The 273,969-nt window shown below is 33.0% G+C and overlaps 14 protein-coding genes across 22 annotated transcripts; 8 read left to right on the top strand and 6 right to left on the bottom strand.

Moving 5' to 3' along the window:
- Positions 1 to 46,417: 46,417 nt before the first annotated feature.
- Positions 46,418 to 89,177, top strand: AstA (allatostatin A). Of its 2 annotated transcripts, none has more exons than XM_077430725.1 (3): positions 46,418 to 46,660; positions 80,656 to 81,050; positions 88,180 to 89,177. In XM_077430725.1, exons 2-3 carry the CDS (start codon positions 80,657 to 80,659, stop codon positions 88,803 to 88,805), a joined length of 1,020 nt encoding a protein of 339 aa, XP_077286851.1. In that variant the 5' UTR covers positions 46,418 to 46,660; position 80,656; the 3' UTR covers positions 88,806 to 89,177. The 2 variants fall into 2 exon arrangements, with proteins under 2 accessions (XP_077286851.1, XP_077286850.1); XM_077430724.1 differs by lacking the exon at positions 46,418 to 46,660 and adding an exon at positions 52,986 to 53,092.
- A 3,448-nt stretch (positions 89,178 to 92,625) lies between these two features.
- On the bottom strand, positions 92,626 to 105,726 carry LOC143911737 (calpain-D-like). Its single transcript, XM_077430752.1, has 20 exons — positions 105,239 to 105,726; positions 101,150 to 101,337; positions 99,652 to 101,068; positions 99,440 to 99,577; positions 99,209 to 99,363; positions 98,149 to 98,281; positions 97,928 to 98,058; positions 97,765 to 97,855; positions 97,471 to 97,682; positions 97,279 to 97,385; positions 97,008 to 97,206; positions 96,729 to 96,934; positions 96,559 to 96,655; positions 96,326 to 96,489; positions 95,945 to 96,195; positions 95,707 to 95,871; positions 95,509 to 95,620; positions 95,171 to 95,437; positions 94,956 to 95,098; positions 92,626 to 94,381 (listed from the first exon to the last, which is right to left on the bottom strand). Exons 1-20 carry the CDS (start codon positions 105,724 to 105,726, stop codon positions 94,120 to 94,122), a joined length of 4,926 nt encoding a protein of 1,641 aa, XP_077286878.1. The 3' UTR covers positions 92,626 to 94,119.
- Positions 105,727 to 106,939: 1,213 nt separating this feature from the next.
- Positions 106,940 to 273,161, top strand: LOC143912203 (uncharacterized). Of its 3 annotated transcripts, XR_013260610.1 has the most exons (4): positions 106,959 to 107,164; positions 107,440 to 107,573; positions 109,246 to 109,446; positions 272,749 to 273,161. XR_013260610.1 is itself a non-coding variant. In XM_077431453.1 (3 exons), the coding sequence occupies exons 1-3, from the start codon at positions 107,148 to 107,150 to the stop codon at positions 109,272 to 109,274; spliced, it is 180 nt and encodes a 59-aa protein (XP_077287579.1). In that variant the 5' UTR covers positions 106,940 to 107,147; the 3' UTR covers positions 109,275 to 109,939. The 3 variants fall into 3 exon arrangements, 2 of the variants coding, with proteins under 2 accessions (XP_077287579.1, XP_077287578.1); XM_077431453.1 differs by lacking the exon at positions 272,749 to 273,161 and having other exon boundaries at positions 106,940 to 107,164; positions 109,246 to 109,939; XM_077431452.1 differs by lacking the exon at positions 272,749 to 273,161 and having other exon boundaries at positions 106,945 to 107,156; positions 109,246 to 109,939.
- On the top strand, positions 112,917 to 117,091 carry LOC143911500 (methionine synthase reductase). 2 transcript variants are annotated; one of them, XM_077430389.1, is made up of 5 exons: positions 112,917 to 113,077; positions 113,206 to 113,349; positions 113,417 to 113,659; positions 114,366 to 115,106; positions 115,251 to 117,091. In XM_077430389.1, the coding sequence occupies exons 1-5, from the start codon at positions 113,021 to 113,023 to the stop codon at positions 115,464 to 115,466; spliced, it is 1,401 nt and encodes a 466-aa protein (XP_077286515.1). In that variant the 5' UTR covers positions 112,917 to 113,020; the 3' UTR covers positions 115,467 to 117,091. The 2 variants fall into 2 exon arrangements, with proteins under 2 accessions (XP_077286515.1, XP_077286514.1); XM_077430388.1 differs by having other exon boundaries at positions 114,366 to 115,157.
- On the bottom strand, positions 116,748 to 121,097 carry Pak3 (p21 (RAC1) activated kinase 3). Its single transcript, XM_077430387.1, has 2 exons — positions 120,226 to 121,097; positions 116,748 to 118,630 (listed from the first exon to the last, which is right to left on the bottom strand). The coding sequence occupies exons 1-2, from the start codon at positions 120,944 to 120,946 to the stop codon at positions 117,840 to 117,842; spliced, it is 1,512 nt and encodes a 503-aa protein (XP_077286513.1). The 5' UTR covers positions 120,947 to 121,097; the 3' UTR covers positions 116,748 to 117,839.
- Positions 125,842 to 220,213, top strand: LOC143911806 (uncharacterized). 2 transcript variants are annotated; one of them, XM_077430856.1, is made up of 23 exons: positions 125,860 to 126,187; positions 131,656 to 132,466; positions 132,540 to 132,653; positions 141,177 to 141,281; positions 210,087 to 210,191; positions 211,987 to 212,043; positions 212,159 to 212,236; positions 212,490 to 212,585; positions 212,674 to 212,799; positions 214,006 to 214,422; positions 214,499 to 214,558; positions 214,643 to 215,077; positions 215,157 to 215,263; positions 215,343 to 215,589; positions 215,658 to 215,806; positions 215,879 to 216,104; positions 216,176 to 216,451; positions 216,533 to 216,706; positions 216,787 to 216,972; positions 217,267 to 217,941; positions 218,643 to 218,717; positions 218,950 to 219,033; positions 219,381 to 220,057. In XM_077430856.1, exons 2-23 carry the CDS (start codon positions 131,801 to 131,803, stop codon positions 219,798 to 219,800), a joined length of 4,878 nt encoding a protein of 1,625 aa, XP_077286982.1. In that variant the 5' UTR covers positions 125,860 to 126,187; positions 131,656 to 131,800; the 3' UTR covers positions 219,801 to 220,057. The 2 variants fall into 2 exon arrangements, with proteins under 2 accessions (XP_077286983.1, XP_077286982.1); XM_077430857.1 differs by lacking the exon at positions 218,643 to 218,717 and having other exon boundaries at positions 125,842 to 126,187; positions 214,499 to 215,077; positions 217,267 to 217,756; positions 219,381 to 220,213.
- LOC143911807 (odorant receptor 67c-like) lies at positions 134,952 to 139,004 on the bottom strand. The gene is made up of 5 exons (XM_077430858.1): positions 138,002 to 139,004; positions 137,273 to 137,372; positions 137,079 to 137,189; positions 135,376 to 135,540; positions 134,952 to 135,158 (listed from the first exon to the last, which is right to left on the bottom strand). The coding sequence occupies exons 1-5, from the start codon at positions 138,976 to 138,978 to the stop codon at positions 135,096 to 135,098; spliced, it is 1,416 nt and encodes a 471-aa protein (XP_077286984.1). The 5' UTR covers positions 138,979 to 139,004; the 3' UTR covers positions 134,952 to 135,095.
- Fnta (farnesyl transferase alpha) lies at positions 220,215 to 222,111 on the bottom strand. The gene is made up of 5 exons (XM_077430855.1): positions 221,712 to 222,111; positions 221,353 to 221,476; positions 221,178 to 221,268; positions 220,968 to 221,107; positions 220,215 to 220,887 (listed from the first exon to the last, which is right to left on the bottom strand). The coding sequence occupies exons 1-5, from the start codon at positions 221,839 to 221,841 to the stop codon at positions 220,347 to 220,349; spliced, it is 1,026 nt and encodes a 341-aa protein (XP_077286981.1). The 5' UTR covers positions 221,842 to 222,111; the 3' UTR covers positions 220,215 to 220,346.
- Positions 239,546 to 240,302, top strand: LOC143912365 (uncharacterized). Its single transcript, XM_077431646.1, has 2 exons — positions 239,546 to 239,659; positions 239,709 to 240,302. The coding sequence occupies exons 1-2, from the start codon at positions 239,546 to 239,548 to the stop codon at positions 240,300 to 240,302; spliced, it is 708 nt and encodes a 235-aa protein (XP_077287772.1).
- Positions 243,437 to 244,086, bottom strand: LOC143911850 (uncharacterized). Its single transcript, XM_077430915.1, has 2 exons — positions 244,075 to 244,086; positions 243,437 to 243,985 (listed from the first exon to the last, which is right to left on the bottom strand). Exons 1-2 carry the CDS (start codon positions 244,084 to 244,086, stop codon positions 243,437 to 243,439), a joined length of 561 nt encoding a protein of 186 aa, XP_077287041.1.
- LOC143912364 (zinc finger MYM-type protein 1-like) lies at positions 248,912 to 249,805 on the top strand. The gene has a single exon (XM_077431645.1). The coding sequence runs from the start codon at positions 248,912 to 248,914 to the stop codon at positions 249,803 to 249,805; it is 894 nt and encodes a 297-aa protein (XP_077287771.1).
- Ip259 (NSA2 ribosome biogenesis factor-like IP259) lies at positions 253,167 to 255,407 on the top strand. 2 transcript variants are annotated; one of them, XM_077431443.1, is made up of 3 exons: positions 253,167 to 253,248; positions 253,800 to 255,117; positions 255,200 to 255,407. In XM_077431443.1, exon 2 carries the CDS (start codon positions 253,817 to 253,819, stop codon positions 254,594 to 254,596), a length of 780 nt encoding a protein of 259 aa, XP_077287569.1. In that variant the 5' UTR covers positions 253,167 to 253,248; positions 253,800 to 253,816; the 3' UTR covers positions 254,597 to 255,117; positions 255,200 to 255,407. The 2 variants fall into 2 exon arrangements, with proteins under 2 accessions (XP_077287569.1, XP_077287570.1); XM_077431444.1 differs by lacking the exon at positions 255,200 to 255,407 and having other exon boundaries at positions 253,241 to 253,551; positions 253,800 to 254,659.
- RpS27A (ribosomal protein S27A) lies at positions 253,217 to 255,407 on the top strand. The gene is made up of 3 exons (XM_077431449.1): positions 253,217 to 253,248; positions 254,789 to 255,117; positions 255,200 to 255,407. Exons 2-3 carry the CDS (start codon positions 254,797 to 254,799, stop codon positions 255,347 to 255,349), a joined length of 471 nt encoding a protein of 156 aa, XP_077287575.1. The 5' UTR covers positions 253,217 to 253,248; positions 254,789 to 254,796; the 3' UTR covers positions 255,350 to 255,407.
- On the bottom strand, positions 260,182 to 270,686 carry LOC143912186 (protein Aster-B-like). 3 transcript variants are annotated; one of them, XM_077431427.1, is made up of 15 exons: positions 270,533 to 270,686; positions 268,997 to 269,122; positions 268,806 to 268,893; positions 265,150 to 265,492; positions 264,613 to 264,923; positions 264,206 to 264,328; positions 264,006 to 264,132; positions 263,837 to 263,924; positions 263,599 to 263,767; positions 263,405 to 263,515; positions 263,129 to 263,321; positions 262,924 to 263,055; positions 262,572 to 262,848; positions 262,364 to 262,502; positions 260,182 to 262,282 (listed from the first exon to the last, which is right to left on the bottom strand). In XM_077431427.1, the coding sequence occupies exons 1-15, from the start codon at positions 270,553 to 270,555 to the stop codon at positions 262,199 to 262,201; spliced, it is 2,334 nt and encodes a 777-aa protein (XP_077287553.1). In that variant the 5' UTR covers positions 270,556 to 270,686; the 3' UTR covers positions 260,182 to 262,198. The 3 variants fall into 3 exon arrangements, with proteins under 3 accessions (XP_077287553.1, XP_077287554.1, XP_077287555.1); XM_077431428.1 differs by having other exon boundaries at positions 263,599 to 263,752; XM_077431429.1 differs by having other exon boundaries at positions 263,599 to 263,752; positions 264,209 to 264,328.
- Positions 273,162 to 273,969: the final 808 nt, after the last annotated feature.

The following is a 273,969-nucleotide window of genomic DNA, read 5'->3' as shown; positions in this document are numbered from 1 at the left end:
ATCGATGAAACTGAAATCCTTGAATAAAGATTTTAGAAAACTGATTCTTAACTTTGCTAACTAAATTTAGTTAGCGTTTTCAAAAACCATATAATATTTCATCAATAAAATTAAAAAAAATATATATACATTACTTAAATTAAATATTATCCATGCATATCACCAAATATTTTATGTTAAATTATTTTTTATTTGATTTTATAACTCATTTTTTTTACTCTAATTTTCCAAATAGTATAACCGTTTTAATTGCATAATGGTGCTATATTCGGAGCAATCGCGTTATATTCGGAGCTTAGTGCAAAGCAACACTAAATATTATATTTCACCCAATAATATGTCATTAAACAGTTCAACCACAATTACAAAAGGAGTTTAGAGTTTAAGGGGAATGGATCATGATATTACCCTATATGTACCAGAGAAATTGTATAATAAAGGATGTGGCTATTTTTACATACAGTATCGACGAATTATTGGCTATTTTTAAATACAGTACATAGTACATAAGAAGATAATAAAAATTAGGATTTAAGATTGATAAATTATAAGATTAGAAATTTAAAGTCGATTGAGAAACTTTTCCTTCGGCCGTTGCACATAACCTAAAAGCCCAACATTTGACAGCGAAAGTGACGTTTGGTATAAACTTTTTAACAGTCAACAAAACCGTTCAAAAACCGTATTCAAGACTAAGATTCGATTCAATCTCACTTATTTGATGCTTCTTTGCACTACTGCCATAATATTACAGTAAAATTTAGGACGAATTATTGACTATTTGTAATAAATATTTATAATTCGAAATAGGTAATAATTCGAAATAATCTGAAACTTTTTCTTGACTTCATTTAAATTTTTTGGAGTTTATATGCTTAGAAGTAAATTAAGAAATCAAATATTACAATAATAAATCAAGTTTATTTGTTTCATAAAAGACAGTTTACAAAAATCAAAAACAATAAAAATCCTATGCTTGGTGATTTACACTTAAAGGTCTGTTCATACTTAACAGCACTGCACGGCTTCAGCACTGCACGACTCCGTTTAAAATATGTCATTTTATTACATTTCTATTCATATCTACCTACACGTCGCGGTCACGTCACGCTTACATCACTTTTGCCGAGTGCAAGGGAAAATCGGCTTACTTATACATTACAGGCCATGACGATACGGCGCAATATTGCTTACGCCGTATTGTCGAGTACTTAAAATATGAATGCATACACGTGCATTCGTAGCTACGCGTCAGAATACAAGTCAGCAAAAATGTTTCGGCGTTTATCGAACGAAAAATTATGTATAATCGCGTTTTTGTTGGAAGAAGAAGCTCAAGAAGGCAATAAAAAAGCACGGAGGCGTTTTGATGTGCATCCCATGTTAAAAAATAGAAAAACCGAAGGAGAGTTTTGGACACTGTATAAGGAGCTTGTGGATGATGGACAAATTTTTTTTAAATATTTCCGTAAAAAATTTAAATTTTTTTTAAATATTTGCGACAAAACCATGTCGAAAGATTGAACAGCTGTCAACTGTCACTATCGATAATTGGTCCAAAACAGCAAAGCGGCAGAATCATGGCACGTAATTCGCGTGTATATTTCCACGATGGCCAAAAAAACGGATACGATACGTTGACGGATGTTGCTGTAAGGTATGAACAGGAAATGTCGGGTACTGTTTGCCTGCCGTGGCGTGCCTGCCGTGGCGTAAACGTGACGGTTGGTATGAATATACCCATACAAAATGTGCCAAAGAATACCGGATACCTGCTGAAGTCGGTACGTGCTGACTAGGTATGAACAGACCTTAAGTTGTAAAAAATAATGCCAGTTGTTAATTGTCGAAATTGCCAATGGACGAACAAATATTTCATCTGAAAAAAAAAAATCTTAGCAAAGGAAAAATTAAATCTTAGCAAAGTACAAATTTATTAGTAAAAAATGGCAATATTACCTTGTAATTTTAATTTTCGATTAAATGCTTTTTGTTTGGTTTTTTTTTGGGACGACCCTTGCTTATGATTTTGTTCTTAAATTTCAAATTAATATTTGGTTTATTGATGGTCTCATATAAAACGCATTTGTTTTCTTTAAGTTCTTCTGTATTAAGTTCTTGTGTATTTTCCATTACCGTGTCTCAATCAATTCCTATCTGTGATTTTCATTGAATACCATATTAAATTTTTCATTGTCCTTTAACGGTTTCTGACTTTCACTGTCACTAGTGAGAAATTCTTCATCTGAATTCAAATCAATTTGAGATTTGACTTCAATATCTTGATTTTTGTATCTTTGATGAAAACATTTCTCTGGAAATGTGTCGATTTTTCGTTCCTCCCGCACAAATGAAATATGGCAACAAGGAACAATGTATGATTTCCAAAAACTGCATGTGCAGTTTTCTGGAGATGTATAATATTTTTTACTGCTACCATCTTTGAAATTTTCCCAGACTTCGCCATTTTCCTTTATCGACATGTTTGCTTTATAAATAAAAAGTAATTCTAAAGATCTGTGATATAATTGCAAACTCCTGCTGTTAATTTGTGTAAAGCAACAACTAGTAATTGCCTTGTTCCATTATTCGATAATTTTTTCGTGCCATCATTGTATTTGAATTTTTAGTTCTTAGTGTGATGTAGTTAAGAAGTTCAATAATACACATTCCAATAGACGGAACGGAACGAAGCTTGGTTTTAATATGGCTTTTGAGCGTCCAAAAGGACCTTTCAATTCTATTTGTTGTAGAATCCTACATCATTGGGAGATATTTTCGAAAACAATGTACCCACATTTCCCTGTATGAATCCCAATTTTTACCAAAATATTCCGAAAGAGAAACTTTTTTATTTTGGGAAAATATCTCTACCATTCTTGTTTCCTTCAAAAAAATAGTTTTATTTGCATCATACTCTTCGGGTGTCTGCGAATACAATTTTTTTTTGAATATTCTTATAATCTTATGTATTATGTACTGTATGTACAAATAGCCAATAATCCGTCGATATTGTATGTACACATAGCCAATAATATGTCGATACTGTATGTACATTGGAAACGCAACTTTTTTTCGATACACGTGTCACAAATTTTCTTCCAGGCTGTCATGATTAGAAAAATGTTTTATTATAGGATGTGGTCATTTGTACATACAGTATCGACGATAATTTATATAATTATTAATAACCAATTATTAATTATTGATAGCCAATAATTCGTCGATACTGTATGTACGAATGACCACATCATATAATAATTTTTTTTTTAATCATGACAGCCTGGAAGAAAATTTGTGACACGTGTTGTCAAAAAAAGTTGCTTTTCCAACAATCTAAATGGTAGTGAGGATGACGCTTTATGAATAGAAGAAGATGGAAGATTTTTTCATTTTCTTATTTTTCATTTCAATCGTACTTTTAAGATATACAGGTATAGGCCGTGTTATGTTCGAGGCTGCGTTACAATCTAACTACATACATACATATGTACATACATACATATGTAATACGGTATTTACAAAATGCATATTTTCGTAAATTCGTTTCCTGAAATCATATTTTCCATTCAGAAGTAAACAGCACAGATGGAAATTCAACGAGAAAAATAATTAATACAATATTTCTTTATAAGAAAACTAACTTATCTTACCACATAATTATTTGTTGGACCACATTATTTTCCGAGAAATATTTTCCTTCGCGGTATTAAGTGGTTAGTCCCGCACAATGGTTGAGCGGATATAACGCGGCTCTCAAGTTTCAACCTCGTCGATATTACTTAACTTTCTGTCGGTTTTTTTTCCCCGTATTTTTATTCACTTTTTGCGCTCTCGATCGCGGCGGAATCTTTAGCGTTTGTTCGAGGAAATCTTTTGTGCCAGCAAAAAACTAACGAGAGATATTACGGTGTTACCGTTCGCAACGTATCGACCGTCGCCAATATTCTCTCTAATTGAAAATAGTATACCACATCCACACACACACACACATACATACAAACGAATGAAATGATTGATTTGCGAATCCACAAACTCATCGGGAATATTTATTATAAATTATTTGCGTACCGAAGTAACGGATCGTGACCGTAGACCCACTAAACGGATCACTCGCAATATGAGCCGACACATTAGCCCTTATTTACAAATCGATTTAGATATCAATGTTTGTATATAAATTGGCAGAACAAAGCGCTACTCGTTTACAGATTAATATTATTAATGCACGCGGAATTCATCCGACGCAACTATATATTTCAGTCTCGCTCGGCTGAAAGTACCTTTCGCTGGATCGTCGAGCTTAGGTAGATAGGATGCGACAGGTTGTTCGACAATAAAGCATCTTATCCTATAGTTATCCGATCAAAGTTTTGGAACACGCCTTGAAATCTCACATTCTGAAACTTCCGTAATAGTTAAAGTGAAAGCGGATACGGCGAACAGACTACAAACCAACATAAACCATATTATATTAGAAGGAAATATAGCGGAAAAATACATTAATGTGATTTATTCCACGGCATGTTGCAACGATTCTTTATTTCTAAATAAAACCACAACAAACTAAATTGCCGTTTTAACAATTTACAATACAATTGCAGAGAAAACCAGAAAACCACGTAAACTGTGGCGTACGACGCAGTCTTTATATAACATTATAATTATGTTAAATACCACAATCTTAGTCTCATAAGCTAATTTTATTTGAATGAACGTTGACTTCGCTTATTTATTTAAGTTCAAACCATTGTGGCATTACATGAATTCCTAATACGCCACAATGGTCGAAAATATAACTGATAAAAACATTTATTGTATGTACATGTACATATTTATACATGATACATAAAAAACAATAGCAGCAGAAGTTCAAATAATAATAAAAATAGTCACAAAAAAAAATGGATAAATATAAGGAGAAAAATTGGGAATGTCTTGCATCAACAGTCAACAACCAATGTACATATGTACATATGTACATATGTATAATAACCAGCCGTAAACATAAAATATCCCTGTGAGGTCCGAATAGAAGAGATACGATAAAAATTTACTCACACATCACAATCAAAATATACTCACACATCCAATTATGAAAATAATGTAGAGCCCAGGCTACCAGACAAATATATTAAAATAGTCTCTGACAACTTACTCTAACTCAGGTGGAAATATCACATTCAGGTATAATTGCAAAAATTGCAATTTATTATTACAATTGACGATCTTTGATATGTGACTCCAAGATCAATAGTTAGCCAATTTATATAATTTCATTGAAACGGTTCCAAAAATTGGCAACTCTGTCCTAGCCCTTTCGCAAAAATTCGAGTTATTCACCATCTCGATTTTCACTGATTATAAAATGCTGCAAAAATTTTGACCATAGATGTCTATGTGGCTGTAAATCGTTTGAACATAGATGTCGTGTTTAATAAATGGGTGTACCTGTATCTGTTTAAATATTAATAAAAATAATTCCTAATCTGTATAGCACACTCGTGGCGTTGGAGCAAAGTTAAACGAGTAAAGAAACAAATATATCTATAACAAATAACTTTGAAAGATAGAAATATTTCATTGTTCATTACGTTTTCGAACATAAATTCATCTTAACCATGTTCTTATTCACGATTCTACGATTACAGTTTTTCTACGAGGTAAGACTTTATTTTTTAATATATTCTTGATAGTAGCTTATTTAAATCATTCAATTATTTGTGCGTATTCAGGATCTGCCATAAATACTATTATTTGTAATAATAATCTTATGAAAATTCATAATGTTAGTAACTCAATTTAATTTATAAGCAATTATTTTTGTGCATAATATAGTATGTATATTTACACTTTTTTTTCGATACAAAAATTTAAAACTTAAAAATTCTTTCTGAAACCGGTGAAAGCCGGTCATCCTACTTTTTATTTGTAAAAACACTGGAAACCGGCTTTTTCTTTCGGGCGGTTTTTTGGAGCCCCTAGGTTGAAATAAATAGACGAGCCGATGTGTGAAAGACTAGAACTCCAATGGGAACAGGTTCCAATAGTAGCATTAAGTCCTCGGGGAATGTTGGATAAGGGGCAAAAAGAAGAAGATTCAGAACATTCATACAAAGTTAGAGCTCGGATAATAATCACGTTCTCATAAAATCGAACAAAATGTATAAATCGGAATGGAAAATCTTTCGATTTAAAAATATTAGAAAAAAACAAATTCAAATATACATCTGTATGTACATTGAGAAATACGTAAGCATACAATAACAACTTTTACAAAGAAATCAAAGCTTACTTTAATATTTTTTCGGCTCTTGTCCTTTTGGTTCGGGGCTGCAGAATAAAAATGGAAAATTTTTATTACACCTTCACAGCATCGTATTCACAGTTTTCGATCTTCATAATCGGTGATCAAACACTGACACGACACTCAATATCACACATTTTTAACGCGACAACTATATATTATATTATTATTATAAAATTCAAATTTGAAATGTTTTATATATGTATGTATCTATAAATAAACAAATGAAAACATTATGAAAAAATTTCCGGTGAAAATTTCGTTCATTTAATTGACATACCTAAATTCGGTAAAATGACTTGATTAATGCACCTAAATTTCAAAAAAGACTTAACTTTTTATCAGATATCTATCGAAGCAGACTATTTCGAAAACGTACACTTTTAAATAATTAAAATAATGGAGACCGAAACTTCCATTACAAATAATAAATGGCTACTAAGTAGCCTAGCAACTCAAATCAACCTGCGTAATGTACAATGTACCAACATATGGTTGTTCGAATTTTGTATTATCGGGTTTTCATCATTTAAACTATCGAGACGTTTTATGTTAAATCTGTGTAGTAAAAATGAAACCAAAGTTAAATTTCAGCATCATCAGTTTGGGAAGCTGTTGCAACTTTACTTATTGAAACAGACACTTTCCAAAACCGAACGGGGATTATTGAAATGCACTCAACGCTCAACGTTAAATCTGATCCAAAATTCCTTTCCGATATAATTTTTTCTCTCTTATCTACCCAATATGTATTTATTCGATTTAATCTAGTACGTATGTATACTACATACAAATTTACAATTTTCGGCATAATCATTACAGCGACGAATGATCAAATACACCTTGATTTTTTTCATTTCATCGTCTTTCATATTCTCTCGAAAAACCAAATATTTGCCTGTAATACACATAATGTAAGCAAATCTATAAAAAAGCTTATTGAAATGCGTATATGTGCTACTGACGCAATAACCAAGCGCCAAGACGAAAATGCGTAGGCGTGAAAAACACAGAGAGAGATACATACGTAAATATAATATGTATAATGTACATACACATATATGGTTAAAATGTCAAAGTTTCTTACGTTATCCACTTATTATTATATTTTCACCCGAAAAGGTGAGGATATAATTTTTGCGGTGTATCGAATGTCTCAAAAACGTTGGGTGTCGCGATAGTGAAATGGTACACACACTGGAATCTATGGTAAAATATTATAGTATTTTTATGTTTGAACGATTTTGTTTATCGGACCGCTGAACATTTGTGGACGTCGAGGATAGAGAGAGAGAGAGAGGAGAAACAATTATAGCCACATTTCGGACGAAATCGACTTAAATCCGCTCGTCTATTCGCTCCAGCTCAAACGAAAACAAAACGAACACAGAAAAACGATATAACGGTATAAAATGAAATAAAAGAGCGCGTTGCGAATTGACAGGGCTAAACTATAACTGAAGTTTTATTGTATGTAGTACTGAAATTCCAATTCGCTACAATTTTTATCGTTGTTTTTGAGATGTAAATAAATGCTTATGGCCAATTTTAGAAATTCTCAAAATAGTTGATTAAAATCTACATTCAGTATCTTAGTACTGAAGGTAAGTAGGTAGTAAGGAAGGGATGTCTTTTAATAAAATATTTGAGCAATCGAGATTTTAATACTTGGAGACTAAATTTAATATGTACTAAAGTGGTCTTCGGCAGTTCGATTTATTTCTATGGAAATTTTAACGGTCTCCGTGACGAGCCAGAATGTTAAATTACAGAAAACGCAAATATCGGAAGGCAAAGATCGAAAATCGAAAGATCAAAAAAAAAGGGTGCATGGTAAACGGTACATACTCACTTAATTTACGCGAGCAGGATACAACAGGAACAAGAGGAGCAGGCTTTTCCTCCCGTATTAATGTGCGCGTGCAGAATACGGGAGGAAAAGCCTGTTCCTCTTGTTCCTGTTGTACCCTGCTCACGCAAATTAAGTGAGTATGTACCGTTTACCATGCACCCTTTTTTTTGATCCTTCGACTTAAGATCTTTCGATTTTCGATCTTTGCCTTCCGATATTTGTGTTTTCTGTAATTTAACATTCTGGCTCGTCACGTAGACCCAAATTTTAAGCATGTAATATAATTGAATATAATCTTTAGAATTATTTAATACAAATTTACAATCTTAGCATTTATTATTCGGTCTTCATATTCGGTAAAAATTATGTTTTTTTTTTTCAATAAATACATTTTTTTACTTTTAAGGATGTGTGTATAATGGTTCTAAAAATATTTGTACGTACATATATAATAATGAATATACATTAAACAAACAATAAAAACCCTGTTAAACACTTGTATGTACGTATGTACCTATGTATATATGTATATTACGGTTTCGGGATCGGGAGCTCGGGATCGATCCCGAGACATACATATGTATATGTAATGTAAAATAAAAATAATTAAATATATTTAATATTGTTATAAAATTTACTTAAAAAATAAACAATATATCTATAAAATGGAAAAAAATGTAATTATAAAAAAATATATTTGAAATATATAATTTCTTAAGAATATTAAAATTTATAATGAAAATCCTAAAGCATATTTCTAGATTTAGCACAAATATTTCCAGCAATTAAAAAAACTTCATCTTTCATCTTCATCTTCATCAGAATTTCTTTTGAACAAAAGAATTTTTCAGAACAAAAGTTTCTTCCATTGTGGAATCGTCATTACAAGAAGAATACACTCGCTTCATAATATAAGTATGTAGTTTCATCGTGGGGTATACATTCAGCTTTATATGTAAAACCATTTAAAGAATATTTTGATTAAAATATTTTTGCCGGGATTCAAGATTCAAGATTCTTGGGACACCGGATATAAAAAATTCTATAATTTCCCGGAAATGTCTGTCCCAGATCAACCAAAGCAGAAACCCTAATGTACACATGCATATATTACAAACAAAGTGTATTACCAATTGTAATAGTTTTTTTTTATCTATCCCGCGTAGTTTTTTTATTTCACACAATCTGACTGGTCAGAATCAGTCAATGTCTATACGGTTTCTTTCATACACCTTTTGAATGATTCACAGAATCTAGGCTTTCAATGCGACCTAATTTTGATGTATTCACAGTACATATTTGGTGAAAACGTCACTTGATTAGTAATTCGAGTCACATTTTTGTTTTGAACAAATTCTTAGAGTTATCGTAATATGAAATTATCTTATTCATAATGGTAAGTAGTTTTAACGCATTGTTGAATCCTAAATCATTCTGTAAAAGTATCGTAACTGTCAAAGTTAATATATACATATTACTGGCGAGCACCGGTGAAACTGTACGTATTTTCACTTGTAGAAACAAACACATGCAAATCTACTAGTTATATTATATTCGAATATGAATGATCTAAAACTCCAAATATATTTCAACTGGTAATATATGTACTTTGACCGTAACATATTAACAAAAATATACACATTAAATTTGATTTCGGTTTGATTCGTTATAACTCATTTTCAAAAATTGTTTAAATTTGAGTGAGAAAATAAAATTCTCATCCATTATTTTCTAAGGACACAATATTGAGCAGTCCAAAGGTTAAAAGGAGCACGGGCATAAAATCATTAATACATCTTTTTTTCTCTCTCGCAAGCTGTCTAAGCTCAAAAAGCTGCTGTCGAACGTTGATAAAAATACATCCATTTTCATACTCTTAGGCCCGTTCACGTAAAATAAATAATTCCCAGACAAGTCGTACATATGTATGTACATATGAGAAAAAGCTTTCTTGTAACAAAACTAAAATTATATCTACGCAATACAAGAACACACATTTGTTCATTTATTTTTAGGTCAAAGAGATACATATGTATATTATACTTGTACGAATATACCTTTGTAAAATCTCTATGTATGTAAATACATACAAAGAGATTTTAAAATATTTACTTTATTTTATATAAGCTTTTCAGTTTTCAAACTGAAAATTACATTGACATTATACGACAGGCTATATCTAACGAGATCGACCATATATCAAAACGTCAAATGTAAATTGCACTTCTGGCGAACTAATGAAGTACGTGAGCCCGTGCACCGTATAATTGAACTTTAGAACTTTAGAACTGTCTTCTTTATATTAAAGTTTAAAATTAATTGTATTATTCAAGTTGGAAGGAAATAGAGGCCAACGTCGAGTATTGATTTAATAAGCGGGATATTTGTAAGCTCGTTAACAAATGCCTTTTTCGGAAGTCATAACAGGGAATGACTAGCTTAAATTATTTCAAGTTCATTTTACAGTGGGCATCGTAGCAATACACAACATTTAATAAAAAAGCGTATCCTGAATAGAACTTTGAAGCGGAATGTGTAATTAGAAGTTTGGGACAAAACTTGTTGATTTGACTCAAAAATTATAAATAATTGGTTTGTTAATAATTTTCGCAAGTGTTTCTCGGCATCAATGGTCACGTTTTCACAACAAAACCAAAAAGCGAACCGATTGTTTCTTCATAAACAATGTCGTCACACGAACAATGAGAATTCATCATTTCTGTCTCCAAATGCGAAATGAATTGGCCATGAAATAAAAGAAAGTAAATAAAAAAAACGGAAGTTCTTTTAAAATATCTTTATTGCGATAGGTATGTATGTATAAAATATGAGGCGACGCTCTCATTTGATATTTAAATACTTTGAGCTTTTTTAATGACCCGAATTCGAAGGCAAAATAATTGGAATTCACAAAATATCTTCGATGCGAAAAAATGGACAAAATTTACAAATTAATGAAGTATGTAATTACAGACAAATTGAGAACAGTGGATGATTAAATATCACCCAAAAAAAATTATGACTTAAATTAGTCAATTTTTATAGTTCATTGATTAGGCACCAGCCACTCACTGCTTCTTGCAAATTTATTTCTACTCAGAGTCATTATGGTTGCCTTAACCCTCCAAGTACGTACGTATTAATTTACGTACTTACTACGTACTTACGTACTTACGTAATTTACGTACTTACTTAATTTACGTACTTACGTACTTACGTACGTATTAATTTACGTACGTACTAATTTGATGTATTCCAGGAATATTTAAAATAAATTACCAAAATAATTTACATTAAAACTCACATTCGTAAAATAATATTTTGTTTTGAAATGCGATAGTATTTTACCTAGATATTAATTAATAATAATTAAATTTCTATAGGCAACGTTAAAAGGATATCACATGTTCTTTGTATTGATATTTTTCTTTTAATATAAAATAATTAAGGCAATTAACTCGCCACAAAAAAAAACCCATTGAATAGATCAGCGGTTCCCAACCTTTTTTGACTCGCGTACCACTTGATAATACATTACTAGAGACACGTATCTTGGGCATCTATTTTTGTCAATTTTAGCATTTTCATTTTGCATTTTAGCGTTTTAGGGCATTACAAATGTTCAATTTTAGCGTCTTAAGAGTTGAATTTTAAATAATAAACAATTTCGATGAATTTTAATAAAATTTATATACAATTTAAAGATAACACAACAATTAAAAAATAATAGAAAAATTCAAAAATGTTTTGTAATTAAAATTACAAAGAAAAAACATGAGTATTAAAAAACATGAATATGAAAATACAAAAACAAAAAATATAAATATAAAAATATAATACCAATTAAAATTTATTAAAACTCAACAAGGAGCCTACAGATTCTTTTTTGAGATTCGTGCGACGATCGGTAGCAATTATATTGTATTTTCTAAAATACCTTTCAGCATCCACACTATTGACGGGACACAAATAGATTTTAGAGCTGCACAACCAAACTCTTCATATTTAATTTTTGTTGCCATCAATAATAGCAATATATCCGGCGTGGTTTCACTTTTTATATTCTCTATTAATTGTCTAAATAAGTGCCGATATCCTTCCAAACATTGAGCCTCTGTTAATTCATTAAACGATGGCAGGTTTCTAAAAAACAAAACTGTTTCTTTAATATTAGATTTTGTACCTGCCACAGATGGATTGAATAGTTTACTCAATGTTTGGAGGAATAGATTTGTATCATTTCGTCTTGAATGCGATTCTAGTTTTCAGATGCTTTTTTGTCCAGCCTTTTGCATACACAGCTTCAACTGTCTTCTTTTGCTTACAATTAAAATATATGTGCCCCATATTAAATATTTAACCTAACTTACCATGTGTCTAGATTCTAGAAAAAAAGCAAATATTCTCGACCCTAGAGTATTTGCATTTTTTTGCAAAAATTGATCGCTCACATATGCACACCATATTAAATGTTATTAACACAGTACAACGATCAAACTTTCCGGAACTTCGAAAGCAAAAAAACAAACGTGCGCACAGTGGTGTTGCTAACGCAATAATACGGACATAACCCTAAAGAGATTAACCATAGACAAAGGCCATGGACAAAGGCCATAGATTTATTTTACATTTGTTTGTTATTTAAACATATATTCGAATATTTTACGAATTTAGCATCTCTAAGGATCTATTCCGTATTTTAGGCAAAATGCCCAAAATACGTGTCTCTATACATTGCCCTAAATTGTGCCACCATATAAAAATATATATTGTATTTCATAACATTTGTTGTTGCAAGTGTAATTATTTAATAATTTATTTATTTATTTAAAGTTTGGACCATTGTAGCATTACAGGAATTCCTAATGCGCCACAATGGTCAAAAATATAACAGAAAAGAAAAGAAACAAAATAATAACTAAAGAAATTAGACATAACAAAAACAAAACATATACATATATATACACACAAACAACTAATAATAATAATAATAACAAATTATAAAAAAACAACAAAGAAAGGAATGTCTTGAGTTATGTCTTGAGAATTGAATGAAAGAAAAAACAATAGCAATTATAATAGCAGATACGTAAAAATATCAAATATAAAATACAACATTAGGAATGCCTTGCATCTACAGCTAGTTCCAATAAATAAGAACCAACTGCAAATACAAAACATCCCTGTGAGGCCCAAGTGGAAGAGAGTTAATCAAAATTCCACTCATAAATCACAATCAATCATGAAAACAATGATGAGCGCAGACTTCCAGATAAATGGGTTAGAGTAATATCCGACAATTTACGCTCACTAAGGTGGAAAATATCACATTCAGTCTCGGCAGCAACGATTTCATTAAGAAGTCGAATAGCTCTTGGAATAAGAGCCATTCGAAAAAGAACTGTGCGGGCAAGATATTATTATATATTATTTGCATGGTATGGAATATAAAGACGCAATGGATGTGTTTTGTTAGAAATTTTGTGGAAAAAATAGTTATTTGCAGTCACAATTATAATATGCTCAATTATAATATGTTTGTTTCAAGGAAGGGTTTTTGAAATTCGGTTCAAATGATGCGTGATTTTACCTTAAGTCTGGAGCAGCATTCAATCTATTTATATATTTATCTCTTATAAAACGGTATCAATTGCCGGATTTTCAATCATCGACTACAATTAATTAAGATAATGTTTATTAATTAGAGAAAAAAATATTTCTATTTATGATTATAAATCATTCATTCCTGCATGTCCACCATTACTGATTTTTTTTCGCGTACCACTAATCATCAACCGCGTACCACCAAGTGGTACGCGGTTGGTATCAAGTGGTACGCGTACCACAGGTTGGGAACCACTGGAATAGATGTGTACATTTATGTACATATACATATATGTAAGAACTTTATTTTAAAAAATAGTAGTTGTCTCTTTAAAAATTACATGTATATTTTGTAATTTTTAATTACAAAATTTTTATTATGTAATTAAATTTAATTAATAATAAAAATTGAGTAATTTTTTCATGGAAATTTCATAAATTAAAATCAATATTTCATACATAATTAATTCCATCAAAGAAATAAAAGATGAAACTTTTTTCATTAATAACTTCTATGGACGGATCTGCATCGACATTGAAAGATTAAAGTGAAGTATCAACTCTAATTGTGAAGCGTCTATCATTCGTATTGATGAACATATTATATGTACGTATTCATCATTAATAAAAAGAATATGACGGAACTAAACGACTGAACTTTACCAATGAAAAGGGGTCTCCTGAAAAACGAGGAACTGATCAAAACAAATACACAGACACCGTGAGAATGAGTGAACTGGTAAAAGTAAACGATCGATTCGATCATAATGACAAATATCGATTTCGAACCGGAGGAAAAAAATCACTTGCGCAACTCGTTACCGACAACAATTTGGCATCTCCGCATAGTTCTCGAATACGAACCCGCATAAGAACGGAAACTGGACCATCCCAAACCGGTGGTCAACTCTTCGTGTCAAATCGATCCGACGTAATTTATTGCCGTGCCATTATCGTTAGCCAACACCTGAACCAATACAAAAATCTGCTGCAACTATAAAAGAGAGTGCAGTCGATCGGAGAAGGCATCAGTTCATTAGAGGCCGCCCAAGAGTCACGGTCTTTGTTGTTGTTGGTTTATATGGTGACATGTTGTGAAAAGCCTAAGGAGACAAAATGTTACCACGCAGTGTTCCGTTGGGACTGATACTGATCGTCCTTCTTGCACATTCTAACTTCTCGTTCAGGATAAAACCGAAGAGCGTGAAGGATGTGGCCAGCGTTGAGACTGATCGAGAAGTGGCTGAATCACGTAGGATCATTAGACCAGTGACTTATTCGTATGATTCAAATCATAATTTGGACAAGAGTGATGAGGAGCCAGTGCAGCCGTTCAAGACTAGAAGGATGGTCCCGGTTGTAAAAACACTTAGTAAGCCGATGAGTTTCGCCTACACGAACAATGAAGATTTGAAGACGGCTGCTACTGATGAAAACGAAGAAGAACAGGAGCAAGATGATGAAAGTGAAGATTATGAAGCAGATGATGATCAAGAGGAAGATCATAAAGGAGGTGGTGGTGGCGGAGGAGGAAAACATGGAGGAGGAGGAGGAGGTGGAGGAGCAAAACATGGAGGAGGGGGAGGACATGGAAAAGCAGGAGGAGGTGGAGGAGGAGGAGGACATGGTGGAGGAGGAGGACATGGAAAAGCAGGAGGAGGTGGAGGAGGAGGAGGACATGGTGGAGGAGGAGGAGGAGGAAAACATGGTGGAGGAGGAGGAGGAGGGGGTGGTGGCGGGGGAGGAAAACACGTAAAAGGTATGTTTTAATTTATATCCTTCACATGTTATTAGGAAAATTTCAAAGGCCACTTCCATGTGATATGCACACATATAAATATGTAGATTTATATTTATAAACTGGTGTGTTCTCTTTTTTAATTGTGTACTCTCGATTATTCGGTGGCGGATTATACGGGTGCGGATTATCCGGGTGCGGATTATCCGGTTGGCGGATTATCCATGTTTTAAATAAATTCTTTTTTTTTATTTCATTATTTTAAATGAGTAATAATAATAATTATAATAAGAATTTCAATAATAAGTAGATTTGGAGCATTCTTTCATCAGTAGGATTTTTCTATCGATTTTTTATATCGATTTTTTTATTGATTATTGATTTAGATCTACCCTGCAAAAATGCACAAGATCTATGTACGTAACAAATAAGCGTAAGAAAATTGTATTCGTTATTAAATAAAAACTTACGATAATTGAGAGGTTTGAAAATGGGAAATCAACATTAAAGCTCGCCGAAGAATATAGAATATTAAAGTGTTTGAGATGTAGTAAAACAAATAAAGAAAAAGTTGAAGGCGTTCACATGATCCCTTCCTAGCGAAATAATATGAAAATGTCATCATACGAAGATTTAGATTCCGATTTAAAAAAACCAAAAATCTAGATCATTTAATGGCACTGATATAAAATATCTTCCTGTTGATGACCTAAAAGGAACATGAATGGATAGATAGATCATCGAAAATTGGTTCAAAACTAAATGGGTTCCTGAAATGAGAGGTTTAAGAGAGAAGTAAAAGGTTGCCACAGCAAGCAATATTGTTAATAAATAATGCTCCTTATCCGAATGAAACTATATTAAAAGCACTCGACGGTTATATGTTAGCTAAAATTTTACCGCTTAATTTTACAAGTCTACTTCAACCGATTAACCAATTCAAAAGAAGATGACGACTAGATCAATTTCTGGAAAAAAAATAGTGTATTAGATGATATATGTACATATGTACATAGAATAGCAAAATCTTTGTCGAAAGTAAAACCAATAACACTGGTTTGATCATGGAGAACGATTCTTCGTTACGTGGTAATAGATTTATCGGTTTGTGAAGGGGAGTCAAGTGATATATGTATGTATCTGTAATTTACAGATTAATGAAAAATTAAAAATGCTTTGAAAATGTTGATCGGGAAAACATCGAAGAGTTGATTGATCGCGATTTAAATAATCCAGGTTTTCAGTGAATTATTCGTGTTTTTTTTTATTTTTCCGGTCCCATACACCCTTAGCAATATCCCGGATAATCGAGAATAGACGTACATATAATTAAGATTTGTTCAAATTTTGTAGAAAAATATCACCCAAATGCCAATTATTCATTTTTAGGGGCATGTATTGTATAATTAAAATTTAATTTATAAATAAAATTTTCTTATCAAAGCTACATAATTCTAAAACATAGTTATCCAGCGTAAAACGGACATAATTCAAATGCCCCTTCAAATACATCGTCCTATTTTTCGAACCCTTTAAAGCCAAATTTCTATATTGACATATTTTAAATTATTGCTTCAATAGTTTCTACGTTTATGTATATTTATATAACATGTAACAGCTTAGTCACATTTGGCAAGCAAACAGTGAGATAAATTAATTCGGCAAAATATATAACAGATGAAATATTTAACACAATATTTATTTTATTTATTTAAACTAACACAATATTTATTTTGCATGAAATAAAATTGCTGTCGCATAAAATTTCTATTCGATATTGTATGCATATTGCATGTACATACGTACATACATATGTATATATGTATGAGCGTGCAATAAAAGCAAACTTGCACCGATGCAACTATACGCGTGTGTTTACCTGCCACTTATAACACTATTTAACATACACAAGTATTAACCATTTGGTAACAATGCCTGAAAGTAGCTTTTTATATTGCAACATTAAAAAAATTGACAGATTGAGCTCGGATACATTTTTGTAGATTTTGACAGGAAGTTAGTTGGTTTGCCGAAGCTAATGGCTTAGGTCGCGATTGGAATCGCCGAAACTACCCTTACATAAGTATGATTACATAAGATGATTTTTTGTGTAAAATGACGACTTTTCCATGTCGAAAGGGCTTTCGCTTCGGTATTTCGTCGTACAAGAGCCGCGAAATTGGAATCGAAACCGGAGCCGACAGAGCGGAAATTGTAGCCAAACGAACCGATTTCCCACGTCAACTTTCAATTATGGATCTCTATCCCACTCCTCTCACTATCTCGACATGAAAAAAACAAAAACAAAAGGGACTGTTGCTTTTTTTCTACATACAAATGTATTACAATAACACATGACCTCGTCTGTGGGGTACGCGAATACCTATTGTAGAAAATAAATGGTATTCGACGAATTTTACATTAAAAATTATGCTACCCAGCTTTCATATTATCATCCTTATTTGTCCAATATTTAATATATCCTAGCGTTTTTTGCACACACACACACATGTATATTGACGCATTATATAATAAATGCTTAGGTTATCTAGGAATTTTATAAATAATTATAATACATATTTCCAGAAATACATATTCAATTTATTTTGTGCTAATAACATATATACATACATATATACATACGTATATATATATGGGAAATTTCAATAGAACATCGTTATTTCATATTGTCAAAGCTTTAATTGAAATGAAATACTCTTGAGTTTTAATAAGTTCGTGTATGTACTTAATTCCTCTAAATTTAATTTATCTAGTTAAACATGTATACCGAGTCAACGAGCGCACTTAAAAATTAATATAATGCCACCAACAGTATTCGAGTATAATACCGATAAAATGTGCCACCGAAATTAAAAATAAAACAAAAGTAAATTAGCTCAATTCCAAATTTCCGTGGAAATCGGATCTGAAGCGCCTACTTTATGACTCGTAAAACATTGTAACTTTATATATAGCCTAACAAATAATTTTCTTGCGTATTATTTTTATTTAATACACATAAATACAATACGACTCTGTCTATGTATATATGTATAAATTATGTTTTCAAGGTAAAAAGGTTAAGCCTGACAAGTGTTCGTTGAAAAATGACACTAATTATATTAGGGGCGTTGTCGAATGAGAATATTTAACGCGTTTAATATTTTTAACACCCACGAGATTTTACATAATTTAAAATTAAAACAAAAACAGAGACTGTGACCACGATCAATATTTCATATATAAGATGCTCTCGTGCGTGTCAAGTAATTTTCAAGGAAACGAACACCTAAGAAAGGACACCTGAGCAGGTTACAAAGCGACCGTTTAATAAATGTAAATGTAGGCGCTGTTGCGGTCTCTCAGGACCTGGATGATTGATGGAACCATCAGCTCCTGAAGCTAACGAGGAGACGACTTTGAAGCATCGGCTTATGCTCCCGAGGGTTACATAGCTATCTAATTTGCCCTGAGTAGAACCATTTACGGAAAACTTGCTTGATTTGAATTCAATTTGTAATATTTTGCAGGTGGTGGCAAGGAGCATAAAGCCGAGCATCACGCTCAACATGGAGAAAAGGGTGATAAAGGATACAAGGTATCAAAAAATAACAATCATACTATTAAATTTGATAACGAAAACTGATACACATGTAAACCAATATTAACAGTACAATTGAAAATGTTTTTCAGGGCTATCATAAAAATTCAAAGGGACAGAAAGGCCATCACGACAAAGAAGGACACTCTGGTCACTATGAAGACAAGGGAGGACACGAGAAAAAGTCTCACGAAGAATCAGGTCACCATGGAGAACACAAGAAGGGTGAAAAGGGATCTAAAAAAGCCGAAGTATGTACATACATATATGTCTATTCAAAATAACAAATATAAGTAAAATATATTACCATCGATGATTCAACCGTCCTAGCTTCAAATTTTATAAAAAAAAGTTTATCTAAACCACGTTGAGTAGGCGCGCTTCATATCGATCGTACTCCTGAAGTGCAATAAAACTCATATGTGTTCATATTTCTTGTTTATTGCACTCGTTTGTCCATAAACTCAACGGTTGTGTCGTAACTTTCACGTCAGCTACTATGTATGTATTTATTCATTTTTCTAAAAGATAATGTATGGACGAATCTATTCCGATCACTTATTTTCCTTACCAACTATTCCCCTGAGAAGAAAAAATTGAAAGCATCTCTTCTAAAAGTATTTTAAATATAAAATCGTCGAAAACATTGTCTATTAAACAGTTCATATCAAACTATATAAAATTTTTACTTTAAAAAATTACATTGGTGTATAATCGTATTTATTATAGTTACATTACAAACAAAACTGAACAAATACATACAATAACATAATATGTTAAATATCACAATTATTTTAATTGGATTTCATCACTTCAAAGCTGGAAACATGTACATATATTTTATTTTTTTTGATTTTTAAATGCTTTTTATTATTACGAAATTATGTTCACAATACATCTTATATCTATTGTAATACTGATCTACTGATAATTTTCTATTTTACAATTTAATTTAATTTGGTTAGTAATTATAGTATTATATTATTCTAATGTTAATCTACAGCATAATAGGAAAAAGACCTCAAAAACCTATTAACAATCCTTAACATATATTTTATGAAATTACTTATACTTACTATATTAAATAACAATTTTATTTTTAATTTAGTATTTGTGGGCTAGGCTTGAGTGATTCTGAAATGTTCACATAATATTTAGAATATATGTACATATATTTATTATAAAATTAAAATTAATTTATTGTGTGAATGTTTTAGTATGAAGAATCTGGAAAGCATTCGAAAGGACACAGTACTAAAGGCTCACACGATATTCACAAAAAAGATGAATATGAAAAGAAAGTAGAATTCTTTGAAGAAGACCATGGTGGAGGCGAGGAAGAAAAGCATGGCGCTTTCCACCAGGAACATGATAGTCACAAGGTTAAATCATTTGAATGTATTAAAAAAAATTGCTACTGTACGTAAATTGAGATGAGGAGGATTTTTTGACAATGCTGACTGATATTATAAAGATTATAATATTGACTTGAATTTTTACAAAAATTTCAGATTTTATTTAAGACACAAAATTTTTTTTCTACTAGTCGTATTTATTTTAGTTTCCTTTTTAATACAAAAAATTGTATTCTTACACACATACTTATTTAACCACTTGGTTGCCGTGCACCCACCGGTGAGTGCTTTAGCTGGGTATGAAATCACCACGCGCTCGCCCTTGAGCACATAAATGAATCTAAATTAATTCCGGTGTCATTGCAACGACATCTATGAAAAGTTTTTAGAGTTTTTAAATTTCGGTATATGTGACTACAAAAACGCACGGCGATGAAGTGGTTAATAAGTAAGTTTTGTGGAAAACGTAAAAATCTACTCCTAACATTTCAGTTAAAAAAAAAAAATTTCGAAAATATGTTGTCCACTAAATTTTCTTGAATGTGAACATTTATTGTATAAAAATTAAGGAATTTAAAGCTTAATTTATTTATAAATTTTATATGATTACAGGGAGGTAAATCGAAGGGTAGCCATTTGAAGACCGAAAACCTCCACGCACACAAAGGCAAAAAGGGCCATCACCAAAAGGGAGGACACCACAACGAACACAAGGTATAAATTCACTAGAAAATAACACAAATTAAATGCAATAAAATAGTATGAAATACCTAAAGGACGATAATAGGAGGTCTTCGATTTTTGTGAGTGGATTCGAACTCCACAATGCTGTTCGATTTCAACGTGGCTTAAGTACCCTAGCGAGTAGTGGTTGACCCACACATATCCAAACATACATAAATAAATGTGCAAATACCGAATATATCCCGAATTCGCACGAGCGCTCTAACACAAACACGCCGATATTTCGATAGGAATTGTATAGAAGCTTTCTGGGAATTAGCAACAATAGTGCCAATTCAATACAATGGAGTATCCGCAAGACAAACATAATCGTGTGTTTCCAATATTGACATAGGCAGATCGATTTCCAATTCAGATCTGGAACTTAGAATCTTACGTGCACATACAAACCAACTGATTAATTAAGTTTTGATTGCCTGGCGACAAAAGCAAAAAAAAAATGAATTAGTGAATATTTTATACATGTTTACCTTTTCTTCATCAAGTCAACAAAACCTATAAACAATATTTTATCAGCGAAACCGGAACAATTGAAATTTTCATAATTCGGCCCCAATAAATTCAGAAAATTCTTTAACTTAAACGAAAAAATTCAATAATTTATCGCTTTTACTGTTTCGTGACTTATATTTTACATCTCATTCAGCCGTTTAAAGATTTTTGGGGTTTAATGACATAATATGGTTGTTTTGGTTAGTATTGAAAGCAATATTGTTTGGATAGTTAGTAATGAATTCCAATTATGGCCGACAAAGAAGTTTTCACCTGAGCAATTCTCACTTCCATGTTCCACTCAGCCGGAAACTTTCTTTTTTACCAGTAATTCGGGTGTCTGTGTGTTTCCTTGGAAATAAGACTCAGCCTAAGCGAAACGAGGGTTGGAGTGTTAGGTGACGTGAGACTACTATGCAAATTCCATTAAAGTTTCTTTGAAGGGTTTCCCCTCGCCCACGGGAAAATATTTTTTTAGAAATGTTAAGGCACGTCACCTCAGAACAAACAATTGAAACTAAAAATATCAAAACAATTTCAATTATATTGCGCTTACAAGTACAAAGGTTTTGCACGTCTTAATTGTATGGAAATTATACAAAGGGCAACTTTGGTAATTAAAGGAAATGCATAACTACTATTTATACAATGGGGATTCACTTTTTTTTGGCTATTTTTGGCGATGGGTGACTCTTATATAAAATTTTAAATTATTTTTTTATGATTGACAATTAATTAAATTGAAAAGTAAGTAATTATTCAATTAAAGTTCAAAAGTACATATGTACATATATCTCATTGAATGGCGAGATGTAATATCGTATTTCGTCTTCGATTATTTTCCCTTAATAGCTTGTAAACAGACACAAATCAATAACACTTTCGTAAGTCCCAATTTTGCTACTCAAATGATTACGTATTTGTGTGTCGCAATAATTTTCCACTCTGTACAAAATTAAATCAATATATTTGGCTTCGGAAGAGTCACATATGTATATACATATTTATATCAAATTATTGAGTATCTTTGGTGTAAAAATACATTGTATATTATAACATTTACATCACGTGCAGTAAACAGTTGCTGCGTAGTTTAAAAAAAATTAACGTTACACAGAGAAAATGAAACATGAATTCTGCGTAGGCTTTTATAAGGCTGGGCGATTCGAGGAAGATTGTAACTGACTTTAATTTTCAGGGACATAAACACGATGGAGGACACGACCAACACCATGCACACCACTCAGAATATGGGCATAAATCCGCGAAAGAAGGTGGAAAGAAATGGGGCTATAAGCATGGTGATGGCGGTGGGGGAGGTGGAGGAGGAGGGGGGCATGGTAAAGGAGGTGGAGGAGGTGGAGGTGGACATGGGGGTGGAGGAGGAGGAGGAGGGCACGGTAAAGGAGGAGGTGGAGGTGGACATGGGGGTGGAGGAGGAGGAGGGGGGCACGGTAAAGGAGGAGGTGGAGGTGGACATGGGGGTGGAGGAGGTGGACACGGAGGAGGAGGTGGACACGGGGGTGGAGGAGGAGGAGGTGGACATGGGGGTGGAGGAGGAGGTGGGCATGGTGGTGGAGGAGGAGGTGGTAAACACGATGAGATAGGGGGAGGATATGGACCTGAGATTGGCAACAATGGACACGGTGGCGGTCATCACGATGAAATTATCCTCGACGATGTAGAATCTCCAGACGTTGTCCGCGACGAGGCAGATACAGAAGATGCAGAATACGAAGCCGAAGAAGCTGATGAGCAATAGAATTCAATTATGCATTGACGTGTCACAATGTTCCACGACAATATATACATATGTATAACTCAATATTATATTATATGAAAAGATTCCAAGTCGCAATTTTAAGTCTGTCTCACAATACCAAAGTGTATTACGTTCTGTTATTTTATACCTAGGTATTTATTTGTTGATATTATTGTATAAGATATTATTATATTCTAAATAAATAAATGTAAACATTATGTATGCTATTATTCAAATCTTTACCTGGATCCAAAATTTCAAAAGAAAAAATACCTATATATATATTTTAAAAATAAACATGGATTTTTCACTTAAGAATGAATTTTCTTATATGAATAATAAATAAAATTAAAAGAAACATTGAATTTTTTTCAAATGTTTGTAAATTGGCCATGCATAGAAATCTGTTTTCGCAAATATAAAAAGACACATACAACAATTTAAAATATAAAAAAATTTGCATACATACATACATACATAGGAAAAAAAGTATAGATTAAAAAGCACATGTTAAAATATGGAGGAAAAATAGAGATTAATATATTGGGACTAAAAATATGTAATGAATTTATGCCTCTCAGATTTTTCGAATGTATAAATAAATATTATATAATTCATTGTCATCTATTCCGTGCGAACTCGACAGATCGACTACATATTTAAATCGTTCATTCGATAAGTTATGTAAAACTATCGGTGTAAAAAGTATTGCTCAATGATCAGCGCACTTCCCAGTGATGGAACCGTGTCAAATCATCCGTTGCAAATTTGGGTATAAAAATTGGACAATTCAATAGAAGAGCGATCATTCGCGCAAAAACTCCGTCGGTGAAATGGCGATTCGATACGGTATTCACACCAAAGGACATTATATCGTCCTTTTCGCTCTCATCTTCGCATGTGTGAAGCCAACCTGGAGTGAGAGCAACGCTAGAATCATAAAACCGACCAATTTCTCATACGAATCCGATCACATGCCTAAAGTGCAACTGGTGGGTTTTAATAAAACGTTAGAGAGGGCGAGACAGCCCACAAGAACTAAACAGGTTACATTCTCATCCCTGAAAAACAACGAGCAAAACCCACAAGAGAAAGTCATTCATAATAGAGGAAGCATAAAATATGGCAATGCATACAATAACCACATTAAAACAACGACTGAAGATTACAAAAACGTTCCGGCAATACCACAAGATCAGCCAGAAAGTAAAAAATATGACAAAAACGTGAAAAATGACGAAGAAGAAATAGTAGCTGAAATAGAATATAGTAGTAACAATCAAGTACAAAGTAGTGAAGGGCATAATATTGAAAATGAATCGGGGCAGCAAAAAGGAGAAGGGAAGCAGTCTAAAGGTTCTATATCATATTGCTAATTTTTTAAAATTTTAAATAACATCGTATAACGATACTTTGAATATTTTTTAAAAAAGGCGGCGGAAAGGAGCACAAAATCGGTCATCAATCTCAACATGGCAGTGAAGGTAAAAAGGGCTACAAGGTAATTACATTTCTTCTAGATTTTATTTCGATTCCAAAAATAAATGTTTATTCGAGTTTCTAACTACTATTTAAGAGCGACCACGCCAATTACAAAGGAGAAAAAGGTCATCACCGTAAAGAAAACCATTCAGGAAAGTATAAAAACAAAAGTGGACATGAAAAAAAGTACGAGGAGCAAGGTGCGCATCAGGGCCATTTTCAAGTAGGAGAGAAAGGGGAAAAAGGCGCTGGGGTAAATAATTTTATATTCAATGTTTCCACTAGTTCTAATTAAAAATATTAATTAAAAATAATACGCTATTATAACAGTTCAAAGAATCTGGTAAACATTCCAAAGGACATAGTACCAAAGGGGCTCACGACATACACAAAAAGGAAGTATATGAAAAGAAAATAGAATTCTTCGAAGAGGACTATACTGACGGTGGCGAAGAAAAACACGGTGAATTTCATCACAAAAACGCACACGGAAAGGTAAAATTCACACCTGCGGTAAAATTGAAAGTGTAATCTAACTTTTTTAAATTTAATATGTCCAATATTCTAGGGTGGGAAGTCAAAAGCAGGGCACAAAAACTCTAAACATCACAAAAGTAAAAAAGGAAAAAATGGACACCATGTGAAGGGTGATCATTATCAAAAAAATGAGGTGAGTTTAATAAAGAAATCAAAGCAATAATTAAATAGATATTACGTCTACAAATATGCACATTGTAACCATTAAAATATATTAATTTAACAGGGACACAATTACGAAAACGGAGATGACGAGCACCATGGCGACGAATTAGAATATGGTCATAAGTCTGGTAAAGATAGTGGAACAAAGTGGGGATACATCAAAGGAAGTGGTGGTAATGGCAAAATAAGACACAAACAGGATCAACATCTTCGGAAAAAGCGAGGAAAACGACAACAGCAAAAACTGCGATTCATTTTTAATTAAAAAATGTGGTCAAAGAAAAATTGTATAGTATTATATAATATACATAAGATGAAAAATAAAAGAAATATAACCTACGAATATTTTTAATTTTTGTGATATTTGAAATTTATTTTATACTAGTTGTTTTACCCGGCTTCGCTCAGTATTGGTAATATAAACAGCTTAAGCATGGCGAATCCAATAGTAAATATTCATTTGTTTCTTTATTAAATTTATTTGAATCGAAAAAAATATAATATTCAACCAATTGAATTGTCGTCATAAAAGCGAAGTTCCCAATCAACAATACTTACATACATACATACAAAGTCTCTTTCGAAATTATGATTAGATTTGAATACCTATCTTTAAATTACACAAGTAAAGGAATGCTATAAAATAAAAATTTAAAGTGTGCTTAGAAATACAAAATATTTTCAGAATAATTTTATTGAATTATAATCAAAATCTAATTCAAATACCATTTTAATTTGTATTTAACAAAATATCCTCAAGGATCTATTTTTTTTTTTTGATTAATCAAAAAATTAAATTAATCAAAAATCAATTAATCAAAAAAAAAGTAGAACCATCCCTATGGTGGATATCCATAGCATATTAAAAAATAATTACTCTAGTGCCATAATTGAGGAAGGGAGAAGTCTAATACGTTTGTATGTAAAAGACGCTGGGATCCAACCCTCTTAAGCGATTATACAAATTAAACTGCTTCGTTTGGCTAAAATCTCATAATATTTAATTTCATGTTAGTATCTATTTACTCATTAGATTATTAAGAAAGAATAGTTAAGAAAGATAAAAAATAAAAACCTTTTTACTGAAGATGTATATATGTTATGTACATTCTGTGTTCACTCTGGTTCGTTCATGAACATACTAGTTTTTTCATACACGAACTATAGGTTTTAGTTTAAGAGGTAAAAGTCAAAGGCTATATTCAAATAGATTCCCACCAGGTGTCGTCGCGTGAAACTTTAAGATGTCAAAAATCCAAATATTTGGGAAACCGCATAGCAACGTTGTTATGGTTACCATATCCGCTGATTTTTAAAAAAATTCAACCCAGGATACTCCTACATTAAAGACAGAGAATGGCAGATGGAGCAAATGGTCGAGAATACTTAATATACCTTACTTAATAGTTTGTGAGAATACTTAATAGTCTGTGCATAAACATTCTACATAGTTCGTTAGTCAATTTGTTATATGTACAGAACTGGCCAGATTGGTTCGTTCGTACAAACTAGTATGTTCATGAACGAACGAGATGTACACTTGAACTGTAACAGATACATTTAATAATAATAATGTGAGCTTGAAATAACCACGTACCTACTTATGCACGTACATGCGGGCATTTACAAGTTACAACAAAGAAAAATATCGGATTGTGTAAATTCCATAATTAAGGACTATGTTCAGTATGTACATATGAGCCGCTATATTTGAAAGTGGCATATGTCCACTTTTCTTCATTTCGAGAAATATTTCGCAAAAAATTAAATATAATGTTTTGCGTTTAGCAATATTTAAAAATAAGTGATAACAATTTGTGAATTAAGTCAAACAGAAATAGTGTTTTTGATACTGAAAATTGGACTTTCAAATATAACGGCTCATACATTGAACTTCGAATTTGAATTGAATTTTTCGACTTAAAAAATAAATTGTGCTGCTAATTTAAAGTTTGTAAAATTAATCAAATTGAATTGAATTCGAAGTGAAAATTGAAGAAATTATCTTTATGTAAACACAATGAGATTATGAACTATGTATGTAAGATCTACATACACATGTCAGTCTATATTTAAATAAACTGTCAACGGGATATTAGACGCATAAGTACTTAGTAAGAAAATATAAGGATTCCAAATTCAAAATTTAGACTCGGTTTCAATAACTTACAGTTACTATAGCATATCGACACTTCGACGTCTGCAATAAAACTGTTCGAAATGTGTGAATAATTGTGATGGTGACATACTAGTCAAAAAAATCACCTTTCTCCGCGGAAAACTAAATATTGTGAAACAATTGATGCAATAAATATTGCCATCTATGTAGGTATATGAATTATATTCAGGAAACCACACAGCACCATCTCTTGCAGTGATGCTGGTTGAATGCTGGAACCAAATCGATCTGATTTGTAATTGGTCGTTTGTCTTTTTTCGACAATTATTGGTCAACGATCGATACAATCGTAAATGTTGTAATAATGATAAACTGTTGGTGCATCTAGTCATATAAAATGGTCAACATCGCACTGTCAAAGCACAGTCGTGTAGAGTGCGCTCTACCTACCAAGTGAATTGCTGCATTTGTGATTTTGTTTTGTGAAATGTGTATTTGAAGTTTTCATATTCAATATGATCGTGCTACGTAGTGGAAATGCCCTTACGGGGTTGCTGCTCATAAGTGTTCTAACGAAAGCTAGTGTGGGTTTATCCATACTTGAAAAAACTCCAAGTGTAGTTGCGATTAAAAATGAAGACGAAGTTGTTAAGGAAGCGGAAGACCTCAAATTAGGAGCCACTAATGATTTTAAATATGAAGTCGATTTTGATGATTATCAATATGGAGGAGGAGGTGGCGGAGGACACGGTGGTGGAGGACACGGTGGTGGTGGACATGGAGGAGGAGGCGGTGGAGGACACGGTGGAGGTGGTCATGGAGGAGGTGGTGGAGGACACGGCGGTGGAGGACACGGCGGTGGAGGACACGGCGGTGGAGGACACGGCGGTGGAGGACACGGCGGTGGAGGACACGGCGGTGGAGGACACGGCGGTGGAGGACACGGCGGTGGAGGACACGGCGGTGGAGGACACGGCGGTGGAGGACACGGCGGTGGAGGACACGGCGGAGGAGGACATGGAGGAGGAGGTGGTGGAGGACACGGCGGGGGTGGTCATGGCGGGGGTGGTCATGGCGGTGGTGGTCATGGCGGTGGAGGACACGGTGGTGGAGGACACGGAGGAGGAGGTGGTGGTGGACACGGCGGTGGCGGACACGGCGGTGGAGGACACGGAGGAGGTGGAGGACATGGTGTTGGTGGACATGGAGGAGGAGGTGGGGGAGGACACGGCGGTGGTGGTCATGGCGGCGGAGGACACGGTGGTGGAGGACATGGAGGAGGAGGTGGTGGTGGACATGGAGGCGGTGGCGGTGGTGGACATGGAGGAGGTGGTGGAGGTGGTGGTGGAAAATCCTCTAAAGGTTTGTAAAAAATAAAACGTTCACCTGTTATTCCAAAATATACACATACATTTATATTTATTGAATATGTTTTAAATTATTTTAGGAGGTGGTAAAGAGCATCATTCTGCCCATCATTCATCTCATGGTGATAAAGGCGATAAGGGATATAAAGTACTTTTGCTATATAAAGATTTGTTTTTGTTTTAAATAAAAAATATTTTGTATTAAAAAGTAAAATCATTACTTACAGGGACATCATGATCATTTCAAAGGATCTAAAGGTCATCACGATAAAGAAGGACATTCCGGGCATCATTCAGAAAAAGGGGGACATAAAAAGGGATCCCACCATGAATCTGGCTACGCTGGTGGACACCACAAAGGTGAATCTGGAAAAAAAGAAGCTGGGGTAAAATTTTTTTTCACTAATATTATTATTATATTAGTTTTTCAATATATAAATGTAATTCGTATTTTAATTTTATTTAATATTTTTTAGTACTCTGAAGGTGGAAAACACTCCAAGGGTCATAGTACCAAAGGTGGACATCATGTACATAAAAAAGACGAATTTAATAAAAAGGTAGATTTCTTCGAAGAAGACCATGGTGGTGGTCATGCTGAAAAACATGGAGGTTTCCATCACGAACACGATCATCACAAGGTATAAAAATAAAAATCACATTATGTACATATAATAATTCTCGCATACAACAAATATAAAAATCGAATACATCGTTTCAGGGAGGAAGCTCTAAAGGTGGACACCATAAATCTGCAGGTCACCATGCTGAATCAGGTAAAAAGGGACATCACGAAAAGGGAAATCATCATAGTGATCATAAGGTAAATTATCGATTAATTTTCAAAAATACAAAAAAAAATTTCTGCAATGATGTAGGCAATATATATTTTTTTCTTTTTATACAGGGTCATAATGGTAAAGGAGGACATGACTCACATCACTCCCATAAATCCGAATACGGTCATAAAGATGATAAGAGCGGAGGCAAAAAGTGGGGATTTAAACATGGCAGCGGTGGTGGTGGAGGAGGAGGTGGTGGACATGGAGGAGGTGGTGGTGGACACGGTGGCGGTGGACACGGAGGCGGTGGTGGTGGACATGGAGGAGGAGGTGGTGGTCATGGAGGAGGCGGTGGTGGAGGACATGGAGGAGGAGGTGGTGGAGGACATGGCGGTGGCGGTCATGGCGGTGGAGGTCATGGCGGTGGAGGTCACGGTGGTGGCGGACACGGAGGAGGTGGTGGTGGAGGACATGGCGGTGGTGGTCATGGCGGCGGAGGTCATGGTGGTGGCGGACATGGAGGAGGAGGTGGTGGAGGACATGGCGGTGGTGGACACGGTGGCGGTGGACACGGAGGAGGTGGTGGTGGAGGACATGGCGGTGGCGGTCATGGAGGCGGAGGACACGGTGGTGGCGGACACGGAGGAGGTGGTGGTGGAGGACATGGCGGTGGCGGTCATGGCGGCGGAGGTCATGGTGGTGGCGGACATGGAGGAGGAGGTGGCGGTGGACACGGAGGAGGTGGTGGAGGTCATGGAGGAGGTGGACATGGGGGAGGAGGACACGGTGGTGGCGGACATGGAGGAGGAGGTGGCGGAGGACATGGCGGTGGTGGACACGGAGGTGGAAGTGGTGGAGGACATGGCGGTGGTGGACACGGAGGAGGTGGTGGAGGACACGGTGGAGGTGGACATGGGGGAGGAGGTGGTGGAGGACATGGCGGTGGTGGACATGGAGGAGGAGGTGGTGGACACCACGATGAAACTTATGATTTCCACAACATCGATTACAAAATTGGAGACAGTAATTATGATGATATATATAATTATAAAATTTAATTGATCGAAAATCATTGTATGTATATATATAAATCCAAAGGTATGTTATCACATGTGTATTATTTACCGTGCTAAGTGTGCGCCAAAGATAAAATAAATTATAATCAAACATATTCCATTTTTTTTTATTTTTATCCAACACATTACCAATTCACATATGTATATATAATAATTATGTTGTAGTTACACGGCTATGCAAAAAAGTAAAATTTGTATGTTTGAAAATATTTGGGAAACTGCGCAGTAATTAATAGCCGCGGTTTGACGTCGGCTTATACATAATATGCTAGTTCGTAACAAGAAACATGAAACAATAGACACAGAGCATTATATGTTATTAGCACTTACGTTCAAAGTGAAAATTACAAGTTGAACGGCAAACTAGCTACCCGACACGAAACCCCTCAATATATGGATTTTACATTTTAAGCCGTTTTCGATAAAGCTTGTAGATGTTTGTTTAATATCAAAAAAAATATATATATTGTACCATATTTCATGACAAAACACAACGATAGCCGTATCGATAACGAATGTTTTCTCAAATATACATATAATCATTCCAATCCAATATTTATGGTTTAAGAACATTCCGCAAATATATTTTCTTTAATATTACCCTAATTGAATACATTATACATTATACTCGTACAATGCATTGATATTTGGAATACGTATCATGTGAGTTTTCAAATTCAAAACAAATAATAGTTTGAAATACATAAATTGTATTTACGAGAAGATAAATATAAAAGTGAACCATTTAACGTATCAAATTGCTTCTATAATTTTCAACAGACGTTACAACTCTACAATATAACTAAGAACACTGGTATACGTCAATATAATTGAATCTTTCAACCGTGTAATAAATACGATAGTGATAGTCGACTACCTATTACACGTCCAATCTAGCGAATTCCTCCCGAAGAACTTTAATCTGACGTAAAAAAAATTTTGATACTTGATTGGTCGTGTGTAGATATGTGCACCAAATACGGAATAAAAGTCTTTTTGCTTCAGAATGTGATATTGTTTGGAGCCGATCTACACAGCCAACTATTTCTCGGAATTTTCATCGGATTCTGCCCAGTGAACATATCATTTTTCATCAATCAAAAACTCACAGACAATGTATATATACAAATATATATATATATATATATATATATATATATATATATATATATATATATATATATATATATATATAACATTGACAATGATTCCTAATAATAGAAAAGGAAAAATTGTCGCTCTTTAAATTTTAAAAAGAAAATCTTCAAAGATACTTGACGAAGAAGGAAAATATTCAATGCGTTCGTAAAAATGAAAAATTCCAATCTCTTAATGTTTCTCGCTGCTTTTTTATTTTTCAAACATAAAATATTGCATTCTTAATGGGTAATGTTGACTAATAATTCATTACAAAAATAATATTAGAAATACTAATTTAATATTCGTTTCAAATCTGTAGGCTCATGTTAAAGTTAATAAAACAATTTCTGAAAATCCTGGAAAATAGATAATTATATATATATATATATATATATATATATATATATATATATATATATATATATATATATATATATATATATATATATATATATATATATATATATATATATATTAATCAGTGTTAGATTAAATATTATGTAAAGTAATGACGTTGGTTTAGCTTCACTTTAAAAGTATAGGTATATACATATGTACATATGTACATTAGTTTAAAGGTCAAACAAGAAGGGCGCGAGGTACGCTTCGCAGTAAACTCTCATAAGCGTTCTTCTCCACCCCATTTTTCCCAGTTTAACGCAACACAAACCCTAGCGTTGAATTAAACTGTGACAGGGGCCACAAACACGACTTGATCTCAACAACAAGTAGGAGAAAGTTTCGTCAGGACCCTCAGGAAGGGCTCACAAATCTCGTACACCTCACCAGTTCGACCCTGGAAACAGACAATAACAACGAATAGCTTTTATCAACACCCGTCGAATATATTTCAAAGCCAAATATTAAAATATGTATCTAAATTATAATGCATATGAAAAACTGATATTGGACAAAGAAATGTGGTGAAAATCGAAACTGGAATATATGAATTTTTGTCCACTTATTGTTTTTTTGTACAGCGCACAAAAATGATATGGTTTACAAAATTTTATGGATTGTACTCAAATTGTTGTATTTAGTAATAATTTATATTGAATTCAATTTTCAGCCATTTCCATAATTAACAGTAATCGGGATCAAATTAATATTTGACGTTGAAAGATATTATCACGACGAAAGTTAGAAGCTCCACGGGGATTAGCAATTTACATACAATCGTTAATTGGTAATACACAGTGTGAATACTATTATATAATACTATTCATACTATAATGATAAATTATAGTATATTCTCTGTGTAGTATAGCTTCCTAATTCGTACACAGAATTTAATTAAAATGAGCCACAGAGTGTATAAAATATTCAAGTGATTCAATATTATTAATAGTAAAATTCATAAATATTAGACAAAATAGTTACTGAAGCTTCCTGTGTAGTTAATTTTCAATTGTTGCATATTGTTACGTACGCCGCGGATTGAGCGAATTGCTCTTAGACCAACGGATATCTGTTATCGGATTAACTAAATGCATGCACTTACTTCCAAAGATTATATCTGGACTCTAAGTGCATTTAGGCTAAACAATGACCGTTATTAGTTATTTCTCAGAATCGGTACGGGAAGACCCAATGTCGTGGAAATACATATCCGAATACGTGACTATACAACAGGTAAACAGATTAGGCGTCCTGCGAGATCTACCCTTTATAAGGCGGTACGTAGGCGATATCAGGTCATTCTGGACTGAGCGGTGACAGTGCGTGTAACTCCTTAATCATCAATAAATGCTGTGAAACGACTGTTGGCCTTTTACTTGGATCCTCCACCCACCCGTACGCAACAGTATCATACAAAATATTAATTGTTAACATTGTTAATTAATTAATTGATGACACAAAAATTATGTTTCTGAAGTTGAAGAAACATATAATTGAAAATAATATCATATTAATGTTAGAAGGTGTACATTTTTTTGAGAAACAAATGTGGTAATACTTTTTCTGTATTGTAAATGTGTGAAAATGGTATCAATTTACGTCAAGGAAAATTTATGTGACTCGTGTATAATATTTCGCAATCCAACTTTGCTTTAGGGGAAAATGTAATATTCAAAATATGCGTATATATATGTATATACATATATACATATATGCCATTACAATTCTCGGCTTTAATCGCGATGAAATTAATTAAATAAAATACAAAACTTTGGTTACAACTTTCACCGAAGAAACTTTCGCGCTGCGAATCCCGGATCATCGAATAAAATACAAATTAGCAATGCAGACGTTTTTAATGTGCAAAAATTCATTACGACCGCTGTTGTAATTTCACGAAGATCTATAAAAAATTCTAAATTCATCTTTATGACTTATAATAATTTTCCTTCGCAGTTTTCAAGTCGAAATTGTTGAAAATACAAAATTTTGTTTCTAGTCTGCTCAACTATCGTTGCTTAAAAGAATTCTATTAAATACTTAACAACAGACTACCGAAAACCGTTAACTCTTTTGTGCATATATGTATAGTAAAAATACAATACATAGTTAAAATAAACGACCACATATATGATACAAAACATACATATGTATGTAGATAGTAGGTACTTACAGAAGTGACGCATCAAAAACAAACAACGCCAATTAGATTTGTTTTCCTTGCCTAATTAATTTTCTAGTTAATTATCCTTCTCTCATACTCTCTAAACTTCCCTTAAATTTCCTCTTGTCTTAATTTTAATCGAAATTAAATAGTGACACTCGTATGATACTGTCCTTAAGTGTATTGAGTCAGCCTGTTTATAATTAGTCAAAGTAAACCATATTTTGACAAGATGAAATTCACTTGAACAAGTAAATATAATATTATTATTGTTTTCATTTCAGTAGTGTACATAAAAAAAATTAAAAAAATATATACACTTTGTATGTACATTATTTAAAATAATCACAACTGCGTTTACACTAATTGAAGTAAGGTTTCAAAACTTGAGAATTTTTAAATTTAAGTCGTTATTTTGCAAAAAGCAGCAAGATTTTCACAAAATTAATTTTAAAATATGTAAATCCTCTTCTTGTCATACAATATTTATTGGAAAAGTTTTGTTACGACATGCATTTCCATTTTGAAAATTAATGAAGCTAAAAATATAACAAAATTTGGCGGGCAATATTTTTCAGCCCAAATATTGAATATCAAACAAGATTAAATTGGAATTAACGGTACGTTCAATACTTCAACATTCTTCATATTGTACGATACGTGTTTGCTTTCATTACTTTTTCCATAAATAATCTGATTTTTAAATTGCGGTTACATTACAATAACATCAAGAGACTGCATATGGCATAATTTAAATTGGCAACAAAATCAGAAGAGCACTTGACATGTAACGGTGTCTAGTTTTATGCAACCAACGCAAATAAATTCAACCGCTATATCAAAATTCGCAGAGGTAACTTTTCAAAAGTTCCGCTTGTAAATAATCCTTTTGTGTCCACCCTTTTGTCCTCTCTACACTCACGGGTGGAAAAAACGGTGGACTGCTGCTTTATACATAGATGGTTTCGCGGAAACCGTTTGTAGAAATAATCAGGAGATGAAAATAACACGAAGGTAATAAATCAGTGTAGTATGAAACTCATAATGCGGCAGAGATTTCCGACGACTCTTAAAATAAAAACAATAACAGGATATTTTATTTTTTGATTAATGTCAGTTGTTTGTAAATATCGTACAATGAATACGTAAACTATATATTTTCATTATTTTTATAAAATAATTTTTGAAATCTTCACACCGAATTTGTAGGTACATTCATACATACATACATACGCATAACACTAAATCAAAATTATACCTTCGATGTAACAGAATGATTGCGAACGACGACCTTCTCTAGTAATTTTCGACATGGCAATAATATGCTGTCGACATGGTAATTGACATGCTTAGAGACGCATAGACATACAAATATGTAGTATGTGCATATATTATTAAATTATGACGTTACCGTAATTAAAAACCACGTAGTAATGATGTAATTGTCGCGCGTGTATAGAGAGCGTAGGTGGTGGGGTAGCTCCAAACTTTGGCAAACAATGGCGTTGTCGCGATTAAAAGCACAAAAGCTCTTCAGGGTGTGATGTAAGCCAGTTAGAGTCTAAGTCTAAGGTTCCGAGGTCTAATTAGTTCCGCCAGCCGACCTCTACACATTCAAATGCTTTTTTACCACCCCCTTAGTCGCCTCCCCCACGAAAGAGAAATCAACAAAACTGGTGAACTTTGTAACTTGCTCCAAACTTGGCAAACAATCTAAAGCTGGGTATACAGTGAAGCGACGCGACGCAGCGCAGCAAATAATGACAATATATAATTGCGATTAATGCAGTTTGCAATTTAGGAGCATATGTAATTTATTATGTTTTAAACTTAAGTTTTTATGATTGTTCTTTTCCTAAATCTTCATTTTTTTCTATACTTTCGTTTTCTTTTAGTTATCATTTTACTGTTCTCATTATTATGTATATATGAGCCGTTGTATTATATTTCAAAGTCGCATTAGTCCACTTTTCTTCATTTCGAGAAATATTTCGCGTTTAACAATATTTAAAATACTGATGGCCTGTGATACGTTTATTCAGCTTTTCCGAGACTCTGGACATATCGAATTAAAAGAAGCGATAGCAGTTCGTGAATTCATTTTTTTTTCAAACATAACATTATATATATACAATTTTATTCAATTAGATTTATTGAATCCTTTTTTTTATTTTATACATGTAAAAACCCTTTTCTGTACATCATATAATATAAATAACTTGTGGTTTTACTCAGCTTCGCTTGGTATTTGTAATATAAACCGCTTAAACATGGTAAACAATAGTAAACATTTTATTAAATTTATTTGAATCTATAGAAAACAATGAATTATTGCTTAAACCATTTTATAAAGTAAATTAAGTATACATATGTATACAATATGCAGATTTAACAGAGGCAAAGTACTAATACGTCAAATTTGAACACTTTGATTTTAATTTAAATAGCAAAAAGCGTCACCGTAAAATACGTTATTTCGAATTTCATGACGTATTTATTATATTTAAATATGAAATCTACGGAAATGGAATAGTTTTAGTCAATGAGAAAGCGAAATTATTTTCGAAAGGAAAATCTAATGTGAATGAAAATTTTCTCTATTTATAATTTGAATAGTAACTAAAATAACCCGGAGAAAATCCGTATACTATCTGTGATACATATTATATTTATGTATGTACATATCAGTGGTGTGCGGTAACTTTTAAAAGAGGGAGAAAATAAAATATTTTTAATTTTTGTCTTGAAGTGATGAGCAGTCTTCGGCGGACGAATGCGCTGAAACGGGATCCTTTTGTCAATTTCTATTGTTAACCTTTTTTTTTCTCCTTTAAAAAAAGTTAACAATAGAAATTGACAAAAGTATCCCATTTTTTCTGTGCATTTCCGCGCCGCTCTCTAGTGATGAGTATAATTTTTAATTTTTCTTAATATCATCTTGTTCGTCTTAAAAATGAATATTCTGAATGATTTCTTGTTCTGAGGGAATCGTTTCGTGAACAGATTCCTTCGCACAATATTGATATTGAACCGTACAGACACATTCACACATACCAGCAGCATTATGAAATACTAATAGCTATTTATGACCGAATTTTCGATAAAATTGACCGCAAATGTATGGAAACTTGCACAAGATAAAAATTCTACTTCCGGTTGTTGGATTTTGTTTTAATTTTTTTGAATACTTAAAATCACTATCAGTATTATACACATTAAATATCAAGAAAATAAAAATAATTTAGATGGTGAAAATAAAATAATGAAATATAAAAAAAAAATACTACTTCCGGTTTACGATTTCTGACCAAAACCTTATCAGCTCTAAGTACATAAAAAATAAAAATATAAATTTTCAGCTTGATACGTTTTTGACCTTTCTAAGAGGAAAAATACCACTTCAAGCTAATTAAATTTAGTGATTTTTTTTTATTTTTATCACATTGATACAAGAATAATACTTGATTTTTTTCGTGAAAAGCACACATGTTAAAGTGGTCGAAAAAAATAGTGGAAGAAAAATCGAACAAAGTAAAATGCTACTTCCGCTTGACAGATGCTTACGTTATACATAACGGTATTCAGCTTTAACTTGTAGATATGAAATTTCAGTTCAATAAACCAAAAGGTTTCTGAAAAAACATAAAAAACCTTGATTCTCTAGTGTAAAAGTACTACTTCCGGTTCAGATAAAAATATTTGAAAAATATTAGGTTATAAAATTTATAATTTCAGTCCAATTCAGTTAGCGGTTTGGGAGATAATTGAATTCAAAAACTTAAAAAAAGGGGACACTTATAAGGGGAGGAACCATTTCCGGTCAACTTTAAAATTTAAGTTGTGTCGATAATAATTTCAGTAACTTATACTAAATTTTAGTTCGATAGGACTAACGGTATTCAAAATCCCCAAAATACACACACATTTTTTAAGTAAAAATAGTTCAGAATGATGTTTGATAGACATAAAATAGAATATGTCTAGTGAAAATTCCATAAATGTTTGAAGAGACGAGTAAATTAAAATATGTTTTGTATTCTACGCCTATACATAAAAATTCACCAGTACCGCGAAGGGATCAAGATTGAGACGGTGAGTCCGTGCAAGCGAACGACGCGGTGGACCATGCCATAACAATCCACTACCACTACCACTACCGCAGGTAGGGCCGATTCCAGTTTCTGAACTTCGCTAATCCAAGTGAACGATGTCAATATGGACAACGATTTGAATTTATTGTAATTGAATATTTTTAAATTTTAGGTAAAAGATTTAAAGGGATTAGCCTCGTCCTTCTAGTCCAATAACGGCACGCCACTGGTACATATGTACATATGTATGTATGTATGTATATATGTACATATGTATGTATGTATGTATATATGTACATATGTATATTATATTCACGTCATACATTCGATAACGTTCTCGAAATCGAAATTTAATGCGGCTTGAGTCCTTTTTTTGATTACACTAGATTTTAATGCGAACGTCCAGACCGTCTAATACGTATGAACTTTCGCAAGAGCGAGAACCAATTGATGAAAATAGCAATTCAGCTCGTCGCGCAATTCCATGGGGGTTGGATTTTATTTAATGATAATTAAGAGGTTATCGTTCGCAAATAGTGCGGGTCCCCAAGGTCTCTCCTTTGCCCCCGCGGCTTCAAATTAAGCTCCGTCACATACAAAACGTACATATTTCGAAATAATTTACGAGTTACGTATTCCCGTCACGTGGCGCCTGGAAATAAAATCCAATTGTGGAAACCATAATATTATGGCGATTCGCTGGTGGCGGTTATGACGTGCAATCAAAAACAATCATATTCACATGATCAAACGTACATCAACATCGATACAAATCGTATAAAGTTACCCTTAACTATCTCATATCGCTTAATAGTAAGGTGTCGTTTAACCTGACAAAAGGCATACATTTTTTTTTGCAATATTCCATCGCGACAAATTGGGTACAGCTGGATTATATGCGAATTTTGAATATAATTTTGCAATCTAATAGGGTACTCCATTTTTCACTCCTATCGTATAATAAATATCTACAGGAGAAAATGCGTATTATATTATATTTACATATGTACATATATCCGTTTCTCTCATTTGACTGTTTTCTTTTTATATCACGATATTGTAATATGTTTGCATTTATCATCCGTATTAAGGTCTGTTCATACCTATCCAGCACGACCCGAATCCTGCAAGTATCCTGCAAGTACGGACAGTATTCTTTAGTACATTCTATATGGACGCGCATGAATGCGTAAATGCGCATGTGCGAATGGAGTATGAATACGTCCATATAATGTACCAAAGAATTACCAATTAAGTAAGTACCAATCCGCACTTGCAGGACACCTGCAGGATACGGGTCGTGCTGGATAGGTATGAACAGACCTTCAATGGTACGTATTATACAACCTCGCCGTCCAGATATAAAATATGATTATTATCATTTGAAAATTCGGCTTCATTTCAATATTTGAAACGAATTACAATAATCTCATTTTGCGTATTAATTGAGTCAGTATTTTAAAATATTCGATCAGATATTTAATATGTGGTATGTATACATAGGTATAGTATATTTAATTTTCAAAATAATAAAAGACTGCTGGCAATATTGTAAAGTTTATACCACATACATACATACAATTAAATTCCACAAATTTATATAACTAATTCGTATTATTTTATTCGAGTTCATAAATTTCTAAAAAAACCGGAAAATCTATTTCACACATCGCTTACATAAAGAAGTTAGTCAAAAACTTATCTCAACATAAACATACAGACTTATGTACATTTAGACAACCTTCTCCGTAAACTTTTATAATTTACTTCAAATAAAACGTATGAATACGGTGAAAGCGTCTGTTTTTTATATTTTATTACCAAATAATTTAATTTATCGGATTTTATTGAATTTCAAAATAGACGTTCAATTTAGATTGTCTAGCTTATTTGTGTTAGTAAATAAATTAAAAAAAAAAATACAACGAGATAGTTTGGTTTATCTTTGGGTTAGCCCTGAACATCAATTGACCACAATTGAGCTAAATTTCATTTTCCATACAATTTAATACTTATTTTACGACATCGGGTGCACTTTGTTTATATGAAACGCAGTTTAACGGTAACTCGTCGTAATTTCCTGTTTAATTTTTCCCCACGGATATTAATTATGGCGCTTGCGCTGATTACTTCCGGTTTCTTAAAAAGACTTGCTTCGTTCCAGGAAGCACCCCCCGCACCCCCCACAGACACTATTTCATTTTTCTTCAATTTCAAATACTTGTACCGCGTGGACCAAATGAAGTATAACGCTCAAACAAATAACCATACATAATCGTTATGCTAATTTCTCTGGGAAACGTCGCAATTGCCACGACATCGATAAATCACTATGAACTAATTGAGAATTTCAATATCAATACACAATATCCATGTAGTTCGATTAATAATCGAGTACCGAAATAGAATTGAATCGTTCCAAAAAGGCGTAGTTCACGTTAGTCATTATGCACAGCCAAATTTCAATCGAATTTTCCGTAGCCTACGAGTACGATGCTCACCATTCTGTAAATTACTATTTTAGTATCAACACGCCACGGTTTATTTAGTTCTTGATAGGCAAAATTTGCATATACATATTGAATGTACATTGTGCATATACATACATACATACATGAACATATATGTATATTTTCATCTGTTGAACATGCTAAAATCACTCAAACTCAAAAAAAAAATCATCAGTAATAACATAACATCATAATTAGAGACCCGTATTTTGGGCACATTGCTATTAATGCTTAATTGATGCTAAAATTCTGAATATATGCTAATAGATGCTAAATTCGTAAAATATGCGAATAGATGCTAAAACAACAAAAAAAAGTGAAATTTGCATAAAATTTATAAAATTAATAGACAATTTAGAAGGTTTTTCCTATCCCTTTGCCCATTTATTATGTGAAGAAATTGAGGGGATAAAACAGAGCTTGCAGTTTACCATAGACGGTGTTTTTCCTGTCGAAACCAAACAACTGCTTTTGTCTACTACTGTAAATAAAAGAAGACAGTTCTGACTGCTCAAAAAAGCGTCCTTAAACTAGACTCGCACTCAAGACTAAATGAGACAAATCTATTCCTCCGAACATTGAGTAACTATTCAATCCATCTGTGGCAGGTTCAAAAGAAGCAGTTTTGTTTTTTAGAAACCTGCCATTGTTTAATTATTAATCATTAACAGAGGCTCAATGTTTGGAAGGATATCAGCACTTTTTAGACAATTAATAGAGAATATAAAAAGTTAATCTACACCGGATACATTGCTATTATTGATGGCAACAAAAATTAAATATGAAGAGTTTGGTTGTGCTGCTCTAAAATCTATTTGGAGTCCCGTTAATAGTGTGGATGCTGAAAGGTATTTTAGTAAATACAATATAATTGTTACCGATCGTCGCACGAATCTCAAAAACTAATCTGTAGAAATATGTTCCATGTTAAGTTTTAATCAATTTTAATTGGTATTATATTTTTATATTCATATTTTTTGTCTTTGTATTTTTATATTCATGTTTTTTGTATTGTAATTTTAATTTCAAAATATTTTTTAATTTTTCTATTATTTCTTAATGGTTGTGTTGTCTTTAAATTGTATATAAATTTTATTTAAATTCATCGAAATTTTTTGTTTTGTAAAATTAAACTCTTTATAAAAATAAATGCTAAATTGAACAATTTTAATGCCCTAAAACGCTAAAATGCTAAAATTGACCAAAATAGATGCACAAAATACGGGTCTCTAATCATAATGTAAAAATGAAAGATAATATAAATCATAATAAATGAATTTGAATTTTCTGACGTGAATATGTCTCTAGTTTTCTTAAATTATTGTGACAAAAGAAGTAAAAGTGAAATGACTTTTCTTATTTTAATATTTGTCACGGGATGAAACGCTATCTATGTACATTTACATTTTTTTTAATGCAGATTTCTAATGAATATTTCATTTCTCTATTATAAAAATATTTTTAAAATCATTCGAATAAATATTATACAATTTTACAGCAAATATACAGGTTTTTATACAATTTTACAAATATACAAGTTTACAAAATACACGGGTAAAATATAGATCATTTATTTTCGGCCAACCTAATTTTAACTATTTTTTTAAACAGCTTCAATCCAATTGATATGTTCTTTTATGTAAGAATTCGTATTTTTAAATCAGAAATGTCAAACTAATTATTTTATATACAAACTCATATATTCATATCTAATGACTTATAATCTTTAGCTCAATTATATTATTATACAATATTGAAGTAGTATTATATATGCGGCCATAGAACGAAAGTAGGACAATTTATTCGTGTTTTTCATATTTTTATTTGAATCTCTGGATAAAGTTGACTATGTAGATCTAATAATATAATATAAAGATAAACCGTAATGCAGAATTCATTTTCGCTAAAGCAATATGAACACAGAAAAGAAAATATGTTTTTCCACAAAAGCACAACAGGTAGATCCGAAATTCAATCGAGCTTATAAGCTCTTCTTATAACATAATATAAGCATAAAGCTGCGATAAAAACTTATTGCGTGCATATATTGCTCTATTTGTGCAGATTCGAATGATGCAATTTCAACCTCCCTTCTATTTATAACTTCAACGTGCATGCAGAAAAAATGCTTTTTAATGAAAATATTTGTTATATATGATAATGATAGAAACTCTATATATGCATATTATTTTGATGGTATTCTTGAATACCACGTTTCTGAAATCCGATACATGTGCATACATACGACATTATGTATGTAGGTTTACGCGAGTGGGAAAGTTTATTTCTGGAAACTAATTCGCATTATTAAGAGCTTTAGATTTCTACATTTTCGAGATATTTCCATTTACCAACGACAAATGTGCACGTTAATCTTGGATTATCTCCGTATTAACTTATTTATTTTACAATCGAACCGAGTACAATTTGAAATATACACATACATACATATATGTATCTGTATATAAAAAGTATCAATATTAAAAAAAATAATATAATAACATGAAAATGGACTGTGTCGAATATGGCTGCAATAAATAACCTTCAGTATATCTCCTTTTTCAAAAAAAGAAAAACAACAAAATTCTACATTTATTTTCATTCGGAGTACACAAATAAAGGAAAAAGTTTTTCTTCACATGCTAAAGAATTTTTCCCGTGTACTACGTTTGGCACCCATGCCTATGAAACCTTTTATATATTGCTGTGGAGTCGGTTTAAAATTTACCGATTACGACTCCAGCATGAATTTTTTTTTAGTAAAATCGACTTTTCTTACCAACGTTTGACATTGTAATCTAATTAAAATAGTAGCGATTTTCAAAATATAAAAATTAAAGGAATTACAAAAATCATTAAAAATTGTGATGTAGCCCAAATTTATTGAATTATTCGCAATTAAATAGTATATACTACATATGTATGTATATGAATTTCAAACATAGATTAAATCAATGAAAAAAATGAGAATAAAAAAATGAGACCGGGAAACAGTCGGCCACCACACATCAAAATACGTGAGATTCAAAGATTTGATTTATAATGTAATTTGTATTAATGATTTTTATTGAGAAACTATTAAATTTTAATATATTAGTGGATTTACTTCAATAAAATTGGAGACTAGTTGAAAAATACCATATTAAGATATATATGTAAGAGTATTGTTCTTAAAAGTATTGCTCACTCGAGCAATACTTTTATGGAAAATCACAGGCAATACTCGTGTGGGCAATCTCCTTGTATAATGTACATTAAAATTATTTACACGTCGATATGATTTTTTTAATTTTATCTACTCTACATTATATATGTAAAGACGCTATTGAGTGTGTGTGTGTGTAGGTGTGTCCTAACGCTAGCCGAAAATAATAATGAATCGATAAAAAGCCTAAACTTAGTATAAATTCATTCGGAATCGAACCCGCGTACCCTCGCGCGAACACAAATATCCTCAAGTATACATGAGTTCAGAGAGTTAGCAACGAAGCCAACATTAAACATTAATTTAAATTTTTTCCTTCTCGCCATATGAAAATACGTAATAATAAATTTATTTAGCGAGGCTTAAAACCATTTTGTTTATTTTTTTCATATTAAACAATAAAACATATATTTTTCAATTCAAATTAATTATATTTTAACGATATTTGAAAAATAAAATTAATTCGAAGTCGCAGAACGCGGATCGAACCCGAGCCGATCTATTGCTCGACTGCGCTTTAGACCAGTAGACCATTACGGCTGATAAAGGAAGCGTTCTAAATAGAACATACTTTAATTAAGATCTATATATAAATGTAATTTATAATATTCAAAGTTGCGAGGTCAATGACCGGGGTTTAAACATAATTGTGGGTATAAAGTTTTGTAAATTAAACATACATACATAGCTCATAAGTCTTTTTGCTTACGTCACGCGATGTAAAAATACGTACTTTTCATATTATCCGATTCGCGATTCCGATTTTTACTTCGATGTTGACTTTTATTTTTATATTTTTTATTGCATAATTTAATTGGCATAACCGATTCCCGATTTCTGTTTTAGTTCCGATTCCGATTAATTATTACTATAAATATTGTAACTTTATTTTAAATCATATATCAATGTGTTTCCGAAATCCCCCGTTGAAATTTCAACGGGCATAACACTAGTATATAATAAGTATCAATAGATGAAGTATTGTGATCACGAAAAAATTTAAACACGGTTTTTTTATTCAAAATTGTACCGGATGAAAATAAATCCATTAACCGAGACACCTAATTGTACATATTTACATATTCATTTTTTTTATTTATACCAAGAAAGCCTAAAAAGTTACCAAAATACGCCTTCCTGGTCAGAAACATTGTACATTTAATACAAGTATGATTAGTATTATACATGTCAATTAATAACCAAAGAGACATGTATGGTCAAATTTGTAAATTTGCAGAATCATTAAACAATTCAGCGAAATTCAGTAAATACATATCAATTAACATCCAGAGGCATTTATAGTCAAATTTTTAAATTTGTAACATTTTATACAATTCAGCGAAATTCGAAATTGCTGGAAAAAATTCGAGATTGCTGAGATTTGCGAGAAAATGGGATTCCAAATTCCAATTTGTTGGAACTGTTTCAACGAAAATCAGAAAAATTGGCAAACTCTGATAGGAAACGATCGACCTGGAGTCACAAATCCAAAGTCTGCTCAACAGAAACCAGTGAGATTTTAAGCCGTGACCACTTTGCTCAAAGCATTATATGCTAACCCTATGTATGTAAATATATTTTAAATCACGTTATCACGTAAACGTTAGTTACATATAAACAGATTACAAATTCACATCAACTATATGTACCTGCACTCAATTTCAACACGGGTGCAATCAATCGAATGCGATGCACCGTTTATTAGATTCTCGATAATTTCATAAACCGGAAACGCGAAATTCGGATCGGCTTAAACCACTCCGAAATCATTCCACGGCTTTGATATTTCGATGACCAGCGCCGTGCAGGGACGACCTTGCATCAACAAACTGCACAGGGTGGTCCGTGGGCGTCCGCTATCGTGGGGGCGGCCCTCGGTGACGTCACGGTGTTCCGGTTTATAAGGGCGCGGAGCCGCGTCCGCCCTCACTCGCTACAGGGGCGTCCCGGCGACCGCAACGCTAGGGGCCGCCCACAACCCACTACTAAAAACACTCTAACTTCAACACCGACATTAACTATTCTCAAAAACAAAAATTTCAAAAAAAAAATACATACTTAAAAAAAATTAAATCTTCCAAATCGACACATTTAATTACCGAGTGATTCGATACGTTCGAGCTGTCCACATTCACTCTACAACTTTCGTCGAGAAGCTACGCGATCAGGTAAGCTGTTGTTGAATTCCTATTGCCACTCGCTACTCTTTCTCCAACTGAAAGTTTCGCTTCGCAAAAAGTTTGAGAAGCGCCGGTGAAGTTTTGCGTTTTAAATCTGCCCGGTGGAGATAATAAGTGCGATAATGGTCTTTTGTCGTCGAGTATTACAGAGATAGATCGAGTGTTCGTTGTTCCTTCCCCTTTGAGGATTTCTGATCTGACGCGAATATCTCTGATAATGAAATTCTTAAAGACCCGCAGTAAGATGATGGAGATAAATCCTTTCTCGAGTGAAAAGATTCTTGAGAAAACAATGCGTTTCGATTTCAGTCGAGTGAAATTCGACACAATATTCACGGCTTATCTTAATTATTAGCGAGGAGCTGTATATTCAATTTTTAATGCTAAATTCAATGCTTTGATCTTTTTATTCAATGAAGATATTTGAAATCGCTATCGTGAAGTGAAGAAAGCATGAATCAGATTATTAAGTTTGACGATGTTTTATAATATTAGAGCTAATATAAAATATTTCGTATGTGTGAAAAAAATATGTATATTTATACAAAATTCATAATACTATGAAAATTTATCACCAAACGATAAAATGAAATCGTAATTTTAATTTAAATCATAATTTCGAAATATGTTATGTAATGAAATTCTAAATATGTAAAGTATTGAAATAAAGGCTTTTAAAATGATCAAAGCACTGAAGCTCGACCCACATGCATCAATTTTTATTAAAAAAAAAACGATGATATGAAATTTCCCTCTAAATCCATAAAATTTTGCAAGAAGATAATTTTATCACATTTTTTATGAATTTATGTGGTTATAAATTGAAACGCAAATTGATAATAATTACACTTCAACCCTCAAGAGCAGAGAAAAATAATAATTATGATTTTGAGGACCTACTTATAACTTTACTTCTAATAATTCGAAAGCTACGTATTTCAAATTATTAGAAGTATATTCAATTATAAATATATTTTCACAAAGCATAATCCATTTCATCACAGGATATTTTTAATGAAAAAGTATACGTATACAACGGAGCCAAGCTTCAGAACATATGGAACATCTTCTTTTAATTTATTATTGAATCTTTCAAAGGATTTAGCTATCTATCGACTTTAAGTAATTGCAAACGCGTGAATCAATTTCATTGATTAATTCTCACGTTATATGATATAATCATGACGCTAATTAGCCGAACGTTTCCTTATATCTACGTGCGAATCTTGAATTCGAACCGCGAAACGTCGATTTATCAGATGTATAACAAATGGTAAAACAATATCGTTGTGATACTTAAATGTCTTTTCATTAGCGTAACACACTCCATATCGGCAACACGTTGAATAAAGAAAAACCCGAAGAGAATACAAATGGCGGAATTACGTTAAAAAATAACAAAGGGCTTGCAAATCCGCGAGAGCAGATTCAAAGGGTGGCTTGAGTTCTGGAAATATTCCCGATGTACATTAAATATGAAAGAATCATCGCACTTCCGTGTTTCGAAATTATCTTTAACATTTTTCTTTTCAAATTTTTTTGAATGTTATATGTGGAAGCATATCCGAGCACATCTTATCTCGTTTTGAAAAAAAAATAAGTTTTGCATGGTCTGAGAATGACATAAGGCTAGATAAAAATTTAATTATAGGTCTGACGTGTTTCTGATAACGAATAGGATGATATCGTATAAGTGCTGCTCGATGATAGTTTTCCATAGAAAATAACAAAACAATAGGCCGATTTGGTAAAAGGAAAAACAGAGAGCTGTTACCTGTTGCTGCCGCTTTCCGAAATAAATCGAATTAATCTTTGTGGGGGAGCTTTTGAGGCTTTCGTCTAATCTGTGGAAAAGGTTAAATAATGTATTGGGGCTTCGATTTCTTGGATTGATATAAGATGAATAATGAAAAATCATATTTCTTTGTTTTATTCGAAATACATATATGTGTATATATAATATATATATATATATATATATATATATATATATATATATATATATATATATATATATATATATATATATATATTCATATAGGAATGAGTATACATATCTTTTGCTTTTGAAGTTTCAATATTTCATTTCCAATAAAAGTAATTTTTATTTTATAAAGAAGAAGATACATTTTTTCTTTGTCACCACCTATATTTTCATTTGATAATTTTATTTTGATTGAGTTCTGAATAATGCGAAAATTTTCCATCCTTTTGTAATGGTGAAATATGTATCAAAATATAATACATACATACACAATATTGTAGGTATAATGTTACATAATTTTTATTTTATTTCAGCAAGTAATATGTACATGCATGTTTCTTGAAAACTAGAATGTTTAATATGAACCTTCATGAATCTTTTTTTTTTGTATTAAAAAGTCAAAAATTAAAAAAAATCTTGAAAAAAATCAAAAATTCCCTTTCACTTTGAAAGGTTTGTATATTTACGTAAAAGTTAAACGTTAATCAATTACGAAAGTATTAAGCGCGTCAGATTTTCCATTTTCACGATAAAAGGAAGGAGGAATAAAATAGAAGATAAATTTGTGAAAATGTAATAAATCACATAAACTTTAAGTCGTCTCCATACAAAAGCGATTCTACTTAAGGATCGCCAATATTATCTATGACTTGAATCGTTCACCGTGAATTCCAATTCTATTTTATACACCTATACAAATATGTACTAATGATCCTCGGATAAATTTGAATGTCGAAATTTCCAAAAATAATGGTGAGTTTCGGATTGGAGAATTGGAAACGAAAATAAGATGAAATGTATTAATGCGTCAATTAAGGTAAATAGGGATTTAGTAATTGTTTACGTAAATAACGACTTATACCTTTGTATCGAAAACAACTCGAATTATATATACATAGTAAAATCAAAGTGTTGGGTCAATAGGCACACTGTAATTTGCTTTTAATTAATTCTTGTAAATTTCTCAAATAGATAATCCTTACTTACACATATCCAAGTTTGATGCGACTACATTTATATTCTATCTAAAAAATATTTTTTAACACCGTAATAAATAACGAATTTTATATCTAGAGAAATGTCGCGTTTGTTATTTAAAAATGCTTTATGTGATTTTTCGGGCTAAAATAAATCTAATAAAGGTTTTTCATTTTACGCTTTCAAGTCACTGTTGTATGTCAAAATGGCTCAAGTGAAATTAATTGCATTCTTAATATCACTCTTGTTTCCAAATCTCATCTGAATGTCTTCAAAATTAATGTTTTTTTTTATAGTTTAACAATGTTTTTCTGAATATCTTACATATCTATAATTTGTTATATATCTTAAAACTATATTCTATAATATCTTTGTAGTATAAAATACTTATTTTCCTATTTGTCAACCGACATGAAATGGTAATTGATTTTAACATTTTTTTACTTCGTCTAATGTCATATTAACCTTTTTTGCATCTACAATATGTATATGCACATATGTGCATATGTATGTATACATATATACATATTTATTAACATTTAAAAATAGTTCAAAGAATCAAAATCTTTTGGCTTCACGTGCATTGATCGTTTTCATAAGATCAATATAATAATATTAATTAATATTTTAGTAATCCATTGCATATATGTTTGTCCAATATGCAAATCTACAGTAAAATCTACAGTGCAAATCAAAGTATGTATGTATAATTAAACCGTCCATTAGGTATACAATCACAAACTAATCGGACTTAAATTTAATGAAAAAGTTCAGCTTTTTTCTTTTTTTTTCAAACCATCTTCCGTCCAAGCAACGCCAGGGAATTTTTATATAATATTTTATAAATAGTTGTGTGTCTATCATTAAATTATATGTACACATGTACTTTGAAGTACCATTAAATGAGCTGAATATGACTGAAAGTACTTACGTCGACATAATCCCAAGTTGATTTTATTGGCACAAATAAAACAATAAAAGTCAAAAAAAGAAAGGAAGAATAGAAATGAAATTCTCGAAAAGAACGATATTGAAGTTTGAACAGGACAATACTTGTTAAAAACGGTCCTTCCCAAAGGACAGGTACGCTCGTCCTTCATAATGTAGGCAATGTTCTAACCGTTATTTTATTATCTAACTTATATTTCGACTTTGATTCGGGATAACCTATTTGACGTTTTCAACATAACTGTAAATGTACATTTTTATTCTTCTATGTATGTGTATGAAAACTCTGGTAAGGAAAAGAAATAAAAACGAGTATAAAAATCGCTCTTAATGCAAAAGAGCTATTTTCATATGCATTCCAATTTGTTATACAAAGAGAACATTATTGGCCAAAGTAAATGGAAAGAACACATTTTTCCTATTCCTCTCGGGTAAAAAATAGAATTTCCATCAAGTTGAATCGTGTTATTATTTTTATAACAAAAATTGAACAAAAACATACATTTCGAATAATAACACACGACTATAATATAACAATGACTAAATGGGCTATAAAAATAAAAAGCCTTTAATGTCGCCGAAGCTTCAAAATATTTTATAATAAATAAAGTTCGTTTTTTCAATATAAAAATACACAAAATAACTTAAGAAATAGTGCAGAACATATGTTATTTAATATTTAATTATTCCTGTTTACATTATTTAAAAATGATCCAAAATGAACGTTATATATTATGTATGTATGTACATACATAACATCCCGATTTTTACGTATGAGATTAGCCATTTTGATAGCTAATTTATATTTCGTTTGAACAACGCTGTGAATTAAGGTACATATTTTTAATTAATTCCATGATATCGACAAAACTTAAAATTGGAGCTTGTGCAGTTACAATATTTCCATTCTTTCTATATGTATTAATTATGAATTATTCACAGATCTCTTGAGGCGACTTTTAATTCTTTGGTCAGCCAACATGCGCTTTAATTAAATATTTGCGCTTTCGGCTACGACTCGAAATTTTTATTCAAAAAGTCAATAGAACCACCCACAAAGAATTATTCTAACTGTGGAACATCTTCATTTTCCTTTACTTTCGTTTGATTTGGTTCATCAGCGGATGCTAATTGACGTGGAAGACCTCGAGGCGTACATACATTTATCTGTATTAAAATATAATGACGCACATTTTGTAAATATATATATATATATATATATATATATATATATATATATATATATATATATATATATATATATATATGTCTACATGCATATGTACATACTATGTACTACATATTGAGCATTCTCAGAGCACTTCTTCGAACGTGCAAAAATTTATCTGATTAATTAGCGACATGTTCACGATGTACGATTTGGAAAACCAACTGATTTTTATCTATTATAATATAAAAACGTCAATCAATTTAATGAATAGAGCACATGTACACCCTTAACGTGATTTTCCTATCTAAATATACATATGTATGCCATATACGTACGTATGTATGTATGTACATATATGTAGTGTGAAATTTTCATGTATGATATTTAAAAATCAATTAAAACAACAACCTACGCAATAACCTTAACTTGCTTTTCAATGAGAAATTAATATTTGTTTTTAATTAGAAATGTTTATTTCATTTCAAATAAGGACGAGTATCGATAATACTTCTTCGATTTTTTATCATCATATTTCGAATAAATGAAAAATTGTTGAACCAAATCACAAATGAAACCGGCGCTTTTTCAGAATCTCTTAAAACGTTTTAGTCGTATTTTTCCGCCTGAAAAACTGTTGATTGTACATTTTCAAATCTCGGTAAGAGTTTTTTTGAAAATAAAAAAATAATAATAAATTTAAATATTATTATTTTTTATATTGTAGTACATCAGATGTATAAAAGCTAACCGCATATATTTTTATATCGTATTCATCCAAAACTATACATTAAAAAAATACATAAACATTATTTATTAAAAAGAGCATATTAGCGACCGAATGACCGAAAGCTCGGAAACCTCAGTGTCTTAACTATTGTACTTCAGACTACATCTTCCCCTATAAAACGATGAAATACCAAATAAAGCTTTATGCTAAATTTGACCATATAGGTAAATCTAAACTATGCATGTCACGATATAATTGATTCTCTTGAATTGTGCTTTATCATATTACGAAGCTCAGGAGTGGTTCGTTCAGTACCATCGATGACGCATGCGCGACTAAACTCGACATGATCGCATTATCGTAATATATAATATCTATTGTTAACCGATAAGGCCGATATCGAGTCATTGAATAACGAATTAGTACACGAGGTTTCCAAAAGGCAATCGTTCGCCATAAACCGTTATCACGTGTGAAAGGCTGCGATAACGGCGATGTTTGTAATACTCTCAACCAGTAAGCCAATTATGCAACTTCATAATAGGGAGTTTGGCCCTTCATCCCGGTCTCACTTGTGCTTTTTACCACCATGTTCATCAGAAACAAAATCAAGTACGTATCATTTTTATCAACTCTGCTTTCTTGATTTGCGTATTTTTTGCAATTATAAATAGGAAACGATCGTTCGTATGTGATTGGATTGCGCGCGTCATTGCCGGCTTGACGTCTCGTTAGACGGGGTTGAGAAATGACAAGCGATCTGGCGCACGCTGTGAATTTCCCCTTTTGATGGCTTTGGGAAAATTGGTCCGCAATCATGCTATTTGTCGGCCATTGTCGACCATTGTGCGATCAAAGGAAATTCCCTCTATGGCTTTTGATTGCGCATATACATTTTGTGTGTGTACGTCACTAATTTTCAATATCGCGTATTAAATTCCGCACACATTGATCACTATCAAAGTCAAGCGATAAAATATAATACATACAGACAGTATATGCCATTATAGTATACAAATAGATATCCACTATAATATGACACGGTTCCATAGTCACAGTGTGCAATTAGGCATCACTGTGAATATACGCGTTAACGAAATCACTATTGACAAATATTACGTACATACATAGCTTTTGATTTATACGTATTGATTCAGTTATTGATAGGTATCTAATTAATTTTCATACGTTTTCTTGTAAATTTTCTTGTATTAAAAGATAAGTTATTGATTGATGCGTGAAGGAGGAAAATAATTAAAAAGTTTATTCGGCTTTTTTAATGATAATTCATTTGTTTGGGGTACTGCTTAATTATTATGATGTTCATAATCATAAAAAATATCATTTTAATTAGTTAGATATTACAAAAAAATAAAATTAAAATGCAGCACAATTTTAATATACGATAAGCTTAAAATATTATCATTGGTCTTATTTAGGCAACCCAGTTTAAAAATACACGATGTGGAAACGACTTTTAAAATTGTGGGTCCAAATTAATTTTCTTACATAATATTTTTAATAGAAGTAAATTATTTGAGACGCATACATATTTAACAAATTTTTGGAATTATTTTATTTAAATATTAATTGATTTTGATTATTTTGAGTGTGAACTTAAAATCTCGCGTTTCTCAGCAACACTTTGCTTGTGCGTTTGCTTTCCAGGTATATTTAATATGTAGATGTGCGTGTATCCTCGTCCTCATAACCTTTTCGCTGCCACGTACTCTTTCCTCTGTGCCATAAGCAAAAATTAATACCCGCTAAAATCTAATATATTAGTGGTTTTCGCTTGGCATTATCACCGCATGAAATATACGATGACTTTCGTCGTCCCAAACCGACTATTAATTATCATAACGAGCGTCGGGCAATCCGATACGACGACTCACCTTAGAGAGGTGTCTTGTTAGCACTTCTAGAAGCTCCGTTAAAAATTAATAACGACGCCGTTAATTGCACCCCAAGGAGTAAACGGCCCGCCCTCCAAGTCCACAAGAAGGCCGGATGAAAGCAAACAATTTCACATAAGAACACACAATGGGTCCACTGATCACTTTCATCAACAACGATTTTGGATGGTTGATGAGCCACATTCATATCTGAGGTCGTTATCCTTATTTCGGTATGATTTACATATAATTAAATAACAACTCCAAACCTCTTCTCCCATACAAGTATTAGCTTAGACCTGAAATATCCTAAAAAAATATGTATTTATGTAAGTAACGCTGAGCGCCCTAAAATTATTTTATATTTTTGTTCCTAAATATATGTACATAAAATTTATTTAAAAACGAGTCCATTCCTAAGGGTTAAAATTGTTGATATAGAAATGCGATTTTAATTATGTAAGCATTACTTTGAATATCAACAAACCAAAACGAAATAGAAAAAAATATATATAATATTATTGAATAATTCGGTAAACTTTATTTTTTTTAACTACATATATGTATGATCCGTTATAATTGAAAATGGCATAAGTCCACTTTTCTTCATTCCGAGAAATATCTCGCAAAACATTGAATATAATTTTTTGCGTTTAACAATATTTAAAAATACTTCGATAAGTACGTTTATCGAATTTAAAGAAGTGATAACAATTTTAAATTAAGTCAAACAGAAATAGTGTTTTTTGGAACTGAAAATTGATGGCTTCCGCCACTTACAAATATAGCGGCTCATATGTACATGAAAAATAAAGACAAAATCTGTTCATATAACAACATTCAAACATGAATGGATGTACATATATTGTAAAAATACTTCTAATTTTCAATAATATGTACGACCACTTTTTATTCAATTATGTTTTTAAGCTGATTTCCCAAGTCCAATTTAATATTTTCAAAGTGAAGTATTGTAATTCTACTTATTTAAAAAAATATATACATATGTTCAAATTTATGTTAATGTACATACATATGTAGATCGAGGAATTTTTTTTATATAATTTTTAATATAAAAAATATTTATTTTCGCGACATTTTTTACATTACCAAGATCTCAATTGACATGACAATATATCACTTTAATAACTCTTAAATTTCACTATATTGTCTGCGGTACTTTCGAAAATAATTATAAAACGCTTTTTTTAGAATTGGTGTGAAGCCAAGTATCAATCTTACGAAGAGCTAATCCATCAATTTTTTGACTCGCAATGAAACTTTCGCCAAAGTGTTTTTTCTACCAATATTTTGTAATATAAAACACGGTAATCATTGAAAACGTGAATAAATATAAGTGAGGTAAAATTTCAACCCTCACAAAAGTATTGTTTTCCATATAGAATTTCACGACCTTTTGATTCAAGCATACATACCCGTACATTGATATGGTTTCTTATTTTTTTCATTTGAAACCCACAAATGAAAACAAAAAATTCAGCCTTGCATACATACATATATGTACATATGTATGACGCAAAGGTTGAAATTAATTTATTTTAAATTTCAACTCTGGACATCGTGCATGCTGAATTTTATTATTTAACAACGTCGCTAGTTACGAATACTAGATTTTATTCAATTTCGGATGTGTTTGTCCATTTTGAATGCACGCCTTTTGTAAAACGGAGGAAATGGAATCACGTTCTTAATCAAAACGCCTTGTGTCGACATCTTTTCACAGTAATCAACTATTAAATTACATTTCCCATTCTTTTTCTTAACAACGTGCTGTTGCCTAGCAAATATAAATTCGTTTCACGTATATACATACATATAATACATACATATGTACATCCAAAAAAAACCATCTGAATCTTATTATTGTGATAAAAAATTAGTACGATAGCATACTACATTTTTATATATTTTGCAATTTTTTTATTATTTATCCGATAGCTTGCAAGAGCGTCGTAATCCCCTAGATGACGCCAAAATTTCAAAACTTATACCAAAAACAAAGCCGGATACTTAAAGCTAATAAAGTATGTTAGAATATTATCTAGAATTAGTGTCTCCCATCGGGTTCACGCAATAAGTACTGAGATTTAAACGGGCCAAATTTAAAGTTGAACGTGAGTTTTCCCTCTTAATTACCTCCGACGGGGCAGAACGAGTGGTCACCCGAGACCAGTTAGCGAGACAAGTCAAGACAAACTCTACAAGCGACCGTGTCTTGTTGCATATAAACCAACGCCTACCTTTCCAAGTTGCTACCTGTTGGTTTGTGCAGCTTCGACGTAGCATTACACCGTTTAATTCACGTGCTTATAACTTGTCGTGTCCAATCAAGAGTGCCGACAACCAGCGCACAAATAAAAAAAATTCGGGTGTGACCAACCCATGACTTTATCTATGTATTTGAGGAATATAAGAAGGTTACAAAACAAAATTCGATATTGAACTAATAACTATGATAGCGATACAAATTGAGCACAAATATATGCAAATACTTGCACAAGACAAAATTTCTACTTCCGGTTGGCGGATTTTGTTCAAATTTTTTAAATTATTTAAAATCAGTATAATTATTACACACATTTAATATCAAGAGGATAAAAATAATTTAAAAGGTCAAAATAAAATAATGAAATATTGTTTTTAAAAAAAATACTACTTCCGGTTTACGAATTCTGACCAAAACGTTACCAAATCTAAGTTAGTACATAAACAACACAAATATAAATTTTCAGCTTAATACGTTCAGGGGTGTGGACAGGATCTAGGCGACAACATTTTTAACTTTTCTAATAGGAGAAAATCCCACTTCCGGTTCATTAAATTTGCTGATTTTATTTTTTGTTTTTACTTAAAATCACTATCTCTATTGTACACAATAAATATCAAGACGCTTAAAATAATTTAAAAGGTCAAAATAAAATAATGAAAAAATAATGAAATATTGTTTTTAAAAAAACTACTACTTCCGGTTTTCGAATTCTGACTAAAACGTTACCAAATCTAAGTTAGTACATAAACAACACAAATATAAATTTTCAGCTTAATACGTTCAGGGGTGTGGACAGGATCTAGGCGACAACATTTTTAACTTTTCTAATAGGAGAAAATCCCACTTCCGGTTCATTAAATTTGCTGATTTTATTTTTTGTTTTTACTTAAAATCACTATCTCTATTGTACACAATAAATATCAAGACGCTTAAAATAATTTAAAAGGTCAAAATAAAATAATGAAAAAATAATGAAATATTGTTTTTAAAAAAACTACTACTTCCGGTTTTCGAATTCTGACTAAAACGTTACCAAATCTAAGTTAGTACATAAACAACACAAATATAAATTTTCAGCTTAATACGTTCAGGGGTGTGGACAGGATCCAGGCGACAACATTTTTGACCTTTCTAATAGGAGAAAATCCCACTTCCGGTACATTAAATTTGCTGATTTTATTTTTTATTTTTACTTAAAATCACTATCTCTACTGTACACAATAAATATCAAGACGCTTAAAATAATTTAAAAGGTCAAAATAAAATAATGAAATATTGTTTTTAAAAAAAATACTACTTCCGGTTTACGAATTCTGACTAAAACTTTACCAAATCTAAGTTAGTACATAAACAACACAAATATAAATTTTCAGCTTAATACGTTTAGGGGTGTGGACAGGATCCAGGCGACAACATTTTTGATCTTTCTAATAGGAGAAAATCCCACTTCCGGTTCATTAAATTTGCTGATTTTATTTATAAAAATCACTATCTCTATTGTACACAATAAATATCAAGACGCTTAAAATAATTTAAAAGGTCAAAATAAAATAATGAAATATTGTTTTTAAAAAAAATACTACTTCCGGTTTACGAATTCTGACCAAAACGTTACCAAATCTAAGTTAGTACATAAAGAATATAAATATAAATTTTCAGCTTAATACGTTCAGGGGTGTGGTCAGGATCCAGGCGACAACATTTTTGACCTTCCTTCTGGATGCTTCCGGAAGGGAAAAATCCCACTTCCGGTTTATTAAATTTAGTGATTTTTTTTTATTTTAATTATATTGATACAAGAATTATACTTGAATTTTTTCGTGAAGACCACACATGTTTAAGGGGTCGAAAAAAATAGTGGAAGACAAATCGAACAAGAGTAAACTGCCACTTCCGGTCGACGGACGCTTATCAAATTTTATACATAACTTGGTACTGATCGATATGAAATTTCAGTTCGATAAATCAAAAGGCTTTTTAGAAAAACATAAAAAACCTCGATTCTCTAGAGTAAAAGTACTACTTCCGGTTCAGATAAAAATATTTAAAAAATTAAAAACTATAAAAATCATTATTTATAGTACATGTACAAAAAAATCAGTCCGATTCAGTTAGTAGTTTAGGAGGAAATCGAATTCAAAAACTTAAAAAAAAGAGGACACCTATAATGGGAGGTACCATTTCCGGTCAACTTAAAAATTTGAAAAAAATTTACGTAGTGTCTATAAGAATTTCATTAACTGATACTAAGTTTCGGTTTGATAGGACTAACGGTGTTGAAAAAATCCCCAAAGTACACAGACACACACACAGACACACACACACACACATTTTTTCTAGATCATTAAAACGTGATCAGTAATTGATTCTGAGTTCGAATCAGTCAAAATCTCGAGTTCGAATTTTCGCATGATCACAAAACTTCATTTATTGTTACTACGTACATAGATAAAGTAAATATATGAAAAAAATAGAGAATGACCAGATGGTGCCGTAGCAACGTCACATGTTCTATTCAATTCTAATTTATGATGGCTCTCCTTTCAGTGCGCAGCATTGAGATTTGAGTGGCGTCGTTATTGCTCGAATTGAATAGTTGTTCAATGAAGCATTAGTCCGGATTTAACGTCTTTGAGGAAGATCTATTATTGAATTAAGGGTGGAAAAAATCGATGATAGAACGTCTTGAAACGTGAACTTGACGGTAAAATAAATACGGTTTGAATTGGGATTGACATTCGATAATCTAATTCGTATTACCTTTCGACTAAAACCTCTATTACACAATTTCAAAAGAAAAATATTCTTATTTATTATATGTATGTATTATATATAAAATTTATTAATAGATATTTTTTCGTATCTAAAAATATATTTTAAAAGCAACTACCCTTTGCTTATTGGTTGAAAAAAAAAACATTTTAATGAATGTAGCGAAATTTTGGTGGGCCATATTTAATATAATTTCATTGCATAATAAAATTCAAGCTCACCTTAAAATAAAATGTTAATACTCCCATTAAACATATTTGAAAATATATCTCAAATAAATACATAAATTAAATTTATTATTGTAGGTATAATCCTCTATCATTTAATTTAAAAAAATCAGTTTTAAATAAATTTACAACATATTCATTCACACCGGGAGTAGTTTTCTGCTGTTTTATTCTCATTTCTCTCTCGCTGAGGGAAAAACCAATAATAAAATTTTTTGATGAAAATCACGAATGCATCACGTTCGTTGACAGAAAAAATCGTATAAAAACCGATAAAAATTTTACACCATCTGTTTACTCAAGTCGGGTTCTTTATTTTGCTTTGACGTCATGCGAATTGTTACACATGTAACATACATATGAACTACGTGCATACGTATAAAAGTAAACTAAATCCAATTAATATAATATATAACTAAACTAAATATAACATTAATGAGAAATAATGACAGTTAGATAATAATGGCTGAACGATTTCCTTCCGAAAATGGCACTTTGAAATATTCTACATATCTATAAAATATAATTCATACTCGAAACAGATATCATACGTATTTCAAATTTAAATTAAATTTATTTTATGTATGATAGATTTCAATGACATACGATATGAAATTCCTGAATGGAAGTTGCATCATTTCAACCCAACTTTAACCCACATTTTTTGCCTACAAAACCAAACAGACGCAAATCTAAATCTGGATATTGCATTCCAGAACAAAATTTATTTCATGTCAGGCACATATTGGCCCGAAGGCACATCGATAGTTCACGGTTTACACACTCTTGTGACCGCATAAATTACGTCTATTCCTCTGCGATATCGTGCATTGTCACTATTTCCACTTTTCCACCATTTCCCATTTCCACGTAAAATTTCGGCTGCGATAGTAATAAAATCATGTGCGTATAACGTAATGTGACGTTTCAAAACCGATTGTGATCGATGGGACCAATCGTTGAACGGACAATGACATAAAATTGACCCGATTTGAAGGGTTGCTTTTGAATGAACCTAAAAAAATACCCATTTGTGGAACGTCGCTTCGTTTTGAAAAGTGAACAGATTTCTATTTTAAACGATATTATCTAAAATATGATTTCTATTATTTTGATAATAGTTTATCGTACATCCGTATATTGAATATCATTTATGTACATACATATGTATATACATTACTTGCTAGCCGGCATATAAAAACATATTTAGTGATATAAAAACATTCATCCATCAAGCAGTTCATATTTTTTAATTTTAGGCAACGCATGCATTTTAATTAACGGTGACAGATATCGATGGACAATGGGAAATATAGGATTTGAATTTCATTTTTGAAATATATTTACAAATGTATTAAAAATGTTATGACAAAACCACTATGAAATACTGCAATATCTAGATACAATTCATATGTTTATTTAAATTATATTCAACACTTAATTTCAAAGTTTATAAAAACTTGATTTTAATACTTTTGATAATTTGATTATAGTACTACATACATACATACATATGTATGTACATTTAATTTGTTTTGTCACGTACTATAACGTTCATTCCACGTGTAAGGCTAACCAAATACAAAATTACAGTCCTTTCAAGCCTATTTTGAACCGTAAATTAATGACCTTTTTAGCCTTAAGACTGTCTATTTGTCAGAACGACCTCGTGAAATGGGTAATTTGATGAATATTCACAGTGGGGATTCCTTGGGGAAATTTTGACGTGTTTGTTTTGATTGGAGTCTCAAAAATAAATATCTACCTCCACAGTACTAAGAATATCACAATAAGCTTATATACATATAATTTGAGTGCGAAATTGTATTTCGATAGTTCAGAGGTTCAACTTTGATTATTTTAAATGCTCGGAAAAGTGAAACTGGCTGGAGTGTTATTTTAGTGAAAAATAAACAAACAAGACATTTAGTGGCGTAAAAGGTTTTTATAAACTATACCGAACTTTCAACTACAATGGGTAATGATGGGTACCGCGATCGATAGATATGATTAAAATTTGAAATATGCAAATGGTTAGAAAAAAATGTACGATGGATTATGGATATTTTCGGAGAATTTTCAATGATTTTACATAGAATGTTCTTATACAACTAACTGGTGGCGTCAAAGTATAAGAGTCGTGGAATACGAAGAGTCTACCAACAAAAAGTTTTCAAAACTTTTTATATCGTTCGCCCACGGAAATTTTTGATATAAAAATCTGCTCAGAAAGCACAAAGTAGATCTATATTTTATATCGCATAAAAGTCCTCAGGTGGTTTCTGTGTCGAACTTTTTTCGTCTACATATGACGGCAGAAAAGGTTTTATTAACGGAAAAATGAGGACAAAAACACATAAATCTGAGTACAATATTGTGTTTGCAAGAACTTTCGTAGAATTTTGCTTATTTTTCAGGGAAATGTGAATGAAATTATTTTTATATGATACTACTACACATGTTTATACATAATAAATTACAATGATTCCATGATGTTAATGTATAATTTTATTTTTAATCCATATATTTCTATTATTGAACAATTTTTCACATAATACGCTTATGCATTTGCTTACACATTGAATGCCATTCGTGTATTATTTAATATAAGAAGCAATGCAATTTCCTATTATAATTAAATCAAACTTTGATTGCCCAAATTGATCCAGGACATGGTTTTTAAAATCAAATTTCTAAGAACTCATTTTGATTGAAAGTTATTACCGGTACTTAGTAACTCATACATATATAAAAGTTTTTAAATTTATGATACATTTAAACATGATTGCATAAAATTTCATACCAAAACATTAATTTTATATAAATATAATTAATAAAAAATTAAGAACATTTCGTTTTGAAATTTTTAACATATTTTTAGCAGCTCATCAAAGGACTGTTTCTGTTTTCTTTTCCCACTGTAAATATACATATACATCTGTATATATGTACGCTCTAATAGATTGCTATACCTAAACGTTTGAGTCCAACTTTTTTCGGCCGTTGTAAGGTATTTTTATTTACTCTGAAAGGGATTCGTGCCTTCTATTTAGATTCGAGCCGTTTGAAACGTTAATTTCCGCGTCTCGGTCCGTGGGCTGCAACGACTTCCGGGAAAATCGAGAAGTGAAAACTTCCAGGGTCGACAGCCTCCGACCAGATGCTGAAAACTTTCAAACGACATGACCGACTTTGAGAAATGTCAACAAGGATAAACGTGCGAACAGAAAAATTTACTTATAACTCGTAGGAGTTTTGCTCTGTTGTTTTTTCGATCAAATGGACTGTAAACGTTGGTCTGCGCCACTTCCAGGTCAATTTGCACGAAAGATATTATTTGTTATGGTCGACCGTAACAATGGCCCAGCTTAAGAACCGTGACCACAAACCGCTTTTCTTTCTGTGAGCCATTGCGATAGATTTCCCTGAGCCGGGCAGAGCGGAATAGACAAAGGGGGATTAAACGTAAATTATTAACGGTTGTCCTCTACTATTTCACGGATTTTCCTCGAAAGACATTAAACCCTTGTACATACAGAAAAAAGTCCTTATACCTAAACGTTCCTAGTATTTTTACAATATGCGCCGTAGCCTTTCAAATAAATTAAAAATCATTTTATGCTACATTTAACACGAAAGGGTGCATTTCACCCTACACCCAATGGGTATTCATATGATACTTACTTATATACGTACACGAGTATTCTTTTTTTATTTCCACATAAATTCATTGTTTTAAAACCTCCATATATCTCAGTCAGAAAAGATTTAATTGTATAGCTTATCTTTAAGAAAAAATATTTATAATTTTTAAATCACAAAAACTATTAATTTTCATTGCTATTCTTATCACGATATATGTATAATATAATATATTATATATTCTCTTTCATAATTATATACATATGTACCCATAAACATGTACCTATTGGAATATTCAAAAATTTTTCTCATTGATAAGGTGATTTCAACTTGAGATTAATTTGTTAACAATTAGTTCGCCTAATCCCCCTCCTTTTTCCCACTTATGAAAATTTAAAAAATATTAAAGATTTGAGAGAAATTGAATAATTAGGCACATATATGTAAAAGGAAAAATGCACAGCAGGCGAAAATTTATGTACATATGTACATACATATACATTAGTATTTCATGCATATTTTTTTTACATACAATTATGAAACGAGTGTACATATCATTCTTCTATTGACAATCCCACATTGGAAGAAAAACTTTTGGATTCTAATGAAGATGGGACATTTGTGTGTTTGACGATAATTAAAGAATTAAATAAACTGAAAAAGCTTTTTCCGTTGCTGGAAATATTTTTGACAAATCTAAAAATAGGCTTTCGGATTATCATATAGTAGATTTTTAGTAATCTTGAATCTATTTTCAAATAAATTTTCTTTTATAATTGCATTTTTTCCAGTTAATATATATATTTATAGCTTACTTTTCTTAAATATTTTGTGAGTTAATAATTTTATATCAATAAAAAATCACATGTCCCAGGTATCCCCAGAACGATCCCGAACTCTGTCCCACTTCTCGGGAATTGAAAAAGTCTGAGAAATCCAAACCCGTAGTACATATGTCATATGTTTGTACATATACATATGTATATATATGTACATTTTCGCCAACAATTCACATCTTTAAATTTTCCAAAATCAAAATATAAGTAGTAAGGTCACAGTAAAATTGAAAAGCGATTTAAATTGCTTACGTACAAATCTATTAAAATAAGTAAAATATTCTTCTAATTGATTTATCTCCGTGGGTTAAATTAAATCTAAAAGAAGTATATATTTTTTAATATATATACAGATTAATTAAATAAAGTTGAACAGCAATATTTAACGTGTAAGTATTTGTGTATATGTGGATGGTTTACATATATGTTTATATAATTGTCTTTGGCCAGGAAGGCGCATTGGGTTTACTTGTTAGGCCTTCTTGGTGTAAACTAAATAAAAAAATAAATAAATAATAAAATAAAACAACGTGAATATTCACCTGCTGTATACAGTCTCCTTAGCAATAGCTTTAGCGCCTTTCCCAATCATCTTCTTCAATATATGTACATATGTATAATATGTATAGAGATTGCACAAACACTGACATTTATTTTTGGTACCATTTAAAATTATATTAATTATTCTTAACATCAATATTCACTTTATAAAAAAACAAATGAATTTAGTTTTCACACGCGATGAAAATTTTCAACACAATTAAATAATTCAAATTATCATTAAACGTACGCACTGTTATCACTTTTTATCACAATATACATAAGTAGCACTTTTTGTCACTATTAACTGATGTGAATGATGATTTATCATATCAGAACAAAATACGCGGGTGCTGCGAATGAAATACAGATTCACAAACAAAATACTCAATAATACTCGCTGTGAGGCTCGCCCGTTATTCGCAAACTGAAATTGAATAAAAATAAACAAGTGAATTAAATTTATTAATTTCAAATGTACATATGTGCATTAAAATTTATTTTATTTCAACACTTTTCTTTCATTCGATTGTGTAATATAATATATAGCAAAAAAATAATAGTTTGACTACTGCATAATATGCACATAATTATATTTTGTATGAACATATTTATATGCAACCCCAATTAGATTTAGAATTGTTAAATTTATAAGCTGTCGAACAATAAGCTTTAATACTTTTATTTTCGATGTTATTTTCCTAAGACAAGCGGTAAACAAGTAACTTCTTAGCCGATAGACGTAATGGGAGGAGGCAGGCGTTATTGTTCCCATTATCATCTCCGTTGTAGCGGTTAATCCATTTTGTAAAAGCCCATCAATCCGCGTATATCTGGAAAAAACTCTTTTGTTCGTCTGCCACGAGCGATTATTACGTAAAAACGCTTAAAACGTCCGCTCAGAGGAGACCGAAATTCTTCCACAAATTGGGGTCTAAACACGAGCCCCGAGATTAACTGCCTGTACCTTTTCAGAAAAGTGCGTGTACGGGTCACGCCGCATAGCCCATTTACGGCAAAATTGCGCAAAACTTTCCAAGGGTATCTTCAAATGTTTTACTTTTCCTCAGATTTCATATTTACATACATATGTATGTACATATGAAATATAGGTCAAACGAAAGAAACTGGACCTAAAATATAAGCCAGTGAATAATGCTATTGTGATTTACCATTCATCAATGAGAGAAGTCCTAAATTTGACTGGTAATTAAGCCTGATCTTTGATGCTATTTTATTAATCACTTTTTGGTAATTTTCAAATATGCTTGAAGGTGTCTAAACCCGATAGTTTTCATATAATTCAATTCTATTCATTTTTAATTTGGGATATTAAAATTATTTTAACAGATATTGTCATCAGTTTTTATTTGATAGCTATCGTCTAGTGCCGGGGTTCCCAACCTTTTGGTACCCTAGAGCGCATTCTAAAAATATCGGTAGGGCGGCGGGCCGTGGGAGTGGCAGTTATTGTTTCTAAGGATATTTAGATAGTATATCATAAAGATGCTCATCAGTGAGTCGAGATCTGTATATTGATTTTATTAAATTCTGTCGCGGTCGAATAGTGGCGGGCACATACAAAACGGTCGATTGGGCGCCATGGCACCCGCGGGCGCGGGGTTGGGAACCCCGGGTCTAGTGACTAGTCCATGAGTAAAATATTGGTTTATGACCTGTATTTATTTGGTCATTAGCTTCGTTTAATTTGGCCAGTAAATACATACATAGATGATCAGTAAGTAATATTATCGCTAACTGACTGCTTTGCTTGACTATTATCTGTTTATCAAAATATACTTAAAACAATATGGCATACTGACCATTCATTTTTGATACATATAAACTTAAGTCTCTTTTTATGCGATAGATGCGTTCCACGGAATACCGCATAAAAAATACTTTAAAAAGGAAAAATTAAAAGAGGGATGTGAGCCATAATTTTTAAGAAAAACTAGAGATGCGATCCAATATGCTGGTCATTAGCGATTGGAAAAGAGGGGGAATATCGTTCAGGAACGCCCAATCTCGCCTGGTTTGAGCCGCATTTTATTATACTAGCCGCGGCTTGAGTTTTCACAAAACAAGGCTGGTTGGGCTTACCTTCCTCCCCACTGTTATTTTTTGGGAATTTTCATTAAATATATACCACATAACTTTAATACCAAATAAAAAAGATCCATATAAAAAGAGACCTGAATGTAGTAAACTATGTATGTATTTTCACAAAATTTTCGTTAAAGTTACTGAACAATTATTGAAAAAAACTGACCATTTAAATTGTTGCCTTAGTTAAATGGATTTTAATTATCCTGCCGATTTAATTGAAAATCAAAAATGCTTCCACCAAATTATTGTATACAAATATGATAATGTAGATCCAAATTACAAACGTTAAAAATATGGAGGATACATTCTATTTGAGTTTCACATATGTATGCTCAAAATGCAACTTTCAGATTGGTTTCAAATTTATTAAAAACATTAATGTATTTAAAAAGCATCAGTATATTTTTGCACAAAAAGTCTTTCCATATTTCCTATCTCGATCCGTTTAGCACGTTCTTCGTTTATAACTCGCTCCATTTGAGTCCGATGAAAAAATATCGATAAAAGGTTGACGACGTCTGCGAATTACGAGCGTTGAATAATCAAAAGAAGATTGTCGACTCCAAAGGCGGGATCGTCTGCAGATTGAATCGACAATGAACGATTAACGTTGACCTTTGAACACAATAGGGGCCCACTGTGCCTATTATATCAGATATTTTATACCTATACTACATTAATTAAAAGCCATGAAACGATGAAAGAAACTCACCGGTGCTTTATTTCGAAGAAAATTTTCCAATGGCGAGTTTCAACATTGATTATTTTCCATTATAAATGGCAATTCCCGACACATCACAAACATCACGTACTCGTATGTACATATGCATTACACAAACAAAATGTCTATGATGGAACGTTAATTTTTCTTTTTGACTATGATGGTCATTATTAATTAAAATTTTTGTAGCGCCCTTTTAATTCATTTATTTAGTTTAACATATATTTTCTACTTTTACGGTCAGACATTAATATATACATATATAACTAGGAGCATAACATGGAGGACGATAAATAAGTGAAGTACGCTCCAAATATATAAAAAAAATACATTTAAATTATAGTTATACTAGTGTTTTTACCCGGCTTCGCTCGGTATTTGTAATATAAACCGCTTAAACATGGCCAATCTAATAGTAAACATTTTATTAAATTTATTTGAAAAGTTATGTTTTATTTAAATTTATTTGAATATGCATTTGTTTTTTAAAAAATTGAACATCACGGATTTTACGAATCAAACAAACATACATACATACAAAGTCTCTTTCGAAATTATATATTAGACTAGTGTTTTTACCCGGCTTCCCTCGGTATTTGTAATATAAACCGCTTAAACGTGGCCAATATAATAAAAACATTTTATTAAATTCATTTGAACAGTTTTATTTTATTTAAATTTATTTAATTTGTTTTTTTATTACATTAAACGTCAAGGAATCTACGACCCAAACAAACATGCATACATACTAAGTCTCATTCGAAATTATATATTAGATAATAGTATTTTTTTAATAGTAAAGCACTCAACTAAGCATGAAATGTTGTATGCTTGGTATAACGAGGAGAGACAGGAAATAGAGCACATGGAGCAAAAGTTAGACAATAATGAATGACGAGATTGAATGAGCGCGTCACATAGTTGGTACTATGAATGATACGCCAAGAGAGTCATAATGTTGGTTGGTAACATCGAAAACAAATTAAAGTTTCTATGATGACGATTCGATATATGTATATTTTTTTCAATTAAAATAAATTTAATAAAAAGACAAATGAATATTTACTATTAGATTCGCCGTGTTTAAGCTGTTTATATAACAAATACTGAGCGAAGCCGGTTAAAAAAGCTGGTAATGTAATAAAATTTAAATTAGTTGCTTTCGGGTGTATTTTTATAATTTTTGCATTTTATTTTATTTTGCAAGAATTTCGAGACAATTCGTTAAAAAATCTTAGCACAAATGTAACTGGTTTATTGTATAGTATATTAAATTACAAATTTGCACTAATAATAAGCTCACAGTTTACAGGTAAACATCCAAGGTCAAAGTTTATAAGTTTTAATGACATTAAATACACAAATAGCGTGGGTCGGTCGAATAATACGAGCGACACTATAAATAAATTTGAACTTTTGTCAATTGGCCCAACAAAAATAGCCCTTTCACGACAGTTTGGAACACGAGTTTCGGTTAAGTAGTAAAGGGATATCCTGTTCAACTTTTATTATTATTTCCACGGCACTGTTTATTTCTGCTTACAGTAGGTGATAAGAGAAGCGCTGACAATCTTAAAAATTTAATATAATATTTTTTATATAATATTTAATATAGCCGTCATGTTCCAAACGCTATCTGAAATCCACTCAGTACTGAAATTTTTTATGCGCATAAAAAACTGACATCATTGCGTCCATAACTCAATTACTATACAGCTGAGGCAGATGTCCTTGTAAAACTACGTGCTTTTAATGTTGTTGTTTTTGTGTTGATACGACGATAGCTTTCAATTTAAATCTCGGAAGTTTATTGTGAACATATGTATATACCGTGTTGTTTTAATTTAGTCGAGTTGTTCCGGCATTTGGGAACAATATGGCGGCGATATTTTCACGGAAATCCGTCATCGGGACGGCCGACCGTCGGAAAAACAATGGCCGAAGGGAATTAAGACCAGATATGGAATATTTCCGTTTATCGCACCTGTCCGACCCTCATCATCAGTGACAATAAGGCGCCAGGTGAATTCTTCCAACTGCTTTTCGTTCTGTGTGAAACAATACCGCCATTACGAAAAATAATCATCGCAAGTGTCATTCTTGTAAGGAAAATGGAAATCTTTAACACTATTCAAGGCAGGTTACTACGTTAAGATACATCTACATATATGTACATTTATATATATCATTGGAACTTATTTATATACATATGTATATTGAAACCCATTAAATTTACCTGCATATTCAGATATAAATATATATATATATATATATATATATATATATATATATATATATATATATATATATATATATAAATATATATAAAAATATGTATATGTATATATTTATGTACATTATCTTCGTAGCTTCATCGTATGATCGTCTGAATTTGTTTACTTACGTATATAAAGACTCGAATTATCCCAGCTAATCCGCTTTCCATGAAGTCCAATCTTGAATCTATTATATCTCGTAGTCAAATACAAAAACATGTACTTACACATTCTTTTGACGAACGAAGATAATTCGCAAAATTGTTTGGTGGTTTCCATGGAGAGCTGTTTCCAAATAAAAATCAATAAAATTCTCATTTCTTGCTTGCTAAAAAAATAAATAAAAATTCCTTTCATTCGCAAATATAAGCGCAAATTTCACGTATACAGTTCGGAACTTTGGTAGTTTGTTTTGAAAGGGAAAGTTTGATTTTCCCCGGAGACTTACATACCTGGACCGTGTAAAGACACTTTTCCAATATTGTATCGGATCAAAAATTCAGTTAGCACTTGTTCGGCGACATTCTCCAATGTCATTATTATAAACAGAGTATTTGGGTACTTTCCAGGTTACACTGCGTGCATGCGCAATATACGAAACGTAAATAAATAAATATTTAAACTGCGGGTTAAAGGGTTAAACTGGCTTGGCGGCGGTAATGAGATTATGCGCTTAAGAGTTAAGTGAACGTTTGAACTTTAAGTGAAAATACTTCTAGACACAGAAATAAACGTATATGTACATGTTGTAACGCAGTGCAATGCAATTACATTCGGTGCATTAATTAGATAATAGTAACTGACGGAACTGGACAACTGACAATTTCACTTGAGTGTGACTCTAATTGATTAACTTGTTCCATGACAGTGGAAAATCTTCCTCCATTAAATCATTTTGAACGTATTGTGTATCGTATCTATTTTAAAAATTTACTAAAGCGCTTAAATTCAATTTTTCATTGTATTGTGTTCACAATGGGAAAAGAACCATTATTCAAAATTCTCGTGTTAACGTGAGATCAATTAATTTTATACATTGTGTGATTTTTAAACTGAACAACAACACAACAATATGGTAAATGATTAGTACTTCCTTTTGGGCGGCTTTTTTGAGGCTTCGTACCACATAACAAGGAGGCTTAGTCCCCTTTTTTTACGTGCGTTGTACATATGTACATATGTTTCATGGTTTCAATCATTCCTTCATATTGAAACGGGGCAAGAAAATTATTTAAAAAAAACTCAAATATAATTTTGAAATTTCTTTTTAAAATTCATAAAGTAAATTAAAAGAATAAAACTACATACACAGTTTTACAATTTGGTAAAAAACGGAAACAAATTGAGATTCAAAGTAATGGCGTATTATAAACAGAAAGGTCATTCCAAAATTTACCTAAAAGCTTTCCAAGGGAATCTACATACATACATAGAAGCTTATTTTATTTATAAGTTTCTATAATATAATACCTATAATAGTTAGGCTGAAATTAATACATTATTAAGTTATTTCAATAAAATGGCAAATAAAATCATTTAAAAATATAAACTTACTACCTATTAAAGATTACATAAATTTTCTATATTGAAATAAAAAATCTTATAATTTGGACATTGAAGGTTTTTGATAATTGACATTATTTTTGTTTAAATATTTAAGAATTACATACAAACTTTTATAATAACATTCATATATACAAAGCTTCATCAGAATTGAACAGTGCTACTCAAACTATTTCAGTTGGCGGACCAGCATATATTTTTCAGTAATTCTCACGGACCAGCATCATATTTTAAAATAAAAAGGTTATATATGTGCCTTTATTACCCCCATATTTACTAATTACCGCCCAATTTCTAAATTATGTATAGTTTCTAAAGTGTTTGAAAAAATTATTTACAGTTAGCTCTTCCCAGCCCTCAAACAGCGTTTTAGTTTGTTTCAACACGGTTTCCTCAAGAACCGCTCAACGGTCTCAAATATCATTTTATTGAATGACGAACTAACTGAGTTAATGGACAAGGGTGCTCAAGTAGATGTCATATATGTACACTGACTACAGTAAAGCATTTGATCGGATTCAGCACGTAAATAAATACCTTTAGAATATTAAAAAAATAACCTTGCAATTTATCCCTGGGATATCACATTTTTCCGTTATAATTTGTATTTTATATAAAATCTCGAACTATAAGCCTAGAAAATGATTATTTCGTGATATCTGAAACGACACTAATTCATATACGAGTATCATAAAGTATTCTGAAACGAATCCATCCATAATTGTGTTGACGACGAAATTACCTTGAACCATATGAAAATAATATGAAAATCGTTGCTCAATTTTGATTTCAAGGTTTAACCCTTCGCAAACATCACTCAAACAACTTCCAAGCCACCTATCTATATACATTTTGTGTCGCATTACTTCGCTTATTTGAAATATGAACATATTCAATTCTGTGATGACGGATCGGTCGAGTGTCACTTGTCGTTGACGACCTGCTAGAAATACGAGCCTTGGAAATTGGACAAATTCAACACAATTTCCACACTGGAAAATCTCACCCCAATTTCCCCCACTCCCTCTCCTTCCTATTCTTCATTGTATGGTCCAAAGATGAAGAGCCATGGAGGTCCCTAGAGACTGCGAGACCTGACAGGCGTAACAGGTCGTCCCTCGTCATAGCATTCGTTACCAATTCGTACTGGAGTGACCAAAAAAGCTCGAGACTTATCTGGATTTGTCGTCCATTTGCTGACATTCATGTAAATTCTTTTCAACTGATGTACAAGTAGTATGTACTGGAAGGATTCATATAAAAAACTTTATTGATTATAATGTGTTGACGAGACTTAAAGTCTGCTTACATACATACATACGAATATCTGAAGGCTCTTTTCGTAAACAATATGCAAATTGCTTTATTTCCTCATTTTATATATTTTTTAAGGCAAATAAATTTTGAAATTAAGGTTAAAGTGAAAATTATTTTGACGAAACATTTCGCACATGCTCTTAAGCTAGTTGCATTTAATCATAGAAAACATTGGTTACTCAAAGTTTCATGTTTCTAAAGTTAAACTTTTCAGTATTGAACTTCTTCCTCGGCTTTACACAATAAATGTGAGCACATTTAACTCAAGTTCACTTTCAATATACATATTGTGTTATAATGGGGAATTTATAATTGAACTTTATTTTAGATAGTATTCACTAAGTACACTGAACTTTAATTTGGCTACTTAACACTAAAAATGAGATACTATTCACTTGATACACATTAACATATAATAAAAATATTACAAAAAATACAAAAAAGACAAAAATATAGACAAATAAGAAGTTACTTTTGTCACAAATAAAAAACAAGCACGGTATAAGTACATATGTATCACAAAAAATATTTTAGTAGAATAAATACAAACATGGTTTTAAAAAATACTGACGACTTTGTGTGATTTAATGATTTTAAAGTGATAATAAATTCATTCCAGTGATATTAATTTTTCCAATGTGCAAATATATGTTTTGTTGGATGGAAGTTGCCACGTTACGAGTAACATCTGAGCGACTCAGTCTGGGTTTACTCGTATCGTCTCAACTCGGTATTAGTGATACGTTATTTAAAACTACTCTCTCAAGATCAACAAACGGTTTCGATTCAATATAAGATCCATCAACTCAGTTCTGATTTGGTAAAATTTACTTTATTCAATTTTTAATTTTAGGTAAATATAACAAAAAATAAAAAGTTTAAAATTTTTATATTATATTATATATTAATTGCAATTAATCGATTAATCAAATTACACATTTACGACGAATTTTTCATTGCAAATTTAAATTGAATCGGAGTATTTCGCCGCGCCGTAATGCTCGTAAATTAAACGTCTCCATCATCAGACATTTAATTACACGGGGCAGACGTTTAATGCGACATCAAAGGTTTGAAATTCCCGCAAAGAGTTCTGTGACCAAAGGATACTTTGTTCTTTTTAAAGCTTAAACACGTAAACCTATTTAAGCTTGTTTTTGAAACAATTTCAGCGGCTGTGGCCAACCAAAAATATTCATTCATTTTGAGTCTGGTTTACCTTAACTACTAGCTATACTAAATAAATAAACACGATTTAAATTTCTGGATATCTCTCTCAATTTGTATATGTACATATATGTTATGTACTATAAAGGCTTTTGAAAATGCGTATTACGAGACACTCAAGTGACGTAGCAAGGGTGTAGTTCAAAGGCAAAGAAAATACAGTTTCGATCATATATCACTGGATGTAATTACTATACGAGGGTACGACGGTGGGTACTTGAGACCCAACTTTTTAAATTGCATCTGGGATTTGTAGTTTCAAATGGTATTTTGATTGTCCCTAGTAAGTTTGCGAGTATGATTTTTTCCCAGAAATACTCTTGTTACATACATATATTGTATATTATAATTTAAATTTCGAAATATGAATTAGCACTAATCAAATCATTGCTCTCAATTACAGATAAAGATGGGCTATATAATATACATTCTTTGAAAATAAAATGAAGTTCAAATTTAAATCTAAGGCAAAATGAAGTTCAAATTTAAATCTAAGGCAAAATGAAGTTCAAATTTAAATCTAAGGCAAAATGAAGTTCAAATTTAAATCTAAGGCAAAATGAATTCAATTGTTTTTTTTTTATTAAATTATTTATGTATGAGCCGTTACATTTGAAAGTAGCTGAAGTCCAATTTTCAGTTCCAAAAACACTATTTCTGTTTACTTAATCCACAAATTGCTATTACTTCTTTAAATTCGATATGTCCAGAATCTCTGAAAATTGGAATTTGATTTTGATTTTTAAATGCTTTTTATTATTACGAAATTATGTTCGCAATACATCTTATATCTATTTTAATAGCTACTGATCTACTGATCATTTTCTATTTTACAATTTAATTTAATTTGGTTAGTCATCATAGTATTATATTATTCAAATGTTAATGTACACCATAATTGAAAAAAGAGCTCAAAAACCTATTCACAATTCTTATAAATGCTCATAATACATCTAATACATGACATTAATTAAAGACTCTCTAAAGTCGATTACCTAAAGTAGATTGTGTTTAGGTAATCTGTGTGTTATACCTGAAGGGTATAGACATTTTGTTGTAATCACCGAGACTCTTCACAAGTGTGTTAGTATGGTTATTAGTGATTCTGTCATAGAATCTACTGGTTAGTTTGTTAGTAATGTCTGTAACAAACGGAATATTATATATGGCATGCAGTTTTTTCAAGTTAGTATATATGGGTGTATTATAAATTATTTTTAGGGGTAAAGTTGAATAAACATATTACAACCCACCAATATTTTTACTTTTGCGAGATATTTCTCAAAATAAAGAAAAAATGGGCTTATGCCACTTTCAAATATAACGGTCATATATGCAAATTTAAATTTCACATCTTCTTAATATTGCGGCTTATTTAATTACAATATTTAGATTTATTTTGGAAAAATATTTCAATCAATAATATAATCTAATTATGTATTCAATATTTTTACCTGTTAAGCGAATCTCGGAATGTATTTAGCACATTGATTTCAGATTATGCCAAAAAGAGTATAAAACCAAGCAGATTGCTCAATGGTTGGCGTATGATGCTTTCAACTGAGAGGTCATACGTTAATTCCCTGTTCCGATACCGCTGGCCAGATCTTGGATATATGTATGTGACTCCAGCTTGATCGTTTCCTGCCAGAGTTTGCCAATTTATCTGATTCATTGTTGAAACAGCTCCATTGATATTCATTGTTGAAACAGTTCCACCAAATTGGCAACCTATCTCCGTCTCGCGAATTCAAATTCCTAGCATTTCGAATTTGTTGATTATTATAAAAATACTACCCACCTACAAACTCTGTAGGTGGGTAGGGTATTTTTAATGACTGTAATATAAAATGGGTTTAGCTGTAATGAAATAAAAATAAAAATTGATAAAATATGAATAAATACATACGTGAAGGAGTATTAGATTAATATAATTTTAATATCATTCAAAATCAACATGTGTGACAATTCTAAGATACTTGCGAAAACAATATAGTGTACTCGGGCATGTCTAAAAATGACCGTTATTATATTTTAGTATTTGAAATTTGCATTTTGCCTGTCTGCATATTCTGGACACGAACGAATAATTAAATTTAGTGTTGAATAATTTCCATAAAATGACTATGAATTTTTAATTAATCGACAACTTGCATTATCACAATAACATCAACAAAGGTTTAATGGTTGCCCCCAAGTGTCGGATTGTTTTGAATTTGGCCGTTTCTTCATTAATTTTGAATCGCTGCTGAACCACATCCGCTTGCCCTTTGAATGATAATTTCAGGTATTTATGAAACCGCACCGTTCAACGTTTGCCCTTTATTTCATAAATATACGCATGTATGTACATACGTATATATTGTATATACGGGTATAATCGCTAACAAGATTAACTTTAAATTCATCCGTAAAATTACATTTGAATCTTTCGGACACACAAAAAAATACGCTTAGGCTAGAAATTATTTCGAAAATCCTCGATTTACAATTTAATAAGTAAATAAGCGTTAAACTTTGCGGAAATTAATTTGCGAAATATTATTATTGAATCAGAGATGTTTACAAAGCCGAATACGTTTCCAGATTCAAAGACATTCTTGTATACAAAGAGGGATGTTCCTTGAGAATACTTTCAATTTGTCTAAAGATACTTTATTAATTTAACAAAACGATCAATTATTGACTTCACGATTTAATCTAATGCCGAAAATAAATAAAAAATCTGTATGATATGATTACGATTTTATGCCAAAGAAAGAGAAAGTGTTTCAATAAAAATTTCAATACGTTCAATTTCATCAAAGTTTCAAAATTCAAGGATGATATTAAACATGAAAAGTTTTCATTGAAAAAGTTCAAGATTTGCATAATTTATTGATGAGCCCATGGAAAGCTTTTTTATTGCAATCTAAGGAATATGTTGATTTGTTTTTGAGACTCGATATAAAAATAGGCTTTTTTACTTAAACTATGAATAATTATCGTCAACGACCACACCAATTCTAAAATTATTTATTTTATTTTAATGGATAAAATTTCATACAATCACAAATGTACGTGAAATTCCGAAACTATAAAGTAACATTTGCTTTTTTATCAATATATAATAAATATTACAAGCTAATACAGTGGTTAGCATATTATGCTTTCGAGCAGAGTGATCACGGGTTAGAGTCCCACTGCTGGCCAGCCGTTGGTTTGTAACCCCAGTTCAATCGTTTCTTATCAGAGTTTGCCAATTTTTCTGATTTTCATTGATACGGTTCCTTTCATTTTCGTTTCTATCTCTCTTGATAATCCCAAGTTATTCAGCTTCTTGAAATGCTGCAAAAATTTCTCCATAGATGTCACTGTGGATGTTTGTATGAATTCGCATTGCATAAAATGCTTATATATTTATATTGATTGTATTGTATCTGTTTAAGTGCACTCTATAAAGGCGATTGTTCATGTTCTATGAAATAAAATAAAATAAATATGTATGTATATACTTATATATATGTACATATATCTCCTATTGGAAATTTGACTTCTACTTGGGAATATTTGAATAATTTTTTTAACAGATTTATCATTGAGTTTTGAGCTAAATTTTTATTACGTGTTTTATAAAATTCTGAATGCTTAGGCTGTATGGTCGGAGTCGTTAAAAATTCCAGCCTCCAATCACATTTTGTATTTATTTTGTACATAATAATGTATATGAATATTGAATTACTAATTGAACATGACTCACCAATATCCGATGTACGCAGATCTCAGGCAGTGTTTCTATCTTTGTCTATTTGTCAAATTGAGGAAAGACATGTATGTAAACATATACATATATATGTGGGTACATATTCATTAAAAAAAAAACTATTGGAAGAAAGAACAAAATAAAACTGGCATCCTGTATAAGTACTTCAGAGATAGTCGAAAATTAACTCAATGGAAAAATTTAAATAATTTCGGAAATGTCGTGGTCGTGGCCATGCATAATACACAAAACTTCCTGTCATGCAGTTTATTCCTTACATTAGTAAATATTACTCGCTCAGAATATATAAATTAATTATATAGTTTTGCGTAAATTTTACACACAGGTTGCCAGAGTGTGAGTGCATTGTGTGCATCGCAATTGTGCACAAAGAGACAGCCCGCTAGGAAATTATGCACTGCGCTCGGCTAATGCGCAATCATGAAACGCGAGACACCATCCCATCCCTTGCTTCATTACGAACGCGCTTTCTTGCTCCTCTCTTATTTCTAACCTTTATTATTTTATACTCAGTAATACAATAGACGAATTTGAATGTAAAATTATCTCTTTTCTCAGATTTTGCAAGATAAACTTTTTGAACTTCGAGAATCTTCCCTACAACGATAATATAATATATGTAGACTTAAAAAAAATCGATATTATTAAAAATTATATATATATATATATCAAAGTATTCTAGCACCTAAAATAATTCTTCCTACGCTTTGTCCCACGCTATTTATTCTAAATCAAAACACATGAAGTTCTGAAATATATATATATATATATATATATATATATATATATATATCCAATACGCTTAAATTAAATGTCAACAACCTATTTATATATGAAATTAAAAGCGAAAAATGATTCACGACTTTTTTTTTGGTTCAGAGACGAGATATAACTTTTCTTATATATCTATGCCCAGTATATCACACATACATATATCTCCGAATCTCGAGCCAATCAACACTTTTTATTAGATTCGTGTTTACTGGGCATAGATCTATAAGAAAAGTCATATCTCGTCTCTGAACCATTTTTCGTGTCGAACAGTGTAATATATAAACTACATAAAAAGATTTCTGAAGGTATACAAACTTTAGGTAATAATAAATAATAACTTATATTCAACGTGGCTTAGGTATTCACACGGCATATCAATATACCATAGGATACAATACTTTTAAATAATAAAAAAACTTCAAAATATTCAGTTTTTCTTTTTTTCATATTATTATATATAAAGAAAATATTCTAATGAATATACCTACATATGTATACGTATACGTATTTATACAGTAGAAATAAATATATAAAAAGCAAACATTTTCAATGTCATGGTCAAGTAATTATTCTGACACTCTCTAAAGAAATCATCAAAAGTCGTGTTCGAAAACAATGAAATCGCTGTCAGTTGCATTTTGACGTTAACGATAACCCTTTTAAACGAAAGTGCCGTTGGCATTGTCTGTCAGCACCAACTGGCGGATGTTATTTCGGAACAAATAAATGCCTTCATTTTTTTGTCTTCAAAAGTGTGCAAATTCATTTTACACAAATTGAGAAAAAAATATAATATTATACAATACAAATATAAAATATTGTATCGCCGTCAGATGTTTCGGTAGCAAAACTATTTCAAATTAAATTATTAAGTGCAAAGTTCGTCTTTGTCACGGAAAATTGAATACGAAATAAATAAATTTAAAATTGGTCATTTTGTTTACCTGTAAACAGAATCAGGTATCAGTTATTACAAATTCACCGTAATAAATAACGATGTAAACAAACTTTTCCAGCCATGTATACTTTAATATGTACATTAACCTTAATATCGATACGGGATTATAATCTCGCAATTTTTGTAAAACGCAACGACGAAGTTACAACCTCAATTTTAATGGGAAGTCATTAAATATCCCATATTCGTTACATATAAAAGTAATAATGAAAATACAACACATACATAATGTACTCTAAATCACATTTAGGACAGAAACGTAATTTCAGAACTAAATGGTTCATTTGATTGAATCATTCTTTAAACACATATAAAAGTTGATGGTTAAACCTTTATTGCCGTAGTAAACTCGAAAGTAATTAATAGAATAGAAAAGAATTGGAACGCTTTAAATCGTCCTTTCTTTCTAAAGTTAAAAGCAAATAAAATCAAGGACGAAACGAGAAAATTACACCTTTTAAAAGACAAGAAGGTCAATCGAGGTTAAAATTTATCCATTGTGAAATTATTTATATTTACAACTTATATAAAATCGTCAATAAAGTTACATACATATACATATATTATGTAGATAAAGATTGAGCCTATGAGAAAATAAAAAAATAAAAGCAACCCGTACTTAATAATACAGATTAAAAATATTAACCATTGATTTATTTAAACCACTATTAACTTTCACAAAATTCACCACGTTCGTATTCCTTACATATGTATGTATGTATATATACTATTCTCAGTGATAATTTAGCCAGCAGCATAGCTCGGTCGTTAAGCTTCTGCTTAGCGTCGAGAGGCACCGAGTTCGATCCCATGAGCTGACCTCGATTGAAAAGAATTTTTCCGAGTATATCTGCAGTGCTGCTGGGTCAGACCTGAATATTTGTGACTCCAGGTCGATCGTTTCCTATCAGAGTTTGCCAATTTTCTCTGATTTCATTGTTGAAACGGTTCCCGGTAAAATTGTCTAAATATCCTTCCTACCTACTATGTCACCACTATTTGAGATTGATTAATGTACAATAAAATGTATTTACAATTCATAGATGTCTCGTTAATTTGCGAGTTTTTCAGTGTCTCGTAATTCAGCGACTTGTATAATTAAAAAAAAATGCTGCAATGTTTGTAATTGGCCAAGAAGGCGCATGGGAGTTACCTGTAAGGCCTACCTGGTATATATATAAAATAAATGTATAGGTTGCGTTACGTTAAAAAGGGCTTAACTAACAAAAATTAATTGAAATTGAATGATTTTTTTTTTGTTTCAGAATGCCATCGTTGACGTTGTGTGTGTTGGTGTTGGTGCTAGGCGCACAAGTGCTTTGCTCTCAGGAGACGAGGCCAGATATTGGTGAAGTCGTCCCCGATAAGACCGATGGCGAAATTGATTCAGAAGTACATGAAATGGATAAGAGGGCACCGTCGTACGACTTTGGACTAGGCCGGAAACGCGGATATACGTACGTGTCGGAGTACAAGCGACTTCCGGTATACAACTTCGGCCTCGGAAAAAGGAGTCCCGCATACGAGTTCGGACTTGGCAAGAGACCGCATCCAGCCGAGGAAGATGACGCTGAAGATGTCAGAGACGACGATGGACTCTGGTCGGACCGAGTCGAGCAAGATGATCAGGATTGGTCCAACGACGATCAGGACGTGTATGGTAAGATATACATTTTCTAAACATTCGAGAGAGTTTCAACATCATACAAGTTTTCATTCCCAGCTTTTGTTTACATATTAAACTTGCCATTATTGTTTGTAATTTGGCCCAAGACGGGTAAACGCGTTGATGTCCTTTCAAGAATCGAAAGCATTTCCCAGAAAACTGAAAAGCTCCAAATGTCATTCCAAAACTTATCCTTTTTTGTATTTCTTAACCTTTATCCTAAATACTTATATGACATCACCAGGATCATCTCAAGTAGTATTTGTACATCTTTCAAGTTTTTATTGGCAACCTCTATCCATGTTAATTTGGGCCTACCACATTAGTGTTGTGTCGTACGTTGATCACAATATGATGTACCCGAAACGGCTCTCTAACTTTTTTGACCTTACTCTGAAGATGCCACGTAGATGGATGTTTCTTAAAACCTATCTTCTTCTTGATGTGTCCATCCTCCTAGAACGTTGGAAACCAGAACTCCCATCCGTACTCTGTCTGGACTACGATCTTTTCCTGGATTACTAAGCGCATGATATCTTATTTCTGGTTCCACATCACATGTCCAAGATACTCTAATATTCCCCTTTTCACATTGTTGAGCACTTCGACATGTTTTCCCATCAGAGCCAGCTCCTTGACATGCACCATCCATGAGAATCTCGAAATCCTTCTGTATATCCACATTTTCACCCTTTGAATGCTGACCAACGCCGATCGGCGTTTTTCCAACAAGTCCATCAACCTGAAATATGCCGATAGGCGTTGTATTTTGAGTATGTAAAAAATAAACACGAATACTACCCGCCAAGCTTTTCGAGGTAGCATTGAAAAAAAAATACATTGAACATGTGCCATGTAATCCATGTCAATGTTTATAAAGACTGTTTTACACCAGAATTTCTAAATTTATAAACATAGCAGAATTTCTCGATGGAAATCCCTAACCGCTGAGTATTTTAGATTGTGACTTATCATTTAAATTGTGAGCATTGCATTTTAACAACAATGAAGAAGATGGAACTAGTTTTGGAAAAATACATTCATTAATAGACTTCTTTTGTTTATTTTATATTGTTGCAAGATATATTAGAGAGTCTAAAATACACCTTTAAAAAACTCAAAATCCTCGGTGGTTGTTATCTAGGGTTTTTTTGGATTAGCTACAATTTTTACACCTGTTTCCTATTGAATTTCTAAATAATTCTAGATGGAAATGTTAGCAAAATTTTCAGCGTGTCGATCTTTCAACAGAAAAGACGTCAGCACTCGAACGGCTAAAGGCCTTTTACTCATGGCATCTGTCAAGATCCATGTTTCTGTGCCATACAGAAGGAGGTTGAAAATTTAGCATCTTAGAAGTCTATCAATCATCATAAAAATTCATAAGCGTAAGAAAACTAGGTTGAGATTAGATGATTCATAAATACAATAATCAATGGTCAAGATACTTTCGCAATTTTAATATGTACAATTTTATTCGCAATTTTAATATACCTTAAAAGACAAAAGTACTATAAAGATTCAACAACAATCTATTTTGATATATTGTCAATAAGATAAAATCCCAGAAAAAAAATTATCCGATTTAGTATGCCGATCTGTTAACAGTTCATTGCTTGAATCAAACTGTCTCAATATATAATGTATAGTCATTTAAGGCGTTCTGTAATTCTAACCGCAAATTTGACCAAAAGCCTTGACATTTTGAGGAGCCTTGGGTTGAAATAATTTGAAATATACAGGCGGCGTCGTAATCGGAGCGAGAATTTGATACGCGCACGTCTGGAAATTTGCGGATTCCGCGAACAGAGAACGGAGATTTTTTCGTTCCATGTATTTATTTACTCTCGTCGAAAATCTGAAGGAAGTCCATTAGCGGAAATTGATATGTCGCGTGAGTCATACGCGAGCTATGGAAATTCGTCAAAAAATGTGTCGTCGATTGAATATAGAAATATCCATCAAGATGATTTGACAGGGACACACTTGTCCGAATTTTCACTCCCACTTAATTACCTCGGGGAAGAGACGTAAAAGGAAAACCACTAAAAGGAAGTCCATTAAAAGTCATTTAAAAATATATGACACCGTAAAAATGTCACCTTTCATTATTTCGTTATACATAGGTGGATGTGGAGATGTTTTAAGATATAATATGTTTTAGTTTCCTTGCCTTAATGTATGATTATTAAAGCGTGGAGTAAACGTTTTATGCAATAAACGACAGCAACTTTATACCAATTCTAATTTAAAAAAAATCATATTGTAACAATTTTACTGCGGTGCAAAACCTTTCTCTTTTCTTTTTTTCTGTCTTTGAATTCATTGAATTGTAATATAAATTCTGTATAAGCCATGGAATAAATCCCGCGATATGCCTTCGAATAATTACGCTCAAAGGTCGCGTTCGAAGAAGTGAAAAATTAAAATTGCATATCGAATACAATTTCCAAATTCGAAACGTGGCATTTGGCAATATTCCGAATTCGTATGCATAATTAAAACCGGCCGCTGTAAAGTTTCGGGTCGGTCGAACGTGTAGAAATGGTTACCTAAATTTTCCGAGTTTTCGCGCCATTTCGCGCAGAACGTTCACTTTATGCCGACCTGTAACGCAAAAGCTTTCCCCACGATTGGATTTCATTATATGGAAAAAGCTAGGGAAATTATTTGCAAAAATCGAAGAGAATTAAAAGAATGCGATATCATTTTACTCGGCTTTCATTCGTTGCGCGAAGAAATGTATACGATTTTTGATTCATTAAATGTGGAAATGTCAAAGGGTTTTTTACCTTTAAAGATGTTTTAAAATTGATAAAACCAGTATGTATCGCGTTTTACAAAATTTAATACTGTCTGAAATATTTCTCCCACGTCAAAGAACACCGCTTCTGAACAAACGAGAAGCTCATACGTTGGTATCATTAATTTGAGCGCATTTTTAATGATGGTTTTGATACTGAAACTGTAATATACTCGTATAATATGTATTATACTAATATCTTCTTTCTACAATATTGTTTTCATTAAAATGTATTTAAAGACGCATTCGATGAACCAAAAATATTTTTGATTATTATTTTTTCAAAGAATTTAACCACTAGAATTTAATATACATAGTTTCTTTAATATATTTTTTATCTCATATATGAATTCGTAATTAAATATCGAATATTCTAGCACCTTTATAGAACATTTAAGCAAATTTAAACATGTTAGGTGCTATAACCGTTTGCATTATGCATATATGTAACGTAGTACATATGTAAATATGTATGTATGAAAGCGCACATAAAATCTCTTTCGCCTTCATTTTTTTATCATTATCATTAACTTTTTCATTTTCTACTCACATTCCTAAAATCATACCACAATTACATACGCAACTAAAACCCTGTCAATGAAATTTCCCAATGTTATAGGGAAAACTGCATTAAATTCGATTCAATCACAATATAAGGCTTCATAATATTTTCACGTTTCTTATAAAACAAAATTACGAAGTACTATATACATAGTTGCAGCACCATAATGAGCATATTTACTATAATATTTTCCATGTTGTAAAATTGACAAAGGTTTTTCTTTGGCAGAGGTGTCGCCTTTACTTTTGAAGAAGACAGAATGAAAAATGGCAACCATTGTTTTGGGTTAATATTTTTATTTCTAAATAGGTAGACAAATTTACTTTGAAATTTCTCAAATTCTCACGACTTTTTCGGTATATTTCGTCGTCGAGTTTGTATACACACTTATTGTACGAGATAAACATTAACTATGAAAAATAATATAGTAAGAATTAATTTTTAAATATTTTAAAAAATAATTTGTGTTAATAGTTAAAAAATCGTGAATGATCATATTAAAGATATCACATATTAAATATATTAATGCTCGCATATTAAAGATATCACATATTAAATATATTAATGCTCGCATATTAAAGATATTTCATACATGTATACAAAAAACATTTTTGTATACAATATACAAACTCCTGTTCAAGTAGATAAAAAGTCAAGAAAATGAGTCTCGAGAAATTTCAAGTCGGTAGAACGGATCGCACCGCTCAAATTCATATTTAATTTATATTTTACCATGGAAACATTACAAGTTACACAAAGTGACACCTCTGGTTTTAAAATTGTACATAAATTAATAGATTATAAATTTGAAATTATGTTCAAATAGTGGTGATTTCTAATTTGGTGAGAAACCGTTTCAACAATAAAATTAGATAAATTGGCAATCTCTGGTAGTAATCGAATGACTTGGAGTTACAAATATCCAAGTCTGAATAGCAGCACTGCAGAAATGCTCGGTAGAAATTATTTTCATCCGAGGTTAAACCATTGCTCGAACCCAGTACTTATCGATGGTAGGAATTAACGAACCACCGAGCTATACCGCCTGTATACATATACATGTGTCTTTTATTGTCATATTACTTTTTACCGTCTCGTTCTCCGACGAAACAGTCTCTCAGACTGTATTCCTTGGGGAGGAGAGGAATGGCCTCATGTTGAGGGATTTAAGGGTTGAATTCCTTGACCTTTAAAACGGGCTTTAATATATTACAGATCATTTTTTTTCGATTAAGGTCAGAACCTCCCAATCAATAACCGACCCATTGAGCTATGCTACATATGGTTAATGATACAAAAAATATGAATAGAAAAAAATATATATTCTAAGCGTACACACCGAAATCAAAGCTTTAATTAATAATTTAATCCACATTTATATTGAAATTTTTAATCCTTACATAACGAAACATTTTTTTTCTATACACCCGTAAATTTATTCGGAGAACATCAACGTCCTTAGTGGCAAACTTCAAAGCGCCGTCCACTCGCATTAGAGTCGTTTAATTAATTGAAAAGTGTAAACATCTCGATATCTCCTTCTTCGGATTACTTTTGTACGGCCAATCCCATTATCGCCTTTGAGGACCGCAGATTTGGGAATGATCCCGACCACCTGCGGCAAAATGCCGAATAACCGGCCGAGTAAACGATAAAAGGGGGGATGTAGTCCTGGGAGGGGGGTGGTGAGGTGATGAGGCTAATTACAATTCAGAGGAGGACGTTATTCGTGCGCGAAATAAAAACGCCGACCCCTAATTAAATTCATACCCAAATCGGATTATGGCGCACGCCGTTTGGACGCGTTACGCGTATTTATGCAAAAAAGTCGGCAGAGACAAAAGTCCCCTTTCCCACGAGGTCCTTCTCATTCTTCTCCCTATCGGATTATTGTTATTTTGACGGACACCTGTTGGTGCACGTTTCAAGTACGTAGGTACATAATTAATTAAATTCGTCCCCTGGGTTCGTATTCAAAATCCACTTTTGTTCGCTGCCTTTTGTGACTGAAAATTATACTAGCTTAAACTTATGTATTGTGTATACATATTCGTAGGTCACGTTGCATCTAAACGTGATTGCATACATACATACATACATATACGTATGTGCATATTTATTTTTAATTTTTAACAGAGTACTCTAACGCGTCACTGTGGCTAGTCACACAATCATAACATCATAATAATAACCACCTTTTATATTTTGATAGAAAAATCATTGACATTTATGATTGATAAAATCAACCACGGGCGTTGCTCCACAACCACTCAACCAGTTCAGCACAGTTGAATTACATTAAACAGGTCAATTTCACCAACAACCCGGTTGAGCAGATATATCGCTCTAGATATTGGAAACGTTGCCAACATACATATTTGTGCGAGCCACAGGAGGAGAAAACAAATCACGATTCCTTTTTTAAACATATATGTACATATGTACATGCATATATAATTAAATAAATTCATATGAAATTCTGTTGATTTTCAAATTTTAAATTCCAATAGAAAATGACGATTGCGTATAAAACGTAAATGTTTAGAAAAATTAGATGCACACAAATCACCATAGAAAAGCGTAAAAGTCAATATACTAGTTTGTTCATACACGAACCAATCTAGCCATTTATAGTGTGCACAACAGAACGAATTGACAAACGAACTAGTTTGTTCATCGACAAACTACAATATAAGAATTCTCTATCGTTTGTCCCATCCTCAATATATGAATGCTTACCCTGGGTTGCAATATTTTTTTAATTAGCCGAAACGGGAATTATAGCAACGTTGTAATGTGATTTCCACAGGATTTACCTTTTAAATACTTGGCATTTTAACATCTCAAAGGTTTTGACAGCAAAAAGTTTCATGTAACACCCGGTGAGTCTATATAATTGAAGAAAGATTTTGACTGTTAGCTAAATATGAACGAACTAGTATATTCATTAACGAACCGAAGTGATCACTTGGAATGAAACAGATACACGTCTTATATAAAATTAATACAAAAAAAAAATACATTTTTATACTTTCTAGTCTACACAAAAAGTTGCAAAAGTATATTTTTATATAAAATCGTTTTAAATTCATATAATATTTATTGTTAATTATATTTTATTAGTGAAAGACAAACCCACGACTACATATACATATGTATATAAATAAAATCTAACGACTACATATACATACATATGTATGTAGGTATATATAGTATACGCTATATGTATATAATATGTAGACTCTATACACTAAACTAGTTTGTTACATACAATGAAATTTTTTGTTATTTTCCTTCAAATGTGAAGTAAAAGTCGGTTATTCCATCTACGTGTAACACCTTAAAGAGGGGAAAATAGAAAATGGGAAAATAAGGGGAAGAAAATGATAAAGAGAAAGAGATAGTGTTTCACCGAAGTTATGACGAGCACTAATTATATTATTTTAGTTATATTATATCCATAATTAATTTTCATAATTACGTTTCCAGTGCTTATCTAAAAAAAAAATGTGCCCACTTTTATATTATTATATTACATTTTTTTAAACCGACAGGGTCTAATTACTATCACCAACGAAACCACCCCTCCTACGCACACGTCAAAATCTACGTCCCACTTTCTGTCAACTTAATTTATGCACCAATTTACACACTGTTTTAATATTATGTACATAATATTGCATTAATGACACTTGTGTATGATTGACTTACATATTATATTTAGATAATACAATCAAATACTTTGTACAACTTTTCAGATGTGGATCCTAAGAGAGCCCGACCCTACAGCTTCGGACTAGGCAAAAGAATGTCTCCAGACTCTGTCGAAGAAAATAAAAGATTAGCTAGAGGATACGAATTCGGTCTTGGGAAGAGATCTCCGTACGAATTCGGACTCGGAAAAAGATCTCCGTACGAATTTGGACTCGGAAAGCGGTCTCCTTACGAATTCGGACTTGGAAAGCGATCTCCTTATGAATTCGGACTGGGCAAACGATCTCCTTACGAGTTTGGCTTGGGCAAGAAGGCTTACGAGTTCGGTTTGGGTAAGAGAGCCGCTTATGAGTTCGGTTTGGGCAAACGGGCAGCTTATGAATTTGGTTTGGGCAAACGGGCCGCTTACGAGTTCGGACTGGGCAAGAGATCCGCTTACGAGTTTGGACTGGGCAAGAAAGCCGCTTACGAGTTTGGACTGGGCAAAAAGTCCGACTCGTCCAAACGCCTGCCCCAATCTGTCGGCTACAAGCAGTGGTATGAATTCGGATTGGGCAGGAGACGACGTGATTTGAACAAGTTCAATTTCGGTCTGGGCAAGAGGGACCAGGAGCCCGAGGCAGACCAGGCCGGAGCAGCTGATCAGAGAGACGCGGAGGCTTCAACCTAAGCGCGCCCCTCGCGGACGACCCTCATCATCATCATTCCAAATCATCATCTCAGCCGAACTCGCGCTATAACCTCCATTCGCCACAATCAACGTGTATCCTGTAAGTGTGTTATTCAATATTTTCGAATTAGTCAATTAAACTCCGAGAGATATTTTTAAATTACAATTATAATGCAATTAAGTCGGAAAAAAATTTATATACATACCTAACCCCTTACCAGTTGACCCTTGTGAGTGCCTTAGACAGCTTTTGTCGAAAATCTTTCAGTTTGTGGTGGCTGGATAATACCTACATAAATTCAATCTTTTCATGATTTTATTCGCTTTGAATATTAAAATGATTTAATAATTCAAAATTGTAGACGGATTCGTAAATAAAATGAAAATATAAAAAAAATAAGTCCCCTTTAATTTTTGGTTTCGAGCAGTCGCTCCGTCCGCATAGCCTCTCAGGCACACACTGCTCTATTAATTTTGACTAAGAAACATTCAGTAGTGAATTTCGAACTATCAAAAAAATCTATGGCACTCAAAGGGTTATTCAAAAAAGTTTTTTGTTAACATACATTTTATATATAAAATATATTTTATGGTGAATATTGACTGATTTTTATGAGATTGGAAGGGGTTAAATTGAACGCATAAAAGCGTATATTTAAATTATAACAAAAACAAACACATATGTAGAATCATAATTGAAACGGAGTATTTACAATGGCGACCTGCATTTGTTCAATACTGTGAATCTGTTACTAGTACGACATAAACAGCTTGTTCTAACAACTTATGAAGCATTAATTATTTTTCATCCATGCGTGGGAAATATAATGTTATACTTACTATGCTCTTTAACATTTTCTCAGTGTTGAAACAACTTGCATGTACGCTCATGAAAATTCTCCGAAATAATATAATCTATCACGCATAACCAAACATGACAAACAAAATTTAACCCATGGCTTCCTATTAGATTTATAAAAATATATAAACGCTTTCTTCAATTTGTGTGCGATCTGTTTGTTTTTCGTATTTTACGAACATGGTTATTATGTATAGGAAATTATGGGTTAACATTAAATATTATAAATATATAGCTATTTTTACCAATTAAATATGATTCTGAATGAGTGTAAGAATCAACTCTAATTAATTTTATGCCGAGTTATAACGAAAGTAATTCATTTGTTTTTTTTTGTTTTGTTTTTTTTTGTAATTCAAAAATGAACTCAATGTAAAATAATATTCAATTTCCTTCTATAAATATTTTTATTCAGGTCTTTGCCTTTATTATAAGGACAAGACAACGTCTCTGTTTTATTTTTTATTATTAAATATTATATGATATACACACATAAATAAATATATAATATATAATTGTATATAACAGTATTATAAATGTTTTGTGTTTGGTTGTTTAGTTCAGATTTGTGTGCAAAACAAATTTAATGCCATTAACAATTTGTAAATGTAAATGTGTTTTGAAAATCTAAAATAATTATATTGTTGTATGTCTTGTTTACCATGTACAAAAATTAAAAAATATAAATAAAATGCAGCATGAGAAAAATTGCAAGGTTTTAGTTCTCATGCTTTTTCTGTATATAAAAAATATATTTTATTTTATCTCCGCAAAGAAAATAAAACGAACAAAAAAAAATTGGTTTTCCTCATAATTCAATTTGACATCTTATATATAATTTCGAAAGAAACTTTGTATGTTTGTTTGGTTCGTAGAAAAAAACAAATTAATATTCAAATAAATTTAAATAAAATAAAACTATTCAAATAAATTTAATAAAATGTTTACTATTAGATTGGCCATGTTTAAGCAGTTTATATTACAAATACCGAGCGAAACCGGGTAAAAACACTAGTTAATATAAAAGAAATATAAATTTAATTAATGTATACGATTAAATAAAAACTACATAGTTGAAAAGATGCACGAATTCTATCATTACTTTTATGAAAACAAAACGTAAATATTATGAATTGAATTTGCTCATTTGATTAAGGAAAATTTTCCAATACAAAATTCACAACCAATTATTCCAATTGTACATTGTATGTTGTATACTTGCCATATTCTAATTTGATCCCAAAATTAGCTCTACATATAACATATGTATGTACATATATAAAAAGGTCTAATGTGAGAACCAATTCTAATGATTCTTATAGAATAAACTTGACACTTCAACATATTAGGTTATATACACCTTCATAAAAATATATTTCCAAACAGGAAATGTCACGAATGAGACACACAAAATCAAATGGGGTAAAAATACACCTTATCCGACATGACATTTCCAATGACAAACGCATAAAAGCAAAGCGGGTTTGTCTGAAACACTAAACCTCATAATCACGACGTGAATGCTGCTCAATGGTGCAAATACAACATTGTTATTCCGTAAGAAAACCTTCAAAGCGTACAACTGATGGAGAAAATCGACGTTGAAAACATTGTAGTGATAAATTTACACACCACTACGCAAACACGCATAGAAAATCTGTAAATAAATGGAATGATAACAAATTTTGAGAACACATTTCTTTATTTCCAATCATAATACAATATATAATGTGCCATCACACAGCTCATGTAAAGTCATTGAGTAAATCATAATATCACTTCAAAAGTCAACGAATCAAGGTTGTTCTTAAACAATATGTGTATGTATGTATATGTACATTTGAAAATACATACGTCACTAGTGCGCTCTCGACGATTTATCAAATTTTAGTCTCAAACGTTCAAAAGTAGCGACTAACAGACATATGATTTACAAACTATACATACAAATAACCTAGACGAATTTCATTTAAAATGAAAATTTTTACACAAATATATTCCAAAATGATCAACTGATATATGCGAAACTCAATATTTCTCATTAAAAAAAAATCTAATTTCATATGCTCCTAAAAACAGTAAATCACAGAATTAGTTATTTTCGTACCCTAATTATATCGTCAATTGCAAATGTATTTTAATTTTTTCTTAAGACTTATTGCATTAAATATTTCATTGCTAGTACTCTACTAAAAAAACTGGAATACAATGAAAATGCAATAAAAAGGTAGTATATGGCACAGACAATTATAATTAACAATTATTAATATCAACAATGATGAGTAATTTGAAAAGAACCTAAGTTTAAAATCAAGATAACAAATATATTAACATTATTTGGCAAGTCAAATGATATGTACATAAAAACATAAAGTGTAATATCATCACGATGAGCAATGCGAAGTGGACTTTAAGTGGAAAAGTAAAATCTCGTAATTATTCCAAAAAATTTTATCCCACATTAAGAGCCAAATACGCATTAAAAATAATGAACTAAATCAGTCTGAATTGAGTAAAAAATAAACACGTAATAAAATAAATCCAAATTATAAAGCGTAAGACCATCAAAAAATAAATGTATATATTCGATGATTTAAAATCATTAAAAAAATATAGTAGCAAAATGGCAGTTTTTAAGAAAATAAAATCAATTAAAAAATTGAAGCGCAAAAAAAACAAATACAATGGCAGTCTTAATTAATGAAAAAAGTCACACTTTATACATCAATCTACTATTAACAAGCATTAATTAATTCTACTAATAAGTATATTATAATTCAATGCAAATAATAAATAATAATAATATATTACTACAAAATTATTTAAATATTAGTGAAAAGATAAGCATACAAATTTTATTCAGATTAATTGGCAGTGATGAAATATTTTCACAATTCCTAAAATATAATATAATAAAATGGAGCGTTTATTAATTTGAGACATTATTGAGTTTTTTTTTTTCATATCAATTTATGTGTTTGACATAAAATCAGACTAAAATAAATAATGAAGTAACGCCTTAAGCTTAGAATAATGAATGAAATATATATCACAGTTTGCAGGGTTACACTGATAACTTAGTACATACGATGTCAATAATTGTATTTGTATTTCAATTTGAGCAAAATTATAATATGTATATAAAAACAATAACAAAAATAATATATTTATAAAATCGAAGAGTATTTCTTAATCGAGAACAAAGATTAAAATATTGCAAACATCTTTGGAATGACTTTGATTCCTTAAGCGGTGAACAAAAATATAAATAAAACTCTTCAAAGTGTACCTTTTACATCACATTGCAAAGTTACACATATCGAATTGTAATGAAATGACAAAAAATCTAAAAATTGAAACTGAATAAATTTAAAAATTGAATTCTAGCATTAATGGTAATAAAAATTAAATGCATGAACCTATTGAACGTCAAAATTGTCAATTGAATACGGAGATCGAAAACATGATGATAATAATTAAAAAGTGCACACAACATACGGATATGACTAAATATAATATTAATACAATTGTAATGCTAAGTATTGTTCTCATATTTGAATACAATGAGTGCTTTAATAATTATCTTAAATATTTATTGAACAGAAATTAAAAATCTAGAAGATTCATTGACAGTATAAAAACTTAAAAAATAATTAAAAAAAAATAAACATTACTATAAAAATTGAGGAAAAAAACGTTAACATAATAATAATTGACAATATAAAGAATTTCTGTTAACATTTTTAGACACACTTTGCGTTTGAGGTGCAAAAACATGTAATTTTTTCTACAGATCTTAAAATGTGTGTCGTAATGTGAAAGCACGATAAAAAATATTGCACTTTATTAAAATTAAACACATATCTAAGTTATTATAGTAATACGTAATATCTTTTCATTAATCGTGTAACAATAGCAAATTTATAATTTAGATATCGACTAAAAACAATCAAAATGTAAAACATGAATAACTTGGAAAGATATTGAAAACAGGATAATGCAGTGACTAAAGTGTAATTAATACATTCAACTATTAGTGTAACCAATCGTAATGAAGGTGGTGTACCTTATTAATTTATTAAGTTGTGCATAAACCCCATAACATGCTAAGAGTCCATTTATCAGAAACAATTCCTCACGGTTAACTCTAACAATAGAGATGACAAGATACATGTTTCAATTTTCATATAAAATAGTTATATCTTTTCGTTAGTAATTTTTACACAATAATTTACTGTTTACAACTATAGAGAGTGTTGCGATTTTTTTATATAGCATTCATATATATAATAGTTTGAACATGTGCACAGATTCACACTTTATATCACGTTTGTTTTTAATTTAGAATCACAAATTGGATGACTAAAATGTGGCGACGACTATTTGTATTAAATAGTGCAATTTTAAAAGATCACAGTGTGAGATGAGTGGTTGAATGAGAGTCGTGACACCAACTCATGTGATGAGACGGGGAGCGTGCAAACCGTGCACCTGATAATCCAACGGCGGCTGATGGTGACGGTAAGTGTCATCATCTTCGGCTGAGGGATCGGCGGATGACGAGCTGGCCGCGGCCGAAGAATTGGTCGAAGCCCCGCTTCCAGGTGGAGTCGCCCAGTCGTGAAGAGTTCCAGTCGTAGCGAGACGATGCGTCAAACGATGGGCGATCGAAAATCCGCCACTGCCTTCCAATTGAGTCAAAACTATAATCACTTGTCTGAAATGTAATAATAAACACAATTTTAACTTCATAAATATAAGATGGTTTGATCGAAAATGACATTGATAGGATTAAAAACAAAACTTGATTTGTCGATACTTTGTATATAATATGTATGTACATATGTTATAGTCAAAGTGTTCACTCTGGTTCGTTCATGAACATACTAGTTTGTTCATACACGACCTATTGGTTTTAATCTTGAAATATTCCCTATGTGATATCAAAACGCCAAGTATTTACATATGTATGTAAAAGGGAAATCATATGGAAACCACATTACAACGTTGCTATAGTTCCCATTTCCGCCTAATTTTTTAAAATATTACAACCCAGGGTAAGTATGTATTTCTACATAGAGTATGGGACAAACGATTGAGAATACTCAAACTTATACCTAATAGTTTGTGCATGAACAAATCAGTACTAAGTACTAGTGTAATTAGAAATGTACACTTGGATTGTAACATATATGTACGTACACAAAATAGATAAAGTAATAAGTACATCACATGGCATCGTTTGAAATGAAATAGGCTTTCTTTAAAAATAAGTATTTTAATTAGCACACCTGTGCAATGGTGGAACTGAATCAATAGTCTTCAACTCTCCTCTAGTCGATACGACGTTGTAACTTTCCTGACAATCGCATTTCACGTGAATCCATTTATTAGAATGTCTATTCTCTACCATTACGACCAACCCTGCCCAACCCTAAAAAAATATAAAACAATATGAATATCTGAAATCAATCAAAATGCATTCGAATAAGAATTTAATTCAAACCTTTGTGAGATAATAAGCAGTCATTCCCTGCCGTCCCTCATGTCGCTGACCACGAGCTAAGGTTAAACCTATAATAGCATCGGCCAACACATGAGGAGGCGGTGGAACTCTTTGCAAAAGTAATCTCTTCGACGAATGCACAGCTAAAACGTGACGAGGAAAACTAGCAGCGTCCTCCAACCCCGTATGCCAATGATTGAACGCCAAACAAACCACCACATACAAATCTCGTTCCAGCATTTTGTGACATCCAACAAAACCTCTCACCTATACAATAAAATCAAATCAAACCACAATAAACAAAATTTTAATTGAAAGCATACGAAACAAATAATAACCTGTCTTTTACTGTGCGCCACTAAACGACCGGGATGAGGTGCAGCACCTGCTCTCGCCCGAAAAACGACCACGCACAAATCCAACTGGGATCTTTGAGCTTTAGCCGAACTTCTACAAAGAATAAAACCACATATGTACGTATTATATAATAACCTCAACACAAATAGATTTTCATATATAATATAAGCAATACAAACCTTTGTCCTTCTTGAAAGAGTGTAAAATCAGCTTCAGTCGGTTGCAAAACCGTCAGAAGCAAACATGACAAGTGACGAGTGGATGCAAGTGGCGGCAGAATTCCGGTAAGTCTTACTTCGTGCCAACCTACGCGAACTTTACAAATATCTATACAATCGAAGTACCTGCAAAAAAAATCATTTAAGCATACGGAATTTTGAAAAATCCACACATCGGAATACTGATGAATGAGATTACTTCAAGACATCGTCGAAAGATATCCAAAATACTCCTTGGTCATCGTCAGATTCGCGGGTTACGTGGAGGGCGCGACGCAATGGCTCTGTCCAACGAGGGCACGAATGGCTATAAGCACCACGCCAACTATAATGACCCCATGGATTACGAAGTTGTAACAGACGTAACGAGCCTGGAGCGTCCTTAACGTCGAGAACAGAATAAGCATGCCTCGGTCGCAACCCTAGTCGTTGGTACTCCTCTTCGTCGACCTGTCAATGTCATAATATACATAAATACATTTTTTTTATTTTTAAATAATTTCATGAAAACAAACAATCGCGCAATTTTAAACAGATAATTTTTCATAAAGTTACAATGGTTGGATCTCTTTTGCAATACCTTCATATTGCCGCCTCCACAAGAAGCACCCATCAAAAAACGAGCCTGACGCGAAGATAGTAATTGAGCCCATACGAGATCTCGATCCAATTCTTCTTCACCAGCACAAGCACCACCTTGTAATGGTACAGATTCACATGGAGCACCAGTTAAAGTACACAAACCTAAAATAAACAAATAAAATTTAAACTGAACACAAAAAAAACATAAATTATTAAGTTAATTCAATAAACCTTCGATCGCCCTGCCAGAAACGAGTGCCTCATAGCACCCATGAAGTTTTGCTACAGCTTTTTCAATTAATGGAACCCATAGTTGTTTCCGTTTAGCCTACAATTTTAAATATTTATTAAGAAAAAAAACGTTAAAATGAATTCAAACATACTCCTGAAATAAAACATACCTGTGAATAAACTAAATTTCCCCTCTTGTCGCACGGTAATAAATCGTCGACAAGAACGGTGGTCCAGCGGCCATCTTTACAAAGTCGAAGCTGGTAAGCACCTTGCGGTGAAACACCTTCACCGCGAAGAACAATACCACGAACCAACCAGTCTCTTTCAGCCAAAACGGCTAACGCACTCAACAACCAACAATTGCCCAACACACCTACGATAAAAAAATCACATAAATATTCCTGCAAATACAAAAAAAAAAAACATAAATGAACATAAATAAAAACCTTGAGATATATCACTGGGACGAGGATGTCGAAAGACAGCCCAAGGCAAATGGGCATCTTCAGCATCCACATGTATTTGACGAGGTCTTAACCAACGAGCAGCTGGCTGCTCTGCTATCGAACCAGAACCGGTCCCACCACCGTAATATAACGATTTCGGAGCGGCTGGAAAACTTTCGTCAACGAATTGACTACCTCTCTACAACATTTAAAATTTGTATTATAATACAATTACAAAAAAATACAAATCAATGCGCTTTCGAAACATTACCTGCATACACTGTGTGAGTATTTCTTGCCATTGTGCCCAAGCTAAACTTTCCTCTTTTAATCTCAACGTTTCCATTTGTGTGCTCTCTTGACGTCCTTGTTCGTTGACTGTAAATTTATACAAACAAATTAATTTCTATAGTAGATTGTATGACATATATTATATCAGTTTAACATTTAATTGTCAGCATACTGGTTTCACTTATTGGAATTAAATCAGTCGAAGGTGCAGCAGCAGATGCGTTTCCATCTATAATTGTAGAAATTTCAGTTTGCGTTTGGGATCTGCCTGACTGACACATTTCACACTGTATAGCTAGTGATGTATTTGTGTAAGTACAAGCTGCGCAATGCCACTCAGTAATATCAGTCACGGATGCGTTTGAGCTGGGTATATGAACATTACTGTAAAAAAAAGGCAAAATTAAAATAAAAAAAATTACATCATAATATATTTTTAATTTTTGTACGTATAATACATATATACCTTCTAGCTTCAGAAACAGAGTGAGTTTTGGGCGTCGATGGTCCAGCTAATCTTTTAGGAATAGGGGGAGCAGGTGAAGGACTACGTCGGCCTAAAATAAAATGAAACATTGAAATATCTAATGGATATATGTAAAACAGAAAAACGTATGTGAAAATTATACCAGGTTCATCAACACTTATACTAAGGGAAGGCATCAAAGTATTGGGGGCATGTCGAGGAACAGGTGGAGTCTTACAAGCTAGGCATAAAGAAGCCGACAGTGGATTACGAAGAGTACACGAACTACATGACCTGAAATGAGTTGACATAAAATGTACTATACATATTATATAATATGTTAAGTAATACTACTATGTATACGCATGTATATTTACTCCGTACCAAAATTCTCCTTTCCGCAATGTAGGATCCTGTTTATGTTGCGTAGAACGAAGGCGAGATCCACCGCATGCGATGCATACAGCAGCACTATTCGCATTCAACAAAGTACACTTTTTACACGTCCATCCTTCAGCTAAAAGAAATAGCAAAACATATGAATACCGAATGACATACAATAAAAAATAGCAATTTAAGATAAACAACAAAAATTCTGGCTTATGAATCATCATTAAATATGTCAACCTTTAATCTTTTAATGTAAAAAAAGATTCTAATTAATATCTTAGAAATCGAATTTTGAATAACTTTACATATTCATTTATATTATATTTAGCCAACAGCATAGCTTAGTGGTTGCGTTAATGCTAACCACCAATAGATGCCGGGTTTAATCCCGTAGATTGACCTCGATTGAAAAGAATTTATTCCGAGAATTTCTATAATGCTGCTGGTCAGACTTGGATATTTGTGACTCCAAGTCGGTCGTTTCAATATCAGAGTCTGTCAATTTACCTGATTTCATTGCTGTAACGGCTCCTCAACGAATTTGCAAAAACCATCTTACCCACTATGTCACCGTTGTTTGATGATTTATAATCTATATATTTATATATATACAATTTTAATACCATAGATGTCGCTCAGAGCAACTCGAAAATGGCATCATGGGAAAATATAAAATTGGGTCCAACAGTCAACATAACATGTTAAATACATATATATGAATATAGACTTGGTTTATAAGAATTTCTAAATATGTAAAACTTATTACACTATTTGTCAACATCAAAATAACAAACGTGAACATTCTAAATTCAACACTGAAAAAATCAACTTGTAAAAATAATACATTATGTAACGCATTTTCCTGTAAACAAGAACATACATACATACGTATCAAGAATGTTGAATAAGTTTTTCTATAAACAAATTATTATACATCGAGTCAATTTAAAACATGTTCCTGTAACAAATTTCAAACAAGAAGACTATTTCAACCAAGACAAAGTTATTCAACAATTTAATAACACCTCAAAAGCCTTAAAATTCATTTAAATACCTGCAGCAAAAAGCATTTCATCATTGCAAAGATCTTGATCGAGGGAGGCAATTGGTACGAGAGTTCCTTCTTGTTTTTTCTTTACCTGTTGATTTTGATTTACAGAATCGCTGATACGCAAAGTTGAATCAGACCCGTTAGAATCACCTTCTAACCTAAATGTCAAAAAAACATAACATACCATACTTTTTACAAAGATAAAGGATAAATTTAACGCAAACGAATTAATACCTCGGTGCAAGAGTAGTAAGAGCAGGACGAGTGAGACTAGGAGCACGACGACGAGCAGTACAAACATCACACCGGTTCTCCCAGGCACGATTGTACGCGTACGAGCACGCTCCACACGACCACATACGTCCTCCTCCCCTAAGAAATAAAATTTTAAATAACACATTCCAAAAACAACTAAAAATATTGTTAATTGCTGTCAAATTTCTTACTTTGATAAACAATCAGGATCAACCGACACGGTGTTATCATTTCCTCGGACCAATTTAGACGATTCGTTAACATCCCTAGCTACGAAACGAGTACCTATATGCGATGTACGTATATTACTGCTATCAGCCACAGAGGTAACCTCAGATATTGCTATATTGTCAGATAAATGTTCTCCAGTTGGCACTAGGTTATCTACATGCGAAAATTCACTACTAGTCGAACAATTGACTGGATTCTTACCAGTGTCATTGTTCAATCTCACATCATCGGAAGCGGCTACATACGAATAATTAACACCCGAATCACTGACTTGCAACTGAAGATGTAAATCTTTGTACTTTCCCTTGTTGGGCAAAGCGTAAATAACACCTTCACATTCGTCCCAATAGTCGTCTTTGTCAGCGTTTGCATCTAAGTTCTTGTCGTGTATCAATTTACCGGGTGCGTCATTGGTTACAATGCTGTGCCTATTAGAAAAATTACTATAACTATTAGGCCTATCTAAATTACTACTGTGATAGTTGAGATTCGACGATTTAATAATATCACTGTTTGAGTAAGACGATGACGTGAGATCAAAGCATTCGTGTAAGCTTCTTCTACTTGATATTACTTTTCCCGATGGTAAGTGATTGCTTTTGATAGTATCGGCTTGTTCCGAGAGCGATCTTTGGTACGTCGGTCTGATATCAGTCGCATTAGTGGACGGTGAATTATTCAATGTGACGTCCACCTTCTCTTGCTTGGGCCAATCCGGAACGGATATAACAACGCCTCTGCTCGAAGGCACTGGTAAAGTTCCATTTCTTCTTCTTATACTCTCGTATCTACTTAGCGTTGTAATCGCTCTGCTTTCGTGTTTGGGATACTGTTCGGTAGAAGTATGAGGAAACAGACATACTTCGCACGACGTTCTAGTCTCGGGATTCTCTAACGTGCACTTGCTACAAACCCACTTCTTAATTTTATACTGTTTATTTTGTTCACACTTATAGTCTTTCGAATAATTTAACTCCCAATTGGACCTCGACTCCGACTGTTTGCCTTTAGAATGCTTCGGAGTATTTTGACAGTGTGACTCGCCCTTCTGTCGGTCATGGTACGGTTGCTTGCATCCGGCATCATAATACAAGCAAGACATGGGATCGGACATCGATAAGCTGGCCGGTCGCATGAGTTGCTTGTGTATATCTTTGGCCGACGATCTGAGATACGGTTGAGTGTACGGTACAGATCCATGGGAATGAGATCGGGTTACACCAGCTGCCCCTTTATCCGCACTCAAAGTGTATTCATCACTGCTGAGAGACAACAATCTGGGGGCCTCCTGACAACTGTTCTCTTTGGAACTCATCACTGTTATGGTATTGCATCTGGGCACGGTAACACCGTCCACATGACCGCTTCTAGATCCACCTAAATAAGAAGAGTCGTTAAAAAATATCATATTATCGCAAATACGATGAAATGAAAAAAATATATAGATATATTAGTTACCAGAATGAGAAACGGCCCTCTCAATTGGCGTCATGCTGTCACCGTCTGGTGGCGTTGGCTGATGACGATAAACACGCGCATGAGGAGCTATCGTCTCACAGACAAGACAACGCCATCCAGCGGATTTGTTCAGCAATGAGCACTGGGAGCAATACCAACGCTGACTAAGATTCGGCTCCGATTCACATCTGAAATGAAAAAAATTCATTGTCAGCTTAATTTGTGATGTTTCCATTTACACTGTTTCAGAAAATACATAGCATGCAAGGGGTATACAAAAGGATAGTTTCATATTAATGGTTTCTGGGTCATTAAAGATAAACTCGTTATTCGAATACAATGTGCTCTAAGTATTGGAAAACAATTAAACTTCAAATGTTACATACATATGTACATGTGAACCGCAAGTTATAAATTTTATAATCATTGAAATTTTCATTAATTAAATAAACAATTAATTTTTAACATAAAATTTAAGCAATATTAATTCATAAAATTCAAAATATTTTCCGTAAAAGTTAAAAATTAAGCTGACGATTTTCAACGTGGGTTTTTTCAAAACAATTTGTTATTGTTGGATTCGAGTCAAAAATAACAATCAAAAAATTGGCAGGCATCAGATATTGATCGAAAAGACTGATGGTGATGCATATTTTCTGTCTAAAAACAACTTCTAAATAAGAAATAAAGGCGTCCAATAGGATATTTTTAATATATATGGGGAATACATAATGAAACTGAGAGTACTGGACAGATGAAAAGGTAGAGTAAGTAACTAATAGGTGGCGGAAAGGTTAATGGCCAGCAATGAGAGTAAACATCTGGTTCCAGAGATAAATAAAAACAAAACAAAAATCCTCGTCATTGACAGATTCGAGTCTCTCATAAAGTCCAATGCTTTAAAAGACTAAAGAAGTCAACGATTTTATTTACCTAGGTGCCTTGATCTCAAGATAAGGAGGATGCCAATCAGAAGAGAAATGGAAAGATATGGAAAAACCATTCTAGAATAAGAAAGACAAGAATTTGTGTGGTGCTATCTCTAGTAATTCCCATTGCATTGTATGGAGTCGAGACATGGACGCTTAAAAAGAGAGAAAGGTACATGTTAGATGACTTAGAAACGTGGTACTGGAGGTACATAAATGCTGCGTATTCTATGGACCGCAAGACCCACGAACATCTCCATCCTCAAAGAGCTGGCAGTTTCAGAGACTCTCCACAACATGTAGAAAAATGATTCTTTGGCCATATTGTCAGGAAGAAAATGGAGAAGATTCTAGAGAAGCGGATAGTCACCGAAACACTAGAGAGGAGGAGCAAGAGGATGGTGTCCCATAAAACTGTCAGATTAAATAAAAAAAACTGGTGAGATCGCGCTGCTTTCAACTTGGCATAAGACCGGGAGGAAAGGAGGCGGATCGTCTACAGAATTCTAGATGATGTGACCATGATTATCAGCATTGAGCAAATGAGAAAGAAGAAGAAGAAATAAGAAATAAACTGTTGCTTCAGTGATAAAAAATTATTATTTTAAGTAAAAATTCTGAAAAAAATGGCTTATTTAATCAAAAACATGCAAAATATATAAAAATTGGTGTAAAATTAATTGCTAAAAAGATGCAAACAATATACTCGGATATTATGAATCATATAGGATTTTTGTTTTTTGTCAAGAGTAATTTTGTAACAAAAACAGCCATAATAAAAACGAATAGATATCAGAAATAATATTATCGAGGAAAAACATTGTGTCGAAAATTAAAAAATATTGTGTCGAAAATTTTAATAAGTAATGATTACACTTGGGAGTGGTTTTTCATAATTTATTACACACAATAATTTATTTATGGACCATTGTGGTATTACAGGAAGAACCTAAAGTCCCACAATGGCCTACATAAGAAAATAAGAGAAAAAAAAGCAGAATACATAGTAAAGAATGTCTTCAATTTTTCTACATCCAACATTGATATATAATAAGAACCAGACATAAATACAAAACATCCCCGTGAGACTCAAATGGAAGAGAGAAGATCAAAATTACAATTATACATCACACCAATTATGAAAATACTGATGAGTGCAGGCTACCAGACAAATACGTTAAAATAATCTCCGATAACCTACGCCCACTGAATTGGAAAATATCACATTCAGGCAATGCAGCAACGATTTCATTAAGTCAAATAGCTTTTGGAATAGAAGTCAATATCAGCTTGAAGGAGAGAGGCTTGCGTTTCATCCTTGACTGACAAAAATAATTTGACTTTGTCAGCAAACAAGAGACATGATGCACTGTATAAGACTCTAGGGAGGCTATTTATAAAAATGGTAAATAGTAAAGTCGACCTCTGGGTTACACCAGATCTAGTTAATTATGGAGGAGATTCCAAAAAACCATACCCAACAAATTGCTTCCTATCAATAAGATAAGAAGCAAAGAGTTTTAGAATGATCAAAATCCCACTTTGGATAACCTAGTCAGAAGGTTAGCCAAAGGCAGGGCCGACATGAGGGGAGGAGGGGGGGGTTAAGTTCCAGGGTTTGGACTATTCGAGGGGCTCTATATCAGGACGTTCGACACATCGATATTGATATTTTATATTGTTAATAAAAATACATACATGTATACAATGCTAAATGTTTAGTATTTTTCGATTCACACATTCTTTGTGTTCATGTGAAATTGTACCTGTTATATCATTCTTTCTTATTCAATTATTTAAAAAAATAACAACCAACATATATTTAAATATTTTTTTAAAAGTTCTGATAGATTTTACGCATATTAAAAATATATCTTTAAGACCTTTTTTTTTAGTTTGTCATAGGGCCCAGAATTGTTTTTTCCAGGGCCTGGGATTCCTCTCGGTGGCCCTGGACAAAGGTTAAGGTTAGCCATTTCATAAAAATATAAAAACAATTGTGTCCAATGCTTAAAAAGACTATGAGGAAATCAATTTATCATTTTATTTACATAGGTGTCTCCTACTCTTATTACGAGAATGAGGATGTTCTTATGTTTTCAATTCTTACGGTTGTGAAAGTACAAATTGTTTTTATATATTCTAAACATCTCTAAAAAGAAGGGAATTAGAGTATGTCACATTGATGATGACACTTGAACGTATTGCTGTCACATATGCTAGTCAGCTGATTTATTTGTATATAAAAAAAAATAAACTAAACCCAATAAATGAACAAATAAACAAATGAAATAAAAATAACATTGTCGATAAAATAGTACGCGTAAAAGACAACACAAAGAACTCTGCATGGAAAAGAGTAACATTATCAGTTTGAAGAAAACAACAAAACATACTCGAAAAGTATACACAATTTCATATGGTTCATTTGAGCTTTATCGATTTTACATTTGAATCGAGAGCCAAGGATTTCGCGGCATAGAAAACATTGCGCTCAAATTACGACAAACATGTCAGCTAAAGCTCCAATAGACATTCGATCACATATGTACATCCACGTCGATTTCGAACAATCGTATGTAAATGGCGCAATTATTCATTCGGACATGTATATATTCTCGATAAAACGCGACCTTTCAATCACGTCGCGACTCACACCCACCACCGAACCGATGGCTCGACTCAGACAATCGAAAAAATCAATACATTGGATCAAGATATAGACGAATGTGACGAACGCAACATTGAACCCCCGACAAAGCGTCGATCGATCGAAACAATTACAAAAAGTCGCGCGAATTGCACCATTGTGCAATTCGCGCTCAACAAGTGCACGAAACACAGCGCGCCCGTTTAAAATAATAGACATACATACATACGTATCGTCGAAAACAAAAGAAGATATTTAATTTAAAAAAAAAAAAAAAAAAAAAAAAAAAAAGTGACGTTCCTTTGTTATTGATTTTTGTTTGACATGTCAGTGTGCGTGCGTTCGGCGAACGTGCGTGCACGAAAGGGTCGAGTAAACAAAGTGACGTTTGATGTATGATGTGGATGGAGCTTCACGCATATGCGACCCTTTGTTTTCGATCGACTCGCTCGTATGATGTATGAGAGGTGAGGCGAGGCGAGGGGGGGTGAAGGGTGAGAATTGGCAAACCTGCGAGTGGCCGGCGGCAGGGGCGGCAGAGGGGGCAGGAGCGGGGGGGTGAGCGTCCGCAGCCCCGACTGAGGCGAGCTGCTGCTGCGGCGGTTGCGGTTGCGGTTGCGGTTGCTGCTGCTGTTGCTGTTGCTGTTGCTGCGATGGCTGTGGCTGTTGCTGCGGCTGAGGCTGCGGTTGCGTCGGCGGTGGGCGTCGCGGGGGCAGCTGTTGGTTGAGCAGTTGCTGAAGGCGCTCCTCCCTGTGGTGGAGGGCGTGGGGGTGAGCGTGGTGGACGTGTAGGTGGCGCTGGTGAGCGTGGTGAGTGTGGTGATGGTGGTGATGGTGGTGTTGGTGCTGGTGCTGGTGCTGGTGTTGGTGCTGGTGGTGGTGGTGGTGAAGAGCCGCGGCCGCGGCCGTCCGCACCGCGAGCACGAGTCCGCCTCGGTAGGGTTGATGCGTCTGCAGTCGGCGCACGCCCACTGCAGCACGGACGCGATGGAGCCCATCGGGGCCGCGACACATCCTGCTAGCAAGAGTGCGGACCCCGCTCCCCCACCTTGCACCCGATCGCTCTTCCCTTCCCTTTCCTGTTCCCCACCCCTACCCCTTCCCTTAGCCGTGGGCGCCGAGCGCCGCCTTCACGTCCGCACCGCTCCGCTGAAAGCGGCTAACTAAGCTCCCTGTGTTGAGCTTTTCCTCGATGAAACGAACATATGGGCCGTACTGTTTGCGTTTCGCGCACTCGAATACGGCCATATCTCATTCGACCACTTCATTTTCACCACTTCTTGTTAGAATCCAGTTGGAATATCGACGCTACTGACACCGATTTGTGACACCGTTTAATTTGCCCGCTGAATTCCGAAACACGCGATCGGTATTCGTTTAGGACTACATACATGCTAACTTTCGACGATCCCTCGCTCGAAGGATTAGAAAAAATGATAAACGAGTTACATCCCAAATGTGAATCGCTAAGGGCCGGGCCGCACCGTGCAACTTTGTCGGCCGACTAGTTGCGCGACACGAAAAAATGTATGGAAATGTGTGCGACGAACAAGTTGACGGGTGTGGCATGTCCCATCTGCCTGAATGCATTGGTCTGGCCCCCCCAACCAAGTCGCTCGTAAGTTGCACGACCCTAACGGAATAACCGCCGCTACGAAAATCACTCGCGTGGATCTCCTGTCGCACGAAAATTCGTTAAACAGGAAAATTGCCGTACAAAAAACTGCCCATTCACATTTGGGATGTAATCACCGAGCCAAAACAAAATACACGAATTCTTTTATTCGACAAAATTGTACAGATCTCATTAGTACAATATTTCACTTTCGATTGATGGAGTGTTTGGGTGCCAGATGTTCCGTGGTCGAGATTTTAATGGCAGCGTTAACACTAGCGGTAGATACCGCGTTATTTGACGGCGTGGAAACATACAGCGTGTTCCAATTTTTCACCAATCCGCGAGCCACACGACGCCCCTCCATAACTCGGGCAGTACCCATAGGATTGCCTTGGGGGGATGTCGTCGATATTTCAGAGAGCGTGTCGCGAACATATTTACGACATTTGCTCGGCTCATTACTTTATTCAATTATCTTTCTATTTACCCGGCTTCGCTCGGTATTTGTAATATAAACCGCTTAAACATGGCCAATCTAATGTGGCAGCTCCCCAGGTACTGGCCGTAAACCAACGTGTGATACCGCTTCTTCTGTCATAACAAAATGCAGTGCATACCATCACCTCATAACCACTTTATTGTTCAATTATCGTACTCTACTCATAACTGGTCATCTAAACACGCAACTTTTATTGTTCGCAGCACACCCACACCCACACCACAGCCTTATACGAATCGAAACTCCAAGCGAGATGACATGACTAAACTACACCGTCACTTCTCTCACCCTTCTCCATATATATGGGGGTGGTATATGAGTACAAATATATATATATATATATATATATATATATATATATATATATATATATATATATATATATATATATATATATATATATTGATTAGGTAATATCGGACCATTTACAGAAGATAGAATATGTAAAATCAAAATTGTTTTATTTTAAAAAACGGACAGATTTATAAAATTCACAAATATCAAAATGTCAATATTGAAGTACCTACCTAGTTCGTTTTGTGACCCTCATTTATTAAAAAATGTTGCTAATTTATTGAAAAATGTGATTTTCAGGAAAGAGTTGAAAAAAATAGAGCAATCTAAAAGGTCGGGCTGCGGAGCTGATGAGATATATACATATACCATCATCCTCGACATTTCACGAACTGAGCTTTTTGGCCAACGTAGAAAAACCCGTGCTGACTATGGTAATCATCTTGATTATATTACTACTTTTGGAAAATAATTTATTTATTAGGTACTATTCGACCACATCAACTTTAGTCTCGGCCCGATGATAGTAATTCGACAATGGACTGAAAACAATATTAAACACCATGAAGATGGCATGAGGGCGAAATCAGACAGCGGTGAATGTGGGACGTGGTTTTTTTAGATACATATAGAAAAAACGTGGCATTCATCGAACGCGTACATGGGATAGTTTAGAATTTTATAAAGAAAATAAGAAACTTTTGAATCAAATTAGCAGTGTATAAATAAATATAGCAACAGAGGTGATGAAATTGAGTGAGAATGAAGATGATTAAATTCAACAATTAATTTTTAAGCGCACTTTTTAAGTTCCTAACTACATATGTATATTCCGGTTATTATGAAAGTGGAATAAGTCATATAATATTTCCTTTGAGATAATTGGACTTTTGTGTAAATTTGTTTTAAAAATTATTGTGATACCTTAGCCTTATGGGGGTCTACGTGACGAGCCGGAATCTGATATTACCGAAAACGCAAAGATCGAAAATCGAAAGATCTTAAGTCGAAATATCAAAAAAAGAGGATGCATGGTAAACGGTACATACTCACTGTATGACCGGCCTTATAGATATAATCTTTTCCCGCACAATTATAAATAAAATTGTAAAATAAACATTTTTTTGTTAAATGTTCTCTTTTTTTGTCCATGACACTTGGCAACCCTAGCTTATGGTGATTTTCGATGATAGTGCGATATAACTAGAGGTAGTGCGATATAACTAGTCACAGTGCTATCCATTGTTGTAAATCCTTTGTAAAAAAGGTTCGGCAAACTTTGAACAATACGCGGCACCTTCTGGGTCCGGTGACTAGATATAACCATGTCTTTGAATATATGTATATAAATATAATGTAGCATAGCAATATGAAAAATTATTACGGTAAATAATAATTACGGATCACAAATGAAATTATTTTATTTAAAAAAATCAATATAATACAAATATACATAAAAAAGAATAACAAAGATAGTAATAAAATAAAAAGCAAGAAAGAAATATGTATAGTAAAAAAACAAGTAAATAATAATGATAATTATATAGGTTGACCTACCACGGTGTCTACAAGGTTACAAGGCTGTTCTTCTTTTCTCATCGAAGAAATACTGTCGAAACTCGTCTCTGACTGTTTTTGCATCTGACTTAGCATTTCGATTAAAAGAAGTGGAAAGGCTAGTTATTGTGTCTTTGTCTTCTTCTAATGCAATATCATCAGCTACTAATACATATGGAAAATTCGTCGTGGTGTTGGGCAATGGACATGGCTCTGGCAAATTTAATTTGCGTTGTTCATAGAGTTCCCAAAATTTCGTATAGAATAAAACTCCACCATCTGAGATTTTTCCGTTTGTTCCTACATCAATCATGATGAACTCTTTTCTCGCATTAACCAAAGCCATGAGGACAATGCTATAAAAGCCTTTATAATTGTAGTATGAGGGACCCGACATTCGAGGTTTAATAATTTCAATGTGTTTGCCATCTAGACTTCCAATGCATCTGGGGAAATTGTAAAGTTTTCCAAATTCATTTGCGATTTCGATCCATTCTGCATCTGTTGTTGGCATCTGAAAAATTTTTAATTTAATTTTTTTTTTTTCAGGAAGATTATTCTCAACAACACCAAAATGAAGTAGTACAAAAAGAGTCTTTGATATATTCGTCTCTTAATGATGACGATGAAGGTCCAATGCCGAAAATAACAAAGAATAGGCCGAACAAAAAAAAATGAGCTGCTTGCACAAGCATGCACTATACTGTCTCGGCCCATTGTTGAATCTCCCCAAACTTCTTTCGATCTAATGTGTGCATCCTGGATTGAGAGTTTAAAAGGCTTAAATCCGAAACTAAAATTAGATAAAGCACATGCCATAAACAATATAATATATGAAGCTCAAACGAAAAATTTGTATTATACTGAAATTAATAATTCATTATCTCTCACATCTTTATCAAACTCATCGCCACATGTTATCCACATACCCGAGAATACTAGCTTCAATTCACCCAAAATACAAGTAATAGAAGGGTTGGAACCATCAACACACATTACCAAACGTCCGCCAATTATCCACATTCCTAAAAATATTAAATACAATCCGGGTATATGAATAACAGAAGGGTTGGCTTCAAAAAATTTTATAAAACATCAAACAACATCACACATAAACATAATCATCTAGTCATCATTTATTTTTTACATACCTCCTTTATTATTGTATTTCATTATAATTTGTTTTTTTGTTTATGTAAAATGTTTACTATATAATAAGTAATATAAATAAAGTTTTTATATTACTTTGGTTTCTATTTTTACCTTTATATACTTCTTGATCATCGGGCCGAGACTAAAGTTGATGTGGTCGAATAGTAACTAATAAATAAATTATTTTCTAAAAGTAGTAATATAATCAAGATGATTACCATAGTCAGCACGGGTTTTTCTACGTTGGCCAAAAAGCTCAGTTCGTGAAATGTCGAGGATGATGGTATATATATATATATCTCATCAGCTCCGCAGCCCGACCTTTTAGATTGCTCTATTTTTTTCAACTCTTTCCTGAAAATCACATTTTTCAATAAATTAGCAACATTTTTTAATAAATGAGGGTCACAAAACGAACTAGGTAGGTACTTCAATATTGACATTTTGATATTTGTGAATTCTATAAATCTGTCCGTTTTTTAAAATAAAACAATTTTGATTTTACATATTCTATCTTCTGTAAATGGTCCGATATTACCTAATCAATATATATATATATATATATATATATATTTGTACTCATATACCACCCCCATATATATGGAGAAGGGCGAGAGAAGTGACGGTGTAGTTTAGTCATCTCGCTTGGAGTTGAGATTCGTAGAAGGCTGTGGTGTGGGTGTGGGTGTGGGTGTGCTGCGAACAATAAAAGGTGCGTGTTTAGATCACCAGTTATGAGTAGACTACGATAATTGAACAATAAACTGGTTATGAGGTGATGGTATGTAATGACAGTGTAAGCGTAGGTTATGCACTGCATTTTGTTATGACAGAAGAAGCGCTATCACACCTTGGTTTACGGCCAGTACCTGGGGAGCTGCCACATATGTATTTAATATTACATATATAAATCCGCTTACCAGTTTAATAAAAACATAGGTTTGTTAAAACAAATTAAGCTTAAAATTAAAGTAAAGTTCAGTTTATCAAAAAAAATGAGGTTATGGACACAAACGTATGCAAACAAAAATTGACGCCAAGCCCAAAGTATTCGTTTTAAGAGATCGAATAAATGAATAAAACAACATTTTTAATAAATAAAAATTAAAAATCGACCTGTAATTGCTGCGTAAGGTGTTAATTTTTCTTAGTACATCCATCCTCGTGGCGTTTGGCTTTATTTTATTATATGTCTCTAAAATAATATCCAGGGATTCCAATTTTTTTTTCTTGTTGAGGTAATTTCTATTATTGGGGTTCCACAAATTTTGATGAGTTTCATAGGACACTATGAATCGTTGTAAATCGGTTCCGACTTCTGGAACACGGTCGATCTCGTTCACCCCGTCCATAGTGCGCGTGCGACTGACACTGAAAAGTTTCGCCAAATTTCACCAACACACAGCCAAATTTCATATACATGTATTTTAACTTTGTAAAATCCGCATTCCTAAATAAAAATTATTGCAAGTACGTTGTAAGTAATCTGTGATTTGTGCCGATCACTATCACGATCATTATCATTTGGATCCACAAAGTTGTCTTGGTGAACCAAAAAAGGTTTACTGACATGATGGCTATGTTGGATTATTTCATTTGTTGGAAACCAAATATTTTCTAAGGAAAACATAAAAAAAACCTCAATTCTGTAGAGTGAGAGTACTACTTCCGGTGCAGGTAAAATTATTACGGTATCAAATTTATAATTTCAATCACATGTAAAAAAATTTCATTGTCTGATTCGGTTAGCGGTTTTGGAGATAAATGAATTTAAAAACTTAAAAAAAAGAGGACACCTATAAGAATATGTACCATTTCCGGTCAATTTAAAAATTTGAAAAAAAATTACGTCATATCGATAAGAAATTCAGTAACCGATACTAAGTTTCAGTTCGATAGGACTAACGGTGTTTAAAAAATACACAGCCACACACATTTTTTCTAGATCATGAAAACGTGATCAGTGATCGATTCTGAGTTCGAATCAGTCAAAATCTCAAGTTCGGATTTTCGCATGATCACAAAACTTTATCTATTGTTACTACGTACATACATACATATATACATAGATAAAGTAATAATATATAGAACAAAAAGCAAAAGCAAAAAATAAGATACAAAATTACAAAAAAAAAAAGAAAAAAAACAACATTTAAACACAATCATAAACAAAACAGTGATAAAATATTGGTGGATAAATGAACATTTAAATCTAATATATAATTTAGAAACAGACTTTGTATTGTTGGTTCGTAAATCCACGACGTCAGCGAACAAATTAATATACAAATAAATTTAAACAAAATAAAACTATTCAAATACATTTAATAAAATGTTTATATTACAAATACCGAGCGAAGCCGGGTAAATAGAAAGATAATTGAATAAAGTAATGAGCCGAGCAAATGTCGTAAATATGTTGGCGACACGCTCTCTGAAATATCGACGACATCCCCCCAAGGCAATCCTAGGGGTACTGCCCGAGCTATGGAGGGGCGTCGTGCGGCTCGCGGATTGGTGAAAAATTGGATCACGCTGTATGTTTCCACGCCGTCAAATACCGCGGTATCAACCGCTAGTGTTAACGCTGCCATTTGTTTTCCTTATATTTATCTTTTTCATTTTTTTTATAATCTTTGTAAAAATCTGTTATTGGACTCGGATGTTACATATATTATATATTTACTATTTGATTTTTATACATATCTATGTACATCCTGTTGTCTGTTGATTTTTCAATAAATAAAATCAAATAAAATAGTACAGGTCGGTGATTACTTTTCAAATGTGAAACGCTATCACATTTGACAAGTAACCCGTTTACCAAATAGTACAAAAAATGTTCCATAATGTAACGAACGGGATTCTTATTTTTAAAATTCAAATTCGAATAGTTAACGACTGTAGACTTCCCCTATTTTATTTACCACCAGCTCGTCCAATGTAACAAAAGAAAAATAAATTATTGTTTAAAATATTTGTTAAAATAAAAAAGTTGTGCGATAATATTACACAAACAAATAATCAGTGGCCCACTTTACGTATTACGTATTTGTTAATATTTTTTTATCGCGGCAGCACTGTACAGGTGGCAACATCAAAGTAAGTCACAATTGCGTTCCGGCTTGTTCCATCATCCAGTAGTACCGATACAAACCTGAAGAAAGCCGCGATGCCAGCCGCACCGATATTTTCTGCACTTCACATCACTTACGCGCCTGAAGTTCACGTACTTGTGTTTTTATTTTTTTCTAAAATTTAAATAAAAATTTCATCAATACCTCTTCGATCGGCTTGTACGTGCATTCCTTTCACATTTTTTTTTTTTTATTATAAAAACATGTTTTCCTTTCGTAGATTCATTCGCGCAAAATAATATCTGATATACATACTCTACCCTTGGCTATCAGCGATTTAAAATGGCTTCCCGTCAAGTCTGGTAACATACTCGCCAATGGTCAAAATGTTAACACAGTGATAGAACTATCGCTCGATAACTCGGTGAGTACCCTATTTGACATTGAATACGATGATTTTATGTGTCATAATCTATATTTGGTGTTCTTAGCAATCATGTTTCGAATTCCATCCTGGTGATACCATCGGTATTATACCTGAGAATGACGAAACCGAAGTCGAATGGTTGCTTCAACGTTTGAACGTCTCGGCACTCGGCAGCAATGTTTACACGTTGCGTTGGATCGAAGCGATTGCGAAAAAAAAGGAGACATTCCCCTCACACATTCCCACTGTCGGTTCCCTCAGAGAAGTCTTTACATATTTTGTCGATATAAGACGTGTGTTAAATAAGGTAATTTCGCTTTGATGCTATGAATAATATTTATTTACAATTATATATGGCAGTGGTCAGGGCGCGTAACCCGTAGGCAGGACAACTGCTGGACAAAGGAGATCCTCAAGTAATACCCCACAGAAACCACGACCGATTGAGGAAGATGCTGCATCGAAGATGAAACCCTGTGCCGAGTCTCACAACGGGGTGGATACATGTTAGGGAGGCCTTTGTCCAGCAATGGGCGATTTCTGATTAATATTTCATATCATTTTTTAAAATCACCAATGTATAATATACCACTGTTTCATGACGTTTTAAGGTATAGAACGCTTTTTGAAATTGTGGTATACAATGAAATGCATATTTGAATTAGATTACGTTCTGACCAGGGGCTAGCAGTAGATTGGGATTTTGATGATTAAGACTTTTTTTTAATCAGTATTATCTTTAAATTGTGCATTACATGCTGCACTGATTCATACTACGAGAAAAGATTAATATTATATGTAAAATGACATATAAAGCACTTATCATCTCATATGTAATTAACCTATACTTTTGACTTTGGTCTACTTTCAGAATTATGCATAAAAATCGACCTCACTGATAGAGTGCCTTTAATGTATTACAAATAAATACTAGATATTTAAAATATAAATAAATACTATCTTATCGAATTTAAAACAAAAGGCAAAGGAGGTTAATGTAAAAATGTTTTCAGGCAATAATAAACGCGCTGTGCGACTTCACACGTAACAATTGTGAACGAATGATGATGGAAAGGTTATGCAAAGAGAAAGATCTGTATTCACAGGAAATATTACAGAATAACGTATCGATATCGAGATTCTTGCAAAGGTTTCCATCGTGTCACCCCCACGTGACATTACTACTTCAGCACTTACCGAGACTCATGCCGAGACCATACTCAGTTTGCAACAGTCAAAAAGTTGACAAAAACACCTTAAAAATATGCTTTTCAGTTATTGAACTCCCCGACACAATGAAAGGCGTCACTACGGGCTGGCTCGAGAGAGTTGTCAAGAGAGAACCCAACAATGTCCCGATAGTGAAAGGGAAGGGAATACAAGTCGAAGGCATTTGCTCAGATTTGGACCGAGTGTGCTTAAATCAGGATGTCTGCGAACGCCCGATCGGAATCCCAGCCTATCTGAGAAGGTCCACGTTCCGCTTACCGATCGATCCGAAGGTGCCTGTCGTTCTGATAGCTACTGGCACGGGTATCGCGCCATTTATCGGCTACTTACAAGAGAGGCAAATGTTAATGAAGATGTATCCTAACCGGGAATTCGGTTTCACTCAATTGTACTACGGATGTAGATACTTCAACAAAGATTTCCTCTACAAAGTTCAACTAGACGCCTTTTTGAAAACTGGCGCTTTGACTAAAATGACCGCGACACAGTCGAGGGAAAATAAAAACGGCTGTAAATACGTACAGGTGAGTCTCGCTGACCAGTTGGAAGGAAGAAATGAATTTCAACCTATTGCCGTAAATTACACTTTAATTCGTTTTTACATAATATATATGTATACTCAAACACTGCGATGTCGACTCACTATGATTTAATTCCGTTACTTTCAGGACTCCATGGAATTTGAGCAGATGAATTTGGTATACCTATTGTTGCACTCGCCCACTATCTTCTATGTCTGCGGCAGCAATATAATGACGAAAAACGTAGAAACATTCTACTGTAACTCTATTGAAATATTCAAAAAAACCACAGAAGCCAGTGCCAAGAATATAATGAAGGATCTCAAACGACAAAATAAATACAATCAAGATATATGGCTATAAAATATCATTTATATAATATATATGTATTTATTCATAATGTAATGCAAATATAAAAAATTTACAAAATTGTTTAATGTTATATAAAATATACGTGTAAACGCTCAATTCTCTTTTTTTTTAATTACTATCATTTAAGGAATTAAATATAAAGGCACAATCGAACATATTTGTTTTGTAAAATGCACATTATAAATCTTAATTTCATCAGAACATTGGAAACCCCATTTTCTTTCTCTTCCTATAAACAGTATTAAAGCATGCATATCCATCTAATTTAGATCCTATTAGTAATAAAAGTATGTAATGAAAATAAAATTTAACCCTTACCGTCTCGAGACCAAATCCATAGCTAATGAAGGATCTAAGGTAGTAAATTTTCGAATCGGTTCATTAACGTCTAGCTTTCGCAATATTAATTTGGCAATCACTTATAATAATACTAAACTAGCATTATTGAACGTGTATTAATTAATTCGACTGGGATTATTTAGTATTACAGAGGTTCATATCTCGATAAAGGTTAATTAAACATGTGCATTTACATAAAATATTCCTTTTTACAACAAAAAAATCTGGTAAACGATACAAAATGGATAAATAACTACAATAAGCTTCTTGCACACAACACGAATAAATGTATGTATCAAAAAAAAAAAAAAAATAATGAAAGCATGTTACAATAAAAATGAATACTTGCACAATGGAATACATCATCGATTGTATATACTTTTTATATAAAATGCAATATAAAGTCTTATATTCTCTAAAGAATGCAAAAAATACTACAAATATACATGTATGTATATCATGTACATATAATACGGAAAAACCACACTTGTGTTCATCCAAAGAATTTCGTAACTAAAATATTACATATGAATGTGTGCGTATAATTTTAACTGGTGTTTTGTACAATAATCAATTTTTTGCTAACACTACAACACATAATTAATTCTAAATAAGCACGGTGGCATGGCAAATTTTTTTTGTAATTAATACATGTATATATTTATATATAATAATAAAAAAAATAGCAAATTATTGCAATCGCACCGATAGGTTTACAGATAATTATATTATATAGAATATTATTGGATATGACATTAATTCAATAATATTAAGGACGAGTCTCTATTCATATACACTGTATTGAAAAGACTGGACATATTTTTAATACACCTATCAAAACTAAATTTTGGCATTAAATTGATAAGTCAACTTCACAACGCGTGTTAAGCAATCGACCACTTTTTGATTTCTGGAAAGATATGTATATTTTTTATAATTCTAATGTTATTTTCGGAATGTAAAAGTGGTCGACGATGAACCACCTTTTCACACTGTTCACTCAATATATTGGAACGTTGGAATTTGCAAAAACGCATCCTTAATAATATAAATGGTTAACAAGGCTACAATCTCCACTTAATAATTGGGCCCTTATAATTTTCTATTAATCAAAAATGAACATATTATAGAATGCGCACCATTACAAGGGCTGAATATACTCCCAAATTTGTAAAACTTAATGTAAATAAGGTAAACTTGGATTTTTCCTTTAATATAATATGTATATAGCCCACAGTTAATCTTCATAAATACGTATACATATTATACCTATGCATAGTATAATTTACAATGCATGTATGTATGTATTTCCGAAACATTATAAGTATTTCGCAATGTAATGAATCAATGTTGACAATTGACCAAGTTTACCCCACATAAATTTGCATACACAATTATCATACAAACACAACAAAATGTTGTTAAAAAAATCTCATAAAATATCTATAACTTTATACAAGCGCATTATCTAAAACCTAGGTTTTAGGCGTTTTTATCTTCAAGCTAATAATCAAAGGAGATAAAAAAACAAATTTAGAATAGGACATATTGGCACTTGTGATAAGTTTAAACTATTTTAATCGTTTATATAAGAATAGTAGTTATTTTGATGTGTCTTCAAGACGTGTTGTATAACTTATGAATTACATAATTTGTATAAAAATACATTTTTTAAGGCAAAACCATCACATACGTTTAAACCTCCTATTAATTTGCTTTCCTACGTACATATATAAAGTATAAATTTTATAACCGTCATGCACCCAAAGTGTCGTACAATCTATTATCTTATCTTAGATAGTATTAATGATTTTGATACATGAATTGAATATGCCTCGTCAAAAACTATAAAAATAAAATAAAGACTTTTTTATATCTCAAACATCTCTTACATTATATATTGTCGACTTAATGCATTAGATATTGTCATTGTTGCATGATTTGGATAGCATAACTAATGAATGTTAACATATATATATATATATATATATATATATATATATATATATATATATATATAGACATTCAGTAGCTTTTCCTCAACATTTCATGGGCAGCTTTGATGAGGGGTGTGAGCGATTGGAGATCGGCAGCACACCTCAGGAATGGATGCTGCAACAGTTGTGAAGCCGTAGACCTATCCGACACCTCAACTTGCAAACAACAATCTAGAAAATCGCGCAAATGCGACGACAACTCCTCCCAACGAGCCACGCGAGGCCTTCCGACAGCGGCTATCAGATACAGAGCCCTCAACGGCGTCTCTTTCATGTACGGTGGCTCACCGTCGATCATCTCGATGCCCATAATACCCAATGACCACACGTCTACCTTCTTACCGTATTGTTTCCGTGTAACTACTTCAGGCGCCATCCAATATGGAGTGCCGACCATTGTCTGACGTTTCTCGTCGCCAACGATGTTGGCACAGAATCCGAAATCGGTGACTTTGACGGAGCCGTCCATTCCTAAGAGGACGTTGTCTGATTTGATATCCCTGTGGATGGTTCCTTTGGAATGGAGGAATTCGATGGCCTGCAGAGTCTCGCGGCATACAGCCGCTATGTGGCTCTCTTTCATGACTACTTCGGTGACCACGTCAGTGAGTGACCCGCCCTCTAGCAACTCCATTATAACCCACAAATGATCATAACACATGTAAGCATCCAAGAAATTTACCAAATTTTTGTGCTGGAATTCTTTCAGTACATTCAGCTCATTTATTATCAATTCTTTTCTGGGCTGTTTAGTCAAATCTATATCCTTTATGGCAACTTTGGAATGTTTCTTCAAGTCATTTGCGATGAAAACAGTGCCTGTTGAATTCAAAATGAAACAAAATGTTAGAGATAAGAAATAAGTTATAAAAAAAAACAGTACATTGCTTCAAATTATGAATGGATTTAGTTCCGTCTGAAATCTTATTTGTAAAATATAAAAGAAAATTATCCATATGCGTTGGTTATGTTAGGTGGAAGTGTGTATGTTCAAGTATACCAATTTGAAGCTTACATTATTTGTGCTCGGGATAAGAAAGCGCTCAATTGAAACGTTAACGTCGACGGTTGAGAAAGGATTTTTAACGAAACGCCCACTTCGCATGTTGAAAAATAATCCGTATGCATAATTGGGAGCTGTGAATTTAAGCTCATTCAAACAATTGTAAATACAAAACGGCTAAAGTCATACAATATCTAAATGCATATGACCTTCACGGCACGCTTTATACACCGTTTTGAATAAACGTGCAAATAAAAACATGTCTGCTTAGAATAATTTTCGAATATTTATTCTATTTTATAACTGTCAAATGCTAATATGCTTATATATATAACCAGTTTGTGTGCAACAGAATATGATTATACTTTTAAGGTAAATGGTGATGGAATTTTTTCAATTCAGATTTAATGATCTGGATATTTTTGAATTGCATAAGCTTACATACATATATTAAACACCAAAATTTCTGCATGAAGCATAACAAATTAGGAAGTACTCAATTACGAGCTTAATTACACCTAGCAACAGAAAAATAGAACAGAGCGAGAAGAATATATTTTCTAATTAATTAATAAATAAAATACGTAAATTTTTATCAATTCGACTATACAAATTCTAATGACGAGCGATGTGATCTAATCTTTAGTATATTCAGGTAGTCCTCGATTTACGACCGAAAAAAGATCAACGATTTTCAGTTTTTTTTTTAATATTGTTATTAAATTTTTTAAACATTATATCATGGGCTGCTGTTACGCCACTGCCCTTTGGAAGAAGTTATATGTCGCATATTTTCGATAAATTAGTAAATATGCACATTTTGAAGTGATTAAAATTATAAATTTTCTTAATATTATGTATGAAATTCAAGTTACGACGGAGGTGCAAGAATGTATCTCCTTCGTAAGTCGAGGAATACCTGTAATAGGAATTGAATACTATGTATTTATATTTTACGTAATGAAATTGAGTTAGTATAAAAATAATTGTTAATAATCAAATTTGTAGTACAAATTGACTTAATTATCAAATGAATTTAAATTGAAATCAATATAAAAGAAGTCAAACATAGAAAAGCCTTGTAAAAACACCTGTTATCTAAGTGCAAACTACTTCATATACAAATATATCATTTGAAAACCATTTGAAGATAAGTCAAATTATAGAAAAATATAGGTAAATACTCATTAAAAAGTAATTAATTGAATATTGCCACACACAACTTAAAATGAATTTTGAATATGTAGATATACATATTTCCCTGCAGAAAAAACTGATTAAACTTCTATAATAATGTATATACAAGGAAAACGCTTAACTTAGATAACAGATTTTTTTTAAATATTAAACATTACTCACACTGCGAAGATAGTTCATTAAAAACTAATTTCAATATATAAAAAATACTCACCAGAAGCTCCGGTTCCGACATCTTTCAATCGTTCGAATCGACTATGCGCATTTTCACTGTTACACAGCTTCCTCAACTCTTCATAGATTTCCACGTCGCTCAGACTAGCATACAGCTTTTCCTTCTTGCGCAGTACGGGGCTCTCATTGGGATCTTCTTCGATGACGGAAAGATCGACTACAGCTGTGGATTTATTGAGCGGCCGGTCAGTTTGAGACTCTTTGGTATATGGAACCGGGGGTGCACTGCGACGTATAGCCGGCGTGGGGGCTGGGAGTGAACATTCTACGGGTACGTACGTATACGTTCCAGTTTCTTCACCACTGCTCTGGCCAGCCGAGGCATCGGAGCTCCGCTGATCCCGCGCGTTTCTATCGCTGAGCAGTTCGTCTATGCGTCTAGATTCTTCGCAGAAGGCTTCCTCGGTTAGGAGCAGCTTGAAGGGTTCGATTGCTTCCTTCTTTTTGATGGAGTAGTTGTAGAACTTGACTGCTTGGTATGCTGCATCGGGGTGATCGTGCTGTTCCGCTGGAGTTATTTGAGTGTCTACGAGTCTCTTCCAAGCTGCTGGCAGGCCTTCCAGGTCGCCTGTTAGATGATTTTTGGAGACGTGCACGTGCTGCCTGACATCTGTTGGGAAGCCGATGTCCGCGGCAAGATGTTGTTGGCGATCCGAACGGCGGGAGAAAAGCCTGGAGAGGCCATGGGTGAGGCCGTTCATGGTGACTTCCGGTGTGACACTCACCGCCACCGGAAGTGGTCCGGTGGAGCAGACGGTGAACTGTCAAACGCGAGGTGGAATCTACGGGTGTTGTCCGTCGATTGCGAGTGCGACGTTTCCTACGTCGGCCACCAGAAGCGCCACCGTCTATGACTCACTTGACAGATAGCTTTAAACGCTTTGGCGCCGTTTCATGTTCATTTTGTTCCCAATTATTTTATAAATTATAATTTATCATTTCCATCGAAATCGAATGTCTTGCATGATTTTCTCTTTACTACAGAATGCAATATGAAGTGCATCTGCAGCAACTGTTTATTTTTTGACATACATATGCATCAGTATTAACGGATTTGGTTCTAACACCTCACATTTTGGCTTTGCCTGTTTTATCTAGATATTTTTTTTTGGTTCGGTGATTACTAGTCAAATGTGAACCGGTCACAGGACAACCGGTCGCTCTAGATCGGTCACACGTGATCACGTGATTGCTTTTTCGGTCTTTTCACTTTCGGTTCCGTGAGGGAGACCGCGGTAGTGTGGACGTAGCCATTGAACCGAAGCAAAAAAAATGGTAAACGGACTACTAGTCATATGTAAACCAGTCACAGGACAACCGGTCGCTCTAGATCGGTCACACATGATCACCCCTCACACTAAAACTGGTCACACACTAAAACTGCTCACATCCTAAAATCCATCCGATTTTGGGGTGTGATTAGTTTTCTCGTGACCAGTTTTAGGGTGTGACCAGTTTTCTCGTGACCAGTTTTAGTGTGAGGGGTGATCATGTGTGACCGATCTAGAGCGACCGGTTGTCCTGTGACTGGTTTACATATGACTAGTAGTCCGTTTACCATTTTTTTTGCTTCGGTTCAATGGCTACGTCCACACTACCGCGGTCTCCCTCACGGAACCGAAAGTGAAAAGACCGAAAAAGCAAATATCGGAAGGCAAAGATCGAAAATCGAAAGATCTTAAGTCGAAAGATCAAAAAAAAAAGGGTACTATGTATATATAATATATGTATATGAGTGGCATGCGGTGAAATTATCTCTCTTTTTTTTTTGTCATACAGCCTTGTTTAATGTGCGCGCACAGAATACGGGAGGTAAAGCCTGTTCCTCTTGTTCCTGTTGTATCCTGCTCGCGCAAATTAAGTGAGTATGTACCGTTTACCATGCACCCTTTTTTATCTTTCGACTTAAGATCTTTCGATTTCGATCTTTGCCTTCCGATATTTGCGTTTTCGGGCGTTTCACTTTCGGGCCCATGAAGTAGACCCACACTACCGATATCTACACCCGATATTTTCGAATTTTCCATATCCAGTTCCCATATTGCAACCTGTGGTTGCTATTTAGGAACTGGTTATGGAAAAATTCGTATATATCTGGTATAGATATCGGTAGTGTGGACGTAGCCAGTATCATTATTTTTTAAACTGTCTCAATTTGAAAATAAAACGATAATGAATTGATTATAATAGATATACGGCTTCTTTATAAGGAGTTTGGGATTTACCCATATTTATTTCCATCAAGATTTGTCATGGGTATGGTTGCCTACACTTTTCTTGAACACATGATAAGTGAGGCCGTAATTACTTAAGTTCTTATTTAGATATTATTAGAGCCATTTATGTACAAGTCTAAATCCATAGATGTCTCTTGTGTTCTTCAGCCTCTCGAAATACAGTGATTTATGTAACAAAAATGCTGCAATGTATGTATGTAATTAATTTTCTAGGAAGGCACATTGGGGTCTAAATGTCAGGCCTTCCTGGTATATATGTATCTGCAAAAAATAAAATTAAATTAAATTTCTTATATAATATATAGAAGTTTTATCCTATGTCAGTCTATTCTGACTGAGATTGGCCTTCATGCGCTGGATAGTCTTGTCTGGACCCGCCATCGTCTATTATTTCATATTCCTCAGACGAGAACCGCAGTATACTTTAATTCAACCATTCCTCACGGCCTGCGTTTTTTAAATTCGCTGGATGATGCCACTGATATTTTTTTCGAACTCTTTTCCTACGCTTCCTCGGTTACAGGGGTGGCAACCAACTAAAGTCTAGTTGGCTGCTTAACTTAGGTCTAGTAACTAGACCTATGTAAGTCAAGCAGTAGCATGGACTTGCTAATTTAATTAATTTTCATTGGAACAGTTCTAAATGCTTAGACGAAACGATTCAGAATGTTTATTGTAAGAATGTACATACATACCTATATAATAATCATGTATTTATTTATAATTTTTATTTCTTGATCTGTGTAGTACACCTGTTGCTTTGGAGCATTCTGTAAGACGAGTGTGCATGATGTGTGGAAAAGAAATTTCATTCAGCAAAGAGTTGGGAAGAGTTTCAATAAATTTTCTAAAATTTGGAAAATTCAAACGCTAGTATCGGACATAACATAACAAAATAAGATATTCAATCGTTTTATTTTAAATTATTGTTTGAATATTAATAGTTTTCAGGATTTCAATATTGTTGCCTCATGCAACAATATTTAAAAAAAAATGTACGTACATATATATGCATTTTTAAATCTCACTCATATGATACAGCTTCCACTAAAAAAGAGATAGAGGTCACTAATATAGTGCGAGTATATAATATAATATGTAATTTCAACGTTTTTTTGTCTAATATTTTTTTTATAATAATTATATATTTCATTAATAATTAGAAATATATTTCGATGTTGAACCATCATTTTATAGGATTTATGTGAACCATCGTTTAATATTTTATCTATACAAATACATTGTACATAGCCAGTACTCTCTTCAATAGACTTTTGCATGCAACGAAATAGAAAATTAAAATAAATGGGTATTGTGAATAGATAGTTATTTTTAGTATGTAAAAAAATTCAGAAATTTTTAGCTAATTTCACTTTGACTCATCATTAGACTTGGGCAGGGATCGGGGCACAATTGTTAATTTCTTAGAAAAAAACATGTTAAAAGCTTTTTACTCTCATGCTTTGAGCACTGATGGTACGGTCTATTGTTATTTACTGATACTGATAATATTTTAAATATAAGGCAGAATCAGTGGTGAATCAAGGAAATGGGTGGCCCCAGGTGCATTTGAAATTTGAGGCCCCTACTTCAGTAAAAAAAAAAAATGCTATCACCGTTTTTTTACCATGCTTTACGGTATATGGTTTTTCATAATTATTTTACAAAACCATCTTTTTTTTATTTATTTACTATATGTACTTGAAAAACTTACAGTTTTTGGAATAAAATAGGTACTATTTTAAAATATTATGTAAAATAGATATAAATTTTATTTATTCTTGGCTTACGAACGTATTGTGGACAGTGATAATAATTTTTAAGTTATAAATTTTGGTAGCAAAGGCCCATTTCGGGGCCCCCAAGATTCGGGGCCCCCAAGCGTGTGCTTATTTTCAATATATGATAAACCGCCGCCGGGTAGAATCCACTAATAAAATTTATGTAGATACTAGCTGAACCCGACATGCGTTGCAATGCCACAATAACGCATGCAATTCCCGTTCCGTTCCCGTTTCCGTTCTCGTTCCCGTTCACATTTGTCGAAAAAACGCAGGCAGCGAACACATTTGAAATTATTGGGTTGCAATTGCACTAATTCCCGTTTTTCCCGTTTCCGTTCCCGTTTTTGGGCGATTATTTTTCACGATAATCTTCCCGGACATGCATACAACTAATCCTGAAAGTTCCATCGTAATCGGTTCAGTGGCTTAGGAGCCTATTCGAGATACAGAGACAGACAGACAGACATTTTATATATATACTAGCTGAACCCCGGCATGCGTTGCAATGCCATAATAACGCATGCAATTCCCGTTCCCGTTCCCGTTCTCGTTCTCATTCTCGTTCCCGTTCACATTTGTCGGAAAAACGCAGACAGCGAACACATTTGAAATGATTGCGTTGCAATGACACTCATTCCCGTTTTTCCCGTTTCCGTTCCCGTTTTTTCTCATTTTTTTTCACAGTAATCTTCCCGGACATGCATACAACAAATCCTGAAAGTTCCATCGTAATCGGTTCAGTAGTTTAGGAGCCTATTCGAGATACAGAGACAGACAGACAGACATTCATTTTATATATGTATATACTAGCTGAACCCCAGCATGCGTTGCAATGGCATAATAACGCATGCAATTCCCGTTCTCGTTCTCATTCTCGTTCCCGTTCCCATTTGTCGCAAAAAACGCAGGCAGTGAACACATTTGAAATGATTGCGTTGCAATGACACTCATTCCCGTTTTTCCCGTTTCCGTTCCCGTTTTTTTTTTCACAGTAATCTTCCCAGACATGCATACAACAAATCCTGAAAGTTCCATCGTAATCGGTTCAGTGGCTTAGGAGCCTATTCGAGACACACACAGACATTCATTTTTATATACATATATAGAAGATAGAAGATATAGATAAAAAAGTGGAAAAATAAAATATCCTTCCCGATTATTATACATTTATACATAAATACATAAAAATATATCTAAATAATGAAATATTTGGTACATTTTACACTATCTGCTGCCAAATATGAATTATCTTGGCTTGACCTTGTGAATGATTTTCATTAGAACCAATTTACATTGGTTACAATGAACACATATCAGATGATTTTACTTGACATTTTCCTGATTCTTCGTGAGGACTACCGACTACTATACCCACTGCCGTTCCGATATTGCTTTGACTGGGAATCTCTCACATTTTGAAAGGTATCCTTCATCCCTTTGCAGGACTGGGCGTGGCGCTTCTTCGATGATGACGCCAGCCGTCTAAGCATTATCAGACAACGTTGTCAATTGTTGGCACAGCTCTTGATGATCAGCACTGGTAGCCGCCCACCAGTCCTGTCGGCAAATATAGCCATTGCCAAGTATCTCGCCAGTCTCCCGCGGTCCCTCCGCGCGGTCCACGCGTCGTTTTATCCACACTCCATACATTCGCATTTGTTCGACATTACTCCTCCCCCTGTTTTTTCAATTATTCGACTTGTGTTGTTTTCGACTGACGAAGTCCCGCTTTATCGTTTACTGTTTGAACGTGTGCTTTCGCCCCTATTTTCGAAGCGAATGTGGAGGAAAAAAACGACGCGTTACACGAGAATCTTCCAATTGTACTTAAAAAGTTACAAGAATTGACGCGACAGACTGATTTTTCACTTGAATAAGTGTGCGGAGACGATTTTTGCCACTCCGGTCTAATCTGTTTTTGGTTTGTTTAAATGTTCTCTCTATTATTATTGGAATGCATCCGATGTTTTAATATTTTATTAACAAATACGCCCCAATGAAGTTTCGCATTGATCGAAAGCGCTCGCTTATCGTTTATCGCTTGTCGACAGTATTATGTGGAAAACATCGATTTTTCCGAATAACAAACTATAAATGTAGCATCGTTGGATATTTTTCAGAATATATAGTTGTTTATAATACTTAAAAAATTAAAAATTACAAAATTAAAAGTACGCAAATTACCAAATCTGTCCGAGGAGTGAATACTAATTTCAATTACATACATTTCAATTTGCACTATAGTAAATTATTTTTCAGATCAGAATTTCATGACTTGCAATTCTTGATACACAATTTATCTTCCTCGAAAGCCCATGTGTAATTATTTTCTCTATTCTATATCTTTATCGAAAATTGTGGTTTTGTATCCATGTCATGACGTACTCAAATGTCAAGTGACATTGTTGAAACGTTGACCTTTAAATGCTTATTTTGTCGCATACGATATTGAATCATAGCTTGCAATATAATCCGTAAACTTGAATGAAGTACCCTTTGCAAGTAATAATTGAGTGAATGAGAGTCTTCCGGCCTATTGCAATTTGTTGAATTGAACTCAATTAGAGATATCGTACAAATTCTATTAATCCATTTCATTTCTACGAAGATCAAAAATGGTAAAAATTTAATTAGTAGCATAGCAAGAGCAGACAGGCATCCAACGCAGCTCAGCTGGTAGAACATTTTAGCAAACGATAGTTAATTGAGTTCAAGGATTTCTTTACGTACGAATAAAATTTTCGCTCAATATTTACAATTCAGAAAATTCATCGCGGAAAATTTTCAGCGGGCGAACGTAGTTTTAATTTATGTAAAGTCGTAAATTTCATTATAAATAATCTTATACATCGTATCAGCGATGAAATGTAAATCGAATATATGAGGATTAATTTTACAGGATGAATCAGAATTTTCAAATAATACAGATAGAATAATTCAAAAATACCACAATTCATCACAGCTTATTCATAAGTACGTTTTTCAAATATCAAAATTTAATTTTAGTCAACTTTGTGAACTCCTCCATGTGTTTACATTTTGAAATTAGTTTTATTTATAAAAAATTTAATTATGGACATCTTAATCACTAGTGAAAGATTTCAAGGATGCTGACTTCTGGCAACAGTTTTCAAATGCAAACATATTATGAGTCCATTAATATTGACGTCATACTCTTCTTTTATGTTTTTATCGCTATTTATTATATTTACGAGACAATCGTGATTTACAAAACCAAGAAGATTTATTGCCATCAGTAAATACCTATTAAATTTTTGATTAAGATTTATTTAGATTTCGATTATCTAGTACATCCAGGTACGTACTAGGAAAATACTCATAATTATCTTGGAAATTGGACATGAGTCTTTCTTTTGTATACCTATATATATAGATGACCTACGAATCTAAAATGCGTGGAGTCCAGAATAGGCGCAGTGAATAACTTGAAACTGTTCCAATGATTTAGATAAGTGTTCACTTCTAAATTGGTATCATTCGATTTTATTATTTTGCGTAAACACACTTTCGCAAAGCTTATTTAAGAGTCATATCATATGAAGCAATATCATTATAAAAAGTAATATAAGAGAAAGTCGATTTAGTAAAACGAACGTACATATGCACATATGGCATGTATAATATAATACGTTCGCGCAACAACTGCAATGTCACCAAATTATATTTATTTCCAGCGCATGCAATCGGTTGAATCACATTTAAATCACTCGTGCAAGTCAGTGTCGTTGAAATTTGCACATTAGAAGAATCTTCTGAATCGAAAAGCATTAATTGGTTGTATGTTTTATCCGATGAGCGTTTCTAAGTGTCCGTTTTATGTGTGTTGGTGGTGGTTGTCCTCAAAACGCTCTACGGATATATAAAATGTATATATATATATATATATATATATATATATATATATATATATATATATATATATATATATATATATATTTTACAAAAGTGGGTGTTTCGATTTTTATTCAGTCGCTAACGACCTACACGTCAACGATAAAATGTATGTATATAAACGTATAACACGTCAAATGAATACACCGAAGCTATTTTTTAAATTTTAATTCTCTTCTAATCGACTCATGCGGTTTTGAAATTTTGGTTTACATTCAATTACTCCATAGCTAAATAAATTTATTCATTTTAATATTTTATTTCGATTACTTTTTAATTATAAGGGTACATTTATACATACAATACATTTGTCACGCTAGATTTTTAATTGTAATAATTAAATATTAAATATGCGTAGATTTATTGTGATCATCCATGTGTAGAAATGTCATATTTTAGATGCGAGGTCAAATTCATAACCAAGCTTATGACGATCCATTATTTGGTGATTGGAAATTATTATATAATAGATTCAATGTACCGGATCCAATACTTACATATATTAATGATTGTCGTTTGTATATAATATTTACTTTTTCGGTGTCGATGTAATGTATAACATTGTTTCTGTGTGATTCTTTCTGTTTTCAAAATAAATTAATTAAAAATGTGTATCAGATTTTGCAACATTTGCAGCTATTGGAATAGTAATTTTATTTAATAAATAAAAATATATATTGTATGTATATGCTACAGTCTAAGTGTTCACTCCGGTTCGTTCATGAACATATTAGTTTGTTCATAAACGAACGTTTGGTTTTAGTTAAAGTGATAACAGCTAAAAGCTATCTTAAAATAGACTCACCAGGTGTCGCATGGAACTTTTAGCTGTCAAAACTGTGTTGAGTTGTCAAAACCTTTTAGATCTCAAAAAGTATTTAAAGGGAAAATCCTATGGAAACTATATATGACGGGCTGAAAACCAGACTGGTACAAGTGACATTTTTAAAAAAATCTGGTTTAAGTGCCAAAATAATAGCATATATGAAATGTTTTAAATGTTCAGCCCGTCATATGTACGTTACAACGTTGCTACAATTCCCATTTCAGCTAATTTTAAAAATAATACAGCCCAGGGTAAGCATACGTATACGGAGGATGAGACAAACGATTTAAAATACTTAAATTATGCCTAATGGTTTGTGCATGAACAAACTAGTTCGTTTGTGTTCACTATAGCTTTGGTATAGATTGGTTCGTATATGAACAAACTACATACATGCATAGTATGTTCATGAATGAACGAAATGTACACTTGGATTTTATGTTTTTAAATAATAAGGATCAGTTCTAGATTCTGAAAATGATGTCATGAACTTCATTATGAATTTGTTTTCCAAACACATATTAATTACAAACATACGAAATAAATTTATAGAAATGTATATAATAGAATAGATTGTTTTTTAAATTTATCTATGTAACATTCTTAGTTCTTAAGATTGAAAAAACTTAAAATTGTAAGATTTTTACCTTAAAAAATAACATTAATTTTAATTTGTATATCTGTCTATTGCGCCCTGTGCCAACGCAGCTTTACCAATCGCTACGTCGCAATAACATGTCCTACCTTAAAATTACAGTACGTAAATACACTTTTTGACAAGTATTGTGAAATTCACACTGTTGGCAGATTTGGTATGTAAAAGATTGAATTTTTAAAATGTCGGTTATGGTTGCACGTGTAGGAGTCAGGTTTGATTTGAATGTATGTGTATATTCTTCGGGACATTAAGTCCACCTTCTCTGTTCGTATCGATGATGATTCATACAAAACTTTATTTATGTACATGAAGATGAGAAAACGGATCTCGACTCGACCGGTGATAGTTGATTTTCGCATTCGAACTGTGCTTCTTAAATTTTTCAAATATTCCCAAAATAAGTTTGCTTGTATAATTAAGGCATAATCACACAAGCGGTAGTCACGATCGATTTCAATGTATGTAATTTTATGCAATGCATACTAAATGATCTTTCGTTGAAATTATAAGGTTACTTTTCGGATGAGGAAAATAAAATTTTAATACCCTACATACATATAGGATGAGTCAAATATGTGGGCAATTACAATGAAATGTATTGAATATTACAAAGTAATCCTGTTGAAACAAGATGACCTTAATACTCGTACTTTTATATTATATATCACCACCTGAAGAAATTCTGTATTATTGCGACCGTAGTATATTTTAGCATGCATCCTTTATTTCCGTCGACAGGATATTTTTACTTAATTTTTCTTTATTTTGCATGTGCTCTTACGTCATTTGTTAACGAGACTGATTTATTTGGGTCGATGCTAAAAATAAAAATATAAATTTGAAAATGGTTGACATTTGAATATTGTTTTTTATTCAAACTTGTAGTAGGCGTCGATAAGATTTACTTCAATTGTTAAAATACTATATTATTATTCATCTTTGTCGTGTAATAACAATAAAATCATCCAGGCATTAATACCTTTAAAGACGATAAAGAACATCCATATATAATACTATTTGTCATCAAAACATCATATCATTTTATTGAAGTTCTCTTGTATCTTTCATAAATGATATATTTTTCAAGGGTGTATATTTTTCACCGCACCGAATGTTAAAAAGTCGAAAATGTTCGATTACCATGCATACATATGAAAAACGGTTAGTATATATATCAGTGGCGTGCGGTAAAAGTCTCTTTTTCCGCGTCGTACATCCTCACTTAATTTGCGCGAGCAGGATACAACAGGAACAAGAGGAACAGGTTTTTCCTCCCGTATCCTGCGCGCGCATAGTAAAAGGGTTTTTGACAAAAAAAGAGAAAATTTCACCGCATGCCACACATTATATATTATATATTATACATATATACATAGTACCGTTTACCATGCAGCCTTTTTTTTTTATCTTTCGACTTAAGATCTTTCGATTTTCGATCTTTGCCTTCCGATATTTGCTTTTTCGGGCTTTTCACTTTCGGTTCCGTGAGGTAGACCCATTTTTCAAATTATTCAAATATCCTATGTAACAACATTGACGAATAAAAGTAAACATGTAGCTAAATATGACTTAATACTGACCTTGTGTTGATAAGACACATATATACAATTACTTATATATTTACTTTACCTATGTACGTAGTAACAATAGATGAAGTTTTGTGATCATGCGAAAATTCGAACTCAAGATTTTGACTGATTCGAACTCATAATCAATCACTGATCACGTTTTCATGATCTAGAAAAAATGTGTCTGTTTGTCTGTGTCTGTGTGTCTGTTTGTGTGTTTGTGTGTGTGTCTGTGTATTTTTTCATAATATTCGAGTATTTCTTGTACTGTATTAATGTACTCAATGGTGGACTTAACAATTGTACAGGTATCAATATTGTGCAAATAGACATTTTGAACGCTAGTCGTGCATGTTTGATGTAACGGCATTTATGAGTGTCTAATATCTTCCTCAGTAAACAATGTATTTATTTTTTCATTATAGGATACACCGGCGTCTCGTCTCCAACCGCCGATTCATCGGATGTGTCACACTGACACTCTGGTGACGAGCGAGGAAGGTTCTTGTGAAAAGTGACCGTGGACCGCGGAGACCAATCCTAGTTTGTAGTTTCGATTTAAACGACGAAATGGCCGACACGACGACCTCCGACAAAACGCAGTGCCTCGAAAGTCCACAGACGGACTCGAAGCCATCATCGCCCAAAGCCCCACAAAGGAAGCACAAGGCGAAATCTGAAAATTCGACTGAAACGCAAGACAACGGAGCTACGACTACTAACACAAACGAAGAATGCCTGACACGTCTAGCACCAGTGCCAGAAATGGCAAGCGATGAAGAACTAGCAGAAAAAAGCGAAGAAAACGTAGCTCAGAAAAGTGAAGTAGACGTAGTTCAAAAGAGCGACGTGGACGAAAATGATAAGAAAGTCGCTAAAACGAAGAGCGAATCGGTCAAAATCAAGCCAGAAAGTCCACGAACGCGATTAAAAATATGCGAAAGAGACCAAAAGTCGAAAGTCATCGAGCAGTTGCAGCAAGAGAACACTATTTTGAAGAAATCTCTAGAGAGCGAGCGGAGCGCTCTAAGAGAGCACAAAGCACACTACGAGAGTGAGTCCAGGCGCGAGAGGGCCGAAGCCCGCAGAAGGGAAGCATCCCTTGAAAGTCAGTTGAGGACTGCTTTGAAAGGTATAGCACCTGCTGTACCCAGCGGCCCCACGCACGACAATGCTCTCGAGGCCGCATTGGAAGTGACCAAAGCGGCCAACAAGTGTCTCCAGCAAAAGCTGCAAGTAAGATTTCAACTCAATTTATAGATATTTATGGCAATTTAATTTACTGGGTAGTTAAACTGAGCTTGTGCAGGTATTGACGGAGGCCGACAAGAGGAAGGTGGGTGAATTGAGAGCCCAGCACGATGCACACGTACTGCAACTGCAGCAACTGGAGCGGCAAGCGAGAACTCAAACTGCACAATTGGTAAGATCTTTTTTTAACTTTGAAATTTCAAACCTCAGTAATGTAAAGCCCATTTCAAAGCGGTGTGGAATATTGCAGTAGCTCTATGTGTACACCCTGTTAGCGAATGCACTTCAGTTTTGGTGAGGACGGTTTTGTATTCCATATATCCATATATAGCCAGCAGCATAGCTCGGACGTTAAGCTTCTGCTTACCGTCAAGAAGGTGCCGGGTTCTATCCCTGAATGAAAAATGAATTTTTCAGAGTATGCTGTTGGTCAGACCTGGATTTGTGACTCCAGGTTGATCGTTTCCTATCAGAGTTTGCCAATTTTCTCTGATTTCATTGTTGAAACGGTTCCCGGAAAAAAAAAATTGGCTAAAAATCCTTCCTACCTACTATGTCACCACTATTTGAAAAATTTGATTGATGTACAATAAAAATTTATGTACAATTCATAGATGTCTCGTTAATTTGCGAGTTTTTTCAGTGTCTCGCAATTCAACGACTTATAATAAAAATGCTGTATTTGTATTTGTAATTGGCCAGGAAGGCGCATTGGGATTTACCTGTAAGGCCTTCCTGGTATATATGTAAAATAAAAAAATAAAAAATATGTAGATTTAAACTAACTGACACACAGGGTGACAAGTGTACACCCTATTGCGTAGCTCTGTTGTTGAAATTTAATGGACTAAAGTGCTGTTGTAAAGTTACTGCAACTTGGTGTGTACACGGTCTAATACGCATATGCATAGTTGAAGAAAAAAATCCTTTCTGGCTAAATACATTTAGGGTAGTTCACGGAAAGCGGATGGTTGTAAATTAAAAAATACTCCATCAAATTTTTGTACAAACATTATTTATTGACATAGAAGTAATGGTAAAAGTATGTCAGTTTGAAATTTGTATGTGTACAAAATTATATCATCAAATGATGACCGTTTTCACAAATACACGTTCGGAGCCGTTTACGGAAATTCGCTTCCATTCTTTCCAGTGTTTCCATTTGTTAAATTTGATTTTCAGTTCTTACAATGTTGGTGGCTTTTATTCGTAGCTCCACAAATAAAAACCACACATGGAAAGGTCAGTCGAAAGCCAAATTAAAGTACAAATTAGGCGATTAGACACTCGACCTTGCAGCCAGTGAAATTCTGGCTGTATGAGCAGTAGTCACCTCCGTCTTGCTGGAACCATACATTTTCTCCATTGATTCCTCGTCTTTTAAGTTATGATTATATTCATGATTATTTGCATAATGACTAAATGGCAAAGAGTTTTTTCGTTCCAGACGTCAAGTACTACTCATTAAAAAAACGTCTGTCTTACGTGGACCAACCTGTATATAAAACTAACTAATTTTATGAATGGTTCAAAGTTTAGACAAAAATGAACGATTATCTGTAGTACCTAATATACATATTGTAAAAAAGTATTATTTCAACATATGTAATATGTGGGTCTACGTGACGAGCCGGAATGTTAAATTACCGAAAACGCAAATATCGGAAGGCAAAGATCGAAAATCGAAAGATCTTAAGTCGAAAGATAAAAAAAGGGTGCATGGTAAACGGTACATACTCGCGTACATACTCACTTAATTTGCGCGAGCAGGATACAACAGGAACAAGAGGAACAGGCTTTTCCTCCCGTATTAATGCGCGCGCACATTAATACGGGAGGAAAAGATCTTTCGACTTAAGATATTTCGATTTTCGATCTTTGCCTTCCGATATTTGCGTTTTCAGTAATTTAACATTCCGGCTCGTCACGGAGACCGGTAATATGTATGTATATATTCATATATCTATAAATAATATTGATCAGATTATTATTGAGTGGGGACCTGGAAATAATAACCATATTCCACGCAATTGAATGAAGAATCTAAAAGTGCTGGTCTGAGGCTTAAAATTTATCATGAGTAGTGTATTCTTTCTTATGTACTTATCTTCAATGGTAATGTACCAAAATTAGAGTGCATGTTGAGCTATTTTTAAAGGTAAAGTAAAGTATTTTAAGTACGAGTCGGCGGGTATTTTGTAATACTTGTGACACATGGTGATCTCACAGTACGTGATGATCATAAAAATATGATTTTTACCAAGAAGAGTCATAGAATGTGTCAGCCGATTGATCATTTCAATTAAAATGCATTATGTACAATGTACAGTCACAGTAATATCTACGATTTTGGCTTTATCATGTTTGAAAAAAAAATCTATTCCATTGTTTTATAATTTGATAGATAATATATCGACATTGTAAATTGTCAATATGCACCAACAAGTGAAACTCAAATAATAAGAAAATTCCTGATAGTCAATAATGTAATTTTTATTTATTTATTACATAAATACAATGTAACTACATGTTCATTATGTAAGACTAAATATACAGATTGTGCTAATACAATATAATTACCTTCTGAATTAGATATTATTTATCGTGTATCTCTTTACTTATCTCCAGACATGGTAGTAGTAATTAATGTGAAGATTTGATAGGCGCTTCTTATTATCTGAAATATTACAAATTGAAACTCTTATAAATTTTGAAACGTCAATTAATTTACTGATGACGGACAAGCTCAAATAGATTTTATTTTTAACTAGCCATGGAACTAAAAAAGTGTTCGGGAATAAACAGGGATGCATTGTTTATAAGAAATTACAAACACGTGTGATCTTAAATTGTATTTATACGAGAGGTGTTGAAGGAAAACTTGGAAGTCTTACAGCAACGAAAAGAGCGTTAGACATGGGTGCAAATTTTCCTGCAGTCAAATGCAACGGACGCTGCGCTTTGTGTTGCACCATCGCTATCAAACGACCCACGTGTCCTCCACGCGAATTCACTTCAAACCATTTGGAGGAGTATGCACTTATATACACCTTTTCAGCCTAAAAAAAAACAGAATAAAACGAATGTATACACGTATTTGCAAAGCTTCCGTATTTTTGGAGCACTCGAAGTGAATGCTTCTCAATATTTTTGATGACATCAAAATGACATTTCAATTTTGCAGTTAGATAAACATATTACATATATTGTAAATTTATGGAAATTGATCCTTGAACTTTTCGTTTTGATTAATATTTCGATTGTGGATAATTTACTGTTATTTGTTGTTTTTTTAATTGTACTGTTACTGCTTTTGAACGTTAGAACGTGATCGAAATGATCAATTACATGATTTCATGCCTCACGATGATAAAAATCAAGGCGTGTTTTCCTTGTATTGACATTGTTATGAAATTTTTTTATTTAAAATTACTTTTGTTTGATTTTTGCGGGAAATACTCAATTTTCATACTATTTTTTTTTGAACGACATCTATAGAACCGGTATAAAATACTTATGACATTTAATAAAAACGTATTGACAATGTAGAGCAATGATCCCAGACGTCGAATTTGCATGAGAAAATAATTTATATCAAGATGGAAATCAGCAGTGAGTCAACATTTTCCAAATTAGAAGTGTTGCCAACTAGTAGTTTGATTTTTTTTTATTTTAGAACCAAATAGAAATATTATTCATATCCAAATACGTAATAATTATTGTTAAAGTCTATTAAAATAATATATTTTGTAATCTTATATATAAAACAAAGACCGTGTATGTGTAGTTCGTTTCTGATTGGCTGTCGCTAAATATTCAAATAAATTCGATTAAAATAAATTTATTAAAAACAGATCACATTAACCATATTTAAGCGGTTTATATTACAAATACCGAGCGAAAATCAATAGTAAATTTATATTTAAAGAATTCAATTGAGTCACTCATGACGTGTTATTCATTTTTTTACACGGAAGATTTATTTTGCCAATAGATTTTCTTTCATACGGTGGCATCGTACACAAACTTTGAAGCCAAAAATAAGACACATAAACATTTAAAAAAAATGTTAGTATCCTATTCCTCAGTCTATTATACATATGTAGATTAATATGCAATCTACAATTATACCTGCGTTAAATTAGCATTAAATTTAAAGCAAGAGAATACATAGTTCCTTGTAAACTTCTAAACACTTAAATGGCCGATCGAGCATAAATTACACCTACGCAATATCAAATTTCAAAGTTTTAATGCTCACTTTAATACAATAATCAAGGACAACAGTCTAAAGCAGAGTTGCGTGACAACGACCGGTGTAAAAGAAAAACATTTGTCACATGCCATATATAATACATATGTGAAATGATACAGCATCGTCATTGTTGAACCAATCGTGATCGCATATTACAAAAGAACCGAGGAAAACCTAAGGAAAACCACACGCTCTCATAGGGTCGTCCTTCGAAAATGAGAGCACCCCCAACTGAAAACGAAATATGGAGAACGAAACAGGTGTTCCAGCCATATATGAAACGGAACGACTAGATTACACAAGTCGTTGGTAAATGATAATTATCAAAAGGAAACACACTACCTCCAAAGTGATCTCATTAGCGCTGTACGTTTGCGAGAAAAGTTGCCACAGAATTGAAAACAGAAATCCGAGTGTATTGAAAAATCTCATGCTATATATGTTGGACACGTCCTGAAATATATTATTGCACATACTCATATGTAAGTTATTTTATAAATGAATATATTTCGTACATAAATATTCTGAAAGCTTACTTGAGCAGTCTGTACCAATATTAAACCAATCACGTAGAAGCTGGACAAGGTCTGGCAGAAGAATGCATTACTATATGCATCCTGCAACTCCTTTGTGATACTAAAACAAAGTAATAAGATAAGTGCAATACATGTAATACATACTGATTCGGTCCCGAATTCGTCTAAAAGGTTGATTCGTTATATGTAGGTATTTAAAAAATGTTTTTCAAATTCAATTTCAACTTGATAATTTGAGTTATCCATTAGCACATTTATGACGCCATCGTCCCAGTAGAATCAATTTTAATTATTGGGGGCGTGGATCTCCTCTATTTATCTTCTAGCGCTAATTTCATTTAGCGAATGAATGTTTCTAAAAACATTTTACGATCCACAATATTTTAAATAGCAAAAAATGGAAAAATTCTGGGAATAAATACAAAAATAAAAATGAAAATACTAAGATTCTGGTGCAGTATTCGTACTTGCCAACTGGGTCATACTACAATAGACTTTGAAACATTTTTTCGTTGAATTCAAATATTTACCTGAATTTCTTTTACTAATTTTCTGATCTACTTTTGCGTTTAGAATATTAATTTATTCACATTTTTGAAATCATACTTTTCTATTTTAAAACGAATATATACCTACATATATGTAAGTAAAATATATGTTTAAATTTCACACGATACTTACATAAGTACAAATATATTATATAAAAATAATTTAAAAGTTTTTAGTTACCCTACGATCATTTGATGATATTCAATGGCTTCTTTGAGGCAATATATCATAGCTAAATTAAAGTCCTCCTCTGTAAAATACAACATCAATCTCGCTTTTTTATATGTGAAGTCATCATTTTTCCATGACAGCTCGTGCTCCACATCATTTGGTTCAATCTGATCATCACACCTTCTTATATCAAAGCGCAATTTTCCTTTTTTTACATTATCCAACTTTTGATATAGTATATCAATCGCCTTGTCGCCTATATTTTCCATGACTTTTTGCACCATGGTAAATTGACCACTAATATGCGTCATTATGGAAGCTATCATAGTATCGCATATGATTAGTGTACTACCCATCCAATACATACCGAAAACAGAATAAATAAAACCAGCAGCCCAGAGCAGATCCTCGCTCGTATCCCAAGGGACGTAAGCGGTAAACGGTATATCTCTAGGTATTTCTGCGGTAAAATTTGAGGCACGCACTTTCTTTTTCCGGTCAAAATCTGCAATGATGGAATAAATAGCCATACAAGTCATGGTAATCTCACCCACGATGAAGAAGAATCCAGTGACGACTTTAGTGCGGAAGTTAGATCTTTGTAAAATATGAGGATCTCCATTGTAACGCTTCGAATCTATTTCTAAAACGTGTACTATTTTTTGTATGGTCTTATTGTTTTTTATTATGATTAATATCTTGATTGTGGCGAATATGTGTACCCCGACCATAGTACAAGCCAGAAATTGCAGACTGGATTCCCTCTTATCCTGCCAAACTTTAATGGCGAAAAACGTTTCTGATGTTGTATAACCGATAATGTTGATACTGGTACATATTAAACCGTACATGGCGTAAAAGAACGTCGGATAGTTATTGAAATTGTTCTCATCGGGATGGTGGAACCTGCCTATACCCAAAATTCGTAAGGCTTTATAATGAAACCCGAAATATCTCGCTGGCACCCTCTCCTCCATATCGGCCATGGTCGTTAACAGTCGCGAGATATTCCAAACGAGGCTATTTATTAGATCGTTGAAGATTATATACATATATACATATACATATTCGATCGGTGGTTCTCAACTTTACTTTGTTGAAATTAAACTTGGGTAACGCGATAAGAGCACGTGTAACGTAATATAATGCAATGCCATACATAGTACAAACAAAGATGGAACCCCTAGTGTGAAATCTATTTAATCCGTCATTTTTGACGAGACGTATGCATGTATGTTGTGTTCATAAAACTCTTGATTCAGCTGTTATAGAATTACCAGGCAAATAATAATAACAATGTGCACGTTCGTTTGTACGTCTTATGTTTACATGCAAGAAGTTTATATATACAATTAATCAAGTACTTGAAAAAAATTTTCATTTTATCAGTTGTTCATATATAGAGTAAGGATATTTTGAAATATTTTGTAGACATTTGAGAAGCATTTCTCTTTACACCTTTGCCTTGCATAATTTATACAGTTTTGAAAAGTGGTATTTAAACACGCCCAATTGGCAGTAAGGGCTTTTCATTATTGAACACATTGAAATTATACCCTTTCGATACAAAATACAGTGATTCACACGTCAAATCACGGGTTTCAAATTTTGAAATGAATTCTTGTTTAAATTATACACTTCAGATTGTATGACTAGTTATTATAATATATAATTCAGTTTATTCACACGCTAATTTTTTACAATGATCAAAATATAATATTTGTATAGATGTATGTAGTTTTGTCTTTTAATTAAATGTGTATTGTATTGCATGTAAATTATGTAATAAAATTTTAAGGGTTTGCTTTTATTTTCCACAATATAAGTTGCGAATGTCAAAAAATCCCGTCAGTTATACCGATATGCGTAGTTCCGTTAGACAAAACTATGTACATGTACATACATATGTATGTAAGTCCATACTATTTTTACTTATTTTATCAGGGCTTTGGAGTCGGAGCTAGAGTCGCGGAGTCAGAGCATTGAGAGTCGTAATAAAAAATCAACTGACTCGGACTTATTTTTTTTTATTTTACTATTACAGAATGCGTCAACTAATTTTATTGAAGTAAATCCACTTATAAATTGAAATTTAATGATTTCTTTATAAAAATCATGAATTTAAATTACATTATAAATAAATTCATTGAATTGCACGTATTTTGATGTGTTTTTATACCTTGTTTTATTTTCTTCATTTTACTCTCATTTTTTTTATTAAATTGATTTGTTTGTGTTTCATGAAATTCATACACATACACTGTTTCCGTACTTACTGTTTATTTTTACCTTTTTCATCACCAGTAATTCCATGTCATTTTTTAGTGATTTATTTAATTCCTTTAATTTTTTATATTTAATTAAGTCAAGTTGGAGTTGGAGTTTGGAGTCGTAGTTGAAGTGGGAGTCGAAGTCGCTGTCGTTAAATTTTAAAGTGACTTCACAGCCCTGTATTTTATACAAAAAATCGCCCGACTTTATATCCATAAATAATATAATACGAGTCTATAATAATATAATATAATATTTTTTTTTTTCACTATTAGTGCTGATTCCAATATAACAAATCCTCACAATTATTAATAGTTCTAACTTAATAATTGTCAATGAGCCAGTATTAACTTACTAATAATAATAATAATACTTAATAATATTACTAATAATAATAATATTACTAATATTAATTAAAAATATTACTTAATAATATTACTAATAATAATACTTAAGTAATACTGGCACTCAACGATAAAAAAAAATAATCTATATTGGAAACTGATCGATCTCAGCAGCTGCTAAATCGCTTAATATTTGCCAATCGAAAGCAGTAATTTTCTCTCAGAACGAGCACTATTTAGAGGAGAAAATTCAACCTTCATAATACCCATATGACTTTCCATTTACAAAACAATAAAATTTCATGTACAAATGAGATTTAGTAATCGTAAATTTTAGACAGGTAACGATAGGCTATCCAAGTTTTCCTCTAAAACATTTTGTATTATTATAATTTATGAAATGAGACTGTTGCAACATATTGTTAACTTGTTTGGCGTTGAATAAAAGGTGATTTATTTAAATTTGAAATAAATGAAAACAAAATTTATTCAAATGTTTAATATTTTGTTTTGTTGTAATAAGGATATTTTCATTACGTGTATTATTGAAAATGTTCGTACTGTTACAGTTGGAGGAGTTGAAGGCCAAGGAACGACAGTTGAATCAAAGCGCAGGACGCAGTCCTGCGAGAGGAGCGCGAGCGACCCAAAACGCCAACAGGGGATCTGTCAAGGTAAAACATCTTCTCTTTTACTGTTCGTCACGATTTTATCTCGACATTACAAGAACCGAATACCAACGACCTCAAAAAAATGTACATAAAAGTCGGCGTTTCAAACGTTTCGAATACCCAAAGTTGGGTGTTGCTGATAAATGTACCTTATTATTTACGATTGGCATTAAGCAAATGATCAAATTACGTGATATTTCTTCGCCTCGTCCATTTCATTGGTTTCGATCCTAATTCGTTTCGTCAAATCGAGGGCGCTTTAATATAATTTAATATAACCTCATCCCACCATGTCATATTCATCATGAATACCCTCCCAAAAATTCAAACTCTCAAGCTTCACACTATTTTCACCTTCATCAAACCATACAAAGAGTACTTTCCATTTGAATTATAGCATAATTCAACTAGCATCCAATCTTTTCATATTTTATATGATAGGTATTTAGTACTTCACGTCAACAGCTCGGCACAATACAACACAGCACTGCACGTAGAATACTAGTTCTGTTCATACTATACAGCACGGCCCGTTTTCGGCAAGTTCATGCTTGTTTTGGACGAGTGCAATGCAAAATCGGCATACATATACATACATTACAGAGCGCGACGATACGGCGCAATATTGCTTGCGTCGAGTCAATATTGTCACAATATGACATTTCTGAAAATATTCATTATGACAATAGACATTAGCCAGCAATATGGCTCGGTGGTTGCATTTATGTTTAGCACCGAGAGGTTCTGGGTTCGATCCCATGCTAAATTTTAATACTGCTGATTAGACATGGATATTTGTGACTCCAAGTACATCGTTTCTTATCAGAGTTTACCAATTTATCTGATTTTCATGGAAACGATTCCTCAAATTGCCAAAAATATCATCCTACCTGCTGTCACAAATATCTGAATTTAATTTATGTACAATATGTAAAAATGTATGTACAAGTCTAAGTCCATAGATTAATTCTTGATTTCGTGTTCTTCAGCCTCTCGAAATACAGTGATTAATGTAATAAAAATGCTGCAATGTTTGTAATTAACTGTCTAGTAAGACGCATTGGGGTCTACGTGTCAGGCCTTCCTGGTATATGTGAAAAATAAAAATAAAATGACGTCACGCCATGAGTGAATATTTCCACAATGGTCAAAGAAAACCGATTCTACTTGATACGTTTCGGTAACATGTACTGCTGTATAGTATGAATATATTGTGTCGTTTGCTTCTGTTTCGGATAGTCACATATGTACATATTACGGAACATATGAATGTGTCCATATATAATGTATCTACTAAAGAAATTTTTTCGTACTACTGGTTACGTGCAGTTGTTGGCTTGAGCGTGCTAAAAGTTATATTCACACTAGCACCACACGTACTGGTATAGTAATATTCAATACAAAAATAATTATTTGGTACATTTTATATGGACACATTCGTGTCTAACGTGATATAGACGTCACAGAAAGTAACAGCACTAGCCGACAAAATCTATTCATACTATACAGCAGTACATATCACCGTAACGTATCAAGCAAACCCGATTTTATTTTGGTCATTGTGGAATTCGACGTGACGTCATATTAGCGAGTGAACGCGTACCAACGAAAGTGCGCATGCGCATATGAATATTTTCGGAAACGTCGTATTGTAACAATATTTATACGACACAAGCGATATTTCGCCGTATTGCTCTGTAATGTATGTATGTACATATATGTAAGCCAATTTTGCCTTTCACTCGGAAAAAACTTGCCTGTACGTGCCGAATCCGTGCGGTGCTGGATAGCATGAATAGAAACTGTCGTTTACGTGAGCTGATGTGCTGTAGTCGTGTTAGTATGAATAGGCCTTTATTCGTAAATACATCTTGCAAGTATAGTTGTAACTAAAGTTTTCAGATATCTAGTTAAAAATGCCGTGAGCCAGTGATCTAAAATCTTCTAAAAGTCTCGTACACAAATTAATAGACAGTCTGTTTTAGTACAATTATAATGAATTGTTTAATAAACGCTTTTGAGCTGATGATAGCTCATTCAGACGATCAATCACAGGAAAGCGAGTGTTGGTGAAACTAATAGCTTGCATTACACCTAACGGTTGGTATTCTGTATCCAATACTTATCATCTAAGTATTGATCAGACGAACGAACAGAGTATTACAATAGTTAAGCGAAGAAATTGAACTTTCGTGTTTTCTATACATATTGCAAACGCAGGTGCCGTAGAAATTAGCAATAATTTACGTTGTACACTTGCGACTGTATAAAATTAGAAAATTATTGTTTGCCATAATAATAGGAAAACACGTATGGTTGTCAATAATGCCACGAATTATATTGTACGTCTCTATCTACGTATGTATGTACGTACACGTGTATACAACTGTTTAAATTGCATTTCCAATTATTTTTTAACGAGTGCACGCATACACAAAACGCAACTGTGCACAGATTCGCCAATATTTATGTGCATGTGCTTCCGGTGTGCAAATCGCAAATTTCACCACCAGGAAATACATAGTACACAATTAAGGGAAATTAGCGTTCGTTTGCTTTGCGGGCTTGTGATAGTGCCAAAGTATGCCCTGTCCGTGTATATTTTTGCATCGTTGATTGTTTCGGTAGACTTTTTTTAGCACTTTACTATCCACCTGTTTTTGTCCTCTCACCTTTTACGTTATAATAATTGTATTTACAATCTTTGTTTATACAGAATTGTCTGCACATATAGCGAATGCTAATTTAATTATGAAAATTATAAATTGCCATATTTTGATTGGTGCTTAGTGCAAATTTTTGGTGCAAAATAATAGCTCCCCTATCATATTTTACAATGGGTGTTGTTAATTAATTGAACTTTAATTTTGAACATACTCACTTTCATAAAAATAATATACACTCATAACAAATATATCGCATGAAATATAAATGTTAAATATATTTAACATTATATAAATTATTCCAACATTCAACAACTTACTATTACTCTTTAAAATCAACAAATCACACAAAGTCATCAATTTTTTTTACCATGCCTGTGTTTTTTACTATTTTTTGTGATATCTACTTATACCATGCTTATTTTTATTTGTGAAAAAGTAATTTTTTATTTGTCCATATTTTTTTAACCATTTATACGTTTAAAACATTTCACTTCGCTAATCAGTCAGGCAATATTTCCTACATTCTTCCGATCGCTTTAAAACTTTGCCGTGTTTATTAGTTATGACGTACCAAGTGAATAGTATCTATGTATTTTAAAGATAAAAGTATTTGAAATAAAGTTAAGGTGTACCATGTGAATAGTATCTATGTAATTTTTAATTTAGTAGCAGCATCAAAGTTCAGTGTACTTAGTGAATACTATCTAAAATAAAGTTAAATTATATATTCTCCTTTCACCCATTTATTTCTTGCGTTGTCTCATTTCCTTCGGTTTTTTTCTGAAAAGGCAAAGGAAAATCTGTTACAAAAAAACGATACGAAATTGATAACTTGTCATAAACACTAGGCGCTTTCAAATGCATCATTGCGAAAGTTCCCATCGACAATACTTGTCATTATCTGACCACCACTCCGTTTAAGGTCCATGCGCTTCTAATTGACCGATCTATCAATCATTGCGGAGACAGTAGTTTTACTGCCACACTTGTTCGGAGAATAGGACTCGGTTGCGGTCGAGACGAAACATGAAAAAAAACTGCACTTAGAAAGTGCACGTTGCAGTTTCAACGTGTACACTACCTACCTTTGTACATATGTACCTATATATGTATGTATTACATTCACTTCATACTTTCTGGTTCCACAATGAAAGTACGGTTTCTTCTGCGAGAAATAATTGCAACTGTCAAATGAATGACTGCATTATTTTCGTACGTTTATCCTACATAAACTTGATCTTGACGGTGTATAGTTCAACCTTTGAATATAGACATTGCTGGCCAAGAGCCACTGGAACCATGCCAGTCGTGCGCCTAGAACTAGGAAGTTGTTAAAGTATGTAAATTGTATGTAATGGAGTGTAAACACTTTTTTCACAACAAAAATCTTAGTTGAAGAAACAACACGTGCCCGTCAATCTATTCGCTTCGATATCCGGCTGTGTACTTACATACTACATATATGTGTATTGTATATAAATACACATGTAAATTTTAACACCATTATCTTGGATTTCATTGGTGTGTTTCATTTCATTGATCTCAATCTCAATATACATTGAGTCATCTTCAGTTGATACCAGTGATTTACTTTCCTTTTCTGGCACAGTTCCCAGTGAATATGAAATATAATATATGTGGATATGTATCTACATAATAGTTCTTAGTGAAATTGAAAACTTTTGATAAAGGAAATCTAAGCTTTATAAAATTAGCTGCGGCTCGTAAGACGCAGTTGGGTCACGTCTTATCTCTATTAATAGCATTCTACGGGCTAATATCGTGCAGGTATTGTATTCAAAAGACGGTATTAAAATAGTAGGTACGCTGGAGCTAACGAATCGTTAGACATGGTGAACTGTAATGAAATTTTAATAGGAAGAAATGCGACAAACGCTTTAAAAGAATAATGGTTGAATTTCACAGTAAATTTTGAATGGCGAGAGCGAGTGGGGAAAAAGCGACCTTACGAAAATCGATTTCGTACATTCGAAACGCTGTTTTCGGATTAGATAGAACTCTTGAAAACGATAGCGATTTTTGCCGCGCTTTCGCAGTGAAACGAAAACGAAGATCGTTTCCGGCTATCGAACGAGACGTTTATCGCTCGCGTTAATGACAAGTGCTCATCGTTCGCAATCTTTACTCTGCACTGAAGCGGTCCAATATATGTATTTATACGTACGTACATAAATACATAAATACATTGATAAACGACACTATCTATTAAGTAATAAAGTCTTACTTTCAATATTAAGAAATTCATTTCCCCAGCTTTCATCATATTGCACAATGAAAACTACAATAATATTAAAAACGTTCAGCAGAATTAACGAACTATGTCAACTTTGCAACTAACCATGTCAGTTCTGAATATTGGAGTTGTTTTTACTTTATCTACCTACATATCTATACGTAGTTACAATAGATGAAGTTTTGTTATCATGCGAAATTCGAGCTCGAGATTTTGACTAATTAAAACTCAGAATCGATAACTGATCAGTGATCAGTTATCGATCAGTGATCACGTTTTCATGATCTAGAAAAAATGTGTATGTGTGAGTGTGTGTGTGTCTGTGAGTCTGTGTATTAGTATATGTATCTTTGTATTTTAGGGATTTTTTGAACACCGCTAGTCCTATAGAACTTGTTTTTTATAATTTTAGGTCACTTTCTGAAAATTCCATTTGAACACTTCCATTTGAAAATTCCATTTGAACGAATTAACACCTTACCGCCCGCTTTGACGCGTGGATTGTTTTCACCCATGTCCGGAAATGTGCGCGACTATTTTCACCAGAATCCGGGCCGATTTCAGTTTCAATAGAAAAAAAGCCTTTTTTGTGCATTCGATTACTTCTAGAATAATAATCGTATTGTAGTGATATTTTGAAACAGTGTTCATTATATCACTCTGCAAACATCTAAAAATTAAAACCAGGGATTTTAAACTGGAGTACGCGAATTAATGTTAAAAAATAATAAATTACGTAAATGTCATCCGAATAGCCTTTGAATATAAAAATAGCATAAAACTGAATTTTGTAGTAGTGGACAGTAATAGACAGACCATGGTAAATCAAAAATCCAAAAATATGAAGAATAAAATCATTTTTCACACATTTGAAAATGAGACAATTTGTGATAACTTCGGAATAATAATTGCTTAGGATAATGTTTAAATAGGATATTTGGGTTTAATTTAAATTAACTGTAAAGTATAAGTATATTTTTTTAGTATCCAAAATCAACTAGTGAATCCTTGAGAACAGTATCATCTGTGTTTTAAATTTTTTAAAGATCCAGTGTTTCTTTAACTTGCATTTTTGTAAAGCGATATTTTGGTTTTAAAAAAGGCAACTATTTTTAAGAGGTCATAAAATTTATTTTCCAAGAATTATTCTCAAACTGTATTTTTTATGTAAATACATTAACAATTTTGATTCGGTGATTCTCTAACTTTTTTATTTAAAAACTCTTTAGCCATTAATAATTACGAGACGACATTTTATTTTTTTTTGTAAATTACGAAAGTTCAAGACCAAGATGTCAAAATAATAATGTTAAGCTCGGTGTTTCTCAAAGATTAAGTATTAATCTTGAAAAAGTATGGTCAGTGTTAGACAACACCAGCATCCACCATACCCCAGAAGTGATACCAGCATACCCCAGAAGTGAGTGAGCTGGTTGAACGTACAAACCATATTTTTCATTACTTACATTCATACTCACCAATGATGAATCCCACTGAAGAAGTTGCAATATTTAAAATATGATTAAATATTGACTAGGGTAACCAGCCTTTTTTTATACAAAAAATATTGTTACGTACACTCGGATTAGGCCGAGTAAGTGCAATCGGATTAGGCCGAGTAGCATCCCAGAGACTGTGTGACCGTTATAATTGGTTTCGAGGATTATCTCCCCCGAATGCACTAAGCGGGAGTAGCGGTAACTCGGGTTCGCATTCCGGTAGAGTTCTCAGAACCCACAGCTGTAGCGTGGGACATCTAGTACGTGACCATAACAATAGGCAAGCAAATCGGACGTTGAAGATGCCCTGAGAGACCTATCCGTTATAAGGCGGTACTTAGGCGATATCAAGACATTATGGACGGAGCACTGCCAGTGCGTGTATCTCCTTAATCACCAATAAATGCTGTGAAACGACTTTGGCCTTTTACTTGGATCCTCCACCCACCCCTACGCAACAATATTTTCAAGTTGTAAATAAAATCTAAAAATATTCTCATTGTTTTTATGCTATGGCCTATGAATGATGACAAAATTTAAAATAAAATAATATTTTGGACTAAGGTAACCATCCTTTTTATACAACATTTTTTTTAAGCGAGAAAACATCTACAAATATTCCCATCTTCTTTATGATTAAAATTTAAAATACTATAAATTTTGATTAGGGTAACCAGGCTTTTTTATACAGCAAAATATTTGTAGTGAGATTAAAATCGAAAAATATTCCCATCGTCCCTATGCAAAATTTAAAATAAAATAGATTTTTTGACTAGGGCAACCAACCTTGTTATACAACAAATTTTTTTTAAGTCAGAAAACATCTCAAAATATTCCCATCATCTTTATGATTAAAATTTAATATATTATTAATTTCATTAGGGTAACCAGCCTTTTTTATACAACGAATTTTTTTAATTGACAAAATAATCTAATTTATTTTGAAAATCTATTTTATTTTAAATTTTGTATAAGAACGGTGGGAATATTTAAATTTTTTTTTTTGTTGTATAAAAAAGGCTGGTTACTGTAGTCAAAAAATTATAGTATTTTATTTTAAATTTTGGAACAATTGAAAGCATTTAAACAATGGAAATATTTTTGGAATTTTTCTCGCTTAAAGTTAAACATACATACATTATTAACTGTATCTTGATTTAATCTAATTTTATTTTAAAATTATTAAATATTCAAATTTTTTACAACGATATACAAATTTTAAAATTTAAATTAAGTTTATTTATTTTTTAAATTAAAATAATAATAAATTGTCATTAAACATTACTTACATATTATATTGATTGTTTTTTCACATTAAAAATTGTTTTATGAAAAGATTGGTAAGCCCTGTCTCAAAAATAATATTTTAAGCTTGCAATACATATAGCATTAAGACTTTTAAATTTTATTTCCAACTCGAAAAAAAATTTTGTATAAAAAGCCTGGCTACCCTAGTCAAAAGATTATCATATTTTTAATTTTGCAATAATTTATATCACAGAGATGATGGTAATATTTTTAGATGTTTTCTAGCTTTAAAAAAAATGTTATATAAAAAGTTTGGTTACCCTACTCGAAAAAACTATTTTATTTTAAATTTTGTCATCATTTATAGTATAAAAACTATAGGAATATTTTAAAAATTTATTTTCAACTTTTTTGAATAAAAAAAGGCTGGTTACCCTAGTCAAAATATTATTATATTTAAAATTTTGCAATCATTTATAGCCCAAAAATGATTTTAATAATTTTTCTTTTTTTTCTGACTTCATCTGATTTTGTTGTATAAAAAAAGTTTAGTCACCCCAGTCCAAAAAATTATTTTATTTTAATTTTTACAATTATTTATAGCTAAAAGACGATGCTATATTTTTAGATTTTTTTTCCCACTTCAAAAATTTTTTTCTATAAAAAAAGGATGGTTACCCTGGTACAAAAAACTATTGCATTTTAAATTTTGCAATTAATTATATCGTTAAGATGACGAGAATATTTTAAATTTTTTTTCTCAATTCAAAAATTTTATTATATAAAAAAAGTAAATCGAGATTTTCAGATGACCTTTAACCGATGATGAGATCATCTCAGCGTTAAAATAAATACATATAGATATACATACACACATATAGATATGTATGCATACATATATGTATGGGAATTTGCTTTTGTGTGCGTGTATGTGCACAAAGCGCAAGCTAATTTTATTCACGTATATACGCGTGACCGGACGTTTACGTAAAGTTTTTATTCACGCATATACGCGTGAGCGGACTTTTACTCAAAGTTTTTATTCACGCATATACGCGTGAGCGGACCGTAAAGTGTTAAGCTTTATGTGAGCAAAAAAATTATCTACTCATAAATGAATACCTACGTATGTACTTAATTTTATTAAATTTTCCCGAATGGACCATTGGACTCGCCTTCTTCCCCTACATTGCTGTATTGCGCGGGTTTTAATTGTCCTTCAAGCTAAATTACATACGTAAATGTATAATATATTATCAACACACCTACCACTTTGATCAATTTTTTTAACCTTGGTTGGATTAGGCTATATCTGCATGTCACATTACCATGTAAAGTAACGTGACATTTTTTATGGGGAGTGGTCAGTAACAGAAGCACGCTATGCCTTGTAGATATTATTTCATCGAAATAATACTTACAACGCACGGTCCAAATTGTCTAAATAAAAATACAATTAACATTTGACACGCATGTTCAACCAAATTAATGGTCCAAGGACATTTCTTCATTTGAGTGTATCCCCGTGGGTTTCATAGATTTGTCCTAGTTTGTACAATTTCAATTTGCACGAAATATGCGAGAGATTTTCGATGAAATTATTAGTGGACGAACACAATTTTAATATTATAGTAATTTTAAATAAGACAATGAAAAATAATGATTAATTCAAAATAATCATAGACTAGTTCTGAATCGTTTTATTTTTGTTTCCCGTGAAACTGAATCCTTGCAGACAATACAGAATTCGTAGCAATCGGTATATTCTATCAGCAAATGTATTTTTGGAAAAGATACTCGTCTTCGATCCTCTAATTCAGTTGTTTCCAAACTTATTCCTACTAGGCATCCCTTTAGAAAAAAATATAATCGTGATGCCTCCCCTCTCCTGTCTTCTTTATGTAATAAAATAATACAAACACATTTTTAAATCATTAGAATGTATTAATTCAAAAAAATACAAACACAATTGGCAGTACAATAAAATTCTGATTCCGACTGTATTATCAGCAAGCGGTATTTGTCGTAACTGATTCGCCGAACATTATTTCAACCATATCAATAGCTTCTGACAAAATTAGTGTTTAGATTTTTGCATTTTGCGATTCTGTAAGAAACTTTATACGATGCTAGCAAGGCATCCCATGGAAAAGAAACTATTTTGTAGAACGTTTGCTTCTGTTTATTACTGATTACTAATCTAATTTTCATTGAAAATATTCTATGGGGTTACCAACGTATTCAGAATGCAAAGTTTCAAGGTGCCGTTTTAACTTAGTTGGTCTCACACTATCTGCAGCCAAAACTTTCATACAGAGCAAACACATTGGTCTTTCCAAGCCATCTGTCTATTTATGCATAATAACACTTGTGTATCCCATTGATAAATAGGATGAATCCTATTTTCTTGTCTTGATATTTCAATTTCTTTGTTATTTGTCGCTTGCATTCGTATCTTTACTCGAATTACCGTCAGTATCTTCATTACTAGTGAATCTTCACTTGTTACCAGTCAAGCATTACGTGCGTTTCAGGAACAAATTTTAATGTTATGTTCTGAAAATTTATTTATAAGTATATATTATTTTATGTTATAAACTAACTTTTTGCGCGCCCCGTTTAGTCCGCGCCTCCCAATTTGGAAATAGCTGCTCTAATTAAAACTCCATACATACTTGTACAATTATGCTTGTAAGTTCATTTAATATGCCCCAGTCTTTATTATCATTATTTTATTCGTATATGGTCACCCTAAAAGTAATCAACATCTATATAGTAAACACGAATAAATTTTGCCTAGAAACTTTCTTCGCTAGGCGTTTTATGCAACCAGGTCAGTTGGTTATTTTTCTATAGGTACATACATACATACATATGTATGTGTCGATTGAAAAGCGCATCGGCGAAGATGCAGCGTTGCTCAACTGGTCATACGGCAACATTATGTGTCCAACATTATGGTTGTTGTTTTTTTTCCTCTCCTCCACTGACAATCACTTGTATAATCTGAAAAGCTGCGGAGGGAGCAGAAAAAAGTCGAGTTACTGCAATACAGAATATGTATTGTATATACCATATACATACTTGTGTATGTATGTATGTGGTCGTGAATGCAAATGGGTACCACAAAATGTGCATGGTTGGTACATAATATACATAAGTGGGTCGAGAACGCTGGTCTCGCGTGTACCACTAGTGTTGATGATGATGGTCAACGGCTCCGTGGGATCGCCGACGGCAGAACAACCTGACCATCTATCAACAACATCGAACAACTAACAATAACCTGCTAAGACACCATTTTGCCGGCTTCCAGTCGGATGGAGGACTACTTGACGCGTCGGTTCTTGACACGTTTCATATTGTAATGTCTGCGGCTAGTGGTATTACGGTAAGTCGAATCCATTCGAATGCGTATAGAATGGGTTTATTAATCATAGTAATCCAAAGCGTACGACTTGTACGATGAGGCATTGTAGAAAAGGAAGGGTTCTGGTCTATTTCTTGTGAAAAGATCACTCACTGATCCCAATAGAAGGGGTGAGAATTAGTACATTCATATATCGATCATTCTTTTTATAAGAAGAGAGCCTTATATTCACACTGTTGCATTTTTTTGCTCGGGTAGGAAAATTAAGTATTTAAATGAAAGTCAAATGATAAAAAAGGAATATAGCTATTTTTTGTTATTTCATGTTTCATATTCAACGTCAGATCTATCTACATACATATGTACATACTTTTGCTTCTAGAATAGTGGTTAATTAGTCTACATATTACACGTCGTGAATATTCATATAATTTAATTTAGTTTAATCTTGTCGTGTCATGGGTTAATTCGCATAGTTAGCGTTTGGAAGAATGCCTTGTATTTTATTTATTTTTTTGGACGAATTACTATTTTTAATAATAATAATTTTGCATCGATACTCACGCCGCATAACCGTGTGAATCTGCAAAAAATAACAGATATATAGGTGAATTCGAAAGATAAGGTATAATTAACAAGGAAATCGAGTGCCTACGCATTGGCCGCAATCTGTGTGCGAAAATCAATCGATTATGTAGTGTTGCACATTGCTTGCGTTTATTTATTCATAATCGTCACGTTATTATGTCGGTGTGGTATAATACGATTGAATAAACTTGCATTTTAGAAATTTGACATGTGTATGTATGTATATTAATAATGCATCTTATACGCTTTTTCTTTTCAAATTATAATACATTAGAAAATTATTTAAATGATTTTCTTTGTTATGTAATTGTGAACTTTTTCGGGATTTTATTATTCATTATTGATTCCCCATCGAGAGTGTGATTTTTTTTTATTTGTCCGAGTTGTTCAGCAAGTTTGCAAATGTCAATGTAAAACGTATTCGTTTTTGATATGTTTATGTATGTATGTACATATGTACATATGTATGTGGTATATCTACATTTGTCTTATGAGCGTTTCCCAACTCTACCCACCCATTTTCCTCGAATGGCAATATCTCTATAACTATTTATGCGGAATCGACGAGTTCCGGAAATCTAAAAACAAAATCTAAATAATAATTAATAGGAATCTTGTCATATTAACTCATTATGGACAGCCCGAATTTTTGAAAACCATCTATGAGAGTCCGCGTATTTTTAAGTAAAAATAATAGGTTTTATAAATCGAACATAGCTCCTGAACCTTTTTATCAATTGAGTTGAAAATTGGAATACAGATTCTTTACAATTGTATTCAACCATATAAATTATCAGATTGGACTTCTCAAACTGTGTGTCAATTTTGTATACATACATACAATATATATATATATGCATTTCAAAATATTTTCACTTAATAAACGATATCTATCTTATAGTAAAATATAAACGATTGTGTTATTTATTTGAATTAAATTTAATTCAGTTTGAGAAGTATGCAATGGGAGAAAAAATCAGTCAATTTTGATATCCGAGGATTTGTTCTGAATATTATTATTTTGGAATTTTATTTTCGATAAATTCCTTAGAAAAAAAAGTCAAGCTTTAAACTAGTATTTTGGATAAATATGCTGGTATGATATCTATGAATGATAGTTCGAAACCAAATCTTTAAAATAAAATTTAAAAAATCGTATGAAGTTTGGAGGATTTATAACCACTGTGTTTACGGCCTTTGAATGAAATTTCATGAAAAACACAGCATATATGTATGTTTACGTGAGTTAGGGAAATTATGTACATTTAAATGAAAGGCGCATTTATTTTACTTGCGAGAACATTTTAATTAGGATTTTCTTTACAAAAGTGATCGCCAAAATCCTTGAATGTAATTCCACATATGTATATACATACATTACAGTGGTGTAGTGCTAAATAAAAAAGAACCAGGTCGGTGTTTAATTTAACACCCCCCCCCCCCCCCCCGCTTTTTTCCTTAATAAAAAAAGTTGTATCCTAATATTGGTAGTTCAAATATTTATAAAAAAAATCAAATAATAATTAACAAATATTCTTGTTGAAATTATGATGTATTTTTTTATATTTTATAAAAACTTCCAGAATTCATCCTCTTCAACATCTTCGATTTTGCAAAACCCGTGTTTGTGTGTCAACAGCAACATTTGCTTCTAGCAATGCTAAAACCATGTACATACATGTATGTACATAAAAAAGCAATCAAATTTTAACATGTGATTTTAGAGATGACTATTAATTTAAGCTGAGTTCCCTAATTTTATCTATCTTCAATTGCGTATGGTCAATAGTTCAAAGAATGTTTTCTTTCGAAGTTTTGAACGTGCTCAGATTATTATTCGATTGTGGTCATCGAGTGTTAAAACGAGAGTCTGCTCACAATATTTGGAATAAAAAATTTTGTAAGAAATTTTAGTCAAAATATATTTTAATTGTAATCGAAAAACAATGTTTATATTGATCAAAGTGCCTGGCTCAAAAGAAGTACCAGGGCAGCGACCTGGCCCGACTACACCACTGCATACATACGTATATACGATTGGCAATGGCAAATATGGTAAACATAATCTAGAGTTTTAATATGAATACAATAATTTATTTATTTATTTATTTTAAACAGACCATTGTGGCATAACAGGAATTCCTAAAGCGCCACAATGGTCAAAAAAAATATAACACAAAAAAGAAAAAAAAAACAAAATAACACTTAAACATAAACATAAATACATTCATACATAAACATAAAAAATAGCATTTATAATAACAGATAAAGTAAAAATATCAAATAAAATACAGCATAAGGAATGCCTATATAATATATCAATATAGACAATTTACATAAGTATAATATCAAGAACTGATCACCAAATATCTACAGACAATAACTGCATTATATTCATATCAAATTTAATCAATGATTAGATTGCACTTTTTATCTGGCGCCACAAAAAGTGACGAATGATTTTATTTGTATTACACACACACACACACACACACACTATTTATTGTATGTAGCTCCCCAAACATGGTAACGTTTACTTGCATAACATAACATAATACACACGAACGAACGAACGAGCAACATTAAGATAAAAGGGGAAAATATTATAAAAACACGCCATCGATGCAATGCAATCGCTCGCATTGCACATTTAAAATTACACTTAAAACACACGACCGAGAGTAAACTCGACGTTCACCTGCACGGATACAGACAGCTTCACCACCAGAAGTCCACCGAAAAAAAGACCACTCTAGGGGTTTACTTCCGGTGCCCGGGGCAGGCTTACCAACTCACAACGACATGCGTACAAAAACACAAAAGTATAATATGTGTGTGTGTGTGTGTGTGTGTGTGTGTGTGTGGTAACGGCACCTGTGACTGTCGCCGTTCTCAGACAGTGTTCGACCGGCGAGCCGTTCGCGCGTCTGTTCAGTGCCGTGTCAGTGCCGTGCATTTCAAATTTTAACGGACTTTTCCCCTCTCGGTGGTGAATCTCGAAGATCGTTTGAATCTCTCCGATCCCGAGTTTGGTTTTCCGCGAGTTCGCGATAGGTTCGTCGGTCTCGAGCCGCTATCGATTCACGTTCGACTCCGAATAAGGTTCTTTTCGTGGTTTTATGCACATATATTTATGTATTGTTGTTTTTGTTGTGACGCCTGTTGCTCTCCGGTGACCGTTGGTTGGCTGGGAAGATGATTTGTTTCAATTTCGCCAACGTCCGCTCAATTTAAACTCGCTCTCATCTATTTATATATTCATATGTATATATAGGTTGATAAGTAATGAGTTTGCATTGCATTTGTGCAGTGTGTGATGTGAATATTGCTCGATGTTACTTCAGTGGTTTTTTTTTTCTTGTATTATTTTGCAAATGTTTGTCATATTTGGTGCATATGCCCTGCACACTAAAACTTGTTAGATTATTAATTTATTTAATAATTATTAATTCGTTTTTTTTTAAGAATTTTTATGGATGTATTCAAACGCGGTGTGTTCCGTTCTACAAACTCGTAATACCTCTAGACTCGTTTTCTCAACTTTTCGTATGCTTAAACAGGATTTTGTATATTATATACAAATATTTTTTTAATACATGTATGTAATATCTTTAATGTACGAGATACATTGTGAACATTAATGGATTTTTATTCTATTAATACACCTTTAAATTATTTTGAAAAACCGATTCTTTCTATATTTTTTTAATTGTTTATCTCGTAAAACAAATAAATGTGTTTTGTATATATACAAACTCGACGGCGATATACACCGACAAATTTGGGAAAAAGAGTCTCGAGATATTGTAACTTGATGGGACGAGGTAGACTCATACGTTTAAACGTACATATAATATTACGTACATACATTTTCTGCTATGTAAGATTGTACTTTGTACTCTACATATTGTACATATGGCATCAAATGCATTTAGTTTTTTTTTAGTACTGTACTGTATATAAATTTGACACTGTTATTTTTTATCCGCATTAATCGGATCGTAGAATTTTCATTCAAAAAACAAAAAAATGAAAGCATTGCAGCTTACGTTTAGCAATAAAAACCTCATTATTTACATTCCGCTTTGTAACGCAACTTTTGCGCAACTCTTCGTGTAGTTTTACGTTATTATAATAATGAATAGTTTTGCATAAAATAATCATCAACTTTTTCCTATTAATTCAATATGAAAATGTTTCGAATATTTTAACGCTCCGATAGTTGAAATGAATTTTCATTCTTGCCACATTTTCCACCGGAAAATATAATACATTGTATCTAACTAAACAGGAGTTTTTTCCACCCCTTCGACAACGCCTTTAGCGGCGTTTCCAGAGCATATCGATTACTATTATATTACCGGTCAACTTTCGATTTGATTTAAATAAAGATTGATAGCGTATTCCGTAGGTTGTAGTTGAACAATTTAGAATGTCTCGAGACGTCTGTCGAAATTGCCCGAAATTTGATTAGACACGCTTCGGACTCGTTCGTTCTTCACATATTTGAAGATATGTTACGGCCATTGTGATGCAAATGAGCTGGCTCTTCCTCAAACTAACCACATATACAGAATATATGGTCTCGGTGTAGCGTTTACCTCGTTCGTCGGTTCACAAAAGCCAGCCTTTTGTATGGCTCATGCCACAAGCGTGCCACAAAAAAATTGACATTTGAATGACAATGGACGCCTGCTTTTTTTTCAGCATCGATCCCAACCTGAACTAGTGACGAAATGGCAAACTAAATGTGTAAAAATATCACATTGACTCAGGTGGATCTGCATTCCAAAGTTTGTCCTATATCTATTTTAGCCGTTTGCTGGTTACGTATGCAGTACTTTGTCGTGTGCTAGACCTAAAACTAAAATCGTGTAATGCAAGGGATAGTGGAATTAAACTCGTTGTAGATACCACGAAATTTAATCATTCAAACGTATTTGAAGCAACCCCCGAAGTGCAACAGGAAGTTTCAACGTGTTTTTTTTCGTTCCTGTAAACAACACCCCATTTCCTTTCCCATTTTTTTTAAAGACATACCTTTCAACTTTTAGTTCAAATGTAATCTGCGACAGTGTGAAATAGTGTGAGACAGTAAAAACTCGAAAAGTTACATCAACTAGGAACAATTACTGTTTTTTACGATCGATCAACACGACATGAAGATTGCAATTGGTGATCTTTGATCATACGAATCCAATGGTGAGTGAGACACTTGTATATTTTATCATTTTGTAATCCTAGACCTAGGTGGGCTATATTTATTATATGGGTGTGTTCTCTTTTTTTTGTTGTACAATGTATTATCATTAGTAAACAATGCGTGTGTATCCACCCACATTTTAAGGGTTGGGCCGGGTAAAAAGGGTTTGACCTACCTAGGATCGACTTCTATGGTGCTTGTATAGGATGTGTAACTGATATTATTAAACTCCACATGACAAACAACCATTAATATTAATTTTGTATTATAGATTCATACCTGTACTCACTCATTCTGGTGTCTATGATCATAGATACATACTATGTGTATATGTACAGTACATATTTTGATCGATTGTACTATTTTATGAGATTAGCCGCTAATATCATAAATTTAATGTAGATAATAAATTTTCTTTGAAGCAATGCGCAATTAAATTCTGGGTTGATATTAGCTTTCATTGTAAAATAAAGGCAATTTCAACTAAAAGTGCTTTTCATGTAATTCCAAGCAGGTGCATGAAATTGATCGTATATTAGATAAAACATTTATTTTTATACGTAAAAATTCCTGCGTTGAAGTTAATACGTTCTTCTTACATATTTGAAAACATTTTTTTTTTTAACTTTAGATGGTCCTGATAATACCGTAAAAAAAACTTAAGGTGCTCACATCACTCGCTTGTACCGCATTGTGAAACGAATGGAATCATCACGTTTTCGTCATAAAAATGTTTACCTGTCACGATGAGCCTATATTTAGGTCTTAGGTGAGATGTCACACCGGTCGTGATGTCATCCCAGTGCTACTCTACCTTTATGGATGAGTCAAAGTGAGCCATTGTCATTATTCTACACTCACAAATCGTTCTTAGACGACTTTTTCGACAATATTAATTTGCAATGATTACACAATAATATGCATCCGATTGCTAATCGAAAACATGAGTCAAGTATTGTTTTTATCTGGAAGAAAATACTTACCGACATACATATGTATGTATGTATGTATCTAGTAGGCGAAGATTTCCACTGCACATTTGTATTGTACACTCCCATAAAGTTGCAACATGTCAGTTAATAGATTCTAGAGTTTTTGCCGTATGCTTGTAATATAACTTGATTGGAAAATGCATGAAATAGCTGTTGTAGATATGTGTACATAGATATCGTTTGTCGAAGATTCATTTTAATAAGAATGGTGCATATTGATCTTAATCAAAAATTTATGAGACTACAGTGTGTTTAAATTATAATTTCATTAAAGGGGTATTATTAAAAGATAACGTTACACTTTTTAATCAGAATTTTTTTAAGAAAATTTCTCTTTGACTTGTTCTAACATGTGTTTTTCAATCAACACGAAATTTAGATATTATTATGTATATACATACAAAAGTTGTCTTCTCTCCACAAGTTCCAACTAGGTTCAAAAATATTCATTTTTTGTATTTTATAACAGGACCGGTTGCTAAAATTCGTGTGTGACCGCAAATATATCTTATCAATGGTGTATGTCATAAAACCATGTGACTTTTCGCGGTTTGCCTATCGAAATAAATTGTTTATCAGAGGCAGATGACAGATGTAGTGAAATACTGGTATGTCAATAAGTAAGTGTTTTTAAACATCGGAAACCGGTAGAACACCCAATAACCCAACGGTATCCAAAACACCATTATTGATTTTGTTTATGTGTATAAACAAGAAAAGATTTCCATAACTGCAACCGAATCACTTATGTACAACTAACATAAACAACCTAGATTCGAATGAAAAATTAGTTAAATCGTGAACCAGTTATGAATTAATTCATACTATATATTCTTGATATGATAAACGGTTCACGTTGCAACTTATGACTAATGAGATACGGAAACGATCAGACGTTGAACTGAGTTCGGGTGTGAAGACGATCGGGTCGAGAGGTGAAGATGCGGTGTCAGAGGAAGTGTGACACGCATATTTGTCATGTAGACGAAGAAGTATGTTAGTGTGTCCTACCCACACGTTGCCCAGTGTTGTTTTGGAATTTTAGGCGGTTTTATTGATGAACCAGTGCGAATCTTTCTCATTTCAGACTAATCAGAGAAAGCGACGGGCGTACAACTTGTGGGTTTTATGATCTCCCCTGTAAATGTGAACGATTCTTCTCCTACATTTTCGCGGCATCTCGAATATTTGGTGTTCTCTTAATTGTTGCATCGAACGATGCTCGCTTTGAAAGATGCCGATATTTGCCTGCTTTCACTGACACTAATTGAAGATTCTAATCAAAGCTTGAATTCATTACACAATATGTACATACATTAAATTTTGAATCCGCAAATGTTCATGCGGAATCCGCAAATGTTTAAAAATCCACATGTTAAGTGAGTTTACAGATAGCCCACTTGTATCGAAAGTGTGCTATGGTCAATGCTTTAGATCCGTCAATCTCTGATTTTCTACTAATTATGGAATGGAAAACAAAGAGAAACTGGAAGATAATTTAAATTTTTAGCGCGTTCGTAATCAAAATTCGGACAACGCCGCGTAACGTTCTCTGGTTTTAATAACTATGTATAATGTACTCTCGATTATTCGGACTAATGCTGGGCAGTACGGGACCGGATAATTGAAAAACACTGATAATCCGAACATTATCAATTTTAATATCATTTCTATTGTTTGAGTGAGTTTTGTTTGTTGTTTGTGAGTAAATGTTTGAGTGACAATACCTATAGAAACGATATCTACCTATGTATGTACATATCTCTGCATGGAAATCCCGGATCATTTTAATCGCTATCAAACCACTCCTCGATGTTTTCCCGATCCAACATTTTCAAATCATTTAAAATTTAATCTCCACATTTCCGATATATCACTTGACTCCATTTCTTCACAATCCGATTAATATATTTCCACGTTAGGAAGAATCTTTCTCCATGATCAAACTAATGCTATTGGTTTTACTTTCGTCCAAGATTTCGCTATTCCGTGTTAAACATCCAATATATGTATGTATATGTAGGTACTCATATTTTTCCAGAAATTGATCAAGTCATTATCTTCTTTAGCAAAAGTTTTCAAAAAATTAGCACGGTAAAGTCGTTTCATTGATGATATAAAACCTTGGTCCATTGCTTGAATTAGACTTCTAACATTAGGCGGTAAAAATTTAGCATATGACCGAATATCAAAAATCTTTGCGTGTATGTCAAAGATTATAATTGAATGTAAAAAGTAATTAAATAAATAACCGAACATACGTATCCAATGAAAACATCCCACTGATCAACAAATACAGCAAATCTACTCATTATTATTACGTATTCTCTATTAATTATTAAATTAAAAGATAAAAAAAAATGTTTCAAGCACGGATAATCGGGAGCACACTGTATTTATATTTTCAATTTGGCGTATTCTCGTCTTCTAAACTTAGAAATCGTACGATAAATTAGACTCATCCCATCGACTGATAATTACGGTTTTTCATTTCAATGCTATCTACAGTTTGTAGATATGTATGTGACAATAAGACCTGATAGCTCTTATGATATATCGCGATGTCTTCTTTCTAATCATTTATTTCCATCTGTACTTCTCTCGATGTCAGCAATGCAAACTTTGTGCACTTAAATTTCATAACAAACGAATGAGATATTAAAGAGAAAATGTCGTAAATATTATATGTATTGTACATAAATAGTATGCACTTTCAAGAGTTTCAATACTGCTAGAAAAAGACGATAAAATTTGTAGATCCATTAAAACTCTCTTCGAGCTGAGTTTATCGAATATTGTGCGCCTTTTTTTTGTTTATTTCAATGGCGATGGTTTCTATTATATTTGCAATATACATAAAATTCCAGCTTTTTCAGGTAACAAAGTTACCTTTAACGCCAATGCCTGTCAAGGCCGAGCCAAGTCGAGGAAATTTAACGAAGCCATTCGACACCCATTCGAGTCAATTCTTGAGAATAGCCGAAGGCGTAGAAGTCCTATAGAATTTCTGGGAGGCAAAAGAAGCAGGATCCGTTTGCGAAAGAGTGCAGTTGTCGGTGCACAACATCAACACGCGATCACCATACCAAGTTGCACCACTTAGTCGACGCACTGTATAGTACCTACACACACACACTAAACACTCTAGGGTGGGTGTATTATAGCAAAACTTGAGCAAAATTACGCAATAGACGATATTATATATTCTCGAATAACTGGAATATGCCCACGTCGCTCGTGTGACATTGCTCAATTTGCTAAAATGTTGTAGCCAAGCGGTCGGTGCTCGCTGCTGCGGCGCCATGTCGATTGTATCTCCATCTGCATGTGTGCAATCTGGATATTTTACACTGTTATCGATTCTGCGATTTATTTCGATACGTCGACCGTGACCCCCATGATCGTTTTGTTTGCACTGTTCGTATGTATGCAGTCAGTTACTTTCGTTTGGAATTCTTCGCGATCGAGTCCCACGCTGTTGCGTTGCTTTGCGTGTTAGATATCAGAGGTGACCCTGATATCGGCAATCGTTTAAGTACATCTAATAGGTTTAACTTTATGAGTAACTAAATTCCATCTCCATTAATGCTATGCCATATGCAGATATTCTCATTAACCTCCTGCGACATTTGTCTATACAAAACAGTTCGAATTTAATGTTCTATATAGTATTGTATGCACATTGACTTCATTTCATGATTATACACTTCTCAATTTTTCAAAAGAAATCATTTTATTTTATTTCTGAAAATAGCCGGGCACTTTGTATTCATCTAGGAACTAATTTTCCATTTCACTTTTAATATAAATCTAATATATTCAGAGCCGTACCAATAATTTCGGCGCCCTTGGCAAATATCAAATAAGCGTCTCTTTTTTACAAACCTCTTTTATATTTTTTCATTTTTTTTTTAATAGCTTAATGGCAAAAACATAATTGAATAAATAAATTTAATATGAAAATTATTAATTGTATAATATCGTTTTACAAAATTAAGCTTTTTTTAAAAGAATAAAAATGTAAAACAAAAATTTATTCGTGGTTCTAATTTAATTATTCATACTTAATATTTAAATAAAAAACGCATCTATAGTTTTATTTTTTTCTTTTTTAAATTAACAAACTCATTTAATGATGTCTTCAAATTTTAAATCACTCACTAATTCACTAACTCACAAATGTTCTATTGACAAAAAAGGCTTAAATCAGAAGTGCGATCTTGACTACTTAAAGATATCAAATAATTTTTAATTTGCTGAAACTTCTTTCGGCTGTGGCTATTGTTGCTGGCATTGTTAGAAATGTGAATGCATGCATTATATAATAATTCTTTTACATTCCACTCCCTCGGAAAATCCAAAATATCTATATAATAGTGTGAAAAAAATGACCTGCGTAAATGTGTAGCCACTAGCTAACGGTCCTTTTGAGTGTAAGTGTTTAAATGAAACCTTTAATAAATGTATTGTTCATATTATATTTTTCGTCGTAAGATAATTTTGCTTCATGCTCCGAGCTCCCTATTTAGTCCTCATGTAAGAATTACTCAAATTATTCACATTCTATCTCCACGGAATCAATTAACCGCGCAAATAGAAATTGTGTATTATTTTAATCAGTTGAAACTTTGTTATTTTGCAAATAAAATTTTATTATTTAGCAGCATTAGGTTTGCAGGAAAATATTCCATATACATATGTACATATGATGCTACAATCTTGAATGATGACATTTATTGCCTTCGTGTGTATATATTTTATGCTTTTCCATCGTAATTATATATCCTAAGGGTATTGAAAGTTGTTTAAAAAGGGTGTAGAAAATACTGATAAAACTTGTTTTTGTTAAATCTGTCTAAGAATCAATTTATTAAAATTTATATGTTGCTGGTGGTTATATTGATCAAGTTTTTCATATAAATACATAAATAATGAATATATTGGAAGTAAGTTAACTTAGTTTATTGATACAGAATAACGATCAACGTTTGTCAAATCGCATACTTTATTACCATGCATTTTTATCACTGCATGATCTCTTACGCACATATGGCAGATTATACATAGACTTACGTCGTTTTTTTTATTTAATTTATTATTATTATTGTTTTTTTTTATTTATTGTTATTGTAGCGGTTCTAATAATAAACAGGTTTGTTATTTTGGTCTCGGGGCCGCCTTCTCACGTGGTGAATGGGTTTTATTTGATTACGCATTGTTAGGTGTCCCGTCGGCGACCACCTGAGAGACTAGACTGGTTTTTTGCCCCTGGATGCAGGGGCGGCACATGTCGTAAATCAGTAACAAAAAATATGGTAGTGTATTGCGTAAAAACCTGCGCCTAATTGGTTGACGCAATTACATTTTTACAACTAACCTACATTTTGAGCGGGCATCTAATCAAGATATCACGATCCTTTGTTCCATTTCTATGAAATATCCAACGATAATTGATCTTCATTACATATAATTTGTGAGATGTAAAATGCATTGAAAATAGTCGTGTATTTACACCTCTCTGTACTCTTTTCTGTAAAATATATAAAACAATAGTGTAGTATTAGGTTCGAATTAGATTTTTTTTTGCACTGGACACGAATATTCTGATAAAATTTATCTGTTTATGAGTGTAATTTTGTTATCATATTCGTGGTCATTCGTGTAATATTTTTTATATATGTACATATGTAGTCTTTGAACACAGTCAGACATCCAACAAAAGTCACATACAGTCAAGATCGATCCCTTCCCGCGCCCACATTTCACTTGACCTTTTTACTATATTATGTATGTATACATACGTATATGTATTCTCCCAAAAAATATATTTTCATATGTAATAACTGCGACACAGCGGCTTTCGTGACCCGCGTTACTGTTAGACTATTTCGTGTCATTTGCATAGTAAAAAAAAGAACAAAATGCGTATATCATCATGCCGCTTTCCCCTCATATTTTACGCCATGTCACGGCTTTACCATACGCTAAAAAGAATAATTTATTGGTGGATCGCATGAAGAAGACATAGAGAATATTCAACACACAGTCGGGCCTAGTCGCGCTAAAACGATGATCAATGCTCGAAAATTAGTTGCAATTTCGTCTTGCAATATAATTAGCCATCATTGTGATGAAGATGTGTAGGAAAATGTGTGTCGAATTCGTTTTGTTCCGACGGCGTATCGTACGTCAAAAATGACGGGCTAAGTAGTACCCACTTACATAAATGGAATTGTAATACGTACTTTTGTATGTATTTCTTGTAACTTTTTAGATTATAAATAGTTAATTTATTATTGTATTTATAAGCGACACCATTCTAATGACTTGTATTTACTATCTATTCTATATATTTTTTATAGAGTTTCCACCTAATACATAATTGTCTGATAGCTTGCGCTCATCGCTATTTTCCCCTTTTCAATGTCAATTTGAATTGAAAAAGGGTCAATTTGAAATGAAAAAGGTTTAATTTGTAATGAAAAAGGGTCCATTTGAAATGAGAAAAGGTTTAATTTTATATGAAAAAGGGTCAATTTGAAATGAAAAAGGGTCAATTTGGAATGAAAAACCTATACCACAATGGTCGAAAGCTACAAGTAAATAAAATAATCTTCGTACCCAAAAAGGCAGTGGTACATATGTACATATGTATACTAGAAAATTCCGACTTCTCAATATACTCGGTACGCTGTCTTTTATTTTTCAATGAAAGTTTAATGCTACAAATTGTCACACCAAAGGTCAAAATCGAATAATTATAGTATTTTCAATTATTTATAATACCTGTATGAGAACTCGCATTTAGCTTTGAAACTTTAATTCAATGTCAAAGTGACAGCAATATATGTAGTTCTCGTAGACCTGATGAATAATGCGACAAGCACGCGGTTCGAACGTATGTATCTTGACATTTTCCCATTGTCACGGTTGACACGCATTTATTTCAAATAAATTTTCTGACTAAAGAGCTACATCCCTGATCGTCGCACAGGTAACCCATCGAGCGGACACAAAGCCCCAAGGAGTCAAAATGCCCGTGGGAAAGGAAAGGACAAGCAGGACCCGAACGCAATATGGACACTTCCATCGTTGATGGCACTCCACAGTGGTCTTTCTTCTTCTCGTCTCTTATTTGCGAACCTGTCTGGTATCCGCCACCTGTCCGGCTGCTCGTTTTTCCAGCTATTTAAAACGCATCCACAATTTCCTCGGCCATCTTCATTAGTATTCCAGGTTTGGCGAGAGTGCCAACGACCGGCGCACAGATTCTCCGAATATTTCGGCGATAGTTTGTTCGTCTTGTCTCTAAAATGCTATTGCGTATTGCGCAACAGTCTCGTCACGTTCCCAAGCGAAATGTATCGATCGTCAGCATGCTAAATCGTCAGGTTGTTCAACCGATTTGAGAAGCTCTGCATCCGTTCTGTGAACCGATGTCTGGTCGTGAGAACTGCTTAATATTTTAGACTCGACGTTTGACATCGCGTATACACACTCGCATTCATCCCGTTGTTGTTCAATCCCACGCTTCGCTGTTAGTTTTGGAACCAGCGAACAAATAAATATACCTAAGAAGTGGACCCTACTAAAGTTTGCTTTTCGACAGCGATAAGTATGAGAGAATATTTCCGCTAAATACCTGGAATGTTTCTCGTATTACCTCTTCTACAAATTCTCGAGTCGGAAATGTTTGGCTGCTCTTTGGGAGTGGGTTCTTCCTTATCAACTTTATACGGAATGATTCATTCTCGTCGCACCTATACATATATTGTGAGAGCTTATAGGTGAAGTCATTAGGAAAAAATGGAGCATAATCCTTATTCCGGAAATCGAACTCAATCAAGTCATATTATACGTGAGTATTTAAAAATTTCCTATTAGCCTTGAGGATTACTTATCGAATAATTTAAAATAATCCGTGTTATAATAGTTGTTTATTTCTGGAGTTAGCACAATTTAATTAAACATGTACGACAATATTTATTCAATCATTTGTTTTTATGAAAATTTTACTATCTATATAAAATCAAGTGCTACTCGGTCGAACGACTGAGGCCAGCTGTAAGTGAAATTTATGGAACTGCTTTATAAAATGTATACTTTTCGTATTGTGCAACAGCGGGTTTGCACTAAAATCAATTTGATCAAAAATGCACCGGTTGCATTGTTGCCGCTGACCAAACTATAATTAGTTCATTCTTGGACCAATACCCAGACATCAGTTTATGAGGTCGGTCCCATCGTTTTCGTGGCAACCTATTCGGATTACCCAAAACATTTTTGGACCCCCGTAATTATGATAATGCTCCCCGTGCACATTAAATATGACTAAGAGGCGGCCGTTTATGTGAAAGAGATATTGGTGGCACGCGAGGAATGCACATCGAACGTTGCTCGCTGCACAATGGCCGGCGACCTGGTTGTCCAGCAGAGCCTTTCTTGTTCTTGTTCTCGTACACTTACTGTTGTCGATAGCCTCGTCTCGTTATCCGATCGGATCGTTTTGAGTATCCGATTTATCATTGCGCAACCTGCCTGTGATATTTCAGTACCGAAGTGAGTAAGGGGGAGTAGGGTAACTTACGCGCTTGTGTGCCCCACTTTTCCTGATATTTTTATGGCCTTTTGAGCTTTGACCTAACGTTGCAAAAATAGCTATAAAATTTTATGCGGAGAATGTCGTAAATCGATCCTGTGACTTGATTGTACACATTGTTCTCCTCGGTTACTATTTCAAGTATGCCAGGAAAAATTGGAACTTGTCAAGCGAAGCGGAAGATGATGCGCATTCTGAAAAACAATAATGAGATGACTATCCGGTCCACTTCCAATCGCGATCGTTCATCCAAGAAGACATTCCGTATTATTCAATTTACGGATTGTAAACCTTTGTTGTACAACATGGTATGACCCAGAAGCTTCAATGCGCAGTACATGAAGTTGCGTTTGTTTGATGAGCAATGAACCAAAATGTAAATCGCTACAAGATCAGTACAACGACATCTGAAATAAATAAGAGAAGACTCGTACTTTATAACTATGTAAATCATTTACTCATAAATACTTTTTTCGTTCTAGTAATGTACATATAAATATATTATACATATACTTCAATATGACTTGAATGATTAAAATACCACCAATTAAAATAAACATTAAAGATCATTGCATATTATCAACAAATATTATTTATCTGTAGTGTGCACTAAAATGTGTGTACCAGTGTCGTGCCACCATTGCACTAGAGGGACTAGGCTAGTCCCCTAAAATTTTAAAATATCGACAATTCGATCAGAATAATTTCAAATCGTTGTCCATATTGATTGTACACGTGGATAAGCGAAGTTCAGAAACCGGGAATCAGCTCTACCTGAGGTATTGTTAGCAGTAGTGGATTGTTATGGTAAGATCCGCCGCGTCGTTCGCTTGCACGGACTCGCTGTCTCAATTCTGTTCCTTTCGCGGTACTGGCGAATTGTTATGTTCCGTCTAAAACAAATTTTTTTTTTTACTCGTTTAATATTTTGATTTGTGTATATCAGACATCATTCTGAACTTTTTTTTTGTTAAAATAACACATATTTACACAAAACTTTTTGAGTTAAAATATGAAAATGAACTCGGCTCGCGAAACAATTCCCTCAAAACAAATCAGTGCGGAGGGCACCGAAACTTAACGAGGCCTTGGAATGTTGCATTCAATTGATTTTTCGACAAATCATTCAGAAAGTTTTGAGGACAAACAAGATATAATTAAGAATAGTAAGCTACTTAGGATATTGCTGCTAGCACAAAAATGAAAAATTATATTCATCCCTTATATAAGACAGATAATTATAATTTAATTAAATATTTTTTTGTGTCTATACCTAGTACCCTGTTTTAAAAGTCACGGCACGCCACTGGTATATCATATGACAAATATACATTGCATATCAGTTTGAGTGAACACGAACCTTTCAATACTTATGTCATTATGAAGATTTTTTTTATTATCACTTATCGCACAACGATTAATTATACACGCTTGTGAAAGAATTAGAGCGGTGCAATTGTCGCAAATTTCAAATTAGTTTTTGCATTTTGGGTTGTAGCCATTACTCAACGAATCAGGGTTACGCCACAATTAATTAATACACATTTAATTTCTCACACAATTACCTCGGCTGACTTGTCGGCGCTTTAACAATACCCAATTATGATTGACGATAATTGCGATTCGATCTAAAGTATATTGTATGTAGATACTTATTGAAATTAAAAATTATAGTCGTGATTTTGTTTTCGATGATCAATAGTAGAGGAATGGGAACGATGTCCACCGGAAGTGAATTATGACTATCGGTGACTTTCTACGCACTGTTGATTGTCGGCTGGCACGCACTGCACTGGCTTCATTGTCGCGTGACGTTGGCCAGTTTTGGACACTGATAGTCTGATTGTCGTGGAAAATTAGGTCTCCTTTAAACGACGTCCCTAATTTGGAATTGTTCACAATATTTGTGATACTCGTCGACCTAATGGTCTGGTAAATGACCGAGCTTAAGTACTGGATGGTGTTTCGATTTATTTCCGTTCGACTGTGCTAATTCTTGCTTAATTGCTTCCTCTAACATGCAAAGTAATCTTTTACAACTCGAAAACCTCATCCCCTAGTAAAAGCTATGTATTTCGTACCAAAAATGGATCTTTATATATATATAAGTGTGATTCTATGTACATACATAGTTTGAATTATCGTTGTTTCGAATAATATTTAGACAGGGGAAAAATTCGAACAAAAACTTTCAATCTTCGTAAGTGTAAATAAATATGCTGCTTTACTCGGTAATAATTACATATTCTAGGCATATCCAAAATAAGTATGGGATGAATCTTGCTAAACATAAATTTTCACTCCACAGGATACACATACGTGATAAGGTTTATGAATTGAGAGGTTCAAGGATCAATCTCGATGCGATCAACATATGTACATGTATGTATGTACATGAGTTTTTGATCGGATTCATTTTTCTTTGAAGCTCGGATTATCTCAAGCTTGTTAAGATAGCTCCATAAAAATTAAATCACTTTGAATTTTCCTTTTCATTTCCTCTCTTTTTCCAGAATTTAAGGTACCTGAACTTCCAGCGCATACATTATTATATTTTTCCCTATTCTCTTAAATGTACATATAACACCTTCGTAATATATCTTTTATCTTATTCGCAATTGAATCAATTATCTTGAGTATACATGTGTATGTATGTATGTATACTCTAAATCCAGTCTAAATATGTACTAGATTTTCTGCATGAAAAACCTTCGGGGGCGTTAATTGCACCACCGAATACTTGCAAATTCCAGAACAGAACGAAATAAATATTTCTCAAGTATCAGAGCATGAAAATTTTTGAACTATGATATAATAACACTAATGGTGATGTAGCAAAACTTGCGAAAGATGCGCTTTTGTGCGCACGCAGGGCCGTGCCGATAGGCGTAGCGTAAAAGGCGAACCCCAAGGCGCGTGTCGAAATCTAGAGCGCCCCATCAGAATACGAATCGGTTCGATGTCCTGATTCAACACTCAAAAGTCAATCAGATAATAAATAAATTAGCGGCACATGCGACCCTCCATACTGACTTCAAGCGAACCGAACAATGGTTCGTATGTTCTACATACGATCGAAATTTCACACCCGATATGGTCGAATTTATTGTATCGCGCTGGAATTTGAATCGATTTACCCCTATGGTTTTGGTGTCGCACGTTACTGTTATAAATTTTGAAATACTGTTACATGCCCTGGTCTATTCTATGTAAAATTCGATCGAAACTGTTTGAATTTTCGGCTGCTTCGACACTGTGAAGTTTCGTCCGGCGTAATTAGCCTCAACAATGGACACCTTTACGATTGCCAAAAAAAGTGTAATAATATTGCGTTCGGTCAAATTGTTTATAACTGTATTCTGAAGAAGTGTGTACTAGTGTGTGCCTACTATGTACATACATATGTATGTGTATATGTGAACGTTACGCCCGAAGCGTACTTTTATTAGTGTGTGTGTACTTTCAGTTCGAAATTAGGGACTGTTGATCAAAAATTTTACCGTTGTGCTCCGTTTCAATTTATCACCACGTCGCTGTGAGACAAGCTTAATGTCCAATTGTTGGATTAAAGTTGACTTTTAAGTTCTAGCCTTCCCACGGTTTAAACGTTTCTCAGTACGGTACCTCGCTAATCGTTCAATACCTACCGAAGAATCTAATGATGTGTTAGTCACGAATGCCCAAGTGTAAGAGTTCACTCAAGGTCTAAGTAAAGCTCATACTTTTTTTTAAACGACAAATTTATATTCGCAATAAACTACCAATCAAGGATACTTGTGTATGTTTATTTAATCAAAACTATTTTCCAATACAGTTTTTGTTCAATATCAAAAATACGTATACAAAAATTGGATCATATCCTAAAGATTTGTAAAAAGAATTTGTAAACTAATTTTTATACCTTTAGTGTATGTATGTATATGTACATACGCACAGGGGCGGCTCGTGACTTTACAATCAGATGAGACACGAGGAGGCTAACGCCACCCTTCTCCCCATCTACACATTTACTTTTTTCCAAAAAAATGAATTTAACATATTTTTAATAACATTTTACGTAAGGAAAATGACTTTATTAACTAATTATCGACTTTATTCAACAAGTGTTCTAAAAAAGCAAAAATATGATTAGTAAAAAAATTTCAATTATAAAACTGAAAGAATTGACATATTGTGTAATTTAATAATAATTTAAGGATGTCTTGCAAAATACATATAGTTTAAAAGCTTTGAGTGTCATGTATTTTTCGAATCGTATACAGAATATGTGCATACATATATACGAGTATGTAGGAAACCGGGGCTGGCGTATTCTGTCCCAAAGAGACCTTTACGCAGCCAACTAAAAGCGACCTTTTATATACATATATACAGAAATACGGATATTTTTTCTATACACAGTACCACTCGTAAGTGCCAGAGTAGCAAGTAAAATGAAACTGGCGACCACGGGACCACGGCAGATAATCTTCTGCCCCGAACTGAATTGCGAGCTGGTTCTGTTCAATACGTGACGAGTGGAATAAAGAAATACTTGTTGATTCTTGATGAGTCGTCAACAATATACAAAATTTCATTTCTTTTTTGGTTAGGAGAAATGTGTGTAGGGCAGTGACTCGGTTGCCTTTAAAGACGACTCGCCCCTGCATACATATGTACATACATACATACATATACATATGTGTATGTAGCTACATACCCATATATTTCAAATCTACTTTCAAATACACAATATGTAATAACGTGTTTTTATTGTATCAAAATTATTCAATTCATCCTGTTGAAACATGTTTTTCATCTATTGCAAACCTTTGATTTCAAACTGGTTCATTGTGTTTTGTCCAGGATGCGTGCTATCATACATATTATAATTTTAATAGTGCGTTCGAATTTATGTAATCTTCAGATGTTATGCTTCAGATGTAGTGTTTGTATTATAATGCAAGTTATGTGTTTATTGATGCGTACTGCTGTTCCCTTTTATAACGTGAATTGCTTATGAAATGTGTGAGGGAAATTTTCCCGTACGTATGCGAATTTTCCTTCTATATAGTCTGATAAGTCAGTCCGTTGACTCTGAATCTATAATATAAGTTTCTCTAGTCAGTCAGCTTATAAATGATTCATACGATTGCAAATAAGTATTAATTTAGCATTTATTATTATCAGTAAGCGTGTCATCGTTCCACATAGGTAATGTTTGCATGTGCGCCACAATACACTGAAAAAAAATATAAATGAAAATAGTATCTGTAGTATGTATTTATTTTCTACATCTTAACTAGACCGATGTATCTTCAGGCTGTTTTGCCTTTGAGGCAATTGAAATTACATTACTCCGGTTCGAATTATGAAATTCGTGTTATTTTGAATTCTTTTACACGTTGCGTGATGATGATGTCAGTAGATGCTGGATAAGTTCAACTATTGTTTGCCTGTGAAAAAGGTCAAGGTTTCATTGGTTTTTTTAATACTATTTATTCTATTATATAAACCAATCAACTTATCGATTTCTTTCATATACATACATATGTACATAGATGAACGAAACATACATGTGTGTTGTGTGAGTATTTTTCAGTATATTGATTTTTCGAATGTAACATCTATGTATGTGAATGTGCTATAATTCAGCTAACATACTTATTAATACGAGAAATTAGCATTTTTGTATATGTCTAATACATATTTTGCACGGTTATTACATCGGCAAATTATCATAAGCGTGTGAAATTTAAACGCAAGCCAATTTGTTTCTTGTTTTTCGGATATTTACAGGGGTCGTCGCAGACGTGCACTCATCTGGTGCTAGTTTACATATAATATATGCAAATCTATTACTATCGCTTGTTTCTGGTACACTTTTGCATCATTTCGTATTTATTTATTCAAGGGAAAGTGGAGTGTTACTGAGCGCACACTAAACAGGTAGAGTTGCTTGTCATGTAACCGTGTCAAAAATGACACTTTACTGGAGATTTACACTTAACCTCATTTTTAGAGTATATTTTATGCAGTTGTGCAGCGTTTAATAATATTGAATACATACATATATGTATGTATACCCGGTTAGATATGACGCTTTTGATAACAAAAATCCAGGACTTGGCTCGAATTGATAGAACGATCAATAAAACATCGCAATAACTGTATGACTCAATTCAACTCGGCTTAGCGGGTTTAATGTTATTGTTTTGTATTGTGAAAATTAACTAATAATCGTTTACACGCTTTAACAATTATCTTAATGAATTGCACTATGTTAAAAATGTTTAGAATGTCTTTCAGAAACATTCCCACACTGTGTCGTGCAAAATTCTCACAGGCGCATTTCACAGTTCGGCAATGAAAATCCGAACGAGTTACGTCAATCTGATAAGGATTATGCAGAACGGCTACGAAATCCATAAATCACTGACATAGCTCGTAATACTTTGTGGATTTATTACTATGTTGAATTTATTCGCTCCGTGTCATATATTCCTATGTTCATTGCAGTAATTGGAAGTGCATTTGCCGTTCAAATACACGTCTGCAATAATTTTTTCACGGTGTATCATTTTGATGGTTAAAGTAAAAGCGAAATTAACGAACCAAATTCGAAAGTTACGATATATTCGGGGAAACACAATAATTATCGACAGTGTTTTAAATTGTTGATATTTATAATGGGCGACATTGAAAATTAATCGAATGACGATATGGGTCATGCGTTATGGTGCGTAAAATTGCAATTACAATATGCTAATTTTCATTTACTTTTCTCGATGAAGCGTTAAATATTTTCCTCGAGCATTCCGGCACAGTCTCTAACCGGAAAATTTATCGAAAAATGTGACCTTTTTAATAACTCTGCATTATTTGAATATATGTACATACATATATATATATATATATATATATAGTATATACAAATTTATTCAAGGAATTTGGAACAATTATTTTTAATTAAATTTCTTTAAAATTATCAGGCAAAAATGCGATTTCATTGTTCAAAATATGTATATACAAGATCGTATCATAATACAAATGAAAAAAAAAACGATATATGTTTTTTTTTTCATTATAATATTTTCCCCAATTAAACTAATATCTCATAATTCAAAAAAGTAATTCTTGTAGGCTCTCTTTCTATATTTAGATATACATATACGAATCGTGCAACACTATTTTCTCAGATATTTTCAATTAACTAGAATTAGTACACATAGATACAATTTAGAATCCAAAAGTCACATCTGTTGTATACAATTTATTTTTATTAATAGCGGGCTGATACGATACGAGTAACCCAGACCAAGTATGTAGCTTGGACGAGTATGTAACTTGGAAGCTACCCGTAACGTGGCAACAGATGATCCGACCGTTTTTGTACGCCGACGTCCGACTCTAGTAAGTCTGAGCTACTCAATCTAGGTTACTCGTATCGTGCCAACCCGGTATAAATGAAATTTTCTTTGTAAGCTTTATTGCAATGCACTCAAAGAAGTATGTGCTTGGTGTGACCAGGAAAAACAGAAAGTAGAATACGTGGTTAAGAAATATGACAAGGGTAGTGGATATAGTGAAGATATTGAAATGGCAATGGACGGCCACGTGGCTATTAGGTTGGAGATTGGACGAAAGTTTGGACGAAAGGTGGACAAAAGAATTACTAGAATGGTACCCGAAAGAATTCAAAAGAGTAAAAGAAACCCCGCAGGGAAGATGGCTAGACAAAATTCTGAAAAGAGTTGCGCAAAACAGAGAAGAGAGGAAGCGTGTTGGAGAGGCCTTCGTCCAGCAGTTGATGGTTAATGGCTGTAGATGATGATGATGATGATTAAATTTTTCAAAACTCATAACTCCCGATTTAATTTCAAAACATGAAATCTGATTTTTAAAAAGAACTTAACTACAATTTCCACGCTTCAAGCTTTAAATTCATATGGTTAACGGCTGATTAGCTACCATAGCTTATACATACATATCTACTTTGTCAAATTAGAGCCTGCACGATGGCAACACCCTTCCGCATTCTCTACATTTGTTCATGCGTAAGCCTTTGTTATAAAACTACGCATTTTAACATTCGCAAAAGCATTGGGATCGGCCTGAACTATGGACAATGAGCTTATATTCAATTTGCATATTAAAATTTTCGACATCAAAGATCTGGATCCGGGTCCAAAAGTCGTCATGTCATAATAATTCACATAGAAATTAGAGAGATCGTGGGTTGAGGGGACACGTGCAACGTCGTACTGTTGTTGCGAAACAGATACTGCTATACACCTCTAAACGCCAAATGTTCAACCTAATTGATATTTTAATGAGACGGGTGTTTTAGAACTATTGTTGTAAAGTGGAACGCGTGTAAGTTGACCGGCGCACTCCCGTTCGACAGCCTGTATGTAAACGATGGCGGACATCTACAATTGAACTCGGTTAATTAAATTATTATGTTGTCTTTTATTACGCAATTCGCAAGTTTAATGTGGTACAGTGCTCGCTAGGGTTGTCGATTGGGACCTACTGCATATTAAAACAACAGTTTTGATACTTATTACCTGGGATTATTGGTCTTTCATACATATCTATGTATGTACGTAGATACCCCAGAATTTTTTTTTTATTCAAAAGGAATACGTATGTATATTTTACATTTCAATTAGATCTCATTTTTATACTGTTTATTCAAATTCATAGATTTTGGAAAAAACTGCTTTCTTCGAATGGTCCTTTTTATGAAATTTTTCTCCTGTCTGGTCTATATTTTCCATATATGTACATATCTACAAAATCTTTGAAACCTGCCATATCTCAATCTAACAACCAATAACTTACCCTTCTGTTTAATTTTAAATAAATTGATTATTTTTTAATGCTCCCAAAATGCATCTGAAATACGGTCGATAAAATTCAATAAATTTCAGAACGAATCTCCAATTATTTACTAACGTATCAAAGCTCATGTATTGTATTATATACGAATTTTAACCAAAATTCCTTAATGAATTCACATAATATTAAATAACGATCTCTCCTCTTCTCCTCTTCGTGAATTTTCTTTTCATATAAAAAGCAACGGAAAATCAGCAAAAGCGTATAATAAATATGTAAACTTACTACATAACTGCTTCATAGCTAGTATTTTTAAAAGGTTTATTCGTTTACAACAATTGAACTTCTGATAAACACTTACTATGCGATTTTTACATACATTTTTCATTACTTACCAAAGATATAAACCAATATTTTCACAATATCACTATAATATCATCTCGCTCGTGTAGATCCTGTAGCCTCTGCGACATTTTCCTTTTTTTACTATCGTCCTTGGTCATACAAATATGTATGTATGTATGTATGTACGTATGACAATATGGCCAGCGAAGCGCGAAACAATGCCAGACGACCTTAAATTATGTTTCATTGTTTCAACTTTAATTACAAACAGATACATACATATTGAATTTCGTACTAATTTAAAAATATGCTTAAATGTCAATTGTTAGCCGTTGGCGGTACGCAAGTTTCAGTACGTAAATGAAGCTTGGAAGTATTCGAATCAAAAGTTTCTAATTATGTTTTACCTGATTAACGCTTTCCGACCCCTACTTTAGCTAGGTAGGCACTTTATATGCATTGAAACACTAACAAGCCAGTTCAATTACCTCATTTGCGGTAAACTCCGTTACTAAGTCGATTAATTAAACAGATATGACAGCGGCCCGTTTGATTTATGCTTTGGTTCCGCCGTTTTAGCACCGATTGATTAATGGCGTCGCGTTTTTGCCGAAATTTTCGGCAATGCGGGAGACTAATTTTGAATAACTGCACAAGAGAGTGATGATACCCGCACGAATCGTGTGAGCGAAAATCATTTTTACTTTTTGCATCACGAGAGAAACGCATAATTACGTTACACATAACACCGGTAACCTCGTTGGTGAATCGATTTATTACGTAGATACAAACAAACCGTTTCGCGATCCCACACTGCGTATGAAAAAAATGCGAAAATTGCCTAGTGCAGTATTTATAGGTTTGGAAAATGAAATACAATGGCATAATATTTATATATATACGTATGTATGTATATATGTTCACCGGGCCCAATCACATATGACAAGCATATTTTTATTTATTTTATTTGTTATTCATTATTTTTTAACAAATGTGCCATTACAGATTGCCCCCAGGTGACAGATTTGGTCAAAATTTTGTACATAACTACTAAACATTATTGTTATTATACATTATACATACATATTAGGCCGGAGTGATAAACGCGAATTTTGGTTTTTCATCAATGGACCAAGTGAAAAAATTTTATCGTAAGAGAACGTTAAATTTAAAAAAAATCATTCATTTTAAAAAATGTCCTGTTCCTCCAACCAATCTATCTCGATAAAAATTTCGAAAAAGTAGGTTTTTTCAAATATATCTATAGTAAATTATATCTTTAATATTATATATAATTTACTAAAACACTCAATATTCACCTATTGAAGTTTATTTGGGTCGATTATGATATCAAGAGTCCCCATAAAACGCACGCCGCGGTCGCATTATGTAGGTGTTTGTATGCAGGAAGCGTTATTTTCAGAAAATCTTAATTTGTTTCTTGTTCTCGTAATTATTTTGGAAATAAAATTCATTGAGAGCTACCTTGGGTATATGTATATCTTTAATTTGAACAGAAAAATTACCCAAAAATTACAAACTTCATAAAATATGAGGAGGCCAAAATTAATTATTTTTTTTAACGAAACATGTCATGTTTTATGTCAAAGCAGTGTTCTTAAAATTCGTTATTTTAATTAAATTAATTCGTAAGTTTGATGTACATATGTATTCGAATATATACATACATATGTACATCAAACATTTATTCAAAGTTCAATTTACGTGTAACTGCGTCACCGACCGACTGAAGTTTGTATTCAATTATTGAGCTTGTCAAATTAATTCCAATTTGATACCTCTATGAGTGAATCCTCCTAACGGGGATCATGATCGGAAAACCAAAGTCGAATTAGCGTATTTCTATCGAAATACCGTCATTTCTTAGACATGTATCCCACAAGTAACATATATATATAATATTTAATCACTTCCACTGTTTAAAACTGTCAAACTGTTTAACCAAGGCGATAGTGATGATCGTATTATGAGATTAAGAAGGTCAAAAATATGTTCATATTATAATACTTTGCGGTGATTTTAATATTTAAATTTAAAGTTTTCAAAAATGTTAACTATTTCTCTAGAATCACACATTCAAACCGCAGGCATGACAATTATGCCAATTTACCCAACTTTTAGCACGAGCACTAGTGTTTGTCATCGGTGATACCACCTAACGTTCCGACACGCAAAGTCTAAAAAAAACACCCTCCCACGCTGTTTTTTTTTTAATCTATCGCACCAAAAAACTCATAATTGCACAACGGTGCATTGAAAATGTGCACTCGCTCGCATGGTCGTGATGCAACGGCTAATTCGCACGTGTGTTTACGAGTGCGCGCAAAATAAAGGACGTTGAAAAATCGCCGCTTAATTACGCCACAGAGCTCAGGTTGCACACACGCAATATGACAGCTCGTTATATGCCGCTTCCGGTGTCTCTAGACGCTCGCAAAAAAATTTTTGTTTGATATGGATCGACGAAGCTAAAAATCCGCGACAGTGACTCGGAGCCGCATTAGGAAACTTGATCTGACGAAAATGTGCCGGATCTCGCTTCGCCTTGGTGCGAAATATCATTTAACCAATTTGTTACCGTAGAAATTGCGTATCTGGGATTTCCGACAGTCTTCTTTTGTATATCGAATGTAGTATATCACAGTCATCTCTAGCTCTCCCTTACCTAAAATTAAACTACCACTAAAATCACTGTGAGCTGAACGTTTGTATGTAAATATGTATTTCACATTAATTGCAAAGACATTATATTATTAGACTAATTTAATTTGATAAATTGACCAATACACTAGTTCCCACATAGCGATTATAATGGAAAAATAATAACAATTATTTATTTATTAAAGTTTGGACCATTGTGGCATTAAGGAATCCCTAATGCACCATAATGATCGAAAAAAAATACGGAGAGATGAGAAAAATAGAAATACATGTATACATATGTACATATACACAAACAAAATCCATTTATACACAATAATAAAAAAAAAACTAAAGCTTTATAATAGTAGCAGATAAAATAAAAATTTCAAGTAATAAAATACAAAGTAGGGAATGTATTTTTGTTATTTGATTATTTATTGGTACTGACTTGCACCTACAGCCAGTACCACTAAATAAGAACTAGCTTCAAATACAAATAGATCCCTACATTATGATTTAATGTATCTTTTTATTTACATTTATATCAAAATTACTATTCAACTGATATCTGGTGTAACTACATACATAAGATATCAGTTTAATATTTTTATTACATATATTTTCTTCGAGATTTTTATTTTTCAAATTTATCAATTAATTGCAGTTAACTTTATTCAATATTCTGGATTGTCATCGAATTTAACCGGTCCTCTTTCATTTTGTTTCTTACATGATTTTTAATTATTTTTACACTGGTAAAAGATCGTTCTGCCGAAGCATTTGAAATATTCGTAAAATAATTTCCACATTGAGAAATGTTTCTATCAAATCTGACACTACTTGCATCAGCAGGAGAATATTCTTCTTTTCCTTCATTTATAAAAAGCGGAAATTTTTCAACTTCATTCTCGAATTCAAATGACATTTATCGTTTCTTCGTTTATCGTTAATTGAAACATAAACGATTCACCATATCCTAACAAGAAAATAAGGATTTTTAATCATTTCTGTAATCTATAATCCTTCTGATTCAACCGTCTCTTTCTACAAAGTTTAACTTCTACATTATTGGTGCGAATATGGGAATTCCATTCACACAGTATTCTAATATGGCATACATTTTTGCTTATCTTCCAAAAAATTTCACTTTTCCTATTATAAATTTTTGCAAATATAATACCTGGTACTTGAATTTAACAATAGATAAAAAATAAAACAATATGCATATTATGTTGTCTACTGTAACACAATAGATTTTGTATGGTTCACCTTTCTTCTTCTTCACCTTCGTCATTTAGTTGTGTTTCATAACTCGCCATTTTTTGCTTCAATTGTGCAACATGTCATTGTTTACAACACAACAGACTCGATGCACTACTATATTTCCTATTTACAATTTTTTTTCAACTGTTTATTTATTAGTTGTGCACGGAGCGAATACATACCTATACAGATACATCATTGTACAATATGCATGTTTGAAGGTGCATGTCCTTTTTGGGTATCAATCATGACCCAAATGAACTTGTACGTTGACAATAAACACCTGATGAATACGTACATTTAAATTCGCATTTGAAGTGTCCGTCAAAACTGACGTCGATTGCTCTAGCTAGTTTGTTCACACGTGAATTATATAAATTGTGGGTATAAATCTTCAATTAAATTTTGTTATGATTTTTTAATTGCACTTTCGGATCGTTATTGCCGTTTGAATTTATTCGATAATGTTTTTTATCGTAGTTATAAAAATTTTAATTGACTTAATCGGTGATAATATTGCGGTTAATCGATTGACAGTTCACTCGTGTCTCTTTTGAAATTTCGTGTCTCATGTGAAATTTCGAAATTGAATATAATTTGAAAATTATGAGATAGCGATTGTTAAAATTAAATTAAATATATGGAAATTTGTACGTTTTCTAAAATAACTACTTATTATCTTTTAATAAACAGTGGAAGCGTTGGTTTCTCTGTTAACGGTGCAATTTCACGTAAAACAACAGACAACACATGTTCAAATTACATATGTATAAAAGACAATTATAATCATCACTGTTATTTTACTCCTTACGATTTGCATGTGTTTACATATTATGAATATTTAATTTAAATACATAATTTTCATTTTGTTCACAGGTAAGCTACTACATACATACATATGTGCCGTCACGTGTTACTAGGCTTGAACTGAGTCGTTACGGTGAGTTGTTATGGCGCCACTTCAATCATGAGACCATGATATTTACTATGTGGAAAACCCACGAATTTTCACCATCTACATATATTTAGAATATATGTATATTCACAATTATCTCAAAGTAAAAATCGCCGTTACGTAAATGAAAATTTTATTTCAGAAATCTTTGAATATACATACGTACGCATATTATAACGGTGTTCTTTTTAATATAGTGTATCAAAATATATAGTTTTACGGTTATAATTAAGAGGTTAATAAAATCGAGACACGCACCACGATTCTTTATCGCTCCGTTGCTTCGTTACACAATTTTATATCTGGAAAGGAAGCTGCTTAACGAGAAGATTCATTATTCTCGAAATACGCGCAGGAAGTCGACAAATGTGTGCAAAACGGTACAAAGCATTTTTTTTCTGTATTTGCATTGACATGGAAATTTACATAGTCAGGATGTGTTCTTGTTTAATAACATGTCGAACTTGTAGTGAACCAATTCCAAATGAATTCAAAACCAACACTGAACTAAAAGTAAACTAGCCGTTTTAAAAGCGTCTGTTTTGTTTTGCAGCTATGAGATTACTCCAAATCGAATTGAATGTTTCGCCTTTTACCAAGATATGAACCCTGAACCCTAATAGCTTTTCAATTCGAATGTGAAACCGATGATTACATACTAGTTCCCTAATAGTTTTTCGATTTGAATTCATTATGAAATCGAAATTAAAAAATGTATATCTATTCTATATTTCATGGGTGTCAGAATTGTTATGTAAGATTACAGATACAATGATTGATTGCTAGAAGTCAGTAGGTTTTGTGTGTGAGTTCAATGCCGAATACAAGTAGCGTGGTCAAAAGTAAAAGTTTTCGATGAGAATTTGAACACACTGGAGAAAAAAAATTGAATAAAACTGTCGGTCAACCCGCTTCGAAACTGTGGGTCGCGACCTCTCCTACAATAGGTTCTTTGTAAAACTCAATATAATAAAAAGAGGTGACGTTGATGTTTGCTTTAAGTGTGAGAGAGTTTATTTCGAGAATGGTTAACGGATCATCGTACTTTTTACGACCACAGTAGATGTTGGCGCCCCCAAGCGTCGTGGAAAAATCGACCGGAAAATGTTTTTCCACATCAAATATTAGAACAAAACATTATGTGTACCTGCTAAATTCTCACTATTTATGCAATTAATCAACGGTGTAATAGTGTTAAGTTGTGCTTTAAAAAGAAAACACAGTTTAAAAACTTGTGTGAAATATTAACGTTGATAATAGAACGTTGTGATTTATTACGGCGATATGAACCGTTTTCACAATGATAGTTAACAACGCCTAAAAAAATACGTAAACGAATAAATAATCAGCGGTTTGTTTTATTCGCACGATTCGCATAGCTAATTCTCGCATATTGTTCTCAAAACATATTTTTTTGCACTGCGTCATATAAAACTTTCGCCTTACGCACATATGTATGTACATACGAATTTAATCAATAAACATATGTACATAATATGTTTTGTATTTAAATTCGATTTGACCTAAAGCTCGATTTTGCTCTGATTTTTAATGCGTACATGATGATGTAGATCTTTTTTTGATGACTTGACGTTTATCGTCTTGTTTTGGTGTTTTTCGTCTTTTTAGAATATCGTCGTTAGAAGTGTTGTTCGTGAGAACTCAAAAGAGGATGTGCCAATCATGTTGATATGAAGCCATTAATAAAGTTCTTTATTCCATATTCGGCACAAGGCTGTTCACATATCCTAAAGCCATCACGATATCACTGATAGGTGTTCAGATATGTAGTTGATGCGCATTTTCCATTTTCATGGATGTGCATATGTACATACATACATAAAGTGCATCCTTAAATACCCTCTACATCTTATTTGCCTTCACCCTTAAATACATACCTTCTACATGTTGTTGTTCAATGTATTCACCCCTTAAATACCTTCTACATGTTATTATTTGGCATATGTAGAGTACGTATATTTAGGTATACTATAATTGCAAGGGTACCCAATATTTTTGAGGTTGGAGCTACTTTTCATCTGAATTTTCATGGATATTGACTTTTTTAGTAATTGAAAGTCAAAAATATCGCCAAATAACTACAGAAACAAAATGAAATATTTTCGTAATTTTTTTTATAAATATGTCATAAACGCCCTTTAAATCTCAGTTTTTTGTATTCAATACATTACATATATAAGAAGAATTCAATTGTGTCAATGTGACGTTATTTTTCAATTTAATCAGCTGTAATACTAAATTTCCCACATTCATTGGAAAAATAATTGCGATGGTTTTTGCCAGACTTGGGACGTTATTTTCATTAATATTTAAGGTCATTCGTGTTAAAAGAAACTGCAAATTTTATGAAGCTCATAAAGTCAGTAAACTTTTTGTTAAATTGATCCATACATTTCTTGTTTGAAAAGTCATTTCTTGTTCTGATGATAGGTTGCACTATTATCCTCTCTCTCAATTAAAATGATTCGTATTTATTGTTCGTATTTCAGGTAATCTAATAATAACTCTCGAAACCTACCAAAAACCACCTTACATACTTCTTTGCGAATCAGCAAATATGTTTCAAATTCTTGCAAAAGAATTTTAAATTGTCTTTAAATCTAATTTAATTAATTATTATTTATATTTCTCTTTAAAATATGGAAATCATTATTATTCTCAAAATTCACAATCTTAATTGAGATCGACCAAATTTTACTTCGCGATCAACCGGTCGGGAACCTTTGTTGTAATGTAATGGGATATCTTTAACAGAGAAGATTCAAAGTTTTCTTTGAACTTCTCACTTTTCGAATGGGGGGAGTATATTAAAAATAATCACAAAAGCCTTTTATAAGAATACGTAGTAATGAAAAGGTATTCGTCGTATGATGATTGTTCGTTACAACGAAAGGGAAACGCATCGTTTATCGTTAGCGATGCGCGAAAGTGAAATATGTTCAATGGCAATCTCGTCCAATTAATTTAACGCTTTTTACCCTTCCCTCCATCATCTTAACGATCGTTTATAACGGACGCGTGAAATATTGCACTTCCGCGGCCACTTTCATCAACGAGATGTGTGACCCTCCCTGTGCGAAAGCCGCCATTTTGGCACATGTAACCGTCGTTTTTCAAATCGTCATCGTCGTCATGCAACGCGCGTCCGTCCGTCGGGATGTGTACGATGTGTTCGGATGCGCGTGCCGGTGCATATTGATTGTTTCGGTGAAAGTTCATTTGGTCTATATATATACATAACTATACATTCTTAAAATGATTCAATTTTTTTCGTTTCCAAACTAATGGATACTTGGCTGGCATTCGAATACAATGTACATATGTAAATATATTAGTACTAAAAAATAACCATGTGAACTGTATAAGAGGTAAGTAAAAAAAGCATCATTAGGCCATAAAGGTTTCATTTCCAACCGATTTAACCACAGCGTAATGCACTGATAGAGCTATTACATACCAGTAGAGAGGTCGTGGGTTCAAGTCCCATCCAAATACGCCATTGGCGAGATTTTGTGGTTATTTAAATACAGATCGACCCGTCTCCTATTAGAATTTTCCGATTTTCCTAGCTTAATTATTGTAACGGATTCAATAAATCGGTATCCTCCCCTTTAGTTTCTTCTTATAAAAACGTGTTTAGTGGCATCTTATAACAATGTGCTGCCCCCATAATGTATTTCTCGCAAATTTGCTGTGTATAAAAAAAAATGCTGATTTTCCATAGATATCTTTATTGTATTCTATGTATGTATTTACTGTTCTTATGTTTGAAAAATTGTTAGTACTTATGTATAATACAAAAATAATCTAACTATATGTACAATGTGTCGTCTTGGGGGTAATTCCTAGCATGGCATATTTTATGTATGTATGTATGTATGTGATAAAATTTGCATCATTTTTCAACTTAAATTCTCTGCTAAAAGTCATGCGACGAATAATATCCTTGTAGGAAAGGTTGCCCTTTGGCAGATTTGACGTTCGGACGCATAATAAATGCCGTTTGATGTAATCCGCGTGCATCATTTAGAATCCCTCGCATCCTGCATATGTACATATGTATTTACGAGTATGTACATATGTATGAAGTAAGCTTACTTAAATCAAGACATACAATATTTCGTTAAAAACTCCCATTTATTTATTTTTACCAGGGCTATGGGTTGAATCAAAATTTACCCACTCCGACTCCGACTCCAACTTGAACGATTTTAGTTAGATGGACTTTTCTTGCCAACGTATAAAATTATTAGTAATAAAAATAATAGCAATTTTCAAAAGATAAAAAATTAAAGGAGTTTAAAAAGCCACTAAAAACTGTCATGTAACAATATTTATTGGTAATGGTAATGGTAATTGGTATAAATAAAAAGTAAGAACATTCATCGTATGTGTTTTCATACACAAACAAAACAATTTAATACAAAAAGTATGAGACTGAGGAAACATCGGCTTTGGCCAGACCACATTAAAATACGTGCAATTCAAGAATTTGCTTATAATGAAATTTATATTCATGATTTTTATAAGGAAATTATTAAATTTCAATTTATAGCTTGATTTACTTCAATAAAATTAGACTCTAGTTGACGTATACTGTAATACTAAAAGGTAATAAAAAGGAGTCGGAGTCGGTTGAATTTTTACGACTCCGGCTTCGACTCCGACTGCACAGCCCTGATTTTTACTGAATGCATCATATAATATGTAAATATTATATTCGCTGCTTTTTTACATTTCACAATAACAACGCATTATTTTTTGAAAAATAATAAAACTGTTGTTTCATTTATTTTGATTTGTTATTGTTCAAAAACAATTTTAAAACATTTTGTAATAAATAAAAATTAATATCGTAATAAATTTCGTCTTTCGTAATTTACATAATTAGATAAGATCAACTAATTAGAAGTATTGCATTTTACTTGGAGCAGATATATCTACAAAATTATTATGCAAATAATACTACATGTATTGTATCGTACATAAAAAAAGTTTTCTCTGCAGTGATATTCATTTTTACATACAAATATAATTTTATTCAGTAGTTTTGCTTATATAAGCTAAGTAGTTTAGCATACATAATATTTACACGTGTATATTATTTATATATGTACATATGTGTATAGGTGTGTTTTTAAGAGTTACAGACTCAGAGTTTGTACGTTGATACTGGATTCAAAATATCAACACTTATCTTCAGTCACAGATCAAAATTAAAGGTTGTCACTCAATGTCGCGTTGACATTCGAATCGAACCGCGACTGATGAATAAATAATAAAGCCTAGCTGACAACGGATGTCGCGAATTCCATCTACGAATAAATTTTAACTACCGGTTAAGTAAGCGAGCAATCACTGAAAATTGCGACTGATGTCAAAATAATCGCTCTCGTAGAGATGATTGCCTTTTAATTGAATTCTATATCCACCCACAGTGTGTGGTTATTTTTCCCGCTCAATAACTTCATAAGGCAGACAGATTTCTACTATTAGGCGCTGCTTTAATTCACATATAATAATAATAGCAGCGAATTTGTTGACGTGAAACGGTTAATTTTGATTTTCTGACCGGTCGATCGCGCCCGGTTCGCTCGTATGGAAGTGGCACCTCCTGCTTGCAACCGATGCATCTTCGCGGACCACATCACGCAAAAAGATGTTTAGAAAACCGGACGATGGCCGTTATTTCCCTTTTTTTAAAAAGCTGATGTGATCTGTCGTACACATTTTTTTTGTTTTGGTTTATTTCATTGCGATTTTTTTTATCTATTTTCATCAAACACTTCATTATATGGAACTTAAACCTAAATATACGAGTAGAGTAATCATTGCAACTGAAGCAGCGCTAACATATACATATATACGTATGTACATATGTATCTATCAACTAGGGATTCCAAAAATGACGAAATTTGTCACTACCGGAACAATTTTACTACCGATAGTACCGGTATCTAAAACGAGCTAATTAACGATCAGCTAATGTCAAAAACTATGCAGTAAATACATTTTTGTTTGAAAGGGATGGTTTTTAATTTTAAATATTGTACTATGTGTATTTAAATAGTCAAATGAAAAAATAGAATTTAGAAAAAATTGCAGGTGAAGAGTCTTTTTATTATTAAAAGTCAGTTATAAATCTGTACAATTATGTATTCGGAAACAGTCTCAGGTATAAATACGATATTTTCGACATACTTTATATTTAATTAAAATTTATGATACGCTTTGCGACTCCTTTGAATAGTAAGTCAAAAAGGATGTTGAGTGTTTACTCATTCTTCGACTCCATACAAACTACCCGATACAATGCTTTTTTCCGAATTCATACCAATTCAACTAACATAAAATCGAAATTTACATATTTCGGTACTACCTACCGGTAGTCTATTTTGTAATTCTGGTAGTACCGAAGGCTAACTTTTGAGCAAAAGCCGATAGTACCGGTTTCATAGTGTCGACAAAAGGCATATACAATGTACATAAATATAATTTAGAGCTATGTACTGTCTATATGTTCAGAAGGATGTCTCATTTCTATAGAAATACAGTTGAAATTTTATATTGAAACGTCTGCTATGTTAAGAACCTATCAGAAATAATCCAAAAATGGAATAAATTTTTATACTGCTGTCTAGATTTGAATCCAGGATCTATTAATTTTAGACCCAACCTGGCTATTGTTATTCCTAAGTTTTATTTATAATCCTACACATATATGGTGTTGTGTATTATAAACGAGCGATTGTGATCGATGCTTATCTTACGCGGAAGCTCGAGTATGGTTCGAATTATTCGATGCTGGTCGAATGGTTGGTCATCACTGTCGCCTCTGAGGATGTCGATGCTGCGGATGAAGCATCACCTGGCGTACGGTGCAAACCTGATGATGGAAACGGTAAAGTCGAGTCAATTAGTGGCGCTGACCCCATCGCACTCGGCGAAAGGAAACCGATACGATAAGTCGATATATCCAATGGCGACACTAGCGCCGCATATGACCTCTGCATACAGAGATTCTATTATTTATTATAATTGTTAAAAATGTATCAACACTTCAATAATCATACTGAAGTAAAATATTTTGAAAATAATCATCGTGACCTTTATTTGATATTACTTTATATATGTATACGTCGCCTCAAACATTTTATCATATTTTAATTTTAAATCTTGAGTTTGAATGGAAGCCCATAGTGCTAAGTAACTCTTGCTTCACCGTGACGATCAATTTTATTAACATCTGCAAACGTTTTCCAATACCTTTGTGTTTCTCGACAGACAGAATAGTCGGATAAAATCGTAAAGATATTGACAGAAACCTTATCTTCGTTTAAAAATATCTTTAGCACTAATATTTTAAACTTTTCAATACTATACGTACATAGCTATAAATATATTTATAAAAAGCAAATGAATACCGTTTTTTATGATATAGTAATTGAATGTTGCATACATACATATATATTCGTTCACAGAAATACTGTTAGCATGGCTTAGACAGCTATGATCAATATATATTGAGACCCATTTGACTAATGCAATATATACATTATGCGAAGCGAAAATCGCTTATTTTGGATTTTTATCGATGGACCTATTGGGAAACTTTTTAAACAATGTACTGTGCTATCAATCAATCGATTTATCTTGACAAAAAATTTATTTATTAAAAAAGGTATGATTTTTTCATATATCTTTTTTTTGAGAATAGTTTTGATATTTATGATATTATTTGTCAGGAGGTCAAATGACCTATTTTGACGCAAAATGTCATATTTTACTTTAAAACAAGTCATTTTGGCCTCCCCACATTCCCTAAAACTATTAGTTTTTACGGATGTGTTGGGATTAAATAAATATACTCAATGAAGCTCTCAGTGACTATTATCTTCAAAATAATGACGAAAACATGAAAAAAATGTTGATTTTCTGAAAACAACGCTTCCCCAATATAAACACACATGGCGGTTTCAATTCGGGGTGCGGGGTGCGTCAAAACTTATCATAATCGAACCAAATAAAATTCAAATGGTGAATATTAAGCGTTTATTTTTTTTAATAGTAAAAAAATCTCAAAAAAGAGAATTTTTTGTCGAGATAAATCGATTGGTTGGAGGCACAGGACATTCTTTAAAAAGCAATGTAATTTAATATTTAATACTTTGATATGATGATAGTTTTCTACTAGGTTTATCGATGAAAATCCAAAATTCACATTTTTCGCTCCGGCCACGTTGAATTAGGCTCAGATTTCATATATTTACATATTATATATGTATATGTAAATATTGATTTTGAAGTATTATGCGTTCCTTAAGGAAATTGTCACCTGTGAGTTGCGTTAAAACTTAAATACATATTCGATTGTATTCTAGGGTCAGTCATATGATTTGTATGTACCCAGTGTTACATCAGATGTGTAGCATCAATCGGGGCGTAGAAAGTTGTTTTGATTGTCGTCGAGAGAAATGCTCACACATTCAATAACGGTGACTTTTTGCAGTCGCGATGCATTTTCACCGTTTTTCAATTTTCTACGAGTTTCCCACGTTTTTCAAGGAGCTCCACTTCTCACGAGAGTTTCCTTCGTGTTACGAAACCGAGAGTTGAGCGGTAGCGCGCACTCGCACTGACCAACCGGTACTATCTAGGTACCTATCTAGCTAACTTATTACTCTTGCTTTGCCAATGGCGATTCTATAGTTAGAAAATTACTTGCAACGCAAATAGTATACGTATTACCCGGATGATTTTCACATTTTCTTTTAACGATTGAAAAAAATAACCTTTCTATTCAATACCAGTCACAATGCATCAATTAGCGAGAGCTTTGTAAAAGCTGACCGCAATGCAACATTCACACTTAAGAACAACTAATATATTGCAGTGAATAGCATTTCCACAGCTAATTTGTGGCAAAATGATTAAAAATCGTTAGACTTTATTTACTTTCAAAAGACTTTCACGTTCAATCGTACTTCTATGTATGTATATTTAATATATTATATTATATGTAATTGGAACACATAGGAGATAAAACACATAATTAATTAATTATACAAAACCGTTAATTATGCAATTATGCAAAAAAAACTTCAAACGCTGGTCCGAATAAATGACACCGATTTAGAGCTTTGTGTTTCAACATGTGTATAAATATATTATATGTATGGGAGATTTAAAGCGAATACGTATATTGTTCGGTAAAAATAATACTAGAGTTGAAGAGATAATTATGATTATTGAATTATGTTTAGTATTTCAAAATTTAGTGTAATAAAATCGGTAAAGTTTGACCAATTTCTTTAGGCGAGAAACAAAAACATAGTCCACTTCCTAGTTAACACGTGTTTGCAATGATATAACACTTCAGTTTCGAAAACGAAATGGCCCTATAAAAACGCAATAATTTAACGTATACGATGGAAACGCAATGGGTCAATTAGAGGTACTAATTTTGACCCTTTCGAACTAGAAAGTGAAAACGATCTGCTAGAACGCAGATGTTTGTGTGTGTGAATTCGTTTATCGATTACAAACGAGCTCGATTTATAGCAGTGGAAATATAAGGGAATGCTTGCATACACATATATAAAACATAATATACTATTAATCTAGTAAATACATATGTGTACAAAGTATATCCAATCGTACATCCATAATTTATCATGTTGACTGACTTCAGTATATTGCGTACAATTTTCCTCAAATTTTCTCTCAATTGAAAAAGTCCATGACTCATTTAACCGACTCAGACGTATATTAATAGTCATGGAAATCTAAATATTATCATAATTTTTTTCGACGACGCTTATTCAATCGCACTGATCAAACTGTGCATAAAGCGTGGTCGTGTTTATGTACATATATCGAGTTCACTCACGGGTCTCTATCTTTATATACCAGACAAGGTCACCCCAACTGACTTTTCGCCATACTGAAATATAAACACAAATGTAACATTATATTGGCTTTAACACACCATCAATCAAATGGGTTCCCATATTCGGCACTCGATTCATACTCCAAAATGTCAGATAAGGCACACGCTATAAACAATGATTTGTAAAATTCATGGATAATTAACGAATTTTTAACGCTGCACGGCACGCCAAAACCTTGATTTTTTATGAGAAAATGACCCTTTGATAGAATTTATTGAAGTTTTAATTGTTGTTAATATACATACATACATACATATGTACATATACAATGCATTTGTTGTTGGTGTGTATATCTACTTATTTTTTTGGTTATATTCAAGTGCAATTGTAGTTGATCGACCTCATACGAATTTTTTTATTTTGAAATCAAAACTTGTGGTGGTCAATCTGGTATTAGTTTTCTTTTTTATTTTGTTCTGTGAGCTTTTTCTATCAACTGTCTTTTCTTTTAAATTTCTAATGGAAATCTCTCCGATACATATTTTTAATATAATAGTACATATTACATATTTTTAACAACAGACATGCATTTTTCCAAATTGTAAAATATTATACGAAAAACAAATATTTAAATTAAAATGGTGTTTGAAAATTGTATTCAAAAATATCATTTATACATATTCAAATATTATATTAGCGTTGACAATAAAACAGGAAAAATTTTGTTATTGGAAATTCGGCTCGATTTATTGAATAAGCAAAAATCACTATGATATTTAGATATTATTCATATTTTCAAGTGACCTTAATTTTTATAGAAGAAATTTTATAAAATTCAATTTTTAGATCAATAAAATTAGATTTTAAACGGCACTTTTAATTATGTATTTACTAACCAGGGCCGTAGCGGGGAGGAGGCAAGGGGGCAGATGACTCCAGGCCAAGATTGAGGGGGGCGCCAAAAAAGCGGTTGGTTTATTAAAACGCGGTTATTATCAGGGATTTTTTTATATGATTTAAAAAATCTTGATTATTTTCTGAAATTTTACAATTATTATTTATTTTAAATGGAGACGAGTGCTACAAGGGGCCCTGCCTATGTATATACGTATTTACGAAAATAACAATACTCTCCATTGAATTGCATTTTAATTTATTTGTTGCCCGTATGAAATGACATAACGATAATTTTACTAATTCGAAAATAGTGAACAGAAAAATAGATAAATATCGGTAAGTAAAAAGTGATGAGGGCGCTATTAGCATGTTTTCCCGGGGCATAAACTACCCCTAGCTATGGCTCCGCGTACTGCTTTCTACATTCCTCAAGGAATATTACATCCTCACTTGACTTTAAAATACTGATAAAATGTATTGTTTTCATACAAAGCGGAATAAATTTTTGGTTTAATTTGAACTTAAATCTTCATGAGTCATTTCAAATTTAATATGTAATTGAAGTGGTACCCAACTTATTTGTACTTTCGATGATCTATTTAAATTTGATTCATTTTTGTTAACAATGATTAATCTGTTATATAACTAACTACATATATGTACAATGTTGAACATTACTCGTCCATCCATATAAGCACAACGCATCTTGTAAATGTTGGGTACCATTGAAAAACTCAACAAACAAATATCGGAGTTTGCAAATCTATAATATCTCGGCAATTTCTCAGCTCGCCACCATACTGGATACTTATCAAGAGGGCGGTTACGGTCGTGTCATATTATTGGCAAGTTGCGACTGTGGCACGTGACTGCGAAAGTGGTCAGGAAAGCAGGTGGAGCCAAGTTCGGATCCCGCGGCTGACCCACAGCCTCGGGGGCTTCGACTACTCTTCACTCTCCACTTCCATCCAACCAGGGGTAGCCAAACCGCTTCTTGGACTCCGAAAAAAACCATCCCAAAACGACCAAAGTATCAAATTAACAAATTACACCTCGACCACTTCAAGCCGACTTCTGGAGTTTCGTTCGACTGTTAGTATTACTTTTGGGTCTCTCGACTTTCGAGGCTTTGGTACTCATACCATCGGTTGACTAACTGCGACCAGAAGCGGAGATGGCCGCCACTGTCCCGTTATTGGCCCGGTGGCCCAGTGCGGCCATCTACGGCGGCCCAGCCCTTCCGGTCCGGCCCTGTCCTGCAACATCGATCATGACCAACGCACCGCTTGATCCACATTACCAAACATGGACGCTTCCTCGTCATTGATCTCAATCGCAAATTCATCACTTTTCCCACCCCTATAATATGCCCCAACTCATTTCCTAATTGCCTTCGTGTGATCCAGAAGTTAGATCAAGTAAAAAAGCTCAATTACCTACTATAAAATAGGTACCATTTATCGGCCCGGCAAAATAGCTCTATTTCCAGATTCCAAATTAGGTATTTATCACGACATAATATGCAAATGACATTCCCCTCTCTAAAATAGCTCACACGACCCAATCGGGGTCCGCTCGGCAAATTAAACGTCAAATGGGTTGCCAGTATCAAAAATTAATATCAACTCTAACCCTATCCTAACCTAACCTTAAATAAATAAGTGTTGGCAGCTAAGATATTACGATGTTTTTGTTTCCACATCCAGTCCCACACATGCGGCTTAAAAAAAGCCAAATCGAAACAGATAGTGGACCATGAGGAGAGTGGGAATGGACAGGAACGGGGAAACGCGCTATCATCCAACTGTCGAAAATTATAATTTGTATATAAAATGTAATTGGATATGATTTCACTGAACAATATTCAGTGAAAATATAACTGGTTATGATTTCACTGAAACGTCAAATTTTATTTTTGTTACTTGCAACCCGTTTGACCTTTGATTTGATTGGGTCATGCGAGCTATTTTAGAGATGCTATTTAATTTGACATTAAATGTCGTTTTGTTTCATATGTATGCACATATGACGTGTAATTTATTATCCCGTGCAAAAAATACTATCCCTTATAAAATGTAAACTATTCACAAGACAAAGAAAGTCCTATTGCATGCAAGATGCAATGTATCAACACACACAAAATCAAAGGCTATAAATAAGCCATAGTTGATTGTAATTTGTGGCCGTGCCTGTGGGAACGTTTGACAGATTCGCTTGTCTCGATCTTTCGTTCAAAAAGACCGACCGGTTCATTAACAATTGGACTCGGACCGAACCAGAGAGCCAATTAACCAACAGACCGGGCGTAACTTATGTACGCACGCATAATCGATACGAAATCGAGACATGGAGAGTATCGACCGTAGAACCAGCTCGGAGTCGCACGGCCACACCGGAACTGGTCACGAAAGCTCCTCTGCTTTGTCCCTACCTACGGGGTTTTGTGGTTTACTCACGAAACCTTTGTTGGTTCACAACAATGAATAGATTTCAAAACAATCGCACGTTTATTGCCACCTCTTCTGGTGCGTTTGGATCATTATCTAAGTTGCTCCAGAGCGTGCTGAAAAGTTTGATTGCTCGAATTCGGAGATATCTCCCGTTGGGTTTCGAAGTATGTAGGTGCTGCAATGAAAACTTTTATCGCACTTTTATCGCCTGTCTACGTGGCAGACTTGCGAAAACTTAATTTTCTTTGCATTTGGAATATTCGCATGATTTATCACAGTTCTTCTTCTACGCCTCCACGAACCTAGCGTTATATTCGAAATATTTGATTACCCTACGATTATTATGAAACTTGGTGTAGCACTGATGGTTCGAATTTATTAGCCTACTTTGTGTGTATGTTTTAATATTTTTACAGCTGGATCATTATAAACCTTTTTGTATAACGTTATGCTAAACTCTAAATTTAGTTCAAATTGCTACTACGCCATCGATTTTGTTTTCTTCTTACATAAAATAGCTGATCACAGCAGTAAATATAAAAAATATCCTATGAAGCGTACAGTTTTCCAGCGATTTTCTTTGCCTTTTCAAATGAACAAAACGATAATTCAAATAAAACATCTAAATTAAGTCAAATGAAATTAACCAATCTGAATTTCGTACTAACCAAATTGTTACTATATCATCATCATTTATCATCCCTTGCTGGATGAAGGCCTTTCCAAAAAGCTTCCATTCTTCTGTTTTGCGCAACTTTCACCCGTTTCACCCCACACATTTTCCTAATTTCCATCTTCCTTGCGGCCTTTTTTCACTCTTTCGCGTTCTCTCGGCTACCATTCCAGCACTTATTTTACCAACCTTTCGTCCATTCTAAATGCTACTTGACCCACCCACTTGCATTCCAATCTCTTCACTCTCTCTATTATATCCACTACTACCTTTATCATTCTTCTCACCCACGTATTCCGTTTCCTATATTTCCTCGTTATGCCGAGTATACAGCGTTCCATACTTCTTTAAGGGCGTTGGACTTTGTTGTGTAACATATTGGTGTTCAATGTTCGAGCTACATGTCCGTACGTTATCACTGGCAAAACACATTGATTGAAGATCAATTTATTCGGGCAAAGGTTACCTTTGATAAAAGATATATGAAAATATAAGGAACATCAGGGTTTTATTTTTTGTTTTCCTTTCACAGTATTTTTATACATAGTTAAAGTTTAACCTACAGTTTTGCTACAGCTTTGAGCTTTTTCAATACTATATATGTATGTGCTGAAACTAAATTTGAATACCAAATATGTTAACAAAATGTATCGTGCATCCGATATATTATATGTAATGTGAAAAAAAAATAATAAGCTCATTATAAAGAGCTTTTTCATACATATTTATGGACCAGGATTTGCAGTTTTGCCATGTTTCACGTAAATATTAAAATGTTATCAGTTATGGATGCCATTCTCCTTGCTCAAGTAAAATGTAACAAATAAGACCATTAACCTTTCAAAAATTTCATTTCTTATTGGATAATTCTATTGCATGTAATGAAACTAATGATTCTGCTATATGTATTATACTTGCAAAACATTCATGTTATATGTATGTATGTACATATGTAACTAATCGATATTCATTTGGACTTAGCGATTGGTGAAATTTTTCAAATCGAGATAAAGTAATACAAAAGTATTATTTTTAAATGAAAAGAATAAACTTTCCCCGTAGAAATTTTTTGAATCAGTATTAGTATACTGTTACATCGTAAAAAGTTTATGCGATAGCTCCAAAGTATATCATCAAACTTCCGACTTTCTTTTGAAGTGGTAATAACTGTCCACAGATACGCCTATTATTGTGCATGTTTCGATACAATCGATTCGATACATACGTTCTCGAATATAATATCGGTAATTTAACCTTTGCGTAACGGTTTGTTTATGAGATTTGAACTCGCCAGATATAGATACATATGTATATATGTAATATACTATATATCGTCGAAGTAATTTTCGACGTGTAGTAAGAAATCTTTTCGTATCTGAAATACGAAATTATTTACGAGCGGCCACGCTCGATTTCTTTCCATAATTTATGATTTCATGTCAGTATATGTATTTTTTTTTGTTTATTATTATTTTGTAAGACTATTTTAAACTGTGTAGTACTACGATGGTAACTGATTGATACTAATCTGTTCGTGCTCTTGGAATAACAATGAACATTTTACTCGACAGTACTTGAGTACTTGCAAGACCTTTCACCCGACATCGTTATCGATTATTCTATTTTTGTAAACGTTAAAAATACATGGTAATCAAAAAATCCGTAGAATATTTTAAATTCTTATTTCAAACGTCATATATGTAATTTTTTAAAAAAAATTCTTAACATCTTCTGAAAACTATTGCCTATACTCGATCGAAATATAATCTTTGAATACAAATAACGACTTAAAAATTAGTTCGTTTGTATATCAAACTTGAGGACAATCCTGTTCAAATTTTATAGACCGTATAAAGAAAGGGGTAGTTAAAATTGATTTTTTAATTCGCAAGTCACACCATATTTTTTGATACACATTTAAAAATAAAAATGACGTGACCAGCACGCGACTTTCTACGAATTTTGAGCGCTGTAATTAAAAACGCTTTAATAAGGAGTGGTGCCGTGATTAAAAATTAAATAACTTAAAATCTGCTGTCAATTTATGTAATAGAAAAATTTTGCAAGTAATGCTCGCTTGCTAATTTAGCAATAAAAAAATAGAAATGCTTTGTGCGAATAGAAAGTTTGCGTATTTTTCGAGGATATATCCCAGCATCGAAAGTGTCAGTTTAACGTATGACGGATGACCTATCGGAGATTATCAAAAGAGTGTGCGTATGTAAATGAATGAGAGAAAATTTTCGTTGGTGCTGTTATGTCAATTTCGGTACATATCCGTTGTTAAACAATGGATAGTTCATGACGTGATTTGACAGGTACTTTTTTTTCTCTTTCGTTCCGTGCAAATTTGCTAAACGCATACATATTTGTTTTCTAACCATACGCCCATTTCTACTGCGAACTTTCGACGGTCGATTTCTTTCGTGTGTGTTCGATAGTTGAGATTATACGGGTAGATATAATAATAATCAGTGTGAGTAAAATATATAAAATTACACACCTTTTTCTAGTTTAAATCTCTTCCAATTTAAATTACATACAATATATAATGATAAAAAATAAACGAATGAAAGTAAATGGGTATCGTCTTCATCTCAATGTTTCCACTTTTCACCGTCGTATATTTCTATCAAATTTATTATTATGAAATATATGTACGTAGCCGTCAAAAATGACTTGCAACGATTTGATTCGGCTACTTTAAGATGACTATCTAATTATTCAAATTTTTATATTCGTTATTTCAATGTAATAAATTTTAAATTTGACATTCGAATGCGTATAATGTGTGCAAACAATTATAGAATTTAATAATATGGCAAGTCATAAAGCGTGATACAGACAATTTTTAGTGTTATTTAACATATATTATATTTGTTCTATGTGTTATTACCAAAACAATCGCCTTTCCTCGACTGTAATTCATTTTTTATTTCAACAGAAGTAAATATAAAAATATTTTTAACCATCCCAATGCCTTATGAAAGTGACAGAAAAAAAAATTGTATTCTACTACCTCAAAATCTACATATGTAGAATAAATTAGATTAATTCCGACTGTAGATTTAATCATAATACAGACATCAACAGCTACCACAGTTACTCAAAATTACTACATAAAAAGTGAATAAATCTTTCAACCGTATTAAAATTCGAGCCTGAACTTTTCAATTTATATCTCAATACTTAACTGTTCCAGTATAATTTATTTAAACTTTAATGTACTATACATTTTAATGACCAATAAGAGTTTCCCGAGCGTTTTAACTGATCTTCATATCTCGCCCATCTGTACTGCGTTGCCGATAAAAAACGCGTGTTTCGAAATACAATATAACTGGACCAATAATTTTCAAATTCTGGTCGTGGTCCGCTGGATGGACGGCAATGACCGCCACCAGCACCACACCACCTTGGAGAAAGTCATCATCATCACACCGCTGGGCCCCGATGATATCATTCAATCATAATAGCCTAGATGGCTATCCGTGAAAGGTTCCGCGGACGACAAAAACACTAAAAAACCGAACCGTCGGCGAATAGAATCGTGAGACACTTTTTGTTACAAATTGAGATCTTGAACTCATAAATAACACCCAAAGTGAATAAATAAATTGTTAACAAGTGGGTATGCATAAAAAAGATTGAAAATCACTGTCGCGCAAGGAAGTATGCAGAGAAGCTTTGCTCTCGAAAAAGAAATTGCTCTGCTCGTAGGTGGTCTATCATATAGCTTATCATCGCAGCATGGTAATTTAATCGTCACGCTTTTTATATTAAAATTTATTAAATAAAATAGTAATCAAGTGCGTTTATTTATGTATAATGCAAAGATATTTTCAATATAATATATGCAAATAATATTACGGTAGTTTTTATTAAATATGCGTGTATTTAATTAAAACGATCTCTGGGTCAAGATCAGATACGCAATGCTTGACCGTGGTCCAACCTTTGGGCTACTTATTTATGGCTTCACCCCCATAAAGAAGGTCTTCATGCTCTTATTTCGTTCCTATACCTCTTGTAATACATATGTATATGTATTTTGAATTTGGGTTTATTTTAGGAAATTAGTCAAATATCAAGGTCTTCTATGATGATCCTCTGTATATCATTCCCACGTCACTCGATTATATTTTCTAATTAAGCATAAGGTTACAGAAAAAATCAATGGAAGCAATATTCGCTTTTGCATTATGAAATAAATACGGAAGAATGAAAGTGTACATAAAGAAAAGGTCTTTACCCAATAGTGGATGTTGATGATAACTCTAGAAGATTTTTTTCTGCAAATTGATATTTTTGCTATGAGTATTTGTATATTATACATATTACTTATACTCAACAAAAATTGATGAAGTCTATTTGACCTTCAATTAATTACATAAAAGGATATTTAAAACAATTTTCTTTCTGTTTAAAGTGCTATTGATGGTCAATTTCAAAGCTTATCTATGTAGGTTGTTTTTCAATAACTTTTATCTAGCCAGCTAGAATCAAAGATATAACTACTTTCTCGATGTCTATCCTTGTTTTAATAAATCACATTTCAATGGAAATTGCGACAGTGCAACATTATCTGGAATAATGACCTTTACTCCTCACTTGTAGACAAATGATTCCTACACAGAATTCGGAAATGAAAAGTTTAAATTCATTTATCATCACATATTTTGCAACTGGGCTTGTCCTTGGTATAAAACTCCGACCAATTTGCCCGTTTTGCCGAAATTACCAGATCGTGAACGACACACCCAGAGGTCTCGAAAATCGAAAGTGAGTCGCCATTCAGACCCCTGATTGACAATGATCGTTGACTCCGATCAGGCAATTATGCGATCCGTTGTTTTATTATTGTGCACCGCCACGGGCCACGGCTAACCTATCCCCAATCGAAAGTTATTTTTTATTATTATTTTGGTTCAAAACGACACACTTTTACTTTAAACGCATATCGATACTTTTCGACGACCGGTTGGAACTAACGAGAGAGTTTGCAATAATTATATATCGAATTAATCGATCGCCGCAAGTGGGCCGCGCGCTAAACGCTCTTTAATTCGAAAACAACACCGTAAATTATTATGTACACACGACCGCTTCTTAATTATTGTGTTAGAGAGAAAATAAGAGCAATCATATTTTTTGATGATCGAAAGTGATAGAATATGGACGTTCTACGATAATGCATTCGATCGGCGTTGATTGAAAAATTGTGTCAATACGTTGTCTAAATTCAATTGTAGATTTTGTTTTCCTTGACACGTGGAAACATTACATATCGAACATAGAACTTTTCCGATCGTGCTTTTTTGATTGGTAATCTTGTCTTCAGAATGCATTGACGTAAAACTTCAAATTTCTATTTGATCCTCTTCAATTAATTATTTGAATGTTTTTTTTTATTGGAAAATTGTGCCGCTGGCTTAAAATTGCTTTGTTTTTAAAAAGTGTTTTGTTTTTTTTTTTTTAAATATTAAATTAAATTATTTTTGTTTTTATATGAAATTTTTTTCATCAACTGCGAAAAAAAATCAATAAAAAAAAATGTGTAAAACTAATTTTTAAAATAGAATGCTTGTTCAAACATTAAAACGGGTAAGTTAATCCCAACATGGTTTTATTTTATTTTTTTATACAAACAGACATACAAATTTATGTCCATATCTATACCAGAAAGGTCTAACAGGTAAATTCCAATGCGCCTTCTTGGTCAACAGCGATAAACAATTTATAGAGCAACTTGAGCATCATAGAGATATCTATGGATAAATTTGACCAATATTTTTGTACTTTTGCAGCATTTTATAACCATTTAAAAATAATAAGCATTTTATAATGAAAAGTTTGCCAATTTTTTAAAACCGTTTCAATAAAAATCAGATAAATTGGCAAACTCTGATAGAAAGCGATCGAATAACGTCTAGCCAGCAGCACTGGGCCAAATATTGAACCCGTGACCACTCAGTTGGAAGTATTACACGCTAACCACTGATCGATGTTGCTTTTAAATCTAATAGTACAGATTTTTGGTACACAATTCGGTGAATTCTGATATATTAGTTAAATGCCACTTTTCATTATTTCTATTGTTTCTATTGAAAAATAAAACGTATTAAAAATCCCGCCAAATGGCTGTAGTACTGAATTACTCTATTTTGTGCTCTTGTTTTGAACAAACGATGTACTAAAGAAAACGATACGATTGTACGTTTTTGGACTTTCAAATTATACGGTTGTCTACATGTGGGCGATGACCATAAACGTGTTTAACGAAAAAGTAAAACAATTCAATTGCTCGCAATAAACCACCTTTAGCAACGAGTCAAACCACGCATTGTTACCATTAAAAGCTCTAGTATCTGTCTATTTAAGAGCAATGATAATCTCAACTTAACAATACACTTAATTTGCAGATAATATCCGGTCAAACGTGCTATTTTTACATATATACTTTTCTGAGTATATGTATTTTATGTAAGTAACTGTATAAATTCTGACGCCAGTCTTAAAATGTGCAAATCATCACGCAAATGATAAAATCTGAAGGACATTCGACAGCACTCAGTGTAATGGTTTAACGGATAAGTATTTTCAACGACATTTCATTGATAAAAGTAATGTCAAATCGAATATAATTATACAACATTTTAACGATCGGAAACAAACACTAACCAGCGACGTGGTTAGCATATTATGCTTTCGAACAGAGTGGTCATGGATTCGAGTCCCATCGACTCCAGTTCGATCGTTTCTTATTAGAGTTTGGGAATTTTTCTGATTTTAATTTAAACGGTTCTTGTTACAATTGGCATCTCCTGTCCTATCTCTCCTGCTAGTCTCAAGTTATTCAGCGTCTTAAGGTTCGCCAATTTGATTATAAAATGCTGCAAAAATTTCTCCTTAGATGTCACTGTGGATGTTTTTATTAATTCGCATTGTATAAAATGCTTACATATGTATGTATACTGATTGTATTGTATCTGTATAAGTGCACTCGGCGCTTTGGAGCGATCTGTAAAGGCGAGTATTCATGTTCTTTGAAATAAAATTTGACAATATAAGCAGTGCCGGCCTTACACCCAATGGCGCACTCGGGCAATTTTTTCTAAACACCCTTAGAAAAAAGTTTCGCCCTTGGCGCTCTAATCTAAAATTTTTGTATGGCTTTTGGCGCTCTAATTTTAAAATTTAAGGCGCCTTTGACGCATCGAGCGGCGTCCTAACTTATTTGGCGCCCTCAAAGCCCTCTGGCGCCCAAACCGGCACTGAATATAAGTAATGCGAATTACAAATTAGTTTTGTACTTGTATGTATATCAGATCACTAGTAAGTTGATTATATTATATAAGTGAGAAAATTTCATGATTGTTCTGCATATGTATTACGTTCAATCATATTGTATATCACTAGCAACCAAACGGACTATTCTATAAATATCATTAATAACAATTTAAAAATCGCTGGTAAATTAAACCGAGCACGTCTTCCAGCACTTTTATTGATTGATGGTACCGGAACGAAAGTTGATTCGGATGAGAAATGCATTTGTATCAGATTTTTTTTTTATTTTCGTATACAACTTACGTAACCGAGACATTTCGGCTCATCGTCCATACATTATTAATTACAGTTATGACATTTGAACGTGCGAATTACGTATGTGACGATCGGAAATTTCCTATTCGTATATGTACATAATTTGCAGTAGGAGCTTTGAGTGACGTGACGTTCTCCGTTCAGAAACAATTATCCGAAACGGTATTTGTCCGGTCGTACCGATGGACCTCCAGGTGTGTCATTGTGCGATTATTCGCAGACTTGATTGAACCGATTGGAAATTTTCAGGTGTCAATCTTCCCGCCACAATAGAATCTGATCCATTGTGCCGAACTCTTTGGCGGTCGGTGGAAGGCCAGGTTCGGCGACCGGAACTTTAAGAAATAATAAAAAAATAAACACCTATACGTGTATAAATAAACATTTTACACTTACAATATGATTGCAACATCGATCACAATTACTATGCAACGGTTCGTTGTCGTTATCTACAAATTCGTGGCAACAACGGCGTGATGATCGTTACGGCACGATAAAACACCGACTGTTTAGCTTTTCGTTTTTTTTTTCTCATTGAAAGTATTCATCATTCGAAATTAACTGACACGGGAGATAGCCCGAAGGTTTCGCCTCTATGCGAGTACAATATAAACTATCGAACGAGAAATGCACATCTCCAATAATAAATCGCCCATGCTGAAAATTATAGTCGTAGAGTTGTTGTTGTTGTGTATATAAAAAAATACATAGAAATAGCCTTGTAAAAAAAGTTGATTTATATGGCGAGAGAGCCTATTAATATTTATAAAAATAATTTAATCGTTTAATTTATGAATAATCTAACTTTTAACGTTATCCAACGGTGTATTTTAATTATTTTTTACATTTTACGCGTGTAACTATTGCATTATGGATTATTAATATTAAGAGTTCATTGAATATTAATCAGATAAATGAAATTGTACTATTTTATTATTGAAGTTGATTATTTTAAATGATTCAGTTGTTTCCTTATAATTATATGATGGTTTATGTTGAACTCAATTTGACCCATAAATTGTAGCATAAGTATGGTGACCACATTTCACAGGTCTCGAAATTGAGACGCTCTACAAACAAATTGTCCCCCCCCCCCCTCCCCCCTTTATAAATAAAATGTGTTACACGTCCAAAAATTTTATAATTTTCCCTCAAGTAACCATTTGTATTCCCAATGAATTATAATTTTTTTAGAATGTACAGTTCTTGAGTACAAGGAAAATAGAAATAAAATTTATATAATACATACGTGATGTGCATGCGGCACAGGGTGATTTTTTTTTTCTGAAACGTGTAAAATTAACAAATAATATGACTACAAATTTTCCAAGAATATATTCTCGGTTTCTTTTAATTTCAAAAATCATGTGCAACTGAAAATTTGGAGCTATTTCATTTTCATTTCTTCTTTTGATAAGTAATATAATTTTTACCAGAATGTTCCTTTTAAAAGAAAATTAATCTAGATACAAAATTATTTTAAAAATGATAGCTAAAAGAAAGCAAATTTTAAAATTAATTTATTGAATATGTTAATGTATATTTATATAATAATATTTGTTTTTGGGACACAAATTGATTTGGAAAAACAAGGGAAAATATGTATAATAAAATTCTTCTATGCATCAGTGAGCGAACAAAATGGGGAAAAATCAAACAATATTACGAAAACAACGGGACGAACACAAAAGCACATAAAGAAAAACGGGACGTGTGGTCACCCTAAACACAAGGTAAACAAAACTTTTAAGATTGCAACTCTTGGAATTTATTAGCAGCATTCATAAAAGAGATATCAGTTTCACAGCTAAAATCTCATGGTCAAATTCTTAATTGAATCAATAATAAAATAAAAACGAATGAACGGACTAATTTACTTAATCGTAATTCTATTGTTTGCCGTCCAATGATGTTAATGATAATGATTGCAAAAAAAAAGCCAACGGTGTTCCTAGATTTTCTAGGTCAAATAATAATACTGTATGCTTTTCTACAACGTATACTTATAATATTTGGCAGATCTACTTTTCACAGGGTGAACAGTTACGTGCGATTGTCTCAAAACCTTAAAATCGAGTTACAGTTCCCACAGCAACCGCTACTCTTCTTCTTACATAATTAACTACCCAAAAACGTACATAGTACCTATATCATAAATGCTATTATTAATAAGATCACACTGTGAAATTCTCACCCGTAAGCCGCGCACACAGAAAAAAATGTACGTAATAAATCGGCGGTACAGTTATTTTTATGAACATCTTAATTTTGATTGATGATCTTAAGACACAATCAAAAACCACAAGATTGACCGGTATGAGAGAAAGATAATTTCTTCTATTATGTGAAAGGTTTATTGCGACATATTGTACTATTGATTGGATGGAAGTCCAATCAGTATCAATAGAAATAGAAAGCTATATATAATAAAGAAATAATAGCACTTTTTCTTTGTAATAAAATACATAAATATATCGTACTGGGCGGATATGTATGTACTATGTAGCTTTTGTTAAACGAAAAGTTGCGTGATTTAAAATTCAAAGACACCTTTGAATTGCCATATAAAAAATCATTAGTCGTAAAAAATTTAATAAATAAAAAAAGTGTAAAATAATAATCAAAATTTGATGTAATCAGTTGCATCCATTCTATCAAAGAATATGAATGATTCCAATGTGAAATTTTTTCCGCCTTTAAAATACTACTAAATGGAATTTTTTACAATTGTAAACATTCTCAGTGTAATAAATTGTAATTTATGTATTATATAATCCATTCAATTTGCAGAATATCTGTAGAATCTCGTCCAAGGTCTACGGGTAATTTCAAAGGTTATATCTATATTTTATTTCAGTTTAAAATAGCAGCCTCTTTGGGATATTGCCTCAGAAAAATTTATGCATTGACATTTGCACATAACGGTTATAATCGTCGCTCGTAAATTATACGTTCATACATCATCGAAAGTTACAAAATCGAATCCAATTTCAGCTTTCATGCAGGTACTTATTGGAGAAATGCACACGACCGGTAAGTGCGTGAGCTACGTGTCGAGACACTTCCTGCACGATAAGTGTGAAAGATGACCGAATAAATACATATTTACATTATTGTAACTAACAAAAAACGAATACTTCCTCCCGCTTCTTCACGCTGTACGTAAATATTTACGCTACACATGTGCTGTAATTTTGGCATTCGAAATACATATTTTAGAATACGCGCCGGTATGCCGAAGAGAGTAAGCGGTGTGGCGTTTGTTAGAATTATATCATACAAAATGTATAATTGCGTTCGCCGTATGCTTTATAATTTCGACGTTCATTATAGGATTGGGATGATGTACGATTTTTATGAAAAATGATCGAGTGTCGCCCATGCGATATGTTCTGAAATCGGTGAAAGGGGAGTTGTCGAACAAACAGGTGGTGTGCCGTTGACTTTCGATTTTGTTTACGGCCGAAAGTCAACAACCTCTGGCCGACAGCCTCTGACATTCATTAATCATGTATTCTTAATTTTGCGAACACTCTTCGGGCTGATTTTAATATTTTTCTAATAACGTTATGTAAAAGGGGTAATCGCTTGAAACCTTAGGCTGGCAGCACTTCATCTTACATATTTTACGTAAGCGGATTGGCAGCACTGAAACGCTACTACCACTCAACGAATTAAATATACAATAATATTACGACTCGATTATTATAATCGTATACAATTTCTGTCTAACCATCCTTTTAAATGTGGTAACAGTTCTAAGTACACATTTTAATAAGCGAATGACATTTACAAATTATAATAATAATAAATGAATTTTCAAATTTTCATTTGTTTTCATTTTGAATATTTTACCTTGGCTTGGCCGTAAACCGATATGTATTGTACCTACACAAACATAAACGGTTTTATACTTTTAAGCTTTATGATCAATATTTATTATATAATATGTATAACAATGTTTACTTGAGTAAAACTTAAGGTAGCCATTCGTACTGGTTTCATATTTCCTGGTGGAATACTTAGGATGGGCCTGTTTATAAATATTGAAATCGATGTTTTATTTTCATAAATGTGCATCCATGATTTTCTAGAGATCATTAACGTTTTTAACAAGAATGTTTAGAAAGTATTTAGAAGCATTATTTTGGAAAAAAAATCCTGGTTTTGTCACATGACATAATCTATAATTGGGCTCAGATGTTATTTTATTACATTTATTATTTTATTTGTATGCATTTCTACATCTGTTAATAATCCGTCTAAATAATAAATAATAATGGCCTAAAATCATGTAAAATGGTCACCTTATCTTAGATGCATCAATTTGTCATTTCAATCAGCTGGGTTATTTATCTTGTTTAACGATTAAACATGGCGGAGAACAAAGTCGTGGGTGGCAGATATTTCAAGGACCCAAAATATTATTAAAAAATCAACCAGATTTACATATGTAAATGCTAATAATGCTAGTTTTAATGCAATCAATTTTAATTCTGGTTTGTCTCGGTTTTTTATTCATTGTGTTTATGTATCAAAAAAAAATTATTTTTGGGTCATTTGGTGTAGTTAAATCGCTAGCATTGTTAGTAAAAATCTCTACGAAAGACAAATCATTTCGTCTTTGAGTCCGTATGACATTTTCATGTATTTTTATTTTACATATATACCTGTAGAATGTAAATTTGAAATCGAAATTAAATGTCAAGAAAATTACATACGTAACGTAACGGCTGTGAATTTTTTCGATAGAAATTTTTACACGATCTAAAGTAGCTAATTGGGGATAATGATTTCTGTTTCTTTTTTTTTTTGGCAAGTAATAATTTTGAGTGATTGGATATTATTTTTTATTTCAATGAAATCATAATTGAAAAATAATAGTCGATTATCGTTTTCGGTCTGAGCACCACATTGCGCAATTAAACGAAACGTTTTCGAAAATGAATTATTTTAAACGGCAGTTGGCAGTGATTTTCACACACACTTCCGAATAAATCAATTAAAAGCATGCCGACGATGAGTGCAATCGAAAAAAAATTTGCGACATTTTTTTCGAGACGAATTGCTTTCTCCCTAAATAATGTATGCGAGCGTGTGCTTATTTATCATTGTAAACGCGTAAAATTTTCCACCTACGCACGTCAACGCTCGCTTTCTAGTTGATCGAAGTCCTACAACATATCCCCAAAAACAGGTTCGGCGAAAGCATTCAATTAAAAAAAAAAAAATCGTCGCCCCCCGCGAACTTGCGCAACACATAGAAAGTGACCCTTTAAGTATGTCACACTCTTTCCACAGTGTGTTGTTTTTTTTTCCCACAGTCGACTAGTAGAAACCTCGACTTAAAAACTTGTCACATGCATAAAAACGCCACGACGAGGTCATACAGTGCATTAATATTTTATTTTAAGGGTTGAAGTTTTCCATGAGAGTCACGCATATACCGCCAAGGTAAATATTGACCGTGTTTTAATATCTGACAATAAGAGTGTCGGTGAAATGAAGTTTTATAAAATCAACCAGTCTTGTACACGCTTCTTAAGCGTTGTGTCGCTTTTGCATAAGTTATACATATGTACATCACAGTTGCATAATTTGCGTAATAATTTCTGCGTCGAATTCTAATGTCCAGTTTGCAGCGTCCATTAATCATTCGCAAGGTAGCTATTTATATGTACATATGTATATTATACCATTATATTTGGTTCTTGAAGAACCATTGTAACGAAAATGAATGGCAGGTATACATACATACATAGTGAAATCAATTTTCTTCTGATGAAGATGGAATAGTAATTTGAAAGGGATAATAATTTTGTTTCTTGAATTATGGCAAATCCTGAAGATTAACAATGGATGTGGTTTATTAACATTCAAATTGCTGTTATTATAGAAATAGGGACAACAGTAATTGACTTGATCTGCAATAGTTAGTCAATTGAAGGTCAAATTTAAAAATTAATATTACTTGAGTTCAAATGAAAATTAGTATTCAAATCGATAGCATTATATGTATATTACTTAAAAATCAAAATTGCTCGTACTATAGACCAAGTGTATACTGTTGCTGTATTTTCCATACGTACTCGATTCTTTGAAGAAAATTTATTCAAATTTTCTTGCTTGGGTTTGAATATATAATAATCAGATCACATTGTATGTATAATAGTATCGCTGTAACTATTGTATCGTTTAAAAATGACCTGTTTTCAAGTCCATCTATCAGTAAATGAGTCAGGCTTGGCCTAAATTGTAAAGCTTTTCGGTATACGTAAATAGTATTGACCCTGGCACCTATCCTCCAAGCGACCACTACATATATTAATTTTTCATCTTTCATTCACCTCTTTAGGAACTGAATTTACATACATTTACATGCATGTAAAAGTTAAGAATTTTTATAAGATCCAACCACGTGTGTCCCTGTTTTAAAGTGTATGTGTATTTAAAAGGAAAGTCATGTAAACAGGAAAAGTGTATCTTTTCACCAAGTACTTAGTAGAAATATCACGTCTTGTTAGAATGTCCTAATCGTTTCCAAAGTCAAGTGCACAAATGTTAAACGGATAGATCGTTTTCGCGGTGCAATGGTGCGTTACCATTCCTCCAGTTCGAATGAGGAGAAATCGCAAATGTTATTGTCGACATTGGGTAAGGTGCGACATCCACGATTGTCGCAACGACCGGTTTCCACTGTCGAGTGCCATAAGGTGCAAAACATTTTCGAGAACTTTCTCCGTCACACCCAAAAACCCGAAAGTTCCCCAATAATAATAATGTGTCCTTTCTCTCGATTGCAGATGGGGGTGGCTGAGCAGCTCCACGTGATGGAGGGCCAGATCTCTCGTCTGGAGAGCGAGCTGCAGAGGCGAGACGACATCATACAATCCTTGAGAAACACGAAGGTAGGCGACAAACATCAAAAGTGAACTTCCAACTGCATAATAGTAGACGTAATTCGATATGCAGGAAGATTAGCGCACAACGAAAGTCTTCCTCCATATGCATGTAGTACATAATAACCAGTAATGCGATATCGATTAGTTATGACAGTTTAACAACCTCGAGTACAATACTCCCAGTACAAAGTTATGGCTAAATAGATAGATACATAGAGTCACTAGACTAAGCAATTGGCTGCGTGTAGACTCGCCTTAGTTTCAGTTCAATATGTGGAGAAGAAGGGAAAGCTACATATAAAAGCTCTACGGATCTACAGCACTTGTTATTGTACCTGGAGCATAACCACAACTGCAAAAACCTGTATTTCAGCTGCTGTAATGCTATTTTCGATTGGATCGAGTGGTCTAATTCAATTTAAAAAAACCTGATTGGTTTCAAGTTTAACGAGTAGGTGCCTAATTTAATCACAATAAAATAAATATATATATATATATATATATATATATATATATATATATATATATATATATATATATATATATATATATCATATATACATATGTACAATATAACCATATTGAATGTAGTCAAATTCCCATCTAGTTTTTCTGTCACTTTTTATAAGAAATGTCAATTTAATATCCCAATAAATAACTGAAATCTATTTTCTCTACGAATCTGTTGAATCAATTCTCATATTTTATGTTTTCTGAAACTTCGTCAATGCTGGAAGCCTACACTGACTGCCAGCTGTCATATAAAATAGTATGAGCATACAATATAACAAATAGTACACTGCTTTGATTTTCATGCAATTTCGTGTGACCGATGGTTCTTAGAACATACAAAAATGGGTCTTAACACCGATTCTAATGCTTCTTGGATACTTTGATACCAATACTATCTTCTTTTCTGGGAATGTATAACTGATTAATTTACCTGCCATATTGAAAGACTTCTGAAAATCTAAACAATTTTATCAGTATGAATTAAAAACACTGACATAACCGTGACATTGAGTCATCACTTTAAATTTATTGTACTCTATATGGATGCAATAATACTCATTGTTTTGATCTTAAATTTGCATTTTCCATTTCACTCTCACTGATTTTATGTTATTCTTGATCTCTACAACAAGTTGTTCAATTGTGCGTAGATGTGAACCATTGTCAATGTTGAATGAAGCCGTTCCGACTGCACAATAAAATAACATACAATACGAATTTAAGCAACGAATCAAATACTTTCTAATCGATTCCGAACAAATGTTCACTACCAATTATTTCCATTTTGATAGACACCGTGAGAGAAAATCATTCTTCGAGTACCGAATTTAAATTTCGAAACGTGTACATATTGCACCCAACGAAGCAAAGTCAGTGTGGCACCTGTTCTGGGAATTGCTGCACTCGGTTGGTTTCCATTTAGTAGTTACTTCTTCGTAGTTAGGCTTCACTGCAGATACGTACAATGAATATGTTTTAAGCTATCCATCTTCAGCCATCTATGGCGACAATGAATAAACCTACAAAATGAATAATTTCACATAAAACTACTGTTGAAAGAAGGTCAATCTTCACACGCTAGTAATAAATTAATTAGCATGTTATAAACTAAACCTAAGAATGCTCTCATAGAGAAAGTTAGCCCATTTAATGTATGAGTAAATTAAGCACCTCCAATGTTTTCTTCCCATTAAGTTTACGACATTGATCTTCAAAGTTCTTCGTATAAATCTGTACCATCGTCGTTCATATTATTAACGTATTTTATTTTTTCATGTACTATCATCAGTCAAAGAAAGAGAAGCAGCTCATATCTCGGCAGCTCAGCAAGGATTGTATCTTAAAGGCGAGTATTTTTTTATTAACTCACTGATAAAATTAACACGTTTCTTACTAAACGATTTCTATCACATCTGGCAATAACTCGTTGCTTTATTCACTTGTAAATTCATCTTTTTTAGGATACAATATCTGATGTTGACTCTGCAGTATCATCAGGTCCCAATTCTTTATCTCCGCAACCTTCACCTGACCTATGGGTAAAGACATGCTGATTTAGATTATCATATTTAGTTTTTAACATTAAAAAATATATTATATGTATGTACTTTGGCAACTATTTAAAAGTTTCTTATTAATCTTAACTTTATCGCTTAAGGAATCATTCTGTACTAAATTGAACTTTTTCTAATATAGAGTAATAAAATATATACATATTATGTAGGCGTTAATTTTTAAATCATTTTTATTTATATTAAATCTAATTTTGTGTTGTTTTTTTTTATTATTTAGTATCAATCTCAAGAAAGTTCCATGGGAAATGTGGAAGATAATTTATTAGAAATTGCCAAAAGGCAAGTTCAAGAATTAGAAATGTCATTAAGCATCGTTAGTATACGTTTTTTTTAATCAAAATGTAATTTCCTCTTATAATATAAAGCCACTCGTCTAATATTTTTGACTCATTTAATTTCAGTCAAAAGCTGGTCACCAAAATGCCCAGCTTAGAGCGACGCAACTCGAAGAGCAATTGCAAGACCTGCGTGAGCACGCCGACTTGCTCGAGTTTCGTTGTTTAGAACTCGAAGACACTAGCGAAAAGGTAACATTTTCTATCAAACGCATGCTAGTGACAGACCTTTGATGTACTGGAATTTTCCTAATGCATGAAATGTACACTTAAAACTCGTCCGCTCTACGTACGAGGGTGTCGGGGTTGAACATGTCGGTATGATACTTGCTACCGCAAAATTATGCACACACTGTGTATGTATAAAACCAGCATGTATTGTGTTGATTATAAAATGATTATAACATTATTAACAATACATTCATATATTGTCAAATTTTAGACATATGGAATTTAGTATTCAATTATAGCTAATTTTATTTAAATATTGTTTTTGTATACGTTTACTTGAAAATTATATACACACATACATACATAAATATCACAGAGGAACATATACATAGATTAATATTTGCATACATCCGATAATATAAAGTCAAATGATAATTTATTTGTCAAGGAAATGCGTTTTAAAGGAACGGTAACTTACTTTTTAAGGGAAAAAATATGAGTTTACTTCTCTAGTGCATGCATTTCCTAAATTTAATTTAATGATCGTTGTTATTATAATAATAATTAATTCATTTAAATATATACATATATTGCGTTTCTTTAAATGCTCAATTTCTGCATGTTTTTATTTTGGTAGGGTGGCCAATATTTTATGTCAATTAAATTTTTTGTGTCATTTAAAATTTTTTACTAATATTTTTTTATTAATATGATTAACATGACGTTTTATGCAAACGAAGTGGGAATATTTTGTATAAAATAATGTGTTAATAAAAGCCGTAATGCGGCACTGAATGCAATTTAGTGTAATTAAATTTTAGCACCCTATCCTTCAAGTATTTTATTTTGTCATGTTTTTTATTTCTTTTAACATTTAAAAATAAATTGTGATATTCTTTTATTTCACTTCTCATAAAAAGTAGTTTTTTTTTTTGAAGTACATAATATGTATGTAAATAAAAAATTTGATTTCTTTTTTCCATATAATATATCAAATTTTGCATTTTAATAAATAGTATGTAAATTTTTATTTAATTTTTTACATAAATAAACATTTCTATTCGTTATTTTTTTATATAATCAGAAATTTAAAAAAAGCATAAAATTTTAGAATTTGACCATATTAAACTATGTCAATTCAAATATTAGATATTTAATAAAGTATTATAAAACTGTGCTTAAAATACCAATACACATTTTACGTTTCATATTCAATTTTTATTGCAGCGAAATTCGCTGGGAGAAATGACTGATTGTGATTCTGGATGCACATCGCCGGAAGTGTGCCTTAAGAATCCCGTATCACCACACCTGAGGAGATCTGATTCCGGCTATAAATCCCCAACTCACCGTCCACCATCGCCCAAGTTGAAAAATCATAGAATATTGAGAACGCCGACCCTCTCCATGTCCGACAGTTACAGTTCTCAAATCGACAACAACAATAGTACAAACGATCCGGATATATTCAACGCTGATCGTTTAGACTGCAACCATCACAGCAGTGACATAAAAGACAGATTGGAACGAATAATGCTCAATACGCATTCAGAAGAGGATAGAAGTTGTCTGGAGCAAGTGTTACACTTGCTTTGGAATTTACAAACGCTGAGTAGTAGCTTTGCTGAAGAAGATTTCGCGACGGTAAGTTACCTAACTAATAAAGTAAGCTATTAAACATATTGATGTAAACGTTATAATGGTATAATTAACATTTCAGACAAAGAATAGAAAATCTTACGATGTCGACTATACCAAATGCGACTATGAACAAAATAAAGTAAGTAAAATAATAGCAACGATATCTCCATATTCGCAAAAAGCAATCCAAGATCACACTTTATTGTCGAAGTCGATTTCGCAGAACGATGCAAATCAAATTAAGTCAGAATCGAAGAAATTACTTCTCGGCCTTCACGAGAGTGGCATATTCGAAGAGTCGGATCTGGACAACAAAGAAACTCAAACGGAATGGTGCGATTTTGTTACCACTGAGCCAGAAGGGGAATTGGCCACTGAAGTACAGCGACTGAACCAAATCAGAGAAGAGCTGGAAAAATCTGGAGCCATTAGAAACAAAAAGTTTGGAATCACTAGGTCAAGAAGCAACGAACAATTCTATGAATATATACAAACTGAAAAATTACAACCTATCAATAAGAGACATTTAGAATATTATGAAAATCGTATCGCAGTATTGGAAAATAAAATTGCTATTTATGAAAGCACTGGTGATGTGCGAGAAAAGAAGCTAGCACAGCGATTACAACGAGAAATTAACTTGCAAGCTCAACTAAAGGTATTAAAAATTTCCAGTAATCTGTAATGTTATAGTGATTGAGCATTGAATAAATATATATTGACCATATAATTTACAGGTATTAGAAGACGACTTAGATAGTTTGCGAGATAAATATGCTTTATTAGAGGATGAGCGATGTGAATTGGAAGAAGCTGAAAATGATACTCGACTTCATTGTCAAGTGTAAGTTTCAATATTTTGATATATTACATCGTATGTAAATCACATAACTTAAGATATATAATTCCAATATTAATTTTAGACTTCAAACTGAGTTCGAAATTCAATCTGCAAAACTAAGAGATATTGACGAAGAAAGAAGTTGTGCACGAAATGAAGCTGATTGCTATAGAGCACTTGTGGAAGAATATGAAAATAAATCCACATACCTTCAAGAACAAGAGAAAGAACTTAAAGAGAAAATTAAAGTCATGGAAAGTGCAGTGCCAGCATTAGTGTTTTGGAATATTTGGAAAATTGTTGATAAATATCCTGATTTCGATTTTAAGGTATTTTATTTTTTAATAAGTGTATTTACTGTTGGAGTATATTTTATTGTAATAAAATCCATTTATAGGCTGCCTGCAAAGCAAAATTCGATACACTCTCTTCCGGACAAGATTGTAGTGAAGTACTACAGCCAGAAATCTTGGCCATGATAGATTATCTGAATTCCCAAAATGAAGATACCAATCCACTTTTCCACATAGAGGATCAACTACACAGGTATTCATCTTTACCTTTTAATTAATATTCTGTACGAATAAACTTTTCTAAAGTCATATTTAATTATATTAGTACAACGACGGGAGATAAAGATGACATCAGAGAAAAATGCAAAATGCAAGAAGATATTCTGAGATCAAAAATGGTAGCAATGGAAAAGATAGTTTTGGAAAACAGCGTTCTTTGCAAAAAGCAAGAAGAAGCTGCAGCAATGAAAATAAAAGCATTGGAAGAAGAATTGCAGTATCTTAAAGACAATCCATCAAACTCATTGCATGATAATCCAAGTAGAATAAATGTAAGTGACTTTTCATTAAATGTAAAATTATAGATTATATTATTTTTAATATTTTACCGTTGACTTTATAGAATCTAAACTGTGATGAGAAATGCAAGTCTAAATTACAAGCTTTAGCTGATAAACAGACGGAATACAAGGAAAGAATAAAAGCCTTAGAAAACAGAGAAGTGATGCTCCTAATGACTCTAACACAAGCTGATGAAATGTGGGCTGGAGTAGAGAACAAATATAAACAGCAAATTAAACAACTCGAGGACAATGAGGTAATTTTTAAGGAACAGGCTAACGAAGCTGAAGGTGAAAAAAATAAGTGGCGGGGGAAATGTGAACCCCTGGAACAAAAAGTAATTGACGCATATAATATCTGTATCTGGATTACACACAAAATACTACGTTTTTTCATTGCTTAAAATGCATATTTTTAGGTGAACGAATTAGAGGAATCTGAAACTAAATTAGAATCTAATCAGAAGAGGCTTTTGATAGAAAACAGGGAATTATTGTCTAAATGTGAATCTCTCGAGGATCAAATCTCATCACTAAAAATTGACTTGCAGCAATCTAAAGATCAAACAAAAAATGTAGAAAATAAATTTAAGGTAACAAAAGTCTTTTTTTTCTTCGTTTTATTATGAGCGTCTTTCTGTTCATATTAATAATATTTGTGACTACTTTTCAGAATGAGTTATTGGCTCAAAAAAGGAAGGTAGGAGTTGTTCAAGAAGAACTGCAAGTGCAGAAAAAACAACAATTAGATGGTGATGAAGCTCACAATTCCAAATTGTCAACACTGAAAAAACAACTATCCAAGTCTGCAAAAGATCTACAGGAATTGGAAGTAACTAATGCAGAACTTAAAGAAGAAGTATGATTTTTTCTTGCAACTGAATCAACCAAATTATTTACAGTTACATTGTCTCATTTTTTGTTCACATTCAACATATTATGTTGTAAATATTTTAGATATATAGAAAAATTTCATTGTCATATGCTAGGCCTCTACCTTTATTTGCTTTTACATATGCGTATAATCATACATGACTCACATAGCACATTTTTATAGGCAGCATTCCAATCATTTTAACCTTTTTGTTATTTAACAAGTTCATCAATGTGTTCTTAACAATATGTGTTTTATGTCATTTGCGATATTCAACAGGTTGAAACGCTAGAGAAAGAAGTACAAAAACTCTCCAGTGAACTAACTAAACGTCACGATGAAAATGAAGAAAATATTAAGCAACTTCTCAAAGAACTGTCTTCAAAATCCAGAGAGGCAGAACATCTGCAGAAAGAACTTATTGGATATCAAAAATTACCATCAGCTCGAGAAGAATTAGAGCAAATATGCAAAAACGCATTAGATTCTCCAATAGTATCTCCAAGTGAGATGAAATCATTTAATGCAGACATTATCATTAGTCCCAATTCGAATACTGTACATCAAGTGATAACGCAGATTCAACATGGAGCTAATAAAAAATCGAATTCACACAATGAAATTCCGTCTGATAGTTCAGTTGCAAAGCCAGCTTCCGAAGTGTGTCGAGAAAAGCCAGCACTTCCGAAAAGAAAACCAAAACTTAATTTAGACATAGCAAAGATCAAAAAGGACGAACAAAAGTCGAAACCTTCAGAGGAGCGTTCCGGTAACAAAATCGATGCATCGTTGCATGAAGTTTCACAAGAGAAACATAACTGCTCTGCATTAACAGCTTTTGATAAGAGTGAATGCTTTGAAAGTAATAAGAATGATCTGTGTAAAGCTAACACTACCGTTAGTCCCTCACACACTTCTGTCAATAACGAATGTGCCATAAAACAGTGTAAAGAGGTAAGACATCTGCTCCTCACTTTACTAATTAATACACTAATTCACAAATGTACAAAAATCCTATTTTTTCCGAGCGTATGCCGAGTTTGTAAAATTTTCAATTTGAACACTGGTAATATTTTAACAATTTACTTAACAGCATGAGAAGTATACGAAATATATAGCATGTTGAGCATGATCAATATATGGTTACAAATTATTCACATAAAATAGAAAATGTACAATTATCCACACTCAACTTCATTTTTGACTAACAAATTCACAAATTCCATTTATGTACATATGTACATACATATATGTATTTTTTTATAATTTTGTTCAAGCGAAAAATCTATAAACAATGGGGAATCTGTCGCTCTTGGGCTAAGTGCGGCTCGCGAGCCGGTCTAATTTGACCTGCTCCTTTGTATTCAATGGTTGTAAGTAAATTAATAACAGAGGGTCTTAATGTAAACTAACAGTTTCAAAAAGCCGAAATAATTCAATACTAAATTTTTTTTAATGTGAGGAGTACACTCACTCCACTGTTAATTATGAAACTTATCTAAATAAATATATCTTAATTCTAAAATATTTACCGGACACATGAAGCACCAAGCACAGTACATACATGAAATTTAATAAACAATAATGGGTGAAATACTAAAACCTGTTTTTTTTTTTTTGCTTTATGTCCTAACATTGTGTTTAACAATTTTCAGGTGACTAACAAACTCACAATGGAAGATATTTTATTAATTAACAAAAATATGATAATCGCTTTAAAAAATATAACGGTTAGTATCCATTGTGTATTACATTTTTCTAGCAAACATCCATACATTTGGTCATTTGGGAATCATAATTCAATAAAATCATCGACATTTAATATAAATGTAATGTGTATTTAAAAAAATATGAATTGAAATAATTTTAACTGGATTAAATTTTGGGAAAATTAAAAGTTAATACATTTTAATATAACGCAATAAAAAATATTTAATTCATAATTTATTATATTATTTTTAGGGTTGTGGAAAATGTGGAAAAAATACAGCAAGTCTCCTTCAAGACTCATTAAATAAATTCCAGAAAGCTTTTGGTACAACAAAGGTAAATAATTTTGTTTAAGTTAAGAATTATACTGTAGCCAATTACTTAACTTACTTACAAACTAATAAAACCTTTGTCCCATCCTTCCATAGTCAAAGTCTACAATATTGAATGATGAATTCAAAAATGTAATCGGAAGCAGCCCTTCGAAGGGTTTACGAAATGTATCGCGATCCGAAATTCTAATTATTAAAACGGTTACTACTTATAATAAAACAACTCGAAATGTTGTACATAAAAATAAAAGATAGAAGTAAGAATATGTTAAATATTATCTGTGATAATATTAGTTATAACTCGACACTGTTACAGTTTTTACATTTTTCCTTTTGTTTTTTGTATTTCAGGAATTGGAAATGAATTCTAATGGACTGCAATCATATAAGAATACCAAAAAAAATCCATGTACTTATGAAACAATAGAAGATAGTAACTCTTGTAGAAGTAATGATTCTCCCAAAGATTTGAGTACGCGAATGGTTGAAAAATCAGAAGTCGGCGATAAATCCATTAACAAAGAAAATAATCAAAGTACAACGATTAACAAAATAACAAGTGACATCGCTATGAACAATTTTAGTGTAAAAAGCGCCTCGTTAAGTCCAACACCGTATCAAAAACACATAACCACTAAAACGATGGGTAACTTTGTACTAGACAGAGTCTCAAAGTTAATGTCCACAATACCTCTGGACTCACACGCATCATTGCCGATCGTAGACGATAACAAAATGATCGGTAAAAATGTATATATTTATAATTTATAGGGCATAGTTTGTGAATAGCTCGCTCGCCAACACCCCCACCATTTTGTATATGTTAACGTGTGATAAAGAAATCGTATGTCTCAGTGCCAATACACAATTGTATAATGTATTATATATTTGTAAATGAAGAGTTTCCCTGCGATAATATCGGTTATTGTAATATTCATATGACATATTGTATTCATATAAATTTGTATTTTTACAAATCGTGCTAAATTTATTGTTATTATTGTTAATAATCAAATTGAAATTAACCAAAGCTTTGTTTCAATCATTTCCCTGTTTAACCAATCACGTTAAGTTCAATATAAACATTATTATAGTATTTTGGAAATACATACATCAAAAGGTAAGATAAGATAAAGAGTCAAAAGTTTGGGCACAGCCCACAATAAAAAAAAATTACATTTTTTTAGCAACGTTTGTAATTATTAAAACAATTTACATTATTTAAGAACAAGAAATCATTAGCAATAAATAATCATAAAAGATTAAATATATATAAATATAATAGCATATAATTGTTAAAAGGCATTTTATTAAGGATTACTCTGCTGCATCTTCTAGTAAACCATCTGTAGATGTTCGTTTGGGATTGTCAAGATTTTCTACACATGGTGCAGACTTAAGAGTAAATTTACTAGCTATGTAATTCCAATATTTGGATCTAATTTTGTCATATCTATCTGACATTGCTTTGCACAAATCGGAACCTCTTTCAGCATTATACAACTCATTTTGTTGATTTTTAATGACGGCTTCATCACATATATCTATTATCAACGCTAATAGGAAAGGCGACCTATTGGAGGTTTTATACAAATCTTCGCAAAATGATGTGGTCTGGGTATTACCCTTTAAGCCTCTTTTGTCGTGGAAGAGAACTCCTCTAAGGAAATTCCACGAACTTTCGTTGTTTTTCACGATTTTTATTTTCGAAATTGCAAAGTTCACTTCACGCTCAATAACATCTTCAGTAAACCCTGTAGTATTTGCGAGCACAAAATATCGTTGGTTCCAAGCAGAGTTATTTCTTAAGTCTTCATCTATAAGTTTCTCTACATAATTAAGTTCTTCGTCGAACAATCTGCAAAGCACCATCAATAAAATGTAAAGTAACAAGCAATCATTTTAAAGAAATCGTGTAGATTAAAACTGTTTACTCACTTGAAGGTTTTGATGACCCATTGACGATGTTGCCATGCATGGTAATTTTTTGGGTCTTGTTCTAACATGAATGCTGTGAACTGCAATTCCTGTGAACCATCATTTTTCCATTCAACAATGACCCTTCGATGATGCCAAACCTGTAAACGCTCAAATATAATAAAATCCAAAATAAAAAGCACAAACCACAATTATTAGAGAAATGAGTACCTGATAATTTTTTGAATTCGATTCAATAATTTGTTGTAGATAATCTAATTCATCCACCAAATCCACATTCAAAGCTTGAATCAATTCTCTTCTGTAAATAAAATTATTGTTAAAGATTTGCAAATAAAATGTCATTCTCCGGGATGAATTTCAGCGGGTTTCAATGTAAAAATACCTGTATTGCCAAACTGTATAGTTAGCTGGATTTAAATCTATAGCATCTTTCGTGAGTTCTAAAGCCCTCAAGGATTTTTCTTTATTTTGTAAAATTGCTCTAAAATAGTCGTACACATCAGTAACTGAAATAAAAGCAAAAATTATAAAATTAGTTTTTTCTTTAACTTTTAATGACATAACCTAGAATAAAATTACTTAAAAAAGTTTTAAAAATATGATTAGAAATCTACTCGCACATAATCTGAATTAACACGAAAATGAAAGTTGTAAAATAATGGAAATTTAGTAATACAAGAAAGGTAGCAAATAGTTTGAGGTTATGTTAAAAAAGAGAAAGAGTAAGAGAGAGGTGAGTACATCGTTTTGAGTAGGCGATGGATACGACCGGGTGTGGTCCGTCATCTTGAGGCACAGGAGTCAGATCTCGCCATTCCGGTCTCTCCGCGTACAAAACCCACCCATAGCCATCCATGTCTTCGTCTGACATGATGACCTACTAGCGATTGCTGGCTAGCGGCTCTCCCCTACCCTCAATCCAGCGCAAACCCGCTAATCCGAACCTGCGCTCGGCCCGTCACCGACCAACTGACAGTTCCCAATTCAACATTCACTTTCATTTACATATTTGACCCAAACGCGTCTAATATCGGCATTCACTGTCAAAACTTTCCCTCACTAAAAAATATTAATACGATTTTACTTTTCAAATACGACTTAAGGTCTGTTCATACTTAACAGCACTGCACGACTCCGTTTCAAATATGTCATTTTATTACATTTCTATTCATATCTACCTACACGTCGCGGTCACGTCACGTTTACATCAATTTGGCCGAGTGCAAGGCAAAATCGGCTTACTTATACATTAGAGGCCATGACGATACGGCGCAATATTGCTTACGTCGTATTGTCGAGTACTTGCAATATGAATGTATACACGTGCATTCGTAGCTACGCGTCAGAATACAAGTCAGCAAAAATGTTTCGACGTTTATCGAACGAAAAATTGGTAATTGGACTATTTGTCACATTGGGGTGGTCACAAAGACAATTTTTGTCATGAAAATCGCGAATACACAATATTTGGCTCTCAAGTTCTCATTACTATGATAGTTATCGTTAGTATGATGGACTTTTCGGCTGCCAGATGTTCCGTTATAGAGATTTTAGTGACTTTGTGACGAGTAATTTGTGACCAGTAATCACCGAACCCGAAAAATTATGTATAATCGCGCTGTTGTTGGAAGAAGAATCTCAAGAAGGCAATAAATAAGCACGGAGGCGTTTTGATGTGCATCCCATGTTAAAAAATAGAAAAACCGAAGGAGAGTTTTGGACACTGTATAAGGAGTTTGTGGATGATGGACAACATTTTTTTAAATATTTCCGTAAAAAATTAAAAATTTTTTTAAATATTTGCGCCAAAACCATGTCGAAAGATTGAACAGCTGTCAACTGTCACTATCGATAATTGGTCCAAAACAGCAAAGCGGCAGACTCATGGCACGTAATTCATGTGTATATTTCCACGATGGCCAAAAAAACGGATACGATACGTTGACGGATGTTGCTGTAAGGTATGCACAGGAAATGTCGGGTACTGCTGTAAGCCTGCCGTGGCGTAAACGTGACGGTTGGTATGAATATACCCATACAAAATGTACCAAAGAATACTTTTCGTACGGCCGGATACCTGCTGAAGTCGGTACGTGCTGACTAGGTATGAACAGACCTTAAAACAGAGATATATTGAGAAAGAAGAATTAAAACTACATCCGTAAATACAGATGTATATAAATTTAAAAAATACTGAATGTAAAAAGAATCACTACTAGTGGCGGCTCAGTCACACTAAAACTGGTCACACCCTAAAATCGGTCACGAGAAAACTGATTGACTGATTTTAGGGTGTGACCAGTTTTCTCGTGACCAGTTTTAGTGTGACGGGTGATGACGTGTGAACGATCTAGAGCGACCGGTTGTCTTGTAACCGGTTCACATTTGACTAGTAATCACCGAACCGGCTCGTATATATGGGCTACGGGGCTACAGTCCTCCCAGTATAGCACATATGCATGCTATTTTTATTATTATTACATATTACATACCTCCTTTACGTTTCACTTACGATTACAATTCAGGAAAAAGTTTGCCTCTTATCCGATCGTTTTCATACTTTGCCATATTGCTCATTTTGGTCATCAATATAAGTAAATGAACCCTCCGCCATTACGATAGAGATAAAATATCGCATAAGAAGCATTTCAGGTCCGAAGATTTTTAATCTCGGTGACAGTTGGTAGTCATTAATTTTATACATAGATGACGGTAGTAAAAAAAAATATTGGTGTTTTTATTCAAAATAATAATTTTATATACAAACGATACAAGAGGTATGTTTTTAAAAAACTTTTTTATTTTGTCTGCATTTGATCACCGATATGGTCAATGGGGCCGTCGACACCAACAATATTACTTACAATACCAAAGAATACCATCCGCACTTGCAGGATACGGGTCGTGCTGGATAGGTATGAACAGACCTTTAGACGTGTAAGACGTGTTGGGCTTACATGATTGAGCTGACGATTGAAGTGGGGAATCATGTTAACGCCAGTGTTTTAACATGTACTGAACCGAAAAAATATATCGGTTATTTCGCTTTTTACTGAATCGAATAAACCGATATTTTTTTCGGTTCGGTTCAGGTTTTCATTCCGACAAAAAATAACGTATTTCCGGTTTTCAGTTCAGTTCCGGTTCGAAGCCCTGAAAAATTTCATACAGTACATAAAATAATCTATTTCCTTGTGCTTGGGGATTAAATTATGGTATTGATATCATTTAATAAATTTAATATTTCTCTGTTAGGTAAAACAAATATTATAGTAATTATTACTGTAACAACAACTCTCAATCTATGAAGAAATAAAATTCAATGTTATTTTAGTGAGCTCATTAATACTGAAATAAAAATCTAAAAAGTGGATAACGCTCTCGCATTTTAAATTATCTATTAAAAATTTGATTTACTCGCAATTAATTGTAACATTTAATAGTACAATAAAATTTTCAACAATAGATTTAAGATTAACGCGCCGTGGACGGTTGCATACCCGCGGGGGATAGACTATTAATTCAAAAGTTTCATGTTGATTATTATCGAACCGGCTTTGGCGAATTCGCCAGGGGTCAAAAATTATGCACACGTTATGACCTAATCAATTTTTTTTTTATTTTTGGGTCGCTAAAATTGTGAAATTTTCCCAACCGGTTCAATGGCTGCGAAATTGAACCGCACATTATTATTACGATTGATCACATTTTGTATCCCAAATATAAGGCAAGTGTGTACATTTATTATACATACATATGTACGCTATTTTTTATTTTTATTTTATAAGATTCGAACTTAAAGTAATGGGATTTTTTCCGACCTTCGAAATCAGATGTTGCTTTTTTATTATTAGTTCTGTTTCTGTTTCAAGATCGACAAAAAAGTGGCAATTGTTGCAATACCCATATATGTAAGTGGAGTTGCTCCGTTTAAGATGACGTCGTCGTTCTCAGTAATCTAATCGTATCGGTCTGTAATTATGGTATTTTCTTTATCGGTTTACGAAATCGTTTTGCAACGAAACCGCAATTGATATACGACTGCACCGGCATAAATTGTTGAATAAGATTTATGGGTTCTCAGATTATTTTCATTACGATCCCAATATTTGACTTTGAATCACCGAATTCAGTGATTAAAGTAATTTTACCTAACCATCAACATCTATCCAATCTACCGACATCATTTACAGCCATTCACCATCCACTGCCGGATGAAGGCCTCTCCAAGACGCTTCCACTCGTCTCTGTTTTGCGCAACTCTCATCCATCGCACCCTACACATTTTCCTAATTTCGTTTAACCATCTTCTCAGCGGTCTTCATTTTACCCTTTTACATTCTCTCGGGTACCATTCTAGAACTTCTTTTGTTCACCTTTAGTCAATTCTTCTAGCCACGTGGCCCGCCCATTGCCATTTCAATTTCTTCACTATATCCAACTATCCTTGTCATACTTCTCATCAAAATTCCGTTTCCTGTCTTTCGTCGTTATGCCAAGCGTACAACGTTCCATGCTTCTTTAAGTGCATTGGACTTGGTGTAGCAACTTGGCGTTCAATGTCCAAGATTCTCATCTATACGTCCTCACTGGTAAAACACATTGATCGAAAATCTTTTACCTGTTTGCTAAATGTTATATGGTTTAATAAATAAAAAAAATGACAACTGAAACTGCTGAATACAATAAAAGACAATACATTTTCCTTATTTCGAATACAATAAAATGTGACGACGTCGACAAATGGGTTTGTCTTGCTATGCCGTTTCTATTAACAATAAATAAATTTCACGGCTTTACTTTGCAAATTATAAGGTCATGCAATATCTACAATATATATAAAAATGAATGTCTGTGTGTGTGTGTGTGTCTCGAATAGGCTCCTAAGCCACTAAAGCGATTGCGATGGAACTTTCAGGATTTGTTGTATGCATGTCCGGGAATATTACTGTGAAAAAAAAACAGGAAAAAACGGTAACGGAAACGGGAATGAGTGTCATTGCAACGCAATAATTTAAAAATGTGTTCGATGCCTGGGTTTTTCCGACAAATGGGAACGGGAACGAGAATGAGAACGAGAACGGGAACGGGAACGGGAATGGGAATTGCTTGCGTTATTGTGGCATTGCAAAGCATGCCGGGGTTCAGCTAGTTACATATATGAAATAAAAAAAATAAATATATAAAATTTAACATACAAAAAGTAAAAGGCATACATAGTATGTAAATCGTAAGCTTTCCCTAATTTATTTCTCTCGAATTTGATGTGTAAATCTAATAAATTTAGGGTTCGAAAGCTTATGTGAAGTTTGGGTCTGGTACAATGAACCAAAAGTCGAAAGATCGAAAAGCAAATATCGGAAAGCAAATATCGAAAATCGTATATATAATATATATCAGTGAAATTCTTTCTCTTTTTGTCGTACAGCCTTACTTAATTTGCATGGGCAGGATACAAGAGGAAAAGCCTGTTCCTATTGTACACAAAAAGAGAGAGAATTTTACCGCACCCCACTGATATATATGTATACTACCTGCTCTTCATATGTATGCATGGTAATCGAACATCGTAATAAAGATTTCGATTTTTCGACTCTCAATGCGGTGACGGCCACCGATTCTTCTTTATACAGTATATATAAATGTAAGATTTAATTTGTGAAGGGACACGTGGTAATGGACTCTGTGTATTGCGCCGATGCGCCGAAAGGAACTATCGTTTGATCGCAGTGTTACACAGCATACCAAATTAAACATACACTCGACCCAAGCATACCAACTTAATATTGTAGGCATATAGTCTTCTGTGTTCGAAAACTGCCCTACAAACGTATTATGTCAGTGAAATTTTAGTCAATGTCTGAGAACTGACTCTCATTTACCACAATGAAATACATATTTACATATAGCCCTCAGCGTTTCAAAACTTTGTCACACGCTACACTAATTGCGTTCTTATTGACTAATCCACTGTGATTGCCGTTGGCATTACAGGGGTTAAAACATTATAGTGCGGTTCACAAGTGGATCAAGTTCGGCTGGCGGCTGTCAACCGGTACAATGAGCCACATTACATTACATCGGTAACAATTTCGCCACTTTCGCAACAGACAACGCCCGGCACAACGGCCATTATTGCGCAATGCGTGCTTGCGCTCGCACTCACGCATACACCTCTACATAAACCTACTCCTCCAACTTGCCGAATCTCAACTCGTTTCGATTGGCACCCTTTCTATAAATTAATTGTCTATACAGATAATTTCGAGCCACTGTCGGAGACCGCGAGACGTGACTTTGGCGGCACAGTGCTGTACTGGTCGATAGCTTTATGCCTTCTGACAAATATGTATTTGGGTCATGAGGATAATAATCCAACGGAAATGCTATAATATTCTATGGAAATATGGGAGGACCATAAATTAAAGAAGAACTCAAGTTTTTTATAGCCACTATTCCAAAAAAAAAAAAAAAAACAACGCCATTGTTTTATATTATATAACCTCCAATAAGAACAATAATTATAAAACAACTACATGAACATTTTTAACCACTAAATTTTATAACCAGCAGCAATGAGGGGTCATGGGCTTAATATCTAGCCCGATGTTGCTGGCCAGACCTTTGATATATGCAGGGCCGCCGAGAGAAATCCCGATCCCTGGCAAAAATAATTCCGGACCCTATGACAAACTAAGAAATATATATCTTATACATATATTTTTAATATGCGAAAAATCTATCAGAATTATTAGAAAAATACCTATTTGTTGGTTGTTATTTTTTTAAATAATTGATATAACAGGTACGATTTCACATGGATACAAAGATCGAAAAATAATAAATATTTAGTATTAAATAAATACACGTATTTTTATTTAGAATAATATAAAATATTAATATAAGTCAGTCGGACATCTTAGCACGGAGCCCCTCGAGTAGTCCAGGCCCTGAAACTTTACCCCGGCTCCCCCCCCCCTCTCTTGTCAGCTCTCGATATACATATGTGACTTTAGGTCGATCGTTTCTTATCAGAGTTTTCCCATTTATCTGATTTCATTGTTCAAACGGTTCCAATCAAATTGGTAACCAATCCTCATTTTGTCCCCATTAGTTGAATATAATTTAAAATTTCTAATAACAATGTTATAAATATTGTATGTGTTCATCTTCTAGTGCCTTATCCGTTACCAGACGTTGGCAATCATATTTCCAGTGATGACTTGTTGGCTGCCACCCGGAACAGTGCAGTGGTATTTTGGTTGAACCACTGCCTCAGGTTTTTCAGACAGGACGTCCTTCTTCTTTCCGGGACCTCTCCTTCCACAGATCTTTCCTTGGGTAATGAGATGCAGGTGTTGATATGTCTCAGGGTGTCGCATTATGTACATGACCAAGTTTTCGACTCTTGATGGTCTCGGTGATTTGTTTTGTTTTCTTCATTAGCCATCATTGTAAATATAAATTTAAAAATAGTCTAAATGAAAAAGGTGGACAAAATTTTTAAATATTCCATTCAAAAGACGCCGTATCATGAAATAGCTTACCAAATTTGGTGGTCCTACATAAATGGAAAACTGTGGACAATCATTTAGCCCAAATTACCACAGATGAAATCTTGAGAAAATGAGTAAGGGTGGATTCATCTAAATAATCTAAAAGAAATATTTTTAAATTCGAGAAATATAATAAACTGAAAAGGATATCTAAAACTTTTGGGCAAATAATTATATTACACGTATAAATTGGGACTATTGAGGAAAATGCTCTTTTTTCAAATCCTCCCCCTCCAATTTTCACCATGCTTAAGTGTCTTGTTCTGAAGTGTAGATTTGTTAGATAAAATGAATAATTAAAACATGTACCCAGTTTCATTAACCTTAAACCATTAACACGATTCTTTCAGTGTTCTTCATAACCACCTCGCCCGTATTAGTGCTGATGTATGCACATATTGACATATGTATGTACATATGTAGGTGGGGGTCTATAATAAGAATAAAAATCCTTCATTTTTATAAAAGGCAGTGGTATAAGGTAGCTTTTAATCACTTATAAATATATAGGTACTGAATAAATTTAATCACATTAAAAAAATATAGACCAACTTAATTAAACTAACCAATTTGTATACTATTCGAACCCAATAACTCTGAATTGTAAAAAACGAAGAACGAAAGTGAAATGCATCGCTACATGGCGCTGCAAAAACTGTAAATGCAACCGGATCGAATATATGTAGACGGATCTGGGTCTATTGTGCTTATTTTTTGATCCTGAGCGATCGCCAACCGAAAGCTGGTCGGTGGTTCGGCAACCTTCACTAAATGGGTCATGTGTAACGACACACAATTAAAAGAAAAGTTGTTCTGCATCAAGTGATCTTTAGTCATTCTTCAACCGAGATCCGAACGCCGCACTCTCCTTATCAATCAAGTGCACGCCCGTCGTGTCCTTGTTTAGATCTTATCATTCGAAATATGTATGCAATGTAACACCACACACGCAGAATCGTGATTTGAAAAATTCTAGCATATTTTTCTAACACCGCAATATATCAAGATATCTACTATACAAATCTCAACCTCCACTATTAACGTTTTCAGGACAAGTATAACAAGTACCCTTATACTATTTTCTATTGTGTGCTACGTTGATCCATCTGACGAAACACACTTTTCCAATTTCGTCATCCCAGTGCATTCATAGCCTTCATTTATTCTGCATTCTCTGGATTATAATTTTTTTTTCGTTTAGTCACTGTCCTGGTCAATGTCATTACAAATTTTTCACGTATCTACGAGTACATATGTACATATATAACCTTCCCACCTAAAACATTTCTATCTCTCCTATTTATTCTAATCACATTACGTTCTAATCTCTTTTTACTTGCACTGAATTTTATTTGAATGCGTAATAACCACGTCGATGACTTTCCTGTTTTATTCTATATCCTGTAACATTCTTCGCTCAATAGTTCGGTATTTGCTTTGGTATCTCTTGAGATTGAGAAACTTCCCATCCCATATTGTACATATATGCATAATACATATGTACTATTTCTATAGATGTACGGTCAGTTAAGTCTGGAGGTAACTGAAACAGTTATCCTTCTGCTTCAGCTTGTTTTCCGAGCTTCCATTACAGTGCGATTATTTAAAGATTTCTTTATAAAATTAAAACTAATAATCCTGGCTCCTAGAACCTCTAAACTCCTAGTAGGACCCTAGTAGAATTCCAAAATATCTCTTGTAGGATTGATTATCAGACTTGATGTAACTAATGTCACTGAATATGCATCCCACCAACCAAATTATCATCCCTTTCATTCACGTCATATTTATCCCATCCAGAATGCGTACACGAAATATTAATATAAATAATATTCTGTGTATGATTTTATCGCTATAGTTTCCTATTCATAAATATAACAATACTTTGCAGTGGATACCGTTTGTTCTGATGCATTTTGTATGATCCGCCCAAAATCAACTATGCATTAATGCACACTTTTATTGATATCTTATCTATATTTAAGCTGCGAACTTATCTGCGAGTTCTTATCTTTAAAGTTAATCAACCGACGAATTTATTTATACTATTGATAAAATCAACTTGATTTATTTGAATTCGGCTCTGCTGTTTAACATGCGAATTAATTAAACGTCATACGCGTGAAAACGATTAAAAATTAACTAGCGACAGCAACTGACCGGTCGAGAATTTGTCCATTTCTCCCTACGTGTGCAATGGACGTTGATTGATAATACAACAAGAGAATGAACGGCAAAAAAAGCCCAACTCGAGGTCTATCTATCATTTTTGGAACATTAGCCTCAAGCAGTGGTGTAGTGGGGCAGGCGTGGCCCGGCGTGACGCGCCGGTACTATTTTTTCGAGCCGGAACGCTCCCCTCTACTTTCAAATGTAAAATTTTATGTTTCCAATATTAATAGAGCATAAAGATACAATCTTCATTCGTCGTATGAGTTTTGAACGAATTTGACACGCCCGACAATGACCAAATGGGACAAATATTCTCCTTAAAAAAATGTAAAAAAAAGACATCCCTACATGTGCCACGACAGCCCCTATACACCAAATGTTTTTTCTCGGTCCACAGAATTCCTTTTCAACCACCAGTCAACCTGTTGATCCAGAGAGTTCCAAAGACTCGCACTTTTTTGTCAAGAAGGGGGGGTTTAATCAAGGAAAAAAGCAAGATAATTTTCATAATTTACATTTGACATACTGTAATTAATATACAAATATTACGGCATATAAAAATAAGGAAAATGCGTTATAAAAAATGCATAAAAATGGTTCATTTTTAATTATTTTCACTATTGTCAACCTTTTTTTTGCAATCTTGCTTCGTAGGACAATAGTAATTGACAATAGTGAACCATTTTTTGTGGGAAATAGCAATTAGTCCGCCGATCTCTGCTCATAACTAAAGGGCGGATAGGAAGCGTGCTTTTTCCAGGAATCGGGGCGTTTGGGTCTACTAACAAAGCTAGAGTGAAAAAAAAATTATATTGTATACCATTTTTGCTCTCCTTCTTTCTCGGATAATGGAGAAATCTATTGTTATTTTATGGTGGTATCTCGGCCGCCAATCTCTGCTATAATATATCGCACGAAAAACAAATTATTGAACTTTAATTAAATGTATTCAACATTTAATAAATGATCATTCAACAATTATATTGCATATGTGAAATACTATTATCACTTAAATTTATTACTCGCACTTTTAAATTGTTAACCCACACGAATTTTTTTTGTACTTGCAACTTTATACCTACATAATATTTCCAAAAAAGTGCGTTTGTATCCACAGCCTACATACCAACAGATTTGAAGGACAGCAGATTCGAGGCCAGATTGGTAGCAGGGCACGGCCGTGGGCATGGGTTGATGGTTGATATTTATATTTTATTTAAAAAAATAAAAAAGGTTTTGAAAATTCAATATTGACCAATTCAAAAAATTTTAGGGGGAGTGAGAGATATTTACATAAGTTAAATGCTCCGACACTTATTTTTTTTAGAACTACACCACTGGCCCCAAGAGAAAAAAGTTCAAGGAGATTTTTTCAATTTTTACAGACGGAAAAATCTCCGACCGTTCAAAAATCATCTAAACGTTAAAGTTTTCAACAGAACTATTGGTACATTTTTCAACTTAAAAAAAGGTATTATAATGAAATATATTCAGTACAGTCACTGCTTAAAATGCAATAAATTTTGGCATATTTTTATTTGCACATACATATGTATACATATCAGTTCTCACGAAATGTCAAACAATAAAGGTCAATCTGAAAAATAGAAATGAATTTCTATGCACACTATTATTTTTTTTATATAAAACTAGTTTTTATTAAATCGTTGTCACAATTATGTAGTACAAGTTCATTTCAATGAAATTATGTACGCGTTGCTTTTTAGCGACAGAAGTTTAATAAAAACATATAAAAAAAAACGAAAACAAGTTTGACATGTAATTTAATGCAATTAATAAAGACTGCTCTATCGTCCCATTTTCATCGAGTGTACAATTAATTAATCATTGGCTAATTCTACTCCAATAGGTCAAATGCCAAATCTAAAAATATTTATATAATAAACACGTAAATATTCACTTCATAAAGGATTTTTATTTTACTAACCATCTTATACGTATATTATACATACATATGTATATATATATATATATATATATATATATATATATATATATATATATAAATATATATATATATATATATGTGTATTTATGTATAAATGTATTTATGTATAAAACCAAAAAAAAACAAACATACATATGTACATATATAGGTATGTATTTATTGATGCATATATGTATATTTGGATATGTACTAATCCAGCAAAAAATCTGTACAGTTCAGTACAGAGTTCAGAGACTCGACCGCAACTTATGGGTGTGGCATTGACTTTTCAATATTCGCCTGCAGCAATTAATATAATTAACAATAAAATAACTACATACATACATACGTGAACATTTATGTAACAAGTCGTTAAAATATCTAGGTTACAAAACGAATGCGTACGCTTTTTATTGTGAATTATTTATAATAACGTGTCGGCGTGTGATTTGCAAGATGCAATTTTTCTAACGGAAACATGCCTAATTTATATCGAAGGCCCTCGAGATCGGCAACGTCTAATCCTAATGAACGAATAGCACGGCAGCAAATCGATACGATCGAATCAAACTTAATATCATAATGAAATCCTTGACCAAATTTACTAATGAACTATTGACAAGAAGGTTTTATCTGATATTCAATAAAAGACTTTTGTTTATTTCTCGTCCGAGTGTTTTCTTGACACTTTCCTTCTCGACACTCTCTGGTCCACGGTCACTTACTTATGTAAATATTATATTGTATGTATAGGTAGTAGTATATGCGACCTCCATTCGAGTTCCTAATTTGACATAGTGTTGATTTTCTCACGCAGATTGATGAAATATATATCCGAATTTAATTTTCAAGATATGTATGCTAATGTAGATTTTATCAAATCTGAAGGCATTTTTTTACTGTGTTTGTTCAAATTAGCAACGCTGATAACTTTGAATTAAAAATACATACCTATGTGTTTAACATATTTAACATACATATTTAAAATCTTTAAAAATATTATATAATCGAGACTGAATTTTAAGGTGCACGCTGAATATACATCATTAAAAATGGCTAGAAAAGTTGGTGTCTTACGTGGGTTAAGAAATATTTTAAGTAGAAAAAGTTAAATTTTAGTCTATAATACAATTGTCTTGCTACACTTGGTTTATTGTACCACTGTGCTTAACATGTTTAATGGCCAAGATTTAGGAAAGATACAAAAAGTTCAAAATAAAGCTATGAGAGGTATTTTGAGAGGTGGGTAGATTAGAATTAGTTTAAATCTTTGTACATTGTCTTTTATTTATAAGTTAGATCATAAGTTATTGCCTAAGTATTTTAAGGATTATACAATAAAAAATAGAGATATATGTACATAGTTATACTAGAAATAAGAACAATTTAGCTGTAGGTAGAGTAAGAAAAAAGAAGACAGCTGGTGGTGTTCACAGGGTGTGCTCATGTGCAATGCCCTCCCTGAATGTGTCAGGTCTTCTAAGACCGTGGATGCATTCTTGCGAGGTGCGAGGAGATACCTCTGTGAAGAACAGTGCATATAAATTTATACATACAATTTTAGAGTTAAGTAATTAAGAATGTATTTTTAAATAAGCTAGATAGCTAAAATTATACAAATAAATAAATAAAATGTAGTAATATTAATCTAAAAATTAAAAATCACTTAAAAATACTTTTTCATTGAGTGTTGGTATTTAAAAATAGCAGCACATAATAAAATGTAAATAATTGAAATTCAATTTAATTTTCATCGAAAATTAAATTTAAAAAACTTCATCAACTTAAATATTCATTTGTTTAATTTTCCACAAAAAGCTTAAGTTCAACAAATTTCAAATAGCGATATCGTTTTTACAGGTCAATTTCTATTATATTATAATAATCTCAATTTCAAAAATTGATTAATTAATGGAGCTTTTCAAAACCAACACCCATTATTGTAAAAAAGCCTCTTAATTAAAATTCCTCTTGCGAAAAATTTTAATTGAAATTAAAATCTAAAACTATATATGTACATATGTATTACATTCGATTTAATCTCCTGTAAACAAGATCCCCAAAAAAACAAAGTAATTTAACCACCCTGTCTGTACTCATCATTAGGACAGAGAAATGGATATTCTATAAATATTTTTTTATAACCTCATAACGAATTTTATTGCATTTGCAAAAAAATAAAGTATCATAGGGTGTGCATTTGTATTATTTGTTTGTCGGATATTTTTATTTTATTTTATTAAATGCCTCATGCTTAATATTTTATTAAATTCCTCATGCTTAACAGTTAACATAAATATTTTCAACACACAAATGCATCATCTATATTTTTCATTCCATTTTATAATTGATGTCTATTTTGCAATTCGATTGGCATAACTTTTCGATCATGATGTCAAAAGGTGTGACAGCATTTTATTGCGCATATTCAAAGCGATTTCTCGTCAGATAAGCGAATGCTCACGTCTTAGAGATATGTATGAACATGATGTTGCACAACGTCATAAATATGCATTCGCTGCAGTTAAACGGACGCGTGGGGGTGCCACAATCTCGCAACATCCACTACGACCCCATCAAAGTCCAATTATATTTTTAAATTTTCACGTCCTTCGAATAGGAGGTCACTTGTGCTCCTTTTGGGGAAGGTCGAACTCGTGTATCAAATTTTGACTCGAGTTGCGTGGGCAATTTTTTTTTCGTGCGAATAATTCATTTGCTTAATCATACGTGTAATATGTACTTAGATGTCACAATGACATATAATTAGATATGTTGTTGTTATGTTTTTTTTTCTTCTATTTTATTTCATTTTAATTCGGTGTATGTGTAAATATGGAGGCATATTTTGACAAACGGACAAATGCTGTCGGTTTGAATTCAACACATTTTCACAATGGTTGACTGGTCCAGTGGCGCATTCTCTGAATTTCATTGTAATTGATATTGATAAAATATTTACTAGTTGATGCTGTAGAACAGGGATGGCAAATAGGATTTAATCAGTGTACCAAAACGAGTAAAATACTTTTATTTCATCTACATATGTTTGTAATAACAATAGAATAATAGTTGTAATCGTGAGAAAATTTCACCTCGAGATTATGACTGATGAACTCAGAATCGATCACCGATCATGTGTCCAGGTTTTTTTTTAAATGTGTGTGTGTTTATTTTGGAGATAATTCAAACACCGTCAATCATATCAAACTGAAATTTAATATTATCATTTACTGAAATGTTTTTCATTACGCTATAAATATTTTTTTTATATATGCCATCTACATACATATATCTTGGCACCTTTCACATAATCATTTAAATTAATTCTCAACTTTTTTAATTCGTCGATGACAACTTCAAAAATATATGTATGGCATATACATATGTACATTATTCATTTATATCTTACAGTGGAAGTGTACGTTTCGTTATTTCATGAACATACTAGTTTATTCATACACGAACCAATCTGGCCATTTTTTGTGTACTAAAATGAACAAAGATTAGTTTGATCATGCACTAACTTAAGGCATGAGCTTAAGTATTTTCAATCGTTTTTCACATTCTCGATGTGCATAAATATGTATGTATATGCAGGGCTGTGCGGTAGATTTTCTCAGTATGACGCAAGTATTCGAAATGCCGCCCCCAAAATGTTTTTTCTAACCTTTGATTGTGATTAAAAAAAACTGCAAAAAATGTGCGAATACTGTTTTTATTTCGAAAATATAAATTACTTTAAAATAATGAAATCAACTATGTACCTAAAAATATCTACCACAGTTTTACCCCCCTTGAGAAGCGAAACACGAAATTAACAATAAATGAATTAATTAATTAATTATTCCATAGAGATATATATGGATTTAGACTTGTACATATTGTACTATATCTATATTTATTTACATATTGCACATAAATCAAATCAGATATTTGTGACATAGCGGGTAAGATGGTTTTTGTCAATTTGATGGAGGAACCGTTTAAACAATGAAATCAGATAAATTGGAAAACTCTGATAGGAAACGATCGACTTGGAATCAAAATTATCCAAGTCCAATCTATCCAATATACATATAATTAATGTTTTCCATAGAATTTCCATTTTAAATAATAGGCGTTTTGACAACCCCACAGCGCAAAAGTTTCGACAGCTGAAAATTTCATGTGACACCTGGTCTATTTTAAGACGGTTTTTGACTGATTTTTTTTTAACTTAACTAAATCGTGAATAAACAGCATAGCTTGTTCATGAACATTTAGAACATTTAGACTATAAATACATATATCTTGTTCTTTAAGGCATTTTTGCGATATGTAATAGTTCCTCGCGTATTTTATCTTGTGGGTAACGAGTAAAAATTGATAATCGTAACCCAGCGTTTCGTCGAAAAAACATACGTATTCCAGTATTCGAGCCTAAAATATTCAAATGAAACGTTTGAATTCGCTTTAACTTTTAACTCCTAAAATTTTAAATACTAGATGTTTTCCAAAAATGGCACCGCCACTGCTCTTATTCAAATATTCGTTAATTTATTTCTTCATTTTTTGTCAGAGTTATTGTTTCGGTGCCCACACATGCACACGTATGAAATATTATTACACTCTGTCAAGAGAAAATTGCTATAAATTGATATACCTTCGTTTTCGCAATGTGTGAAAAATTGTCTATTATTTAGACTAGATGGCGAGCTTTCAAAAAAAATATTATCCATATATCCACGACCTTTCAACTTCTTGATTCATATAAAAACGCCACGAATGCTCGGGCACGATTTATTGCCGTAACCGTGACTTGAGTGGCAGGGCCAGGGCTGAATTAAAACAATATGAGACTTGGAACAAATGTGCTAGGATATACAATTAAAATGATTTATGTTTGATAACTTTCCATTTCATTTTTTCTCAAATTATATTTATAAATTCTCTTAAATCTGAACTACGGATTTTATCATTTTTTTACTGACCAACTGTTATTTTATGCTATTATTCTGTGTTGGGTTTAAGCCCTACGGGTGGTCCAAAAGTTGACTTAAAGATATGCATACTTGCATACCTATGTATATAAATAAACAATAAGAATGTCGTGCCGTATTTATGGTCCAATTATGCGACATGTCTTGACATGTGTGTATACATATATGTATGAACTGTGATTATAAAAGAGATTGTAATCTCAATAAACCAAATTAAAATACGAGTTTTACTCGACTTTTCTTACGAAAACTCCCGAATGAGAAATATATAATTTTCAATAATAAATTTGAATATGTTACATTTCGGCTACATTGAAAAACATTACATTACGTACCACTCATAACAATCCTACGTGTGTATGTAACGTATTCGTCCCAATACTATAATTTAATTTGATTAGATTAGGTATTAATTTGAAACTGAAACATTCACTTGTTGAAACGCATCCAGAAACGGGAACGGGAACGTAAATTGCATGCGTTATTGTACGACGGAACGATGGAACTTTCAGGATTTATTGTATGCATGTCCGGGAAGCTTACTGTGAAAAAAATCGGCCAAAAACAGGAACGGAAACGGGAATAACGGGAATGAGTGGCATTGCAACGCAATAATTTCAAATGTTTTCGCGTCATGACATGCGTTGTTAGGGTAAAATAAACAAATAATCAAATAATTTCAAATGTGTTCACTGCCTGCGTTTTTCCCAAATAAATTTCATCCAAGTTTAACAGAAAAAAACGAAATCACTAAATTTTCAAATCAAAGTATGTATTTAAAAATCTGTATGTATGTGAACAGGTATGCGTTGACAAACAACTGCGTATCAATGCTAACCAAGCGTACATCCTATCTATGTATGTGCATATGTACATACATATGTATACGCTCCTACTGTAAAAGTTTATATTCAAAGATCAAATTCTCAAAGTTGCTATTTTATTTTTAATAAATGACTGACTTTTAAGAATTGTATAATAGGTTGTAAAAAAGTACGTAGATAATAATTTTCCAATAACTTTCATTTTAAAACAATTTAGCCCACCCCTACTTTAGACTCTAATGGTTACAGTTTAGATATTTCTGATTCAGCGGCAATCAAACATTTCTACTCTTGAATATAATCATTTCAATTAACTAAATATCAGATAAAATTTATTCTTTCATAGTCCTTCTGCATATTCACACTGTTTCATTTTACATTTCGAATGTGGAAATGGTTTGAAATTGGCGGTCGCGCTCCAACCACAAAAGCGGCACGGCACATCTGATCTCAAGCCGCTCGCACGAAAGTGGTCCAATTTTCAATGTGCATTTTTTTTTATTTCATCGTCGACGTTTACTACCACTGAGAGCAAAAGTCAGGCGTGTCTGTGAGTCCTTTGGCCGGGTATATATTGCCGGCTTGTCTCACCAATTGTCATAAGTGTCTTGTTGTTCACAACCACAACAACCCCTACCCTCCCAAAACACAAAATGGCATTCAAGGTAAGTTTCAATCCTCACTGGGAAACTCAAATCTGTTTTTCACCCCCGAGAAATTACTCGAGTGTTCCAAAAGTCAAATTCCAATCAATTGATGATATCCCTTTGATTTCTGATCTTAAGCAAAAATAATTAATTGAATAGCAAATTTTAATCCTTTAAAAGTATCTTCGTTTTGGGTCTTGTACTTGTACCTACATATGTACATACAAATCGAATAATATATTATAAAAACTCGAGCACAACAATATCTTAAAATATTTCGAATAGTTCAGAATAAAAAATAAAGTAAAAAACCCCAGGAAAGCTGGGGTAAGGATCAAAACATGTCTACAATATTTGTACCTTTCGATGGCGACCAATCGACTTACTTCCTGTCACCCAATTTTTATTTGTACGGGTTTCTAAAGCCGTCATTTGTAATAATCAACATGTTGATACAAAAAATCATAGCGAACATTAGAATATTTGTAGCATATTTTGGAAAATATAATGAAATTATCATAGCAGGTAGTGATTTTTTGGACACACAACTGAACCCTAGTGTTCTTATTTGGATTATTTGCTAAGTTTTCCTTTTGTTTATTTTTATAGGTAGTATTTTTGTTGAGCGTGTTGGCCGCCGCCCAGGCTGGACTCATCGCTGAGCACGGAGGAGCTTACTTGCAAGCTCAAGTACCAGCTATCACCTCCCAGCATCAGAATATCCTCCGTTCTCCCGGAAACTTGGGACAAATATCCACCTACTCCAAGACCATCGACACCCCATTCTCCAGCGTCAGCAAACATGACGTCCGTGTGAGCAACCCAGGAATCGCTGTCCACTCTGCCCCAGTTGCCTATGCTGCCCCTGCCTACTCCCACGGATATGCTGCTCCAGCCTATGCTGCCCAAGCCTATGCTGCCCCAGCCTATGCTGCCCCAGCTTATGCTTCCCACGGATATGCTGCTCCAGCCATCGCTGCCCCAGCTTATGCTTCCCACGGATATGCTGCTCCAGTCGTCGCTGCCCCAGCTTATGCTTCCCATGGATATGCTGCCCCAGCTTATGCTTCCCACGGATATGCTGCTCCCGCCATCGCTAAAGTAGCTGCTGCTCCCGCCCTCATCGGAGTCGCCTACTCTGCCGCCCCTGCTGTCTCCCACATGTCTTACTCCAACGGAGTCGGTCTCGCTTACAATTGGTAAACGTATGCCGTTCCTATTTCACAATTACCACCAGTTTTCCTAAATCCACAATTTCGTTTACTGTGTAAATAAGTTATTTATTGTATCTGTACGCCGTATTTATTTTGAAATAAAACTTAGCACGTAAAATTTATTACTGATTATTATTTTTTAAAACTCATTATTATAACACCCTCTTTACATCTTTTACATATGCACATATGTATGAATATGAAGCTCCAACAATAATTTTAAAACAAAAAAATATTCACATTAGCTGTCAAGGTTGACGATATGAGAGAATTTCAAAATTATCACTATTCTTTATTATTATTTGCTATTGAAATCAAATTTTAATTTTGGTTTTTTGCGTAATTGGTACTCCTATATCATGTTACTAAATATGTTAAAACAATGGTAGAATCGTCATGAAATCTATGTATTATTATTCGGTTAGTACCAATAATTAAATAAGCTTGATAGCTAAGATAATATATAAATAAAATAAATAAATAATTATTCATACTAACCAAAGGCGCATTTAAATCACGACAAAAAAAAAACAATATCATTTGTATTTAATGTCAATTGTCATGGTTCATAAACTCTTGTAAATAATAAAATTTGACTGCTTAAAATCAAGTTGTAAATATTTAAAACAAATAAAAAATATATAAGTAATTGCATATATTTTATCAACACAAAGCCAATACGAAGCCAGTGTGGACGTATGACATACAACTTTGGGGGTGCAGTAAGCTATCCAATATTGAATACACATATGTATGTATGCAGGGCCGGTTCAAAGGGGCAGCAGATTAGATACAGCGAGGCGCCCTCGTTTTTATTTTTTTGATATTTTGAAAATTAAAAATTGGCTTTTTTTGAACCTATAAAATATTTTATATTCTACTTAATTTTTCTACTAGAAGTAACAATAGTGACTGTAAAATATTATAATTTACGAGGAACGCTGAAAGTCGACTGTCAAATATCAACGACTCACGAATAAAACTTGTCAAACAATAAACTGTCGTCGGTACAAATGGTAACTTGGAATTGTATTTTAATAAAATACTGCTCAAATGTGACGTTTTTTACTTCACAAAATTAAATATCATATACATATATCAGTCATATTTGAATGAAGAAATGTTAGTCTATAAAACTCTTCAATTCATTGTTGAATATAAATTAATGTCTTCGTTGCCGAATTTATTCTTTGTTATCCGTACTGTTCTAACTTTACCCGTGTCTATAACGAGCGTAGAAAGGAGCTTTTCTAAACTGAAGTAAATTAAAACCATCTATAAACAGATAAAGTAAAACTCAGGAACGACTAGACCGTTTGGCTATTATATCCATTGAACGAGACCTTTTAAAACAGCTCGCTATGGAAAAATTGATTACAAATTTTGCATCAGCAAAAGCCAGAAAATCTTTTATTTAATATTTTTGATAGCTTTTGATTATTTTATTGAAATATATTTATATTCATGCGTCAGTATTATACTATTTTAAGTTTAAAATTCAAAATAAAATGGAAAGAAAGAACTAAATTTAATTTTATATATTTTCTAACATATGTATTTATGTACATATGTTCCATTTTTGCGTTTTTTGAATTAAATTTATATATTGTTTTTCTTCAACATAAACTTTCAACAACTTTTATATAATTAATCGTTCAAAAAAATATGGGGGGGGGTGAAAACCAATCTGCCGAGGGACGCCATATACCCTCAGGCTGGTGCAGTATGTAGGTACTTATGTTAGATATCAAAACATATGCATTGGTGATGATTCTCAGAAAACTATAAGATGGCACCAGAAGGAAGAAGAAAATAAAAAATAATTTTTTTATCAATTTCATACTCTCGCATCTTCTTAATTTCATACTCTTCTAAATTAATATACAAAACTTTGCATAATTTATATTAGCAATATTTTAGCTAGTCTCTACTATGTTATAACTTTATTACATTCTTTTTTCAGAATTAGAAGAAATTATGGACACACATATTTTTCGTGGACCGACTTTTTCAAAAATCCATTTTGGATCAATCTACATACATATGTACATACATACATATGTATGTAGATCTAACTTCAAATGAAAAAATATATTTGAGTATGTAAAATATGTTGAATATATAGATATATGAGCCGTTATATTTGAAAGTGGCGGAAGTCTAGTTTTCTTCATTTCAAGACATGCATACATACATGCATATCTCGCGAAACATTAAATATAAGTCCTTCATAACTATGTATGTAAATCTCCTAACAAAAGTTTTTTCCTGCATGTATTTAATTTTAACTACAAAAGTGCCAAATGATTATACAATGCAAATATGAACGCGATTATGATTTTTGCAAAATACGGACAAGAAATTTAGTAATTTTTTTTCTTCAAATAATTGAAATTGACGGCAATTAAAAAATAATCAATAAAAGTTACATATGTACATATGTATGTATATATGAATTAAGTACATAAATACATTGTACAATCATATATGATCATAGCAAAGTATGTATGTACATATGTTATACATAGGTAGTATTGTACAAACTACATATATCAACAGATTTTTCATTCTTGACTTTAATACAGTTGAAATATTTTCTGAATCTATTGAGAAGCAAATAATGAAATTAGATACCTACGTATTTATAGATTATTCTTAAAAGGAAAGTTATTTTTAAGATTTTCAGAAATAGAAATATTTTCTTTGATATAAGTTATTTTATATTTTCATAATAATGATATAGCTATATCATTATATTAACTTTTCAATATAATGATATACCAATGCCCGAAAATAAATTGACAAAAAAATAATACAGATACATACTAGTATGTTCTGTATTTATTTAAGTGAACAAAAGTTTCAATATTTTCGGGGTAGCAAACGTGCCACAACTAAAAAAATATAAATATAAATATAAGAAATAAAAAAAATATATAATAATAAATAAATAATTTATTGGAAAATAAATAGAAAGGGTGAAGTTTCAACAGTCAAGAGATCAGACATAGGAAAATTACACAAGTAACAATAATCAAGAAATAAAAAGAATTTCAAGAACAGATTGAAGAGAGTGACAGTCTTACATTTAAGAGATGGGTGGCTTGGACAACTGGGAATTGTTTACCAATTGTAAGCGAGACCTACTCCGTTGGAGTAAGACATGTGGGAGACGGCAGGGGCGGCAGAGTAGGCGACTCCGATGAGGGCGGGAGCAGCAGCTACTTTAGCGATGGCGGGGGCAGCATATCCGTGGGAAGCATAAGCTGGGGCAGCATATCCATGGGAAGCATAAGCTGGGGCAGCGACGACTGGAGCAGCATATCCGTGGGAAGCATAAGCTGGGGCAGCATAGGCTGGGGCAGCATAGGCTTGGGCAGCATAGGCTGGAGCAGCATATCCGTGGGAGTAGGCAGGGGCAGCATAGGCAACTGGGGCAGAGTGGACAGCGATTCCTGGGTTGCTCACACGGACGTCATGTTTGCTGACGCTGGAGAATGGGGTGTCGATGGTCTTGGAGTAGGTGGATATTTGTCCCAAGTTTCCGTGAGAACGGAGGATGTTCTGATGCTGGGAGGTGATAGCTGGTACTTGAGCTTGCAAGTAAGCTCCTCCGTGCTCAGCGATGAGTCCAGCCTGGGCGACGGCCAACACGCTCAACAAAACTACTACCTATAAAAATAAACAAAAGGAAAAATTAGCAAATAATCCAAATAGGAACACTAGGGTTCGGTTGGGTGTCCAAAAGTGATAGAACTCACTTTGAATGCCATTTTTGAGAGGGGGTGAGTATTCACTGTGTCTGCCTGAGACTGAATGATACGGTTTGGTAAATTGGTGGTGTTTTTATACCGGGCGTGATCCTGAGGAGAGCAGCCGTCAGCCTTGAGTTGTTGACAAACTTCAGAGCGACCCACATGTCAGAGGCCCAGAAACAAGAGCACATTCGAAACTTTCGCGGTCGTTCATGACCTCTGCCAGCTCGAGGGAAATGCCATGTGTGAACCCCGCCTCACCAACTCTACTCAAACTAGACTACATATGTACATTCGTACGTCTCATAATGGATATATATGTACATATGAATAGTATGGAGTTACAACCCTTGCTTTTAAAAATGATTCTGGTCTATCGCCAGGTGTAATGTAAAAATTTGAAAATAAAATTTAAGAATACATATTTATTGATAAGAATAACATTTATTGCAAATTAATTTATGTTTTATAACAATATATGTACACATGTACATGTGTATATAGGAATCTTAAAACAAAATTTCAAATATAAAAAAAATATACTTATGAAGCTTTTACGTTGACCAGTCTTTTGGTGAATATTAAGATTTTTATCAATATTCAACAATTACATTTAACACTTATATTCGAACCATTTCCGTATTTCTTAAAAGGATTGAATATTTTTTTTAATATAACAATTTAATTGTACATTCATATCTATGTATTTTCATATGTACATATGTACATATGTGTGTGCTTCCATATCTACCTACCAAATTCTCCTCTGCTTGTCTCGGAAGTACATATAATGCCAATTATGTAGTACTAGTGGTTTTACCCGGCTTCGCTCGGTATGTATAATATAAACCGCTTAAACATGGCTAATCTAATAGTAAACATTTAATTAAATTTATTTGAATATTTTCATTTTATTTAAATTTATTTAAATATCATTTGTTTTTTTATTAAATTTAACGTTACGGATTCTACGAACCAAGACTTACATACATACATACAAAGTCTCTTTTGAAATTACATATGTTATATATATGTAGGTACATATTACTATTGGTTTTACCCGGCTTCGCTCGGTATTTGTAATATAAACCGTTTAACAATGGCTAATATAATAGTAAACATATTATTAAATTTATTTTAATATATTTATTTCATTTAAATTTATTTGAATAGTTTTATTTCATTTAAATTTATTTGAATATTCATTTGTTTTTTTTATTAAATTGGATTCTACGAACCAAAACTTACCTACATACATACATACAAAGTCTGTTTCGAAATTATATATGAGACTAGATGCATTTAAGTAGTCATAACTTCACATGCTTGTTTTCTTTTTTTCAATTCAAAAGTTTAAAAAAAGCTGTTGAACTATGGCTTGCAAAATCACATCACACTGTTGGAAAAGGTTCACTTAAGGTGACGTTAAAACATGAAAATGTCAAAAGATAAATTTAAATTCGAGGAAATCTGAATCTGGGTCGACCACAATGAGAGCGAGCCCTTCAAACCAACCGACTTGACCGTCAAGGGCACACTCTTACGATCAACAAGGTGGATTTCCCCAAGATCACGGGAAAATGTCATGAAAACCAGACGCTTTGACGCCACATTCTTTTCCAAACGTCATCACATTAAAACACTTTTGTTTTTAACTCTTTAGAATTTCTCCTATTTTTTGATTTCAAAACTAATAAAGCTGTAAAAGAAACATCGAGACGAAGAAAAAGCGATCGCGCAATACTCAGCAACCTATAAATACAGCCATAACCATAAATGAAAACGACTTTCAATGCTCAAATACAAATTAAGCGTATCGAAATATGTACAAATTATACACTCGACTATAATCTTATTGTAAGACGAAATGCTTAATATTCGTCAAAATTAAATGGGTAAATACTGAGGTACATAGGTGCATATGTCAATGGGAAATATTTACATAATTATAATCTTAGAGAAAACATTACAGTCGCTGGCCATGCTGACCGGGTCGTTAGCTACTTGAATTTTAACTAAAAAAATTAGAACCTTGTATTAGTACATAGTATAATATGGGCCCTCGATATTGCTCCTGTTCACTAATATAATATACGTATATAACAATATTTTAATTCACTCTAACTTAGTATTAGTGTATTATTTTATTTAATCGTAAGGAGTCGTAAAGTCATGTTATTTATGGAAAAATTTCAATAGTAGGAATCGAATGAATCCTGACTCTTTTTTTTTCTATTTTAAAATCAATTTTAATTGCTCAATAATTCGTAAGTCTGCCGTAAAATTGAAACATCAATGCTGATTGTTACGATCTCGAGCTGTTATTGGGTTATTCGTACCTAGAAATAAATGATTTTCAAATTTTTCCCCATTTCAGCCATTGAAAAATATACCTATACTCAGGGCTGACGAGATAGGGGGGGGGGGGGTACAGAGTATTCAAATAACCTGTCCCGGGATCCAGAAGGGCCCGGTTGATTGATAGCATTTTACTTAATTAATTTATACATATTAAGTTCACTTTTTATCGAGTGCACAAGTTTGTGCACCCAGGCTACTAGTTAGTATATAATATTATAAGTTTGAAAATATCATAATTATAATTTTTACTAGGTTTTACGAAATTGCATCGGGGCCCGGATTTGGGCCATGCCCATACTATTATACATTTCTACATTTATTGAATGATATAATTAAGAAAAGATTGCAAAAGAAAGCAATGAGAAACAGTGGCGAAAAGAAAGATCTTTCTGAAACAATAACCATAAGGCAAATTTCAGAATTAAGTTTGGAGAGTGATTTTTCAGAAGTATGTACATATGTATATACCACATTCATATTATTTTTACTCTTCCGGTAACTGTGACTAATGTAGAAAGAACATTCAATAAATTAAAAATAATTAAAGATTACAAAAGAAATTCTATTGGTCAAACCAGACTCAATGAACAATTTAGCTTACAATTTAGCACAAAGAAGCAGCCAAATTGGACCTCAAGGAACTAATTCATGATTTTGCAAACAGTAAGATTCGAAAGAATAAATTTTAAAATAGGTAAGTTAAATTAAAAAAATTATATTATGTACCTACATATTAACAATAATTATATTTATATTAATACTGCGTTGCGAAACCAAAATTTTGGTATTTCGATTTAAAAATTTGAAGGGCTCCATGATATTTTACTTAGGGGCCCAAAATTATATACTATTAATGAAATTAATACCAGAATAAATTCCATGTTGAATGAATTGAAATTCATACATGTTAAGGATACTCTGAAAGTATTTACATATGTATGATGGTCTTTATTGATAAGCTAGATAAGAAATGTATGATGGTCTTTATTGATAAGCTAGATAAGAAAATGTTACCTACATATATATTTTTATTAGATATAAATAATTACGGTCTAGGGATAGTAATAAGTCAGTAGTGCAGAATTTTAAGTTAAATAAAAATAGGAAAAACATATTATATGAACGTGTTCCTAATTGCATTAAGCTACCAGATGAAATTAGGAATATTGACGGATTCCTGGTTGCCCTAAAACAAGACTCCATATGAATAAATAATATGTGTATTGTTTCTTGTAAAAATTAGCTATTGAACTTCTGCCTAAGTAAATATAATAAATACATTACATATTATGTACATATGTTTTTATATTAAAACCCAAGTGACAGACATGTATGTACTAGTGTTGTACCCGATGAATTATCATTGCATGGGTGTTGGCATATTAAGTAATTAAATTTAAAAAAAATTAAGATAAGTGTGTCGGTTATGTGTTCGATCCGCACGCAGTTGATTTTTTTTCAAATACCTTTTAAATATATTTTATTTAATATTTATATTTAATTTTTTATAAATTATATAACCCTATATTTTTTGAAAATTTTTACTTGAACCGAAAGTAGTATGTACTTTTACTCTAGAGAATCGAGGCTTTTTTTATATTTTTCTCAGAAACTTTTTGGTTTATTGAACTGAAATTTCATATCTACAAGTTTAAGCTTAACACCAAGTTATGTATAAAATTTGGTAAGTATCCGTCAACCGCAAGTGGCAGTTTACTCTTGTTCGATTTTCTTCCACTATTTTTTTCGACCCTTTAAACATGTGTGCTCTTCACGATAAAAATCTAGTATAATCAATAATTTTATAAACCGGAAGTGGAATTTTTTCCTCTTGGAAAGGTCAAAAATTTTGTAGCCACGATTCTTTCCATACCCCTGAACATATTCATTATTTTATTTTGACCTTTTAAATTATTTTAATCTTCTTGATATTTATTATGTATAATACTGATAGTGATTTAAAATAATAAAAAAATTTTAACAAAATCCGACGACCGGAAGTAGAACTTTTGTGATGTGCAAGTTTCCATACATTTGCGCTCAATTTGTATCGAAAATGCTGTCATAGCTGTATTTCATAATGCTGCCGGTATGTATGAATGTGTCTGTACGGTTCACATGGGCGCCCGCAGGGGGGGGGGCAAGGGGGGGCACTTGCCCCCCCCCTGGATTGATTGAAAATAGTCAAATAATGTTACTTTTATTTTAAATCACTTCGTGTTAGCATAAAGAAAGTGTGGAGAGAACGTTAACTCCTGTCTGTAAAAAACGGAAAACGGATGCTGCTGCTTGTTCATCTGCAGCAGGAACGCTATAACCAGAACCAGACCCTGACAAGCTTGAAAGTGGAGATACTAGGTTAACCTATGACATTGGACTTTATGTAAAATCTACTACGAAGATTCCTATCGATCTTAAGCTTAAGTATCGTTTGCTAACTGATCCATACAAGCCTCACCCGTCATATGATTTTGAAGGCGACATGTCAGGAAGTGGAAAACGTTGTTTCAGGGAATCTTGGCTAACCCAGTATACTCCATATTCACCTATGTTAAAAGGTGCTTTTTGCATTTTCTGTGTTTTATTTCCGCAACCAGTTCAAAGAGGAATTCAAGGTGCCTTCATTACTACTCCTTGTACAAAGTACAAAGATTTTAATGAATGTGCCAGAAACCATACCAGCTCAGCATGGCATCGTGGGTGTCAACAAGATGCTGAACACTTCGCGTCAACCATTAGAGATCCAAATAAGGATATTATTTGTCAGATAGATAATTCTGTAAAACGAACTATTGAAGAAAACACAAAGAAACTGTATCCTATTATTTCAACAATCTTATTTTGCGGATCAAATGATTTGGCAATTCGTGGGAAAGATAGCACCAAAGGAAATGTCGAACAACTTTATGCGTATCGAATTGAGGGAGGAGACAGTATTTTAAAAAACCATTTTGATACATCTGCTGGAAATGCACGTTACACATCACACCGAACGCAGAATGATTTGATCAATTTGTCTGAACAAGCTCTGCGAGAAGACATTGTAAAAGCTGCTAACAATGCTGTTGGATTATCGATCATAGCCGATGAAACAGCAGATATCTTAGGAACAGAACAGTTATCACTGGGAGTCCGGTTTGTAGATACGTCTAGTGAGAAGGCTATGATTCGTCAGGAATTCCTTGGATTTTTCAGCACATTACGTCGTGTAAAAACATGGCTTAGATTTACCATGTCAGATGAACGTCCGTCTGGATTGTGCATGTTAAGCGTACACAGAGACAAAGTGAACTGCAACAAAAAAGACTTTATGGACAAAATTGTAGATATGTTTGGTAGCGATAACAGACGACTTCAGTTCTTGTTTAAAGAATAAATTTTATTTTAAATTTATGTTGTAATATTTTTAGTTATATACATATATTGTGTTAATAAAAAAATTGTTGCTACAGTATGCCCTTCATTACTACAGTGTCCTGTCCGTTCGTTCACCATACAAATACGCTACAGTAAATTAAAACTACATTAAAACATTACTAAAAATATTTTGCCCCCCCTTGGAAAATTTTCTGCGTGCGCCCATGACGGTTCAATATCTAATTTTGTTTTGTGACCTCCTTATATTCCTCAAATACACAGATAAAGTCATGGGTTGGTCACATCCAAATTTTTCCATTCGTTTTCGTTTAAAAATAATTTAGGAAAGGCTCATTCTGATGATAGTGCTTTTAGAAACGTGATCTAAACTCAAATCGCACAATGACAGCAACTCAATAAAATCGCTTCGGAATTGATTTAACATTAAAAAAAAAATAAACTAGTCTTACATAGTGTGAGTCAGCACGTACATGCACATACGATATTAAAAATAAATATACATAGAGCCCCAAGCGATGTTCCAATTTCTCAGCAACATGAACGCAACGAATGCGGACCTCTAGCAGGTACCATTGTTCCATTACCATAATGCCGTAATACTCTGCAATCTATATATTATATTATGGTATTTGCGCTGACACCTCGTCGTTTATCATCAACCATATAACATAGAACGTGCTATAACTTTCTTAATTTGTATTTAATTTGACATGCAGTTTAGAAAATAAGTGTAAATACATACATATACATATATTAATATAAATGGCACTAGTCTAATTTGGCGACGTACAATTCACGCTGAAAAAATAATTATTACGCTTCGCTGTAACATTGCGCTTCGACACTCAAGTCTCAGACACATGTCTCAAGTGTTAAAATCGAGGTTTCAATACCTCCGTATGTTTTTATAATGTTATTCCAATCCAATTATGGCATTCATGATTCGTCTAGAATTTAGTATCAACTCGCACACAATTTAACTAGCGACATCTATATATTATTGCTTCCAACTAAAAAGTAAATAAAAATATTAATTTTATTAAAAAAAATTGTAGTTTAAGTCAACAAAAATTCAGTCTAATGAGATTCCCCAATCTTAATAATTAAATTGTTAAATCAGTTACGTGCCGTCAAATGTTCCCTGTTTTTTTATTGCACATACTTTCTTTCGTGTGCGCGAGTAAGATACAAAGGGACTAGGTGACGTCATACCGAGTCCCCTTGTATCCTGCTTGCACACACGTAAGAAAAGCTGTGCGACAAGAACATGAAGAGTTTCACCGCACGCCACTGGTTAAGATGTAAATAGTATGTAGATGTCGCCAACTTTATTGTGTGCGGGTGTTACCAAAGTGGTCCTGTTCCTTACATTAAAATTGCAGAAGTGTTCTCTGACTACAAATTTTTACTTATAATCTGGACAGCTAGTGATAATCAATTGCCACCAATTTTCATACATTATGCGATTCTAGTTACTTTATTTGTATTAATCTTTTATGTAATCATTACGTGATATTAAATCATTTTTAACCACTACTTTATAAGAAAAAAAAATTAACAACAATTATATAATATTTTATTTTATTTTTACATAGATACATATATACCAGGATGGCTTGACAGGAAGACCCCAATGCGCCTTCCTGGAAAATTAATTACAAACAATGCAGCATTTTATTATTACATAAATCATTGTATTTCCAGAATCTGAAGAACACGAAATAACAATTAATTACCGAATTAATCCATTGAGACATCTATGGATTTTAGATTTGTACATAATTTTTACAAATTGTACATACAATAAATACAGAAGACTTGTGACAACAGGAAAGATGATTTTTTGCCAATTTTGAGGAACTGTTTCAACAATGATCAGATAAAATTGGCAAACTCTGATAAGAAACGATCGATTTGGAGTCACAAATACCCTCAAATCTAACCAGCAGTATAGCGAATCGAACCCACTGATCACTTGGTGCTAAACATACACACTACCATTAAGCCACACTACTGGCTTATATATACCAGTGATTAAGGTTTATTTTTAATGGAGCAAATCCCTAAAATTAATTTATAATACACCCATATATACTAACTTGAAAAAACTGCATGCCATAGCTAACTAACAAACTAACCAGTAGATTTTATGACAGAACAGAACACATTTGTGAAGAGTTTCGGTGATTACAACAAAATGTCTATACCCTTTAGGTATAAACACATTACCTAAACATAATCTGCTTTAGGTCATCGACTTCAGAGAGTCTTTAATTAATATTATGTATTAGATGTATAATGAGCATTTATAAAAATTGTAAAAAGGTTTTTGAGCTATTTTTCCTATTATGCTGTAGATTAACATTAGAATAATATAATACTATAATTACTAACAAAATAAAATAAAATTGTAAAATAGAAAATGATTAGTAGATCAGTAGCTATTAAAATAGATATAAGATGTATTGTGAAAATAATTTCGTAATAATAAAAAGCATTTAAAAATCAAAATCAATTTTTAACGGAGCAAAACTGAAACTAAATGTATTTACAATTGGGCTGAATGAAATTGTCTAAATTAAAATATGTTGCTTAGTTGAGTTTATCAATAAATTAAATTATTTTATGGAATGGTTATGTTCAAATATATATAATAACACTTGTGGACTATGAATTTCACAGTTCGGTGATTACATCCCAAATGTGAATCGCTACCAGCTTAACCACCGCTACGAAAATCGCAAATGCTTGTTTTACGAGATTTGGGCAGTTTTCTGTACGGCAATTTTCTTATGTGGCGAATTTTTGTACATAGGAAAATATAGCGGCGGTTATCTTGGTAGCGATTCACATTTGGGTTGTAATCACCGAACCATATTTATTACGGTAATTGGACTATTCGTCACATTGGGGTGGTCACAAAGACAATTTTTGCCATGAAAATCGCGAATACACAATATTTGGCACTCAAGTTATCGTTAGTATGATGGACTTTTCGGCTGCCAGATGTTCCGTTATAGAGATTTTAGTGACTTTGTGACGAGTAATTTGTGACCAGTAATCACCGAACCATTTATTACATTATTATAAATTAGATTAGTACATTATTAGAAATCATGTTATACAATGCTCAGCATTTGTAGTTTTTCAATAAATTTCCACACGCAAAAACTCATGAAATTAATTACAAACTTTACCGGAATTTTTCTTTCTAGTATTAATTTGAATTTAAGAAAATGTTTGAAGCTAAAAAATTATACTGAATCCCATGAAAAGGCAGAATAAAATATTAAGACGGCTCAAAAAATGTTAAAACAAAAAAAAAGAAATCCAGTGCCTGGCCGTAGTTTGACATATTATGTTTAAGTTTTGGTCATGTTGCGAAGTGTTTCGAGTGTGGCGTAGCTTCCGGCGGCCTTTCCTGTGAGCGGCTGCGCCGAGGTAGGTTGACTCCCTCGCCTTTCTACGATTACGATATCGTCGGTAATTCGCGCGCTGAGGCTCTGCCCTCGGCCCCCGAGCGCCCCCATCACCCCCACCACCCCCACCACCCCCACCCACCGCTACCGCAAGTGGCCGGCGCTGCGCCCCACGCGCTCCCCCATCCGCCTCTACCATTACCACGTGTCTTCACGTACCTCGTGTCACTTTTTACGTTCAATTCATTTTCATTATACATACACTTAAATAAATACTAATGTCTAGTTGACAGGTTTTCTTTTCATTGATTGCACCACACGTGTGGTACGTGATGCAATGTGCTTTTGATTTGTTAACATAACCTCACTTTTAACCCATGTATACGATTCACTCAAACTAAATACGGTATCACATTACGAATACGTCATTACTTATGCGGAATTTTTATATCCATGTCCATATGGGTTTAAATTGGTGTTTCGTTATTGTCGTTCGGCAATTATGCAGTGATTTCGAGTTTTTATAATCAGTGAACAGTTGATTTTGATTTAGAAGAAATATTTCTATTTCAGTTGGCAAGTCAGCAACCATGCCGCAGAACGAGTATATTGAACGGCACCAGAAGCTCTATGGACGCCGGCTCGATTATGAAGAGCGTAAAAGAAAAAGAGAAGCCCGTGAACCTAAAAAGCGGGCCGAACGAGCTCGGAAGTTGAGAGGCATCAAAGCTAAACTCTTCAACAAAGAGCGGCGCAATGAAAAGATTCAGATGAAAAAGAAGATAAAGGCGCACGAAGAGAAGAAAGTTAAGAACAAGTCTGAAAAATTAGCCGAAGGAGCCGTGCCCGTTTACCTATTGGACAGAGATGTACAATCCAGAGCCAAAGTGCTCTCGAATATGATCAAGCAGAAACGAAAAGAAAAGGCTGGAAAATGGGATGTTCCGATACCAAAAGTGAGAGCACAGTCGGATGCTGAAGTATTCAAAGTTATAGCCACAGGCAAATCGAAAAGAAAAGCTTGGAAACGTATGGTTACAAAGGTTACCTTTGTAGGCGAAGACTTCACCAGAAAACCGCCAAAGTTTGAACGATTCATCAGACCGATGGGTCTTCGATTCAAGAAAGCACACGTCACTCATCCCGAATTGAAAGCCACGTTTTGTCTACCCATTATAGGCGTTAAGAAAAATCCCAGTTCCCCCATGTACACTAGTCTCGGAGTCATAACTAAAGGAACAATACTCGAAGTTAATATATCTGAATTAGGTTTAGTTACACAGTCGGGAAAAGTAATTTGGGGAAAATATGCTCAGGTCACCAACAATCCTGAAAATGATGGATGCATAAATGCTGTTCTTTTAGTTTAAGCATTACTTTGTACTTTAGTTTTAAGTTGTATTTTATATGTCCAATAAATCTGAACTTTCCAACAACTATGAATTCTTTCATTTAATTTACCCAATTGTTTATTCATTTGAAATAACATTTCTCAATTCATATTTATGGTTTCTTTAACGCCTTGTATTATATATCTATCAATGTTTTCTTAATCATTATAGCTGCCATCATGCAGATCTTCGTGAAGACCCTCACGGGGAAGACCATCACCCTTGAGGTCGAACCTTCTGATACTATCGAACATGTGAAAGCTAAGATCCAGGACAAAGAGGGAATCCCCCCAGATCAACAGCGTCTGATCTTCGCTGGTAAACAACTCGAAGATGGACGCACTCTTTCAGATTACAACATTCAGAAAGAGTCCACCCTCCATCTCGTATTGAGACTGCGTGGTGGTGCCAAGAAACGCAAGAAGAAGAATTACTCTACTCCAAAAAAGATCAAGCACAAGAAGAAGAAGGTCAAGCTAGCTGTATTGAAATATTATAAGGTATTATGATATATTCTATAAATTGGTATACCATTTAATTTAATTTAAATATGTAATCTCAATATCACCTCATCCATTCCAGGTTGATGAAAATGGAAAAATCCATAGATTGAGACGTGAATGCCCTGAAGAAAGATGTGGTGCAGGTGTATTCATGGCTGCCATGGAAGATCGTCATTATTGTGGTAAATGTGGCTACACATTGGTGTTTTCGAAGCCCGATGAAAAGTAGATTTATTCCACCGTGTATGACGGATTTATATTTTAAATAAATACAATGTAAATCTTGACACGGAGGACTTTTCATTATTATACCTCATTCAAACTATCCTATTTCTCAACAACTGCCAAAAGATTGAACTTCAAATGGTGTTGGCAAGCACATAATCTTGTGTCTCATTTCATGACTTATTATAGGTTTTTTCAGATTATGTGATAAATATATGAAGAAGATTGAATATATAGATATAATCTGAGTACCAGCATGTAATTCTATGTTAAAAATTATTTTGAATAACTTCATTCTCATGCGTTCCGAGACCATGATTTATGCTTCATATTAAATGACTGACATTTTAAAAGAAGCAATGAAATTTTCCGTGAGCTGTTTTATTCCATACATTCTATGGAATAAAACGTATTATTAAAAGTAAACTAAATAATGCAAATTTTATAAGATAATTTGAAAAAGTTAAATTTTGGGATGACTCAAGTAAATGGAAACAATTGAAGTCTTATCGGGGCCAAACCTCGCACAATGCGATCTTAAGGATTAGGTTTATCTACAACAATAATATAAACTTCGATAGTTTTAAAATTCCTAGACAAAAAAGAAAGATTTATTTCACTCCAGTAAGATGTTGAGGTATGTATTGCAATAGTTATGTTGAATGGTGGTTAGTGAATGAGATGCTACCACTACCTTAACTAATATCCAACGATGTATGATATACATGTGGATGCGCCTTTACTCTCCGAAATATAAGTCTAAAAAATGTGGTTGGTTCCAATAGGCGCCCACACTATCGACCCTCCGAGCCCTGCTATAAAGTACGTTTTAGGTCAACAAATTTCTATGGAAGGGCTTATACACAGTGGCGTAACTACTATGTAGCCGGGGTAAGCAATGCTTATGGGCCATAAATCGTCAAATTAAGACACGTTACGGGGATGCAGGTAGTGAAAAACTATTTCGGTTTTCTTGAAACTAGGAAAATTATTAATATGCTGGAAATAGATATTCCAGACCATTGTTTGGATCTCAGAAAAAAATATCCAGAAATTTTCTCAGTTTACTCATGTACTTTTATTAATAAAGAAAGATCTTTCTGAAACTGACCATAAGGCAATTTTCAGAATTACTTATTACCAAGTACAGTTGTTTGAGAGTGAGTTTTCAGAAGTACATATGTATATACTGCATTCAATACTATTTTTTACTCTTCCGGTAACTGTGACTAGCGTAGAAAGAACATTCAATAAATTAAAGATTCCAAGAGAAATTCGATCTGTCAAACCAGACTCAATGAACTATCTTTGCTTACAATTGAGCTCAAAAAAGCAGCCAAAACAACTAATTCATGATTTTTCAAACAGTAAGGATTCGAAAGAAGAAATTTTAAAATATACAAGTTAAATTAAGAAAATTATATTATGTACCTACATATTAACAATAATAATATTTATATATAATACTGCGTTGCGTAACCAAAAATTTGGTACTTCGATTTAAAAATTCAAGGGGGGTGTCCTTGATGACTTTTTGCTTACAAGGCGCAAAATTCCTAGTTACGTCACTGCTTATACATACATTCTATATATTCTAATATCCAATGTCAAATAGTTCATGCATTGAGATATTTACTAACCTCTTCTTACTTTTAGTCTAGTAGAACAAACTTATTGCTGCTTTTAAACATAATTCTAAAGAACTAGTATTCAAATAATATAATCAAGCAAGGGTAGCTTCAGAAGCTAGTGAGCTATTTTCTGGCTTTAATTATGCAATTGAAATATGCACAGACTTGCTGAAGTCACTGATATTCTTAAGAATCGTGAATAGTAGTCGAGACCTTGAGAACTAAATGCACATACATAGTATATAAATCTAAACTTGAAGACATTGTTTTCTGTTTACTCAATTCGAGTGTCTGCATCATTTGAAACGCATGAGGGTATTGAATCTTACATGGTTATATTTAGTAAATGATTTAGCTAATCTGGTATAAACTTTGGAAACAAAATAATTATCTCGTTGAAATACTTATTTTATTTATGTTTTCATCAATGACCTCAATATAGTATAATAAAAAGCATGTAATGGGAATTACAAAATAAGGTCACAAGTGTTATCTTATATATAAAACAAAGACCTTTAACACTTTGTGATCGGGTCACGAGAATTCTCGTGTTTGAGTACCCAGCGCTTGATGGCGGGTCGCGAGAATTCTCGTGTTCACGTAGTCTGCTCTTGGACTTCGGGTTACGAGGAAACTCGTGTACTTAAAATATTTTTAATCAACGACATCTCTTTAGCTGGATACATACTTCATATACAAATGATAAAATCGGAACCTGTTTTATATATTTTTTCTCGTGGAACCATTTAAACTCGTAACATGTGTTTCAAATTTGTCACACCCATTTTTTTCAATCTTTCCCTTGTTTCTTCCTATTTCACCCCAAAATTAAATCCAGATGTAGTTTACCGTGAAACGCTGACCTTTTCGGTTCTTTTGGTCGCTTTCGTGAATTTAAATTTTTAATCCGTAAAAATGGCTTCTCGTGCTGATGATCAGGATGAAATATTTGCCGATAATAATTCAATAAACGGTGAAAGTGATATTGAAGATTGTGATAGCGATTCATCATCAGAAAGTTTTTGTCCTAAAAGACCTCGTTTATTGCGGCATGTTTCAAGTGATTCGGAATCGGATGATGAAAGTGATTTTGAAAACATGTCGTGGTCACACCGTGATACCGTGCCAGTGTTAGAAACATTTTTGGGCAGCACTGGAATCAAAATCTTCCCCAATGATAGTGAAAATGTTAGTGACGTTACAAAATTGTTCATTGGGGATGATATTTTATTATTTATGGTGAACGAATCGAACAGGTACCATCGTCAAAACATCGACAAATTTAAAGATTTAAAAAAATCTCTGAAGTGGAAAGATGTTACGTTGTTGGAACTAAAAAAGTTTTTAGGCCTAATTTTGCTAATGGGCCATATAAAAAAAGAAAAAAGGGATGATTATTGGATAAAAGATCCGATGCTGGAGACCCCGTTCTTTGCAACCGTTATGTCTAGAGACAGATTTCGCCAAATATGGAGAGCGTGGCATTTTTCAAATAACGAGGAAATAAATGCAACTTCTGGAAGATTAGTCAAAGTTCAACCCATAATCGACTATTTTATTGAAAAATTTAATACTGTATAAGCCGACACAAGAACTGTCTCTAGACGAAGCCATGATACCGTGGAGAGGCAGACTGGCTTTTCGTGTGTATAATGCCGGAAAACTAACAAAATACGGCATTTTAGTTCGAATGGTTTGCGAAGCTGTCAGCGGATATATCAGCAATTTTGAAATTTATTCAGCTACTGGAAAATCACTAATAAATACGATAACATCGGTGCTTACTCCGCATTTGAACTTATGGCATCATGTTTACATGGACAATTTTTATAATAGTGTCAATGTGAGTATATTCCTGTTGACTAAAAAAATTCGAATTTGTGGAACAATTAGAGTCAATAGAGGTCTTCCAGCAGATTTACGGGTCGTAAAACTACAAAAGAATGAAATGACTTTCCGTAGAAAAAAGGATATTCTTCTTCAAGTGTGGAAGTCCAAAAAGGACGTAAGAATGATTTCCACCATTCATTCTGCTCAATTTGCCGTAACGAAAAAAATAAATATAAAAACTGGAGAAAAGATAATGAAACCAAATTGCATTACAGAATACAACAAATACATGAAGGGGGTGGATCGTGCAGACCAATATTTATCATACTTTTCCATATTACGTAAAACGACGAAATGGACAAAGAGAACGGTCATGTACCTAATGAATTGTGCTCTCTTCAATTCATATAGAGTTTACAATACCATGAACTCAAAAAAAATTAAATACAAATTGTTTTTGTTAGCTGTAGCACGGAGTTGGATAAACCAACAAATCATAAATGATACCATCGATCCAGTAGCACATTGTAGTACTAGTAATACACCAATGCCACTTGCAGACAATGCACCTGCACCACCACCAGTACCAACGAAGCGTGCACCGACAAAGGACCATCCCCTAAGATTATCTATGGATTTACGAAGTCATAAATTACGGCCCATAATGACAAGCGGCACAAAAAAATATCCAACTCGACTATGTCGTGTGTGTAACGCAGTGAAACCCGATACTTTTGCGAGTTCTGTAACGTTCCACTTCATAAAGGTACCTGCTTTGATAGATATCATACACGCGTAAACTATTAATTATCATTTTTAAACATTGTATAGAACTATTATTTATGTTATAAGCCATTTTTTAATTAAAACTTTAAAACTATAAAACAATACGTATTTACAAGTGAAAATAAAACTTTTTTGTGTTGTGGTGTTCATAAATATAATCTGCAGATACTGGTGAGTACAAATCAAAAATTTTATTTAAATACAATGAGAACTTCGAGAGTTATACGGATTTTAGCGAGTATTGAGAGTAAACCGCAATATCGCGAAAACATGCCCGCTTTCGCCTTTCAGGCGGCCGCGCGACCTACCCGATCACAAAGTGTTAAGTGTGTGTAATTCATTTCTGATTGGCTATCGTTAAATATTCATTTTTTTATTCAAATGAATTCAATAAAAAAACAATTGAATCAACTATTAGATTAGCCATGTTTAAGCGTTTTGTATTACAAATACCGAGCAAAGCCTGCTGGAACCACCAATATAGAATAACAGGCTAAACTATTTTAATAATTCAAATAAGTATAATTTAATGCTTAAAATAGTCACTGCAAACACGTAGCATTGTGGGGAAAATAATACAACTGCAAATTAGTGACTGAATTGTCTAAATAATTTATTAGCAAATGCACTATTTACATAAGGAAGGAACCATCGAAACTTAACATAAAAATTGAAAACTTAGGGTACTATTTGTAGCCAAATATTACATGTGTAAATTGGGCAAACTGTTCTACATATGTATATATTTTTAGTAGAACATATGGAAAAATATGCACAATATTATATCAACACGCCTGGAAATGAATGAATATGGAATTTATTACATAAAGCGAGGACAAAAAACATATTTGTGACAGTTACGACATTTAAAAAATGTGCCATATAAAATATAAACATTCTATATAAAATTAAAATAGAATATTGCACCATTGACAAGAAAATTGCACACAATTTATAAACTTGTGATTTGTTCAATTAAAATTAGCCACAGTGAACAACAGCACAGTTCGCACCGTGGTGCATCACATTGCAGGTTTATTGACATGTTTTACAATAATTGATTTACACCTTATATATGTAAACTTCATAATTTACAATAATGGATTAAAAAAGTATACATATATATGTATGTAAAATTAAAGTCGAATGTGGGATATTTACAAATTAACCTTTAATGGTTTGGAATAGTTTCATTTTGTGCTCAAGACTTTCAACTGTTTAACGAGTTCGATGATAGAAATGCCTGCATGCAACCACAAATATACTGCGCTATAATTTATCGAATAAATACTGACATAAAAAATGGAATGATAAAATAATCATTTAAATAAAACCAAAATGATATTATTTTTCTTGTTCTATGTATGTATGTATATCGAATAGAGCTAGTTTTTCAATTTACTGTATTGTATATATATTGTTTTTTTTTAAGCTCAACATCAAAGCTTTAATTTTTTAAGGAATAATACATCAACGAGAATATTTCATAACTTCAATATATAATTTACTACTGTAGCAAAACTATAATGACAATCAATGAAAAAAACCGTGGATATTAACCGTTCTCAAAACGTATATGTACATTAGATTAATACTGACTTAAAAGAAAAAAAGTGTATGATGTAACAATGCATACACACATGTACTACATAATCAACTCGATTGCTTAAATTTGATTGGAAGGATGAAAATGATTAGTATTAAATTCTTTGGCTATTTTTATTAATGTATCACAAATGCTTTGCATTCAAGGTTATAATAGAATTTATAGAGCTTCATATACGTAGGTATAAATAAATATAATAAATACATATGTATTTAATAAGTATAAAATGAGGACAAAATATTATATGTACATACAAGGAAATACAACTGGCAAGATTCTAATACGTTTAGTTCGAATACTTAAAGACAAACTTAAATCATTGCAATACCACTCATATGTATATGCATATTAGGTATATTTTGGAAGAATTGTGTTGACTGTAAATTCAACGGTGCTGATTTATCACAAACATTTATATAATATATATTTCAAACTACAAAATACCATCACAATTCTTAAGTTTCTACAAAGCACTCAAATCTTAAATATTACCAAGAATGGAAAGATCTGCACTTTAGAAATTCCACGCTACTCACACCTGTCCTGCAATTATTCTCAGACAACCTTATTGCATATTATCTAGGATAATCAACTGTTTCCCTGGTGTTAACCCCAAGTTATATTAAAAAATTGGGAGTTCCTAAGATAAAGATCGTTGCAAGTACTCTTAAAAGTATGAGGAGTGTGTCATTTAGGAAAACAGTTACGCAACGTGATTAATTCAAATTCAAAACTCCATATTGTAGTGACAATAGAGCTTTTTCTGTCAATTTAAATTGATCCTTAGTTGCAAGAGAAAGGAATATCATTACATACTATCAACTCTAACCATTAGTCTACATAGCAATCTAAAATAAATACGTTTATAAATATTAACAATAATTACAAATTCAAATACCACTACACAAATGTAAAATCGTTAAGTTTTCAACAAAATCGAAAATCATTTGGAACAACCATTGTATAAAAAAGACAATTTATATTAGTTCAATGTGCTACATTATAAATCTGTTTGTGGTAGAGACCTAGAATTTTCTAAAGAGGGTTTTACGACGAGCTGCAAATTGGCGAGAGCAGCTTCAGTCTGAAAAGATAAATTCAATAAATACATATCCATATTATAAAATATATTGTATTATTATATTAAAATATATATAATGCACACCTGTTTCAATAGTGTAATTGCATCGTTGAGAGCTTTCCTCCATCGATCTAATTCTTCTACATGGAATGACGATTGATCTTTCAACAACTTGGACCATTCATTTATCAGCTCAGGCGATGGACTTTTACTATCCGTGTTGCTAAAAATTAATACCAAACATTACTAACAACGATGATATATCGCACTGCTCTAAAGATCCAATACATACCTCATTATGTTGCCATGTAAACTATCAGCAATATTATCGAAAAATCCCTGAGATCCCCCCTCCAATCTCCACAGTCGCCAATATAGAGCACCGTTGATTATAATAAGTATACAAAGTACGATTAACACTAGCCACGTGGGGCGAGACGATGAAACGATCGACGATGCAATCGGCAAACCTCCATGTAACGAGTTACCGGTTAATGATTTCCGCGACTGCAACGGCCTGTGCATGGGAGATGCGGTGATATTACCCAATTCAGATTCACGTGGCAAACCTGATTAAAAAAAAAAACACGATTAGTTGTAAAAAAAGAATGCTTTAAACACAATTTAAAATTTTGAGAATGTACCGGGAAGTCTGCGTCTCCGTCTGCTTTTCCTCTTTAATGGTCCCCTTTCATCTTCAACCTCTGCATGGAGAGCTTTTGAAAAACATTCAAAATAGTCTTCTAGGCCTTGCCAACAATTCTTTTCAATAAATGCTTAAAAAAATACACCAATTAGCCATACACACATTCGCCAAACTGGAAACTTACTTTTAAAAAAAAAACTTACTTTTAACAATACCCCAAACACTCTTTTTGTATTTAACGGAGCCGAACACTTGAAGACTCGTGACATTTTCAGAAACTCTTTGTAGACAATAATGAACGCCGACTGTAAAGGAATCTGCATATGGAACGCCAGCATTACAAGAAGTGACATCAATCGAGTATAAATGACCTGGTCTTGTGCATGCGAGCATAACCTAAAAATACAATAATTTTTGATAATGCGATACTAAAATAAATTTTCAGTTTGTATTATTGGTGCCTGGTGCGTTTTTGATACCTGAGTTTCAGTAACTTGAGTCGTCTTAGGCCCTACTGCTTGTCCCAACAACAAAGTAAAATTAACTGTACGACATTTCAATCCTGTTTCAGTATCATGTTTCCAAGCTCCCTATAAATTTTATCAATATTGCTATCAATTCCACAAATGCAAATTTATTATTACAAAAATTGATAAAAAAAAGCAATAAAAACCTGAACTAAATCAGTCGTTTTTCTAGCAGCTAAAAGTTCTACGTAAAATTTTGAATTCGTAAACAGCATAGTGAACAATTGATCGATGTGAAGGTTGATCTCTTGGAACATCATCTTCCGGCCGTCGTGAGGATCAGTACATTGCGTTGCATGACTATCGTGATTAAAGCTAAAATTTATCAACCGCAAAATTTAAACTTAAAACTAACACAATCGCATTACAACATAAAACATTTACCTCATCGGCTTGTCGGCCTCGCTGTCAGTAGTGTCGGACATGTCCGTAGGCAAAGTATCACCCCCACCGTTGAAGCCGCCGTTTGTTGCTGTATCGAAGGTAAACAAAATTACGATTATTTGTGCAGCTTGAGAGACGTGGACGCAAATGATTAAACAAAAACACTTACGGCGGGCCCAATGGGCTGGTACCGAAGCCGCCAGCGTGCCGGGTGGGAGATTAGTTGAGAAGGGATTCGGTGAATGGTCGTTAGACGCGGACACGTTCGAATGTAATACGCTCTGATCTCGAAACTCCTGAAAAATTAGGTCATCAATGAAAAAATACGACAAAGGTATTTAATAATGAATATCGAATGATGTATATTACTACTTCAGATACGGAATCAGCTGACAATTGTATTCCTGATAATTTATCTTCTTCGATGACAACTTGAGGAAATTCTTCATCATCCGAATCGAAACCTAACTGCTCTCCGTAACAACTGTGCACCTGTTTAACGTATGAAATAAAAAAATAAAATATTTTTATCACAAAATCTGGAAAAGTGCCACAAAATAGCGTTCAAGGAAGTGATAATACGATACAATTTTTTTTTTTTGGTTTCTGATAATAAAAGATGAATATTGTCGATAAACATTAAAAATCTTATCTTACGTTCGATGTACATAGATAATATTTATTTCATGTTTTTATCGGTTCAGTAAGATGTCGCTACTGTCAATAATGGCCAATTTTGAGCGGTGAAAATAAATATAAAAGAATGTAGTACTAACCAGTTGCCACATTTCCTGACTTGAAATAGCTTTATCCATAAGCGCATTTTGCCAAATTGTAAATAGCATCATATAAGCCTTGTCCCGTCCAGAAAAAGACGTGAAAAAATGTTTTTCCTTATCAGTACACACTAAAATAGCATTAGGAATAACAAGAGCGGTTTTTTCTTTTGTAATTGAAGAAACGTCCTTCCACTGTAACGATAGTATGGTCTCCCATCGGAAAATATTAGCATAAAACGAGAGATATTTTTGAGACACGTAGAGACGTCCATGTACCAGAATGTCTTTTTGAACAGCACAAGAATAGTCTATAAAATAAAAAATACATTCAGAATTTATCCAATTTATAAATGTATCTAAATAGACATGGTTCTGCAAATGGATCGAACCCACGTGAGCAATTTTCTGGTTTGCTTTTATTATAAATTATACAAAAGAACGCCACGAAAATGTAATTGTCAAAGTATTTATAATATATGTTGGATCCATTTTGCAAAACTGCCTCCAAATCTTTGTTATTATTATTCGGCTAACCTACGATAAGTCGTTCATCATCAGGTACATCTTTAAATATTCTTTTAAAATCTTCAGATCTACTTTTATATGTCGGATACAGAGCGTTGTACCACGACTTCTTTTTGGTTCTGCTTTCTTGGGGTTTAGATTGGCCGATGTTAACTAGATTTGTAACAGACAGCGAAGTCACCGATTGGTTAGCATTGCGGGGTTGACATTCTTGACTAGCAGATCTATTTAGGGGCAACAGAGAAGGTTGCTCGGGCAGAGGAGTCGAAACTGAAAGACTCGACTGCGGAGAAGAAATGAGAGAAGTCAACGACGATTCACCAGGCGTACGACGTAACCGAACGGTATCACCCTGAAAAACAATCAACGCACATAATTAGCAACAAATAATCAACACTAACGTGCATTCTAAAAGTATTATAAGCGCGAAATTGCAACACTTATACCCTATGGAAGAATGATAAGGGCGATGTAAATTTCACTTTTTGTATAAAACTTAATGGTTTTAAATGACCAGAACGTTTTGATGATTTACGTGGCATTCTGTTGCGATGTTTGAAATTTAACTGATGCGTAAAATATACGAGCGCTTTAGAAACGTATGCGAACTAGCTGAAAGAATAACCAATACTCACAGCATCAATTCCATCCATCGGTCACTTGAAGGAAACATACGACAGTGACGCAAAATCTCGTAAATATTTAAATTATTTTCAATGTTTTATGTATTGAAGTTAAAAAAAAAATTATTCATGAAGTCGAACAAGGAAAACCAACACCAAACAGCCCCAACTCCCGACGAAATGCAAAAATCAAAGGTTTATATCATAAATTAATTCCACGATCCATAGCATTAAATGATTTATTATTAAAATAATAATGAAAATATAACCATCTGTAGAACAAATTCAACCAACGTCTTCAAGAATCAAAATAGCATTAAAAAAAAACATGGATAAAGTAATAAATAATATGCACTGCCTAGCGTTAGAGTGTTATGTTGTCATTGAAGCGACACCACCATAAAAATTTAAATGAAATGGGAAATGAGTACTTCTGATTGATGACTCTTCGTGAATTTGAATTCGATAGCGTTTTATATACAACGAGACTCGCATTATCATAAATAATGTGATCAATCACATTCCAACAGTCGCTTTGGAATATCGTTATATTCAAATGATTGCATTATATAGGTACACGTCTTTTTGTTTTCTCTTTGTGTCTGCAATGAACAATTGTCTAGTATTAAAAACACTAATATTACATATCACAAAATAATGTTAATCCTTACGTGGACAGGAATGAGCCGCCTCACACGAGGCGACTATGTATACTTATTTACAAACACGAATCCTTCAGACTTCATGGCCATTGCTTTAATTTGTTGTTTGGCTACATTACTGACAAATAAAATTTTTAACTATAATTTTAAATACTAATGTTATCTTAAACGGTTTTACCCAATATCAATTCTAACAAATTATACAATTAAAAACTCATTTTTCTCTATTTAAGGTATGTATACTGATACCAAATTATAGGGTCTACTCCGTTCGACTGATCCTCTAAATTCTAAATTTCTCATCTGCTTGAACAGGTGTTTGTATATTTACGAAAATGTTTTTTTGTATACATGTACATATGTGCATATATTAATATCTTTAATAAACGAGAACCATTGTGATCATTCATAGAATTTTAAGCTTAAAAATATTTAAAAAAAAAAAAAGTTTGAAAATCAATATTTAAGACAATGTTTTACCTAGTAAAATAAGTATTAAACATTTTTGTTTATATGTTTTTTATCCCGCATACTAAGCAGACGAGGAATTTTTAAATTCTGAGTTTCGGTCAAACGCGAACCGGCTAAACCAGGCGCACGCTAGCACTGAGCAACAAAGAAAATTAACCAGAACGGAGACTAATCAATCTATACTAAGTTGGACCCACTGAATTCGAATATGACTGATTTTAGTTGGTTTCTTCTGGTTTATGAGATATATGAGCGTTTAAAAAAATGCGCAATTTTTACAGATTTTTTACTTTTGCAGTCTTTAACCCAAAATCTAATATTGAAATCAATATTCTGATGTTTTTTTCTATTAATTGTGATTTTTTTTGCTTTAAAAAACTTTTTAAAAAAACTAGCAAAATCAAAAAAAAAGTCAAAAATATACTTTTTTTTATACATTTCTTTTCTTTTTTTAATACATGTATCCATTGGGCCAGTTTTATATTTCGTTATGAAGGATTGATTTTCAATCGCAATATTTATTTTTTTTATCTAAATATATCAATTTGAGAGGTAAATGATTTTAAATTGAATTAAAAAATGATGCAAGTGCAAGGCGAAGAATGGAGATTTCTACTCTGGCGCATGATTCGATCTCACTCGCTCACGCTCACTACAGAGCGATCCTAAAACATTTCATAATATAATTTAAAATTATTTAAATCGCTCAAATTAGTACATTCAGATAAAACAATATATAAATTGAGATTGAAAACCAATCCTTGTAAACGTAGTGATATAATATAAAACTGACCCAATGAATATGGGTCTACCTCACGAGAGCGAAAGTGAAAAGGTCGAAAAAGCAAATATCAGAAGGCAAAGATCGTAAATCGAAACTTCTTAAGTCGAAAGATCAAAAAAAAAAGGGTGCATGGTAAACGGTACTATGTATATATAATATATATTAGTGGCAAGCGTTGAAAGTATCTCTCTTTTTGTCATACAGCCTTGTTTAATGTGTGAGCGCGCAGGATTTTGGAGGAAAAGCCTGTTCCTCTTGTTCCTGTTGTATCTGCTCGCGCAAATTAAGTGAGGATGTACGACGGGGGGAGAGAGACTTTTACCGCACGCCACTGATATATATACTAACCGTTTTTCATATGTATGCATGGTAAACGAACATTTTCGACTTTTTAACATTCGGTGCGGTGACGGTCACCCGTATATAATAGCTAAAGAAAAAAAATACATATTTGACTTTTAAAATTCCCTAGCTATTTAATTATATACGTATTTTAAAGCAATAAAAAATCAAAATCAGTAGAAAAAATATCTGACTATTGATTATAATACTCACTTTCGGCATAACAATATACTAGATTTTTATTTAGAGACTTCAAAATCTAAAAATCTATAAAAATTGCTTATTTTATTGAATGCTTATATCTTATAAACAATATTAAACCAACAAAAATTACTGTCTAATTCAAATTCAGTGGGTCAAACTTAGTAAAGGTTGATTAGTCTCCCCTCCGGTAAGTTAAAAATGTGATATTTTGTTGCTCAGTGTAATTATTGTACCGTATAAGCAATAATGCATTCGAATGAATTTGCACTGGCTCTATAGTCAGTCAATAAAAAAAATTAGGCTCGTAGTCAGTAATTGAAAAGTTGCTTTAAAAAAAATTATCTCACAATAAAGAATATATGTTTTTGCGAGCTGACAAAATGAAATTGTATAAAAACACCACTCTACTGTAAAATGAGTATTAGTTAACTTTTTAATCCAAATAAGGCTTTTATGATTAAACAAATTAAGGTCCCGTCAAAGGTTGCTATAAAAATATTTAAAACGCGTATAAAAAAAATTATATTTTAAATAAAAAAAATATAAATAGATGAATTATTAAAATGGAAAAATCAGCACCTCGCCTGAATGGACTGAACTATCACCACTATCCTTCGAAACGTTTCCAGTAGACCGTCTGCATGGTGAAGGTGAACGGGATACGCTTCTAAAAATGATTTGTGCATTTGAATTAAGCGGTCGATTCAATAATAAATACAATTAATTTGGTTAATTTAGTTAATATCATAATAAATGAAAAGTATACTTACTTATGTTCGGGTGAAACGTGTTGAGAAGCCTGCTGAGTGATGGCTCCGGAGAATGAGAGCGCATGACTTATACTTTGGCCGATAGCATCGTGGGACGATATTACAATATTTTCCACGGATTTTCGCCTGAGGAATAACAAAACGAATAGAAATCGTGTTCAAAAAAATTTACAATTTATATTAAAAATAACTGGACCACCTCCTAAGAATTAAAAAATATATTAATCCGTTCATCTTTAAATATATATATATATATATATATATATATATATATATATATATATAAAGAAATAGATCATTTCATTTAAACGACACAAATACACAGTACAATGATAAAAATATCGGTCGAGCCATATCCATGGCTGGAGTAAAAATGATAGAAAAGAAAAATAACAGTATGTCAAATACATCAAATATTGAATACAGATTAAATGGTGTATTTTTAATGATTATTTATATTAGCATTATTATAAAACTCACATTGTTAAAAGTATTAACCAAACATGTTCAAAAATAATGCACTCGAAATAAAAATATACTCGACTGAAGTTCATTTCATAATCAAGGATTTATCATTCGGTGTACATACATACATATGCATGTATATCAAATTTGAGAGTGCAAACACACTAAAATGCATGTTTGCAATTTATTGCTACATAACAGTTTGTTGTTTATGAATCACACGAGCTAAGCATCTTATTTGCTATTACGTAAATAATAAAAAGATAAGATTATTTTTAAGATAAGTCTTTTGTACCAGACAGTGTAGCCCTTTTTTGCCACAAACGAACATTTTAATCTTATTTTTTAAATGAATCTATGCGTTTATCTTATCTTCATTTTTGCAAAATGATAGTGAATATTTATAAATAAGCAAAAAATAAAATTATTGATAGTAGTTTACAAATTGTACAATATTTGTTTCAATTCGATGTTATTTCAATTATAAATTGGTATTTAAATATATTTTTGAAAAATTCTAAAACATTCTAGATGTTATCAATAGTATTGGCGTTTATAATTTTTCTTTTGTTTCAAGACTTGCGCTGAAAATAACTAAATATAAACGGAATAGCAAAGTTTATATAATTCCAACATTTCGAGTATATGTAAATTTTGATTATTTCATCAATTAATCCAATTTCTCATAGCGAGTATTTCCAAGAAGAAAATTTATAATGAAATTCACAAGTAAATTGTTTTATTTCATTGTCATTAATCGTTCAATGAAAATCTATAGCATTGGGCGAGCAGTTGGGCAACCTGATGCAGGTCTAATTTCCGAAAATTGCGATAACAATCGTTCATATGGTTTATGTGAATGTGCAATTCTAGTGACACGTTTGACAGAAGGAGAGCAACAAAGGAATGACTTTGTGTAATGATGACCTGAAAATAAAGTGGAGGGAATAAATCGGTTTGCGAAATTGGCACGAATTAAAATACCAAATGAGAAGAGGGCAGGCGAAGTGGGGAGGGGGGAGGTGAGGTGAGGGGAGTCGAGGGCTTCGAGTCGAGCCTTCATAGACATACACGTGATGTGCTGGAGCCGCCATGGGTGCGCGGGGCTGCGGGGCGGGGCGGGGCGGGGGCGGGGGGCGGAGGGCTAAGCGCCCATCGCCACGGCCGCCCGCTGTCACCGCCGCTGCGCCGGGGCCGTCTCTCAAACAGCGCGCTCTGCAATCTATTCCTCTACTACTATTGTGCCCGTTGGTTTCAACGGGTGGTGATTTAACTTCAAGTTAAATTTATACGAAGATCCAAATATGGATACATCTGTAGGAATATAACACAACTTGTGCTATTACGGATCAAAACCAGTGATCTCATACATTTCACACCAATCATCATCGTTCCTGTACAAACATGCATAACTCAAGGGCAACGTCCCCTTTGACCGTTCCAGAAGAAAGAGTTCATCGCTCGATCGTAAAACGAACGAAACCCAACAGTGATCTCATCAGGAAACTGTAAAGGTCTGTTCATACCTATCCAGCACGACCCGAATCCTGCAAGTATCCTGCAAGTACGGACAGTATTCTTTAGTACATTATATATGGACGCGCATGAATGCGTAAATGCGCATGCGCGAATGGAGTATGAATACGTCCATATAATGTACCAAAGAATACTATCCGCACTTGCAGGACACCTGCAGGATACGGGTTGTGCTGGATAGGTATGGACAGACCTTAACACGTGTCCTGAAAGACGTTTACACGTGGCACACGACCGCATTCTTAAATGAACGAGTTTGGTTGCCTTCCTGCGAGTGGGAACCAACTCGGCTGGGTTCGGAGAGCCACTACTCACTCTGCCTTTAGCTGTCATATAATAAACACGTGCATTAACATGCCAGTCGTCTCATTCGTTCATCCCCATAGTATAAAGCAAACGATGCCATAGCTATAAAACACGCGCCCCGAAAACAGATCAACACACGTGTCCTGAAAACACGTGCCTCGAAAACAGGTCAACACACGGATAAAACACGTGTCTTAAAGACGAAGACAAAGCATCTGTACACGGCACGCTTCAAGCCAGAACGTATATAAGTCGACGCAGCAGCTCCAGACACCAGAGTGAACCTCTAGAGTTCAACCAGCTCACTTCTCCGAAGCTCAACTTCTTCGTACGTACAATAACCATTGTAACAATTGAACAAAAATAAACGATCCTCTTACAAACACAAACGGTGTTTTCTTAGACCGGGACACGGTCAACACACCTGTCCCACGTACTAAACATCTGTTTAAGATTAAGATGAAGCTTTCGGTATATTGAATCAAATTTCATGTTCTGTTGTTATCTTATTTGAAACATTGTATCAGATAAAATATACATAGATATTATTGACGTAAAAAAAAATCTTGTAGTACGCGGGAAGATATGTTGCCCGTATTCCAGCCTATGAAAACACTATTGTGTTTGTAAGAGGATCGTTTATTTATGTTCAGTTGATACAAGAGTTATTGTATGTACGAAGAAGCTAGTCACTCAGCTTCGGAAAAGTGAGCTGGCTGAACTGCAGAGGTTCACTCTGGCATCTGGAGCTGGTGCGGTCGGTTTATATACATTGTAGTTCGATGCGTGCCGTGTGCAGATGTCTTTGTCTTCAGGTCGCGTGTTGTAGTTGTATGATGACATCACGTCTGGATGTCGTTCGTTTAACGATCAAGTTAAATCGTTTAATTCCAGGCGAGATTAGTTCCGCCTGTTTGTACAGGAGCGATGATGATGCCATCGAAAGACTTGTGTATTGTTGTGAAATATATGAGATCACTGGGTTTGATTCGGAATAGCACAAGTTGTGCTATATTCCTACAATCTGTTGTTACTACGTACATATGTAGATAAAGCAATTTTCAATTGAAAAATTTTCGTCTCATTTTTTTTCGACAAAATTTCATAAGAGTTCTTTAAGGCATAATTTATTCCACATATCAAGTTAGATAGCCATCATAGCCAATCCACTAAATCTATCTTGAGTCAATGGAAAGACTTCTTTCGCCACTTGCAACCGATATTGGCAGTGTAAACAAAATTTAATATTCAGCCCAAAATTGCCCTTGGGGCCATTTTTTTCTATTAATGTGTACAGAACTGCCAACTCATCTGCAAAGTACATTGCATTTATATCAGATGGTAATTGGATTATTAGTCACATTGCGATTGCCCAAAAGACAATTTTTGCCAAGAAAATCGCGAATACGGAATATTTGGCACTCGAGTTCTCGTTAGTATGACAGTTATTTTTTTATTTTTTATTTTATTTTATTAATTGAAAAATCAACAGACAGGATGTACAGAGATAGGTATAAAAAACACAAAAAGTAAATAAATAATATATGTAACACCCGAGTCCAATAATAGATTTTTACAAAAATGAAAAAGATAAATATAAGGAAAACAAATTAAAAAGTAAAGAATTAAGGCATGACAAAATATGTAGTACATTGCATAATTAAACTATAGTATTAAAATAATTGGAAAAGGTTATAAGATAGAATATAAGAAGAAATTGAAATTTACAAATATAAAAAACAAATGAAAAAGGTAAATACAAAATAAACAAATGAAATGGAAAGGAATGAAAGCTATAATATGATTAAATAGCACATTACATAACTAAACTAAAGTATAAAAATAATGGAAATATTGGAAAAATAGAATAGAAGAAAAAATGAATCAATCGGTCAAGATTCTCTTGATGTTAGACCTGAATTGATGTAGGGAAATACCAAACAGATCAACCTCATTCAGCTCTCCGTTAAACATACGATAAACGCGCTGCAGATAAAAATATTTTTGGGAATTAGTATTGAAAGGATCAAGTGAAAAGAGTGCAACGCGTCTAGGGTATCGAACTGGGATTCTGAAATTAACCTTATTCAGTAAATCAGAACAATCAAGGAAACCATTTATGAGCTTAAAGAAGAATATAGCATCAGAATGTCGTCGCCTGACAGAAAGATTGTTAAAAGAAAGGATTTTTAAAATGTCGGAAACAGTAGAATGGGTATAGGTAGGAAAAAGGTAGCGTAAGGATTTAATAAATTTAAGTTGAACTTTCTCAATACAATTAATATGGGATAAATAAAAAGGTGACCAGATAATTGAGGCAAATTCAAGGTGAGACCTTACAAAGGAAAAATAAAGTAATTTTAGTACGTAAGGATCATTAAAGGGTTTTGTTGAGCGGAGTAGGAATCCAAGAGATTTAAATGCTTTGTTGGTAATAAAAGAAATATGTTCAGAGAAATCTAGTTTATCATTGAGTATTACACCAAGATCCTTAATAGAAGATGACGTGTTAAGGATTGAATGATTTAATTGATATTGATTAGTAATAATTGACTTATTTCTAGTGAAATTTAAAATAGAGCATTTTTCTAGATTAATAAAAAGATCATTATTTAAACAATATATAGAGAATCTATCTAGATCTTCTTGTATCTTATGACAATCGT

Source organism: Arctopsyche grandis, chromosome 5 (genome assembly GCF_051622035.1).
Source record: "Arctopsyche grandis isolate Sample6627 chromosome 5, ASM5162203v2, whole genome shotgun sequence".
Classification (NCBI taxonomy): domain Eukaryota; kingdom Metazoa; phylum Arthropoda; class Insecta; order Trichoptera; family Hydropsychidae; genus Arctopsyche; species Arctopsyche grandis.
The sequence above is the reverse complement of the archived record's forward strand: the minus strand, read 5'-3'. Positions and strand labels throughout refer to the sequence as shown.

What these genes read in the sequence shown, in the direction of transcription:
- AstA (XM_077430724.1), top strand. Translation starts at nt 53,070, where the DNA reads ATGTTCATCAGAAACAAAATCAA. An exon ending in TTCATCAGAAACAAAATCAA is followed by an intron (nt 53,093 to 80,655) that starts GTACGTATCATT and finishes TTTTTGTTTCAG; the next exon opens with AATGCCATCGTTGACGTTGT. An exon ending in CGACGATCAGGACGTGTATG is followed by an intron (nt 81,051 to 88,179) that starts GTAAGATATACA and finishes ACAACTTTTCAG; the next exon opens with ATGTGGATCCTAAGAGAGCC.
- LOC143911737 (XM_077430752.1), bottom strand. Translation starts at nt 105,726, where the DNA reads ATGGGCTCCATCGCGTCCGTGCTGCAGTGGGCGTGCGCCGACTGCAGA. An exon ending in GATCCTGATTGTTTATCAAA is followed by an intron (nt 99,578 to 99,651) that starts GTAAGAAATTTG and finishes TTTATTTCTTAG; the next exon opens with GGGAGGAGGACGTATGTGGT. An exon ending in TCAGTTCCACCATTGCACAG is followed by an intron (nt 94,382 to 94,955) that starts GTGTGCTAATTA and finishes ATTACATTTCAG; the next exon opens with ACAAGTGATTATAGTTTTGA.
- LOC143912203 (XM_077431452.1), top strand. Translation starts at nt 106,951, where the DNA reads ATGCAGTGCATACCATCACCTCATAACCACTTTATTGTTCAATTATCG. An exon ending in TCTCCATATATATGGGGGTG is followed by an intron (nt 107,157 to 107,439) that starts GTATATGAGTAC and finishes TGTGATTTTCAG; the next exon opens with GAAAGAGTTGAAAAAAATAG. An exon ending in AAAAACCCGTGCTGACTATG is followed by an intron (nt 107,574 to 109,245) that starts GTAATCATCTTG and finishes TTTTTTTTTCAG; the next exon opens with GAAGATTATTCTCAACAACA.
- LOC143911500 (XM_077430388.1), top strand. Translation starts at nt 113,021, where the DNA reads ATGCCAGCCGCACCGATATTTTCTGCACTTCACATCACTTACGCGCCT. An exon ending in CTTACGCGCCTGAAGTTCAC is followed by an intron (nt 113,078 to 113,205) that starts GTACTTGTGTTT and finishes TTCCTTTCGTAG; the next exon opens with ATTCATTCGCGCAAAATAAT. An exon ending in ATGAATTTCAACCTATTGCC is followed by an intron (nt 115,158 to 115,250) that starts GTAAATTACACT and finishes CGTTACTTTCAG; the next exon opens with GACTCCATGGAATTTGAGCA.
- Pak3 (XM_077430387.1), bottom strand. Translation starts at nt 120,946, where the DNA reads ATGAACGGCCTCACCCATGGCCTCTCCAGGCTTTTCTCCCGCCGTTCG. An exon ending in TGTCGGAACCGGAGCTTCTG is followed by an intron (nt 118,631 to 120,225) that starts GTGAGTATTTTT and finishes TGAATTCAACAG; the next exon opens with GCACTGTTTTCATCGCAAAT.
- LOC143911806 (XM_077430856.1), top strand. Translation starts at nt 131,801, where the DNA reads ATGGCCGACACGACGACCTCCGACAAAACGCAGTGCCTCGAAAGTCCA. An exon ending in TCGAAGACACTAGCGAAAAG is followed by an intron (nt 212,800 to 214,005) that starts GTAACATTTTCT and finishes TTTTTATTGCAG; the next exon opens with CGAAATTCGCTGGGAGAAAT. An exon ending in GCGACTATGAACAAAATAAA is followed by an intron (nt 214,559 to 214,642) that starts GTAAGTAAAATA and finishes TCGATTTCGCAG; the next exon opens with AACGATGCAAATCAAATTAA.
- LOC143911807 (XM_077430858.1), bottom strand. Translation starts at nt 138,978, where the DNA reads ATGGCCGATATGGAGGAGAGGGTGCCAGCGAGATATTTCGGGTTTCAT. An exon ending in TATCATCAAATGATCGTAGG is followed by an intron (nt 137,373 to 138,001) that starts GTAACTAAAAAC and finishes ACTTTGTTTTAG; the next exon opens with TATCACAAAGGAGTTGCAGG. An exon ending in TATTGGTACAGACTGCTCAA is followed by an intron (nt 137,190 to 137,272) that starts GTAAGCTTTCAG and finishes AATATATTTCAG; the next exon opens with GACGTGTCCAACATATATAG.
- Fnta (XM_077430855.1), bottom strand. Translation starts at nt 221,841, where the DNA reads ATGTCAGACGAAGACATGGATGGCTATGGGTGGGTTTTGTACGCGGAG. An exon ending in TATACAGTTTGGCAATACAG is followed by an intron (nt 221,269 to 221,352) that starts GTATTTTTACAT and finishes TTTTATTTACAG; the next exon opens with AAGAGAATTGATTCAAGCTT. An exon ending in CGAATTCAAAAAATTATCAG is followed by an intron (nt 221,108 to 221,177) that starts GTACTCATTTCT and finishes GAGCGTTTACAG; the next exon opens with GTTTGGCATCATCGAAGGGT.
- LOC143912365 (XM_077431646.1), top strand. Translation starts at nt 239,546, where the DNA reads ATGTTGATACAAAAAATCATAGCGAACATTAGAATATTTGTAGCATAT. An exon ending in ACACACAACTGAACCCTAGT is followed by an intron (nt 239,660 to 239,708) that starts GTTCTTATTTGG and finishes TTATTTTTATAG; the next exon opens with GTAGTATTTTTGTTGAGCGT.
- LOC143912364 (XM_077431645.1), top strand. Translation starts at nt 248,912, where the DNA reads ATGTCAGGAAGTGGAAAACGTTGTTTCAGGGAATCTTGGCTAACCCAG.
- Ip259 (XM_077431443.1), top strand. Translation starts at nt 253,817, where the DNA reads ATGCCGCAGAACGAGTATATTGAACGGCACCAGAAGCTCTATGGACGC.
- RpS27A (XM_077431449.1), top strand. Translation starts at nt 254,797, where the DNA reads ATGCAGATCTTCGTGAAGACCCTCACGGGGAAGACCATCACCCTTGAG. An exon ending in CTGTATTGAAATATTATAAG is followed by an intron (nt 255,118 to 255,199) that starts GTATTATGATAT and finishes CATCCATTCCAG; the next exon opens with GTTGATGAAAATGGAAAAAT.
- LOC143912186 (XM_077431427.1), bottom strand. Translation starts at nt 270,555, where the DNA reads ATGGCGGCTCCAGCACATCACGT. An exon ending in AAACGACTGATTTAGTTCAG is followed by an intron (nt 263,516 to 263,598) that starts GTTTTTATTGCT and finishes TAAAATTTATAG; the next exon opens with GGAGCTTGGAAACATGATAC. An exon ending in TGTTTGGGGTATTGTTAAAA is followed by an intron (nt 263,056 to 263,128) that starts GTAAGTTTTTTT and finishes TATTTTTTTAAG; the next exon opens with CATTTATTGAAAAGAATTGT.